Source organism: Neopsephotus bourkii, unplaced genomic scaffold (genome assembly GCF_033783945.1).
Source record: "Neopsephotus bourkii isolate Nb327-2 ecotype Australia unplaced genomic scaffold, CSIRO-AGI_Nbou_v1 NB_107, whole genome shotgun sequence".
Taxonomy (NCBI): domain Eukaryota; kingdom Metazoa; phylum Chordata; class Aves; order Psittaciformes; family Psittacidae; genus Neopsephotus; species Neopsephotus bourkii.
In genome coordinates this window covers 13,376,722-13,582,225 of record NW_026900624.1, presented here as the reverse complement: position 1 = coordinate 13,582,225, position 205,504 = coordinate 13,376,722, and the positions used below count along the sequence as shown (strand labels likewise).

At 44.6% G+C, this 205,504-nt stretch overlaps 31 protein-coding genes and 2 pseudogenes across 36 annotated transcripts; 17 read left to right on the top strand and 16 right to left on the bottom strand.

Annotated features, from left to right (window-relative positions):
• Window positions 1-15,204: 15,204 nt before the first annotated feature.
• Window positions 15,205-21,006, top strand: HEBP1 (heme binding protein 1). Its single transcript, XM_061361709.1, has 4 exons — window positions 15,205-15,312; window positions 15,469-15,607; window positions 17,138-17,318; window positions 18,617-21,006. Exons 1-4 carry the CDS (start codon window positions 15,235-15,237, stop codon window positions 18,786-18,788), a joined length of 570 nt encoding a protein of 189 aa, XP_061217693.1. The 5' UTR covers window positions 15,205-15,234; the 3' UTR covers window positions 18,789-21,006.
• A 16,870-nt stretch (window positions 21,007-37,876) lies between these two features.
• LOC133216911 (retinoic acid-induced protein 3-like) lies at window positions 37,877-63,046 on the bottom strand. 2 transcript variants are annotated; one of them, XM_061362014.1, is made up of 6 exons: window positions 60,827-63,046; window positions 57,142-57,253; window positions 55,494-56,317; window positions 41,506-42,473; window positions 40,446-40,498; window positions 37,877-39,747 (listed from the first exon to the last, which is right to left on the bottom strand). In XM_061362014.1, the coding sequence occupies exons 4-6, from the start codon at window positions 42,425-42,427 to the stop codon at window positions 39,655-39,657; spliced, it is 1,068 nt and encodes a 355-aa protein (XP_061217998.1). In that variant the 5' UTR covers window positions 42,428-42,473; window positions 55,494-56,317; window positions 57,142-57,253; window positions 60,827-63,046; the 3' UTR covers window positions 37,877-39,654. The 2 variants fall into 2 exon arrangements, with proteins under 2 accessions (XP_061217998.1, XP_061218003.1); XM_061362019.1 differs by having other exon boundaries at window positions 55,494-57,253; window positions 60,827-61,540; window positions 62,228-63,046.
• An 830-nt stretch (window positions 63,047-63,876) lies between these two features.
• On the bottom strand, window positions 63,877-146,246 carry DDX47 (DEAD-box helicase 47). 4 transcript variants are annotated; one of them, XM_061361973.1, is made up of 13 exons: window positions 146,243-146,246; window positions 72,015-72,047; window positions 71,363-71,456; window positions 69,657-69,845; window positions 68,935-69,006; window positions 68,307-68,425; window positions 67,726-67,797; window positions 67,516-67,632; window positions 67,203-67,349; window positions 66,708-66,845; window positions 65,210-65,280; window positions 64,562-64,691; window positions 63,877-64,468 (listed from the first exon to the last, which is right to left on the bottom strand). In XM_061361973.1, the coding sequence occupies exons 3-13, from the start codon at window positions 71,406-71,408 to the stop codon at window positions 64,346-64,348; spliced, it is 1,224 nt and encodes a 407-aa protein (XP_061217957.1). In that variant the 5' UTR covers window positions 71,409-71,456; window positions 72,015-72,047; window positions 146,243-146,246; the 3' UTR covers window positions 63,877-64,345. The 4 variants fall into 4 exon arrangements, with proteins under 4 accessions (XP_061217957.1, XP_061217948.1, XP_061217967.1 ...); XM_061361964.1 differs by lacking the exon at window positions 146,243-146,246 and having other exon boundaries at window positions 72,015-72,092; XM_061361983.1 differs by lacking the exon at window positions 146,243-146,246 and having other exon boundaries at window positions 71,960-72,050.
• On the bottom strand, window positions 77,018-81,554 carry APOLD1 (apolipoprotein L domain containing 1). The gene is made up of 2 exons (XM_061361697.1): window positions 81,378-81,554; window positions 77,018-79,321 (listed from the first exon to the last, which is right to left on the bottom strand). Exon 2 carries the CDS (start codon window positions 79,314-79,316, stop codon window positions 78,528-78,530), a length of 789 nt encoding a protein of 262 aa, XP_061217681.1. The 5' UTR covers window positions 79,317-79,321; window positions 81,378-81,554; the 3' UTR covers window positions 77,018-78,527.
• LOC133213944 (histone H1.10-like) lies at window positions 95,926-97,736 on the top strand. Its single transcript, XM_061356551.1, is given in 3 exon segments — window positions 95,926-95,965; window positions 97,070-97,698; window positions 97,701-97,736. Coding segments are annotated over 3 exon segments (705 nt in total).
• On the bottom strand, window positions 98,229-98,718 carry LOC133217108 (histone H2A-IV). The gene has a single exon (XM_061362254.1). The coding sequence runs from the start codon at window positions 98,687-98,689 to the stop codon at window positions 98,300-98,302; it is 390 nt and encodes a 129-aa protein (XP_061218238.1). The 5' UTR covers window positions 98,690-98,718; the 3' UTR covers window positions 98,229-98,299.
• On the top strand, window positions 98,918-99,491 carry LOC133217157 (histone H2B 1/2/3/4/6). Its single transcript, XM_061362339.1, has one exon. The coding sequence runs from the start codon at window positions 99,029-99,031 to the stop codon at window positions 99,407-99,409; it is 381 nt and encodes a 126-aa protein (XP_061218323.1). The 5' UTR covers window positions 98,918-99,028; the 3' UTR covers window positions 99,410-99,491.
• Window positions 100,874-101,284, top strand: LOC133217078 (histone H3). The gene has a single exon (XM_061362222.1). It carries the CDS (start codon window positions 100,874-100,876, stop codon window positions 101,282-101,284), a length of 411 nt encoding a protein of 136 aa, XP_061218206.1.
• On the bottom strand, window positions 102,655-103,211 carry LOC133217162 (histone H2B 1/2/3/4/6). Its single transcript, XM_061362353.1, has one exon. It carries the CDS (start codon window positions 103,115-103,117, stop codon window positions 102,737-102,739), a length of 381 nt encoding a protein of 126 aa, XP_061218337.1. The 5' UTR covers window positions 103,118-103,211; the 3' UTR covers window positions 102,655-102,736.
• LOC133217089 (histone H2A-IV) lies at window positions 103,387-103,916 on the top strand. The gene has a single exon (XM_061362234.1). It carries the CDS (start codon window positions 103,456-103,458, stop codon window positions 103,843-103,845), a length of 390 nt encoding a protein of 129 aa, XP_061218218.1. The 5' UTR covers window positions 103,387-103,455; the 3' UTR covers window positions 103,846-103,916.
• LOC133216984 (histone H1.11L-like) lies at window positions 104,354-105,131 on the bottom strand. Its single transcript, XM_061362110.1, has one exon. It carries the CDS (start codon window positions 105,129-105,131, stop codon window positions 104,451-104,453), a length of 681 nt encoding a protein of 226 aa, XP_061218094.1. The 3' UTR covers window positions 104,354-104,450.
• LOC133217168 (histone H2B 5-like) lies at window positions 116,245-116,626 on the bottom strand (annotated as a pseudogene).
• On the top strand, window positions 116,953-117,429 carry LOC133217137 (histone H2A-like). The gene has a single exon (XM_061362301.1). It carries the CDS (start codon window positions 116,969-116,971, stop codon window positions 117,356-117,358), a length of 390 nt encoding a protein of 129 aa, XP_061218285.1. The 5' UTR covers window positions 116,953-116,968; the 3' UTR covers window positions 117,359-117,429.
• Window positions 121,316-121,912, bottom strand: LOC133213935 (histone H2B 1/2/3/4/6-like). Its single transcript, XM_061356540.1, has one exon. The coding sequence runs from the start codon at window positions 121,910-121,912 to the stop codon at window positions 121,394-121,396; it is 519 nt and encodes a 172-aa protein (XP_061212524.1). The 3' UTR covers window positions 121,316-121,393.
• On the top strand, window positions 122,122-122,367 carry LOC133213927 (histone H2A.J-like; the record flags this gene model as incomplete). The annotated part of the gene is made up of 1 exon (XM_061356527.1): window positions 122,122-122,367. A coding segment is annotated over one exon (246 nt), but the record flags the coding sequence as incomplete, so codon positions are not given.
• On the bottom strand, window positions 130,784-131,359 carry LOC133213916 (histone H2B 1/2/3/4/6-like). Its single transcript, XM_061356515.1, has one exon. It carries the CDS (start codon window positions 131,357-131,359, stop codon window positions 130,862-130,864), a length of 498 nt encoding a protein of 165 aa, XP_061212499.1. The 3' UTR covers window positions 130,784-130,861.
• Window positions 131,590-132,022, top strand: LOC133213907 (histone H2A-IV-like; annotated as a pseudogene).
• Window positions 132,118-133,839, bottom strand: LOC133216999 (histone H1.01). Its single transcript, XM_061362131.1, has one exon. It carries the CDS (start codon window positions 133,662-133,664, stop codon window positions 133,005-133,007), a length of 660 nt encoding a protein of 219 aa, XP_061218115.1. The 5' UTR covers window positions 133,665-133,839; the 3' UTR covers window positions 132,118-133,004.
• On the top strand, window positions 142,240-142,619 carry LOC133217179 (histone H4). Its single transcript, XM_061362407.1, has one exon. The coding sequence runs from the start codon at window positions 142,249-142,251 to the stop codon at window positions 142,558-142,560; it is 312 nt and encodes a 103-aa protein (XP_061218391.1). The 5' UTR covers window positions 142,240-142,248; the 3' UTR covers window positions 142,561-142,619.
• On the bottom strand, window positions 143,565-144,172 carry LOC133217126 (histone H2A type 2-C). The gene has a single exon (XM_061362274.1). It carries the CDS (start codon window positions 144,024-144,026, stop codon window positions 143,637-143,639), a length of 390 nt encoding a protein of 129 aa, XP_061218258.1. The 5' UTR covers window positions 144,027-144,172; the 3' UTR covers window positions 143,565-143,636.
• Window positions 144,914-145,339, top strand: LOC133217073 (histone H3). The gene has a single exon (XM_061362209.1). It carries the CDS (start codon window positions 144,923-144,925, stop codon window positions 145,331-145,333), a length of 411 nt encoding a protein of 136 aa, XP_061218193.1. The 5' UTR covers window positions 144,914-144,922; the 3' UTR covers window positions 145,334-145,339.
• Window positions 146,247-146,310: 64 nt separating the features above from the next.
• Window positions 146,311-146,826, top strand: LOC133217116 (histone H2A type 2-C). The gene has a single exon (XM_061362266.1). The coding sequence runs from the start codon at window positions 146,365-146,367 to the stop codon at window positions 146,752-146,754; it is 390 nt and encodes a 129-aa protein (XP_061218250.1). The 5' UTR covers window positions 146,311-146,364; the 3' UTR covers window positions 146,755-146,826.
• A 915-nt stretch (window positions 146,827-147,741) lies between these two features.
• LOC133217205 (histone H4) lies at window positions 147,742-148,148 on the bottom strand. The gene has a single exon (XM_061362457.1). The coding sequence runs from the start codon at window positions 148,140-148,142 to the stop codon at window positions 147,831-147,833; it is 312 nt and encodes a 103-aa protein (XP_061218441.1). The 5' UTR covers window positions 148,143-148,148; the 3' UTR covers window positions 147,742-147,830.
• A 6,690-nt stretch (window positions 148,149-154,838) lies between these two features.
• On the top strand, window positions 154,839-187,914 carry LOC133216953 (histone H1.11L-like). 2 transcript variants are annotated; one of them, XM_061362056.1, is made up of 2 exons: window positions 154,839-155,530; window positions 187,472-187,914. In XM_061362056.1, the coding sequence occupies exons 1-2, from the start codon at window positions 154,854-154,856 to the stop codon at window positions 187,713-187,715; spliced, it is 921 nt and encodes a 306-aa protein (XP_061218040.1). In that variant the 5' UTR covers window positions 154,839-154,853; the 3' UTR covers window positions 187,716-187,914. The 2 variants fall into 2 exon arrangements, with proteins under 2 accessions (XP_061218040.1, XP_061218045.1); XM_061362061.1 differs by lacking the exon at window positions 187,472-187,914 and having other exon boundaries at window positions 154,839-155,534.
• On the top strand, window positions 164,888-165,261 carry LOC133217206 (histone H4). Its single transcript, XM_061362473.1, has one exon. The coding sequence runs from the start codon at window positions 164,891-164,893 to the stop codon at window positions 165,200-165,202; it is 312 nt and encodes a 103-aa protein (XP_061218457.1). The 5' UTR covers window positions 164,888-164,890; the 3' UTR covers window positions 165,203-165,261.
• On the top strand, window positions 166,653-167,149 carry LOC133217063 (histone H3). Its single transcript, XM_061362196.1, has one exon. The coding sequence runs from the start codon at window positions 166,668-166,670 to the stop codon at window positions 167,076-167,078; it is 411 nt and encodes a 136-aa protein (XP_061218180.1). The 5' UTR covers window positions 166,653-166,667; the 3' UTR covers window positions 167,079-167,149.
• LOC133217046 (histone H3) lies at window positions 171,586-172,031 on the bottom strand. The gene has a single exon (XM_061362173.1). The coding sequence runs from the start codon at window positions 172,029-172,031 to the stop codon at window positions 171,621-171,623; it is 411 nt and encodes a 136-aa protein (XP_061218157.1). The 3' UTR covers window positions 171,586-171,620.
• On the bottom strand, window positions 173,617-173,947 carry LOC133217187 (histone H4). The gene has a single exon (XM_061362418.1). The coding sequence runs from the start codon at window positions 173,944-173,946 to the stop codon at window positions 173,635-173,637; it is 312 nt and encodes a 103-aa protein (XP_061218402.1). The 5' UTR covers window position 173,947; the 3' UTR covers window positions 173,617-173,634.
• On the top strand, window positions 186,781-187,698 carry LOC133216991 (histone H1.10). Its single transcript, XM_061362121.1, has one exon. The coding sequence runs from the start codon at window positions 186,804-186,806 to the stop codon at window positions 187,467-187,469; it is 666 nt and encodes a 221-aa protein (XP_061218105.1). The 5' UTR covers window positions 186,781-186,803; the 3' UTR covers window positions 187,470-187,698.
• A 799-nt stretch (window positions 187,915-188,713) lies between the features above and the next one.
• LOC133217166 (histone H2B 1/2/3/4/6-like) lies at window positions 188,714-189,159 on the bottom strand. The gene has a single exon (XM_061362369.1). It carries the CDS (start codon window positions 189,141-189,143, stop codon window positions 188,763-188,765), a length of 381 nt encoding a protein of 126 aa, XP_061218353.1. The 5' UTR covers window positions 189,144-189,159; the 3' UTR covers window positions 188,714-188,762.
• Window positions 189,160-189,475: 316 nt separating this feature from the next.
• On the top strand, window positions 189,476-189,972 carry LOC133217132 (histone H2A.J). Its single transcript, XM_061362287.1, has one exon. The coding sequence runs from the start codon at window positions 189,476-189,478 to the stop codon at window positions 189,863-189,865; it is 390 nt and encodes a 129-aa protein (XP_061218271.1). The 3' UTR covers window positions 189,866-189,972.
• A 5,583-nt stretch (window positions 189,973-195,555) lies between these two features.
• On the top strand, window positions 195,556-195,916 carry LOC133217169 (histone H4). The gene has a single exon (XM_061362399.1). The coding sequence runs from the start codon at window positions 195,565-195,567 to the stop codon at window positions 195,874-195,876; it is 312 nt and encodes a 103-aa protein (XP_061218383.1). The 5' UTR covers window positions 195,556-195,564; the 3' UTR covers window positions 195,877-195,916.
• Window positions 195,917-196,283: 367 nt separating this feature from the next.
• On the bottom strand, window positions 196,284-196,726 carry LOC133217151 (histone H2B 7). Its single transcript, XM_061362326.1, has one exon. It carries the CDS (start codon window positions 196,673-196,675, stop codon window positions 196,295-196,297), a length of 381 nt encoding a protein of 126 aa, XP_061218310.1. The 5' UTR covers window positions 196,676-196,726; the 3' UTR covers window positions 196,284-196,294.
• Between the last annotated feature and the right edge of the window lie 8,778 nt (window positions 196,727-205,504).

Here is a 205,504-nt window from a genome sequence, read left to right as displayed (position 1 = left end):
AATATATGCCCTCATTCTTGGGAAGTTTTTGGTTGGATTAAATCTAACTTGTTCACTTTGTTTTATTTTGCAATGGTTTTGGGGTTTGGTTTTGGTTGGTTTTTTTGTGTGTGTGGTTTGTTGGTTTTTTTTTTGTTGTTGTTGTTTTTTTCTGTGTGTGTGTGCTTTTTTTTTTCTTAATTACAGAAGACTGCCAGGACATTTTCCAAAGCTGTCCTCAGTCTTCACCACAGCCTTCCGAAGTAAATGAAGAAGTGAACTCTTCCTTTCTCATAACGGGGATGTTGAACAAGGAGGGTTTTGTGGCTTCACCAAAGCCACAAGGCTCCAGCTTCCTAATTCCCAGGCCCATACATGGGTCATCCAACACCATCACTTTCAAGTCATTGTTTGTGTGAGAGCTCTCAAGGCTGACTCCTTGAAGAAGAGAAAGGCGTATTGGCTAAATACATCAAAAGAATGTCCAACTGGCTAAAGAACATGCTGAGTTTCCTCAGCATCTGCTGCTGCTGTTTTCCCCTGGTTCAGGCACTGTTCCTGCAAATAACGTGCTTACCCTTTCCTATCAAGGCCTGTCCTGAACTCTATATAATTGCAATAAAAAGGGAGCAGAAAAGTGATACCCAGTGGTTTAGCTGGTGAACAGATATTTTTCTTGAGATAGGAATGGTAAACAGGGTCTGATCCAAAACCTTTTGTTACTAGAGGGCTTTTTTCCACTGATGTTGTCAGGCTTCAGCTCAAAACCTTTCTGAGCAAACAGCACCTGTGGGGACAGTCCCAGGTGGCAAACTTCTGGAGAAGGCATCAGTCATCATGTTTCTTTCCCTTCCAGGTCTTCCTGAGTGCAGAATCCATATGCCATTTCCCCTCCTCTGCTTTTTTGATTTAAGAGCAGTGACAGTGCTGTATCTGTGTAAATATTTACAGGAGAGATCCTGGATGCTTTTCAAGTCTTGGTTAACAATGCCTGTGATACACAGGAACAAGAGCTGTCCAGTGCCTCTTTCTAAGAAAATGCTTCTGGCACCAATTAGAGCTGGGAGCAAAGGTATGGCAGAAACCGCCAGAAGCAAGCACTGGAAAATCTGGTGTCCTTATTTGAGGTCTAACATCTGGCACACATACACTGCAAGAGCCCATACTTTACAACACTCATACGTTCGTGGTACAGCACAGCCTACTCTTAATTTCATGCATCCCCACAAAAATGGCTTGTTCCCCACGCCCTGAGATCTCTGTGAAGCTAATGGATAGCCAGAACAAGTGATCTGTGGTGAAACCTGGTGATTTTGAGGAACATGTGGCTAAGCAAAGTGTTCAGAGGGTGTCATGATTTGCAAAGCATGAGAATTGAAGTTTTCCTTCTTTACATTGTGAATGTAAGATAATTTGCATATAAATTGGACCTGCCAAGTATACCAATATCAATCAAAAAGCTGTGAAAATAAAACTGAAGTTGCAAATAAATCATTCATTTATGTGAATGTTGCTGTTCACGCTATTTATTTTTTTTCCAACGCAATTTGAAAAAGCCAGATGCTGAAAAAATGAGATACTTGGGGTTAAGCTTGGAAGTTTGAGAGCTTTGGGTTGGCAATGTGGTCTGTTAGAAAAATGTTACAAGCTAAAAAGCATGAAAATATGCAGCCACCAGCCCCTCATCAGCGATAAGCCTGTGCAAGCCCTTTCTGCTCACACTGATTCCTTCTGTCCTATGTAGGGTGAAGACCCTGTCTAAGGTAAATTTGCTGTGCCTGATTTCTGACCTGACCCTTTGAAATACTGGTGTGTTGGGGTTGCTTTATGAGTATGCAATATTCACCTGAGCTACCCAAGTTGTAATGATATCTTGGGTCTGACTAATAGGGCTAGTGCAGAAGACTTTGCAAAGTCTTCTTTGGTGGGACATGCCATAAGGAAACCTTTCCAGTGTCACCTCTTTCAGTAGCTTCTCTCTGTCACTCCAGGTTTACACAACTGACTGCAAGCAGCAATTCTCATGCAGGAGAACAGATTGAACACCCTGCAGTTGCTTACAACACAGAAACATAGCAGTAAAGAAAAGAGGGAGTTTCTTGTAAGTTGGTTATATTAAAGTTCCTGGTCTCTGCTTAGTGTGGTACAGCGATGGCACATGGGTGCTGGGTATCCCTGTCTGAATTCAGCATGGTGGTGATGGTGGGCTGGACAGTTCTTCTTTCATATCACTGGGAACGTGGATGGTAGCAGGCAGGGGACAGGGCAGGGAAGTGCCATAGCTCCCTCCTATCCTGCTTCCCCCACTAATCCATGAGGAGGCACAGGGAATGGGGAATTTCTATGACACATGCTCCTGCCTGCTGCGAACCGTGCTGAGGTAGCACGCTGCCAGCACACGACCAAGACATTCAGCACACACTGCGACCCTTCTCCAGCACATTTTGGATTTGGACCAGGGCTTTGGGAGTGTGTTGCCGTGCCTGTGTGGGTTTACCCATCATTTTGGTTCATCTGGTGTCGCTGTGTCATGCTGTGGAGGGGTTCTTGCTCCAAGTGTTCCTCCACCCTGCATCCTCATCCCACACTGTCAGCAGTTCATTTCCTTGTCTCAGGAAGTTGCAACTGCAGTGTAGCAGGACTGTGTGTTCCACATGCTGAATGGGGACCAGCTGGAGACAGATGATTGTTTGGATTACTTGCCTGTTGCCTGGACATTTTGTTTGCTTGTTTGAGCCCTGAAGAAATAGGTTACCAGTTCCTCCGGAGGCTGGTCTGTGTTAAGCCTCTGTATTGTGGGCTGCTTTTGAGAACTGGTGTTTTATAACTTTGCAAATGAGTATCCTGCTGTTTCAGTGGCAAGGCTCCATAAACACGGCAGTCTTCTCAGAAATTTTCCTGCCACAGGATCAGTGGGACTGGAAGAGAAGGAGAAGCCAAAACCACATGCTTCTGATGTCAGAGCAACAGATACCCCTGAGTGTGGTCCCAGCTTAGCCTCTCTCTTGAGTGGATTTAAGTGGCTGACTAAATAATAGTGCTGGCTGATGTTTATAGACTATGCTTAGTAGGATGCCACTCAACTTTCCTCCCTGATCCACTCCTCACCTGTGGTAAACCAACATCACTGTTGCAATCATAATACTGTATTTGTAACTGCTCTGTCAGTAAGAGTTGCACGATCCTCTGGCTCCTTACTTCTGTGTGTTTGTTTTTATTCTGGGTCGCTGGGCAGTCTTTTTTTTTTTTTTTTTTTTTTTTTGCTGCTGAATGCAGACATTTTGGCTGTGGAAAATATAGTTAAATCAGAATAGGCTACTCAGGAAACAGGGTGTTGTTGCCAGCTGATACTGGAGAAGTAATATCAGGAAGAATGCAGATTTGGCCAAGGCACTCACAAGCTTCAGGCTGTGGTGGCCGTACATCCTCTCAAGCCACAGCAAAATGTCAGTCTGACAAGAACATGGGACCAGAATGAGCGGTCCACCCCTTGCTTCACAAAAATCATCACTTTAACACCTTGCAGTTCTTTGGGTATTTCTTCATCGAGTACTGACCAGACCTGAGCTTGTTTGATTTGGCATGGACCTCGGGGAGGGGGGCAGGGAAAAAAAAGATAACAACACTGCAGCCGATTCATTCCTTCTTGTTTATTCCACCAGAAACAGATTTGGCAGAGTGCATCAAAAATGAACTAATCAGCAGGGAATTAATTGGCATGTTTGTGAAAAGACAGGAATAACGCTGTGAACAAATTCATGGCTGGATGGCCAGAGGGTTCAAGCAGCCAGAGAGGAGCGCTGCATAGTGGAAACTGTGATGAGTAAGAGAAGTCATACAGCTGTGCTGGAGAGCCAGCAGTTGAGAGCTGCCCAAAAGAACCAGGGGCAAATATATATGGGAACTGCTTTCAAGAGGGGCTCCATTGCCCAGGCTTTCCTTCCCATAAGGTTCCCATGTGTGGGGGGAGATGGCTAACTTGCAGGAGTGGGAGGGAAGGATAGGAGAGGTACAGCTGGAGGAGGCTCCACGGAAAGACTGTGGAAACACAGACAGCGGAGAAATGAAGAGGGACACGTCACTCATTGCAAGCTGAAGTGCAGAGGGGGTGGTGAGGAGAAGAGGAGCAGGGAGGCAGAGATTTCAAAGCCTCATCACAGAAGGACTGACCTCAAGAACACAGGTAACACTTGTATGCAATTCTCTTCTTTCCCAGGAATATTTTGTTTCTTCCTCTGGAGGAGACACATCCATGCACCTCAGAAAGAGCTTGTTGGGTTAAGGGACTCTAAAGACACCTATGGGAAGAGCCAGGAGAGCAGGGAACCTGTGCAGACTGCCTTGGACTTGGAAGTTGGAGGATTGCTACCTACATGTCCAAAGAACAGGGGTGTGCAGAGTGGAAGGAGGAGGGAGAAAGGAAGAGTGAGCAAATCCATAGAGACACCCAGACAAGGCAGACATGGAGAACACAAGGTCTGTGGGTGCCTATCCAGGAAGAGAGGGGAAACTTCTTAAGAGGGAGCACCAAGCTCTAAATGAGAGAGAAATGGAGATAAGACATATCCTGAAAAAGCAGGTACACCTGGAGAATAGTCAAAAGGTGTATATTACCTCCTCCAAACCAACAAGACTTCACTAATGTTATGATTTGCAGTAGATGTGGTTTTTTTGCACCTGGATTGCTTAATTTTGTTTTCTTCTTTAGCATCAATATGCCTGCCTGCTGGCAACAGCATCACCCTAGCTGTCCATCACTGGGGCTGTCAATCAGATCCTTTTGTTTAGAAGGATGCTCAGGCTATTTGAGGAATTCAGATGCTCTTTGCTTTCAAATAACATCCAGGTAGAAAACAAGCAGTGTAACTCTTAATTCTATGCAAAAGCACTATTACATTAACTCAAATACATTCAGAAATCGAAAAGGTCAAGACACTCCTACACAACCCAAAGCCAGGTGTGGCACATACCAACGTATTACATTATATCCACATACATATCAACAAAAATAATATATTACAATGGATATTCTAGCTGTACCACTGTAGCTGGGTTAATATTGTGGGATCTAACTTTTTTAATTGCTTGTGGCATTTTTGTTGATCTTTCCACCATTACATAATACTACAAACATATGCTAATTTTTATATTACCCTGATATTTTTTTTCCTGCTTGGAGAGCTAACAAATGCCATCCGCTTTGCAACTAGAGCTTGCAAATTCTTTGATTCTTCTGGACTCTCAGTCCTGGCAGCTTTCTCCTCTAATATCTCAGAGTCTTTACAGGATCCCAGACTGGAAGCTCTGGCAGAACTGGCATTAACTGAGAAATTGTGTGCAGCTACTCTATGTTTTCTTAATGTGTTGTTTTCTATATAACACTTAACACTTCTTTGATTTTATACAAAACCCAGAACATTTTAGTTGGGTGTAAGTCATATAACCTTAAAATACTTGTAAAATATTGCATAGGGAAATAAAAATAGAGAAATTCCAACAGTCTGAAAAAATACCTTTATTATCTATTAAGATCCTTTACAAAATAGAGAATCTTAAACTTAACTTGATGTTTAAATATCTATTGGAGTGAGAGCTACATTTTATGTATTTATGATTTACCTGAGATCAAACTCCCTGATTCATTTAAGAGTGTATTTTATTTATCTGCAAATAACCCAAACCCCAGTATCACTCTTCAGCTTTAGTTTGAAAGTAGCTCAAGAGGAACTTGGGAAAATTATGAGAGAGGAACAGGTCTCAAATGAAAACCACAAAGCTAATTCACTTGCAGCCCAATACTGCAGCAAAAATATCCTTCATTGTAGGTATGGCTACAGTGACTGCTAACTCTAATCAACAAATCCTCCTCTTAAAGCAAGCATGGGCTTGAGCTAACACGCAGGGATACTCATATATGGCAGCTGGGGAGTGTATGTGTTTACAGCAGCCAGAAGTGCAGGGGAAGGTTTCAAGCCCTCTTGATATACAAGGGGCAGGCAAGCTCTGAATTGTAATGCAACAACTCCTCTGTCTGCAGTAGGAAGAGTGTGTTCTCCTCAGGCTTTAGGGGAGAGAGGGCTCTCTGAAATGAAGTTATGTTTGGCACCAGGAGAGGATAATTTAGGCAATTCCCCCATATTCTAGCAGGCAGTACAACCCAGGAGCAGTAGCAAACTTCAGCCGTCACACTTGACCTCAAAGTGTCAAAGGCTGGGGCAGGTACCAGTGAAATGTCAGTGCTCTGTTGTCATTCCCCACTGCATGTAAGGAGCGATGAGCACTGGAAATGGATTATACTGGAGCAGCAAAAACCAGAAAGGATGAATTGGAGAGGTACAGAGATAGACATTCAAATCCTGGCAGTGCTCCTTTGCTTTGGGGCAGAGAATCAGGTTTGGACTGCACAACTGCAGACCCTGGCAGGGCTGTGCTTGGGCTGTGGAGTTAGCACAGCTCTTTTGCCATGTGAGAATGAGGAATTGAGAGTTTAAAAGAAGAATGATTATTGTGTAATAATGAGATGAATATGTCTATCTTCATTGCTTGCAGATGAAGGGACTGTGCGGTGCATCACTGAGCCTACCCTGCTCCAAGGGCAGAATATGACGTAACTTTCCTTCAGAGAGTATGCCATATTATTGCAATAAATAGTAACAATAGCTAAGCTACTATGCTGTTACTGTTATTCTCTGGATTTAGGAAACAGCTTCTATCCAAAGATGTGAGAGAGTTCTCCCTGCTTGTCAATCCATGTTCTACCCTGACAGTATTTTCCAGTGAAACACTGCAATGGATCCAACGATGTATTTGCAACAGGTTTGGGAACTGGTTCCTATTACAGATGGCCCTGCAGACTTTTTCTGCAAGAAAACCTTATTAGTGAATAGTCACTTGCCTTCTACAATTCCACCTAAGAGAGGGAAGATTGCTCAATTTCTATGTCTGAAATACGGGAATCTATTTCAAAAATGATTATAACCTGATGTTTACTATGATAATAAATTACAGCAGGCCTTCAGGAATGCAGAGAGCAAAACTACAAAAAACTGGTCTGTGAAGAGCATGTAGGTCTTGTGATTCATTTGGACACCTGATGTTTTAAAAAGTCTGAGGTCAAGTAGGGTGAGTTTTCAGTATCGGATATAGGTGGAATTTATCACCACCCTTCTTTTAACAAACACAGAAAGATCAAAGTATCCCAGCCCTGGGAATTGAAACAGGTGGGAGGTGGAAAGGGTGTAGGAACGGACAATCTCTTCAGGAAGTTTTAAAATGAGCTGGGAAGCCACACTGGCTCCTTGATGTTGGCAGCTTTTTCAAATCATTTGCAATTAGAGACGTTGGTGCCTGGTAAGTCCTTTCCCATTAGGGAGGATTAAAAAAGGCATGCGCACTGCATAGCTACCAAAAGAAGGAATTAAAAAAAAAAAAAAAAAAAAAGGTCTAAAGGCTGGAGTATTTATCTGGAAAAGCAGAGAGGCAGAGGAAGTGTGGAGTCAATGCAAATAGTTTCAAGAAGGTACATGAAGACCTTTTCATGATGTCCTTTGGTGATATCATCAAACCTTAGAGATCTTTGTTTTGGCAGTTCTTATCTGGGGGAAGAAGAGGTTTATATATGTGTGAGATAGGAAGAGGGCAATTTATTTTTTTTATATTAAATGAATACTGCGATTAGGAAAAGAATACTGAGCACAAAATACATCCTGACAGGTGGAAAGTAATATTTTTAAAGTAGCGTGACATTTTCCATCAGTATGGCTATATTCATACTGCTATTTTAAATAGATGGAAAAATAAATGCAGTTGGAATTAAAATACACTAGTGATTGAATGTACGAAATGCACAAAGTAAAAGGATTTATTTATGTACTGCTTTATCTGCTACAGCTAGGTTTTGAGCTGGCTGAATTCTTCCCAAATGGTTAAGAGATGAGGGTTATATGACATTCAAAAAGCAATTTAATATCCTCATATTTTGCAGTGAGGTCTTAGACTTTTGATGCATGAACCTGAACGAAGAAATAATTTGGCTTTCCTGAATGCGCCTACTTCTCACATGAGCCGCTCCATCACTGTGACTACAGATGACTGAAATTGCCACTAAACTCCATGAACCTGGCAATGCATTTTTTTCTGTTTGCTGTTTGCAGTATGTTCATAATTGGTATTTCCAGCTAGTTTCTACCAGAACAGCTGTTAATGTCATTAAAAAGAAAACAACCCCAAACCCCAAAATACCAGATTCAACACCGAGGGACTACTTAATTAAGGCAGAATAACAAATTAGCATGAGTAGGCTGTGGAGAGACTGATCTATCCTCTTACATTTAGAGAGAGTACTTTTCCAGGAGGGTCTATAGGTTAGGGTTGACTCCATTGGCTTGGAAATGGTGGCAAACTTGAAAGAAGGCAAGGAACTTTGGCAAATACTCGTGAGGTTACGTACCTGTCTCACCTGATCTGCAGGTTTGCTCAGGATGAACTGACCCCCTAACACCAGCACTAGGTGTATGACAGGTGGGGTTACCTTGGAGGCTCCATCACTGGGCAGCATCTCAGTTATTGACACTGGTTAATGGGTCGGATCAAAAGAACATTTTTTTTTATTCCGGCATCTATTAAATTCTTGATAAATGGTTTCACTGGTTTGCATCTTGCTTGCCCTAATTGCAAAATGGGGATGCAGGTGTACCTCATAGCACATCTATACCTCACTGATAGAACATATATAGCTATAAGATGCTATCCCAACATGCTACATATGAAGCTAAGCCTCTTTCCTAGCTGCTGCCAGTTAATGAAGCATCTCTGTACCACTCAATGGCTTGAAAAAAAATAAAGTAAGGAGGTTTGCAGTAGTGAAAAAGAAAAGGCCCTCTGCTTCTGTAAAAGCTAGGCTGAGCATCTTGAATAAAATCTTAAGAGAAATACATTATCAGAGAGAAATCTGGTACTGGGGTTACAGATGAGAGGAGGAGAAAGAGAGGAAAGAGAGAAACAAAGCAGTTAGCAAGGGTTGTTTTTTTTTGTCTCCACAGAGCAGCTGGAAGTCAAAATCCTATGAATAGCCATGATGGTGACTCTTGCTCTTTTCCTCTTCTTCATCCTCTTGCCCTTCAGTAAATCCCAGGGGGACCTTCTGGACCAGCATCAGAAATGGGACTATAGAGAAGGCGGTAAGAGGTGGTGGTGGGAGCTGTTCAGTAATTCAGAGCTAAAGATTTGCCTATTTTGTTCTTTGGAGTGAGATACACAGCGCTCATTCATGTGGGCTGTTTTCTGATTCCTGGGTAGGTGCTGAGATTTCTGGAGAGAAAATGGGTTTAGAAATAAACAGCTGGGGTATTCAGTGACAGCAGAAAATGCAGGCACCTGGAGGCAGAGAATCATCCTGTGAGGGCGAGTTATCTGCTTTTTAATTTAGATCCTCTGTATGTTTAATGTTTGGCATTTCATTGCAACTCAGTTTGAGTGATGGGAAGTAGAATTGAATTCAGACCACTGGCTCATGTTTTCTTGTTTGGTCACATTTATTTTCCTCTCCTCCTGCTAACCCAGCTGACAAGGTCAACATAGAAGGCATCAGCAGCATTACTCAAACCCTCGAGAAATGGGGAAACGGCATCTTCTGGCAAATGAAGCACACCTTGCTGAACAACCCAAATGATTTACTGCCTGAATTCTCAAGGTAAATCCCCTCATCTGGAGGTGGGTTCTGTCATCTCTTGGGCGTCTTTCCTTGAGCAGAGTTCATCTTCTTTAAGATGAGCTTTCAGATTGCTTAGTTGGGAAGAGATGAATCCCAGTCTTGGTACCTGTTTTGCTGGCAGCTCTAATTACTCTAGTAAATAGAGTAATAGTCTGTTGACTATTGTGAAACATTCACAGTTGCCATGACTGTGTTATAAGACTTATTATTTTATTATTCTTATATTATTATATATTAATATATATTATATATATTATAGAATATATATTATATATTCTTATATTATTATTCTTTTTGTTATATTATTCACAGTTGCCATGACTGTATTATAAGAGTTATTCTAAAAAAAAGCCCTGCAGCCTGTCCTTGGCACCTCACTCCTGTGGCAACAGGCTGGAAAAATGAATTGTGCTACAAATCTACACATGGACTTGGCCACAGGGCAGATATGGCCTGTGATGTTTTTCATTGTAGTCTCTAACACCCATATCTAAGAAAGCCATTCACTAGTCCACATCATCATATTTTCCCTTTTGCACTGCAGGAAACATTAACAACTGGGCACACTCACAAAATTTACTTCAGTCTCCTATTTCAGAAACAGTTGGAAATGCAATGAAAGAGAGAGGAGAAGGGAATACTGGGAATTACTAGAAACCTAATAATTTAAATCAGAACTCTTTGTAGAGCAAGTGGTCCTCTTCCATAAATCATCTTTCTCTTTAGGAAAAACAAAAAAATAAAGTCTGCCCACAATTGCTACTCACTGAACCAGTTGAAGAGGAAAGTCTAGAAGGATAAAATCCCACTAGTCAGAAGATCACACAATATTTGTACGAATTAAAGTCTTGGGAGGATATGGCTGACAGATTATGTGTTGGCCTTTGCCATCAAGTGGATTTCTCCTTGGCTGCATGGTGGCTGTTATTAGCACAGAATTCATCACAACTTTCACACTGCGAGTGCTGAAATTCATTGGTGCATACGATTATCAGGGCCACTATTAAGACATGAGTTTGGAGAGCTCTAACTTTAGTCTAGGGAGATGTAATGAGACAATTCAGCCAGATTTCCTGCATAGGGCTTTGAATTGAGAGTTTGCTGGCGAAAGCACAGGCTGTTCCATTAGAAATGTTGAGGACTGACAGCAATCCATGGAAATCACTGGTTTAGCCTCCATGTCTGCTCCTGGTTAACAGCAAGGCTAATTTGATACTAATATCAGGTGAGATTAGAATGAGGATCAGAGTTTTGTAACACCAAAGGAAGACTGAGAGAAAGCCCTCCAAAGGAAGAGACAAGGTTACCCCTAAGAACCCTGGTGCATCAGGACAGCTCACACCTGATGTAAAACCTGGTTCTCTCCCTCCCTCAGCTCAGGCAAAGGCACAGCCTGGAGTGACCCTAGGGCCATGCAACCACAGCCGCACCATGACATGCAGCAACTTGCCCTTCACTGGGAAGTCCTCACAGGTGATCCTGCACGTTGCTGCTCTCTTCTTCTCTACTCCTGCTGGTTCCAGCTAAGCAGATTATCTGCTTATTATTGGGTGGTTTTTACCTCCCCCCACCTTTAAGCAGGAGTGCTGTGAAGTGCTTCTGGGAGCTCAGAAACCAGCTGAACCAGCTCTGCTTTGGTGGTGATGTAAAGACCACAATGCCCTCAGTAGTCCTGAAGTTCATGGTTTCCTGATTTCAGACAGGCACATCTTGGATGAATTCTCAGTGCCCAAGGGGATGTCCCCTTGGATTCCAAAGTGAAGATGCCTTGGAAGTATCTTTTAATGGTTGCTTGAAACTCTTTCATCATGGAGGGCCCTTACCTACCAAGAAACACAAGGGCATAGAACTTTATTTTGCATGCTCAGGAACACTCCCCACAATATTCTTCTGTATTACTCTTTTTGTAGTCTTCGCCCTGTCTCTGCGGCTGTGGACAATCTTGTGAAGGAAGTTCAGTCAATGAGGAAAAGGTTAGAGGAACTGAATGAACGCCTCAATGTCATCAGCAAAACTGTCCTTCCTATTCGACTAAATGCTCTGCAAAGCCAGAGGCGTGGAAATACTCAGCTGCGCAGACTCCCAATGCATAGGAGAAGGTTGTACGCTCGCAGAAGACCTCAGAGGAGTTAATTCTCTACCAGAAAAAAAGTGAAACCTTTATTTTCTTACATCTGCTTAAGCCTTTCTCAGTGGGATGCTGCTAGAGAGAATAAAGGACATACAAGCCAGCTTTACTAAGGAGACCAGAACTGCGTTTTGTTGCTGCCTTTCAAACCTAAGTCAGTGAGTGAAATCTGACCCTGTTCTTCAATGATGGCTGTTTTGTGTCCCAAGCAAACTGAATTGACAAACTCAGTCTACTTGAGCGTGAATACCCTAAGGCTATACAGTCATTCTTTCTGCTCACCAGAGAAAGCTCTTTGTATAAAGATCAGGTGAATTTTCTCCCTCTGCCCTATTTTTACAGCACTCCATCTGAAACAGCTAGGGAATTTGATCTCCAAAACTGATGAATGCCTGATGAATGCAGAAAGATTAGTTATTGACACTTCAGCTGGGAAGGGAGGAGGAGAGGAGCCTATGTTCTAAAATACAGCCGCAACCTTTTCTCCATCAATGCAAAGAATGCTCTGTTCACATGTTCAGAGGGTGGGTGGGGTTGGATTACCTTGATCTATGCACCATGTTTCAAGACTGAAGATGTCTCAGACTCTAGGGACCAAATCTGAACATCCACCTTCTGCAAAGAGATTTATTTTTTTTTTTAGCAACCTGGAACTGGGTACTCGGAACCTTGCTATTCAGCAGATACGTTCAGAATTTCCAGCACTCTGAAAGACATCAGAATACCCAGATTATTTTTGCCTGTGGGTTCCTGACAATAAAACTGGTGATAAAAACAGTGCAGAAATCGAATTATGCACTAAACAGAGGATAGAGTGGGTTTGCCCATCAGGTCTCTAAAGTTAAATCCAATACAGAGATTCCTATCTAGTGTTGCAGCCAATTGCATACCTGAAATCTGTTGAAACATATGGATAGAGAGGAAAATAAACTAATTTTTTAAAGGTCTGGATGAAGCAATTTTTGAGAACAGAAATAAAGAATGATTATGTGTAAATAGTGTGGGGGAGGCTGGCATGATAGTTGTTTTGCAAACACTCTCCAGTCTTAAATAGTGAGGCTGCAGACATTTAGGGATTTCCAAAGCCTGAGTTTCTGGAAAGAAGTCCAGTGACACTAACAACAACCTCCACAGGGAAAGGAGAAAAACTAGTTTCACACAAAAGCTTTCAGATTTAACCAGAAGTAATACAATCAGCATTTTGGCTGAAACCTGGGAGTCAAGTGAGGGAGATATAAAGAGCATGTGAGAAAATCTGATAAATTTTTCCCAGAGTAAATTCGCTGAGTTCAAGTTTTCATAAAATAACAAAACTCAAGCTTGGGAGGACTCTCCTTGGCTTTTGCTTGGGAATCTAAAACACTGCTCACCTACACAAGGGAAAATTCACGCCTGTGAAAAGGCTGATAAAAAGATACAGTTGTGTCTTTGGTGAGGTTGTAATTATAAATTCTCAGGAAATGTAGAGTATTTTTATCCCAGAATATAATTAACTACATTACAGGAATAACAGGAGAGAGAGGCCCCTTTCTCCTTGTTATTCTGCATTCGGAGCTACTACGCTGTGCTGTAGCATCAGCTGCATGCTTGCACAGATTGCTGGTCTCTTCAGGGGTTGCTTTACATACTTGGGGATGTAGAGTCTGCTGGTCACTTTGGACCATCTGGAGGAAGAATACACCATAAATGTCGGCTTTCATGCTCATATGTTAGACATGACCATTTTATCAGGAAACCAGCAGTTGTATTAAATCAATTGAGGACTACTTGAAAGAGAAAGACGAGATTTCCCTCAGTCACAGATGGATGGAAGTGGGAGGACAGATCAGATCACTGCATGCTCATATTTCTAAATGTCCACCACCAGCTTCTGCCACAGATAGAGAACTGGGCAAGCTGAGCTTCCAGTCCTACCCAGTCCATGTATTCCTACACTGATATGTACAAGTTGGTGTTTTTGGCAACACTCCTCAGCAAAATGGAGAAACTTACTATTTGTTTTAAAAGGAAACAAATAAGCTGCAGCATGCAATGTATGTTAAAATTTTGCAATTTCTTGCATGATGGTGAATAAACCAAATAATAAATAGTTAATAAATTACTAGATCTTTGGCCTTGTCACCACTGATAGTAGCCCATCATTCACTCTGCGAAAGTCCATGCAAGGCTCCAGCCCTGCTCCCCTACCTCAACATGGCCTGTTTGATCAGATGAGCATGGGCAGTTGCTTTAATTTCCTTGCTTTTGCATGACTCTTTCTCTACAATAAAATGCTTTAATGTCACATTCCTTTTATAATTTTTTTTTCTGCTCTTTAAGAGTACAGGAAAGTAGTGCATCATCCTGCTTTTTTGACACTCACTTTCTGTTTGCGGAGGCAGGAGCCCAGCTGAGAAAGCACCTGTATACCTCTGCCACATCTGCCACCTCTCCCCACATCTGCGGAGGCAGGTCCATGACAGTGGTTCAGCACTGGAACAGGTTGCCCAAGGAAGCTGTGGCTGCTCCATCCCCGGCAGTGTTCAAGGCCAGGCTGGACAGGGCTTGGAGCAATCTGGTCTAGTGGAAGGTGCCCCTGCCCGTGGATGAGCTTTAAGGTCCTTTCCAACCCAAACTATTCTGTGATTCTATGATTCTATGACCCATGGCTGCCTAAGGGATTGATATACTGCCTTCACTACTCTCGTCTTAAATGATCCTGGGCAAGGCATTTTCTCTAGCTAGAACTTGTCCTTTGACATGGCTTATACAACTAAAACTTGCTTGTGATCATTAAGGATCTAAGTCCTCCATGCACATAAATATTGCCAGCTTTATAAGCCATCTAAGCCCCCTGTTGTGTTCCTTTCCATATATTTCTGGGAAGGCACCCAGCTAGGGTTATCAACCGAGCTGACCGGCTGGACTGTGAACACATGCAGAGGTCAGCAAGAGGGAGAGCAAGTATCAACAGAGGCTTCCAAAATCTACCCCTTACTAAGGCTTTCAACACCCACAGACACGCAGAACACTGCCTTAAATTCACCATCTTGAAAGGCAACGACTGTGATCCCCTCAGTTCCGTTTATTAAACAAACGTGATGATGTTGCAGTTTCAGGAGAGCTGTGCCCTTCCACGAGACACGACACAGGTCTGTCTGTACTTCTGCCCCCTTGTGCTTTATTTCCTCCAGACCTCCTCTCTCTCCAGGTGAATACCGCCTGCTCCCGCACGTTATTACTCTTCACATATCTCTCCGTCCCCCATTACTTTACCCCCGGGGACGCGACCCGTCCTCCGAGTCTCCCCGCCGCCGCGACGCAGGTGTCGGGCTCCCCCTGGGGGCAGTGCGCCGCGCTGCAGGCAGCGGGGAGTGCCCTAGGTCCCTCCCACCTCACCCGGAGCGAGCCGAGCAAGCCCGACTCGAGCGGCACCATGCTGGGCATGATCAAGAACTCCCTGCTGAGCACGGTGGAGAGATGGCCCTACGAAGTGCTGAGGAAGGGGGAGAAGGTAGGTGGCAGGGCGGCGGCCGGAGTCTGCTCCCGCGGGATGTTTCTCCACCAGCCGGACCGGATAAGACGCTGCGACGGGGAGTGGGAATCCTCCCGGCACCACTTTCCTTCCAGCCTGTACTGGCAGCTTCTCCATCTCTGACTCTGTCCTCAGGAGCAGCTCAGCTACGAGGAGAGGGCGTGCGAGGGCGGGCAGTTTGCGGTGGTGGAGGTGGTGGGGAAGCCGTTCGATGAAGCCTCAAAGGAAGGAGTGCTCAAGCTCCTCAAGTACGTCGGAGGAACCAATGACAAGGGTGAGAGCTGCTCGCCACCCAGGGCCCTGGCCGATATTTGTAGTTGACCGCCAGTCGCAGAGGTTTGGTGAAAGCCGGATGGATGGGGGCATCACAGGCCTGCCTGGCTTATGGCTCCCAGTCTGTGACAGGGATGGCCCCTTGCTGAGAGAAACAAACTTGCCACAGGTTAAAGCGTGCCTAGCCAACTCATGCAATGATTCCACTCTTAACCATCTCTGTTTCAGGGTAAAATCTCAAAAATAAGTTGTTTAAGCAGGAATAAGCTACCTTGCAGCTGGGATACTGTGAGAACAGGCACACAGTGTTTACCTGTCACAGCTCCCTGGGTGAGCAGTAGTAGATGAAATCCAAAGTATCTGGGGCACTTCAATTCTATGACATACCCTTGTAGGCAGTGAAAGAACTTTATGACCTTGATAATTTTATCATATACTCTGGCTATTTTTATTCATGAAAGGGTAATGAACAATCGGCTTGCTTTTTAACAGTACTTCATAGGGTTTTATGATGGTGCTTCCAGGTGATCGCGTATAATTCTCAATTTACTAAAGTACATGCATCAGTAACCATCTGTAGCAGGAGGAGAAGACCACAGAGTAGTTCTGAAGCATATACATTTGCTTGCACACCTTTCTTGGGCATCTGGTAGAGGGACTTGTATAGTCTGTATGGCAGTAGGAGCTGGATGCTTCTGTAAATGCCATTTCCCTCTGCGTGTTTTGTAAAGGTGGAGATCATTGTTGCTGTAGTAGAAGGGATGCCTTCTATAACATGTGCTTGCAGAGACAGGTATGGTATCAAACTGAAATAAATGAGAAAGATGGCTTGATCTCAATTTCTGTAACTGCCTGATCCTGAGGTTTGGGGATTCCTTACTGCTAAAAGAAGAGGGAAGAAAAATGTTCTTCAGTGCCATGTGGTGGGCCTCAGCAGTAATGAGCAGAAAAGCAGCATGCTGTTCCTGGAAGAGTGGATAGCATGGACAATTCTGCTGAAAGCCGTAACAGCTCTGTGTTGTGGGCACTGGAACTTGTAGGATGTCTGGAAGCATTTAGAAGGGTTTAGGAGAAAGCTCGTATTACACAGTATTGGCTATGGGCTCCCCTGTACATGCAGATGATAGCTATTTAAATACCGATGTAGATTTGCATGTATCACTGACCTACCTGGAACTAGAGACCCTGTTGTGTTAGAAGTGATTTGTCAGAAGAACAGTGTGTCTCAGTGGCATGAGCTATACGTCTGAGAGCCACAAAACCAGGACCATTAATAAAAGCCTTCCAGAGGTCACCTGGAACTCTTATCTCCCAGGATCTTTGTGTAGTCAGTGGAGAAAGAAGTTTGTCCCAAGCAGAAGCCTAATGTGCCTGTTCTGCACGCCCCACAGGACTCCACTCTTGATTGACTACATCAGGAGTTCAGTGGGAGGAGTTTTCCTAAACTAAAATTAGCTTTTGTGAATCACCTGCTAATTCTGTGAGTTCCTGAGAACCTAGACTTCTTCAGTAATGTCTGTGTCTCTTTCAGGGATTGGAATGGGCATGACTGCTCCTGTCTCCATCACTGCTTTTCCTGATGAAGATGGCTCCTTACAGCAGAAAGTGAAGGTCTCTCTGCGGATCCCAAGCCAGTTTCAAGCCAACCCACCTTGTCCTAGCGATGAAAGCATTAAAATTGAAGAGAGACAGGGGATGACCATTTATTCCATGTAAGGAGTGCATCTTGGGATTTCCAGTCCCAAGTACTGAGGTCTCTGGCTTGCTCTGAAGAGCAGTGTTGGTTTTACCAGGTGACTTACTGTACAAGGGGTGCATGTGGTAGAAAGAGGTGGAGGTGTCTTTCTAGACTGAAGACAGGTGTTTTATTTCTTTTCATTGGTCATGTTGCTCTGATTTGCAATACGTGGGTTTTTTTTTTTTTCATGGGGAAAACAAGTGTGGAGGTTAGCTATGAAAGGCTTTTTGTTTTATCTGGGGAGATGAAGAGCAGGGGAGGGTGAATATGAAAGTACTGAGTTATTTCTAATCTCTGAAAACTATTGTTTCCCCCACTTTCTGGGATCCAGATGTTTCTTAGTCACCAAGAATGTCCTTTGGTGTGATTCGCATCAAACTAAGGGTGTCAGCTGAAGCCTCATTTAGATGGACTGATTCCAGAGTCCATCATGGAAACAAGCAGCCATTGCATTGCTTCAAATCACATTTGAATGTCTTCTTCAGCTGTTGACTGACAACCTGCACTCAAACTAGCATCACTATAGCAATAAGCTCATCAACTTGTATTGAACTCCTTGGATGTTCCCCTGCCTCCTGGCTTGAACAGTTTTGGCTGAGTCTCAACTGTCTGATTCCTTCCTTGCCTGTGACGGTGTGGGCCACTTCTGCAAGAACAGGGTGTTTTGTCTCAAACCTTCTCTCTGAGGCAGGGCAGTGAGGTGCAGACTGATGTGGAAACAGTTCCTGTTGGTGGGAGGTCAACATAAATGAGATCAATTCCAGCCCACCCCTTCTAAATAACATTGTAGCCTGTAATTTCTAACATATGTCTTCCTACCTCCTACTTTTCCTTGGACTAGTTAGAGTTTGTCTTCCTTTCGTGATCTGCCTTCCAGCAGACGTTTTTCATACCACAGTGAACACAGTTGTTGACAACACTGGCGCATTGACTGTGGGTTGAGCAGACTTGGAGATAACCTTGTGTTCTAGGAAGCTGTTCCTCTGATATGGCGTTGGTTCAAACGGCAGGGCCATTCTGCTGACTGATACACGTGGGTGTGTTTGGAGTCTGCCAGTGGGTGACTGCACTCTGGCTGTGTAACCCTTGAGACATGGTCTATTACAGAGTGTGCTGGCTCACAAAGAAAAGCACCTGTGTGAGTGCATGTCAGCAGGACCTGGACCAAAAAGTGTGGCTAAATATATTGTGGCTATGTACTGTTCTCTCTCTTTTCCTTTCTGTTCTTTGCCAAGACTGCTCATCACCTCTCTGTGTTTGGTTTCTTTGCAGACAATTTGGTGGCTATGCCAAGGAGATGGATTATGTGAACTATGCTGCCAAACTGAAGTCTGCTCTGGGGAGTGAAGCTGCATACCACAAGGATTTCTACTTCTGCAATGGCTATGACCCCCCTATGAAGCCTTATGGGCGACGCAATGAGGTCTGGTTTGTGAAAGAGTGAGCATCTGGCTCCCCATGGTGCTGGCTTACACCCCTAATCTCCCATACCATGTTCCTGTCCTCTTCAAAATAAACTACTAATTTGGCAGAGGCAGGGAACCATCATTCCTTTCCTCCACACCTATGCCTTAGTCTTTCATGGACAAACCATTTTAGAACATTGCAGATCCCCAGATGGTCCTGCTCCTTTGTTCCAGATCAGATCCTCACCGACACAGACTCTCATGATCTCTCTGCGGCTTGCTTTTCTGTACCTCGTGCTTCCAGAATTTAATGCTGAGACAGACAGAAGTATTTAATTAGCAAGACTGGTACCTCACATGAGTTGTGTCCAGGTGCTATGAGTCTCACCTGAGGCAGGCAGGAGAACATGACAAAAGTGCACACAGGGACTTTTTTATCTTGTTGAACTCGCTGCAGCTGTAAAATGCTGCTTTTCCCTGTGCCATTCCAAAAGCAGTCTAAAGGGACACGGGCATTGCTACCAACACAGCACAGTGAAAATAAGCAGCCTTTATATTGACTCATAGCATTCAGGAGAGCAACGCTTCTGTCATCTGACTAAGAAATGTCATTTAGTGGAAGATCCAGGTTTCTATTTGCAGCTATCCTTCTGCATAAGGTGAGACATTTTGAGGTGAGTTATGTCCTTGTATCAGATAGCAGCTGGACAATGTGACACGGAGACCCCAAGACCATTTCCTCACCTTCCTGTTACTTGTGTGTAACATTTCTTTAAAACTAGCCTGTACAAGGGCCAAAACTGAAATGTGTGTGTTAATCTAACTGAATTAGAAAAACACAGGCTGTGAAAAAAGCAGGTGCCTATTACTTGTGATTCGAGGGCGCATTTGAAGAATGGTGAGCATCTAGTGGAACCACTGTGACGTGCACATCTTTAAAAAATCTCTTATTAAATAGTGTTAGTTTCTGAAGGGCTGCTCAGAGCAACTGTCTTCTATAGAGGAGGAGGAAAACCTGTCCTTTAAAACAAGGATTTACATTAATCAATGAGTAACCTTTTGGAAACTTCAAATACAGTAGTAAGGGTGAGCCTTGTTTTAGGAAGATGGCAGTGTTTAACTGTTAGGCATCAAACCACTGTTTTAGCTGTTGGCTCTACCAGGGAGGAAGCAGAATGCCCACAGTGGAAACATGCTCACACACCATGCTGCTGCGAGTGCCTGTGTAATTCGTTACCTCCATTAGAAGAGATGTGCTCCTCTGGTGCTTAAGTGCCCCAAAGTTCAGCCCCAAAGCGATTTCCCCCTGGAAAGATATTTGCCAGATGGCATGCCAGGTTCTGGCTGGTCGAGCTGTTTGACACGCCTGCTTTCTGAGAACAAATCCCAGCAGTAAAAGGAGAAAACCTGAAGTTCTCATGTACTTTCCTTTTATCTGTTGCTGAGCCAGGGCTCTGCTGTGGACCTCACAAGAGAGTTTCAGTCACCTGTGTGCAAGAGCAGCTAATCAGGATGAGTAAAAAGAGCGATATTATTTAATTAAAACAAAAATAACCCCAAGCCAAATCAAACAACAGCAACAAAAGACCCACACACACAAAGAAGCCATTGGAAAACCTACTGACTGTGGTTAGCAGTGCAGGCGAGGAGGAATCAAAAGGGAAATCAAGGCAGATGAAGAGTTAATCTTTTGAAGGAGCTTTTTAAGGAGCCCTTCTAAGCCCATCCCTGAATCCAAAAGGACCTACTGATGTCCCAGTTTATTTGTATCTGTGTGGTGTGAGCAATGGAGGGACACAGTGCTGCCCAGTTTATGCCTTTCCAGGTTCATTCTGTGTGTAGACTGTGGATACAGTCCTTTCTGGCTACTGGTGGTGAAAGTTCTACAGTGATCAAAATCCTAGAATCTCTCAAAATTTCTCCTATGACATCTCAAATGTTAGGAGGACCAACAACAAACCTGGTATGACCAGCGCTGCACATCTCAGCAGCATGGGGTTTTTTTGTTTCATAACATGCATACACTCTGACCTTACAATGAGACTAATCACATCTGTAGGCTCTCCAGTACAGCCCTGCTGCTGGCTGTTTGTGTGCAGTGGGCAGAGTAGAGTTTCATAATCAGTGTTAACTGATACCAAAAACTTACGCAAACCGAATTGCCTTTTCTGTACACATCTGCATGCACAACGATGCCTGTGTTCTGTCTGCATTTTCCAGAGCTTTTAAATAAATAAGAAAATAATAAGATTGTGATTTACAGTTTCTGTGCTAATCATTGACTTTGTGACAACTCAGTGGGAGTTGTTGATTTGAAAATCCTTTAGGTTGGCAGTTTATCTTTTTGTTTGGGGTACTAATCATGTTGCAGCATCTATAAATAGTCATGATGCTTTTTCCAATAAATTGCTATTTTAGGTGTCATGGTGTGGCCCTGCATTATATGACTGTGTGAGATGGGAGTTACTGAAATAATCTCCTTCTTCATTGGTTCCAGCCACTGAGAGACTTTGACTGATGTTGTGTTAATGTAGAAACATGGGGGCCTGCTTACCTGAGGAAAACTGTGTGTTCACTTGTGTGTTCCTGTGGCTGGGGTTCACAGACTGTTTTCAGGCAAATACTGATGACTGATTTTCAACATGACCTACTATCTATAAATGTTAGACGTATTGTCACATTGAGGTCCCTCCAGCTCAGTGCCCTGCTGCCAGTGATGGCCAGTAGTGGCCACCTGAGACAGATTACAGAATCAGTACAACTGTGGGCTGAGACCACCTCTAAGTATTTCCCTGCCTGTAGTGCAATGTGCCTCAGGGATTTTTGTTATTGTGCTTTGTGGACCCAGATAGACTTTATCGCATGCATTTGTCCAGTTTCATTTTGGACTTAAAGTAAACTTACTATCTGTGGCATCCTTTCATTCTGTAGCAAGGAGTTCCATGCATAGGGAAGGGTAGAAATGCTCTCTGGCTGAGGTTTTCCAGCAGGTTGTCTCTCTGCTTCATAGGCAGCTGGGTCAGCCAGCTTTTTGATCCAGCTTTTCGATCCACCTCCCTCACTGCAGGTGCGTGTTTGTTTGGACAGCCAGACTCCTTGTTGACAAAAGAGGGTTTCCAGCAACCTCTTTGTGCTGGGGCCAGGAGTCAGAGGTACACACTGGATTTTGCCCTGAAGCCAGCATGGTCACAGCCGTTCTGTTACATGCAATTGGCATGTTTTAATATTTTTTAATGTTTTATTGTTTTAATATCCTAAACTGATATTAAAACCAACACCACGTCTTTCTCTGCACCCTCCAGTTTGTTATCTGATAATAGTGCAACTGATCACCTAGAGACCTCCTTGCTTCTCTTCTGTGCCTGTGCAGTGCTATTTTATGTCTTGAGCAAATGCTGAAATGGATCCATTTTGGTGCTTTTCTGATGTTAGCAGGGCATCATGACATTAACTGTTGTGTGTGGATTTAAGAAGACAGTGCAGGGGAAACTGAAAGGCAGAGTTTTATTCTTGCTTAGGCACCTTGGTGCTGTCAGCAGCTGGGTTATGGGGATGTGATGGATTGTGTAGCAAAAGCTGCACCACTGCTCATGGCCCCTCTCCCATGGCCGCGCTCAGCAGTGAAGTGGAGCATCTCCATGGCTGCCTGCTGGGCTGGATGGTCTCAGCAGGATAATGGCCTTGGAATTATCTCTGCCTTCCAGAGACAGGAGTTGCCTTGCTGCTATTTAGCTTTTGGGCAGGTCTTTCCCAGTGCTATGCAAACCAGCATGTCAGAGGTGTGATGGCCACGGGAAGGGACACATTTAAACAGAGCCAAATTCAAAAGCATAATCTTGATGGAAATTATACACATGCCATGCCGACTTAGCTCTGCTGAATATAACACCTTCCTAGGCTACTCCATTGGTTAGTAACATCATCTGTGAGAGGTTTCCTGCTGGCCTCAGGGGTAGCAAACCACATATACTTATATATATTTAAGTGTGTATGTGTATAAATATGTATACATGTCTATGTATGTGTATATATGTAGTGTATATGTAGGTGCCTTGAAATCCTCTTCTTTGCTCTATTGGTTGGCTTCTACTGTCACTGAATAACTTGCTAATGCAAACACAGCCACAGGGCAGACGTTTGCAAATTGAGGTTTTAAAGTCTGCTGGAATGAGAGCTCTGTTAGCTTTGGAAAGAAATACTTTCTTTTGTAGACACATGCCTAAATATATCTTACACTGCATTAAGAAGATGACAGGCTTTATGAAAGAGCTAATTGGTTAAGCTGTTCATATAAATCTGGCCAGATTTAAAACACTCCATTCACTTTGAGGGGATAGGTGATTTATGGTGAAAAGGGAAGTAACATCATTATTTCCCTATTTTCATCAATCACCATGGCTAAGGGAGCATGAGCATCTATTGTGCTTGTGGTAGCAAATATTCAGCTTTGCAAGGCTTCCCAAAAGCAATGCGACAGAGGAAGAAGATGGTGGCTCCTAGCTCACATCGTCCCTCCTGCTGTAATTACAATAATACCTCTTTCACAATAGCACTCTGAGCAGCAGCTCTCTTCTGTGACAGCATTTCAGCCACACTGAGCTAAAAAAGAAATATATCTCTTTTAATGGGACCATAAGTAGCTTTGGATGTATAACGTTTCTATAAAACTGCTTGGCAACATGATTTATTGGAGCAGGATCAGTGGTAAAAGTGACTTCTCTGACAGTAATGGATGAAACACTTCCAGTGTAGCTACTCTGTCTCTGCTTGGTGCCTGTGCCGACAGCAGGCTGGTTTTGTCAGCTCATTCATAATCTCTGCTTTGCTCTCAGCAGAATCCGTTGCACAAGACACGTTTCAGCCATGGAGGAAGCTTTTATTCCCCTAGTCCTCTGTGGGAGCTGCTGCAGAAGATAGGTCAGTGCAACGGCTGCTTGATTCCTAAGATGCTGTCTAATTCCACATCCAGACGCTATGCCTAGGTGAGAGCTGGGGGCATGCTGCTCCCCTACCTCTAGCTGCTGCCCATCCCCCATTTTCCAGGAGGAGAAGCCTGGGTGAATGGGGTGGAAGGAGCTGATATGTTCTTAGACTGAGAGTGAGAACTCGCCGAGCAGCATCCCAAGGTCCTGGGGCAGCCTCAGAAGTATCTTCTGTGCAGTCCCGGTGGGAAACTGGCTTGAGGAGCATGAACTTCAGGTGCAGATTTTTCAAATGTAAAAGTGGAAGTGAAAAGATCTCAAAGACCACATCCTTAAAGATACCACTGGGATATAGGTGTTTTGGTGTCTTTGAGGATATGGGTTCTCATGTGTACAGATCCACTCACTGCCATATACCAAACATAGGATCAAGCCAGTGCTTCCTGTTTTGCATCCCCTATAGCCTGGCCTATAGTTTGGACTTAAAAGTGCCATGGTCCTGTTTCACCTCTGGGAGGCCATGAAATGATGCAGCTGGACATTGTAAACTGTGAGCCTCTTTCTACTCCCACTTGCTGTGTGGGACCAAGAAGCAGCAAAGAAGCTCTGGAGCTATGAGGCCATCAAGAGGCGGCTGATGTGGAAAAGTGGTTCCTCAGCCATGCACTGCAGCACCCTGACCTGCACCCTGACATGGGTGACACTGTGACGTTGGGTGTGCAGCGTCACATTGACCTGACACTGGGACTTCTTGTGATGGGACAGCAGAGCCCATGCCTGTGATCCATGGGCAGCTTCACCACCCACAGTGCCTATGCCTGACCTTGGAAGCTAGGTGGGTTTGGGTCTAAGTGAGGTGTGTGTTAGGAAAGTGTCTTCTTCCACACATACTTTGGTTATCCCAAGAGAAAACAGAGAAGCATTGCCATGGCAACTGTTCTCCCTTTAGTATTTTTCCAGAGTTTTCCCGTCTCATGCGATCTTTTTTATATCCCTATTGTTTATTTTAAGGTCATTTCTAATAGGAGTCCAAAGAAGCAATTGAAGCATCTTCTACCATTAGACAGTAAGTTCAGTCACCTTCCCACATGACTGATGAAGTACAAGATCAACAGTATTGAATGTTGCTTTGAGTAAGAGAGGAGAGGATCTGAAATTTGAAATGCATTGTACTCAGACAAATGAAACAAATGAAACCTTTTACCCAAAGCAAAGCATTGAAATGAAAGGTAGTGTACTGCGTGACAGTTTTGGGCACACTTTTTCCTGCTGGCAGATCTTTCTAGCTGTTTAATCACTGATTGCAGAGATTCTCAATCCTCTTTATGACTCAGCTTTGCAAGGGAACATCTTTCCAAATCAACATGTGCTGGCTCGTTGAAATCTCTTTCATGAGCTGTAGTTTTATTTAGCCACGGTACTTTGAAGAGGATAGTTACTGCAATGATGTTTATTTGGGGTAATGTAAAATCATGCCTCTCATTCTCCAATGCTTTGCTTCCACCTTGTGCTGGTTTTGGCTAGGGCAGAGTTAATTTTCTTCACAGTATCTAGTATGGGTCTACGTTTTGGATTTGTGCTGGAAATATTGTTGATAACACTACTGTGTTACTGCTGAGCAGTGCTCAGAGAGTCAAGGCCTTTTCTGCATCTCATGCCACCCCACAAGCGAGCAGGCTGGGGGTGCACAAGGAGCTGGGGGGGATACACAGCCAGGACAGCTGACCCCAACTGACCAAGGGATATCCCATACCATATGGTGTCATGCTCAGCATCTAAAGCTGGGAAAGAAGAAGGAAGGGGTGAATGTCTGGAGTGATTGTGTTTGTCTTCCCAGGTAACTGTTACACATGATGGAGCCCTGCTGTCCTGGAGATGGCTGAGCACCTGCCAGTGATGGAAAGTGGTGAATGAATTCCTTGTTTTGCTTTGCCTGTGTGTGTGGCTTTTACTTTACCTATTAAACTGTCATTATCTCAACCCACAAGGTGTCTCACTTTTGCTTTTCTCATTCTCTCCCCCATCACACTGGGGCTGGAGGCACTGAGCAAGCAGCTGTGTGGTGCTTTGTTGCCAGCTGGGGTTAAACCATGACACACCTGCACAGTGATACCCATGCATGGGAAACCCAGTCTGGAGGAGAGGAAAAATCCTGTGGAGTTGTAGGAGGAAGGAGGTTGAAGCCCTGGTGCTGTTTCAGAGGAAGGTGGTGTGACGGTTGGGCAGTGCGGCATGGTGTCTTTGGTGCCCCATAACTCACTAGCCCTTTGCCTTGGCAGGTGTTAGAAGATGAGACTGCTAAACCCCTTCCAGTAGGGCTTATGCTGTAATCAGTGCAACACAGTTAAACATAGAAGAGGAACCAGAGATGTCTATCAGCTTCTCCAGTTCTGCCTTGAGCCAAATGGTGTTTTCCCCCTACAGCAGGGGCCAGGGAACAAAGATCTCCTGGAAATCTCCAGCATGACTCTCCTTCCGCTGTGTTGTCATCTGCTTTGCACAAGACTTTGGTATATGACTTCGTGGAGAGCAGTGCTTTTCCTCTAAGGACATCCTCAGCGCTGCTGACAATGAGGGCTGAAATCCTGAGCCACAGGAGCAGCTGAGACTGCTCTGAGCACCTTTCCCTGCCCCAGGGGGTGAAAAACAGAAATGCCGATTCTGTCAGATATTGAGGCTTGGGAACCTGCCCTAAAACTCCCTCCAGTTGGGAACCTGCCGATGGAAGCAGTGATGTAGGTTTTGGAGTGCTTGCTTGAGCTGAATGGGTCTGGAACAAACACAGCTGGAAAACACGGGTACAGCTTCACACACACAGGATGGCCAAAGGTGTTTTTGTTGCTCTGACTGTATGTTGACCCCTGTGTACCTTCATGCCTTACCTCTCCCATCTCCCTGGGTGTGGTGGTAGGGCCCTGTTCCACACTTGGCTCCTCAGATGCATGCTTCAGGCATTGTTTGCATCAGCTTTTTAATGGTTGCACAGGAAATATCTCTGGATCCCAGAATGAAGTCCACATCTTGAATCAGGAGAGTTGTTTGACTGAAGACAGCTCTCCACGGAGCTGTTTCTTAACAGGCAGCAGGAGTTCATTTATTTTACATTTCTATGGTACTATTTCTGAACAAGAGAGAAAAACTAAGGTTGTTTTTTTTCTGTAGCATACGATTTAGTTTTTGGCTTTAAAAAATTAAATGTTTATCTTGAATGGAAGCCCAGAATGCACAGAATGTAGCAAAAAAAATCATAGATATGCACAGGGATTTTTGTTTCATCTTTCAAGCTTCTCCTGCTCCTGATGCTAAGACAGTAGCATTTGAAAGCATTTGAGAAGGCTCTGGATATTTTCCCTTTCCTTGGAAAGAAAGATGTGAAAATAACAATACTGAAGAAACACGGGAGGCAGCTGCTTCCAGATAACTCTACTGAGATAAACAAGATGCAACCAGACACATCAGAGACATGAGGAAACTGTCCAGCCAGAGAGTTTCCTGGTGACATTAGCTCCCTGTCCTGGGAGACACAGCGAGGGGATGAATGGGAGCTCCCCAGACGGTCCTGATGTGAATAGAAACATAATTGTTTTCCAAAACACTTGATCCCATAATCTATGAATCCATTTATCATAAATAGCCATTCAACAGCCCACTGTTATGACAAACTCTTTTGGAATGAATCCAGCTCCAGAATGATGATAAGCTAAAAATGGTGTCTATTCCCATGGCTATAGACAAGAGAGCTGCTACTCAGCAACAAATGTACCACGAAGTGCCATAAAAATAACCCTTTTGGAATTATTCAGTGTTTGGGACTTGTCATTTCACAGGGGTAAAAATGGATCTGTTTTAGCACAAAATATGCATAATATGTATTCACAGCTTTATAAATAGCATTTATAAAATTATGTGTATAATTTTATCTTAAATTGATGCTGAGCAAACAGACAAAACAATCAACAAGAACTTAGCACATAAGTTTTGTTCTGAGGAGAAATCTTGATTGCTGATAACACATTAGATAACTCTAAGACTTTTGCCTTAGAAATGCAGATGTCAAAAGAGCCATTCCTGCCCACTTTTCCCCTTCCCTTTCTTTCTTTAAGACAGCTTTAGGGAAAAAAAGTTGAAATGACTGCTATTATGGGAAATGTAATGCCTGTAAACAAAAGAAGCAGCCAAGGCAAAAGTTGACACCTCACACAAATTAATTTCACAGCTTTAGGTATTCTGTAGGAGAGAGGTTTCCAAATGGAGGGCTTTATATCACTTGGGGTCTCTGCTTTTGCAAGTGGAGTCACAAATGTGATGGAAATTCAGTTGCTGAAATGGTGCTTTGAGCCAGAACTGGGGTTAGTAGCAGGGACATAACTTGAATTGGCTCTTAAAGGAGCATTTGGGAACCGTGATCTCCGGCCTCCTCTTGTTATTCTGCTTCCTTTCATCTCACTTGCCCTTGCAGCACTGATGCAGGGACAAAGCATTTGTACTTCTGTGAGGGAGCAGATACAAATACAAAGGTTTTTCTGCTGCCCTGCCCCAGGCTTTCCTGTTTACCTCTTTCCATGTGGAGCCTGGCTGCAGGCTGAAGATCCTTCTAAATGTGCTCAGTCACGTCACACAGTGTCCAAAGCCCTAGGGAAGGGTAGGAGCTAGGGGTAGGGAACCTGGTCTAGTGGAAGGTGTCCCTGCCTGTGGCAGGGGGTTGGAACTGAATGAGCTTTGAGGTCCCTTCCAATCCAAACCAGTCTGTGGTTCTATGATTCTATGATAATGCAATAGAACTCAATGTGAGGCCTTTTAGGAGAGGACAATAATTTTGTTTGAGAACAGAACTGGTTTCATTCACTCACACTCACATGTTTGTACTCATAAGCAGCTGGATGCCAGTATCCAAGTGGTAGTTTACTCCGTGTCGGATTGCCACAGCCATCACTGACAGTCCCAGTTGGGAAATACTCTTCAGAGGAGTGACCTGCAGCCCCTCAGGAAGTGCAGAATGGAAAAGTGGGTGAGTATGCTGGTGGATGCCAGCACCACACAACATCATGGCTCAGAGCTGTGTTTGTGTTTGTGGAGTCTCAAGATAGTAATTCCTGAGCAGACATGGTTGTGCTGACCTGACCAGAGGCGATATGGCAGCTTAAATGCAGGATTTAGTGACTGAGAGAGAAGAATAAAATAGGCTTTCTAGAATGGTGCAACAGCACAAGACAACTTCACTGAAATTCTGAGATGATTCAAATTGTAATGCTTTTCCTTAGAAATCAGCACTAAAGAAAATCCTTTTCATGAACTATAACATTTTTCTTTGAGAAGTCTTAGAATGGTACATTAAAAAAATCATATTTCACAAAAGCCTATAAATATTTTCTACAGAAAAGTACATCCCTCTTACCGTTTTACTGAAATTATCAAACTATTCCTATTCCAATAGCACTAGGGTTCACATTTCTACTTCTTGAGGGGTCAGGGAGGTCTTGGTCAGAGAAATCAAGGGATAGAAAAAACTGTCAGAAATGTGCTTTGATGTTTTCCCACCTCTTGCTTAAGTGAGAAATATTGCCTGTTAATGTGATGAAAAAGAGTGAGGCTAGCAGGAGATTTATGCCCTCCTGGAGATATCATGTGCTAGCTCTTCTCCAAGTTCTCTCATGCTATTTCCATGGCAACTCCATATAATGATAACTCCCACTGATTTTTTTCTTTTATCTGTTATTTTGGACCCAGACAGTGATGAAGCTGACGCATACATTTCTTTCACACCATTTGATGCCCATCGACAACTAAAGTAAATAATGTCCTCATTCTTCAGACCTTCAGGAAGTGCAGCTAGTTCACAGAGCTTTCAGGAATTCACCTGCAGAGCTGGATGGAGCTGAGACAGGAAAATCAGTGCTACAGATTCTCAGAGGAAGCTGCAAAAGATAAATGCTCAGTGTTGGCACAAGGTGACAGGATTAGATTCCATTCCTGCTTTTCTCTTTGCTTTGGCTGGGGTACCCTCTGGAGGCTAAGTAGAAGGCCACAGTGTAATGGGAGGATGGATGGTTTGGGTGTAGGGATGTGCATCTCCACTGTCCTACCTACAGAGACAGGAGGTCATTCTGCCTGACTGGGAGATCCTCCCTTCCCCACTGCTGTCTGCTTGTGATTGCAGTTCTGGTCCAGCTCACAAGACAAGGATCACAAACTTCTCTCTGCAGCCAGAGAAATCCTTGACAAAATGCCACTAACCCATGACTTCCTCTCTCTTACGAAATCTCGGCAGCAAGCTTCTGTGGGCTGTTTTTACCTAGCAGAAGTGGCAGGGATGCCCCTTGTTCTGGGAAACCTGTGCTGGCTTCATCTAGCTAACAGGACAAGGACAGAGCAAATTGTCAGGACCAGGGTGGAGAGTTCACAGAAAGCCTGCAGTCCAGCTGCCAGTGTGGGCTGCACACATCTTCTGCCCTTGGGCTTCAATTCAGTCAGTGCCGGAAAAGACGGGACAGTCTGCATGTGAAGGCCTATTCCAAGCATCCCCTTAACTTGTTTTGGCTTTCCTCATTTCTTCCTACAGAGATTTCCATTTAAGCAAGGGATCAATGCCAGCTGAAAGGGCATCCTCCTTTAGGAAGGAACTTTAAACTCCACTGACTTACACTTGATAGTAGTGGACCTTCTGAGTAAGGCTGCTGCTCAGAAGAGCTGTCCTACTCTGTTTAGTCCTCTCTGTCCTGTAAACCAGCTGTTGGTGAGAGGCTTAGGCTATTTTAACTGGTAGGGAGGCTAATTATGCAGGAAATTGTTCAGTTCTCTGGATGCAGAGGGATTTGCAAGGATGGGAGTGTGTCAAGGATCAATGCTCCTCTGCTCTGAGAGTTGTCACAGCAAGTGACAATGGCTGAAGTCACCTGGGATTTGTGTTGCCCACTACCTTGGAGGAGTGAGCCAAGAGGGGAGAGACAACCCCTCTGCCCAGCTCCCCACCAATCTGCCTGGCCCCTCTTCCTTCCACCCTTGCAAAGAGATCAGATCAGTTTCAGGTCTGAGATCTTGTGCTGCTCATCTTCACCTTGTCAACATCCAATGACAAGTGCTGAAGCTAAGGAGAATGGAAAAGGAGCCAGAAATGGTACTGTGATTAGCCCTTTCTGCCAGGTTAGACAATATACTTGCCAGCTGGGACTCATGTCCATCACTGCCAGGTAATGATGCGCCTGGGTGTGAAGGTGAGCAATCACCTAGGCATGGTGGGAATATGTTCTCAACCTTGTACCCTGAATGTAGGGAATAGGATAATCTCATGAAAAATCTCCTGTAGGCCTCCTGGCAATTCAATAGACACCTCAAAATCAAACCAGAGAATCACTAAATACCTGATCTGAGGCTACCAATATAAATTCAGGTCCAGCATCTTGTCCACATGAACCATGATGATCCCATCAATCATAAACTGGGATTGAGGGAGTGGGGTGAAACACAACAGGAAATCTCTGCTAAGAGGGAAGACATAAAGGCACATTTCTAAATGCCTTGTATAAAATGATTCCAAAGTTTATGTTCTTTTATTTCTTAGGATGTTGCTAAGACACAGACACATAAAAATGATTCTTTCCAGCTGTAGACATCCAGATGCCTCTAAAATGAGAACTAAAGCCAAAGAAACTTTTACATTGATTTTACCAGCAAAAATTTAACATTTTTGTCCCAGATTCTCACTTCAAATGTATCAGCATGCTCCTATTAATTTCAATGTGAGCACTGTATGCACAGTTGGAGGCAGAGCATACCCCAAAAGCTGATTACATTTGAAGAGTGCGCTGTGAAAGAGAAATCAGGCGAGACAGTATCAAGGGGTTCATCTCTTTGGAATCTTGTAAAGGAGAATACAGCTTCTTTCAGTGTTTCCTCATTCATTCAATATAGACAAAGTTGATTCCACTTTTAGAGATTACCACCAGACAAGAAAGACAAATAGTATTAGAAAAAAAATAATTAAAAAAGGTGCATAATGAAACCTGAATAGACAGGGCCTTTCCCTCCTTCCACCCCACTTGTCTCCAGGATTTGGAAAGAATCACTCATAGCTAGATGCCTTGGTAAATCGGGCTCCAGGACTCCTCCCATGAGATGGAAATTGTAATAGCCACTAAGACATGAAGTACTGATTGGGATGAACTCACTCAAAAACTTTGGCTAAGTTAAAAATGATTCATCTTCATTCATTCCGGACAACTTGTCAGAAATGGCACTGTGTCTCCACAGGTGGATGCAAATCTTGTAGTGCCCTTGCCTGGTTACTGAAGATCCTGATGTCACAGTAGAACAGAGGAGATTCCAGATTTTGGGTCCTCAAGTGGGACAGGTTTTAGTTCCTCTTTCAGAGAACTCACTAAAGCACAGTGAGAGGCAGATACAGTCTCCTCCTAGGGCAGGAACAAGGCAGGCAGGAGGGTGGCACTCCACACAGCTGTAGAGGCAGCTCCCAGGTGATTTAAAGCAGCATTATAACTGCTTCACAGTCTTTCTAGCAGCCTATGCTGTGGAGAACTGAGCTTACCTTGGTTCATCAGATTCCCGTCTCACAACCCAATAGCTTGCCACACTGCCAGAAACCCACACATAGGTCTGTCATGCTGGAAAAGCCTTATGCTTTCGATTTGTCCATAGATCACCCAGTAGAGCTTGGTAGATAAACCCATACGTTTTCTACCCTTTCTCCTCCCAATCACACAAATCCTTGCATCAGTGAACTTGTGAGCTGACTTGCACTTGCGTTTAATCCTGGCACTGCCGAGGTCTCATCTCACAGAAATCATTTGCCTTTTAAAACCCAGTAGTCTAGATGTACTAAGGGGAACCACAATATATAGTCATGATGATAGTGTTGAGTAAGAAGGAAAACGGACACAGACAAATCATATTCTCTTCCTGCAGCTCCTTGCAATGTTAGCTACCTGCTGCTTGTCTGTGTAATGAAACTGCCCTGCCCACATCACAGCCGGACATCACCAGCTCTGCCACTGGGGATCTCCTGTCCCGCTGACTGCAACAGTCCCACTCACGCAGGCCCAGGAGCTTGGGAGGCTGGGCAGGATGGGGAGTGGATCTGGTGAGCCATAATCTGCCTGCAGTGCCAGGCTGCCAGAACCATGCCAGCTTGCCCATTTGCTGCCCTATCCCAGTGACTGTCCATCTTCTTTAGAATTGTGAAGCACCAGCAGCCTGTGGCCCAGGCTCTGAGGTCTGACTGACCCTCCTTGCCCATACACAGAGCTGGGCAGGAGGCTCTCCAGGCAGCCGTTTCTCTCCAGCTGAAGTGCAGCCAGTCAGGAAGACATTGGTTGAAATCAAACCAAACTGTGACTAAAATAAATCGAGTTCAGAGACAACCTCTTTGTATTGCTGTAGAAAAAAAGCTGAACTTCACAGTGGAAGAGCTTCCTTTATAGGCTGGAAAGCTTTGGGCTGTTTTTTGGGGTTTTGCTGGGTTTTTTCTTTTTGTGTTTTTTTTTTTTTAATTATTATTATTTTTACTTGAACATTCTGAGTCAAATAATTTCATGGGAGCAAAACTGCAAATTTTGCCGAAGTTCAACAAAAAGCCATGAAATAACTTCTTTTAAATGGTTTTAATATCAAAGCCTTAATGAGATGCTGGGTTTTCTGTTTTGCTTTTAATTATTATTACAACAAGGAGTCCCAGGGGCCGGGATGGGGGAGACCCCCCTGAACTTGCTGCGGGAGCAGCTCCCTCCAAATCTTCCTTTCGTCGGGCCCTGAGGCGCGGCGCTGGGCTCTGCGGAGCAAGGGCGCCACTTGGTGCCCACTGTTGGAACTGCAGGAGGAGCCTCCCGGAGGGTTTCAACCCTGAGGTGCCGGCTTTTTTCCCTCTCTGCATTGCCTCCGCTTCCCTGAAGGAACCACAAACCTAAATCCAGCCTCCTCCCTGGTTGTGATGGGGTTGCTTTCACTCCGTCCAGAATTAGCCCAGTGGGATGTAGCCCACTGCTCTGGAGACCATGGGTACCAGGTGGATGCTGAAAGCATCCAAGGCCCTGGGTGCCTCATTGCTCCCTTGGTACCAGTCTCATGTGCCTGAGGATCATGGTCAGCTTCTTCCAAGAAAATAGGCAGTGGGAGAGGATGGCTGGACATTGCTAAAACCAGAGTGCCTGCAGGAACAGTCTCTACTTAGGTTATGGAGTGGCTCTGGGATGACTAAGAGACACTGAGCAACACCAAGACGCCTAATTTCTGAGATTCAAACACGTGTTTCTTCAGTCTGGTAAAACCAGTGAAGAGCTGATTTGCAGGAAAATGTGCTTTCTCACACCACTTAACAAAGAGCAGCACCAAAGTCAAGGATGGTGCTGCTCATTGTCGGTACCTACAAAAAGGAGCCTACCCAGGTCCCACACTCACATTGACTATAGATCTCACCCAAAATTTTCAGCACTTCTTCACACTCCTGCTCCAGCAGTTGAGCCTCACTTCTGACCAGTTTTAGACATGCTGGAGACACAGCACTCCGTTTCACCTCTCGACTAATTCATTAGAGAACAAGATACCCATTTTGCAAGGCACAGCCTTTCTGCTCAAATGCACCTGTTGCTGGTTGGATGGGAGAATCACCTAAGCCAGGCAGAGCCCTGGCTGACTGCAGAAAGAGATCCCGATGAGATCAGCCTGGCCAGCTGGGAGGGGAGCTCCTGCTCCACGCCTGGCACTTCAGAAAGTCTTTTGCAGAAAGTGACACTCTTATTTAGCACAGTGTTTTACTCATCACCATAGCAAAGGCCAAGCAAATACCAGTCTCCCTAGAAACTGTGGGTGTCAGGGCACGTTGACTTGAGAGGAAGGAGGGGATCCCACATGGGACAGGCCTGGGTGCAGAATGGTGTGTGTTGCAGGCAAGGAGAGGGGACAGAACAAGTGCCAGGCACACAGGGACCATGGTGGTTGGAGTGGAACAGGGACCCCCCAGGAGAGACTCCCACAGCCATTGTCTGGTATTACTCGGTGCAACAGCAAAGACTACCTTGGGACAGAGGCTTCCAAGTCACTGTGGTTGGGTGGCTTAGTAAGGGCACAGACTCACTGAGTGCAGCTGCTCACCAGCAGCTCAACAGCTGCAGCCTGGCTGAGATGATGCAGAGCAGCTGGTACCCAAGGGCTGGACTTGCCACTGCTGAGGCACACCTCATTTTGCATACAGAGTTCCCCAAAAAGCAGGCAAATGCCAGCAGGGGCCTTTGAACTTCCTCTCCAGGGCTCCTGCATGTTGTCAGCTTTCAGATCTTGTCTTTAAGACACTGCAAAGCCTGTAGTGTCTTTAAGACACTACAAATACTCCTCCCTGTGGAGTATGTGTGTTGAGGAGAACAGTGTAAGCTAAGCAGCCCACCTGGCCAGGTGGATATATGTGTGTGGGGGGATGATGCTCTGATGCTGTCACTTGCTCCTCTGGGTATTAATCACCTCTAAGTGCTGCTCACAGGCTGTAGTGCAGCTACTTGAGGTGGCTGAAGGATACTTTGCTCCCTCACCTGTACCAGGGCTATGAAAATGGGGGGCATTTCTCCTCCTCAGGTACCTCTATTTCTGGTCCAGTGTGATGAGATACACTGAAACCTACAATGCAGGTTTTTGTGGGAGGTGGCTCCTGTCACTTGGACTGGATACACCATCTGTACCTTTCCCATAGAACCATGAACGCTTGGGCAAACAGTTGCCATGTCTGAAATTTAGCCTTGTGATTCTGTTCCCTGGGGAGGAGATCCAATTAAAGTGATGCCCTGGTGACAGGAGCCTGCAGAGAGAGGGTGCACAAGGCTGTGCAGCCTCCCCAAAAGTCCCAGTTACTCAGCAAAGCCTGAGTTACCACTTGACACTGCTCTTTGTTGGATATTGGAATAGAGAGGGGACAGATACAGCAAAGGGGACACTGAGGGAGAGATACAGGGGTGTCTGCCAGTGATCCATCACTCACATGGAGCAGTCCAGACGGAATACGGCTCTTCCAGCACCTGCTTCAGAAAAGGCTGGGGGGTGCAAACAATGCCCCATGCTTACAAGGGACTTACAAAGTGTCATGGGTTCTGATCCCATGCAGCTGCCTCCTGCCACCCCAGGACACCAGTGCTTGCTTTTTTGGTTCATGATCAGCCTGCAAGGACCATGACCAAAAGGCATGGGAACTGGGCATGCTCCCCAACACTTCTGCTTCCAGAGCCTGAGGGAGGACACAACCCAGCAGCAGCCCCACCAGCTGACAGTGTGCTCCCCGCTGCTGACAGCTAGTTCCTGGCATCTGCTGCCCCAGCTGAAGGAGGGGGACTCATTTACCACCCCAGTGCCACACACAGCAAGGGCTACATGGCTCGTGGGGAGGGGGGTGAATCCCTCCCAGAGAAGCACCTTGTTTAGGGAGAGTAGTATCAGCACCAGCTGCCAGAAAGAGCTTTTTTGGCAAATGAGGGAGCATCTGAGAGATGAAGCCAGCAAAGTCCTTCCCTGGACCAGGATGTGGTACCACTGTGCCTAAAGGGTTTGCTGCATTCTTTGTGCCCACCCCTGGCCAGGCAAGTGAAGCCCCTGAAGCCCTGGCAAGCCCATGGGATGGTGACCCTGAAAGCCCTAGGTCCGAGTGGTGCCTCTTCTCTTCTTTGCCCTTTTCCCATGACATCCATGACCTGAAGTTCAGCTGTGTTTATCCCACCTCCTGATAATCCTGGCTGCTTTCATAACCCAGGTGTGCTCTGTGCCAACCCTTTTCCAGTGTGTACGTTTCTGGTGCTCTGGTCTCCTCAAACAGGGAGAGGAGGAACTAGAAACCAGAGGGCCCTGAAGGCAGTGGACTTACAGCCCCAACACCAAGGGAGCCCTTTGCAGGAGAGAGAGTAGGGACAGGCCCTTACTGGATTTTAATAAAAAACAATGTAAGGATGAGGCAGTCTTCCTGCCTCCTCCACTCACTTGCTCTTTTTGGGTCCAGCCTCTCTGGCCCCACCAGTTTAGGGTTTACCTGCGACATGTGTTTGTGTGGCTGAGTGGCTGAGTGGCTGATTCAGTTTAAACTCAATCTTAAGAAAAGATGAAACTCCTGCTTTCTCAAAAGACTCTCTTGAGGTGTGAGAAACCTGCAGAGCAGCATCACCCCTTTTCTGCCAGCACCAGCTTCCACAGAAAGTTTAAATCAGTGCTCACCCAAAGCTGCCTTGATATTGAACAAGTGCAAAATAACTCCGGGCAGATTGTTATCTGTATCATTACAGAGGTTTAAAAAAAATACTCTAAAAAGCACTGTAAATCTGTGGAAGGAGATTTTTGCTCTCTGCTGAACAGCCTGCACAGTAACAACCAAGTAATCAAGAAAATTGCCACGCCCTGGATTGATGGGAGTGCATATGGTGTCCCTCATCCCCCCTACTTTTGCTGCCTCTAGGGCCAAAAGGGTGCATTTGAGAGGCACTTTCTTGCCTGTGGCCATCAGTGAAGGAGTTGACCACTGTCTGGGATGTGGAAAACGCACACAGTAAAAGCATGCTATGCTCTCACTTCTCCTGTGCTCCCTTTGTTCCACTGGACTCCACAAAATAAGGGAAGCTGGCTCTGTTCTAACACATTTTCAGCTCCTCCTGGGACATACTCTAGCTACATTTAAGCCATCAGTGGCACGACATCAGCTTGGAAGACTAACTTCTTGAAAGTCTAGTATGGGCTGAAGCGCATCCTTCCTGCCTTCAGTTTGCAAGCCAACAACTTGCACATGGCTTCAGGTAACACTTTGCCAATCTGTTTCCCAATGTTACATTAGTATCCTTGAGTTTTCTCTCCCATCCTCTGGGTTATATGTGAGGGACTCTGTAGGTGTGGAGGGGAAAGAAGGAGGAGAGGGTAAGCATCATTTCCACCTCAAATTTACTAGATAAAGGCAAGATGTCCTGTGATGTGTTTCAAACCAATGCCTAGGAGGGCTCTTTACATTGCCAAGAGCTTCTTAAGACCCAAATGTCTCTACATTGCCCTTCACTGCTGGTAGGCAGAGTGGGTAGGGCCCAGCCTGGCCTATTCTAGGCAGCACTGAGACCGAGAAGGGGGGTTTGCTTGCCAGGAGCATATGGATATGTGGTAGCACATCATACCATGCAAAAATTCATGGGAGAGGAAGCCTCTAAAATGGAAGATTACAGCCTCATACCATCAGGAATTAAAAAAAAAAAAATTATTACTATTAACATCTTCATACTCATGATTATTTTGCTTTGATATTGTTTCTACTTTCAAATTAAAATATTACATGTCTTCAGAACATTGGAAAGACAGATTTTTGCCAGCTGAATTAAATACCTACAAGCTCCTCGCCTGTTCTTGATTATGCAAGAACCCAGAACGATACAAGTAAATAAATACTGGAATGTAGATGCAGCAGACACAGATACAGGATGAAAAGGTCCTATCTCTCCTCCTGCATTTGCTGCTTGGCCTCATATTTCTTAAACACTTAAAACATCGAATCAGCTTGCTTCATTCAAGAAAAGTAGCACAGAGAAGCTATAACCGTCTTCTGCACCCTCAAGCAGCTGATCTCTTACCCAGAGCAACACAACTTTGAAGAAGCCAGCATCTCTGCCATTCTCCCCTGAGCTACAGTCTCCCAGGTGACCCACTCCAACCCATGGAGAGCTGTTGCTGCCACTCCACCAGCCATTAGAGGAATCAACTACATCCCTGAGAGGAGCACCAGTCTCTCGTAGTCAGGCTCCCTGGCTTTTTATTAATTAAATATTCCATGTACAAAGTACTAAATAAATATACAGCTGTGTCAGACACCTGTGTATCATACACACCCACTTGGACAGCTCTATGCATTGCTTTATGAAATATCATGGAAAGCTATTTACCAAATGCAAAGCAGGCTACAGAATGATTCAACTCTGCAGACTTGTTGCTCATCACCAGGGTGCAGTCCACACAGCACGTACAGACACACAGACACACACACACACACACGTTCACTCACTCCTGGAACAGGGGCATCCACCTTCCTTAAGCTGGCTGCTTGGGAAATGTTTGTGTTAATGCCACAGACACGCTCCGGAGCAAGCAGAGCTCCAAGGTGCATGTGATTAAATGCCACCAGGGCATTGGAAGCAGCTGCACAGAACAGGTTTTGTTTGCAGGGATCCACAGTCAGGGGTTGTAGGGGTGGGGAAGGAGGATTTGCAGGTTGGAACAGGCACCTTGGGGTGCTTGGTCAGGAGCCTGAGCTAGGAGGGTGGCTGATGCTACAGTGAAAATCAGAAAACATATCAAAGTAAATAGGGGTAGATGTTTTCATGTCTTTAGATTTTCTCTCCCCTCTTCACTCCAGGTGGTCCCCAGGTGATGAGGAAGGGGCTGAAAGTGAATATGAAGAATTAAAAAAGAATACTCTTCCCAGCCCCCCGTCTCTTCCCTGCTGTCTGGAGGAAGGCCAGGAAAGGATGGGAGTAAGCACAAAAGAAATGGTGTATTGATAAGGGTGTTCTTGGTAGTACTGGAGATGTGTTCATGCAGGAGTGGGGCTGATGCTTCTGTTCCTTCCTCTTCTTCCGTCACACACAGGGCGCAGGCATACCCACAAGCTATCAAAGCAAGTCCTGGCTGGGGCAGAGATGGTCACAAATGCAGCTGATCAGCTTCCTGCTGCTCTAGCCCTACAGCATTCCTGCTAAAAATAGTCCAGGATAGGCTCTTCCTAGCACATTCCTCTGTCAGAAGAAATGAGCTCCATACCACAGAGAAAAAGAGTGAGCAGGACCAGGATGTGTCTGAAAACTGTGTGTGAGGAATGAGAGGGGCTTACAAGGTGTGTGGGGAAAAGAGGACCCCTCTTCTCTTTTGCCAGTGTGTGTTGACTCTTGTCTCTTTTGCAGGATGACTCACTTGTCACCATGTGGCCCATTCCCCACAGCTCTGCTGATGGGCACTTAGCCTTTTGCTCACTGTGGAACTGTTACATGGGGCCTTTCCCACCGGTGTAGTCATGGTATGGGCTTGTCTGGGCCTTGGCCCGAGGAATGGAGAAATCATTTTGGGGATCAATGGTCTGAAAAGGAAACACAAAAGTCTTTACTTTTCAAAATCAGAGAGAATTAATAGAATAAAGCTTATAAAAAATTGGGAAAAACAAACAAACAAACCAAAAAGAAATAGGTGAGAGACAAACAGAGCTGAAGGCTTCCTGAGCATGTGATAACTGGGGCTGAGAATCATGGCAGAACAAATCTGTAATGGCGACATGTCACCAGAGGACACGTGGGGACATGATGTGAACTATGCTGTGGTCTTATGGAGGACTGTTGAATGGACATGGTGACACACAGGCTGCCTACTCTTGATCTGCACTGCAACTTCCAGTGATTGTTGGTGGGCATTCAGGACATTCAGGGCATGGGTTGCAGAAAGGAATGTGACCTAATGAGGAAAGGTCACAGTCTACTGCAGGAACAGTACTCAAAGAAAGGACTTCTTACGTGATGTCAAATCCAGAATTACTGAAAACAACAACCTCAGACTTTGCCTCAGGCCCCTCTTGTCTTCCCATGTCCCTGTACATATCAGAGCTCCCTCCCCCCAGCCACAGATACCTCCATGAACACGTTACGGTATTGCCTGGCTAAATGTAAAGCTCCTGTCTGCCTCCATAAAGCCTGCTCTAGGTCCATCTGTCTTCACCCCTTCTTCCTGAGGATGTAAACAGTAGCCTACATGTTGTGAAAAAGCTAAAGTGGTGTGTGAACTTACCTTCATCTGAAACTGAGAAGAGTATGGGGAGTAGCTGTTGTCTCCTGTGTTTCCTGAATCACGAGACAAAAGTAGGCAAAAGTTAGTGAGTTAATGTTATATGGTAGCCTGAAAATACCCTGTGAGGGAGACTCACAGGGCCTGTGGCTATGTTAGCAGCTGGTTGAGACTAATCAAACTATGCAGTATGCAGGCAGGAATGGGTTAAAATCCACAGGTGGGTGACTTATTAAATATTTCCTTATGAAAGCAGGAATGAATGGTATTGTAAATAACAGGACATAGGTGGCCTTGGAGTTTAGACACCTCCTGTTGCCTCACAATTGCTGTCATCATCACCAGTCAAATCCCTCCCATGTGCATGTGCAAGACCCCCTCTGTGGTATTCTCTGGGAGAGCACAGCCTTTTTCAGCTGTTCTTTTACAAACCTGGAGGTTTGACTCCAGGGATAAATGTGATCTCAATAGCAGATCCACAGGGAGTGTAGTCACATCTCCTACACATAGTTATTGGAAGCCTCAATTGATAAAACATGTTGCTTTGTCCAAGTAGGCATGAGAAATGCCTACAGAGAAATTTCTGGTTTTCATACAGAAAAGTAAGACCTTCTTGCCTCCTTTTTATATGAAGGGTTCATTTCTAAGTGGATAATGGGAACCATACCAGAATTGGGAATAAATAATCTCCAAGGAATAACCTGGAGAGGTCTGAAGAGCTGGAGCATTGCTAAGAGACAAACAAAACCTCAATTTTTACACAAACTTTCCAGACATAATAGTCATAAGGACTTATGTCTCAGCCCTGATACGCAGTAAGTCTCCTAGTCAGTCACTCCTACATATCTTTGGCTTTTGTATTGGTCTTTACTCTTTTCCCTCTTGTCTGCAGATTAATTTTCACTTGCATTTCTGAAGTTTCACCAGTCAGAAACTTTTTCCTACCTCTAAATAATCCATCATCTTCAAAACCTTTCTTGTAGCCCTCCTACACCTTTCAGCTCATTAGTGGTGCATGTGCGCTTAGGACTGGGGAACAGTGGAGGCATTCACTTCACCATACCTTGCACAAGTTCATCTTGGGTGTAGGCACGGTTGTCCACTCCAGTTGTCTGCTTTATGAACTTGGGTTGGCAGAAGTCATTTTCTGGAGGGTAGTCCTCTAGCTTCAGAGGGGCAGTGAGGAAACAAATTTCAGGCACGATATACATTATCAGGAAGACCCATCCATTGGACACCAGAGCAATGGCCACAACAGGATCATCCCAGTTTTTTTTGTTTAAGGCTGTGTTGCCTTTTGTGAGCATAGTGATCCACACTACCCAAATGGCAATGGAGAACAGGACAGTGACAAAGATGTGTGCCCCATGCCTCTTCCAGCTTTTGTATGACCCACAGAATGTGAACATGGAAACCAAGAAGATCAGAGCCATCAAGAAGAGCACGTAGATCAAAAGCATGACAAAGTCTTTGTTAGTCTTCTCCGCAGACATAGTCAAAAAATCCTCTCTCTGGTTTACTAGCATGGTGACTAAATACTCAATATTGATCACAATTTGTACCAGGGCAAAGGAAACAATGAGGAGCAGCAACACCAGCCAGGAGAATGGCTTTCTTCCTCTCACTAGCTTGTTGAGATTGCACGCATGGGCGAGGAGGCATGAGAAGCAAAGAGCAAAGATTACTCCAAATAGGAAAAAGCGAGTAGGGCGAGTCCTTTCATTGAGTTTAATGATGAAGGCAAAAGTGAGACCAAAAACGCCGAGTGTGCCTAAGAGAAAGAAGAAATAGACAGAGAGCATGTGCCGCTTGCTGTTGTCTTGGACTTTGCAGATGAGAAAGAAGAGTGAGCAGATGAGGAAAATGGTGACGAGGATGCCAGCCGCAGCCAGTGACTCCAGGACAATCCCCCAGGCCTCCTCCATGTCACAAAGCAGGTAATAGCTTTCATTGATGCTGCCACAACCTCGGGGAGGTGACGTCATCCTCTCGCCTCCTTGGACAAACTCCTCACAAAACGTTTCCCCAAAGCTGTAGAAGCAGAAAAGACACAGGCTGTGATATCCTAGAATCCTAGAACAGGTTGGGTGGGAAGGGACCTTAAAGATCACCTAGTTTCAACCCCACTGCAGGGACGCCTTCTACTAGACTAGGTTGCTCAAAGCTCCAGCCAACCTGGCCTTGAACACTGCCAGGGATGGGGCATCCACAGCCTGGGTGCTGCCAGCAGTGGGGAAGGAGAGGCAGGGCAGACTCCCATCCCCACCCCACTATTAAGGACACCACAGTGCTAAGGACATGGGGCTGTGGGAGCAAAGCCATCCCTTTGTTTGGCATCAGCTCTCTATCAAGGTCAAGACAAGCCCCTTAGCAGGTAGCGATTCACTTTGCTTGTCCTCTGCACCATGCCTGGGAGCGCGGGGAGCAGGGAGAAGATGAGCTTTCACAGGTTTTGGTGCCACACAGCACAAAGCCTGAACTGCCCTGTCACTTTTGTGATACAAGGGCAGCTGTTAGTCATAATACAGTTTACACTCTTTTGGTAAGTTCAGACAACATATGCACCTTGTGCCAGTGACGTTCACAGATGAGCAATGCAGAACAGGAAACTCATTACTCTGTTTCTTTTCACTCTTTTGCTTTCCCTGCTTATCTCTGGTTTATGGGTATTAATGAAGGGGAACCTTAACTGCCTTTTACCCTGCAGATAGCTAACCTAGGTTCCTCCAGCATAGCTCTTCTCACTCCAAATTAAATAGGAAATATATGCCACCAACCATGATCCCCTAAACTCATATTCCTCCTAGCAAAGTAGTAAGAACCATCCCAAAGACCTCAGTCCCCTCCACAGCTTTACGCTGGCTGGAAACCTGACATGTCAGAGGTAACACATGAGAAGTAACCATCGTATTACTTCTTGAGGGGTCCATAAACCGAGGATGGACAAGGTCTTGAATGCGCCCAGCACATTCCTGCTGTCTCGTCATGACTAGCTCAGTGCTTCCTGCGTAAGCCTGGCTTAAGTCTGTCTTGCAGGAGATAAGAGTGCTGTTTAGATGAGCTCTGCCCATTGCCGAGGGGAATAAAGTTTGTTATTTCCTTGGGAGCCTGAAGCATGTGAAGAAAACACTGCACAAGGACGTTAGGCACTTTCTAGGCACCAAATTGCTCAGTTAAGATCAGGTATCTAAAATCTATCAAAACTGAAGTTTAGATACAATATTGCCATAAAACTTGGAGGAATATGGCTGTAATGATGACCCACACTGGAAAACCAAGGGCTTTCTTTTCTGATATATATAAAGAAAAAATAAACCTTGCAAAATTTATTCTTCAGTGCTTGCCATGCTGTTTGCCTGGATTTTTTCCCCTACAGAACAATGTACTGCAGTTATGAGGATGATTCTAAAACCCTTCCAAAAGATTTTAGGGAGTATAGGTTGAATCTTCAATAAATGGCAGTTGATCTAATCAGGGAATGAATGAAGGGGAAAAATATCACTTTTTCACTCTCAGCTCCACATATGCCTCAATGTGACCTGCTTATAAATGCTGGAATGTTTTCCCAGCTTTTAACCTTGCTGTGTAAAAGGAGATGCACAGCTCCTCAAATAGCTGGCTACAATAAAATGCAAAGTATTTAAATATGTGGGATCTCTGGACTCGTGTGGAGAAAACAGAATTAATGAATAACACATGCAGGTGTTTTCAAAAATCATTGCTCACAAAATTTGGGGTATAGCTGAAAGATATCTGGATATTTGTGAGTAATCAGTAATGAACCATTCTGAAATCCAGATAGGAAATGCTACAATTTTATCCACAGACATTTACTGTTGATCAGATTAGCTTTGTCTGTTCACAGCTCCATAGACTGGTGCCCACTGTTGGGGCAGGTGGAGAGTCCAGAGAGCCAGGGTGAGACCCTAGGGTAGCACAGAGCACACCCATAGCCCTGGGTCCTGACTGGTGCTTACTGCAAGTGGTACTTGCCACAGCCAACTGCCACAGCCCTTGGAACAATTAGGATGGAAAGGACCTCACTGCCTTGGAGAGCTGGGCCACTTGTGCTTATTTCTGCTCCCTTTTCTTTTTTTTTCCAGTGTAGATGTTCTATGCGGCATGAAGAGTCTCTGCCCGGTCTTCTAGGTGAGTGTTGCCCCCCAGAAGCTGAGTCTTCTCATCCAGCACCTACAGAAGTGTCTGCGATTCCCAAGAGGCTCTGTAGTCAGTGCAAGGGAGCCTCTGCTGTTGTTACTTCACAGTTCACCCAAAATCACAGCTCTTGCTTTAGGGCTGAGTTCTCCTCCCTCCAGCCCGAGCCTACTCTCTCATTGATACTTGTGTATCAAATGCACCCATACAGTCACAAATTTCAAACCGTTTCCCAGGAAAGTCTGCCATAACTCCCCCACCTCCAGAAGGCTTTCTCTGTTGGCTGTGGCATGCCATGCCCCTGCCCTCCCACCCCCTGCATGCCCTCCCTCCCCAGCCACAGGAGGCAGCTCTGCCCTGGATCCTGTATAGGACATTACCTGAGTCCTGCTGGAGAAGGCAGCAGGGAGGCTCTGGCTAGAAGAGCTTGAGTTCCCTCCAAACCAGTAACACGGTCACCTTCTCTTTTTCAATCCTGGCCGAGAAGCAGCCCTGTGCTCGCCCTCCTTGGGAGCTTTAACAGCTGGAGGCTGGGGAGGTGTGGCTGAGCACGCCTGTTCCAGTTCCACCGCCTCTCCTCTCCAGCAGCAAGGGCTATGAAAATACGGTCCCAGCGCCAGGAAATGAAGTCAGGCCTCCTGACGTCAGTGGGGCACTCACCCCTGCATTGGGGTGGAGATGTTGCCGCTGCCTGGCCCAGCCCTGCGACAGGACCGAATGCTGCTCAGCCAAGCACCTGATAAGGTGCTCCCCTGCCCAACTCCAGGCACCCATGGGTGGGGACTGTAGCTATGAATAGCAGTGTGTCCCCTCCCTGCTCCAAGCCTTTTGTCTCTTTACATGCATTCTTGCCTGATAACTGCTTGCAAGGTGGAAGATGAGATTGTAGGATGCAAATGGACCCACAGCACCTAGAATCAGAGCGGCTTCAAGCCCGGCTTCAGAGACAGTTTACTCAGGGTTCTTGCTGGGCGCTACATTTTGGCACAGGGATTCATGTGCTCCAGTCATCCCTTCCACCTCTGCCAGTGGGAGCCATGTGCACCTTTCCTGAAAAGGGCAGTTTGCCTTTGCTGGCACAGTTTTGTCTGCTCACAAGCACTGAGTCACTTTGTCCAAACTGCTGGCCTCAAATGTTAATGAACGAAGGTGATGACACATTCCCCCTTACCCTACATTGTGCCTCTGGCATGACACACCCATAGGCACAATCCCATCCACAGGCTTGAGTATCTCCAGCATGTTCATGACTCCATCTGTTATTTTAAATATTACTCACTGGGAGTATTTTATTATCCTGCTTAAGGAATTGACATCAGGGTCTGTCCACACCAAGCACTCGGTCACTACGGACAGCCACTGAACCTAGAAATCCCTCCCACTCCTGGAGGTTGTGCTCCTTCCCCAAACCAGGGGAGTTTTGCCCGTGTTTTTTTGCCCATGGTTGTCACACCACGTTAATTTTATTTATTTGTTCATTTGTTTTAGGGCCCCTGGTTTATTTCTGAGTTCTGCTCCCTTTTGAACGCCACATGTGGAGGTCGCAACAAAACCCATACAAGACAGCTTTCTCTTGCACACCCCATAAAAGTACATGAGTGCCTGCAGGGATGAGAGCTTACTGAGTGAAAGGCAACACTCAGTGCTGTCACTGCCGGGTGGGCCGTGCTGAGCCCTGGAACAGTTCCTCCTGTCCTTGCTGCTTTCATTTCAGTGTAAAATCCTGAGGCTTCTTAGGAAAAGACGTCAGGTTTCTTTACATGAAATTAATCTTAACTTTAAAGTAGGTCTCCCAGGCTTAGTGAGCCAGCCAAGAAGGAGGCAGTTGTTAAAAATGAGAGGAGGAAAGGAAAGTGAAGAGTTTAGCACCAGCTCAGTGGAACCCAACCTGTCTAGGAAAACATCCCAAGAGGCTTTCAAAGGTCACTAGTCACTGCCCGGCCTATTTGCATCTTGTCAGAGCACATTATGGCCTGCCAACTACTTCCCTACATTTACATAGACACACAAAACCCCATGGAAGGCAGTGTGTAAAATTAAATGGGGGGGGGTACGGGGACGGACAACATGGGACAGAGGATGAACAAGATATAAGAAAAGTAACACTGGCATTTTCCAGAGTACCTGAGAAATCCTTGAGAGTCAGTCATCAAACACACCCTGTACCTTAAAAGGGTTAATAAATGGGGATACGTTTAAAAAACCCCAAACAAACAATAAACCATCCCAAGTGACTCAGGAAGCCAAGTGCTGCTGACTCATGGTAGGTAGCCTGAGAGATGGTGCCCATGGCCCTCATGCTATGCCAAGGAGTGAGAGGAATCACTGGTCTACGTGGACAAGTACAAACAGCACAACAGGTGAGATCATTACCACCTCAATTTAAGGATGGGATGCAACTTGCAGATAGGGGCACCTAAATTTAGATGTCTGATGGTTATTACCTAAATGTAAGGTGAGTGTCTCAGCTCACAGACAGCCAAAAGTTCAGAAGGGCTGGCCCGGCAAATGTGCCAGGTGCCTACTGCTGTGTGCATTGAAATACTCCCAGGCGTGGTTACCTGGATTACCTGGGGCCTCACCTTAATTGCTTAATATGCACACATCAGCATATAAGTGTCATTTGAGATGCCACAGGGCATCCTGCTCAGCTTCCAGGGACCACTCCAAGAGCACATGGGTCGCCTGTACCAGATCTGGCAGTCCTGTGCAGATGGTTTTTATACCTTTAGGCATCTCAAATCACATTTGTAAGAGCAATTTGTGTACTGAATCTCCACTGTTTATTTAGAACTGAGATACCCAGTTTATATGTAGGTACCTAGATGCAGACATCCGTGATCTGGACTTTATTCTGGTGCACCAGCATAGACAAATAGTTTGTTGAAGGTACTGTAGCTTAGTCACCTGTAACTCAGTTACCTGTAACTCAGTCACCAGCACAGGGATGGCACATAGGATACAAGAGTTGTGGGAAACTACCCTTCTGGAGCACCAGCTCACTCTGAATAACACAGGGGATCTCAAATAGTAGGAGGGTGGTGGGGGCAATTAAATTGTCTCTTAGGTGTCTACAGAGCAGACTTCATCTCAGGCAGTCATCCAGATTCCCATGATAGTTGGTGTAAAGACACACTTCCAAGGGAGTTTCAGTTGAACAACAAACCACATCACACCTGAGAAGTATCTGTTTCTCTCCAACAGAGGTGGGGGGAGACAAGATAATGATTTCAGATACAGATATTTACATTTGTCAGCTGGATGGCATAGCAAGACTCCGAAATAATTTCAGCACAATCCAGTAGCAAAATGATGGCAAGCTCCTTTAGGTGGGAAACTGTTGGTAGCAAAATAGCTTGCTTTGTCCATACTGCAGCCCTGGACAAGGAAGCTGGCTGCTGGTGAATAGGAAGAACTAATGGCTACACCTGACATGGAGAGGCAAGGATGGCAGCAGGGACTGACACCTCCTCTTCCAGTCCTTGGCAGCAGGATAAGACAGAGAAGGAGGGCCAGGCTCTCCCTCTGTGTCAGCTCCGCTTCTTACTTCTTCTCACTGCTGGTATTGCCTGGCCCTGCTCCCTCGTGGGGTGTCAATGCCCACGGTGCCGTGGGCCAGCCCTGCTTGGGGCTGAGGTGCCAGCAAAGGGCAGAGTGCGGCAGCCCCTCTCAGGTCAGCCAGGTCCTGGGGAGAGAGCACATCTGGGAGGTTCAGGGACCTAGTCAGTGTCTTTTATTAAGCCGAGTAACAAAGCAAGTAGGTGGCTGGGGAGAGATGGTGCTTGGTGCTCTGGAATGTGTCTAAATAATGTGTTTATTTTTGGTCACTGTTATTGGCTGTGTTGTGAATATGCTTGTGCCATTCCTCCTGCTTAGCTACCTGTGCAGTACATTGGGAACATAAAAATAGCCATGCTTTCTTAAAAAAAATTCCCTTCTGCCAGCGCTTATCATAGTCATACTGAGCTAACATTACAGCAGCCTCCACCCTGTCCTGCCCCATACATCTCCTCCTTTAAAACAGTGCAGGTATAAACATTATGACACCCTTGGAACAGACTGGTACAGAGGTGATGGGTCTTAGGCCCAGGAAGCCAGGTTGGAGCACCCCTGCCTTAGATAAGGAGCTGAGACAAATTCAGGGGATGTCAATATTGCAAAGGGACACGTGGCAGCTCCACATAACACTGGGCTTTCTCCTGAGGATCCTGTCCCTGAATTCACTCTGCTCTGGCTCTGAAAGAGTAATCCAAGGATTACCAAAAATTCGTGTCTGAGAGTTGAATCCTTTTCCTTTGGAAATAAAAAGCGTGGCACCAAAACATGTTACCTAAAAGTACTGCAACAGAAACTCATACTGGTGTCCTTCAGAGCTGTTACATGTCTCTGCAGCCCTCGGCTACATGCTGTGCTCCCTGCTATTTTCAGTCTCAGGAACAAAATAAACATTTCTAGTATGTAGCAGTGATACGCTTTGCTTTGAGTGCTGATCACTGCCTCTTCTCAAAGAAGTTTTCTTCTTTAAATGAGTGGGTTTTGGCCAGATCCTTTCTATTCCTGGACCCTAAATGGCCAAAACCCATGGTAGTGGATGTTCTTTTCCTGTGACGGGGGGGAGGGGGGGAGGGGGGCAGAGATTTGTGCAAGGAAATAGCAAGGAGATTTCCTGTAATATTGAAATTGGTGCTACTGAGTTTATCTTACAAACAGGCACTTTCACATCTCTAAATTATCTGCCAGAGAATCCCCAGTTGGTGAGAAGACCCTGCTCCATGAAATGCAATGGAACCAGACTGCCTGATCCTCCACCAGGATGATAATGCTCTTTGGTGCTGCAAACAGGATCACTTCTGTATGCAAACCCAGGTACAGCCAGCCTAGTACTTGGAAACCCAAGGGTAGGGGGTGACTCCTGGAGCACCTGCTGAAACAGTCTGAGTTCATGCCTTATACTCTTCCTATCCCTCTGGGGCAGATGTCACACTGTCTTCCGTACTCCACAAGTGTGGAAGCCAGAGCAAGAATGAGCAGAAATAAGTGGAGAGTAGCTCCAAGCACCTGTGGCTGTGATTACTCTGGCTAGGAAGAGCCTTTTCATACAACAAAACTGTTGTATCTCGAAGGCTGTGAGCAAGTTAAAAAAGAAATAATTATACTTGTCACCTCCTTTAGGACTTTCATCAGTATGCTAATGAATATTTCACTCACAACAACTGGTGTAGTATCCTGGAGGTACCCATAGCAGCTAAGAAGGCTCCAGCCCTCCTTTATGGCGTTAAACTTACCTGCTTTTGTGCTGATGTCTTCCCAAATTGGCAAGTTGTACTGATATGAATGAGTGGGTATTGTGTGTGGACAAGATATTTGGGGAAAAGTGTGTAACTCTCAGGAAACAAGGGCTGTGAAAATATACCAATGGGAGGAATGCTGCCTGATACCCCCAGAAAGGAAGACATGCCAAAGGAGATCCAGGAAAACCTGCTTTCTCTCTCCCAAAAAAGGCTAATCCCAAGGCTAGGGAAATGGTTTAGAAGAAAGAGGATGCCTGGCTGCATCTTGAGCTGGTGAAGCCTGACAGAGACTCAGCACAACACTCCAGGGTCACCCTTTACTTTCCTTGTGTGCCAATCCTCATTTTGGTACCCTTGCCTGGCTCCTAATGCTGCTCCCTTTGGTATTCCTTGCCTGCTGTGTCTGGAGTACTTTTCCCTTTGCTACTCCACACTGCAGGGTTGAGATGACTGCCTGAGATACTCACTGAGAGAAGCTTAGGCCTTCTCTCACACTCGTGGCTGTTGTCAATAGATGTTCTCAGACAGCCACCCTTACCTGGAGTCTGAGGATAACTTCTCCTGCCAACATTGCCTTGGATAAGAGACTTTGCAGAGGACTGCTTCCACACAAGAATCGTTCCTGGGAATCAGGTTGCACACAAAAACTCCCTGCTCAGTGATAGGGAAAATTGTGCTTTACTGCTCCTGGATCAAACACCACCACAGCAACACAAAGCAAACCTGAGCTTCCAGCATAAATCGATCCTCCCTTTCATACCTTAACAGGAAAAAAAAAAAAGCATTCATAGATTTTGTTTTATTTGTTATCAACAAGCTTCCTACTGGTACAGATCTGTGTCCCCACACAGCCAGCATAGGAGCTGGCAAAAACTCAATATTGTCCACCCTGGTTAAATTATAAAAAATGCAATTGTATTAACATGTTTAATCTTAATCAAACACATCCTATTGAGCAATATGGCCATGCACAAATGTGCTATTCACTCAAGAACCATGGTCTGGAATCAGCAGCAGTTTTGGTTGGTGCTTATTATCCAACCAAGACTAATCATTAATCAATGCTGTGATTTTTCTTGAAGGAAATGGGTGTCAGGGGAGAAAAATATAAGGAATAACTGTAAGGTAAGGTCAGGTAATTGAATTCACAGGCTATTGCTCCTAAATATTTTCTTCCTGTTTAAAGCACGTTCCCAGGGCAGACAGTTCTTGGTCTCTGGATGCTACAAATCCAACTCCTCTTGGAGCTGGAGAACTGCTGAGGAACCACATAGGTCCCTGGGAATCCCAGTCAGGCTTCAGGTAAACATAACCAAGGAATACAATAACACACAAGGCTTTAGTACTAGCCTTGACAGGAATACCTTACTGCAGCCCTAAGAGAAGTTTCTCTTCTGTACAGTTACATCTTCTGGGCTGTCAAGTACTTGGTGGCAAAGGTCACCAAAAATGGAAATGGGGGCTTCTAGCAGTGGTCTGCTTCACAGACATAGCAATTTCCCTGCAGCCATGGCATGTCACAGTGTATGGGGCCCTGTGATTTGAAGAAAAATGGTCTGTGTTCCTCTGGGCTTAAGGTGGAAACTGCTGTTAAGAACCATACCAGTGCTGACCTGGCAGAAACATCAGTGAGTAATAGTTGCCAGATTATACATATAAACAGTTCATAAAGCCAACACCTCGGTTCTCCTTCCTAGTTCACCCTAGATAAAGCTTGTTGCTTGACCGTGATTATATATGACCATAAAAATGCCTTTCAGGGCAGTTTGAGCACTCATAGATTCATAGAATAGTATGGGTTAGAAGAGACCTTTAAAGGTCATCTAGTCCAATCCCCTTGTAATGAGCAGGGACATCTTCAACTAGATCAGGTTGCTCAGAAGCATATCCAGCCTGGCCTTGTATGTCTCCAGGGATGGGGCATCCATCACCTCTCTGGGCAACCTGTGCCCAGAGATTTTGCGAACGTTTTACCACCCTCACTGGAAATAATTTTTTCCTCACATTCAGCCTGAATTTCCCTTCTTTTAGTTTAAAACCATTACCCCTTGTTCTATTACAACAGGCACTACTAAAAACTCTCTCCCCATCTTTCTTATAGGCCCCTTATAAGAACTGAAAGGCCACAAATAAGGTCTCCCTCAGGCCTTCTCCAGGTTGAACAGCCCCAATTCTCTCAGCCTTTCCTCATAGCAGAGGTGTTCCAGCCCCCTGATAATTTTTGCAGTCCTTCTCTGGACCCTTTCCAACAGGTCGATTTCTTTCCTGTACTGAGGGTGGGATCTCAACCTGGAAACCCCACCTGGAGTAACCATGAATGGAGCCCTGGGTCAGCCCATGCTCCATTCCTTCCTCAGAGCAGTTTGCACGTTTTCATGCGTTCAGCATGCACAGAACACCTTTTCACTGAAATTTTGAAGACTCCCCTCCTTTTGGAAACCCAGAAACCAGGGGAATTGCTCTGCTGACAGCAGCAGCCTGGAAGCACTTGGTTTCTGACACAGGAAGATGGCATACCCTGGGAGCCTGAAGGCCCGGCACTCCTCAGGCATGCACAGACAGCAGGGGGTTCCAGCCTTGCAAAAGGAGTGCAGGTGGCAGCCTAGGACCCTCATGCTGGCTAAAGGTTATGGAACTGGCTGGTAACCAGAGCTTGGTAACCTTCATTTAAAAAGCCAGCACATTGCTGGACACCTTCCTTGCACTTGGCACAAGACAATGCATGCAGGCCCCCTTCCACTGTTTCTTCCATCATTAAGGTTGTACATTATGGTGAGTAGGTTCTTGTAATTTCGAGGACAACACAGGCACATCAGTATCCCCAGATACTGCCTCACTAGAGGTCCAAGACTGCAGTTCAGCTCTCCACTCCTCACACCAAAATCATTTCTTGAATTATTCACCTAATGCAGTATTTGCCATGAGTGTTTAGTTGTTGCATCAACATGGAGGTCTTCTGAGTTTCCTCCTATCCTACCTGCTAATTACGATCTCTCCAACTTCCTAGTATTGCTGATGTTGTGAAGCTCCCCAAGGAGCAATGTTCATTCTGTGCATGCCTGCTGCATCTGGTAGCTCAGCAGCATAAAAATCTATGACAATGATACACATTCAAGTGGCTGTACTTTGGTAAAATGAGGGGGAAGCAGTGCTCTAGTCTGTCTGGTTAACTAAGGCAGAAACTTAAAGGGGTGTGTTTAGGAGGGTTGATAGCATTCCTGTTCCAGCTGCTTGCTTTTGTGAAATGATGGCTCCCTTTGCAGTCCCTACGTAATCTTGGTGGGCACATAACCAGAGACAGACAGACATGCATACCTGTGCGCAAGCACGTACGCACCCGGCCCAGCCGCACCCAGCCCCACACTGCCTGCCATGCTTCTGCCTCTGTTGTTTTAGTGTCTATTAGAGCTCAGTGAAAGGCAAGAGTTGGAGCTTGCAAGGGTGCTGTTGGAAGTGGCAGCCAGGTAGGATGAGAAAGAGGGGGCATTCACAAGCTCAGAGCACCACTGGAAACTGTTTTCTATAGAAAAGTCATTGCAGGATGCTTAGCCCATGCTGCACTGCAATAGGACCCCTGTGTTTGCTTTGCAAAGCCAGGTCTGAAAGATCTGCACTCTTTAAATGCTGTCTCGCTCAGTGGCTGCACCATGTTAAAATGGAGCACTTGAGGCCACAGACTGGAATCCTAGCCAGAGAGATTAAGTACTTGAGAACTGAAGCTGAGCCTCTAACGTAATCCATTTCACTATTCTCTTTTAATTCACTCACAATAAAGAGTGGAAATCTCAAAGGAAGAGTTGACTGGAAAATGCAGTCTGTGCATAAAATTCCTACTTTTACTGTTTTAAGTCTTCTGACTTAAAATATAGCTCTCCAAATATGCAGCCTTAAGCACACGGTTGCACATATACAGATGAGCTTGCATGCGCGCGCGCGCACACACACATACACTCTACCTCGCTCCTTTAGCCAAAACCCTATCAATCTGTTAAGAGGTCAAACATATTTTGACTGATGATTCAGACCAGCTGAATCTTGAATCTTGGTTTGCTGCTGGGATAGTTTCTGTGTCTCACCTCATGGTTGCATTTAACTTCTCTCCTGATTTCAGATAAACTTGTGCGGACATCTGCCACCTTACTAGATGGTCATGAAAGAGATCATAAACTTGCCACACTTGCACAGATCTAAAAGGCAGCAATGCTGGGTTAGAAAAGAGCATTACACTGTTGAGTATGAAGAAGCTGCCATAGTCCCGGAACTTCTGGCCTAGATGCTGTGCCCAGGCAAGATCTGAACTAGCCAGAAAATACAGCTGATTGCTATGTCTCTGGCTTTGATTATTTTTCTTCCAATATTCTTGCAACCCAGGAACTTCCCTAAGCTAGAGGAAAGAATGTCAGTGTGCTGCCATTATTAGTAGCCAAATGGCAAGGACTTGGCTGGAAGGGAGAAAGTTTACAAAGCTTCTGGCTTGCAGTATGGAGAGAAAGAGAGCATGTGCTTCAATTTGGACCAGGAAGCTCAACCCAAGAAACCCCCTTCTGGCCCTGCTGTGCTCCTTTCCTCTCACATAGCTGGCCACTGGATGGGAAAGATGAGCAAACTTTCCCATGGGAGTCCCCGTGCTTCCTGCTGCTCTCCAGGTTCAGCAACCCTGACTGTTTTGCTTAGTAAACAAAAGTGACACCCCTTTGTGAGAGCCATACACAAGGGAAGGGTTTAGTGAGGGCTTAGTTGCCAGCTAACCTCTTCAGAAATGCAAACACAGCTTCAGCTAATGGTATGAGCAATCCACGAAAGTGTCAAGAGATTAGGGATAGCTTTTGGCATATGCATGATATGGCAAAGGGAAGCTTCTGCCCCTGGGAAACAGGTTCTTCTCTTCCTTGGCTGTTGTATTGCCCAATAATCCCTTTCTTGTTCACTATTAACAAATTCCCATAACAGACATGCATTTGCAGTAACAAAATACTAAGTGGCACATGAGCAGCTCTCCTGAAAAGGCTGTAAAGTGATTTTTCCAGAAATCACTGGCTGCATACAGGACTTCACCCCAGGGTAAAACCTAGCAGAAGCTGTTGGGCACCAGACACTGCTGCTACATTTCAGCTAGTGTGCTATATTCCATCTCTGGGACCTGCAGGGATGTTTATTTAATCACACAGAAAATTCACTGCCTTTGTGCTTATATTTTAAAAGGCAAAAGGAAGTGCTCAAGGCCAGGTTGGGCAGGGCTTTGAGCAACCTGGTCTAGTGGAAGGTGTCCCTGCCCATGGCAGGGGATTGGAACTGGATGATCTTTAAGGTCCCTTCCAACCCAAACCACCTTGGCACCCTACACATCCTGTCCTGGGTGGGATGATCTAAAATATGTTCTTAAAAATACCCCGAGCCCTATGCTGTACATGAATGAAGGGATCCCGTGTATGTTATGAATTTGAACAATGTTACTGCTGACTGCAAGGGCTTTATCAGGCTACAACACCATGATGTATACAGGGGTGAAATTACCATGAGGTCTTATATTACACTGAACTCATACAGCAAATCTGAAGCTGAGTTGAACAGGAACAAACGGAACTAAACCAACTTCAGTTCTTACCTGACAACCCAAATAAGAACTAAGTCCAGTCTTTAATGATCCACATGTCTGATCAGCAGCATGGTTTTACTAGTGATAAAGGCAAAGGAAAGTGGCAATCCACGTGCATGATTCTGTCAAACAAAACACATTCTGGATGTATTGCATGACAGTCTGGTTTCTTTAGCAAACACAGCATCTGTCACAGTCCCCTGTTCCAATTAAAAGACATATCTGTGTTTACATAACAGCTGATAATCCCCTATCTCCGGAGTGGTTAACCTAGATGTCCAACATGGTTAAAAACCTCTGTTGACTAACTGAAATCTGGATTTCCTAACTGCTCATTTATCATCATCAAGCAGAAAAATGACACAGTTGAGGCTGTTACTAGTTAGAATGTATCCTAACCTTCTGGGACAACACAAAATTTGGATAGGTTTGCTCTACCTCTAAACCATCCTTCTCTTTACTCACTGAAATCGTTTAAGACTACTACAATTAGCGAGTTGAAAGAAGTTGCTGAATATAAGTTAACAGTATTTTTCTAACAAGCAGTTAAGCAACATCATTAAGCAACAAGAGGCTTGCCCAGAGAGCCCAGCAGGATCTCCATTGCTTTCTATCATTTACCTCATTGCTATCTTCTACAGCATCTGTGAACACAGATCCCTGTCAGTCCCTGAATGGCTGAGGTGTGCAATGGAAGCACCTCCACCTGCACAGGGACTGTAGTAGCTTCTTCCAGCAAGAGACTTCAAAGCACAGACGTGTCTCCTAGAACACCACCAGGATGAGGACAGCCACACAGGAACTGCTGAGGCAGCTCCCATCTCCCCTGAACCCTGCAAAACACAAGGAAAGCAGAACTGGAAGCAAATGGCTTGGGCAGGCAGCAGCCCATAGGATGGGAGAAGAGCCTGAAGGACCATATTGCAGTGCAGCATGAACAGCAAAGAAAGAAGCAGCCGTAGGGCAGTTTAGGGACCTGGTAGCAGGCTGTCTGGTGGGGCAAGGCTGGGGAGAAAGGAGCAGGGCAGAGTGCAGAAGGTGCTTAGAAAGCAGGATGCATGAATGAGACCTTGGTGAAGGCTGGAATTCAGACATGTAGAAATGACTAAAAGTGGGGGAAAAAGATGGGAGGTCCCTCCAAAAAGCACCAAATAATAGAATATTAACAATGCAACACATTCTATTGCATACTGAGCACAAGGAAATCACCCTCACGCAGTTTATCGAACTTGGCAGGCCCGAGCTACTTGCAGGAGCAAAGTGCAGGTTGCTAGTTACTGTGTGAAGGGAGGCCTTGGCTGATGCTTTCAAAGGCATAAGTCAGTCCATGAGGAAAGGCCTGAAGGCAGGGAGTGGGGCTCCAACCAGCAACCTGTGGGTGGAGGGGCTCCCCTACCCCAGGCCATGTAGGGAGATTCCTTCTCCCTCAACCATAGGACGGGTAGCTTCCCAGCTGTATGCCTCTGTGGGTTCTACCACCCCAAGAACTCCATCACTGAATGCTTCCAAAGGTTAGGGGAATCTCTTGGCCAGCTTTATCTGATCAAATGATGGGAGTGGACTGGATAACGATGCAATCCCACAGATAGTGAAGGGGAGCAGGAAGATGTAAACGGCCTGTCTGAGCAGTGAGATTCTGCTGAGCGAGTAGGCGAACCTGTTCTGGTGTATCAGTACAGCCGTTTATGTCAGGTAGTCCTGGCTTCTGCTGTGTGGGTCAACCTGTTGCTCACTTCAGTCACAGAAAATCCCTCCAGTTGAAGCAGCACCTGGGACAGTGCATAAGCTCAAACCTCTTTCCTTCTATCCAGGATTCGTTTTAAGGCTCAGCATAGCTCCTGGTACAGAGTTAGCCTGCTTTAGCAAAGCAGACAGGAATATACATATTTGTCCTGCCCCTACAAAGGCCAAGAAGAAAAGTGTCCACATCACTGAAGCCATTTCAAATTAAGGTCACCCAGCTATCGCTGGCTTCAGCTCTCTACTTGTCAAAGGTCTTTCCCACCAAGAGAGATAACAGCTCCATGCAATACACCATCCAACTATAAAGAGGGACTTCCCCCCCCCATCAGTCCTTCTCTTTGTAACTGTATATTCACATGTCAATAACTACTGCACAGTCCTTTTGACAGACTTCAGCATATTTTGGGGTATTAAACCATGAGTTCCTTGAGGCAGAAAAGCATCTACCCCTGTACCTTTCCTGTGCTACCCACGTAAATTGGTAATACATGGTCCTGTATATCTGAGGTGATCAGAGAAGCAAAGGATTAGCATGGCTAACAAAGCTGAACACTTCTACCAGAAGGCTGACATGGACTAAGTAGAAGAGGCTAAGGAATACGGTAAAGGAGGACAGCACTCAAAAGTTTTTATCCATGTGTGCTTAGCACAGGACAAGCAAACACTGCCACTTGAGGGGCTCTGCCTTCCTTTCCAGGGAAGGACAGAGCAGTTAGCTTCCCAAAGGGCTTTCTATGTGGTTGGTTTTCTTTTTTTTCTTTTTCTTCTATTTAATTTTGTTTTAAAGGCTTTTTTGCTGTATAAGATAGAAAGACACTTACCAAAGATTTCATTGATACTATGCCTTCCAGCAAGCTGCCCTTCCATTGCACAACAGGTTTATCAACCACAGAAGTCTACCAGGGCCCTCCACTAGCCATGTCTTTTTGTACATCTGCTGCTTCTACTGAATTTGAGAGCCACAGCTGTCTGCTATGGGATTTTCAAAGGAACACTGTTCACAAACAGTCCATGAAAATATAAGACAAAGGTGACTAGTGACAGCAATTCCAGGAATTCCACTTCCATCAGCTTAACAAAACCTTGACAGAAAGGGAGATTCCTCACTAATCACAAAGAGCCCTTCATCTCCCAAACCAGGTGGCAGCATCTGACCTGGGAAAGCAGCACTGGCATTTTCAAAGAGGGGACATAGTATGGCATTCAGAGGATGGATCTGCAAAAGAGAATCTTCTAACTACACAGAGGCAGTATAGTTGGAGTAAAGAAGATGTATCCCAGTCAGTGGGAGCCTTGGAAGAAAAAAGGATCACAAAACACTAGCATGCTTTGCAAGGAAGGGTTCTTAACAAACTCAGATGAGATGAGCAAGCCTGGCTGCAGCCAGCCAGCTGAACATAGGCAGAAGAGAAGCTACCTCTAAATTTGGGAACAGACTAGCAAATTTATTTCTGACATTTGTTCCATAGATCTTTGATAACCATTCCTCACTCTGCTATCCATTTTAGAGAACATAGCCAATACTTCGTTTGCATTTTTATCTAAACTGCTCTTGAAAATCATAAAGATGATTCCAAGATTTCTAGTTAACAATAAAACAATTCTCACCAATTGGCTGGAAAGAGCCTAAACTAAGATACACTCAAGTCATGTATGTGTATCTAATGGAAAATAGTAAATAACTCTACAGAACTCCAAGAGTCATCTCAAGACCTGCAACTGTAAGGAATGGAAAGCAGGTTCTGTCAAAGGAAGCTGTTAGACTGTCTGCTTCATACTGTTGATAGTGTTTGGAGAAGACCAATCTTCAGCAACCAAACAGAGCCTCTGGCATGCACCAAGAGTAAAGATATAACACACCTGTAAGCGTGCACATGAGCAGCAGTAATAGGAAATCACTCACTAGTGGCAAATTTCTCATTCTGAAAACAGATTGAGGGAGAAAAAGTATAACTTCTCTGCTTATGATACATCAAGCACAGAAGCTGGCGAGGACAGATCAGGCTGGGTATGTTCTGTTATAAATTCCCTTCAAGTGAGCTATATAATAAAGACAGTAGAAGATGAAGTATACCCAATTACGTGCTTGACTGGGGTACCTTAATTTCCATTGCTTTAAATAAAATTCAAAGAGCCTCCACACATTCCCTCCCAGGCTTGCTCCACAGATCTTGTGCCCTAGTATGTGGCTGCTACAGGAAAGTAGGTACTTTTGTGACTCCAACTCTCATTATGCAAAAGACTTATTTTTCCACCTCACAGCAAAGGAATTTCATGGTTTAGCCTTGCTCACGGAATGGAGCAGATGGGCAACAAAAACCACACAAAGGAATTACTTTCTCCTGGAAAGTCAGCATAACAAAAGCAATTCAACCTTATCATGCAACCCTCCCTCCACCTCACACAGGTGATTTGCAGAGCAAGTTTTGCTATTTGCCTTTCTGTACAGAGAGACATGTTTATGGGTGAAAATCTTGAGAAGATTAAAGGGGACTTAAATCTGTCCAAATGGGAGACATGCCAGAAAAACTGCCTTCCTCGACAATATGAAATGGGGAGAAGAAATGGAAAGAAATGGTAGTCTCTGAGAGGCCTGTCAACAGGGCTCCTTTTCTGCCTTTGCTAGGATTTGAATGGAAGACATTTACACCTTTTTTGCACAGAAAGCCCACATTGCATTCCCCTTTTCCCAGTAGCCTTTAGTAAGCACCAAGCCCAAGGCAATGCAGAAGCTTCTGACAGAGTCCTGTCCCTAGAATTTATCTTCGGGGTAGGCAACAGAGCAACATGCACATCTCTGCAACGATGAGGAACCTCCAGCAAGAGAAGGCAAAGATAAAAATAGTCCTCTCCCCTTTGGGCACAAAAAATACCCCTTGTTAATCTCTAGTAAACAGCTTCAGGCTTCTAGTCCCCCGACAAAGCACTCAACAAGCTCCAAGGTCATCCACCCCCCCACCCCACCCTCATTCCCCGGGACCTACAGTATCAACAGTGGAAGACTGCACAGTGCTACTGTCTCTTACTGCACAACTAGGCATAACCTTGACACAGTGTAACACACATCCTACCATAAAACACAACATATACTTAATTATCATGTTTAGGAAGGCATATACCTGTGTCCCCTGGGACTTTGGAAGCAGAGAGAAAGTGGTACTGTCTTCATAATAAGTTTCTGTATTTAAAGGGTCCTCAGGAAAAGGTACAGTAGTTGGCTGTATTCATCCCTGAGCCAGAGAAAAAGTGACCATTCCCACTTCTTAGGTGCCAGAGGAACAAAACATCCTTAGCTCTCCCTTTCAAATGTTCAGAAGTGCCTTTCATAGTGTGACAAGGAGAAAAAGCTGTGCCTTTTAAATTTTTTTTCCTTTTCTTTTTTTAATCTCAGGAGTTAACCCCAAACTTGGGGTTCTGTCAGAAACTCACCCTCCCGATTCTCTGTGTTTACACAGTCATAGCTTTTCCCTCCTGAAAGTCTCCTGATAAGTGCATACAGAACAGTAAGAATTCAGAATGACAACATGGACAACCTCTAGTACAGAAGTTGGATTTTTACAGTATTTGTTCTGCAACATTTACAAGAACCAATTACTCACTTGAATGTTTACAGATGCTTTTCACATGCCACTGCGGGCAAACCACAACTTCACATTTATACAATGTCAGAATGCTTGGTACGTGTCTGCGTCTTTCACAGGTCATGCAATTCATTCTATTCCTTCTTAAGTGCTTCCAAAGGCTTTTAGGTATTTTGGGTATTTTCCTTCTTCAGCATTTGGCTAAACTGGGAACATTTATTAGTTTCAGTCCTGCTTTGTAAACTAAGAACCTGAAGATTCCCAAATCACTTCTTACTCAGAGTTCCCTCCTAAACTGAGACTGTTCTCATCACAAATTAACGGTGTTGCTAAAGTCATCACACTTAGTTTTCCCTCTTGGTCATCTCCACTTTTGGAGGGCTGCCAGGTCCTTGAACAGGCTGTGTTCCTCATGGTTATTTTAAGGAGACTTCAGCTCAGGCTGTCACCAAAGTAAAAAGCCTTGAATTTCCCACCTTGGTTCCCAGCTGTGCTTTCCTACCAGTGTCTTTCTTTGCAGTCCCTAGGCAGAAGGTACATGGCACTGGGGAACTGAGACAGGCAAATCCATTTCAGACAGGCCAATTCAGTGCAGCTTCTGCTCTGGCCCACTGTGTGGCTGCAGGGATCACTACCTTTTGCAGCTATTGTTGCTTATCTTAAAGTCAGTTATCCACACCGATATCAATCTTTAATTTTACTCCTCCCTTCCAAAGGAGTGTCCTGCTCCTGCTAGTTGTAGAACACTTAAATGAAAGACACTAAATCCCCATTCTTTACTATTTGAGGTAGTTACCTAAGTAGTACTAAAAACCATAAAACTCTATTTAATACACGTATTGCAAGTATAAAACAATCACCTTCTCATTATGGACCTGGGAGATGCAGAATTGTTTCAAACTGCAAACACCCCTATTGAACATCTGAGAACACACCTTTCATCTAAACTTCACTTCAGTTTCAGCCACAAAAAACCCCCAACAGGTTGCATTAGTCCAATCCTACCCTACATCACACTAAGGTTAATCCTCCACTTCAGCTCTGTGCTGTGTGAAGACTCAGAGCTGTGCAGAGGTGTGCTTCAGAACTGCCCCTCAGGAGTCCTCCTGACTGAACAAACAGACATCCATTGTACAAAAGTATGCAGCCACGCACATACCAGTGCCAGTATTTTCTGAACTGTCTTTTATTCAGAGAGAGACAGGTCTCACTCCATTCCTTTCCCCTCATGTTTCATTACAGATTTGGCTGTAGCCTGGCTGCAAACTCTGTTTTGACCCAATACATCTTTAGACACTCCCTATTCCACTTCAGTTATACAAACACTCTCTAACCTAGCACTCATGGCGTAGTCACAGTAAGAAACTATTTCCTGCCACTCCAACCGGTTGAGATATTTTTAGTTGAAACTGAATGCACATACCTGTGGCAGGTGAGGCTCCAGCAAGACTGTGGGTGTGGTGAAACCTCAGCTTTTCTAGTGCCAAGTATTTCTACAGCTTGCCATTCCAAACCAAGGGATGTGGCCAGCTATCCAGGAGTCACTCCTCTCAAGGAGGCTCTAGACCTTTTCGCAAGGTGCAGCTCCACTTCTCTGCTGTTCTTGCAACTGCAGAGGAGAGTTAAAGAATCTCTGATGCCCATCCAGGACATTTGCCCTCTGCTGTTACACCCTCCCACACAGGAAAGAATACAGAGATGATAAAGACCCCACCAATCTATTGCATAGCTGGGAATAAGACCAAGAAGATTTCCAGAGACCTAGGAGCCGCATGCATTTTGTCTTCATTTGCTGATAGCAGGACCAACCTTGTCCTGATTGTGAAGGGTAATGAAGGACAGAAGACCAGTCAGGAGTGTTCCCTTGCTCCACAGGGAATGAGCATTTGCATATCGACCCATGTGCTTACTCATTCTATTCATCTGGTGCATTCTAGGGCAGTTTCCTTTCACCTGTGGTGATCCTTACTGAAGAGCCCTGTAGAATTAACATATTCTCATTACTTGGCTTCCACCCCTAAAACTCTGCACTAGGACCCACTGAAAATGCACACTCTCCTCCTGCCTTATAAGAATGTTTTTAACAGTCAACATACCCAGGATCTGCACCCTTACTTACCTGCCACTGATCTCAGACTACTTTAGAGCTATCAAACTTGTGGGTTTCTGAGTAAATTGCTACCAAAAAAACCCAACAAAGTAAAACCACTCACTCTTCTCACACCAGATAGTTTCTCATGAAGAGCTGTTTCAAATTAAAAAACAAACAAACAAACAACCCCCAAAAAACCCAGGTTCTCCTTAGTTTTGACCAGTGTTTTTTTGTAGTTTTGCAAAACGTGCTGCTCTAAACAAAAGTATAACAGCATTCTGACTAGAACACATGTATATTAGATTTATGTTGAAGCTATGAAATAACTTGTGCTCATCTTGACTACTGGAGTAGTTTCTGCTTTCCATTTGTGTCTAAACCAGAAACTTTTCAACACTGTTCTTCAGAGAGCAGAAAATCTAGTTTATGAGTGGTTCTAACAGACATTCAATTTTTATGTTGAGTGATCATGAAGGAGTTCCTCACCCTTCTCTGCCCACCAGCAGAAATATCCAGTGTGAAAACTCTTATTGCTAATGGAAACTAGCAGTAACCTTAAGATTTGATATGAATATCAGGTAAATTTATCCCATTCTTGCACGAATCTAATTATATGGCACTCGATTCTGCTTAAGACAGCGTTTTATTTCGTAACACAGCTCTTGAGTTGCTTTTCCACGTTAATAGCACCCCCTTGTGTTGGTTTATAAGTACTACACGAACCAGCCACAAGGAAAACCCAAGCCCTTGATTTTGCCAATCATTACAGGTTCTGCATCCAATTCCAAGCAGTGAATAGCCTAATCCTCCTGAAACAGGCTCTCACTGTGCTGGGCCACTGTTCAGCTGACACACTGAAGGTATTGATGTCACATTTGAATCACTAAGATTGCCCCAAGAAGAAAACTCTTGGCAAGACCTGATATTCAAAGTGATCAGAACCAGGTCAGTGATAAGACAAGGAAATCCAGGTAGCTTTAAAATTCAGTAAAATATATTTGGGAGTTCTACAAGTCACATGTCCTCTCAGTAAGGCAAAATCACCAGCTGTTTTGTGGAAACTCAGCTGCTTCGTTTAACTTCTCCATCTCCTGAGCCCAGATACACTCAATGAGTTTGGATAGGAAGACAGGCTGCAGCAGTGGAAAAGCTGCACTCACACTGCACCTTTTTGTGGACAAGCAGGGCCAGACTACAGCTGGTCCTACTTTTGGGTTCAGAAGCAATTGTCTGGTTTTTCTGAAAGGAAGACTGGTTCCATGGTACCATGATGGGCCAAGCTCAGTCTGTAACTACTGAAGCAGAAGAGAAGTTGTTTTCCAGGTGGACTGCCTTGTTTTATTAGTTCTGAAAGCAGATATCCTGGAGAGGGCTTGGAAGACTGCTTTTGCCAAGCTCACGCAGCCATAAAGAGAAAAATACAAGAAGGCTGTTCAAATACTGAATTAGAACGCTTTCCTTTTCTTCTTTTTCCCACCTGCCACCTTACTCCTGACACCAATAGCTTCTTCTGTGTCATCATCATTATCATTCCGAGATCGCTTCTTCTCTCCCTGCTCCCGCAGCTCCTGCAATGTAATCAAGAGATTGACCAAGAGTTCTGGCACCTGAAGAAAATCAGGCTACAACAGTAAGTAAAGGGACAAAGAGCCAGCACCCACCATTCGAGCAATTCTCTGAGCCTCAGCCACACGCTCTGTCAGCATCATAACTTCTTCTTCTTGCATAGGGAATGCTGGCAGCTTCTTGCCAATCAGGTGTTCAATGCGCTGAAACAGCTCTACATCATACCTCAGACAAGACACGAACTTGAATCAGCGCTCCCAAGAGACTTCAGCTGTCACCATCCACAGACACCAGTCCTTATGAACAGGAATTGTTCTCTTGTGCTTATGGTCTCATAAGCAAGTCTTAACTGCATCTGAATGATGCTATAGCTCAGGATGGCTTCACAGATTTATTCAGCTCATCTCTGCTCAGAAGTATTTGACAAATACTTTCTTTAGACAAACACTTCCCCATTTATCAAAAAACCTCCACTTAAGCTGCATTATACAGTACATAAATGTATAATATACAATAAAATTATAAACAGTTGGCTCTGCTCATCACATACCTGCTTCTAAAACTTAACCAGACTTTTCTCCCTCCCTACCCTGGGCTTTGAATTCTCACCTCTTTAGGTAAATAAATGCAACTGGTGCCTCAGAATGAAAGGCAGCATTTTCTCCTCACCCAGGATAAGGTCAGATGTTTTCTGCTCTTAAACACAGCTAAGAAGAATAAGTCTGCCATATTTTAACACTTACTGTGTAACAAAGGTGATAGATTTGCCTGATCTCCCAGCTCGAGCTGTTCTCCCAACACGATGAATGTAATCCTGAAAACAATTTTCCTGATCAGCAACAAGATACATGCAAATAACACAGAACAGAAGTTATAGGAAATTACCCCATGTAATTCTTAGGAAAGAACAGGAAAATAGTGAGAAAATACAGTTTGGATTAAATACTCAGGACCATGAGCAGCACTGGTATATTAGAACATACTAGCTTGTAAAGGCCTATAAGTGGTTTTAACATTTGAATTCTCTTTCTAAAGAGAACAACCACTTTCAATCATTCAAGGATGCAGAACAAAAGCTGTGATACATATGACTTTGCTAATGAACTATCACTTCCTTGGAAAGCTAACATTTCCAGTGCGCCAATGCCTGCATTTTCACTTTTGGGATCTAGTGCTCTACATAGTCTGTCTTCCAGACAAACTCTCTGGCAAGTTGATTTAAATTTGGCAAGCACAGAGGAAGGGATAACGAACAAGAGTAATTTGGAAGCATCCAATTCATTATGCATCTTCTGTGTATATGTTTCTAGGCTGTTTTCCAGGTTACATACTGCTTTATGGAAATTAAAATATTCCCTTCTCCACGCAGGATCTGTGGAGAAAGGAAGCATCACAAGAAAGGGTGAGCTCTGCAAAATGGTTAGAGACAAGATGGGGTGGGGAACACAAAAACTGTAACAAGCAGTTGAAACTGTAAAAATTTTTACAGTTGCAACATTTTTTACAGTTACAACTGTAAACCCCCCACCATTATTTTAACTTTTATCCTTTTACAATGTCAAAAGCAGCATCTTCAAAAGTACTCCCATACTTTCTCCTGTTCACAATGTGTTGTATCTTTGATCCTTATAAGGAACAATAGCAATTCCTGAACTGCATGTTAATAGGTATGCTTTTATAGGAAACCAGGCCCCAGGAAACAAAGTCACACCCTTAAGATAACACCGTATTTTCCATAGAGAGTTAATAACTCACTTTTTTCCCAGTTTGCTGTACTTTTGTGATCTGAAGGTGAAACATATTAAAGACATTTTTCTTGATCACATCCTCACTGAACATAATAGGAGAATTTTTGCCTTTTTGTTTTTTTAAACATGGTTTAAAAAATGGAAAGCCAGACCTGGATCACAGGAAGGGAGGTGACTACCTGAAACTAGTAGTATGTTAAAACTGTTTTCAAAGTCTAGAAGTCCTTTAATGTAATACAACGAAGCACATACTCCGAGCAGAAATACAAAGACATAGAACATCCCTCACTCCCCCTCTTCTAGAAGCAGTTGTATAATCCAGATGAGGCCACCCAACCAAAGTGAGATGCCAACTCAATTGCAGGGGTTGAACTCCACCTTTTAATCTACAGAACTGTGAACTTCCAGTCAGCAGAACAGAGAAAAGGTATCTTTGCTCCTTTATCTAGCTTCAAGTTGCCTCCTGGTGACCAGAAGCTCTCAGCTGGCTTACCTTAGAGTGCGTGGGAATATCAAAGTTTATCACCACATCTACATGTGGGATGTCCAGACCCCTGCTTGCAACATCAGTAGCCAGTAGAATAGAACGTGCCTTTGCCTTGAATTTGTTTAGAGAGCCCAAGCGTTTATTCTGGAAAAGATGAGGACAAAAAGGGAATGAGAGAATAATGCTCATTCTGGTTAATATGCTCTTGTTGAAACACTGGTACAGAACAGCTGAAGGAAACCACCAAAAAAAAACCCCCCACCCAAAACCACAACAAACAAACAAACAAAACAACCCCCACCCACACTCACTTCTCTGATTTCTTTTTGAACTATTACAGAACCAGTGGCAGCATTCACATTAGTTACACTTTTAAGGATCAGTCCAGTCCACTAGGTGTGAAATACCCCTTCTGCAATGTAGTTGTGCTGCAGTTTGGTGCAGCCCATTTCCCAAGTAACAGGTCTCCTGTTTACTCCATTCTGTGGCATATGTCCATACCTGACTCATCTGCCCATGGAGAGGAATGGCAGTGAACCCCAGGTTGCGGAGCAGTAGAGCAGTCCTCTGAGTATTGTTACATGTACTACAGAATATCATGAAAGAGTTTCCAGCTAGTTCATTCAAGATATAAACCAGGTAGCTGTCCTGTGAAGAAACACAGAGAAGAATGTTATGGGGTGCGGTGGGGGAAGAAAGGAAGAAAAGAGAGAACTACAGATGCCACATTAAACAATAAGCATAAGCCAGAGAGGATCAGAAAAGATACTGGACAGATGTGGGAACAGCAAGACAAGGCCAGAAGTGGCGCTACCTTGAATTTGGAAGGGATGAAAATGTAGTACTGCTGTAGTTTTTCAACCGTCTGGTATTTGGAAGAAACAGCACATTTAACAGGATTCTTCAGAGCAGCACGCTGGAGTTTTTGAACCTGGGAAGATCAATGAGAGATCTTGTCAGAAACCGGTATCATATGCTCTAGTCATATAGCCTGATGGAAGGAGAATTAAAACTCTGCTCTCACCTTCTTTGTCATAGTAGCAGAAAACAGTAGTGTCTTCCTATCCCGAGGAATCACTTTTAATATCTTATCCACCTGTAAAAATAGAAAGGAAATAGAAACACTGAATAAAACAGCAATCAAGACATAGCCTTCTCAAATATAATGATCATCCAAATGAAGAGTAATGCCTGCATGCAACTCAGACTCACAGCAGGAACAAATTTCCCGTCTGCTAAAGAAAAGGTGTAGACTGATTGCTTGTTGACAGTGTGAACTCCAGAAGTCCATTATCAGTGGAAATCTCATGCAATACTCCTGCAGGAACGTGCAGGTGGCATGTTCAACAGTAATTGCACCCATGTCAGCTGTTCCAGAAAAAACAGCAGATTTCAGAAACAAAATGCCTCCTATTGTTTTGCCAGTACTCTGCAGAACTCTGCTAAGTTCTCCTCTCACCTCAGACTTCTGTGCAAATATTAGTTCCTAGCTACAATTTGCTACTAATTTCTACTGAACAGCTCAGTGTTTACTATGTGGCTGTCTGAAGTGATTTCAAAGGGACTCATCTAGTGTTCCAAGCTCCTCTTTTAGCACATACCCACCTCTGTCTCAAAATCCATATTAAGGATCCGGTCAGCCTCATCCATCACTAGGAACTTCAGAGCTCGTAAGTTGAAGCCCTTTGTGTTCTCCAGATGATCAACCAGACGGCCAGGGGTTGCTATCAACAGAATAATGAGAGCAAGTTTAGATGAAGAGATCCAAAGAGTCATTATTGACAAATGGATTCTTTGCCCAAGAGAAGTAAACGCAGACTGCTTTGTGGGAAGGACTCCTTCACAGGAAATCTTCAGAATGTTTTGAAGACTAATGAAGTCAGACCCTCTGAAGTATGCCCTCCTTCCCTCTCTCCCCCTCAAGAAAATGCAAACCAGAAGAGACTGTAGACAAGCTATACTGAGAAGGATGAGACCAGCATTTTGAATACTTCAGGAGAATGAAGAAACAAGCCAAAGGCAGTTTAGCAGGAATGCTTTGGAATGAACTTCTAGTAGCATGGCTACTGATGTATACTTTGGAAACATGAACAAGGAATACCCAGAGCACAGGACAAAACCACATGAAGGATACACTCTCACTTCTTCAATGAAGAAAACCTTTGGTACTCTTTATTTGGACAACTACAGTTTGATAATATTCACACTTAGTAGCCCCAGCACATAAACTTACCAATTATAACATGAGGTTTCTTGGCTAAAGCCAGAGATTGAGACATGGTGTCAATTCCACCCACAATAACCGCTGCAGGATGAACAGAATACAGTGAAACATTCAGTGTAGCACCTGGCACCAGTTTCCTCTTCCTCCCTGCCACCCACAATAACTCTGTACAAATGAAAGGCCACTTATCTTTATGAGAACTCACTTTATTTTATTACACCTGACCTTCCCAGGCCTCCAAAGTCCTTACTGGCCTCAAGTATTTTAATTTCGCAGTTGAAGAGCTATAGACAGAATCTTTATCTTGCATCTTTACTCAACTGCAAAACCGGAGGAATTCTAAATATACCCACAAAGCTTTTATGTTTGTTTAGCATATGTAAGCCACCAATACACACAGTCTAAAAGAAATATTAAACTACATCACGTATAGAGCAGAGTTCTATGCAATTTCACTGGACACAGACTTACTATTGAGAAGATTCTCTTCTACTTCCACCTTTAACTGCTTGGGCATAACATTCAAAAGAGCTGCAGACTACTCCATGAGGAAAGACCATGCAGTCTTTCTTTCCCAAAGCTAATATCAGGTATCTGTCTTCCAGCATCCCAAACTTTTCAACCTTTTGTTCAACCCTCCAAACAAATCCTTTCTACTTTTTCCATTGAAATCTAGAGCTGACAAACTTCAGTCTTCAGGAAAACTGCTCCAATATCACAATGCTACTTACCACTGTGGACACCAATGGACGATCCAAGAGCTTCGAACTGCTCAGAGATTTGGAAAGCCAACTCCCTTGTGGGCGTAAGGACAAGAGCAAATAATCGCTGAGGTGTTTCCAGCAGTGCTTGAAGGATTGGCAAAGCAAAGGCTCCTGTTTTTCCAGAGCCAGTTTCTGCCAGTCCAATGACATCTCTGCCTACAAGGATCAGCAAGGAGGATAAAAGCTGTTACAAATCTAGACCAGAGAAAGTAGCCTTTAAAGCATGAGAATTCACTAAGGATGGAGTGAAGAGTGTGTAAAAGACACATAAAGGGTAAAGAAGAGCAAAGGGCCAAACCAAAGTATTCCAGAATATCTCTGCAGCATTTTTAGGGTGACTTCATTTGTATGACAATTGCAGTCCTGATTCTTTCTATTCTCTAGTTAAAATGCTGCAAATATAGAGGTTTTCATACAAAATTTAGGTTTAAAACACCCTTTAATTTATTATTTCTCAAATCTCCCTGTCAGTTTACAGCCTATTGCTTCTATCTTGCTAAGTATTCTATACCAACTGTTGGCCATTTACAGGCTTACAAGGAAACAGACTTCAGTGTCTGAGTCTTGGGTTATACCAACTACAAGAAAAAAGCACTACCAAACTCATATTTCACAAACCATAATAAATTCTGTCCCACTGCTTCATAGTCTGCAGTAGGAAGGATTACAGCAGCAAGTCCTTTGCCCCAAAACAGTGCAGACAAAGGCACTGAATTCATCAGCAGAATCCATTCTAACCTCCTACAGCTGAGAAGAACATGCTGCCAATAGGCCTTGAACTGGAAACAATCTCTCAGGAACACAATCTCACCTTTGTTTTTTCAAAAGAATCTTACACATGGTGGAAGAGTCTGACAACAGTTAACTACTAGGACAGAGTTGACATTGAAAGGTTTATTCCCACTCTGTCGTTACACTGTTCTGTTCCTGCTTCACAGTGTTTTATTTTTGCTTTAACCAAATAAACAAAAAAAACCAAAACAAAACAAAACCCCAAAAAACATGAAAACTAACAAGACAAACAAAAAAAACCCCACAAAGCAAACAAACAAAAACAACACACAAAACCAAATATTCTAGAAGCAGAAATGTTTGCCAAATTCAGTATTTTCCTGTAATTCCAGGATGGCTACAGAAAGTCACTACGGTTTTGTTATTACTTACTCCAGAAATGTAATTTCAAAGCACTGACTGCTCAGAGCAAAGCATATTATATAAGCTATGTAATCAGTCAAGGCACCTTTAATTTTACACACACTGCTGTTCTCTACCAGAAGAGGCACAGTCCTAAATCTATCAGAAGTTTCCTCTATGTCCTAAAATTTTGGAAAGAAGATGGTCAGTGGAGATCAGCAGCTCAAATGATTGACAATAATTCTATTTAACATGAAGTATCAGAGCTGTACAACAGCAGTGAACACTCAAGAACCCATGTCTGCACCTATTTGAAAGTTTCCAGTTGCAGCCAGTGTTACAGGAGAAACTGCTATTCCAAACTGCATCTGGAAGGACACAAGAATGAATATAAGCACTACTTTCAAGCCAGAGATCTTGAGTGAAGAAGAAGTGAGAACACTCTCATTCCTGCCAATTACTTCTCACTCAGCAAAATTCATTCACATATTGCTCCTGAGGCATTCCCAGATTTGGGATCAGAGAAGCATACTACTCACCTTGAAGTGCCACTGGAATAGCCTCAATTTGGATCTTTGTTGGCATCTTCCATCCTAACTGGTCACAAGCTTCACATAGGACATCTGTAACCCCCTGAACATTATTGAAAAGAGAAAAGGCAAGAAGACATCACCAAAGAGACTTAAATTAAACCACACAGTTAAGTTAAATACATGCTACAACAGAACCAAGCTTGTCTATAGCAGGGACAAACCCCACGAGGCCCTCAATGCAAACGACGTGAAAGGGCAGGCTGCTCACAACGATCCCCCCATTGATTCAAAACTGAGGTGGCTGCAAGCAGTAAGAAACTTGCCAGTTTTGCTTAGTTTACAACAGGAACTTTCTACACACGCCCCTGCTGTCTCTCCTCCCCTCCCCCCCAATCCCACGAGCATGGAAAAAGGAAAATGCCCGGGCAAGTTACCACAACTGAAAGAAACCCAGGCAACCAGCTGAGGAACACAGACCTGGCCAGCCACGCCAAACTCCCGGAAGCAGACCCTGACCTCCCCAAACCTCCCCATGGGGAGCCGCACCGCCACGCCAGCGGAACAACGCAGCCACAGCGCCGCACGTGTCTGCTCCCTGCGCACCGGCACCTCCGCCGGGCGTGGCGCCGCCTGCAGCCCGGATCCGTGCCGGCCTCACCAGGTCCTTGAAGCTCCGCGGCTCTTCCACTGCTGCCTCCGACTCCACCACCGCTCCTTCACCGTCCCCTGCTGCCATTTTGGGCCGCGGCCCACTAAAGTAGCGCAAAACACTCTGGGAATTACCCTCCCCTCTGGGGTGTTATGGGATTTGTAGTTCCGGGGAAAGAGCCAATCGGCGCGGGCGGGGCGGGGCAAAGAGGAGAGGAGTAAGGCTCGCCTCGGCAGTCGCTGCGTGTTGAGGTGGATGCTTTCGTTGCTGCCGTTGGGGGGGAGCGGGGGAGCGGGGGAGCGGGGGAGCGGGGGAGCGGGGGAGCGGGGGACCGAGGGACCGAGGGACCGAGGGACCGAGGGACCGAGGGACCGAGGGACCGAGGGACCGCGGGACCGCGGGACCGCGGGAGCGAGGGAGCGAGGGAGCGAGGGAGCGCGGGAGCGCGGGAGCGCCTGCAGGATGGGAAGGGCCGCACCGTGACATCAAAGCGCTACTACGGTGGTAGTGTCTGTGTGAGATACAGGTGGCCTCATTTCCTTAAGGTCAGAAGGTGTTTTCTGCATATCGAGTTTTTCAGAGTGCAGCTCTCTGAGAAGTGGTACCAGCGCTGTCATTTTCTCCTTTCCTGATGTGAAGGAGTCAGCATGGGCCTGGTTTGCTGTGTCTGTGGGAACATCCCATGTCTTCACAAGATTGTTAAGCAGCATACTTGAGGAGGCCTTTCTTCTAAAAGTGTCCAAGGCTCGTTTTCTTTAAACTTAATTAGGTTCACACTTCTGCAATGGGGGTTGTGTGACGAGTGCTATGCTCTGCTAAGTTGGAAACTGGGGAGGGACTTTTCCCTGAACTTCAGGGAAGAGGGAGATATGGAATTATAGCCACCTGTACTGGGATTCAAGCACGCTGAATTGGCTGTCTGAAATCTGCCTGCTTGGCATTAACTGCAAATGGGTGAGCCTTTGGCCTGCAGCTCAGCATTAGCATTGCTTAGACAGAGTGTGTGTGATGAGTGTTCTGTAGTCATAAATCCTACAATTGTGAAAATACAAACCCAAATGAGCTTGCCAGGTACAAAAATACAATATATAAACCTACATATATAATAGACATAAAGAGTAAATAAACTTCAGAAGTGCTGGTATGAAATATTTTGAAGTACTAGTGAAGAAAAAGAAAAGGAATTGTCATTGCTCTGCCTTGTTTACCTGCTTATAGTAATAGCCAATGTGCAACTTTGCCAGAAATTCATAAAATAAACCAAACTATGCATGAAATGACACTCCCCCTTCATTGCTGCTGTCGTAATTCAGAGATCCTGCAAGTGCCTAATAAAATATTCAAAATGGTGATGGATTTAGTGTCCTCTGGTATGCATGGTAAGTGCAACTTACCATGTCATGATGCTGGTTCCTGAGCTCATTGGTTTCCATCTCGTCTGAGTGTGGCCTTTTTGATCTGTAGTCCCAGTGCTGGTAGCAGCAGGGCAACCTTGCAGGTAGGTAAGCCTCCTTTGGTTTAGGGAAAAGGATGCTAACACACCCAAGAGCTCAGGCTTCAAAAGGACAGGAGAGCCAGCTGCAAAATGAAGCTTGTGACTGCATTTCTGAACAGGTCTCCCTCTCTCCTGCTGGTTGTGGAGCCCAGCCGTGTGTGCTCTCAGTGGAAATGCTGACATACCTGAGCATCTGTCACTGGATTTCAGGCGTGCCATTTCCTTTGCTCTCAGAACAATGAGGAAAGTGAGGGGAAGTCTGAACAAATGCTCTGCGCGACAGGGAAAGGAGAGGAAGCCTGAAACAATTCACTGGGCAGCAGTGGAAATGAAACTGCTGCATCCCACTGTGCTCAGGAGAAATTATTTTAAAATAATAAATAAAAAAGAAAGAAACACCCAGTGCAGATGACCATATGTTTCAAAACATTACAGCCGTCTTGAGTTATGAGCTTGCTATATATCACAGTATCACAGTATGTTAGAGATTGGAAGGGACCTCAAAAGATCATCTAGTCCAATCCCCCTGCCGGAGCAGGAACACCTAGATAAGGTTACACAGGAACGTGTCCAGGCGGGTTTTGAATGTCTCCAGAGAAGGAGACTCCACAACCTCCCTGGGCAGCCTGTTCCAGTGTTCTGTCACCCTCACTGAGAAGAAGTTTCTTCTCAAGTTTAAGTGGAACCTCTTGTGTTCCAGTTTGTACCCATTGCCCCTTGTCCTATCATTGTTTGCCACTGAGAAGAGCCTGGCTCCATCCTCGTGACACTCCCCTTTTATATATTTATATACACTAATAAGGTCACCCCTCAATCTCCTCTCCTCCAAACTATAGAGACCCAGCTCCCTCAGTCTTTCCTCATAAGGGAGATGCTCCACTCCCTTAATCATCTTAGTTGCCCTGCGCTGGACTCTCTCCAGCAGGTCCCTGTCCTTCTTAAACTGAGGGGCCCAGAACTGGACACAATACTCCAGATGAGGTCTCACCAGGGCAGAGTAGAGGGGAAGGAGAACCTCTCTCGACCTACTAACCACCCCCCTTCTAATACACCCAGGATGCCATTGGCCTTCTTGGCCACAAGGGCACAGTGTCGGCTCATGGTCACCCTGTCGTCCAGTAGGACCCCCAGGTCCCTCTCCCCTACACTGCTCTCTAACAGGTCGTTCCCCAACCTATACTGGAACCTGGGGTTGTTCCTGCTAATGGTTAAGCCCGGCCAGCACTGAGACATGAACCCTTGTAAGGGTCACTGGGACGTCTCAGGAAGTGGAGTCAGGGATGTGACGGGAAGTCACTGCTTGTGATCCTTTGTTGAACTCATTGCCCATATAAATGAGCCATATAAATGGTAGGTGCTGTTTTGGTGGGGAGCAGGATGCAACATTCTATTCTGGTGAAGTTCCAGTTTGAGTAATTCCCTTTTGTCAGTAGATGCATTTGAATAAAAGTTCCCTTCTGTTCTAAACTGCTTGGCTTTTGACCAAATGTGTTCCCAGCCCTACTGCATATTATAAGCTCAGTTTTCCCTTGGGAGCATCCACATCAGGTGAATTTTTGTGCAGGTATAATGCAAACTATTTCATAAGGGATGCATAATAAGACAAGATGGACAGTGTGTACAGTAGGTCACAGTAAACAGTAAATGGTGCTGTCTACCCACTGGGATGCTCAGAGGGAGGTTATTGGTGTATCCTGACTCTTTGTACTTGAGTTTGTAGGCACCTTTTATTGGGCTTTCAAAACATACTATATGACTTTGTGTTAAATTCATGTTTGCACTTCTGCTTGACCATTGAATCAGGCTTCATAACTGCTAGCCTCGCCGAAACATAAATCACACATGTACCCTTCTCTCACTGCTGCCTAGGTACCAAAGGAATTGTTCCACTAGCACACTTATTACTCTAAAGGGTAAATGACATAACTACTAGCAAAAAAGCTGCCTATCAAAGACACTTCTCCCAGATGTTGCTTGTGACCCCTCAAAATGGTAGATTTCTGGCAGCACAGCTCCCAGGGCTAACTCACCAGATCTAGTGCTGGCTGCATGGGAGGAGGCAGGATGGCATACCTGGAGCTGGGTGAGAAGGATCCAAACACCTCCTGCTCTGCCTGCTAGCTGCTAGATCAACTGTAGCTGGGGTGTGAGGGCACAGACACAGATTCACAGGACTGCCTGACTTAGAAGGCGTCCAAGAGCACTGTATGGGTTTTGATGCAAAGTCACACATCTCCCCTGCCCTGTGTAGATCTTCCAGCCTGGGGATCCTACTCTCTGCTTGAGCCTCCCTTTGCATTCCTAGCAAACAAATCCAGAGGGGAGTGGCTGAGACCTGGCCAGGGGAGTGTTACACCTTAAGCTCAATTACACTCACACAACAGCACTGCACAACAACCCAAATCCAGAATCTGAGTGAAGGGTTAGCCTAGGGAAAAACAGAAGCAGGATTTTTTTTTTTTGCTTCTGTGTGGATGAGACTGAAAGCAAAGTACCTGATTTGTCCCAGGCTGCTGAAACAGTGGTTGTGATTGCAGTGCAGGACTGTGTTGAGCATGACAAACCAGCCATAATGAAGCTTAAAGCCTATCAAATTCAAATCCTTCTGCCAGCCAGATTTTTCTTTTCAGAGATGTTGCTGTTCTGTGTCATTCCCTGTGTGTGGATGTGTGGGCAAAGATGCATTTCCAGAAAACTGGGGAGGAGGTAGGAAAAGAATATATTGCATAATTTTCTCTGTGATGATGAAACCATCCATCTCATAAGCATTGTAAAGCTGTTGTACTTTGTACATTGTAAAGTCAACTGATCTGGTGGAGTTAGGTGGTGATATGCTGGAGCACTAAGAAAAATGTAACATCATGTCTGCTTTTGCATAGGGTGCAGTTCACACTTATGTACTCACATGTATGCACCACGGTGTTTGCATGTCAGACACCAACATCCACAGTGTACATGGATTAATTTGCACACCAAGATATACACTCACACAGACAAAATCATTTACACTCATATACCAATGCCAGCTGTGTGGCCTGGAGCTGGAGACCTCACTTTTCATTCTTGCTTTCTGAACACGTCCAGCTGCTCATACCGACTCCTGTCTCCAGTGCTGGAACATGAAACTGAGCAGGGTGAGCCAGAGGGCAGGAATGTGGTCATGTGCAGGTGGGCAGAGAGACACTGATGCAAAAGTGCTTCATATTAATTTAATCAAACCAACAGTGTAGTTGTTCATTTTTGGCAGATACGGGCATTACAAGCATCTGAGTCACACTCTGAGGAGCCAGGGCTTTTGTTCTTCTTACGTGAAAAAACAAATGTTGATGTCACAAAAGGAAGAGGCAAAAAGGACAAGGATTCAAGCTCTGCGAGATGGATTGTTGCCCTTCTCCAGAGTTTGCTCAGTGTTACAGAATTACAGAGTGAGTTTTTCTAATCGTTTTGATACGTGCATCTACAGGGAAGTTTCATTTACCCACTGAGGCTACCTGTGGAGGTGAAATTATCCCGTGGAATTATCCCTGCATTAACTCCTCTAGTTTTCTCAAGCTAGTTTCTGGGGTCTCTTCCTTGTACCTCTTCCAGGTACAGATGTGATCCCCATCATCACACTACTTGAGCACTTTTCAGTATTTGTCTCAGAAACATCCTTGTGAGGTAGGGAAGTACTACTATCACAATTTTTAGACAGAGAACTGAGGAGCTGAAGGGGTCAAAAATCATGAAGGACATATTTAACAGAACAGTCACTTGAAGGAGAGACCCAGCCCTTCCTCCTGCTTCATAAGTGTTCTGCCGCTGAATCATCCTATTCCTCTGCACCCCTCAAGTGTTAGTATCAATATATATTTTGCTAACATGAAGCCCTCCCTGGGACAAGGGAAGTGTTTCCCTGCTACAAGTATATGTAGCTCTCCATGAGTGCTGCCTCCTCCCTCAGACAAACCACTGTGGGTTTCACAGGCTGCTTGACTGCACAGAGAGGGGCACCTCCACCTCTCAGATGTGTTTTCATCACAGCTGTGCTCCATCTCAGACCAGTAGCACCAACCTGCATTTCCCTCCCTGCTGCAAAAGATATAACTGCTTTCTTCCACCAGTGCCCTGAGGCAGGCTCTGGTCCCAGGATCACTGACCTGTCCTTCTTCTGTTTTGACTTATAAGATCTGTCATCACTGTTTGACCGTGTTTCACCTATTTTATAGTTACCAGCATTCCAGCCATGCTTTTCTATAGGAACTTGCCTTCCCTCACAGCCAAAGAACAGGTAACTTGCTCTCACATGCCACAAACTTACTTTGCCTCTAACAACAGCGGCTTTCCTTTGGAGCAGAGGCTTCCTTTATAAAAGAAAAAAAAAATACATCTTAGATACAATATCAGAACCTTGAAATAATCCTATGTAAATAAATAGAACACCAACATCACAGTTCTCAGCCTGCAGAGGTTTCTTCAAAATGGGTAACAATTTCTGGCCCTGCTATTTCACCTGGTGGTGATGAGCTATCCATACAGTCTGTCATATCTGGAGATGCTTCCTTGAACAGCGTTTCCAAATGTACCTTGGTAACTGGACAATACTCTATGAGGAATTGGCAGCTGCTGGCTTTTTGAGGGTACCCCAACCCTTTTACCGTTCATAGAATCATAAGTTATTTACAAACCAGGTTCAATCAGCACCACGACTGCAGGGATTTCATCAGCCTCCTGACATGCTACTTTTTGCTGCCTTGGGGAAGCAAAGCTGGGAAGATGGCTGAGGAAACATGGGTCTGAGGAATGGCCATCTATCGCTGCCTTCAAGCTCTGGGATCTGCTGCTGTGTACACAACAGTCCGTCATAACCTCCAACCTGAATCAGGTGGCTGCTGTCAGCTGGTGGTGCGTGTGTGGAAGCTTTAGCTTCCTATCAGGAAGGAGTTTGTGTTCAGATATAGATAAGGCACATGAGAGATGTGTGCACCTGTGCAGATTAACACCACCAATATTACAATAGCAACAGGTAGCAGTGCTAATGGTGACAGTTAATAATTGTCTCCAAGCCTGGTTTTAATTATATGGCAAACACTGTTTAAGCTGGATGATCTTGGGATCTCAGCAGACTTTTTTGCATCCAAGTTGGGTCTCCTTATGCATGGGGAAAGCTCTGTCCTGGATTCAAGAAGTTCACAGACTTCATCCATCGCTCTGGTGCAGGTCTCGAGGTTGGCAGCTAGCTTCTGGATTTTGGCCTTAAGCACCGCCTGGCTCACTTTCGTGACCTCCTTAGTGTACTCTGGCACGAGGAAGCTGTGGGAGCCACAGAAGACCATGAAGCAGACGGAGTTGTACAGTGAGATGGAGGCTCTCTTCTCTGACTGGCGCAGTGTGGGGTCCCCCGGGCCCTGCCCTCGGCGGAGGAACTCCAGGCAGCCAAGGATTTCCCTCATCTGTTTCCGACAAGTCATAGCGATTTCCTGCACCTTCCTCACCTCCCGGGAATTGCAAAGCACTAAGGAGAGATCGGAGGTGATGCTGACAGCCCCCCCAGCTGTGGCCAGACCCAGACCCACAGCCGATGCCAGGAGAGAGGCTCCCAGTGTTGCTGGGCTGAGGGACAGCCCCACGATGGCTGTGACAGCTCCTGCAGCGGTCAGGGTGCTCCCACTGACATTGGCAATCAGGGACCTTCTGCGGAGCTTGCTGAGTTTACGAGCCGCCTTGTGAAGGTGAGCAATTTGGCCACGCAGCCTCCGTCTCTGATCCAGCAGTGTGATGTGGAAGTCATGCGTGGGGTCTAGTGTTTGAGGGAAGGCAGCACGGTTTCTCTCCATGGCGCCTGTCCAGAAAAAAAAAATAGGCTGGACTGAGGTTGAGACATGCTCAGTGTGGACCAGCATTTCAGGGATGGCATTCAGCCAGTTTTAACTTTTCTTCAACCAGCTACATGAAAGGTTTGCTGTCTACACACACGTACGCACCCACATACACGTGCACATACACACATGTTCATTTAATTACCATATTCCACTGTTTTTTGTGTTCCCTGAGAAGACTAAAGTGTCTTAAAGGCTTGGGTCAGGGATGATGTTGTTATTACCTCTGTGAAGACACTTCCAACCCTGGGGACATAAATTCCTTTGAGATTAAGTGAGTCAGTGCCCAGAATAGTAATGCTTCCAGAACTAATGTGTTGTTCCCATGATAGTATTCACAGGATCTACAGTGTTCAAGAGCATCTTTCACAAGAAAGGCCAGGTTCTGAGGAGGTGAAAGCCACCCATCCCAGGTTGCTATTTAGGGGTCATTTCCCATTAAAGGAGGATAGAGGGAAGCTGCCAAGGGGAGTCAAGGTCTGGCTTTTCCATCTGGGAGGTGAGAAGCTCATGTCTCACATGGGTATTGCGAACAACCTTCCTTTCTTTTTAAGCCTAAGCAACTCTAGGTCTTGCAGCATTTTTTTTCGTATTGTAACTTGGTATCAGGGTCTGGAAAAAAATGGGAACTGTTGTTCTGTGGTGCTTAGTACAACCAGTGGTGGTGGATCCCTATTGACAGTGACAGGGAGACTAATGGACCTTGTTTAAAAGATTCATGAAGGTCACATCAGAAAAGTGAGCCCACTTTCCATAATCACTCCCTTGGGAATGGGGGAAAGGGGAAATACAGGGGCCTGCAAATAGAAATGACTTGAAAAATATTGCAACCTTCCCTGGCAAGATAGCAGGAGTGTCTTCCCTTTTAGAGGATGAATCTTCATGGTTTCAGTATTAGGCAATCTCTGCTCTTTGTCACAAGGGTAGAAAAAAATGTTCCAATAAGCATTTGCAGGTTGCAAATGTGCTTTGCATAGGAAGCTAGCATCCCTAACCGTACTTGTATATAGGGCAACTGGGGCAAGGGAGGCAACAGGAGTGTAGCGTCACCAGTTGTCTGGTGGGAGCAGAGCTTTTGCGCTTCACAGCATTACACTGCACAAGGTAGTGCTGCCTCTGCACCAGCAAGGTCTAGCTAAGAAGTTGTTTGCAGTTTGTAATGCCTTCATAGCTAAAAGACGTCTCTGTAGCTCTGTCCCAGAGCCAACTAAGCAAAACTATTCAGTGCTGCAGTCACTTTTTCACTTCTAAATCTTCTGTGCTATGTGAACCGGAGGTGCCTGGCCCCTCAGAAGTGCATACTATATAATTAACATCCTGGGGGCTTCATTCTGCTGAATCCCTGTTTCAGAAGGAGAAAAACTCCTAAAGTCTTTCCATCCTGAAGTGTGTAAGTAATTCTCACTGCAGTTTTTTTTCCCTTTTACTTGGATGATGTCCTAATCCATTTCACACAGAATCCTTTAGGACCTCCCCCTATGTCCTTCAGAACAATGACCACAGGCTCTCTTGGTATCATTGGATCATTTTAGCCACTTGGTACATTGTGCTTTTCTTAGCTTGAGGCAGTGTCCTCTTATTTTTTACACTATAATCAGAGATGAAGCTAAAAGAACAAAGATTAACACTTAAGTTAAATAGATATAAAAATGAAAATGAAAAATGAGCATATTATCAATAACTTAAAACCAGATCAACATGATGATCATTAAATATATTGATTCCTGTGGCCTCTTAACAATTTGTTCTTTATATTTTCTTGCTGAGAACAGTCTCAGGTAATAACAGCAGAAATCACTGGAGTTAATTGGAGAGTTATTCAATATATAAGATAAACCACACAGTGATGCATGTATTTTGAATACACTGATTATATACCAGCATAAAGGAAAAGAAAGCCAAATCCTGCTCCTGGAGAAAAATCTCCCCAACAGAAAAGGTATTAATTAGTCCAAAACCTGAAAACGGTTTTCTAATACAGTGCTTAGAGTCTCCAAAAAAATACTGGTTCAAACTTACCTTTAGGTTCCAGCTGACCTCCCCAAAGACAAATTTTGATCTGTTTCTGGAGGAGACCAATTTATAGCTCCTGTGGACCAATTGCAGCGATGGGAATGCTTTGCCTCATACTGGGAGTTTGCCATTTCCTGCTCTCCCTTGTGCAGAAGGATGTGACACACTGGAAAATGACCTGTGGGACAGCGAGCACACACCACGTTCAGGAAACGTTCCCTGCGAATGAACATTGTGTGTTCGCTTTTCCTGAAGTATAGAGGGAAAAAAAATGTCAAAAATCTCAGCCTATTCCTGGTGCTGAGCTAGTGCAGTCATTCCCCCTGGGGAACAGTTGCCTTTCCTTTCCCTGAAATAGCAACTGACTTTCCTCAGTGCTGGAGCTGCTAATTGCATGATGACTGAAGTCCCCCCCACTCCCCCGCCACACGTCTAGACCCAGTGGACCATCAGCCAGCCAGCTTATTTCATTCAAGGCCAGTGTACTTTCAAAATCCCAGCTCTCTGGGACAATCGTGTGTGTGACTGGCTGCAGTAGAGCACTGCTGTGTGAAAGCTGGAGCTGTTCTCCAATCCATAAAAGGGAAGTAGCTCCACAGCATGACAATTGCTCTGAATTCCTATCCCTTCTCCTGAGTAGTTAAAACCATGCAGTATCCTGAAAAAGGAGGGATTTCCCTATGGGTTTGCTCTGTTTCTTAACCACAGACACCATAATGGTTGAGAAAAAAAGACATTTGGAAAAAAACATAGGTTGTTTTCCTGAGGTGCCTGCCCAGCAAAGATCACAATGAAAAGGTCATTGGGATCCCCTCTTTTGCTGCCTTCTTTTGCCTAGAAGTTGTGCCCACATACAGATGCGGCCAGAAGGAGGAAGTGATGAAGGTGCTAGGGAGGAACAGCCTAAGTGACATTCCTGGCACTGCCTTTCACACTGAGACAGGACCAGCTTTAATCAAAGACAGGTTCTTTGGATGAGTTCAGGAAAAAATGAATTTTTTTGGTGGCACTAAATGGTACAGTCCAATTTAGGCTAAAGTGGCATGTGTCCTTATTGACACAGGGCCTGTGGCGTCAGGGACATCTGTTTTCAGCAGTTGTGTTGAATATGTGGCATCTACTTTCTTGCTTAGTGGGCTTTTACTCTTCAGGGCTGTTTGGTGACATGGAATCTCTGATTGTGCCCCTTGTGTCCCCCTGGCCTAGCTAAAGCTACCTGGCTATCACTGAGTGGTAAGGCTTCACTGTTGAATGTGTGTGATATGTAGCCACGCAATTGCTGGGGCTGACCTTAGGAAAGCTCAAAGATCAAGAGGCAGCAGTCAGGGAGAGAAGGCTGCGATTATTCATTTGAATGGGAGTTTGCTTTTAGATCATCTTAAAATGACTGTGGAACATTATGTGATGTGTTCTGTCAGGGTGGACCTCCATGAGCTGGGACATGAATGAATATATAAATAATGTTGAAGAGCTACTTCAACCTGTCACAGACTTGAAAAAAAAAAAAAGCAAACCTTGTTTTGAAGATGCTTAAATAAGCTGTCTGGTCTGTCACACTTTGTACACATTGCATGTTAACAGGAAGATGAGTTTTGACACTGAAGGAAACTGTGTTTTAGCCCTTCCCTTTGTTTTAGCAAACATGCTTGAATTGGAGCCCGTGTGCCTTGGCAGAGGTTTACAGTTGGTAGACACAAGAGTTCTTTTGCACGTTCCCAAATATAATAGGCTTCTTCCTTATGCAATTGCATCTGCATTAGGACTTGTGCCAGCCGAGATGTCCTTGTTAGGACAATAAGTTTTGGTAGAAATGGAAAAAAAATGAAGAAGAAAAAGAAAACCAAACAAAAAACAGGTCTAGAATGAGCCTGAGAAGATGACAGTTTTTATTGCTCTTCTTCCTTTCCCAATGCTCTTCTTTCAACACACTCAGCTGCAAAATGTTATCAGAAACCCCTGTGATGCTCAGTGTGTGGGTGAGGACATGATTTGAGTGCAGAAGAGAAAATCTGCTTTTTTATTCTCTCACAGAGTTTCTTTCACACTGAAAGACCTGCACTTCACATAAGACTAGATGCTGGTCTCAGCCTAGGATGGTTTCTCATGGGAATTATCCCTGGGCTTCTTCACCATCTAAAGAGAATGCTTCTCCATAATCCACCCCAATAATGGGGTGCAGACCCAGAAGGTAAGGACTCTCCCTAAGGAGCTACAGATGTCAACTTGACTTTAAAAATGAAATGTGATTAGAATAAGAAACAATATTTCCTAGCGAGTTTCCTTACAGCAGTGTGGTATTATTTGTTTTGTCCCTACTAACACTCTCACAAACACCTCTTTGGTGAGAATGCTGGTCTTCTCTCCCAGCAATAATTACAGAGACCGTCTCCAGCAAAAGTGAACAAGTAGGAACGCGAGCAGGATGGGAGAGGAGCTTATTTTCTGAGTGCCTACCAAGGACTGAAAGGTTTTCAGTGCCATCAGTGCACCCCCCCCAGATGTGAGCACATCTGCCAAGTCACCAAGCAAGACCCAGGAGCCTGCTTGGAGTGAGTCTTGGCTACTGGGGATATCAAGGCCTGTGGGGTAGGTCTGACCTTCACTGGGTAATCCTGCAACTTAGTGGAGGCCTCACAATCCTGCCTGATGTAGGTTTTCACCCAGCCCCTCTGCTGCTGCAGCCTCTTAATTCTTGGCCTGTCCAGCACTTGTGCTTGGGGGTGTAAGGGGCACAGCAGGTGTTTCACAACTACCTTGACCAAAAGTAGTCTCTCTGCTCCACCCTTTCCCATCTAGCCACACCCTCTTGAGATGGGCAGAGGCCAAACTCATGCAAAATCTGCCCTGGAGGCATTTTATGGAAGCAGATGACCAGCCAGAGGAAGGAAGGATGTTTTATTGCCTCAGCTCTCTTCCTTCCAGTGAATTTTAGCAGAAAGGTCTGGTCTTTCTGCTGTTGTTCTCTCCAGCAGAAAGGATATACAGCAGAAATTTTTATTGTGAAGCTGTTTGGAGCTAGTGCAATGTAACATTTGAATCTAAGTGTGTAAAATTTGGAGCTGGGTGTCAAAGATACACTTTGACCAAAGAAATAAGTACATTTGAGTAAATTTCCATTCAAATATCATCTTTTTAATGGAATTCCCATCACTCTTGGTACTTTCAACCTTAACTGCTGGATTCCGGGGTCACTTGAATCAATGACAAGTTTTAACTCTTCACAGCCAGATATTCATTCAGATTCAGTGAGAACTTTAGTGGGCCAAAACTTAAACAAATAAAGCAAGTTAGATCAAAAGGAGCTGCATTGGCTTTTAGTAAATTTACCAGTAGATCCAAACTAAAGTTTTGAAAGCATTTTAGAATGAGATAGGACTCAGGTCAGTGGTGTGTGTGTGATTTTAGCTAGGTTTGGAGAAAGCTACAAAGAGTAGGGCAAGGTGTAAGAAACTGGACAGCCTGTGGAATAGAAGCACCTCTTGTTAGTTCCAATTTGGTAGGATATAAGCCAAGTACATTGACTGTGCCTGTTCCTGCTTCGTAAGCAAGCGTTCATATAACAAAACTACCATCCTAAATTGCCTTGTCAAAACTGTCAAAGGCTGTATTCAATAAGGAACTCTTTCTGACACACAAAATCCCAGCTCCCCACATAGCCTTGCCTATGGAACAGGTGACATGACTGAGTGTGGCCATATCCAGGTTCTGATGATACCAGTGCTGCTGGAGGATTTTTGTCTGTTCAGTATCTCAGCAATGCCAGCAGTGCTGCAACAAGCAAGTCTGCTCCCTATACCCTCAAGCACTGTAGAGAACAGAGAATCATTGCCCTATTTCCAGAACTGCAAAGAAACCTAGTAGTTTGGTGAAAAGTAGAAATTAGATAGCCTGGTTTCTTGTGGCTTTTTTTCCTGTATCCTTGCAGTATTCTCTCAAAGAAAACGAGAGTCTGGATTCTTCTCACCTACAAAACTACTTATTTTCATGAAACTAGCAAGAAGTCAGTGTCTTTGAAACCTAGACTGCTTTATCAAATTCTGGCTGAGGTTGTCTGGGAAGCTAAAAATGCTACTGGTTGAAAAACCTGCCAACAGTCCTGCTCCCGTAACCCTCATTTCTATAGGGAGCTAGTCTAGAACAGTCCCTGTGTCTTGCAACCAAAACACAAGGCACAGATGTCCATGGTTTCTTATTGCCCTTTGCCAGTGCGAGTCTTGCAGTGTTTAGCCAACCTTTACTTTTATATACTGCTCTAGGGCCTGCCAGGATAATGTCCATGCCATCCAGTGTAGGAGGAGGAGCTGCTGGTGCAGGAGCTTTTGAAGGCCTTTCTGTTCTGCACACCAGTGAGTCTGGGCAGTGCCCCCAGAACTGCAGTCTGAATGGGAAGGAAAAGCAGCTTAGGTGGGAAGCATGGCACTAATAATATGTCTTTACCAAAAAACCCACCCAACTGACAGGCTGGAAATACTCAGGTGTAAATCCCCAAAGCTAGTCTTGGAAACCTTGCAATAACAGATTACTGGATAGATGTAACATTCATTAGCTAGGAAATTAGAATATCTGGGTTTCTATCAGGCAGCACAGGACTGAGCTTTTACCTGGCCCCCCTGTTTGTCCCCTGCCAGGGGGACAGGTTGATTTCTGGGTTAATGATCTCTAAGAGAGACACTCTCGACACCTCTTGCTCCTCAATTTTTGTTTTCAATTGCTCTGATATGGCTGCTGGTGAGGTAAAAAGTCTTGGCTTTGAGGGTACCTAGAAAAACTGTAAACTCGGAGGCTTGATAACACCAAGCAACAATTCACTAATCAGTCACACTGGAGAGAAGAGCTAGGACAATGTACTTTTGTCAGGAAAATGGGATTTAGTATCATCCTGTATTTACATAATGAAGAGTTCCTGATTCCATCTCTGTACTTGTCACTGGCCAAGGCCAGAAAACTGTGGTGACTGGGCTCACCTCACATACCTGTGAGCTTCCTTACCAGCTACCAGAGCAGTGGCTGGGTCATGTGATTTCAAATATGCTAAAAAAGCATCACGTTGAACCAAGAATTTAAAAGAATAAAACAAGAAATAACTCGTATGATGATATGAGGTCTCAGGACATTGATATTGTCTGACATAAATTTTGTAAAGAAAACTTAACCTTTTTTTACTATTTTTATGAACTCTAGTATTTATTTTTATATATTAAAGAAAAAGAGTATGGTTTTAGAATTTGTGATTTTATTTAATCTTAATTCTTCTTTTGCCTCTTCAGATTGACCAACTGTTCTATTGAACATCATTTGCAGCTAGCCAAGAGAGATATTTAGTATTCATAACTATACACAGACATTTAATTAAAAATTAACTTAGATAAGAGAACTTGTAATCAAGTTTAGGTATTGGAGATATTTGGTTAGATTGAGTCTTTATTACAGGTCTTCATGTTGATTCCATGCCAGTTTTACCAATGATGCTGACTTTGTGTTGGGAATATTCAGCTCAAACCCCTCATACTTCATAAAGGGGGATTTGACTTGTCCTGAGATAATCACAGTCATGTGTCACTGTTGCATTTCTTCATCATCAAAGAAGAGAGTTTATCCTCAGTCCTTATATAAACTGGTACTGCATTTGAAGATGAACCAAAAGTTGAGAGGTTTGTACTGTGATTGAAGACCACATCCTGGACTCCTCTAAATTTTTCATGTGCTCTCTCAGTTTTTTAAAACACTTGCAAGACCTATTTCTTGAGGGTTTTGGTTTGTTTGGGGTTTTGAATTATTATTCATTTCATATTGTTAAGCTTTTACTAGCAGGTTTAAGGTTCAGCAGAAAATACACCCTGTAAGAAATGCACTGTGATAAAAACAAAATGATGAAACTAATTACATTTGAGTAACCCTTCTATCTGGCATGTTTCATGTAGAAACATGTCAGACACACGAATGGCTGAAGAAGTCCAGGAAAAGTTAAAAACTGTTGCTTTGAACTTCAGACAAGGATGCATCTCACCTCATTTCAACTCTCTTCTGAAGAGTTCACATGCAGCCAGTTTCTCCACTTTCTGAAGTTCCCTCTGGAGCCGGAGAAGAAACAGCCATCCCGAAAGGCTGGTTCAGTTCATCCCTGTCAGGCACCTGCTCTGTAATGTGTGACTTACTATAGATAGCAATCCTTTATTTTCTTCCTGCCACATTCAATGTCACCCAGGGTTGTTAGATTTATGCTCCAATTCCGAATTTCCTGTCTCATCAAGAACTGCTCTGGGCCAGAGATGGTCCCTGTAATCCAGCACTTGGTGTCCTGCAGTACTAGCAAGAGATGCTATTGCGGAAGAGTGCAGGTCGCAATGGTACATCCCTGCTTGCCCTCTGCAAAAACAGGCCCCTGTTGCCCATGGATTTATCTGATACCTTTTGATCCTGCTGATGCCAGCTGTTTCCATTGCCTCCTGGAACAGTAAAGTCCAGAATTTTCCAGTTACTCATGGTATAAAAAAGTATATTCTTTTGTCTGTTTTCAGCCACTTCTTTCACAGACTGACCCATGTGCTACCCCTGTCAGATCAGGAAAAGAGAAGCCAATAGGTTTGGTGATCTTGCACTGTTCAGTACCTGACATGTGGTCCCCCCTCATGCTTGTGACAAGTTGTCAGTCACATTTCAGGGTTAGCAGAGGACATGTACAGAAGAACACAGAGTTTTGTAGAGCTGTGCTTCGGAAGGCAAAGAGGGCACGTGATGAATAATATCACTGCATCACAGTCCTAATGGTTTCTCATAGGTCCAGGCAGACTAAGATTCAGTTTTAAATAGCTGAATCTGAGCTGAAAAAACCCAAACCCAACAACAAAACCAACCAACCAACCAACCCAACTCCTTCCCTCCAAAAAAACCAGCCCAACCCACAAATTAACCCACCCCAAACAACCCAACCACAAATGAAACAATTCAGATCATCATTATTTTTGTCAAGCCAGGACTTTATTTTCGATTCAGGTCTTCCATCCTCAAAATATGATAGCTGCAAGGTGATTCCTCTTGGTAACCCACCAAAGCTAGGAAAAATAATCAGAAACATTCCGTGCTATTCCCAGTGTGCTTAGAGAGAGGGAGAAAGGGAAAAATAAAGCACAGATAGATCTTTTTTGTACTTTTTTTAAGCATTTACATGAAGGCATAACCTGGTGTGAGGACCTCAGAAATTACTTATTACCCAGACCTGATTGGAAAGAATATCTGTCAGTAATACAAACCTTTTTGAAGGGAAATCTATTAAGAGGAGGTGGTAATCTCGAGAAGGAGCTGAGCGCGTCTTTCAAGTACAGTACCAAACCTGTTGGGAGATCTGGCAAGAGCAAGTCACCACTCCTGTGAGGACTGAGAGCTTGTGCTTCCAGAAGAAGGGAAGTTGGCCAGCTCAGAGCCAGGACGTGAGCTTGGCATTTCTCCCATGCTCTTAGTTCAGCTGTGTGCTGTGCCTGAGTGCTCTGCTGCCTGGTGTCCCTGAAGCAATTTCACAAGACTATAGGGATGGTCAGCAGATGCTTTTGGCCCAGCTGGATTCATCCCACTTCCTGAACCCTCGTGAACAAATGATCAGGACATGGGAGGGAGGAAAGGAAACCTGGGAGAGAATGTGTTTCCCTGCATCTGCAGATACGCCCTGCATAACTAGCAGAAGCCATAAGGGTAGGGCATGACTGAGTGACCCTTTGGTTTGCAAAATGCTATCTAAAATGCTATCTAAAAATGACGTCACTCTGGGAGGTACAAAGGCTTGGAGGGATAGCGAACCTCACTGGTAGTGTCTGAAAGATCAGGTAGTGCCTCTTTATTACCACTCCAAAATCAAACAAAGTAAACAAACAAAAATAACAATAATAAAAAAGGATATTTCTTTAGTTATTCTTTGATTTTTTTCTAACCTCCTCCAGACACAAACAGTAAAGAGAAACCTGGCTTTTGAGATAAGGTGAGCTTGGCCTAGGACGAGGGTTATAGAGAATAGTAAAGCTGTTTGTATCTCCTCAGGTTGGATGGAGCCAAGATAAACCCTGTTGTCACTGAGGACAGCCCACAACAGGTTCTACTTTACAGTTTGCTTCTCACTGGCAGAAGATGCTCTTCTGATGGCAGCTGGAAATTGATGGGATGAGGAGATTCTCCTCTGAAATACTCCCCAAAGCCCCCTGTTTTCAAGAAAGGTTCTGTTGAAAAAAACCCCAAACCAACATCCTAAAACCAGCATTTCCTTTGAGCTCCTTGACATTTGGAGCTTTGGGGAAAGGGAAACCCTAAACTCCACCAGGGCAGAATTAGATAACCAAGGACCACTCTTATGACTCAGGCTCACATCAACATCACTGTCCACACAAGTACTGTGTAGAAGAGATGCTTGTGTGGAAGGTAGTTTCCTCTTTATTTCCTCACAGGCTACACATGGCTACATGTTTAATTTAGTTTCTAAGATAGCTTTTCACAGATTATTTTGTAGCCCATCACCTCACCATATGAATTCTCCCGTTCACTTTCCCCATCCCATTCCTGATTAGAGGACACATTCATGTTTCTTGGTAGGACTGCTCCAGAGAAAAACAACCCTGAAGTAGGATGCCAGACTGAAGACCATTTCTATGTGCATAAAGGGTCATGGTGCATTGTGCATACAAGCTCCATACTATATAACAGAACCCTCTTCTACAATGCATGGTCCTTATAGTATCCCAAACAGGGCCCTTTTAGCACCCATCCCACCCCCACTTTGTGCATACAAACTAGATACAGCATCCAGTTTTCCAGCCTAACTCCCTGTTTTGAGACACAGGTGGGATAGAACTGGGGTTGGAGGAGTTTCCCAGTACTCTGGGGAAGGACGTGAAGATGACAGACTTCACAGTGTACATGAGTGGCTTCTAGGACAAGCCAGAGGACTGTATTGTCATGGTCTACTTCAATACCTGTGGCAAAGAAAGGACGGAGAAAAGCTTTGGTTGCAATTGCAAGCTCCAGGGGAAGAAGATGAAACCAGAGTGTTTACATTCTCCTGCTGCTGAAGAGTTCCCAGTATGCTGCTTAGGACCAGGGAGGGACACAGATGGTAGATTCATAACCTGACTGAGAATCAGGTTTCAGCAGAAGCTGGAAACACTTCTGTACTACAGAGCATTTGCACAGAAGGGATGGACTTCATCTGAATCATAAGAGAAATGTGCTTCAGGCTACGAACACGCAGACAGTTGTAAGTGAGCTTTTCAAGTGAGGTGTGGGGGAAAGCCAACCAGTAGTGACATTTTCCAGGACAGTGTTATCAAGGACAAGACATTGGCATTGAAAGAGAAGGTCAAGGAACCAAATCAGTGCTGTGATTAAAGCCTGGTGAACAAAACAGAACACTGGCCCATTTTGCTGGTACACTTTGGCACTTTGGAAACCTTGAGCTTGCTAAAAATAAGTGCAAAGAAACAGCTGGGAGGATTAGCCCTTGCTTAAACACAGCAAAGTCAGGGAGCTGGATTGGGTTTCAGAAAGCTAATATGTTGCTCTATTTTGTGCCTTTTTAGAGAGGTGTCTGAACATGAGCGTCCTTCATTCAGCTTTAGTACGGGTCAAGTATTGTACCTGAAACACTAAGGGCAGGACTTTCCATGGTGGGTTGTCACAAAGGATCCTGGCAGAAAGCAGTCTCTTTCCCCAAAATCTCTTCCTCATAAGTCTTTTCCTCCTTAGCTTAGTAGACTGTAAGTAGGCACTGGTGATCAGGCTGCCTACTTCTCACAACCTTTGATATTTCAGGAAGCATACAGTGACTGACTCATTTCCTGATGTATACTAAAAAATCACACCAGTTTGGATACAGGACATCTGATTACCAATATGAAGCTACAGAAAATCCACACCTTCTTGCTTTTCTGCAGCAATCTCAACAAACTTGGGAGGTGCTGATGTGGAGGCAGACAAGAGGTGGAATCTGGTGGTTTGCTCACTGCCTCCTCTGCAGAACCAAATGGTGAATGTAGGTGGCCTCAGTTTCAGATCAGTGTTTGCTCCCTGGGGCTACCCTATGACCTAGCACAGCTTTTGCAATACTAATCTGGCCATGACTTTAAAATCCCTTGTTCTGGGCTCTTTAAGACGGGAGGATGAGGCTTTCCCATTTTTAAGTGTATTTCATACTTCTGATTCTAGAGAACTTGATGTGAGGAATATTAATTCAGCTTTCAAGACCACAACATCCTTGTATCTATATTTCTTGGAAAAGGCATCATTAGGTCAACAGAAATTTTTCCCTCAAAAGGCCTATGGGATGAAATTTAGGGTTTTTTTCTGAATATGGAAGGGATGGGATAGCTGTAACACATGCCAGCAATAAGGAAAGAGATTGCTTCATGCAGGTAAGTTTTAAAAACCTCTTAGAAGCTGTTCATCAGCTCAAAACTGCCAGAGGAGTTTAATGAAAAAGGAACAAGAGATATGTATTAAGGGTCCCCAAAAGAAGCACTTTACATAACACACCCTACATATGTTTACAAAGGAGGTGAGAAAGCAACCCATCAGAAGAATTACTCTTCCTCCAGGTCTTCTCTGAAGATGTCTGCTTGCCCAGCTCCATGCAGCTCCCCTGTTTTTACAGGTCACTGCTGCCAGCAGCTATTTTTGCACTTACCTCAGGGCAGCCCTCAGCTGCTGGACATCTGTGCCAAACTGCTCCTTTCCTTTGCACACTCTGCAACCCAGCGTCCTCCAGGAAAAGTGCAGGGGATGTCATCTTTCAGACCCTGCCCTCCTGCAACACACGGAGAAGGACCCATCTGTTCTCCCTCAAGGATGTTTGTCCCCCGATGCTGAGCCACTGTGAGGTCACTGATGGTGGAAGAAGGGAAGTGAGAAGAATCAATTTTGTAAAGTAAAGGAGGAGCAAAGCTACTAATGCAGGATCTTTCCATGGAAGCTGCAGAGCTGACTAAATCTAGTGAGTCCTCTTCTGCAAGCAGGTCTTTTCCCAGACCACAGGTCACAGCACTCAGGAGGTTAACTACATCCAAAAGGCAGCTCATATGTGTCTAGATTAATCACAGCACAGCTAATATGCTTAGCTGCTGATAGCAAGTAAAGGCAATTATCCTCTCCTTGCCCAGGGTGGACACCGATGGGGAGCAGGTGAACCTCAAGGGATGTACGCCACCAGAACTTTGAGACCAGCTTCTTTAGAGGAAACAAAACTGGCTGAGGCACCAACTGTGATGCGAGTATCATGGTTCAGAGTGTGAAGGGAAAAGATGGGAATTCCCACGAGTACTTAGTAGAGAGAAATATACATGGTCACCCGGATCAAAACCGTGGGTCAGCATTTTCTCCAGATACCAGCTAAAAGGTAGAACAAAGGGCTTTTTCTTCTGCCCCCTTTGAGGCTTTGTGACTGTGCTGGAGCAGGTGGAAATGCTGTTATTTAAACGGACAGTCTTGCAACTGAAGCTGACTGCTGCTAGTCCAAAATCTCTTTAGATGTTTCCCTGTGAGGTTCAATTAAGTGAAGGTAGAAGGGTGGTTCAGATCCAACTGACCACTGTGGGTCCTATTCCAAGCCAAGCCATTCCCACATTTTGATACGTTTGATGACAAAAGAGTTGGAAATCACAAAACTGAGGTGCAGGAACTGTTGTTCTCAGCTGTCTCGAACCTAAAGCTGGTGGCTACATCAAATATCAATGATTATTTGTAGAAGTGGCAGTAGAGTTTTTTAATAAGTGAAATGCACAGGTCTGTAATCAAACATTTGCATGTAACTTGGCCAAAGTCACTCTTTATTGTCTAGATCTAGACAGATGCTGAAGCAGGAGCTTTGAGAGCATACTATAATCCCTGTCACACCAAGGAGGGGTCATGTCAGGGCAGAACCTTCTCAGCATCTCCTGGGTCTGTCCTTTCCTAATATGTCCTGGTCACTCCTCCCACCCTACCCAGGTCCCAGGATCCCATTTCAGCCCCCATGGGGTTTTTAGTCCCTACCAGCAACAGGGCTGGTCTCCAGTTGCCCACAGCCCTGCCCCTCTGCACTAGGAAGGTGCCTTATGTCCAGGGCTGTGTCTGACCCCAAAGGCCCTCCCCAGGCCTGATCCTGTCCTCGTCTGCAGGCTGATAATCTGGTCTGGCCTGTGTGTGTACACGAGTGAGCTGAGGTTTGTGACAAATTAAAAATTTAAATGAGGAGAAAAATTCATTGCATTTTGAACAGGTTTTATGTTTTGTGGTTTGGTTTTGTTCCCCCCGCCCCCATGAAATTAGATGCATCATCTCTGAACTGGTTTTCTGCTGACAGGAAATGGTGAAAGTTAACATGTATAGCTAGGCCTCAGACGGAGGGTGGAAACCCAAACCAGCCAAAACCTGGAGGATCTAAGTAACTATATCTTTAAGAAATGTGAATAAGCAACTCTCAGTTCTCCCACTTCCAAAATGGGGATGGGCTTTGCGTATTTGAGAAAGGCATGACAATATGACATGAATAAATGCAGTGCAGTTAGATACTCATGTGGAAAAGTCCTAAGCAAGGGGAGGAAATGGAGCAAACAGTTCAGGAAGAATTATCCTCAGTATGTTTAGAAAAGCTGAATACTGAACCCCTGTAAGGTGCTCTTCCTGGGACTTGTAATGTCATCTACAGTGGCCTCTATACTTTGTCACCTAGTACCAGGTTAAGTACCGCAAAAGGGCATGCAATAAATTGAAAATTACCCTGATCTTGCAAAAATTGCTTTTTGTCTTGCACGTATTAAGTTTGGTTTAAATTACTATATATTTTTCAAGTTAGTAGGCACATGTTACTGGTTATAATAATCTATACTTTTCATGCTGGTTGGAAGTGCTCTAAAGAGGCTTTTGATCTAGCCCTGCAGCCTGAGCTAGCTCATATTGGTAACACTGGCAAAAAATGTTCTTTACTACTCTACCAGATATTTCTGTCCATACTGACAGAGCATGTAGAGATGAACAACACGGAACACTACTGAGGTCCTGTTGTTCTTGATGGTCACCTCTTCTAAGGTGAGGCAGCAAAGCTTGCTCTAATTTTGATGGCAAATGTATGAGGGAGGGAGAATCTCTCCCAGCAAGTGTCCTCCCTGTCCACTACTTTTCTGTGTTTGCATTGCAGGGAAATGTGGACTACTTCCATGTATCCTAAGTGAGCTTGATCATAACTAGAGCAAGGACCTCTGGTACATAACTTCAGGCTTTTTGTGCTGCTAATCACACAAGAACTAGCAGTATTTGGGGGAGGAGGGTGAACCATGGTCCTTGTGTATTTGCTACTGAATGAGGTAGCACTGTATTCAGCTTTCCTTGTGTTCATTGATTTTTCTCTGGTATTCTGCATCCTCCCCCTAACATACATGGCGTGATTGTTTATGAGATGGTAATGAGAGTATGTTGTCTTCTTAACAACAAAGGAAGGGAATAATGAAGTGAACATGGAAGTGGAAAATCATTAAGTAGAACTTAAAATAATTACAAAACCCATCTTTGAATTGCAAAATGGCCATTTAACATTTGATGGAGATTGGTAGCCTCAAAAGTGGACTAAGACAAGGACTACTACAATGTGCCGCAGTGTTGCTCTAGCACATACTGAGAGGCTTTTTCGCTCGAGACTGTGTTATAGTTGTCACTGCTATACAGGGTTTAATCATAGATCTTATTCCATCTGACTATGTGTGTGTGTAAGGGAAACAGTCTTGAGAATATCCAGTTACAAATTGGAGGAAAATGTGCTATTGCACTGAATGATTACTCTTGCAAAATAAGAGGTGCAGAGACTGGGGGAAATTGTTTTACTGTGAGTTAGAAAGGCTTCAGTATTGGCATTAGTAATATGGAAAAGAGTTGGCGAGTATAAAAAGATTCAGTTTACAGACAGGGCCACAAGTTTAGTTTTTGAAGGACATCAGAGCTTTTACCTGATCTGGATGAGACAGAGCAGACATACAGTCATTCATGTAATTTGAGGAAATTTTAGGAGACAGTAATTTCAATACTCAGTTCTTTATGCCCCCTATTACTACTTGAAGTAAATGTGTTACAGTCGAGTCCTCTTGCCTTTCTAAAATTTTCAGTTAGCACTGCTCTATAAGCCATCCTGCTTCCAGTGAAGCTTTAAAAGCCCAGATCCAAATCTGCTGAATTTGATAGCTTATTTGTCCTCACTGTCTCAAGAATAACTCCTCAGCTAGGAGACTTAGCAAGAGAGAAATCGCAAGTGAGAGAAAAATATGTTTATTTTTCTGAAGTCCTTTTACCATAAATATGCAAGAAAGCATCAAACTGCCCATATGAAGTTTTAAAGAGTGGGACTTTGTGAATTAATTGAAGATGAAGGGTCACTCAAAATCTTCAAGAGGGTCATTTGCTTCCCTGTAGTGCAATGAGAGAGAGGAATGAGATGATATTTTCCAGTCACAGATCTTTCCCTTCATTTAAATAGCAAAGCTGATCATCTGGTCAACATTATACGTAAACTCTGCCAGCGCAGTTTGTAGATATCAAGTAAAAATGCAGTAGCAATATGATGGTGCTAAACTGGCTTATGGCCATTAAACTTCAAGGTAAATGAATTAGGAACTCCTGCCAGAGACAAAAAAATATATACAGAGTTTTAGCTGACAAGGAGGTGTGAACGCTGATATAGCCACCACATTGCAGATAAACAGCTTTGCATCACTTCGTGCTGCAGCGAAAGATTTCATGTAGAGAGACTGCTGTTGACCTGTAACCTGGCAAAAGAGCAGTGAGCAAAAATTGTGATTTTTCTTCCTGGCTTGGCATCAAAATAGAAAAATGGTACTTTCACATCTCTTGAAGACTCAATCTCTGCCAGTTTTTTCTTCATCTTACTGAATCATACTGACAGATTTTACACAAATAGCACTATGTGCCTTATTTAGAGTGTGATCTGTTTCTGGATGTTAGAGACTTACATGAAGGTCAGTGATTCGGCACAAACCTTTCATCTTTATTCTTCATGTCCCGATTTATCCCATTAGCATCAAAGAGCCTTTTGCTGTGTGAAGGACAGCAAAGTGTTGTAGAGAAAGTAGCCCATTCTGAGGTAAATAAAGTATGTGCTGTTATTTCACCCATAGCCTCTGGAAACTTCAGGTTTGAAGTACCGGGGGAGGAGTAGCCAGAGGTATTAACTACGGTGAGAGAAGCGGAGGCACGGCTCGAGGCAGTTTGTGCTACCTCACTCTCTTTGAAAGCATTTTATTTTAAAGAATGGAATTCTAACTGCTCGCTTTCTTCTCTGACTCAGAAAAGACCCTCTAAAGATTAAGAGTGAGTGTTCTGCCTCACGTTAACTTTAAAGGGTTTTTTTTAACTTAGAAAGAAAAACAGAACTTTCCCTCTCTGGATGTCATTTCGGTTCCAGGACCCGGGATTTACCGCCTCCTCTCTACCCAAACTCAATTCTTTTCGCGACTAAACACTGACAGTCGAAAACAGACTCGTCAACTGCTCCCGCGTGCGCAAAGGAGGCAAGTTCATGGCAGATAAAGTAGATTAAAAACATTTTATCTTGCTCAAAGAAACATAACCCGGATCGCGGAGCGCAGGGAGGCGGCGGGGCGCCCAAGAGGCAACAATCAGTACGCCCCGCACTGCTATAAATAGGGAGGCCGCCGGTAGCGCCGCCGCTGATCTTTTTGTAGTTGTAACGTTGGAGGTTGTGCCTGTTGCCGTTATTGCTGCTGCCCCGGTCCCCGCCACCAAAGCTGCGGCCAAGAAACCGAAGAAGGCGGCGGGCGGCTCTAGAGCCCGGAAGGTCGCTGGTCCCAGCGTCATTGAGCTGATCACCAAGGCTGTGTCCGCCTCCAAGGAACGCAAGGGACTCTCTCTCGCCGCGCTCAAGAAGGCGCTGGTTGCTGGTGGCTACGATGTGGAGAAGAACAACAGCCGCATCAAGCTGGGGCTGAAGAGCCTTGTGAACAAAAGTAAATTGGTGCAAACCAAAGGCATTGGTGCGTCTGGTTCTTTCCGTCTTACTAAGAAGCCGGGAGAAGTGAAAGAAAAAGCTCCGAAAAAGTGGGCAGCTGTGGCCAAGCTGAAGAGGCCAGCAGCCAAGAAACCTGTCACCACCGCTAAGAAACCCAAGAAAGTGGTGACAACGAAAAAAAGCCCCAAGAAAATGAGGAAGCCGGCGGCTGCTGCGGTCAAGAAGGCGGCCAAGAGCTCCAAAAAGGTGACTAAGGTTGCCGAGCCCAAGAAGGCGGCGGCGGCATCTAAGAATCCAGACAAGGTGAAAAGGGTGAAGGCCAAAGCAGCCAAGCCCAAGGCGACTAAGCAGCCACAGCGAAAAGGGCGGCGCTCAAGAAGTAAGCCCCTGTGGAAAAAGTCTTGCCCCCCCACCCACTTAAACCCAACGGCTCTTTTAAGAGCCACCCAACCTTTCTCAAAAAGGGCTGAAATGCGGTAGCTTTTTCCCGTGTTGGAGGAGGGTTATAGAAGAGGGCAGTGTTGGTGTTTCCAGAAGTGAAAGAAGCAGAAACCTGGTAACGGGTCTCTTTTAAAAGTTCCTTCCGTTTATCTGGGAAGGGAATATGCGCGCTGGTGGCTTCGAAAAGCCCACACGGCGTGGGGATTGGCTGAAACGGGAGCTGACTGGCATCCCGGAGCCCCACCCCAGCTTCCGATCTAGAATTGCGGTAGGGAGGTGGGGTAGACCTAGTGCCTGCAAAGCGCTAGTGTCTCGAAGGGTTCGTCCCCGCCACGGAAGCGACTGCTTCACTGTCAGCTTCAGACAAGGCTTTGGAAAAGGTGGTAGCTAGCTTAGTTTTATTTAAAGAAATTCACGCCCTTTTCCTGAGAAAGTTGGTGGCTCTTAAAAGAGCCTTTGGGTTTCTCTGGGGAAAAAAACACTCCCGGGTGTTACTCTTGGGTAATCACTTGGCTTTAGCCTTGTGGCTGTCGGTCTTCTTGGGCAGCAGCACAGCCTGGATATTGGGCAGCACACCACCCTGCGCGATCGTCACCTTGCCCAGCAGTTTGTTGAGCTCCTCGTCGTTGCGGATGGCGAGCTGCAAGTGCCGGGGGATGATGCGAGTCTTCTTGTTGTCGCGGGCCGCGTTGCCCGCCAGCTCCAGGATCTCAGCAGTCAGGTACTCCAGCACGGCTGCCAGGTACACCGGGGCGCCGGCGCCCACCCGCTCCGCATAGTTGCCCTTGCGCAGCAGGCGATGGACGCGGCCCACGGGGAACTGCAGCCCAGCCCGCGAAGAGCGCGACTTGGCTTTAGCACGCGCCTTCCCGCCCTGCTTCCCGCGCCCTGACATCTTCACAACACGCCAGAACCAAAAACAAAAACCTGTTTCAGAAATGAAACCAGCGCCGCACCGCGCCCTTATATCCCTTCTCGGCGAGAGGAGACAATTTCCATAGGCTGAGAGGGTAACACTGCAAAAACAGCCAATGGAAACGCGGATCGAACTCTAACCAATAGCCATGAAGTACTAAGAGCTAGGCTTGCAAATACCTGCTCTCAGCCAATAGAAACGAAGCCTTGAGGAAACCCTAATTTGCATACGGTCCCTATAAAGGGCGGGCGCTCATGCTTGCTTTGTGTGCTCGCTTTTGCGTGCTGTTGGAGAGCTGAGGTCGAATCTTGGGGAAAAATGCCTGAGCCGGCGAAATCAGCCCCCGCGCCCAAGAAAGGCTCTAAGAAGGCCGTGACTAAGACTCAGAAGAAAGGCGATAAGAAGCGCAAGAAGAGCCGTAAGGAGAGTTATTCTATCTACGTGTACAAGGTGCTGAAGCAAGTGCACCCCGACACGGGCATCTCCTCCAAGGCTATGGGCATCATGAACTCCTTTGTCAACGACATTTTCGAGCGCATTGCTGGTGAGGCCTCGCGCTTGGCGCACTACAACAAGCGCTCCACCATCACTTCTCGGGAGATCCAGACGGCCGTGCGCCTCTTGCTGCCGGGTGAGCTGGCCAAGCATGCAGTCTCCGAGGGTACTAAGGCCGTTACCAAGTACACCAGTTCCAAGTAGAGCGCTTCAGTCCGCTTATTTTAACCCAAAGGCTCTTTTAAGAGCCACCTACGTTCTCAGTAAAGGAGCTGACTTGATTTTGTGCTGGCCCAGGCTGCTTGCTGGTAGGAGACGAATAATGGTGTGAAAACAACGTGGCTGGAGGGAACTGGGGTATACTTAATCCGTGTTGTGTTCTATGCCTGCCTCAGTGAAAAAACTTAGCTCCCTAAAGGCACACCCTGGAACCCTCTTACACTTTTGCATGTAACTTGGGGGTTACAGGCTAAGGGGAGGATATGGTAAGAATTTTTAAAAGCCTGAAATAAAGGTGTTCTGCTCTTTCCCCGTGAGATATTGTATCGGGAAGCTTATGAGTCGGGGGCTTCCAAGGCACAAATTGCTCAGGATGAACGTGTATTTTTTTTTTTTTTATAGCATAAAGCTCCAATCCAGACCCCTGTGTGGTCTCGTGGGTGACAAGAGGGAGCAGACCAAGGTGTTTTCACGGCGTTCTCGACCCGTGCAGTCCCACCTGCGATCCCGAGCACGGTTTCCCTGCTTCCCTCTGCGCTCTGCCCAAGGCTCTGGTCGACGTCTTCCTCCACTGCCTCGTTGTTCTCCGCCCCGTATATCACGCCGCCGAGCAGCCCGAGGGAGCAGGGGGCTGGCGGCGGTACCCAGAGCGGCTCAGCTACCGGGCTCGCGCCGACCTGAGTGAGAACTGCACGCATCTCCCCAGCAGGCGCTCGCCGCCCGACCCTGAGCACCTGCAGGAGGACGTGGATTGGTCGCGATAGCGCTCGCTTTTCGGCGTCCCTGTTCGCTTCACTAAGGAGCGCTCCTCCGACCGGAGCCGGGATTTACAATGGGTCGCGGCAGCAGCCGGAGAGCGTTCGTTCGCCTTGAGCGCATACCGCGGCCCTGTACCGAACGCTGTTACCGGGAGGGAAGAAAAAGAGCTGACGCGAAGAAGAAAGACGCTGTCTTGTGATAGAGCCTCTGTCAGCAGTGCTCGTGCCGGAAAGCGGGGAGGACGGGCGGTGGGGGGAATGGCATTCGGAAGAAGCCGAGTCCAAGGCCTGGACGGCAGGACCCTCCTATACCGGTCGCTTACAGAGGTCCCTGTCGCCCCACCGCCTCTCGGACCGCAGCTCGTGCGGGCGGTGAACAGGGAGGCAGCCGGCGCTAAGGCGCTCTGGAAGGCCGGAAATGAGCAAGCCCCCGAGCCGTGGGGGGAGGGGTATCGGCGAGCCGGAGCGATGGCTCTGGAAGGGGAGGGGGGGGGGCTGGGAGAGTGAAGAGGAGGGGTTTTACCGCCATGGCGGAGAGAGCTTTTCGAGCGGTCAAGGCGTCCAATAGCAGCCTGCCTCGCGCCAGACGGCCAATCGGCAGAGAGAGTCAGCTATAAATGCTGGCGCAGGGGAAGCCCTGGCACTATTCATTGTTTCGTGAAGAGAGGCGTTTTGTGTTGCTTGCAGACCGATGGCACGTACGAAGCAGACTGCGCGTAAGTCGACTGGTGGCAAAGCGCCCCGCAAGCAGCTGGCTACTAAGGCGGCCCGTAAGAGCGCGCCGGCCACGGGTGGCGTGAAGAAGCCGCACCGGTACCGTCCCGGCACGGTGGCCCTGCGTGAAATCCGGCGGTACCAGAAGTCGACAGAGCTGCTGATCCGCAAGCTGCCCTTCCAGCGCTTAGTGCGTGAGATCGCACAGGACTTCAAGACCGATCTCCGTTTCCAGAGCTCGGCCGTGATGGCGCTGCAGGAGGCTAGCGAGGCCTATCTGGTGGGGCTTTTCGAGGACACAAACCTGTGCGCTATTCACGCCAAGCGCGTCACCATCATGCCCAAAGACATCCAGCTGGCGCGACGTATCCGTGGTGAGCGTGCATGAATCACCTGCCAAAGTCTTTCCGGTCTCTAGCAGAAACACGGAGGCAGCCAAACAGACCCAAAGGCTCTTTTAAGAGCCACTACATGCACGATTAAAAGAGCTGGTTTCATAAGTTTTATTTTTACAGATGTACGATACTAGCAACAATCATGTCAACTCCAGGTCGCTCCGCCGTGGCGGTAAAACCCCTCCCCTTCCAAAGCCATCGCTCCGGCTCGCCGATCCCCCTCCCCCCACGGCTCGGGGGCTTGCTCATTTCCGGCCTTCCAGAGCGCCTTAGCGCCGGCTGCCTCCCTGTTCACCGCCCGCACGAGCTGCGGTCCGAGAGGCGGTGGGGCGACAGGGACCTCTGTAAGCGACCGGTATAGGAGGGTCCTGCCGTCCAGGCCTTGGACTCGGCTTCTTCCGAATGCCATTCCCCCCACCGCCCGTCCTCCCCGCTTTCCGGCACGAGCACTGCTGACAGAGGCTCTATCACAAGACAGCGTCTTTCTTCTTCGCGTCAGCTCTCTGTTTCTTCCCTCCCGGTAACAGCGTTCGGTACAGGGCCGCGGTATGCGCTCAAGGCGAACGCTCCCCGGCTGCTGCCGCGACCCATTGTAAATCCCGGCTCCGGTCGGAGGAGCGCTCCTTAGTGAAGCGAACAGGGACGCCGAAAAGCGAGCGCTATCGCGACCAATCCACGTCCTCCTGCAGGTGCTCAGGGTCGGGCGGCGAGCGCCTGCTGGGGAGATGCGTGCAGTTCTCACTCAGGTCGGAGCGAGCCCGGTAGCTGAGCCGCTCTGGGTACCGCCGCCAGCCCCCTGCTCCCTCGGGCTGCTCGGCGGCGTGATATACGGGGCGGAGAACAACGAGGCAGTGGAGGAAGACGTCGACCAGAGCCTTGGGCAGAGCGCAGAGGGAAGCACGGAAACCGGGAAACCGTGCTCGGGATCGCAGGTGGGACTGCACGGGTCGAGAACGCCGTGAAAACACCTTGGTCTGCTTCCTCTTGTCACCCACGAGACCACACAGGGGTCTGGATTGGAGCTTTATGCTATAAAAAAAAAAAAATACACGTTCATCCTGAGCAATTTGTGCCTTGGAAGCCCCCGACTCATAAGCTTCCCGATACAATATCTCACGGGGAAAGAGCAGAACACCTTTATTTCAGGCTTTTAAAAATTCTTACCATATCCTCCCCTTAGCCTGTAACCCCCAAGTTACATGCAAAAGTGTAAGAGGGTTCCAGGGTGTGCCTTTAGGGAGCTAAGTTTTTTCACTGAGGCAGGCATAGAACACAACACGGATTAAGTATACCCCAGTTCCCTCCAGCCACGTTGTTTTCACACCATTATTCGTCTCCTACCAGCAAGCAGCCTGGGCCAGCACAAAATCAAGTCAGCTCCTTTACTGAGAACGTAGGTGGCTCTTAAAAGAGCCTTTGGGTTAAAATAAGCGGACTGAAGCGCTCTACTTGGAACTGGTGTACTTGGTAACGGCCTTAGTACCCTCGGAGACTGCATGCTTGGCCAGCTCACCCGGCAGCAAGAGGCGCACGGCCGTCTGGATCTCCCGAGAAGTGATGGTGGAGCGCTTGTTGTAGTGCGCCAAGCGCGAGGCCTCACCAGCAATGCGCTCGAAAATGTCGTTGACAAAGGAGTTCATGATGCCCATAGCCTTGGAGGAGATGCCCGTGTCGGGGTGCACTTGCTTCAGCACCTTGTACACGTAGATAGAATAACTCTCCTTACGGCTCTTCTTACGCTTCTTATCGCCTTTCTTCTGAGTCTTAGTCACGGCCTTCTTAGAGCCTTTCTTGGGCGCGGGGGCTGATTTCGCCGGCTCAGGCATTTTTCCCAAGACTCGACCTCAGCTCTCCAACAGCACGCAAAAGCGAGCATACAAAGCAAGCATGAGCGCCCGCCCTTTATAGGGACCGTATGCAAATTAGGGTTTCCTCAAGGCTTCGTTTCTATTGGCTGAGAGCAGGTATTTGCAAGCCTAGCTCTTAGTACTTCATGGCTATTGGTTAGAGTTCGATCCGCGTTTCCATTGGCTGTTTTTGCAGTGTTACCTTCTCAGCCTATGGAAATTGTCTCCTCTCGCCGAGAAGGGATATAAGGGCGCGGTGCGGCGCTGGTTTCATTTCTGAAACAGGTTTTTGTTTTTGGTTCTGGCGTGTTGTGAAGATGTCAGGGCGCGGGAAGCAGGGCGGGAAGGCGCGTGCTAAAGCCAAGTCGCGCTCTTCGCGGGCTGGGCTGCAGTTCCCCGTGGGCCGCGTCCATCGCCTGCTGCGCAAGGGCAACTATGCGGAGCGGGTGGGCGCCGGCGCCCCGGTGTACCTGGCAGCCGTGCTGGAGTACCTGACTGCTGAGATCCTGGAGCTGGCGGGCAACGCGGCCCGCGACAACAAGAAGACTCGCATCATCCCCCGGCACTTGCAGCTCGCCATCCGCAACGACGAGGAGCTCAACAAACTGCTGGGCAAGGTGACGATCGCGCAGGGTGGTGTGCTGCCCAATATCCAGGCTGTGCTGCTGCCCAAGAAGACCGACAGCCACAAGGCTAAAGCCAAGTGATTACCCAAGAGTAACACCCGGGAGTGTTTTTTTCCCCAGAGAAACCCAAAGGCTCTTTTAAGAGCCACCCACTGTATCACGAAAGGGCTAAATTGCTAACGCTTTGCTCAGTTTTAGAAATTAGGTAAGAATATTTTTTTTCTTTTATTTCGGTCGTGCAGTCGATGGAAGCGTGTAAATTAAACTTTTCCCGGCCCCGTTTTGCATTATTGCAGAGATGGACATTCCAGTAGAAACGAACTCCCCACCCTTCCCCTCACGCTGCCACACACATGGAGTCACCAAAGAAAGCGTTAAACTGGGTGAAGATGCCCTTCAAAAACAAAGTAATAAATTTCTACCCTTAGAGGAAACTATGTCCCTTGTAATGCACTGAAGTAATGATTAGAGCAGCACCAAACGCTGTCGCTGGAAGTTCCTGTCACAGCACGTTTGATGACGTTTGATGCCCTGGGTGTGACTTTAAAGCTATGAAAGCGTTCTATTATTCACGAAACATTAGAAAAGAAACATTCCTTGCCTTTTCAGCCCTTTTTGAGAGAAGGTGGGTGGCTCTTAAAAGAGCCGTTGGGTTTTAAGTGGGGGCCAGTATCTTCCACGGGGACTTACTTCTTCTTAGGCGCCGCCCTCTTTGCCTTGGCTGCTTTAGGCTTAGTCGCCTTGGTCTTAGCTGCTTTGGTCTTCACTGTTTTCGCCTTGGCTGGACTCTTAGCTGCTGCCACCGCCTTCTTGGGCTTGGCAACCTTAGTCGCCTTTTTGGGACTCTTGGCCACCTTCTTGGCCGAAGCGGCCGCCGGCTTCCTCATTTTCTTGGGGCTCTTCTTCGCCGTCACTGCTTTCTTGGGCTTCTTAGCGGCACTAGCAGGTTTCTTGGCTGCCGGCTTCTTGGGTTTAGCCACAGCCGCTCGCTTCTTCGGAGCTTTTTCTTTCACCTCTCCCGGTTTCTTACTAAGCCGAAAAGAGCCGGACGCACCAGTACCCTTAGTCTGCACCAAGGTACCTTTGTTGACAAGGCTCTTCAGCCCCAGCTTGATGCGACTGTTATTCTTCTCCACATCGTAGCCGCCGGCAGCCAATGCCTTTTTAAGCGCGGCGAGTGAAAGCCCCTTGCGTTCCTTGGAGGCGGACACAGCCTTGGTGATCAGCTCGGTGACGCTAGGGCCTGCAGGCTTCCGAGCTTTGGAGCCGCCGACCGCCTTCTTCACCTTTTTGGCAGCCCCTTTGGCAGCAGCTGCAGGGGCTGCGGGTGCTGCTTCCGCAGCGGGGGCTGGAGCCGTCTCCGACATAGTAATACTCCCTAACCGATACCACCAGCACTGTAAGGCCAGCGGCAGCTCCCCTATTTATAGCAACGCGGCGAGCCCTGATTGGTGCGTTGCCGCCAGAGGCCGGTCCCTCCGCCCTGCGCTCTGCTTCTCGGTTTGTGTTTCTTCCTCCTCAAAAAAGTGTATTTTTTGTAAAAAAAACGTGATTGCGGCGCTCCGTTTCTTAGCATTCGTGCTGCAGAGAGAAGGTGTTTTTGTCTCCCGGCGTTTCTGTTAGCTGGGAGTTCAAATGAGTTTCAGGGAAGCCAATAATCTCCGAGTTTTGCGATTGCACGCAAAGCCGGACAGTGAGATTTTGATTTTCACTTCCAAATTAAAACTCTGATTGTGACTGCACTGTCACAGTGGCAGCGGATTCATGTTCCAGAGAGGGTTTTTCATCAAAGTAGTGCAAAATGGAGGTAATTGAGAGACATTTGCTTATCGTAAACTAGCTTTGAAAACAAGCAAGTAACACAAAGTAGCCCCTCAGTGGTGTTTCTGGGTTAGGAGTTATTTCCCGTAAGACGGCTTCATCTCTGAAAAATAATGAAACCTTTGGACATGGTGTCCTATTTAGCTCTAATCGGAGCTAATAAGAAGTAAAAGAAAGTTCTCCCCAGAAACTTTAATGTGAAAAACTGTTCTCTTAAATCAGTCGGTACCTCCAACATCTCATAGGAACATATAAAAAGTGTTTCACTGTTTCCATCAGTCTTCTGTGTCCTTGTATAAATATTTTGATGCAGCAATTTCCCATTTTTTAATCCAAACGGCTTCTTTTGATTAAAGGCAGTATGTAAACACATTAAACTATGTTGTTATTTTAAGGTAGAGTTTAGTTTTGTGCTTACTTTTACACTATACTGCAGACATGTTGTCAGAATCTGCTGTTGTGGATAAAAAAACAATTATGGTGTGCATGTTTTCTTTCTGAAAAACAGAGGTAAAGCTCAAGTCATTTATTTAATAATAAAATAATGTAAATCAACAATTATGTCCTCAGAACTGCCAAGAAAAAAAAAAGGCATGTTTTTTTTCCAACCCATGAGTTTTATAATGTAAGACAAACTGAATACAAATAAAATGAGGTTTTTTTTTCCTTGAGATGAGTTGGAAAGTGGAGTGTCATGTTCAGACATATGTAGTACAATGTGGGAGAGTTTTAAGACCCTGTCAGTTTTAAGACCCAGTGGTGCTGGTTTACCATGACTAGGGTGTACCTGAAGTGTGACAAACTGCTGAGAGATGCTATAGCACTTCATAGGGGCTTTTGTCTAGAGAAGACAAGCAGCAGAATAACATTATATGCTAGAGTACGAAACAAAAAAATCATGTGAATTTGGAGCTGTCTATACTGATGCTATATTTCACGGTGGTTTCACCAGCTGACCCCACTGTGAATTGTGGATTCTGAACCACATTGTCACAAAAGTGAATCTATTGGGAAGGACACATACTATTCAGAAGAAATTCCTGAGGGTTAGTTCTGTAGCATACACATTTCCTTCACATTTTGTATCATACTTTGTCCTATTCACTTGTATCATACTCAGTCCACCGGTAGCTTTACCTCTAAAGATTTTGATCCTTTGAAAATGAATTTCCTGGGTTTAGGTTAGGCTTCTATCCTTCCTCTAAACACCTGATATAGCAGCTCCCTCCTGGAGCAGTCTACGTGCTTTCCTAAAAGCTCATTTGTTGGTTCTACAACTTTCTGATGGCATATCTGTACTTCTTCATTTTTTGTTTTTCAATTATAGACTGTTTGTTTTAGGCTCAGCAAAGGAAGAAATGCAAAGAGATCTTGCAGATGTTATCAGGTGGGGGAGACGAAGGAGGAAATAATTTTGTAAGTGCCCTTTAATTTTTTAATGCCTTTAAATTAATGAGCAACCTTATTTAAAAAAAATCATTGCTTATTTCAAATTTTATCTTAAAGAAAAAAGATCTTGAACTTTTATTTTGATATGAAGTAAAAGACAGAATGACTTCTGTCTCCTATTTTCCCCTGAAAAATAGAACAGTCAAACAAACAGAACATCCGTTAAAATACAAAGGGTAGAAGGTACCACTCACAGTGGACTGAGATATCAGGATGTGACAGAAATTTTTCAGAATGTCAGTCAATACAAGGACTCATTTTTCTCCTACTTTGATAATTGGGCAAACACTTTCATGAAGGTCCCTCTTTTGAGCCTATGTGACTTGGTGCTCTAAGAATCATAGAATGGTTTGGGCTGGAAGAGACCTTCAAAGATTATCTAGACTAACCCCCTTCTCATAAACACGGACATTTTTCACTTAGACCAGGTTGCTCAAAGCCCCATCCAAGGTGGCCTTGAAAACTTCCACTGTTGTTGTCAACAACTTCTCTGGGCAACCCATTCCAGTGTGTCCCACTACTTTTGTAACGAAAAATTTCTTCCTAAGAACCAATCTAAATCTACCCTCTTTTGATTTAAAACATTGTTCCTTATCCTGTCAGTACAGGTCCTGTTGTAAAGTCTTTTCTTTCTTATGGACACCCTTCATATATAGAAACACCGCAGTAAGGTCTCATTGCACCCTTTTCTTCTCCAGGCTGAAAACTCCCAATATTCTCATCTTTTCTTCATGGGAGAGGTGTTACAGCCCTGTCATTATTTTTCTGGCCCTCCTCTGGACCTGCTCCAATAGGTTCATATCCCCTTTCTTGTACCAGGAACCCCAGAGCTCGATGCCCTACTGCAGGTGGGGTCTCATGAGAGCAGAGTAGAAGAGAGTCACCTCCCTTGACCTGCTGGCTATGCTTCTTGTGATGCAGCCCAAGACAGGATTTGCTTTTTTTGGGCTGTGAGCACACATTGGCTTATGTCCAATTTTTCATCCACCAGTATCCTCAAATCTTTCTCTGAAGAGCTGCTCTCAACCAGTTCATCTTCCATTATCTCTTGATATTGGGGATGGCACTGACCAAGGTGCAGGACTTTACATTTGGCCTTGTTGAACTTTATGAGGTTCATTTGGGCACAATCCTCAAGCTTGTCAAGGTCCCTCTGGCTGCTATCCTTTTCCTCTTGTCAGATCAGATGTACCACTCAGCTTGGTGTCATCCATAGACTTACTGAGAATACACTCAATCCCATTATCTATGTCACTGATGAAGGTATTAAATAGTATTGGTCCCGGCACAGACCCATGAGGGACACCACTCATTATCCATTTCCCTTTGGACATTGAGCAATTGTCTATAACTCTTTGGATGTAACTGTCCTGCTAGTTCCTTATCCAACAGTCCAACCGTCAAATGCATACCTCTCATTTCTCACCTCCCTGCCTTCCGTATGTTTTGGCATAGCTTCCAAGAGAATCATACAAAGCACTGAGGTGAGACTGACTGGTCAGTAGCTCCCAATGCCCTCCTTTTTACCTTTTTTTTTTTTTATATTATAAAGCAGTAGCATGCAATTTTTAAAAATTGGTGTCATATTCCCTTTTGTCCAGTCACTAGAGATTTCACCTGGCTACCGTGACTTCAAATATTATGGGGAGTGGCTTTGCAACTATGTCTGGAAATTCCCTCAAGACCCTGGGATGAACCTCATCACACCCCATGGACTGGTGTATGTTCAGGTTCCTCAGATGGTCTTGAACTTGACCTTTCCTATGATAGGAGGAATTTTGCTCTCTCAGTCCCTGCCTTGAGTTTTAGGGGCTTGAGAGCTGTGGGAAAAAAGAGATTACCAGTGAAAATTGAGGCAGAAAAAATGTTGAGAACCGCAGCTTTCCCCGTGTCAGTTGTCACTAGATCTCCAGTCTTATTTATCAGGGTGGTACATTTTCTTTAGTCTCCCTTTTCTGATCAACAAACCTGCAGAAGCCCTTCTTACTGTTCTTCACATCCCTTGCCAAATTCAGCACCAGGTGTGCCTTAGCTTTCTCCATACACATGGACAGAATCCCTATATTCTTCCCATGATGCATGTCCTTGCTTCCACTCCCTGTCCATTTCCTTCTTGCACTTCACCCTTATTGGTCTCCTGAATTCCCAGCCTGCTTTTTTATATGTGGGAATCAAGAGCACTTATTCACTAAGAAAAATATATTAAATAGCTGCCAGCTCTGTTCAGATTCTTTATCCTGGAGGGTCGTTTCCCAGGGGTTCCCATCTCCTAGTTCCTTAAACAACTCAAAGTTTGCTCTACTAAAATTCAGGGTCTTGACTTTCCAATTTGCCTGGCCCATATTCCTCAGGTTAATGATGGTCCTGGGCCTGGGCTGCAGGTCAGGCTGACACTAATCTTGAACTCTCCAATTAGTTCATTTCTGTTGGTGAGCAACAGGCCCAGTAGTGCTTTCCCTCTGGCTGGACTGTCTTTCACCTGGACTAAAAAATTATCCTCAGCGTTCTCTAGGACTCTCCTGGGTGGTGTACAGCTCACTGTGCTGCTTTTCCAGCAGATATCAGGTTGATTGAAATCCTTCAGCAGGAACAAAGCCTCTGAGCATGGTGCTTTCTGTAGCTGAGGTAAGAAAGATTCATCAATATCCTCTCCTTGATTGGGCGACCTGTAGTACATACCAACCATGAGATTTCCTCTAATTTTGAGAGCTTATAGCTCTCAACTCTTCATCATTGTTTTTCAAAGACAACTGTGCACAAACAGTCAATTTCTTTTTTATGTAGAGGACATCCTCCCTCTTCCCCCTCCTTCCATGCTTGTTCCTTCTGAACAGTTTATAGCTATCAATTGCAGAACTCCAGCCTGTCATTCATCCCAACAAGTAAACTATGACTGTGCTGGACTTCTACTGTTTACTCAAGAGGATATGTAGAGGCATCCATCTCACAAATGTAGCTGAAGAGGCAGAACTGCAGCACATGTATGGATATTTCAAACAAGGTGATCAAGATCATGCAGTAAGCCTATAGCTGTAAGTCCCATTAACATGTTTTTTACCTTAGGCAGCCTAAGGTTGTGCAGCATCAATATTTTCTAAAGCAAGTAGCCCCTGTGCTGCTGAGCATTCATAATTTATATTGGCAATCTGGTGAAATTCATTCTGACTTATGGGTGCTCCAGGTACCTAAGAAACATACATGAAGTCATAGAGTCACTCAAAGCAATTAAAATCTGCCCTTGATGTAATTGCAGACTTTGGGTCATCTGGGACAGACATTGGAAAGTGAGGGAGCAGCTGTGTGGGACTTAGTTGCCAGCTGGGTTTAAACCATGTTCCTTTTTCACAGAATGAGATCAACAAAAGGAGTTTATGTACCTATGACACCCCTAATTTTTAATTATTCCTGCTCTTAAGCTGGCTCAAGAGTACCCCAGCTGCCCTACCTGTCAGTAGGACTACTGCAGAGAAAAGTGTGAGGCCACCAGCAGCATATACTTCCCTGCAGGGTACTGTCAACTATCACTTGGACATACAAACATTCGAGGCAGGTGGCCAATGCCCCACAGCTTTGATTCACAACTTCCTTGGGATGTCTTTCTCTCCTCAAGATGTCATGCATTTGCATCACTGTCACCTCTGCCACTAGCTCTCACCTTTGTCCATCTCTTTATTATTGCCTGACTGCACACAGACAACTGAAGCAAGGTAGTGAGGATGGTAACTATAATCTCTTCAGTTGGATGAAGAAATAATCTGTCTTCTCTGGTGCTTAATAATACCCACCACAAATTTCTTCTGTCTCTGTAGGCCAACCACAGCGATGTTCAGCACATTCTTTGGCTGAGTTGCTACAGCTCAAAATCGTGATTCAATGCCGCAAATCAAGAATCAGGACATTTGATGAGGCAGGGAAGAGGTGGACGCTACATATTCAGTAATGACAGGCATCGCTTCCATGCTGCAAGAAAGAAATGGAAGAGTGGGGATGGGAGAGTGCTGCTATGTAGCAACTTCCTGGGGGTAAGTGGAATAACAAACAGGAGGCACTTTCAGATGGGTGAGGTAAGAAGGCAAAAGGACAGGAGAAGGAAAGAGGAAGGAAGGACAGAACAGATCAAAGGCCGCTCTTATCAACACCTATGATACTTTGCAGCCAGTATTCATGGAAGTAGATACTATATCCAGCTGTGTCACTCTAAGTCAGCAATAGGTCATTTTTGTGGAAATCATGGGGAGCCTGCCCTGATATTAGTCCACCATCAGGTACATGAGGTGGTGGCATGTTAAGGTAGAAAAAGTGGTCTGTGAAGTCTGATGTCTCATGAACTGCTTGGAAGTGGGTGAGTTTTTACGTCAATCCTCTTACCTGTGCTACACTAGATGGGGACAGATGTGTGTTTGTAAAGGGAGAGATTCTATATTAAGTCTAATTTATCTCCAGGAAATACATTCCTAGGTGGACAAACAAGTTCAACAAAGTTTGTGGGGGAGCAGCAGGAGGGGGCTGCCTTGCAAGGGCAGGTGAACTGGAAGGCAAGAGGGACAGCTGGGCAGGCAGGACCATGCTGCCATCAACAGGGACACAGCCCCACAGCCCCCACACATGATGAGTGGGGCAGGGATGTAGCAGTGACTGGGCCACCTCTTCCCTGCCTCGTCAAATGTCCTGATTCCTGATTCATGGCATTGAATCACGATTCTGAGCTGTAGCAACTGACAGCCACAGCCCTGGATCATTGGGCAAGTCCACAGGGATGAGGCCGGGATGAGGTCATGCGCAGGTATGGCATGTAAAGTAAAACCTGAGCCTAAATTCAACCCGGTTAAAACCAGTGGGTGGAAGGCAAGATCTTGAGAAATTCTCAAGCTACCCACCTTCAAGTCTGGCAAATGAAAAGGGAGAAAATATGCCCTAGCAACAAGAAGCATGTTGTCCTTATGGAGATGGAGTTTGGATACAGAAACACAAGCAGACTGCAATAAAATCTGCCTGTACACAGTTCATGTGATGAATAAAGCGGTTTTGCTCTATGTTGCAGGCCCAGGGTTGGATTTTCTGTTGCATAGAACTGGCAACCAGAACTTCCCTTCCAAATGTCAGTGTGCATTCAGGGAATCAGTTCTTCCGTAAGAACTGAAATCACAACAAAAGTTACGAGAGGGTTAGGCTGGCTGCATATCTCTGTGGGCTGTTCCTGTGGGAAAGATGGGGCTTTGCAAGGGCAAAAGTGTGCTAAAATCCCTCTTTTCACACTTACAAATCCCTTTATTTGTTTTAGATACTTTCCCATTTCCTTTGTCAGGGGGTTGGTACATCCCCCCCCCCTACCCTCACCCCTCCCCCGCAGCAATGAGTTCAGGTTACCCGTTTTCAGCTACATACATACAATTTAGTTCCCATCTAGAAAGACATCAAACTAACCTTTGTGGCTTGTATGTTTTTATTTCCTTACACTTACGACTGCCAAGGAAAGTTGATAAGCAACTTCCCAAGGAAAATTCACTGACAGTACCTGAGATTTTTTTTTTATTTTTATTTTTTTCTCCACATCTTCTAATGCTGATCCCAGCTGTTTCTGATCATCTCTTTCCATGGCACTTATCTTTCTCTCCCAGACAATATGCAATACACACCGGTGTCTGTTAGGAAAAAGACACTGGCAGGCAATAAATGACAGAGAGTTGCCACATGTCTGAAAAAAAATCCAATGAGAAGAGGGTTTTAATTTAGATCCTCTTCAACTCAATAAAAAGAAAATCCTGAAATAATACAGCTTTCTAAGAGCATAGGCAGTATGTAAGTGCTGTGTTGTTTGGAAAAATATTTGTTTATATTAGTGATGGTTGCCATAGGATTGAGGAGAGAAGGCACTGCATCCCGCCACTGAGAAAAGGAACTTGTATCCCCACCTCATACCAAGATATTCTCACCTTTGTTGTTAACTATTCCACTCTGAAGGGACCATATGAAGCTGTTCTTGGACAGATAAGAATAACACAGAAAATCAGTTTGTACTAACTAATGGGTAACTAAGAGAAGAGTGGTGTATTGGATTTGTGTGGCAAGGTTTTGGTAGCAGGGGGCTGTGGGGGTGGCTTCTATTAGAAGAGCAGCAGCAGATGAGAATACACAGAGCCAGTGTCAGCCAGCTCCAAGGTGAACGCACTGCTGGCCATGCCCAACTGCAAGTCTGCCAACAACGGTGATAGCACCTCTGGGATAAAGTATTTAAGAAGGGGAAAAAGTTACTGGGCAGAAGCAATTTCATCAGGAGAGGAGTGGGAGTATGTGAGAGAAACAGCTCTGTAGACACCAAGGAGGAGAGGGAGGAGGTGCCCAAGGCACCAGAGCAAAGATTCCCCTGTAGACCATGGTGCAAACCATGGAGAGACAGGCTGTCCCAATGTGCCACTGAAATCCAGTAATATAAACTCTCCAACCAGAATGACAGGTTAGAAAACTGATGTGACTTTATTGAGGTATTGGGTGCATATGGGAATCACTCCACCTATCATGTACACCAAGAAGAGACAGTTTACAGCTTACGTACATTTATTATATATATATATTCATCATAATTTGTGAAGTTCCCACCCAGTTCTCATTGCATATAGTAATTTGGGTAGATAAAGCCAGGCACTGTGAATTTAAAGAATGGTCTTTGCTGGTCATGGTGGTCACTTGGGGAGAAATATCTCATTTTACCCTTTTATGGACATCTGTTATTTAAGGACATGGGAGTGCTTGTTTAGTCTCGCCAATTAACTACATGTTCTTGTTTGGGCAAATTTGTGACCTAAGTGGTTCATCTAGCAGTTTTCTCTTGCAGCCATTTACTTACTTCTCTTTCTCCTTATCGAAAAGAGGAAGGCCCACATCTGCTTGAAGGAAGACATCTGGTTCTTCTGTTGCATGCCTTCCTTATCTTGAGAATCCTTTCAGCCTTGACTGTCTCTCTATCCACAATGCAATACTTGTTCAATCTGGTATCATGTGCAGCCCATGGAGGTCCATAGTGGAACAGATCTCACCTGCAGCTTGTGGAGGACCCCACACCAGAGGAGGGGGATGTCCAAAGGAGACTGTGGCCCCGTGGGAAGCCCACACTGGAGGATGCTCCTGGCAGTGCCTGTGGCTCTGTGGAAAGAGGAACCCACACCGCAACAGGTTTGCTGGCAGGACTTGTGACCCTGTGGGGGATCCACGCTGGAGTAGCTTGTTCCTGAGGACTGGAACACCTCATGAAGAACTGAAGCCAGAAGGACTGACTTTGGAATAATTCATGAAGAACAGTTTCCCATGGGAGGAAGCCCATGCTGGAGCAGGGGAAGAGTGTGAGGAGTCCTCCCCCTGAGAAGAATTCCCATTCCCCCGTGCTTTTGAAGGTGAGGAGGTAGGGAAGTCAGGAGTGAAGTTAAGCCCAGGAAGAAGGGAGGGGTGTTCTTAAGATTTGGTTTTATTTCTCATTATCCTACTCTGATTTGTTTAGTAATTAATGTCCCCAAGCAAAGTCTGTTTTGCACTTGACAGTAACTCGTGAGTAATCTCTTCCTGTCCTTATCTCAACCCAGGAGCCTTTTGTGGTATTTTCTCTCTCCCATCCAGCTGAGCAGGGGCATGACAAAGTGGCTTTGGTGGGTACCTGCCATCCAGCCAGGGTCAAACTTCCACAGGTGGCTTCCCTGCCAAATCTGTGTGCATGAGTACGAAGGAAAGGACGGTGTGTGTGCGCCTCCCAGATAATCTCCCCCTTGTGTAGCCTGTGGGGAGAGATTGATCCGCTTAAAGGCACAGTGCCGGGCGGCCTAAGCAGGCTCTCCAGTGCCACACGGAGCGAAGGTGCTCTCAGGTCTCCGGGCAATCCGTTGGCTGCGGGCTCTGCCGGAGCCTCCCATCCTGCCCCGGCCGGAGCTTCCTTCACTGCCATACGTGTGCACAAGGCTCAGGACTGCAGCTGCAGCAATATAAATCCTGGAGCTCAAGGAAATCGTGGAGGGAGGCCGGGGATCCAGCGCTGCAGTAAGCAGGCTGCCGGTCTGTGCCCAGAGCCCGACCACCCAAGACTCCTAACTCTTACCACCCCAACACAAACGTTGCTCTGCACTTCCCCGAAACGAACCACACAGAGCTCAACGACCCCCACACAGCCCCGCCCTTCCTGCCTCAGACTCGCCTTCTACTGAATCCCATCCCCCTCACCTCCCCTTTTCCCCCTGTCCGCCGTCTCTCCGCATGGCGACTGCCGGGAAAGACTCCTTCACACAACAAAGTTTTTCTTCCCTGCTCCAGTTCTCTGCTTCTTCCCTCTCGGTAACCGTACAGGTGGCAGTCGTCGTTTGCAGCAACAAGAACGTCCCCCGGCTGCTCCGCCGCCCTGTGGTACGGGTCGGCTACCGTCAGAGGAGCATGTATTGGAGAAGTGACGACAGGCGCCGAGCCGCGAGCGCCACCGCGACCAATCCTCGTCCTCCGGCAGCTCTCAGGGCCGGGCCGGGCGCGCCTGCTGCGGAACTCCGTGAAGTTCTCACTCAGGTCTAACCCAGCCCGGCAGTTGCGAGGCTCTGGGTCTTGGCGGTCTCTCTCTGCCCTGCTAGGTGATTTACTAGGCCCGGGAAACCGGGGCAATGGAGGAAGAGCCCAAGCAGAGATCAGTACAGCAGGCAGGGCTGCGCGGATCTAGGAAGAGAACGCCTTGAAAGCCCCTCGGTTTGGTTTCTTCTGTCCCCCACGAGAACGCTACCCGAAAACTAGTCCAGCGTGAAGCTTTTTGCTGAAAAAAGAAAAAATCGTAAGGTCACCCTGAGACGTATTGTGCTTTCTATGTTCCCAGCTCACAGATTTCCTGTTAAGAGTGTTTCACGGGGGAAGAACAAACACCGGCTGCATGCTTATATAGGACATTAATGGGAACATCTCCACAGATCACTACTTAAATCGCTTCCCCCACCCCAAAGGGAAGAGGGTTCTAAGGCTGTTTCGGGAATCGTGAAATATCTGCTCCTGTAGCAAATACAGAATGCATCGTTTTACTGGAATTGGTTACTTATATCCAGGTTTACAGAAATAGACAGTATTTTTATGTTACTGTTATTTCCTTCCTGGAAAACCCGCAGAATGCAGTAAGTCAAAGAAACAGCTCTTTTATTGAAAAAGTGAATGGCTCTTAGAAGAGCCTTGGGGTTGTCTAGTCTCTCCAGAGAACAGACACTATTTGAAGCTAGTGTACTTAGTAACAGCCTTGGTACCCTCAGAGACTGCGTGTTTGGCCAGCTCACCCTGCAGCAGGAGCCGCACGGCTGTCTGGATCTCCCGAGAAGTGATGGTGGAGCGCTTGTTGTAGTGCGCCAAGCGCGAGGCCTCACCAGCAATGCGCTCGAAAATGTCGTTGACAAAGGAGTTCATGATGCCTATAGCCTTAAGAGGAGATGCCCGTGTCTGGGTGCACCTGCTTCAGCACCTTGTACACATAGATGGAATAACTCTCCTTGCGACTTTTGCGACCTTTCTTGTCGACCTTCTTCTGGGTCTTGGTCACCGCCTTTTTAGAACCATTCTTGGGCGCAGGAGCAGACTTAGCCAGCTCAGGCATTCTTAGAAAACAAACACGTCCGCAAGACCACACTACAAACAAAACACGTGAAAATAAAGCGCCAATTGCTGCTGCCCCTTTTATACAGGTGCCGGCACAGCAGCGGCTCAATATCGCCATTGGCTGGAAATGCCTATTCAGATCGTCACAGAGACCTTAAATCTCCTATTGGACACTTGTCGATCCTCGTTGCCATTGGCTGTAAAGAAATATGTACTCCTTCACAGCCTATCAGAGAAGGCGCTGCGGCTCCCACAGAGCCATATATAAACGAGCGGGCGGAGACGACTAGGATTGTTTTGTTGGAGGTGTTGATAGTGGTTTTATTGAACTGCTCTCCAAATGACTGGGCGCGGGAAACAGGGCGGGAAGGCGCGTGCTAAGGCCAAGTCGCGCTCGTCGCGAGCTGGACTGCAGTTCCCCGTTGGTCGCGTCCATCGCCTGCTGCGCAAGGGCAACTATGCGGAGCGGGTGGGCGCCGGCGCCCCGGTGTACCTGGCAGCCGTGCTGGAGTATCTGGCGGCCGAGATCCTGGAGCTGGCGGGCAACGCGGCCCGCGACAACAAGAAGACTCGCATCATCCCGCGGCACTTGCAGCTCGCCATCCGCAACGACGAGGAGCTCAACAAACTGCTGGGCAAGGTGACGATTGCACAGGGTGGTGTGTTGCCCAATATCCAGGCTGTGCTGCTGCCCAAGAAGACCGACACCCACAAAGCCAAAACTAAATGAGCCTAATTAAGAAACAAAATGGACAAAAAGGCTCTTTTTAGAGCCACCCACAATGGTCATGAAAGGTTGAATCACTGCAGTTTCCTTTGTTTCTGATAAATGTAATTACAGGCATGTAAGCTGTTTTTTCTTCAGGCCTTATCTATGCAGTTTTATCTGATTTTCTGTGGTAGAGAGTTAGTTTTACTAATATTAATACTTACTTGTAAATTTGCTGCCTGTTTGGGGGGGATTACATTTTTTTTTCTGTTTTGGGAAGTCTTCATTTTAATATCAGTAGTACGGTTACATTTGTGTATGGGAGTGAAGTAAACATTGCTCCTTCTGAGGAGTAAGTGAGCTCTAGCTTTTTTTCATATGTTCTATGTAGTATTTAATAGTGAACAATATAAAACAAATGCTTTGTATCAACCTACTTTGTTTTCCTGTCTTGTTGCAGACTGTCAAACAGTAGTTGATTACTATTCAACTCAGGGCAACTTGTGATTTTCAAACTCTGGTGGTGCAAAGCACAGGCAAACCCCCAAATCCTGAGGAAGCTGGTTGTTCCTCACTGGCCCAGAACCAATTATTTAACAAAAAGATACATGTTCCCTGCCTTAGTTTACTTGTTATTTTCCGTTTTGCATTGTGTATTAATGTTACTAGGTAAAAGATTTGGTACTGGTTTTCTCTAGCAGTTAATTGTAGCGTACCGGTGAAGGATTTCACGCAGGGCAGGGTTACCAATGTTTTTATCAAGCTGCTTAATGTGACATGCTACCATGGTGATGGCTGCTGTATTTTACTGCGAAGTGGACTACTGCTTTTAATTAAGAAATTAAGGGCTTGCACTTGGGGATTGAGTGCTGGGTGGCACAGGTATAGTTGGGGGGTGTGATGTGCAGTAGGGGTCTCACTTGGGGCATCCACCTTGAGCTGCTCTGCATGTTGGATAAATGAACAACTTATTTACGCTGTGGACTGGGGACTCACGTTCTTCAAGGAGGAACCTGGGGATAAGCCCTGTTGAGGTGGCATCTGCATAATTCCTACCATGGTCTGGGTGGCTGCAACATAATTCCTACTACACTGGGATGATGTATTTGAAAACTGTGCCATCTTACTGTTGCTGGTGATGTTATTTGGGCAGAGTGAATTTCAAAATACAAGGAACACTGCTTTGAACTGAGTAGGGAAGAATACTAAAGAATATGAATGATTGAAGAATATGCAGTTATAAAATTTTATATTCACAATAGTTTATTCATTCCTTTTTAAAACATCCTCCTGTATAATTAAATTGTTTTTTGTTACTCTTGCTGAGACTAAATTCTACTACTTTTGCCTCTGATGAAAAGAAAAAGTACACCAAATTTTCCACAGTAGTTGATTCTTTTTTTAATTTTTTTAGTTTTTACATTTGAGATAGACATTTGGTCTCAGCATGAACAGAAAAATAACAAATGTGTTAGAATAAGATCTGATGATGTGTGTGCACAGGTTGAAATCCTATGCCTACATTACAGACCCCTAGTATTTTCTTATCATTCATACTGACATTGAAAGAAGTAAAATTTCCTTTTCTGTGAAGAGTTTCATAAACATGGAAATAATCTCACATACCAAAACAGACCTTTTTTTTTAGAAAATAAGGATACTTGGAATTTACTGTGTGTCATGGCTTAAGCACAGCCAGTAACTTGGAACCACACAGAGGCACAGCTGCTCGTTCACTCTCCTCCCTCCTTCCTCCCCTGCTTTCGTTGGTTTGGGGGGAATCAAAAGAATGTAAACTCATGGCTTGAGATAAGAGCAGTCCGATGACTGAACTATAACACAAAACTATTACTACTACCACCAACAGTAATGATATGGGAAATCACAAAGGGAGAGAATATAAAAGTAAAAAGGGAAGGGGAAAAAAAAAACCAACAAACCCACAAGAGATGCTCACCATCTGCTGACCGATACCCAGCCCAATCTGAGCAGCAATCTGGGCCTTCCAGGTAATTCCACCATGTTTATATACTGGGCATGATGTGGTATGGAATACCCCTTTGGCTAGTGTGGGTCAGGTGTCCTGTCTCTACTTCTTGTGCCCCTCTTCACTGGCAGAGCATGGCACTCTAAAAGCACTTGATCAGAGTAAGCATTACTTAGCAACAACTAAAACATCAGTGTGTTATCAGTATTGTTCTCAGACTAAAGCTGAAAACAGCACTGCACCAGCTACAAAGGAGAAGAAAAATAATAGCTACAGTTGAACTCAGGACACTGTGAAAGCTGTTTTGAGAGCAATGAACTGTGCACCACAGAGCGTACAAAACCAGGAAAGGCAAAAGGAATGCAGACTGATTCCTGAACTGGGAGGCCAAAAGGCACCACTGAGATCTTCCTTTTATTCAGCTAACAGTAATGCCCTCTGATAGTTGTAGTTAAAACTACAGCATTTTTTTTTTTATACATGTATTTTATTTTTTAGGACAACATAACTGAATTTGTCTTTTACGTGACTACAGAGAATAAAAGCCACTCACAAATTATTCTCGTGATCATTACCCATACCAGAAGATGAGCACTTTTGGTATATATTTTCAAGAATTCCTTTCTAGTGACCCATGCTTTCCCTTAAATAAAAAAAAAAAAAAAAAAAATCTACAGACTGGAATATTCCACGGTTCATTCATATCTGTAGGTACTGGACATATACACAGAGGCTTGGAACGTACAAGCTTCAATTCTGAGTTTGCATTAAGACACTTGGAGAACAGATCTCTCAACTCCGTTTGAAGCTGCTGAAGAACAGGATGTGGAGGATACTTCTTCTCAGTGGACATGAAAATCTATTCTGAGAGGTCCCCATCAGCCTTCAAACTGAAATTAACTTTGATAAATTGGTGACAGATTTAAGAGAAGAGATCTGGTGTTTGCTTGTGTACCTGTACTAAGAAACAACATGTAGTCAGTACTAGAGAGACCTACTTTTGTGATTCTGTGATCCCTTTATGAACACAGAATATGCTTGAATTTCAGGATTCTTTGATCCAGTTTGAGGGAAGGTGATAATGGCTTTAATTTCCATCTAAAGCAATATCTAATGCTGCTGTAGATGCAAATTTTCAGGGAGTCAGAGAGTGATTCAGAAAGCCTTCAGTCTGAGCCTGAAAGACTTTAAGGCTGATTAGTACCTTTATGATAAAATCCAATAGCTTACAAATTTCTCACCCACGCTGGTTAGTTTCTTAGTCTTTAACAGCTTTAATGCTATGAATGACCTCTGATCTAGGAGGGGGTCAGAGATGAAATGTTGTCTTCATTTTTTTTCCCCACAGGGAGAAGCTATGCAAAAAAATTTGTGGGTTTTTTTTTTTTTGGGTTTTTTTTTTTTTTTTAATCACATGCACAGTAGAATTATTAAGAAAATTGATGGAGTAACTTTTAGAAAGGACTTCTGTGCAGTATCGATCACTGTGCTCCTGGTAACAACTTATTAAGATGAATTGCACTTTTTACTACATAAATTATTTTACAGTAGAGTACACTGGGGACACATCTCATTTTGATACAAAAAATAATAATAATAAAAAAAGACCGAGCACCATCAAGTGGCAAATGTTATTATAGCAGCTAAAAAGCTGCACATGCATAAATTCCCATTATTAATAATTTTACTTCCTGACTTTTAACATTCAATTCACAATGCACACAGCATGAACAGGCTTAAAACAGCAATGTATTGCACAAGAAATACAACACTCTAAACAGTGATCTGTAATAACTTCATAAATCAATTATTGCCTGGAAGTACAATTTAAACAAAAAACGTAAAATCTTTAGTTATAGCAAGTAATTTGATGCCCAGATAAAGTATGTTCCCCAACACAGAAAACTGGGAGAATGTTTTGTCACAATCCGAAGCAGCACTTGAAAACTTACTTCAAGCTAAAGTTCCATTAAAAACTACTAAAGGCTAACTTGACTGGACAGCCCTTTTATTGAAAATGTGGGTGCCTCTTAAAAGAGCCTATGGATTAAAAATGCCAGTGAGATGTTTTACTTGGAGCTGGTGTACTTGGTGACAGCCTTGGTGCCCTCAGAAACTGCATGCTTCGCCAGCTCACCCGGCAACAGGAGCCGTACAGCCGTCTGGATCTCCCGAGAAGTGATGGTGGAGCGCCTGTTGTAGTGTGCCAGGCGCGAGGCCTCGCCAGCAATGCGTTCGAAGATATCGTTGGCGAAGGAATTCATGATGCCCATGGCCTTGGAGGAGATGCCCGTGTCGGGGTGCACCTGCTTCAGCACCTTGTACACGTAAATGGAGTAGCTCTCTTTGCGGCTCTTCTTGCGCTTTCTGTTGCCCTTCTTCTGGGTCTTAGTCACCGCTTTCTTGGAGCCCTTTTTGGGCGCAGGCGCGGACTTTGCTGGCTCAGGCATTCCAACAAGCACTCGTGTCAGAGCTACCCAGTGCAAGAACTGAAAGAGCCGGGAAAGCAGCGCAGTGTACTGATCCGGGGGCCACATCCTTATAGCACGCTCTTGCAACTGAAGCAGCCTTCCCGTTGCCTCTATCATTGGTGAACAGCGTAACAAAACGTCATAACGCGCCTGTGCCCGACTGCTATTGGTTAGAATTCGATTCAGCTCCTGATTGGCTGCGCAGAGAAGACTTACTTCTCAGCCTATCACTGAAGGGGCGGGGCGGGAGGATGAGACTATAGCTGAGGAGCGCCGTCACTTTTCATTGTTGCGGTGCTGGGCGCTCTTAGCGCTGGCAGGCTTAGAGAGTGGAAGTGTCCGGGCGCGGGAAGCAGGGCGGGGCGGTGCGTGCCAAGGCCAAGGCCAAGTCGCGCTCGTCGCGAGCTGGACTGCAGTTCCCCGTGGGCCGCGTCCATCGCCTGCTGCGCAAAGGCAACTATGCGGAGGGGGTGGGCGCCGGCGCCCGGGTGTACCTGGCAGCCGTGCTGGAGTATCTGGCGGCCGAGATCCTGGAGCTGGCGGGCAACGCGGCCCGCGACAACAAGAATTGAATCACTGCAGTTTTCTTTGTTTCTGATAAATGTAATTACAGGCATGTAAGCTGTTTTTTTCTTCAGGCCTTATCTATGCAGTTTTATCTGATTTTCTGTGGTAGAGAGTTAGTTTGATTAATATTAATTCTTACTTGTAAATTTGCTCCCTGTTGGGAGGGGATTACATTTTTTTTACTGTTTTGGGAAATCTTCATTTTAATATCAGTAGTACGGTTACATTTGTGTATGGGAGTGAAGTAAACATTGCTCCTTCTGAGGAGTAAGTGAGCTCTAGCTTTTTTTCATATGTTCTATGTAATATTTAATAGTGAACAATATAAAACAAATGCTTTGTATCAACCTACTTTGTTTTCCTGTCTCGTTGCAGACTGTCAAACAGTAGTTGATTACTATTCAACTCAGGGCAACTTGTGATTTTCAAACTCTGGTGGTGCAAAGCACAGGCAAACCCCCAAACCCTGAGGAAGCTGGTTGTTCCTCACTGGCCCAGAACCAATTCTTTAACAAAAAGATCCATGTTCCCTGCCTTAGTTTACTTGTTATTTTCCGTTTTGCATTGTGTATTAATGTTACTAGGTAAGAGATTTGGTACTGGTTTTCTCTAGCAGTTAATTGTAGCGTACCGGTGAAGGATTTCACGCAGGGCAGGGTTACCAATGTTTTTATCAAGCTGCTTAATGTGACATGCTACCATGGTGATGGCTGCTGTATTTTACTGCGAAGTGGACTATTGCTTTTAATTTTCTTCCGTTTCTGGTACTAGTGCCTGAATTCAGTATCTTCTATATGAGGGCTGGGGTGTTTCAAGTTCCCTTCTCGTTTTAGAAGGTATATGGCTCTTTAAAGAGCTGCTGCTGTTCCTGCATTGTTGCCTCGAAGTTGTTTCTGTGCTGTGGGGCTGCCTTACTTGTTTCCATTGGGCTTTTATGTCGGTGGTTTTTTTTCTTTTTTTCTTTTTTTTTTTTTTTTGGTGTGTGTTTGTCTTTTTTGCCCTTTGTTTTTTTTTATTTATTCTTTTTTTTTTATTAGTATTTTTCTTCTGGTTTTAGTGGAGTTCTCGTCTGCTTTTTGGCCTTAAAATCTTATGCAGGCTGCTGGCTGCGGTAGCTGCTGGCTTCTTGACTTTCCTGGGGCTATTTTCTGCACTTCATAGGGGTGGATATGGCCTTAATGATGAGCTCTGTGTGACCAGAGCAACAGGAGTGGTTTCCAACGTGCCCACAGATTTCCCCATCTCTGTCCTTTAGAATAAGGAAGAGCGATGTGGGCTAACATATATGCGCACTTGGTATTCATTGAGTTCAGCTTCTCTAAAACTGAGTCAGTAATAAGCTCACCCATTTTTTCTCCCCTCTATTTGGTATACCTAACAAAACTGTTCTCTGCGTACCAGAATCACTGGGGATTGTAGCAAAAACCGTGAAGTCCCTGGCTACGTGTGTCACCTCAAAGCTGTCTGAAAGAATTTAAATTCTAGTTTTCAGACTGTAGGAACTTCCAAGCAGACAGTATTTCAGATTGCTTTCTCTTGCAAATGAATGCTCTGGTATCAGCAGCACAAACACACTAATGCCAGATTTAGAGTATTCATTATTATTTTTGTAGTTATTACTTTTATATCCTTATTATAGAGTGCATTTAAGCACTATATATTCCATCTAATTTCTCTATCTGGGATCTGGCTATGTGAGGTCTAAACTGAAGGGCCACAAGACCAAGTAATTGCTGCACAGGTAGACGCTTTTATGAAGATAATACTTAAAGGTGCTTTACTAAAATTTAGGGTAAGCGGGTAGATAGTTTTGAAAATATGTGTGCATATACAGTGTGAGAGTGTGAAGATCTGCAGCCTCCTGCAAGCTCCACAGATGGATTCGTGGTTACTTTTTTAACATTACCTAGTTTTTACTACAGCAGAATGGGAGAGGAAAGTGGAAATGCCTGCCATCAAGAGACAGAGAAATCTACTTCTTCCAGCCCATGAATGGGACCACTTAACGACTCTGAGGAGCCGGCGCTTCGAGTGCCCCAGCAAAAGATAGCTGGTACCCGTCCCCCACACCTACCTCAACCCCAGAAGGTCAGGCTCCCCATTCTTCTTCCCCAGTCGCCCTTGGGGAAAGCGGGGCGTGCTCTGTTTTGTCTGGATTGAACAGTTGTCTACACTTTGAAATGAATTATGTAGGAATTTTCTTTCTTCGCTGTGCGTTTTATTCCTGGAGTGAGGGAAGCAGAAAAAAGAATCAAAACACTAGAAGGGTTTTTAATATCTTTTAAGCAGCATGGGATTTACTGTGCGATTTAAACCCAAGAGTTTAATTTGGGTATGCTAACAGAAGGAGACCTCAGGCTCCTCGCTGAGTCAATGCAGTGGGTGGTGGATGATGGAGCGGACAGTCTCCCCTAGGAAGCCTCGTTTCTTCAGATGACGAAACCCTCTGGGTTTATAGGTAGGTCCGTGGCAAGCTGAGACTTTTCTGAGCCCCGTGTTGGTGCTAGAGATGGGGATTGAAGGAGTGATCTGCCTCAAAAGGCCACTCTGCTCTGCGGCATCTTCCGACCCTCGTTCGCTGCCATAGACTCCTGGGAACCACAGGGAGAGGCAAAGAAAAGGGTCGGATGTCTCCGAGAAGGGCAGAGTATTTTTCAGGACTTCAAAATCCTTTACACTTTTCCATTGTTTGAGGTGGTTTTAACTCTTTCATTGTCAAGAAATAAACCTGTAGGATAAGTGGAGCCCATATTATTCAGTTCAGAGAAATGCTGTAATTCCGTCCCAGGCCTTTCGAACCTTCCCCATGTCCCTTTTATGTCATTTTATACCCTATGCTATTTCCTGCTGAGAAATACATTCTCTCATGCAAATGTTATCAGATGGGAAATGCTGTAAAAGAAAAAAAAAAGTAAACTACTTATCTGCCTTCATGGTGTTGTGTAAAGTGCTAATCGCTCTGATCAACTGTATCAGCATTTCAGAAGCGCTTATTGTTGGATTTTTGTCCAGTCGATAAATGCACAATTAGAAGCTGCTATTGTAAGCCTGAAGTACAACACATACACATCTCAGGGGAGGGGTTGCATGACATTTAAGTATCTGTCAAGGCTAAAACTCCAGGAGCTAAATATGCCTCACACCCCTGTAACCATTTCACTTCTTCAAAGAGAGCTGTACTAGCAATTTCTAAAGGCAGAGTTTAAAAGCCCCTGTATGTAGGGAGCAGAACCGATTCATATAAATTGTTTGGGTTTCCTGAGCCAGCTGAGCTGAGCCCAGGCACCCAGGGCTGCCTGCAGTGTTGTCGGTCCAGTCTTGCTGGTGCTTGGAGCACAGGAGGAGATAGCTGTTATAAAAGCCATATTTCAATGTGCAGAAACATTGAGGCTTTGTGATTCCTATGGTAATACTTTTCCTCTTTCCTGAGCGAGATGATTAAAAATGCTAACCTTGCTGGGCCCCGAGCGTACGAGGCAAAATACCCCCAAACCTACCATGTGGAGTGTTCAGACTGTTTTACTTTTCAGTTGCTGCTACTTGCTAGAAAAGGAAAAGAATGCATATAAGTGACATAAGAAGTTTCACCATAGCTTCGGTGCTGCACAAAGGTAGCGTAAAATTCTCCACTCTGATGTTCAAATTTCAGCAGTAACTCTCCAAGTGTGCCCCCTTCTTTTTCTTTTCTTTTTTTTTCTTTTTTTTTTAATTCTTTCTTCCATTTTCTTACCTCCTTTTCAAGCACAAAATCTACATGCTATGCAAGTAGGACTAAAGTATAAAAAATATTGTGGATTTTATTGGTGATTAAAATTCCATGGTGTTCTGATACTCCTTTCACACACAAAATGCTTATTTTCTAGTTTAAAAATACGAGTATGTCTAGACTTCTGTGTTAAAAATTAATTGAGGACCTTTGTCCCTAATATGTAGTACCACTTTTTTTACAAGGAATAATTTTGGAACAACCTCTCTATCTGGACAGGCTATTAAATAATTCTTTGCAGTCACCAAAGAAACCCAAACCAAACCCTAAAAAAAAAATCTTCCACCTACATAGGCCTCTGATTCTGTGATCCCAGTCCGAGGAAGGAGCCAAACCTGCTCGTTGTAGTGTTTCTTCCTTGTAGGTGTGTGAGCTGGGAAGCTAGAAAGGTTGTTCCCAGCTGCATTCCCCTTCACTTCCGACTCTTCTCTCCAGTGAGGTATGTGTCACATCTTGACCTGAACTGTGCTCCGATGCAGCACAATCCTCCAGGCCCATTTTCATTCCTGGCCCAAAGCATTATATCCAGGTGTGTATAGGACTGAATCTTTTTCCCTTGCTGCAGCTAATACTGTCTCCCTCAATCCTGATTATTTTTTAAATATATTCTTTTATACTAAAACTGAAAAAGAAAGTCTCTGGGAAACCAACATTGCAATAATTTATAATCTCTGCATATTAGGAAAAAACAATTTCATAAATAGGTGGGAAGATATTGATTTTATCAATAAAAATAAAAAAAAAAAAAGGCAGGAAGGAGTATAAAATTGCTAAATCCAGTCTGTGATTTGTTCAGGTTGTGGATAAGATATAGCATCTACTTCATGTTTCTGATTTTCTGCTCAGTCAGTTATTTGTTCGCCCAGCTGATGTATTTCACTTTTGCAGAAACAAACTCACACTTTTAATGATTAAAATGATGAATGAGAAATACAACTTTTTCTGTAGGGTGTGCTGATCTAGAAGAAACAGAAATCTGCAAGAATGCTACTAACATCATAATTCTGTTACAAAAAAGACAAGGGAACTTTTGTAGCTGTTTGGATCGTTTCTCAGGATTCTTTATGGCTAATTATTTGATACAGGACAAAACTAAAGTAACTCTGATAATCTGATATACCAGAAAAGTTGCTAATATTAAACCGAGTATTTTGACAAATATACTTTGACAAAAATAAATGTACCCTGTATTTCAGTCGCTGTGAATGAAGAGGTATTTTGAAGATAGATATGGAGGGCAGGTAAAGACACAACACAAAGAGCCTGTTCATAGATTATGTATTTTAGCATTTTCCAGTGCTGAGAACTATTAGGATTAATAGCCTTAATTAACACTAGTAGATAAAATAATTGAAGCCTTAGGTCACTGAGAGTAAACTTTTTGGTAAAACGAATGCTGCTAAGACAGAATTAGATGAATCTGTCAGATATGAGTGAAATAAAGAAGATAAGGACCAAGGAAACAAATCCAAGAGAATGAGATAACTTCAGAACAGCCCAGCAATCAAGGAAGCCAATAAGAAATCAAGAGACCACTAACCAGAATTAAGGGCTTGCACTTGGGGATTGAGTGCTGGGTGGCACAGGTATAATTGGGGGGTGTGATGTGCAGTAGAGGTCTCACTTGGGGCATCCACCTTGAGCTGCTCTGCATGTTGGATAAATAAACAACTTATTTACGCTGTGGACTGGGGACTCACGTTCTTCAAGGAGGAACCTGGGGATAAGCCCTGTTGAGGGGGCATCTGCATAATTCCTACCATGGTCTGGGTGGCTGCAACATAATTCCTACTACACTGGGATGATGTATTTGAAAACTGTGCCATCTTACTGTTGCTGGTGATGTTATTTGGGCAGAGTGAATTTCAAAATACAAGGAACACTGCTTTGAACTGAGTAGGGAAGAATACTAAAGAATATGAATGAGTGAAGAATATGCAGTTATATAATTTTATATTCACAATATTTTATTCATTCATTTTGAACACATCCTCCTGTATAATTAAATTGTTTTTTGTTACTCTTGCTGAGACTAAATTCTACTACTTTTGCCTCTGATGAAAAGAAAAAGTACACCAAATTTTCCACAGTAGTTGATTCTTTTTTTTATTTTTTTAGTTTTTACATTTGAGATAGTTTGGTCTCAGCATGGACAGAAAAATAACAAATGTGTTAGAATAAGATCTGATGATGTGTGTGCACAGGTTGAAATCCTATGCCTACATTACAGACCCCTAATATTTTCTTATCATTCATACTGACATTGAAAGAAGTAAAATTGCCTTTTCTGTGAAGAGTTTCATAAACATGGAAATAATCTCACATACCAAAACAGACCTTTTTTTTTTAGAAAATAAGGATACTTGGAATTTACTGTGTGTCATGGCTTAAGCACAGCCAGTAACTCGGAACCACACAGAGGCACAGCTGCTAGTTCACTCTCCTCCCTCCTTCCTCCCCTGCTTTCGTTGGTTTGGGGGGAATCAAAAGAATGTAAACTCATGGCTTGAGATAAGAGCAGTCCGATGACTGAACTATAACACAAAACTATTACTACTACCACCAACAGTAATGATATGGGAAATCACAAAGGGAGAGAATATAAAAGTAAAAAGGGAAGGGGAAAAAAAAAAAACAACAAACCCACAAGAGATGCTCACCATCTGCTGACCGATACCCAGCCCAATCTGAGCAGCAATCTGGGCCTTCCAGGTAATTCCACCAAGTTTATATACCGGGCATGATGTGGTATGGAATACCCCTTTGGCTAGTGTGGGTCAGGTGTCCTGTCTCTACTTCTTGTGCCCCTCTTCACTGGCAGAGCATGGCACTCTAAAAGTACTTGATCAGAGTAAGCATTACTTAGCAACAACTAAAACATCAGTGTGTTATCAGTATTGTTCTCAGACTAAAGCTGAAAACAGCACTGCACCAGCTACAAAGGGGACGAAAAATAATAGCTACAGTTGAACTCAGGACATTGTGAAAGCTGTTTTGAGAGCAATGAACTGTGCACCACAGAGCGTACAAAACCAGGAAAGGCAAAAGGAATGCAGACTGATTCCTGAACTGGGAGGCCAAAAGGCACCACTGAGATCTTCCTTTTATTCAGGTAACAGTAATGCCCTCTGATAGTTGTAGTTAAAACTACAGCATTTTTTTTTTTATACATGTATTTTATTTTTTAGGACAACATAACTGAATTTGTCTTTTACGTGTCTACAGAGAATAAAAGCCACTCACAAATTATTCTCGTGATCATTACCCATATCAGAAGATGAGCACTTTTGGTATATATTTTCAAGAATTCCTTTCTAGTGACCCATGCTTTCCCTTAAAGAAAAAAAAATAAAAATCTAGAGACTGGAATATTCCACGGTTCATTCATCTCTGTAGGTATTGGACATATATACAGAGGCTTGGATCGTACAAGCTTCAATTCTGAGTTTGCATTAAGACACTTGGAGAACAGATCTCTCAGCTCCGTTTGAAGCTGCTGAAGAACAGGATGTGGAGGATACTTCTTCTCAGTGGACATGAAAATCTATTCTGAGAGGTCCCCATCAGCCTTCAAACTGAAATTAACTTTGATAAATTGGTGACAGATTTAAGAGAAGAGATCTGGTGTTTGCTTGTGTACCTGTACTAAGAAACAACATGTAGTCAGTACTAGAGAGACCTACTTTTGTGATTCTGTGATCCCTTTATGAACACAGAATATGCTTGAATTTCAGGATTCTTTGATCCAGTTTGAGGGAAGGTGATAATGGCTTTAATTTCCATCTAAAGCAATATCTAATGCTGCTGTAGATGCAAATTTTCAGGGAGTCAGAGAGTGATTCAGAAAGCCTTCAGTCTGAGCCTGAAAGACTTTAAGGCTGATTAGTACCTTTATGATAAAATCCAATAGCTTACAAATTTAGCCCACGCTGGTTAGTTTCTTAGTCTTTAACAGCTTTAATGCTATGAATGACCTCTAAATATAGGAGGGGTCAGAGATGAAATGTTGTCTTCATTTTTTTTTTTTCCCCAACAGGGAGAAGCTATGCAAAAAAAATTATTTTTTTTTTTTTTAAATCACATGCACAGTAGAATTATTAAGAAAATTGATGGAGTAACTTTTAGAAAGGACTTCTGTGCAGTATTGATCACTGTGCTCCTGGTAACAACTTATTAAGATGAATTGCACTTTTTACTACATAAATTATTTTACAGTAGAGTACACTGGGGACACATCTCATTTTGATACAAAAAATAATAATAATAAAAAAAGACCGAGCACCATCAAGTGGCAAATGTTATTATAGCAGCTAAAAAGCTGCACATGCATAAATTCCCATTATTAATAATTTTACTTCCTGACTTTTAACATTCAATTCACAATGCACACAGCATGAACAGGCTTAAAACAGCAGTGTATTGCACAAGAAATACAACACTCTAAACAGTGAACTGTAATAACTTCATAAATCAATTATTGCCTGGAAGTACAATTTAAACAAAAAACGTAAAATCTTTAGTTATAGCAAGTAATTTGATGCCCAGATAAAGTATGTTCCCCAACACAGAATGGGAGAATGTTTTGTCACAATCCGAAGCAGCACTTGAAAACTTACTTCAAGCTAAAGTTCCATTAAAAACTACTAAAGGCTAACTTGACTGGACAGCCCTTTTATTGAAAATGTGGGTGGCTCTCAAAAGAGCCTTTGGATTTAAAATGCCAGTGAGATGTTTTACTTGGAGCTGGTGTACTTGGTGACAGCCTTGGTGCCCTCAGAAACTGCATGCTTCGCCAGCTCACCCGGCAACAGGAGCCGTACAGCCGTCTGGATCTCCCGAGAAGTGATGGTGGAGCGCTTGTTGTAGTGCGCCAGGCGCGAGGCCTCGCCAGCAATGCGTTCGAATATATCGTTGACGAAGGAATTCATGATGCCCATGGCCTTGGAGGAGATGCCCGTGTCGGGGTGCACCTGCTTCAGCACCTTGTACACGTAGATAGAATAACTCTCTTTACGGCTCTTCTTGCGCTTTTTGTCGCCCTTCTTCTGGGTCTTAGTCACCGCCTTCTTGGAGCCCTTTTTGGGCGCAGGCGCGGACTTTGCTGGCTCAGGCATTCCAGCAAGCACTAGTGTCAGAGCTACCCAGCGCAGGAACTGAAAGAGCCGGGAAAGCAGCGCAGTGTACTGATCCGGGGGCCACATCTTTATAGCACGCTCTTGCAAATGAAGCATCCTTCCCGTTGCCTCTATCATTGGTGAACAGCATAACAAAACGTCATAACGCGCCTGTGCCCGACTGCTATTGGTTAGAATTCGATTCAGCTCCTGATTGGCTGCGCAGAGAAGACTTACTTCTCAGCCTATCACTGAAGGGGCGGGGCGGGGAGACGAGACTATAGCTGAGGAGCGCCGTCACTTTTCATTGTTGCGGTGCTGGGCGCTCTTAGCGCTGGCAGGCTTAGAGAGTGGAAGTGTCCGGGCGCGGGAAGCAGGGCGGGGGGGTGCGTGCCAAGGCCAAGTCGCGCTCGTCGCGAGCTGGACTGCAGTTCCCCGTGGGCCGCGTCCATCGCCTGCTGCGCAAAGGCAACTATGCGGAGGGGGTGGGCGCCGGCGCCCCGGTGTAGCTGGCAGCCGTGCTGGAGTATCTGGCGGCCGAGATCCTGGAGCTGGCGGGCAACGCGGCCCGCGGCAACAAGACGACTCGCATCATCCCGCGGCACTTGCAGCTCGCCATCCGCAATGACGAGGAGCTCAACAAGCTGCTGGGCAAAGTGACGATTGCACAGGGTGGTGTGTTGCCCAATATCCAGGCTGTGCTGCTGCCGAAGAAGACCGACAGCCACAAAGCCAAAGCAAAGTAAACATAAGGCTTTCCCTTGTGCTGCACGTTTCCAGTCAAAAGCTCTTTTCACAGCCACCCACAAAATCATGAAAGTGCTCACTTAGCCATAGTATAATTACCCCACCTTACATGAACTACTCAACCCGTGTTTTGTCTTACATTCTCTATGTTTATTGACAGTGTTTTTGGCTTGGTGGTAAAAGCAACGATTTCCACGTTTTCATTAACACAAAGTGCCAAAACTTCCTCCCAAAGCAAGTTCTTTCTGGTGTGGGGTATCTCGTGTGGTTCTTACGCCAGAGAGCATAGGAAGATCATTTTGGCCAGAGCTCCCGTCCCTTCTCCCCTCTTCCGCGTTTTTCTTCTCCGAGAGGGGCTGGAACAGCACGAGAGGGACGAGGCATAATCTTCGGGAAGGGAGGGGGAAAGGGCGGAGGAAGGGGCAGTGGGCAGGGCGCCCCGCTGGCCAATCCTTGGTCTGGGCGGGCTTTTTCAATACTTTAAGCCCTTTCTCAAGGGGGAACAAAAGGAAATGGAGCGCTCAGGGCTATTTTCGGGTCTCCGAATTAAAAACTCTCCCCTCCTCCACCAAACAGGCAAAATCATTTAAGAGAAATAATACAATAGATTAGACATGGCTCAGTAGTAGCTTGCCTGCCATTACTATCGCTTTTGTTACAAAATATAACCTTAAAAAAAACCCCACCCAACAAATCCCATACATCAGATTTTTATCAAATAATTATAAAATATTGCTTCCTTGTAGTCAAACCAATTACTCGAGAAAAACAGATTTAAAACTACACTTCCCTAAAGCACCGCGTCATACCGTATTCGTTACCATTTCTTTCGGCAAACGTAACGGGGGTGGGAGAAGTAAGACAAAATTGACCTCTGAGGACTTACAAATTACTGGATCCTTGCTTCAAGTTACCCTCGGCCTCGGTGCCCCAGCTCCTTTAGAGAAAGCGTGGGTGGCTCTTAAAAGAGCCGTTGGATTACAAAATATGTAGAGCAGGACTCTTCTGGTATGATTTACTTTTTCTTGGGCGCTGTCTTCTTCGCCTTGGCCGCTTTTGGCTTGGCTGCCTTGGGCTTAGCTGCTTTGGGCTTCACCGATTTAGCCTTGGCGGGGCTCTTCGCTGCCTTCTTAGGGCGACCTGCCTTGGCTGCTTTCTTGGGGCTCTTGGCAGCCTTCTTGGCCGCAGCGGCCGCCGGCTTCTTAGCTTTCTTAGGGCTCTTCTTCACCGCCGCAGCTTTTTTAGGCTTCTTAGCGGCGCTTGCAGGCTTCTTGGCCGCTGGTTTTCTGGGTTTGGCTGCGGTCGCTCGCTTCCTGGGGGCCTTTTCTTTCACCTCTCCCGGCTTCTTGTTAAGACGAAAAGAGCCGGAGGCACCGGTGCCCTTGGTCTGCACCAGGGTACCTTTGTTGACGAGGCTCTTCAGCCCCAGCTTAATGCGACTGTTGTTCTTCTCTACATCGTAGCCGCCGGCAGCCAGCGCCTTCTTGAGCGCGGCGAGAGAGAGCCCCTTGCGTTCCTTGGAGGCGGACACGGCCTTGGTGATCAGTTCGGTGACGCTAGGACCAGCAGGCTTCCGGGCTTTGGAACCGCCCGCCGCTTTCTTCGGCTTCTTGGCGGAGGCCTTGGCACCGGGAGCCGGCGCGTCGGGGGCGGCGGCAGGAACGGTCTCGGACATCGCAGCGGCGGCAGCAGCGTCCTCTGCGGAGCAGGCAACGCAATTGGGCTGGCGAGGGTCAGCTGCTCGTATTTTTAGCGAGGAGCCGCTCGGTGATTGGTGCGTTGCAGAGCCCGCCTCTCTGTACGGCCGGGGAGCCCTTCGGTGTGCTCGATTTGTGTTTCTTTGGACTCACAAAAGTGTATTTTCCTCGGAATTTCTGCCACCAAATCGCCCCGTTTCCCTGGTGAGGTAGGAGAAGACAAGGTACTTGCGTTCGGGAGAGTTTCCAGCCGGAAACATGCAGGCTGAGGTAAAGGAGAGGCAATAAATCCCGTGTGCTGCTGCTGGAGAGACCTCTAAAGAGAGAAACTTTTGTTTTTCCTTGCAAATTAAAAATTTTCTTTTGACATAAATGTTACAGCAACTGCACAGTCTGATTCTTTAGAGGGTTTTCTTGGGGCCAAAGCTGAAATATGCCGGTTTAAAGCTAATTTGACAGTTTAAAGTGATTTTGAAGAGGAGGAAGTAACACAAACTCTTCTTTCAGCTTTGAATATGGATTAAGAACCGGTTCCTTTGACCATGTGTTTTACCTCCTAAAACGCTAAAGTCTACTGAAATAGTGCCTTCTAGTATCTCCTATTGCTTTTTTTATAGATTCATAAGCAATTTGTTAATATCTGGAGATTTATGAACATAGTGTTGTTTTATTATCGCTTCCTGGAATTTCAGTATAAGGGAGGCAGACTTACCCTCTTACTCTGCGTTGGGTGTTTTTTCTTTTGTTTGTTTTCAATATGAATTTCTGTACCAATTCTCAACTAGATGAAATTATTTGCTTTTCATGTTCCATTTCAGTTTCAAGTAAACAGTTATTTGATATCTGATGTTGCAAAACTGAAGCTTTGTAAAAGAAAACAACATCCCAAACTTCTGGTGATATTTACTGAAATTATATTTGTCTCTCTCGCAACTTAAGATGTTCAAGGACTAGCATAGCAGTTTAGTAGTTATGTTTTTCCTGTCTAGAGAGTGTTATCATGTTATGTATTTAATAGCAAGTTTAGTAGAATTTAAAATCATATCATCTGGAATTTTTTCTTTTCTAATGCATCTCTTAGAATTTGTCTACACAAAGGTTTATCTAAAGCCAATTCTGAATCCTCTTCCTACTCTAAGTAAAACTCATCTAATTCTTCCGTATGCATTTTATAGCAATCACTGAAATGAGAAAATGCTTTCAGGACAAAAACTAAAGCACTTTGTGATAACCTTTTGACAAGGGGAGTGGTAGGGCCATAGGTTGTTCCTAAAGAACCAGGAAGAATTCAGTCAGTATCGCTATCTGGTGGAAGGTGATTTAATATGCTTAACAGAGAAGAGCTCTTGAACAATATTTCATTAACCTGTGCCCGGCTATAAGCAAGTGTGGTATCCATTGCTTTTTCCAGTTATTTGAGAATCACAAAGACTACACTTCAGCCCTAGTGTCTGATTTCCTTTGATATTACCAGCTATAACATATAATATGAACTTAAACCATATTAGTAACTAAAACAAACTAGTACTAACTAGATTTAAGTACTAACTAGTACTTAAATCATATTAGTAACTAAAATTTCAGATTGTATGAATAAGAAGTTTTGAGCAAATGTAATCCTATTTCCACCTCATTGTTTTATTTACATGTGTATATAACATGAAAAAAATAGTTTGCTATAAAATTAGGTTTCAGTAAGTATGAAACTGGATAAATGCAATGAAGGGAAAAATTTCAACCAGCACCCTAGATGAAAAAAAATCGTTTAAAAAAAAAAAAAAAGTTGCAGGAAAAGTGCACCTGGGTGTTATAATGCTTCAATAGGAAGACAGATGGGAGAAGGGTAATCTTACTACTTTAAAGATCTTGCTTGTAACAGTTACACAACATAAGATAGGGATACAGGAATGAAATGAAGTTGAAGGGGATGGGGGTATTGAAGATATATCTTTACAGATTAGTAAAACTGAAGTAAAATAAATATATATCTTTTAAGTCTATGTCCTAGGTGTGTTTATAAATCAGTGAATGAGATTTTCTATTGACTTGACTACACAGTGAAATAAAGTAGCAATGCTGGGAGGAGATGACATTTAACAGATACCTAAGGCACTTCATAGCAGAGAGGCAGAGGAAAAAAGCTTAGACCTTGAAGTAATATGTCAGCAAAATAAAAACTCATATTGCCTATTCTTGTTATTTTGAACTTGTACATATTTACTTCAGTAACCTTCACTGTAGGAGCTTTAAATACTCCTGCCCCCAGTTGTGGCTTCACAGATTGTTTATTCACATTTATTGGTTGGATTGGCTGAAACTGGGATGGCTAAAATGCTCGCCATCCCAGTTGTATGCCTGGCTTTTCTCCCAGCACTTGATATCGTCTCCCAGTTCCCAACAGGGACAGCTAATAATATGTATAGCATCTTCTGATCTCCAACGGTTACAGTCTACTATCTTAAAAAAGTATAAAATGAAGTAACTAGAGAAATTTCCTGACACAGAGAGAAGCTCTGATCTTTCTTTTTTTCTAGTGGCTTTTCAGGAAAGATATGAAATAACTTTAGCCATGTAGAATTGCTGCTTAGAACATGTCTCCTTTTGTACATGAAAGAAATACATGCAGGAAAAACATTTTGGAAAGTTGAGGTGCATTTGGTGATTTAAAAAAGAGTTTGCTCCACAGTCAGGGCAGATTAGTTTAGAAGGCATGGGCAGATATACTCAGGCAAAGTAAAAAATGGAGTGTCAAAAGCCGGAATAGCAGTTTCACCTACAGATGAGCAAATGAGAAAAGGAGATAATCCTGTTTAGGTATAGGATGTTGTAGAAAGACTTTGTGAAGAAGGCGCCATGTAGATGCTGACGTGCAGTTTGGCTTTCCTAATGAGAATGGAGGGAGGTAGACTTCATCATTCATTAAAAGAGGAGAGGAGTGACATCAGGATCTCCGGAGCTACTTTTTTGAAAGAGCATCACTGTAATGTCTACTACATCTCAATTACTTCAATTCTTTCTACCTTGTGGGCACCCCAGCAGGCCACACTACATCAGAAACCTGCAAAGATTGCAATCTGAAGACTGCAAGTCACTTCCCTTCAGATACCCAGGTCTCTCCAACTTTTATATTTTAAGACTTCTTGGCATAAACAAGAAGACACAGGAACCACAGCCAAGGGCTGGCACTACACCTGAGAGCTATCGAACATTCCCATCTCCAGTTTAGGACCTGCTAGTACTCGTTCCTAAGAAAATGAACTCTGGGTTATATTTAGATATGTTTGCAGTAATGAGAGGTAGCGCAGTAGTTGTTCTTCTCAAGCAATTTTGTTAGGCGGCATTAGCATGAGAGCTAGCCACACCATGTGGCTAATGGGCTGCTTTACCTCCTGAAGGTGAGAGCCATGGTCAGTCAGACAGCTGGAGGAAGTACAGCTCTGCACCACAGTCACTCTCTTTCCTTCAAGTGACAATTTCCAGAGAGATTTAGGTGAGGAACTTTATATTATGTACTACACTCCTTGCAGACATGTTCCACAGGAAAGAAGTGTAAATACTCCCTGCAACCATGATTACACTCCTATTACAGTGTTACACCCATGCCTTACTTGCCTTCAGTGACTTCATCCTTCATCTGAGTTACAAATGTAATAACTTGTATGATCAAACCAGCCAGCACAGCTTAACAACTTTCAACCCTTAGCTAAGGAATTTTAAAGTGGTACATACCAAACTACAAACTTGCTGCAGCTCAGCAAACAAGCCTCTGCGTACGTAATACTATTGTTGCTGCTGTTGCTGTTGTTAAGGCTCCTAAGCTTACTGAGGCCACACAAGGCCTTTTAAATCCAGTGTATGGCTGAGCATCTGGAGTGGGCAGCACAAATAGGGTAGGGCAGCGGATGACTGTCCCTGTAGACTCAGCTTCCTGGAATGTTGCACTCTCCTCCCTGTACTCTTGTTTAAGGGTTGGGACATCTGTTGTGGCCTCCCTTCATCCTTGCCATGGCATGTCATTTGGATATTGAAAATCTATAGTCCAGAACCTGCACCTGTCCATAGTTAGGAGGTACTGGGAAGGATGCTTTTCCTCGGAAAGCAGAAAAAAAAAAACACAGGAAAAATGCAAGGAAACCCTTCCCAGAATGGCTGATGTGGAAAAAATATGTACTTTGTTGTCTAATATACAGTAGTTTACCAGGTTAACACATCTTTGTTTTTCTCACACACACGCAAATAAAAGGTCCTCACTGTCAGTCAAGTATCAAGGAACAAATTATTCATGCCTTAAAGTACTGTGGTTTTCTAAAACTAATCTAGGACACTTGGTAAACTCTCTTCTGAACCACCCTGGCATGCTTTGAACATTGTCATCAACCAGCGATTGAGGACAAACTGTCCATGGAAGGCAAGCAACATTAACAGAAGCTCCATTAGCCATGGCTTCCCAAAGAAAGAAACTGTTTCCTCCTGAATTGCCAGTGTCTCTCTTTCACCTGCATTTAGTAGTGAATTCCACCAAGAAGAGGTGCCATCACACTGTCCTTTCAGAGCATCCTCTGTCAGCACAGAAGCCTGGCTCCTCAGACCTGTGAGCAACTCATGCAGAGTGATGCTGAGCAGCTCACTCTTCCTCCCCACAGCACCCAGCACTTCTGTGTTTTCTGCCCTGCACTCTTTCTGATTGGTGTGGCAGTGCTCCCTGTGACTGCCAGTAAAAGCGCGGAAGCAACATGGCCTATCTGTAAGTCCCCTCCCGCTCCAGCCAGAACTACTTTTGGTATTTATGGAGGGATGCACAGCTGGTCTCCAGTCCACCATCTCCATGGCTGGTGACACCCAGCTGCTGATGTGACAGACTTCCAGGTACATTTGGGTTGGCATGCAACCCTTTCTTTTTGACAGACAGTGATAGTGGCACCCAGACAGAGTAGCCTGGACTTCTGTCATCGCTGAAAGCCAGAGCACTGTGTTACACACCGGGTTAAGATGCTCTCATTAAGTGATGCTGCCTTGCTGGTTTTGCTGAGAGGTGTGGGGCTGAAGCAGCTACTGGCTCCAGATAAAGCTGTTTGTGCCATCTTTTTAAAGCAGGAGTATCACAAGGTAATACTTGTGTTCCAGCGATATAGGCTGGCTGTCTTCCCACAGAAGGGATCAAAAAGGTTTTGGAAAGTTGTTTGGTGTGTAAGAGTGCTATGCCATATCTTATGTTTTTTACAGCACATGGTCTGTGGCTGGCAGTCCATGAAATGGTGCCAGAGCGCTGCTGTCCTTTGTTAGGATATCATCCAGATTGCTAGGGGCACTGGAAGGGCCAGCTGGTGCCCAGACATGCCCACAATATACAAATGAGGCCAGACACTTGGCACTCCTGCTGTCAGACAGTTAGGAAGTCAGAAATCTGGCTTTACAGGCTCATGGGAGTACGTGTGCACAGTGTGGGCACATTCAAGAAGGATATATTTTACCTAGTTTGCCTTCAACTTGCCATGTATAATCTGGTCCCAGAAAGAAGGCTTGCCTTCCATAAGTGTATTAATTCTAAATCTTGGTCTTCCTGACACTTTTTTTTTGTTTGTTTTGGACACTGAAAATGCACTTGAGTTGATGCATGCATGAAATAAGTAGAATAACAAGTATATCTTTGTGTGCTATTTGAGGTTAGTAGTTTATAACATCTAACATTTAATTGTGTGGTTAACAAGACTAGCATACAAGGCCAGCAACTAGCATACAAGGCCAGCAGTGAGCAGTTAGCAGCAAGGATCAGCCTGTGTCCAGAGGTATAGATATAGAGGTAGAAAGTAAAGAGAAACCAGCTGTGGGTTAAGGTTTATTCAAACTGCAATAGGAGACACCTATAAGAAAGGAAACTTAAAAGCCCAAATTACCCAAAGCTGTTGAGAAAAGGGCCTTCTAATCAATAAAGTAAATATTTGAGCATTTATGATAGTAACTGCCCAGATCTAATGCATGATCATTTACACAAACATGTTCCTGGAGTGGTGGTGGGAAGCAAATAAAGAAAAAAGCAATCAAAACCTTAGTATATGCAAAGGTGTAATCGGTGCTTGGTTTACTAATTCTTTAGAAGAAAACAAGCCTTTTGATGCTAGAGTATATGGGAAGGCTTGTATGGGTGACTCTTGTCACCAGTCACTAGATGGGGGCAGGAATTTTTCTTTCCATTTGACACAAATGAAAAGGTTCTTACACTTGAAAACTGGTTATAGGTTTGTTTTTTTTTTTTTTTTCTGTTGTGGTGGTTTTTGTTTGTTTAGGGTTTTTTTGTTTGTTTAGTTTTGTTTTTTTCAATTTTTCAGGATGTGCTTATTCTCCTAACATGGTGAATGGTCTTAGCTCTGTGGTTCTTGGAGTTTTGTGGGACTTTTTTGGTAACCTTCTTCTCTGTAAGGTAGAAGGGTCACTTCATCATGGTCCCTTCAATGTTGAAGGAGACACAAGATGTACTGGGCTAGTACTGGGGGGATGCAAGCTTTAAGTCTGGAAGAGGACAAAGTAAGAATACAAAGTGTAGAAGAAGAACTTGTTTCTGCAGCTCAGAGTATCAGCACGGCTCCAGAGTGGGGGTAAATGAATGAGCGAAAGGAATGGAACAGTCTTGAAATTGTGCTGCGTTTTGAATTGCATTCTGGAAAGAGACTTACGATCATAACACTGGAAGAACTGAATAGTTCACAGGAAACTCCCACCTGAGCCCATATCCCATCTGTGACAGAGGCCAGTAAAAAAAGAAAGAATGTAAGAGCAATAAGTGATATCAAAATGATCCTTTAGGTCCTAGTGATTTGTAGGCCAAGGACTCACCAAGTCAGAGGGGATGTCTTTGAATTAAGGAGCTTTAAGTATTTATTAATTGGGTTTTTTTTGACATAATGCATCTAATTTTTCATGCTTTAGGGTGTGGCTTTAGCACAACAAATTATAAAAGGTTGAGGAATAGGTACAACGGGAATGGTAGATGGACAAACGGCTGACGGACAGGTATACTACACGGAGTGTATGCCTTTCAGAGAAGAATGACACTTATATACAGTTAATTTCCTCTGTGTGTGTATGTAGAAAATGGTGCTGGAAAACATGCTTTCTATGGTGTAGATGAAGTAGGACAAAGTGGAAGCCAGCAAAGAGAGTGAACTTTCCCGCAGCTGAAGAGAGGTGAAGAAATGATAGCAGGGAATGACAAGTCATGTGAGAAAAAAAAAAAAACAAAAAGAAATCAGGTATCTTTAGGGCCAGGCAGGGGCATTTCTGTATAAAAAAAATCTGAGCTGAATAATGCTGGAGAAGAATGACCTCACCATTATATTTTTAGATCACATCACTCACACAGACCTTCCCTCCTGGAGTCACCGTAACGGAGGCAGAAGCAAATGCCAATGTCAGAGAGACAAAGGATTGTCAAAGTTCACAACAATCTCCCCGAGTCCTTCGTCTTGAAGGGCTCTCCTCTGTATCTGTGCGGATAATGGCATACTCAGCCATGATGAGGACAGGCAAATGTTCTATATTTGAATTATGCTAATCTCATAGCCACAGTAGGACCTGAGCTATGAAAGGGTAGACTGCAAGAATAGCCAGCAGATGAGCCATTTTGGGAGTCATAACGTCACACCAAAATAACAAAGAGAAATGTTGTCACTGGCAAAGGAAAAAACGTATTACATGAATGAAAAAGTATCTATCCACTAAGAATCACATCAGGCCTTTGAAAACATGAACGTAGCTGACATAGGCATTTTTGCTGTGCATTTGACATACATGACAAATTTAGACCCAGTTAGTAGGACTGATCTAAATAGAAATATGCTGCTTTCTAAAATGTGACCAGGATGTCTGGGACTTACTATGAAGCAACTCCACAGGCTTTTCTCCACAGGGAGAAAATAGAGTGCTTTTTCAACTTCTATAATGAAAAGGACGTTTGTGGACTTATTACTCTGAGTCAGGCATAGCCAGCTTTACCCTATTTCTGGTCTGAAGTAAAGACATAGACACGTTTTTCCTTATGCTTCAGTGCATGTAACATACAACCATAAGGCCACGGGGGTGACCTGTCAGTTCTTAAATTTAGCAGCCGGTTCTCAATATTACCATCGAGTCCTTCTGCTGTGACCTTAGAACTGATGAGAGATGGTCAACATGACCTTCGGAACGGTCCGCGGAGGAATCAAGGCAGTCCGGTACAAGATCACTGACGCTGTCGGCCCCTCAGAGAGGGAAGGTCTGTGCGCTCTCGCCCCGCCTTTGGGGGGAAGATGCCGGGAAACGGCGCTTCAGGGCCTCCGGGCTGAGGGATGGCGAGCGGGGCGGAGGCAGAGGCGGGGACCGGCGCGGCAAAGAAGGCCGGCGCCCGGGGGAGGGGCCCGAGAGCGGCGAAGGGCGAAAGCCCCGCCCCTCGGCGCGCACGCAGGGGGGGCAGGCGCTGCCCCCGTCAGCCGTGCCCGCCCCTGTTTCCAATCAGGTCGGATCCCAGCGTATAAAGAGCGCGGCGCGCCCAACTGCATTGTTTAACTTCGTTGCGGGCAAAGCAGCAGGATGTCGGGTAGAGGCAAAGGCGGGAAGGGGCTCGGCAAAGGTGGCGCTAAGCGCCACCGCAAAGTGCTGCGCGACAACATCCAGGGCATCACTAAGCCGGCTATCCGCCGCCTGGCTCGGCGTGGCGGCGTGAAGCGCATCTCGGGGCTCATTTACGAAGAGACTCGCGGTGTGCTGAAGGTCTTTCTAGAGAACGTGATCCGGGACGCCGTTACCTACACGGAGCACGCCAAAAGAAAGACGGTGACAGCCATGGATGTGGTCTATGCTTTGAAGCGCCAGGGGCGCACCCTCTACGGCTTCGGCGGTTAAAACTTTCCACTCCCGTGTGTACATTTCGCGAACCCAAAGGCTCTTTTAAGAGCCACCCAGTTTGTCTTTTGAAAGGGCTGTGTCGCCGTATTCGGTTTTCGTTTGTATCCCTTTTGTTTTTTGGCAGAGCTGTAGCCGGTGTGGTTTAACTTAATCTCGAGTTCGTAGTGTTCTGCGGCAACGCCGCTCTCCGGTTGTTTTCTTTCGACTTCGTTTTCGCCGCTTTTGTAGGAGCGTGCTCGGGGTGCTCTGCCGTGCAAGGCAAGACGCGGTGCTGGTTTGTGGCTTCCCGAAGCGCTTTGCCGGTGCCAAGGCGTCCTGGAAGCTGCTGGGGGCTGGAGGGTAAAGCCGGCTGCCTTTCAGCAGCAGCTTCGCTTTGAGCAAAAGCAGGACGAGGCGATCGTCTCTCATTCTGATGAAATAAAAAGGGGGTGAAAGCCGTCTCTTAACCCGCTAAGGTTGTCAGTACTCGCCAGCGGCAGTCCCTTTGCTTCCTCCCGCCCGCTTGCTCCTGAATGGGGTAAGGGCAGTGACGGCGCCGAATTCGCTTCAGCCGGCGGTTGCGGAAGGGGGCTCCGCGCTCCGGTGCGGGGGAAGGCGTATGTGTGGGCAGTGGAGGTCTGCCGGTACCTGCAGCCGGGCCGCATCTCTGGCGGGGAGCAGGCTAAACACGCTCACTCTCATAAGCCGCACCGGCCACGGTTGGATTCGGGCAACTCCACGTTCAGTTGAACTCGCGTTCCGCGGGCGCTCGCCCCACCAGCACCATCGCGTGAGTGGAAGGGTAACACAGCGCTCACCCGCCAGACGTGGTGACGGGCGGGACACACAAAAGAAAATGCATTTCCTTCCCCAGCCGTGCCTCAGCCCTCGGGGATAACTGCGCCGGGCGCCTGCAGACGGGAGAGGGTGGTCTCCCCCGCTATCCCCCCGACCCTCCACCCAAAAACGTGGGGATTCCACTTCCTGCTGCCTACTTAACAGCATTTCAAGCTCTTTCGCAAGGCTGTGGGTGGCTCTGAAAAGAGCCTTTGGGGTTCGCTTCGGTGGGCAGGAAATTTATCTGCACACGACTTTTACTTGCTCTTGGCCTTATGGCTCTCAGTCTTCTTGGGCAGCAGCACGGCCTGGATATTGGGCAGCACGCCACCCTGCGCGATCGTCACCTTGCCCAGCAGCTTGTTGAGCTCCTCGTCGTTGCGGATGGCGAGCTGCAAGTGCCGCGGGATGATGCGAGTCTTCTTGTTGTCGCGGGCCGCGTTGCCCGCCAGCTCCAGGATCTCGGCCGTCAGGTACTCCAGCACGGCTGCCAGGTACACCGGGGCGCCGGCGCCCACCCGCTCCGCGTAGTTGCCCTTGCGCAACAAGCGGTGGACGCGGCCAACGGGGAACTGCAAGCCTGCCCGCGACGAGCGCGACTTAGCCTTGGCACGCGCCTTCCCGCCCTGCTTTCCGCGTCCGGACATCTTCGCTTCTGGGTCTGTCGGTCGATACCAAACACCCACTACCAACGCAGAATTAAGACAGGTAAAGCGTCTGCGCCCTGACGCCAGCCCTTATATCGCTTCCCTTTGCGCGGCCGGAGGTTCCCGATAGGCCGATCCGCCTCCTCGCACAATACGCACCCAATAGCGCAGCGAATCTCATACCGACCAATCGCGAGGGGCACAGGCGCTCCCGAGGCGCCCAAGAATGAGGCGGGAGGGGCGGGCTTCCGCAGGCGGCTCCGCCCGGGCGCAACGGTCGCTCCCGCCGCCTCAGCTTGGACCCGGGGCGGACTGCGCACCCCGTATTTCCTGCGGTTCTTTACCCCTTTGTTTAAGTGCTTTGAATCGGGACGGCAAAGTGTGGGTTGGAGGGGGCAGAGGAGGAGGAAGAGGCAATGTGGCTGTGTCGGTGAGCGGGAGTGAAGTGGGTTGGCAAAGTGCTTCCTTTCCAACCCCCTCTCTCCCCCCCCCCGGTTCATGCTGGGCTTTTTCCCAGGGGTATAGTTGTGCTCCTTACCAACACTGCTTCAGCCCGGGAATTTTCCGATTTACAAAAAAATATGCACGATTTCTTGCGCCCCCTGCAAAAGACCCACAGCTCATTCCTTTCTAGCCGTCCCTGACCTTCCTCTACTGTCACTGAGCGAAAAAATTTAATAATTAGGGTCCAGTATGAATAATTCTCATCGCAGAAATGGTGCCTGGGCTGGGCGGTAACTGCCTGGAGGCGGGAATTTTAAAACTTCAATCCTCCAATAAAAGGCTGCCCTTCCCCGTCCGCCAATCACAGAGGGCATCAGTGCTATATATATCTCGCCCGAAGAAATCGTTTCGGTGATTCTGCTGTTCATTGGACTAGTTGTTTGCTGGCAGCTATGGCGCGTACGAAGCAAACTGCTCGTAAATCGACAGGCGGAAAGGCTCCCCGCAAGCAGCTGGCTACCAAGGCGGCCCGCAAGAGCGCGCCGGCCACAGGCGGTGTGAAGAAGCCGCACCGGTACCGTCCCGGCACGGTGGCGCTGCGCGAGATCCGGCGCTACCAGAAGTCGACGGAGCTGCTGATCCGCAAGCTGCCCTTCCAGCGCCTGGTGCGTGAGATCGCGCAGGACTTCAAGACCGACCTGCGTTTCCAGAGCTCGGCCGTGATGGCGCTGCAGGAGGCGAGCGAGGCCTACCTGGTGGGGCTGTTCGAGGACACCAACCTGTGCGCCATCCACGCCAAGCGCGTCACCATCATGCCCAAGGACATCCAGCTGGCGCGACGTATCCGTGGCGAGCGCGCCTAGACGTTTTCACAATTTTGCTTTCTATTTGAGAAAATATTTAACACAAAGGCTCTTTTAAGAGCCACTCCATAACCAGTGGGAGAGCTGTTAACACTTAGTTTTTGTATTGGAGCATGTTAACAAAATATTAATAAAATAATATTAACATCGAAATCTAGAAGAGGCTGCTAAACTTGTATGTAATGTGCATTTGAATTTAGAAACCGCGTTCGCGTAATTGTCCACTGTTAAGAGATTATTTTGGTAAAGAAACGAAAGGTGATTGGCTGCCCTGCTTTTCTTAACACACGAAACGTGCAGTTCTTTTACGTGCGAAAGTCGGTGTTAGACCACTATATAAATCAGGCTGTAGCTGACCTTTTATTACCACGCAGTAATAACAGAGTCTGTGTTCAGGCTGTGTCTCCTCTTGAGCATTTGCAGGGGGCGCAAGAAATCGTGCATATTTTTTTGTAAATCGGAAAATTCCCGGGCTGAAGCAGTGTTGGTAAGGAGCACAACCATACCCCTGGTAAAAAGCCCAGCATGAACCGGGGGGGGGGGGGGGGAGAGAGGGGGTTGGAAGGGAAGCATTTTGCCAACCCTCTTCACTCCCGCTCACCGACACAGCCACATTGCCTCTTCCTCCTCCTCTGCCCCCTCCAACCCACACTTTGCCGTCCCGATTCAAAGCATTTAAACGAAGGAGTAGAGAACCGCAGGAAATACGGGGTGCGCAGTCCCCCCCGGGTCCAAGCTGAGGCGGCGGGAGCGACCGTTGCGCCCGGGCGGAGCCGCCTGCGGAAGCCCGCCCCTCCCGCCTCATTCTTGGGCGCCTCGGGAGCGCCTGTGCCCCTCGCGATTGGTCGGTATGAGATTCGCTGCGCTATTGGGTGCGTATTGTGCGAGGAGGCGGATCGGCCTATCGGGAACCTCCGGCCGCGCAAAGGGAAGCGATATAAGGGCTGGCGTCAGGGCGCAGACGCTTTACCTGTCTTAATTCTGCGTTGGTAGTGGGTGTTTGGTATCGACCGACAGACCCAGAAGCGAAGATGTCCGGACGCGGAAAGCAGGGCGGGAAGGCGCGTGCCAAGGCTAAGTCGCGCTCGTCGCGGGCAGGCTTGCAGTTCCCCGTTGGCCGCGTCCACCGCTTGTTGCGCAAGGGCAACTACGCGGAGCGGGTGGGCGCCGGCGCCCCGGTGTACCTGGCAGCCGTGCTGGAGTACCTGACGGCCGAGATCCTGGAGCTGGCGGGCAACGCGGCCCGCGACAACAAGAAGACTCGCATCATCCCGCGGCACTTGCAGCTCGCCATCCGCAACGACGAGGAGCTCAACAAGCTGCTGGGCAAGGTGACGATCGCGCAGGGTGGCGTGCTGCCCAATATCCAGGCCGTGCTGCTGCCCAAGAAGACTGAGAGCCATAAGGCCAAGAGCAAGTAAAAGTCGTGTGCAGATAAATTTCCTGCCCACCGAAGCGAACCCCAAAGGCTCTTTTCAGAGCCACCCACAGCCTTGCGAAAGAGCTTGAAATGCTGTTAAGTAGGCAGCAGGAAGTGGAATCCCCACGTTTTTGGGTGGAGGGTCGGGGGGATAGCGGGGGAGACCACCCTCTCCCGTCTGCAGGCGCCCGGCGCAGTTATCCCCGAGGGCTGAGGCACGGCTGGGGAAGGAAATGCATTTTCTTTTGTGTGTCCCGCCCGTCACCACGTCTGGCGGGTGAGCGCTGTGTTACCCTTCCACTCACGCGATGGTGCTGGTGGGGCGAGCGCCCGCGGAACGCGAGTTCAACTGAACGTGGAGTTGCCCGAATCCAACCGTGGCCCGTGCGGCTTATTAGAGTGAGCGTGTTTAGCCTGCTCCCCGCCAGAGATGTGGCCCGGCTGCAGGTACCGGCAGACCTCCACTGCCCACACATACGCCTTCCCCCGCACCGGAGCGCGGAGCCCCCTTCCGCAACCGCCGGCTGAAGCGAATTCGGCGCCGTCACTGCCCTTACCCCATTCAGGAGCAAGCGGGCGGGAGGAAGCAAAGGGGCTGCAGCTGGCGAGTACTGACAACCTTAGCGGGTTAAGAGACGGCTTTCACCCCCTTTTTATTTCATCAGAATGAGAGACGATCGCCTCGTCCTGCTTTTGCTCAAAGCGAAGCTGCTGCTGAAAGGCAGCCGGCTTTACCCTCCAGGCCCCAGCAGCTTCCAGGACGCCCTGGCACCGGCAAAGCGCTTCGGGAAGCCACAAACCAGCACCGCGTCTTGCCTTGCACGGCAGAGCACCTCGAGCACGCTCCTACAAAAGCGGCGGAAACGAAGTCGAAAGAAAACAACCGGAGAGCGGCGTTGCCGCAGAACACTACGAACTCGAGATTAAGTTAAACCACACCGGCTACAGCTCTGCCAAAAAACAAAAGGGATACAAACGAAAACCGAATACGGCGACACAGCCCTTTCAAAAGACAAACTGGGTGGCTCTTAAAAGAGCCTTTGGGTTCGCGAAATGTACACACGGGAGTGGAAAGTTTTAACCGCCGAAGCCGTAGAGAGTGCGCCCCTGGCGCTTCAAAGCATAGACCACATCCATGGCTGTCACCGTCTTTCTTTTGGCGTGCTCCGTGTAGGTGACTGCGTCCCGGATCACGTTCTCTAGAAAGACCTTCAGCACACCGCGAGTCTCTTCGTAAATGAGCCCCGAGATGCGCTTCACGCCGCCACGCCGAGCCAGGCGGCGGATAGCCGGCTTAGTGATGCCCTGGATGTTGTCGCGCAACACTTTGCGGTGGCGCTTAGCGCCACCTTTGCCGAGCCCCTTCCCGCCTTTGCCTCTACCCGACATCCTGCTGCTTTGCCCGCAACGAGGTTAAACAATGCAGTTGGGCGCGCCGCGCTCTTTATACGCTGGGATCCGACCTGATTGGAAACAGGGGCGGGCACGGCTGACGGGGGCAGCGCCTGCCCCCCCCTGCGTGCGCGCCGAGGGGCGGGGCTTTCGCCCTTCGCCGCTCTCGGGCACCTCCCCCGGGCGCCGGCCTTCTTTGCCGCGCCGGTCCCCGCCTCTGCCTCCGCCCCGCTCGCCATCCCTCAGCCCGGAGGCCCTGAAGCGCCGTTTCCCGGCATCTTCCCCCCAAAGGCGGGGCGAGAGCGCACAGACCTTCCCTCTCTGAGGGGCCGACAGCGTCGTGATCTTGTACCGGACTGCCTTGATTCCTCCGCGGACCGTTCCGAAGGTCATGTTGACCATCTCTCATCAGTTCTAAGGTCACAGCAGAAGGACTCGATGGTAATATTGAGAACCGGCTGCTAAATTTAAGAACTGACAGGTCACCCCCCTGGCCTTATGGTTGTATGTTACATGCACTGAAGCATAAGGAAAAACGTGTCTATGTCTTTACTTCAGACCAGAAATAGGGTAAAGCTGGCTATGCCTGACTCAGAGTAATAAGTCCACAAACGTCCTTTTCATTATAGAAGTTGAAAAAGCACTCTATTTTCTCCCTGTGGAGAAAAGCCTGTGGAGTTGCTTCATAGTAAGTCCCAGACATCCTGGTCACATTTTAGAAAGCAGCATATTTCTATTTAGATCAGTCCTACTAACTGGGTCTAAATTTGTCATGTATGTCAAATGCACAGCAAAAATGCCTATGTCAGCTACGTTCATGTTTTCAAAGGCCTGATGTGATTCTTAGTGGATAGATACTTTTTCATTCATGTAATACGTTTTTTCCTTTGCCAGTGACAACATTTCTCTTTGTTATTTTGGTGTGACTTTATGACTCCCAAAATGGCTCATCTGCTGGCTATTCTTGCAGTCTACCCTTTCATAGCTCAGGTCCTACTGTGGCTATGAGATTAGCATAATTCAAATATAGAACATTTGCCTGTCCTCATCATGGCTGAGTATGCCATTATCCGCACAGATACAGAGGAGAGCCCTTCAAGACGAAGGACTCGGGGAGATTGTTGTGAACTTTGACAATCCTTTGTCTCTCTGACATTGGCATTTGCTTCTGCCTCCGTTACGGTGACTCCAGGAGGGAAGGTCTGTGTGAGTGATGTGATCTAAAAATATAATGGTGAGGTCATTCTTCTCCAGCATTATTCAGCTCAGATTTTTTTTATACAGAAATGCCCCTGCCTGGCCCTAAAGATACCTGATTTCTTTTTGTTTTTTTTTTTTTCTCACATGACTTGTCATTCCCTGCTATCATTTCTTCACCTCTCTTCAGCTGCGGGAAAGTTCACTCTCTTTGCTGGCTTCCACTTTGTCCTACTTCATCTACACCATAGAAAGCATGTTTTCCAGCACCATTTTCTACATACACACACAGAGGAAATTAACTGTATATAAGTGTCATTCTTCTCTGAAAGGCATACACTCCGTGTAGTATACATGTCCGTCAGCCGTTTGTCCATCTACCATTCCCGTTGTACCTATTCCTCAACCTTTTATAATTTGTTGTGCTAAAGCCACACCCTAAAGCATGAAAAATTAGATGCATTATGTCCAAAAAACCAATTAATAAATACTTAAAGCTCCTTAATTCAAAGACATCCCCTCTGACTTGGTGAGTCCTTGGCCTACAAATCACTAGGACCTAAAGGATCATTTTGATATCACTTATTGCTCTTACATTCTTTCTTTTTTTACTGGCCTCTGTGACAGATGGGATATGGGCTCAGGTGAGAGTTTCCTGTGAATTATTCAGTTCTTCCAGTGTTAGGATCGTAAGTCTCTTTCCAGGATGCAATTCAAAACGCAGCACAATCTCTGTCCTTTGATCTCATCCCTAAATGCTTTTATATACATGGAGTCTTAGAACCATGTATTTGGTGGTTGTCTGAATCACGTTTTCACTTAGTTAGGAGTCCTCTTTATTATCTTCCCCATTCTCTCTACTTCAGTACATGACGAATTCACCTGATAATCTCCTTGTATGTTCAAAATTTAATTGTTCACAAAATAACAAAGTGGCCGAATTTAGGCTGGTAGAGCAAGCATCTCCTTGAATTTTGGGTGTTCACTCAAGAATTTCTAGTTACAAAGCATTGATGCAAGCTTTCCTGACAACCTGTTTCCTTTCACTGTCAGTATGCAGCCATTAGGCTTTACTTAATTTTTTCTGGTGTTATGTAAACACTTAGTTAAAAGGTTAATCACTGTGTTATTGAAGTAATTGAGGAGCCTCAAGAATTAAAGTACATACGTAATTTTATTTTATCAGAAAAGACAACACGCATTTTGTGTTACTATAATAGAAATTAAAAAAAAAATAAAAGCCTTGCTATGCTGTTACAAATTTTATATTTTCAAAGTTAAAAATACAGCACTGATTTAGCAGGCTTTGAAGCAGTCAGAGAGAAATTCCTTTAGGTGTACAAATACCTAGACATTGCTCTAAAGTACTCCTTAGTGCCTGGGCTGTTACACAGTAATATAAATTACGCCAACTGGAACCAGTGGAGTTAGAGAACTCTGTGTCGTTTGCTACATGGAGGAAACTAACAAACAAATATATATTCAAGTGCATTCAGAGTTTCACAAAAATCTTCAACTTCTCTCACTAGTACATCAAAACTTTATCTCTTTGTGCCATACGTAGAGTTTCCAAACGGCAATAACTGCCAGTTGGGCAAGAAGGTTTCCATTCACCAAGTAACCTTGCACTTTGAAATGAAATTCTAATCAGATTTTTAGAGAAAAACTGTAGATCAGCTCATTCTTTAATTACATTTAGGAATGTATGACCTGGGAAATGTTTGGTTTTTTTTTTTCCTTGCCAACGCTTTTTATTTCATCTATACTGTTGTGTGAGTGTAAATTCTTCCTTTTTATGATTCTCATCCTTGCACCAGTGAGGCAGCTCTAGAAGCACCCCTTAGGTCCAATGCTGTCTTGGAAACTGCTATTACTCTACATAGCAGAAAATGAAAAATCGAAAATTTCAGTCCATTGGAGCTTCTGCATGCTGAGAAGTCAGGTTTCTATTCTCTCACGAGTGCTAATGGACAAAACCTGAAAGATAAAGAAGTAGTTTTCATTTGTATTTAAGTAGTGTTTTTGTCATTTAAAAAGAATTGTTCCAGCTCCTAACAATGAGACACATTCTGCTGCATGGAAAAAAAAAAAAAATAATAAAATTAAGATGCCTTTCAAACATGGACTAGACTCTTCTGAACGTTTTGTAGTGCATATCTCACCATGACCTATGGCCTATGCCCATATATTTTTCAGAAGAATAAAATCAGATTACCCTACAACCAGGCTAAGAGCCTTACCATTATGGAAGCCAGAATTCAGTGAAGAAATTGGCTGCTGGTCATTTGTGCATGGTGCTAATGAAAATACTGCATCAACATTTATTATAGGACATTTCCTAGTAATTCAGGAAAATAAATGTCAGTAGGTGCAGAGGAAAACAGTGAGAGTCTATGACTCTTAAGCAGGATGCAGGGAGTCAAGATTTACTGAACTTTAAGACACCTCTTCTGAGAATCAGCTTTGAAAGAGGCTACTAAAACAAATGGAACAATCACTTGGTACTACTTTCCTCGTTCTTCCTTGGAATAGGAGTAAGGGTAGATGTCCAGTTTCAGTAAATGGTCTGCACAAAGTTGAAGTGATCCAAAGCAGGTTTGGGGTTCCAATGCAGAACCTGAACCCCTCACATTCTCCTGTCAATGGTTCTTTCCATGGTGGCTTGATTTTTGTTGGTTGGTTTGTTGTTGGGTTTTTTTGTTTGGTTTTCCTTCTTTGTTTAGTTTTGGTTTGGGTTTTTGGTGGGGTTTATTTTCCCTAGTAACCTCTTATGGAATTTCTGGGTAGAATCTGTCCATAGGCGTGTGGTAGTTCATCAAAGTGTGCATTTTCTGGAAGAAAAGTAACAACATTTTAGTAAAATACTTCAATAGTTTTATTGACACTTGCTGATTCTAAAAGTGAAGGAAAATTGGAGGGAGCAGCAATACCCAAATAGAACTTCTGCCCAAATAAATAATGGATTATCAATCTTGGGGAAGCCTTTCTGCTGTACCTACAGAACTTCACCAAGTCAAGCACATGCTCTCTGTTTTGGATTATATTGTACAGTGACTGAAAAAAAAAAATGTTTTAGTCTGCAGTGGCTGAGAAATTAAAAACCATGAACTGAATTACCATCAAAATACATGGATAGTTCTAGGATATTATTCTTGAGCATCCAAAAGCAAAGTTGAAACTGAGTAAAAGAGCCAGAGGGAGGCAAATGAACTGCAAGTTGCTTCCTCACATATGTCTGCCATTCCTGACTTCTATTTTATGAAGATCTTTGATTTGACCTACACTGCAGATAAGCTTATAAAGTTTGTTTTGTTGTTTTGTTTTTGTTTGGTTTTTTTTTCTCATGAGAACCCATAGCCTTATGCTACCAGTCTGTCTTATTTTGCTCACAAGTGTCTTGCATAGTAGACATAGATAATCTTCAATATACAGAAATATATGTTACATGTAGCAATGATTGTCTTGAGAGAATAAAATCTCTAAACACTTTACAGTATCCAAGTAAGCCAAGAAACAATTGTGGCAATAAAAGCAGAAAATATTCTGTTTCTATTTGCAGGAATCTCAGAGTCCATTTCTGCTAAAATAAAATAAAATTAAATGAAATAAAATAATAAAGAAATACAAAGATTACTAGGACTCTTTTCAAGACTGGTAAGTATGACAATATTCCTTATTGCGTGAGTCCAGAGAAATGACAGAAACCTGACACTAAATGTGAATAGCTTGAAACAAACCACTTATTTATAGCTATGAGTATATGAGAGAGTTGCAAAATGTTAGCTCCACTGCTGCTGGGAGGACTTGAAATTTCAGTTCTTTCTTACCATGAGGGTTCATTACTAGGAACTTAGGAAAAATATTTTCATTAGAATATCAGCAGTTCTGATACAGTGTCAGGTCATGCCTATTAAGACCTTAATCGTCCCCATTACAAGAAATAAGCATCAGATAAAATGAGCATTAGAGTTAGTTAATTTATTAGTTAGTTAACCTTCAGTTTACAGGCTGAAATGCATTCGCTGGGAGAACTCACTAAGCTGTTTTTTTTTTTTCCCACATTTTACCTCCAAGCAGAGAAGAAAAGGAAGTGGGGGAAAAAAAAAGTATGCAAGCCACATGGAGATTCAAATCAGCCTATTTGCATATTTTCACAGTCTTAGATAGCAGGAATTCCATGCTATGCCATAAATTGTCATTTCATTCACACATCATTTTCTTTTATTCCTGAATAGATCTGCTCACCTGTTTTTAGGACCTGATCATAGCCTGGCATGTAGACTACGAAACACAACTTTATTTCAGGCAGAATCTGAATAGTTTCATATTAAAAAGCAATAAATATGTCATTGAAAGTGAAGTAAGAAAGTGGGAATTTATCCATTGCTGGTAATATGGAGCCGCCAATGACCTGAAGAAAGAACCCTCTTGAAACAGTGCAAATTTGTATTTTACTTCGGAAAGGAGTAAAGTGGTGAATCTCCAGATGTTGTTATCAAAATAATATCCTTCCAGCATCGACATTCATTCATTAGAACAGAGATCAGTTTTGCATAGTGAAGTGTCCTGATTACAGATCGTACTCAAAGGATCGAATTGTCAGCACTAACTCCGTGGCCTGTTTAAATATCAGATTCTATTTCCCAATCAATTTTAAGAAATCACAATGCAATGAGAAGTGCTTTTTATACACTTCAAGATTAAACCCAAATATATACTGATTGCAGCTATCATGACTTCTAATTTAACAAACGAAAGAGACTTTGTTAAGGTTAGATGGAAAGAGTGATGCTAGAACATCAGCCTTCAGAGGGGCACGTTGGGTTTCGTGCCACTGAAATACAGAAGCAGAGGTAAAGTAACATCGGCTTCAGACACTCTGCTGAAGCACAAACACTTCCCTAAAAGGCATTAACCAAGGCACCGTGGTTACTGAAGGGGCTTTGAGCGGGGTGATGGGATTCGGAGGGATGTGACTCGGCAGAGGGAAGCAGTTCTGCATTCATGTCCGGAACCACGGGGTGAAACTGTGTTACTTCCTCGGCTTTAATATCAATTTACCGTGAGACCAACCCTTCAAACCATTCTGGTATTCGCCCTTATCTGGAGAAGACCTTCTAAAGCACAAGATTTCACTTCTGCTGTGCCAATTAATCCTATGGTATAATTTTAATTTAAAAGATAATCCGAAAGTTTCTACCTCCTGGGGTCTCAACGGCTACACGCCTCGGAGTTTCAGGGCTCTTTTTTCCCACATTTCTGCTCCTTCCAAAGGGAAACTGTATTAGATCGTAGGACAGACTCTCCCCTTCCCGTCCAGAAAGAAATGGGGTGCATCGGCACTAAATTTCGTGAGGAAAAAGCCCTTTTTTGACAGGGAAGAAACACAACTGGCGCGGCGGCGGGCGGCAAGGCGGTCCAGACCCCACCAATCAGCGCGCGGGAATCGCTATAAAAAGGGGTGGCGAGGCTGGCATCGCTATTGTTCGCGCTGAGTTTGGTGGAGTGGTGATGTCTGAAGTCGCCCCTGTTGCCGGGCCCGATGTGGCCCCCGCTGTCGCTCCAGCCCCGGCTAAGGCTACGGCTGCCAAGAAGCCGAAGAAAGCGGCGGGCAGCTCCAAAGCCCGGAAGCCCGCGGGCCCTAGCGTCACCGAGCTGATTACCAAGGCGGTGTCCGCCTCCAAGGAACGCAAGGGGCTCTCCCTCGCCGCGCTTAAGAAGGCGCTAGCCGCCGGTGGCTACGATGTGGAGAAGAGTAACAGCCGCATCAAGCTGGGGCTCAAGAGCCTCGTCAACAAAGGTACCCTGGTGCAGACCAAGGGCACCGGTGCCTCCGGCTCTTTCCGCCTTAGCAGAAAGCCGGGAGAGGTGAAAGAAAAAGCCCCCAGGAAGCGAGCGACCGCAGCCAAACCCAGAAAGTCAGCGGCTAAGAAGCCTGCCAGCGCTGCCAAGAAGCCCAAGAAAGCAGTGACAGCGAAGAAGAGCCCCAAAAAAGTGAAGAAACCGGCCGCTGCCGCAGTCAAGAAGACAGCCAAGAGCCCGAAAAAGGTGACTAAGGCTGCCAAGCCCAAGAAGGCGGCGGCAGCAGCGAAGAGTCCAGCCAAGGCGAAGACGGTGAAGTCCAAAGCTAAGCCCAAGGCAGCCAAGCCAAAAGCGGCTAAGGCGAAGAGGGCGGCGCCCAAGAAGAAGTAAACTGTCCTGAAAAAAATCCCATCTGCTTTGCAGATAAACCCAACGGCTCTTTTAAGAGCCACCCAAGCTTTCTTAAAAAGGGCTGAAATACTTTTTTTTTTCTTATGTCACTTGTTACTAATTCCCGTTTTTTCGGCACCGCTTTTTTGTTGGTCTGAAAACGGCACGAACTTCTACAGATGCTGGCGGAGCCTCTCGCGGTACAGCCCGTTTCAAGCCACAACCCCCCTTCCCCCCTCCCCACCCGCCTGCCCCGCAGCTCTGCCGGTTTCGAAAAGCCCGCAATGCTCAGGGATTGGGCGCGATATTTAGCGTTTTCTGCTGCGCTGCAGTTCTCGGGTTAAACAGAAGCCACAGTGTTTTTTGTTGTTGTTGGCTCTTCACTGGGCGGAAGAGGCTTATGAACTTCCTGGGTACATGCTCGCCCGCAGCCCTCCCTCCTCCCTCCGCTTTTTACCATGGGCGGAAGCCCTCAGCCCAGTTCTGTGCTGTGCAATCTCGTCCTATCGCTAGAAATCGAATGATGATCTGAGGCCGAGAGTCACGGCTGTTTGTAGCCGCCTTCTTAGAAGTCCCTGGTGCTGTCCGCGGGTCTTCGACTCCGGTGCTGAGCACCTTGCGCCTCGGAGCTGCCGGGTTCACTCTAGCCGGACCTCGTCGGAGGGAGCGCTGGGCGTGATAGGAACCCGCAAGTAGTCTGAGCTTGCTGTACCTCTCTCCCAAGCCTGCAGCTACTTCATTTTCCCAATGAACTCTCCTTCCGTGGCTTTGAGAAGCAGACGGGGAGAAATGTGGGGGGAGAAGCTATTTCCTTGCTTTAATCATTTTGCTGGTACTGCTACTTCCCCAGCAAGCAGAAGAACCGGGCATTTAATGGAATTACCCTCTCAAATTTCAATAAAGTTGGTTGTTACAAAGTCCCTAGCCGTTAACCTCGTATATCTGAAGGGATTATCTGGAAACAGGGTCCCTGCAACTTGGAGGAGAAATGGCAGGATTGGATTACACTGTTATGCTTACTTTCACAGACTGTCCGTGCCCTAAACCCCTGAATTAAAAGGGAAATACAAAGCAGAGCCTCTATTTTCAAATACTGCTCCTGAAACGCTGTTTCTACTCTTCCTCTGCATTGCATATTAGGGTGAATCTGACTTAAATCTTTTTTTGGGTTCATAACCTCTTCCTCTATGTAAGATACAGACCAGCATACACATCCCACTGGGTTGGTGTTTTTTTTTTTAATTATCACACCATATCCCTTCACCCTGAAGCCCTTATTTTTGAGCTCACATACCCATGCCTTGCTTGTTATGGAAATGTGCCTACCAGATTCACATAGTTACCACAAGCAGAGGGTGCTGGGGGTCACAACCACTAATTCTTACCCAACTAAGTGCACTGACCTGAGCAGAGCGGGTCAACTATGATTTTCCAGCCCACTAGAACTAGTAGGATATCGGGATATATTAGCTATTTAACTTAAATAAGTAAGTTCTAAATAGTTAAGAGTCAGAATTGGCTGTCATGAACTGTCCAGCCCATACTTAGGGACACTACAGGAATTAGCAAAGGCAATGACCTTGGACAGCAGCTCTAAGACAGTGCATGGTTGCAATTCCAGCAATAGACAAAAGTGAATGGCCAAATTAAATGGACCCCAAAACAGTGTATGAAAAAGACTATACAGCAGAAGAAAAGTGGAAGAAATGTGAAGCAAACCAAGATGATGATGGAGTATGGACAATTGGAGTGAAACCAATACTACGAAAGAGATATATAATTACTGTGGCTTGATGGTTCCATGAAATGATGCATGGGGGAGGAGAGGCAATAGTTAATCAAGTACAGAAAGTATGGGAAGCATCAGAAAATTATGCTGCTGCAAAAATATCACCAGTGACTGCCTGACTTGTCAAAAGTTTTTGAGTACCAGGCCAAACTTAGTTAGGGAGGCAACCATGTGCTGACTCTTCTCTTCAGCAACTGCAAGTAGACTGCACAGACATGCCCTCTGCTAAGGGATACAATCATATGCTTGTAATAGTAGATCAACTGTCAGGCTGGGTGGAAGCCTTCCCAACAAAAAAATCTGACATAGGAGGAATAGTAAAAATGTGATTGAAAGAAAATATACCTAGATATAGGGTTCCAAAATCAGTTCAGATGGATATAGGTGCTCATTTTACAGCAAATACAATCAATCAACTATACATATTACTAGGAATAGAAAGTAAGTTACATACACCATATCATCCATGGTCTTCAGAACAAGTGGAAAGAGTGAACAGTAAAAGAAAAGATAGCAAAAGTATGTTCACACACTAAGTTAAAATGCCCACAGTTACTAAATTTATTTCTACAGGATGTTCAAAATACTCCATGACAACCTGTAGGATCAAGAACAGCAGAGCTTCTCTTTGGGAGGCATCTTGCTAGATCAGTGTAAGACCAGCCTTTGGGTGGAGATGAATGGTTGCCCCAAGACATTTTATATATGCAAAAAAGTGTTTCAAGATAAAAAGAAATAAACCAAATGGTGCCAGCCTATACTACCTGAAATATAAGTGCATGATATACAGCCAGGAGACAAAGTCATAATTAAAGTGTTTTTCTGAAAATCAAAATTGGAACCCAAATGGGAGGTGCCATATACTGTCTTGCTGTGTTCCTATTTTGCTATTCAAGGATTAGGAAAAGAAAATTGGGTACAACTGATTTCACATCAAAAAAGTTGTGGATAGCCAAACCAGCTGCTCAATAACAGATTCCTGAAAAACAACAAAGAATGAAGGGGGATATTTCACTTCTCCTGAAGCTGTCTACTCTAGCAAACAGTACATCACAGCTAAGTATAAAATTAAAAAGAATGGGTGTCAAGTCCAGCCATTTTGTGCTTGCTACCAATAGTTACCCATGTATGTACTAAGAATGATCTCACAATTTGAAAGATTTCAAAGTTTGTTCAGCATATTAGCAGGAATACTTAATAAAAGCAAAGGGAGGATTGTTGAGAGATACTAGTTATTTAGCTTAAATAAGTAAATTTTAATATTTTGAGACACTTAGATTTACAATATTGTATGGTTCATTTTGCTGTTTGATTAGCTTTAGTTGCTTAGCATCAGCAGCTTAATTTGCTGAAGCCTTACGCTGTAAGCTGTGGACTTTCACCTCAATATGCTTTTTGCTGGAATAAAGTTAGTTTTCTCAGTAATTTTCCTAGAGGCTAGTACAGGGCTGTGTTTTCTCTTTAGTCTGAGAAGAATGTTTTTAACATAGTGATGTTTTAGTTGTTGCCAAGTAATGTTTATCTTAGGTCTGGGACTTTTTTAGTGTCCCATGCACTGCCAACAGGCTAGGGTGCAAGAAGCACAAACCAGAAGATAAGGAAACTATTACTGTCAGCAGAAGCTGCGACTCATAAAAATAAGGACAGTTAAGGGCCTGCCCCTGTGGAGGCAGAGAATGAATCCAATAAGGTGTTAGAAGACCCCAGACAAAAAAAATCATCATTGGGCTAAAAAAGCATGAGGAGTGTGTGCATAAATCATAATTACCAAAGGACTTTTCAGTTCAGGGTCCCTCTACAGAGGCACCAAGCTCAAGCTGTTTCTTTTGCTGTACCACATAATTCTTCAATTATTTTCTCCTGGAATCAGATGACTGAGACTGCTGTGGGAGACCTGGGGCTCAGCATGAAGGAGGAGGAAACACACCCTAGAGCAAGCATGTGTGAGCAACGAGTCAAAAGGGGCACCCCTCTTCTTACTGGAGTCAACCATTGCAAAGGGGCTCCAGTCCCAGGAGTCTTAGGTAGTATGTGTGCAATCCCTTAAACGGTGTGTGAATGCTCAAGCAGCAGCTTCTCCACTAACATACATGTACTTTTTGGATGGGTATGGTCAAAGAGCTTGTATGCTGCTGTAGGAAACATGATATTCAACTAAATTTACTTATTTACAGCTGAACCCCAAAAGGCAAACCCAGTTACAGTATCATAGAAAGAACTGTATCATACACATCCCTGCTTATAGAATGGACCTCAGAACGGTAAATCACCCTCACAAAATTATATATGACTTTTTACTGATAAACACCTTTCTATTACAGGGTAACAAAATTTTTCAGCGGCATTAGTCACATGTTAAATTACCACAAAACCAAGTAATTTCTGCACATGTATTTCTTTATCAGTTTGTTCTGTGTCATGGGCTCTATTACTCCTGTGGGGTTTTTTGTGTATCTCTATGTCTTTTTACTGTAGTTGTTGCCATGTGAGATTAAGAGTTTATTCTGCATGGCCTCAATGTGACTTCAAAAAAAAAAAAAAAAAAGTCTCTCTTAAAGTCTCACTTCTTAAAAACATCAAAGCTATATTTCAAGTGAAACTATTCTATTACTGCTATAAAAAAGCTTCTGCATTTGTTACAGAAAATCAGAAGCTAGTCTGTGATAAAAGGCAGAACGATGCTAGTTGAAGTGAAGAGATGTTTAAAATAGGGATATGCAGTTGTTGCACATCCTCAGCAGCAGTGAGCACTCTAAGCTGAATAAAGCAGAGAAAAAGTCCTTCCTAGTATCCTGGGGTGAATAAATGGAGAGATGTAAATACGTAGATTTCAAGACTAAATTCACAGGATCTCAAAAGGAAGGAGCTGAGCAGGGAGACAGCTATAGACAGGAAGGTGGGGACAACCTTCAAGTCAAATATGAATATCAAGTCAACTATGAGTATGAAGTCAACTATATCAAATATGAATATTATGACTACTAGACCTATTTTCTGCTGCTTCCATGGCAGTACAGACAGATTTGGTCCAGCCTGAGTTCAGGTACAGAATCACTTTTCACCTAGAAACCTTTGACTTAGCAAGGTTTTCCTGCCACAGATGTCTTTTTTACTACCTAGAAAATGTAAAAAAATTGTAGGAGGATTATTGTTCTTATCAGACAATGAAACAATGAAAATAAACAAAGAATAGGTAGGGACCTGATTAAAAAAAAAAAAAAAAGTTTCTGTTGTTCTTTCTTTTTATTAGCACCAGTGTGTGCTAGTAAACCAAGGGTGTATGTACTGGGTCTGCACAGTGCATAGTTATGATCAGTTGCATGTAACTGCCCTAGTAAAAATGCACATTACGATTGCCACTGCAGTGCTTAGCCACTTCTTCCCGGCCTCTCTGTTTCGTGTGCTGTAGGTTTGCTGTCCTCATAACAGAACTTTGTGCCCATTCCCTGGTTAACTGTGTTTGGCCACTTGGTTCTTAACTCTTTAAATACATATATTTTTTTCTTCTGTCAGAGAGAACACTTTGCTATAAATAGCATTTCCCTCATATCAGGACCAGATCTGGTGAGTATGTGCACTCTTCAGGAAGCAGGTGACTTCTTTCATTAAACCAGGGTATATTTCTGACATATTTTCTCTTCTCCAGTGCCAAAGAAAAGCTGACAAAGTATTCCATATGACAACTATCCCCAAAATCCTAGCTACCTGTGTAGGAAACGCATGTCACAAGTGCAGTAAAGATTTGGTTTTTTTTTTTTCCTCAGAAAAGGAAGATTAAAGACAATGTGTGTCTCTCTCCACAGATAAATATGACAGGAGAGCTAGTGAGAACTGATGTGGAAAAGGCTGAGGTACTTAACTTATGGGATTGTTTAGTTGGTTTTTTTTTTCATTTTTCCTCAGTTTTCATTGGTAATCACCATTCCCACATCTGTCAAGTCTCTGAACCTCAAGGCAGGGGTCATGGATACAAAGTTGCTTCCATTGTAAAATATCAGATTTGAGACCGTTTGAAGAATATGAACATGAACACAATTCTATAGGGCCTAATAAGATGAATACCAGGGTCCTGAGGGAATTGGCAGATGCAGTTCCTAAGCCATTCTTCATCATATTTGAAAGTCATTGCAGTCAGGTGAAGTTCACATAAACTGGGTAAATGGAAGTATCACAGACATTTTTATAAGGATAGTAAAGAGGACCCTGTGACCTGCAGACCAGTCTCACCTGAGGGCCTGGTAAGATCATTGAACAGATACTCCCAGAAGCTAGGTCAAAACATACAGAAGACAGGGTGGTCATTAGAGACAGCAAACATGGCTTCACTATGAGGTATCATAGAGCTATGTTCTTACCTCCAAACTGAAGAAGTATGGATTTGATGGATAAATTGTTAAATGGGTGAGGAATTGGCTGAATAGCTGTACCCAAAAAGTTACAACCAACAGCTCAGTGTCCAAACAAAAACCAGTAATGAGTGAAGGAAACCAGTAACGAGTCATGTCCCTCAGGGGTCCATACTGGGACAGATACTATATCAGTGCCATAGGTAGTGGGGCTTGAGTACATGTTCAGCAACTCTGTGTATGACACCAAGCTGAGTAGTGCAGTTGATTCGCTAGAGGGAGGAATGTTGACAGCCTTAAGGAGTGGCCCCTTATGAACTCCATGAAGGGCCAGCAAGTCAACGGAAGTTGGAACTCTTCTTCACTCTAATGAGACCCCACACTGAGTACTGCATCAAGCTCTGGAGTCCCCAGTACAAGACATGGAGCAGGTCCAGAGGAGGGACAGAAAAATGTTCAGAGGGCTCAAGCACCTCTCCTATGAAGACAGGTTGAGAGAGTTGGGATTTTTCAGCTTGGAGAAGCAAAGGCTATAGAGACACTTTATTGTGGCCTTTCAGTATATGAAGGGAACCTGTAAGAAAGATGGAGAAAGGCTTCAAAAGGATCTGTACTGACAGGACAAAGGACAATAGTTTTAAACTGGAAGAGGGTAGATTTGGATTGAACACACTGAAGAAATTTTTGATGATGAGTGTGGTGGGACACACTGGAACAGGCTGCCCAGGGAAGCTGTGGATGCCTTGTCCATGGAAATGTTCAAAATTTGGTTGGATGAGGCTTTCACTTGATCTAGTGAAAGATGTCCCTACTCACAGTTAGTCTACATGATCTTTGAACATCCCTGTCAGTGCAAACAATCTATGAAACTCAGCAACTTTCCAGACATTGAGTTTCCATATCAAGTCACAGTTTAATGATCTAGTAGACAAGATGATATTTGGTGTATAATTTAGAATCAGCTAGGAGGGAAGAAGACAGGGAAATAGGCTCCAACCTTGCTTCACTTTATTAGATGAATTTCTGTCGGGAGTAGAAAAACAGTGTTATGAACAAGTATTTATCTTCTTAGTTTAAAAAAAAAAAGCCTTTCCAAATGGATTCTGACATAAAGATGCATGGAGACAGGCAGCGAGAGACAGAGGGAACTATATGTAGCCACTGATTCCTCGGCAGAAGCAGCTCAGTATGGAGCAGGGTTATAGTATAAAGCTGCAACTGTTTTTTATTCCATGGAAAAAAAATAAATAAAATTAAAAGCAGAAACAAAACCTCAGCATTCCAGAGCTACACAACTTATCAAGGACTGGATGGGGAGGTGATTTAGTGAAGCTCAGGATTGTCCGTTAACCTTATAGCAGGGATCTGCAAATCATAATAAATTCCAGTGGGGCCTGTAATATGGTCAAATTACCAAGGATTGATCAGACTGAAGAACTGGATTTTCTCGGCAGGGTGGGATCATCCCGTTCTGCAGCAGGTAGTGCTAAACTACCCTGTTAGCAACATCCTGGTGAGGATACAGATACTTTACTCTTGAAATCTCCTGTAAATAACAGAGGACCTGACTACAGAGTGCACAGCTTCTCACAGAAGCCTGGTCTTCCACAGCAGTACAGTTATGGTCCCTGAACTTCCCCCCCCGGAAGGAGCAAAGTGGCCTTAGGAAAGGGAACACCATGAGCTTAGCCTTCGCATCCCCACTGTACTCCAGAATTCTCGCCATAGCCCAATCTAGGATACAGTCAGTTTCCATGTGGAACAGGACATTTATGCTGGTTTGGGCCTTTAGGACGTTTCCTTCAGAATCTAAGTGCTTGTTTTGCCCCACTGGATTTCCATTGGGCCTATGCTGAAAAGACTGTGCATGAGCAACATTCTAGACTACATTATCATTATTTTCTCTTGCCAATAAAGGGCCACTGGAACAATGATATCTCTGCTATTGCATTGCAGAGATGCAATATGCATCTGTGACCTATGACAAGGTATTGATTGATTGTTGATTAATCTTATGTTGTAACTTTATGGAAGGACACATAACATAAAGCAGCTCAGCTTCAAAGGGACAAAAAAAAAAAAAAAAAAATAAAAAGCCACCAACGACATCCATGAGGGGGCAGCAAAAGTACTGGAAACTTTTCAACCCTGACCATTTCAGGTCGAAAGCCACCTATAGAATGAGTTTTTATTAAGTACTGTTTCTTGTTTTCAACAGTATTACCTCAAAAGACTTTTATCCCCCAAGAAGCAAGCCAGAGTCTAATACCTTTCCACCGAATGACAAAACCGCCTTTCTTTTTACATATTTAATTTTTTAGTGACTAAAAAATCTACTCTGGGCTCACTACCACAAGAATGGAAAGTGCAGTAAAATTATTACTCCAAAAGAACCAGTTTACCTTAAAAAGAATTAAAGTAGAGCACGTAACGGTTAAGTAGTGTACCTTAACACCTAAACTCTCCTTGAGAAAAAAATCAGAAAGGGAGGGAAATTGAAAGTGAGAACAAGATTTAGAAAAGATAGAATTTTGCAGAAAGACAACTGGAAAGACTTTGCTGCAAGATGCTTCATTAAAAATAATAATAAAAAAATTAAAGTTCTAAACTCACAAGCAAGAAATGATGCAACCAGGTGAAACTACAATACATAACACATACCCATATTAAAAAAACAACCAAAACCAAACCAAATCCAACCCAAATCAACAACAAAAATATCTCAAAAACAAAACAAAAAAAACCCCAACAAACATCACAGTGAAAAAATCAAAGGGTAATTTACTGAAGTGATTCAATAACTGGGTCACCTTTTTTTACTTCTAAATGATTATGATCACCAACAGTTTACAAAAAAAATAAAAAACAACAAACAAAAACACAGGAAAAAAAAACCACCCTGTCCACACCAAAAACAAACGCTCATGTAAACTATTAGACACAGACCCAACGTCTTTGCTTTCTCTTTATCTAAAAAACAAACGGGCGTACCGAAGAAAGAGCAGAAACACAGAAGTACTTCTACCGTAAAACAGAGAGAGGCTCACCGGAAGCCCGCCTTTTCTGCCAGTTGGGTGTGCGATGGGGAGAGTGGGAAAATCTGGGGAGCCCCAGGCTCCGCCCCTCCTCACCGCAGTTTTCAACCAGGTCGGATCTCAGCATAGAAGACAGGCAGTTCTGCCAGCTGCCGCTTACTTTTGAGATTAAGGTCTGTTGTAGTAATGTCTGGCAGAGGCAAAGGCGGGAAGGGTCTCGGCAAGGGTGGCGCTAAGCGCCACCGCAAAGTGCTGCGCGACAACATCCAGGGCATCACTAAGCCGGCTATCCGGCGCCTGGCTCGGCGTGGCGGCGTGAAGCGCATCTCGGGGCTCATTTATGAGGAGACCCGCGGCGTGCTGAAAGTCTTTTTGGAGAACGTGATCCGGGACGCAGTCACCTACACGGAGCACGCCAAGAGGAAGACGGTGACTGCAATGGACGTGGTCTATGCTTTGAAGCGCCAGGGGCGCACCCTCTATGGCTTTGGTGGCTAAAGTCTTCCATTTCCAGGACATTTTACTAACCGAACTCAAAGGCTCTTTTAAGAGCCCCCATGTTTTCGGAAAAGGGCTGTGATACTTTTCCCTGAAGAGATAATAAGCATTTGGTATGTTCGGTGTAGCTTCTGAAATGGGCTACTTAAGGGCTTCATGGTTGGCTAAGTGTCATCTAATTTTGCTCTTACTGGCAAAGTTGTCTTGGCTGTGTGAACTTTATTCGCTTTACTGTTACATTCCATTACAGATATTATACCCCTAGAACAATCACTTTAAGTGACTTTTGTAATCAAAACTCAAATGTGCTGGAATATTGCTCAGTGTCTTGTACTTTCAAATGTTCATTTAACTGAGAGTAGATAATCACTGCAAGGAAAAACAATTTATCACCTGGGGAATAAAGATGAAAGTTGCTCCAAGATGAACCTTTACTTTCTGATGATTCAAATAAATGATGTTTTATTATAACCTGTCTTTAGTTTCTTATTACTTATTTCTTTAAAGGTATTTCAGGAGTAAACCAACAACTTTCAAAATTCTTTGGGGGTTGGGGGTGAACCTTGCACAAAAAAATATGTCCTTGACAATGCATTTCAATAAAATAAGTAAAAAGTTCCATGCAGCAGCTTTTATGATTCTCATGACACAAAAAAATGCTCTCATCCAGGGTGTTACTAAAGTATTAGTGTTCTATTTCCTTCATCGCTGGTGGAAAAATAAGCAAAAGCCGAAAAAAGCCAGATTTTATGTTCATATATAAATGCTGCTATCATTGACCAAATGTTTGTCATCTACAAAAAATGATGATCAATAAATATTCACGGTCACCTCCAGTTTTCTTGCAGCATTAAAGTGTAGAGGCAAATCAAATAACACACTAAGTCCGTATTCCCTTGTAAAGGCCTCAATTTCCCAAATAAGTTTTCCAAGTGTTGTCAAAAACCACAATTTTACCTAAGATATCTCTGACGAATTTCCTAGAGAAAATAAGCCAACAAAAAAGTAGCTTAAAAGTTGCATCTCGATTGTTACAGGCAATTACACACTTGCTAGAGCCCTACGTTAAAAAAAAAAAAAAAAAAAAAGTACTATAATGGGCAACTCCTGAATTTGAGCGTCCATATGGCTTTTAACCTACCCGGGACCTGGCGAAAAGAGAAAGCCCGAAAAGCAGAAGGGATGAGACCTCTGTGCCTGCAGTACCTGCCCCCAGAGGCTTTGGACTCGCAACGAGAGAGTCCGAGCTCTGAGCGGAGTCGCCGTGAGGGTAAAAATGAATGGCTGCGCAGGTAGCACCGAACTAACTCAGCTTCCTTGGGCCCAAGGTAGGATTACAAAGTAGCCAATGAAATCGAGCTTTCAGGCGTCCAATCAAAGACGGGATAGTCGTATAAATATCGGCACCGGGAGCTTGCTTTATTCACTTTGCTTGTTCTAGCGCAGCGGGTGTAGTTTGGGGACTATGGCTCGTACAAAGCAGACGGCGCGCAAATCGACAGGCGGGAAGGCGCCCCGCAAGCAGCTGGCCACCAAGGCGGCCCGCAAGAGCGCGCCGGCTACGGGCGGTGTGAAGAAGCCGCACCGGTACCGTCCCGGCACGGTGGCGCTGCGCGAAATCCGGCGCTACCAGAAGTCGACGGAGCTGCTGATCCGCAAGCTGCCCTTCCAGCGCCTGGTGCGTGAGATCGCGCAGGACTTCAAGACCGACCTGCGTTTCCAGAGCTCGGCCGTGATGGCGCTGCAGGAGGCGAGCGAGGCCTACCTGGTGGGGCTGTTCGAGGACACCAACCTGTGCGCTATCCACGCCAAGCGCGTCACCATTATGCCCAAGGACATCCAGCTGGCGCGACGCATCCGCGGCGAGCGCGCCTGAGGTTTTTACCACAGATTCTCTTGTGATCGTGACGCTTTCTCACACCCTAAAGGCTCTTTTAAGAGCCACCACATTGCACAGAAGAGCTGTAACATGGTCTTAAGTTCTTGAACGCAGTTCTTTTGTGATAGTGAATGTTGGGGGCAAGGGGTTCATTGGGTTCTGTATGTGGGTTTTTTTGTGCGGTGGGGCTTTTTAGTCTATTCAGTTTTTATTCCCCTACTTCTAGTAAGCTTATTACTGTAGACACTTAAAGCTTTGCCATCAGAAAATGCAGTTCCAGTTAAAATGTATTAGTACACCTTCCTAAGCAGTTGCCTTAAACTGATTGATTCTTTTGAGCAAGTGCTATGTGCTGTTTTAGTGAAAGGCTTGCAATACCTCTATGTATATGCAGGTTATGTAACTGCACAAATTAGAAAAACTGATTAACAACCCCCCTCCAAAACCCAACCAGAATACAGCAGACAGCTTGCAGTGATTTTCCCCTGCTTCTCCTCAGACCTGATGCTTCCTGTAAAATAATTTCATTTGCAATAGTTTTTATGGAGCTGTGCAGTCTTTTAACCTGTAAACATTGTGGAAGGTATAACCTTCATCGATATTGGAAGATAGGCTTCAAGCTTCAGATAGTTTATTTTATTAAAGGAAATTTGATATAAATATGCTCTCTAGGGTGCCTTTACTCTGATTTACTCTTAAAATGGTAGCACTGCTAGCTAAATACCCAAGTGCCCTACCTAAGTATCACATCAAGAAAACAAAAGTTCTAAGATGAGAAGACTGGTACAATGGGTTAAAATGAAAATTTCAAGAAATTGGACTAACTGTCATTTGTGTTCTTAATTTTCTTTGGTGACTTCGAGGAAAGGCTGTAGCAGGGTTCAGAAAGAGCTTGGAAAAAGCAGAGAGAGCCTGGTGGATGTTACTCTGGATGTTCTTCTGAAGTCCCCTCCCCTCTTTCACAAATGTAGGGAGAGTACTGGTACATGGGAAAGCTTTGTGGATGTACTCTGGCTTCAAAACAGGTAGGAGAAAAGGAAGGGGCTGTCAGGCCCTGGCAGCTTTGTAACTGATGAAAGGCCTGTAGAAAACATGCTGATTTGGTTTTGAGAATTAAGAACAAGCATTTTGTATTTTATAATAGAAAAAAGGTGGAGCCATTAGAGGAAAACACATGGAATCAGAAGGTCAAAACTTACTTGATTCAACGAAGGCTTGTCATTAAGAAATAACAGTTGGCCTTTAGTTTACTTCAGTTTCTTGGCTGATTGTATCAAGTCTTGCAGACTGACTGCTTTAATATTCCAAATAACCCACCTTCTCTATTTATTCACAGATAAAGCATTTGGATTCCTATTTTTTCCTTCTTTGTTTTCACAACACCTTCTCCACTGTCCTTGATAACAGACTCTGGCCTATCCAATATACTTCTGTAGATGTAAACCCTCCAGATCAGTCTGAAAAGAAAATTCATGTATTTGAGCATCAGGGGAAGTCTGCAGGAAGTTTCATAGGGTGTTTCAGAAAAACATACACGGAGTAAATCAAGGTAGGTTCAAGAAATAATCATAGCATAAAGATGTAGGTATAAATGCATATACTCATGGATTACATATATTTCCCCCTCTATTCCTGTGAGACCAAATTTGGAGTACTGCATTCAGCTCTGGGGCCTCCAGAACTATGAAGACAGGCTGAGAGAGCTGGCATTGTTAAGGCTGGAGAAAAGAAAGCTCTAGGGAGACCTTAGAGCAGCTTCTACTATGTAAAGGGGCCAACAAGAAAGCTGGGGAGGGACTTCTTACAAGGACATGTAGTCACAAAACAAGGAGCAATATCTTCAAATTGAAAGAGAGGCGATTTTAGCTTAGATATTAGGAAAAAAAATATGTTCACTGTGAGGGTGGTGAGACACTGGCACAGGTTGCCCAGAAAAGCTGTGGCTGCCCCATTCCTGGCAGCATTGAAGGCCTGGTTGGACAGGACTTGGAGGAACCTGGTCCAGTGGAAGGTGTCCCTGCCTATGGCAGGGGGTGGGAACTGGAAGAGCTTTAAGGTCTCTTCCAACCCAAACTGTTCTAGGATTCTATAATATATAGGCATGTATTCTATATGTTCTAAAAGAACATATACATAATTTTTCTTCACTTGCAAATTCAAGTTCTTCTCGGTATCTGTTCACCTTTTTTTCTATTGCAGTCTTATCTGCTCAGCATGACCCGGATTTCTCTGCATGGCTGTATTTTTTGTGGTGCCAACAATGTGATAAGATAAATAACATGAAAAAAAACTAGTTCAACCAGATGATTGTTGTAGCTCTCAACTAAAATTCTCTATTCATCTCTTTGTGCATCACCACTTGCAGAGTAAGGAGTACCAATCTTATAAAGTTGAAAGCAGAATTGCCCCTGACAAAATATCACAGACTGTGTCTATAGGTCTGATTTGAAAGGAATTATATTATGATTTAAAAATTAACTGTTTTTCTCTAACATTTCAGTAGCCTTCACCCTGGTTCTAATTGTTGTGATGCACTGGCAGTGTATTAGTAACTGAAATTAAGTTTCTTTCTAGGCATCACCTTGAGTTTAGCAAAGGCAAAGGGCTAAAATTTCAGACTTGTTACAATTGTAATTTAAGTAAGAGGGAGTTCACAGAGCTCCCACGCAGAACAAAGAAAGAACATACAGGAGCAGACAAATATTTTCTTATAATGCTTAGAGGCTGTGTAAGGAGCCCTCACTGATACCAGACTCCAAAATCTGCTCTCAAAAGCGAATGAGAATATGATTCAATATAAATGATGAGTAGGTAATAACTTGTCTTTTTTTTCCCAGGTCTTTTATCAGTGCTGCCTAGTAAAATAGCTAAGGACTGGGGTAGGATCTCAGTGTTAACAAGGTAGTAAAAAAAAAAAAAAAAAAAAGAAGACAAAATTTCCTTTTTTTTAATTATTTTCTGGTTAACATTAAGTATGTTCTTGGACAACTAAAACAGTAAAAATCAAGGTTTGAGATTATGCTTTTCTCATCTGACTTTTAACAGACACGGAAGTTGTGTGGCCTGTTGGAAGGTTTTCTTCAGTCCCCTGGCTGTAAGTGAAAAGCCTCTTCTCACACCATGCTGCCTTTTAAGAGAATAAGAAATCTTGATCACGCTGTAGCATAAAGCTTCAATTTAAAAAGCCAGATTTTCTTTCTGTATCATTTACCTTTCTTTCATTCTATTTCGTTTCAAACTCAGAAAAGTTTTTAATTTATGTGCAAATAAACTGATGTAAAATCTTGTAAGAAACCCTGACCCAACCGTAACAATAAACATTCTATTTCAAAGACACAAAATTAAAAATACCAGCTCCTCTGTTCACTGGAGACTGCACAGCTGTTCCACTCCTTACTTGGTAACACAGGTGGGAAGAAGCTGGTAAGGTGTTTCCCAAAATAATGGGAGAAAGTAGAGGTACTTTCCATAATGAATCTGAGGCCCAAGTTTTTCCTATTTTATGGCTCAGGTTCTTGTTAGACTGGTCACTCCTACGTATGCAGTAGTAACAATCTGAGCAAAAGTAGGTCCTTATAAGGGATAATGTAAGCTACCTATATATAACCTGAAAGCATCCTAGAAATCTGACTGCAGAAATCATAGTATGGTTTTGGTTTCCACTAAAAGAAAATATAGGAGTTTAGAGCAGCTTAGGTAGGAAAGGTCCTTACAGATCATCCAGTTCCAAGCCCCTGCCATGTGCAGGGACACCTTCCACTAGACAATTTGAAACGAAGAACTCTGCATGTTTTCTGCCTGCATGAAATCTAGAGACTACTACCTGAGGAAGTTTAATGACAAATATGTATATGTTATTGGAAAAAACAACTTTCCACTCCAAGACTTTTATAAGTCTCTTGCAAAAAATACCTTCCTCCCAAGCACCACCATTACACCTCTTCTTCCAGGAAATACATAACCTTATTTTTCCTCAGCCATGTCCCTTATTTTCACCTTCCTCAGAGCTATTGAGTCCATAGTCAGGGACATAAACACCCCAAACAGAAACCACATGTTCTCTGCTCATCAACCTTAAGCTAACATAAGCCTCATCCTGCCCACTCCAACTTCAGTATCTCCATACCTACTGGTGTTCATAAAGTGCCTGTCACTCCCCTTCACTTTTTGCAAAACACCCCAGGACATTGCAATCTTGTGGGCTTTGCAAAAGATGATTGTATAAACACAAACGTTAAAGCAATAAATAAAGGAGAGGGAGAAGAAAAAAACCCAAACATACACACAAGAATACCCAACAAAACAAAATCCCCCCCCAAATAACCCCAACCAAACCAACCGAAAAAAAAACAATACCCCACAATACCCCCCCCCCACTCAGAAAAAGACATAGAATATTACAGACTAGGAAAACGTTGCTTACTGCAAAACTTTTTCTAAAAACAGTGCAACAGCTCCTTTCAGGGTGCATGGAGTGGCTCTTAAAAGAGCCTTTGGGTCAGTATCAGCTGTAAGCCAGGAGGAGCTGCAGTAGAAACCTCAGGCGCGCTCGCCGCGGATGCGTCGCGCCAGCTGGATGTCCTTGGGCATAATGGTGACACGCTTGGCGTGGATGGCGCACAGGTTGGTGTCCTCGAAGAGCCCCACCAGGTAGGCCTCGCTCGCCTCCTGCAGCGCCATCACGGCCGAGCTCTGGAAACGCAGGTCGGTCTTGAAGTCCTGCGCGATCTCACGCACCAGGCGCTGGAAGGGCAGCTTGCGGATCAGCAGCTCCGTCGACTTCTGGTAGCGCCGGATCTCGCGCAGCGCCACCGTGCCGGGACGGTACCGGTGCGGCTTCTTCACACCGCCAGTGGCCGGCGCGCTCTTGCGGGCCGCTTTGGTGGCCAGCTGCTTGCGGGGCGCCTTCCCGCCTGTCGATTTGCGCGCTGTCTGCTTCGTACGCGCCATCGCACTAAGAAACCAAAAGCCTGCTCGCGCACCACCACCTCCAAATGAAGGCGCAAGACTGCCGGGGCGCTATTTATAGAATGCCCCCCTCGCTGATTGGCCAGTCGGATTGGAAATGCACCGCTACTATTGGATCTTTTAAAATTCGAAAAGCCCGCCTGGAAAGCGCGCCTATTCTGCAACAGTTCACCGGCTCTCGCCCCCCCCCCCGCCTTTGACTTCCCTCGTGTGTTTCTTATAGTATTTTTTTCAATACTTATCTCACAAATTAAAACGTTTAGAGAAAATCCATCCAAACGTAAATGCTTAATCTCAAATTACGCTACCTTGAGCGAACAGAAGATTAATCTTAATTTTCTCGTAAACGCCCCAGGACTTGAGCTTTAAAAAATAGTTGTTGTACAGTCTCTCCTCAGTAGGGATCTTGATAACCATATTTTTTCACTTTTTGATGCTTCAAAAACACCCTTTCTTTCCAGGGTATGTATGTATGTATGGAGGCTGGTTTGTGGTTTCATTCTTTAGGGTTTCCCCCCTCACCCACCTTTTTTTTTTTTTTTCCTTTTTTAAACTATTGTCATTTTAGTTTACACATAGTAAAAAGTACTACTTTAGCTCATATGGTAAATACTCTTGGACTGAGAGAAACTGAACATGAAATGCACTAGTACAAGGAATAGTGCATTCCACAACTTCTGAAATTTTTCAGCACATGAAGCATTTTCTGGCTGTTGCTCACTGGAATGTATAGCTTCCAATCCATGAGCTTTCTGGTTTCCCTGCTGCATATTCCTGCTGGTTTTTCCTACCTAGAAGCATTATTCTTGAGGCCCAAGCAGAGACAGGCTTCTGGATCTAGGAAGGCTGGTGGTGACGTGGGGCTTGGGTAACAGCCCAGAGTTGCATGGAGCAGCTCCAACTTGAAACACACCAGTCATAGGAAGAATATAGTCACAGAATCATCAAATGCTTTGGAGGGACCTGAAAGATCATAGAGTTCCAATCCCTCTGCCACTGGCAGGGACACCTTCCACAATAACAGACACAGCCCCCCCCCCGAAAAAAAAAAGACTGATTTTATTATTTAAAATTTTATTAGGACAGGGCTCAGGGGGGCAAAGCAGATGTGGCACCTCCGATCCGGCATCCGTACCTTTCTATGTGCCAAACACCATTACAGTTATTAGCAGTTTAAATACAAGTAACTACCGCTGCTGCCGTTTACTTAGGAAACAAAAAGACCACCACACAGGAACGCGAGATGCCCGCAGGGCAATGCAGACCTGTCCCTGAACTGGGCCAGCTCAACAGCTCGAAACGTGACCGCAATTTTAGATTGTTTTGCTGTTTTTACAGAAAAACTACTTCCTTTTCCAAATAAGCTGCTACTACTAAAATCAATACATCGGGTATTTGCTAAAATTGTTTACACTCATCAGAGCTGCCTGCACAACAACTAGTGAAAAATATTTAATAGAAAGCGTAAGAACACTGTCTTTCAGTTCACCAGATTTGAAGCAACACAGCTCTTTTGGAGTTTAAGTGGGCGGCTCTTAAAAGAGCCTTTGAGTTCGGTTCGAAAGTGTCCTGGAAGTGGAAAACTTCAGCCGCCAAAGCCATAGAGGGTGCGACCCTGGCGTTTCAAAGCATAGACCACGTCCATCGCAGTCACCGTCTTCCTCTTGGCGTGCTCCGTGTAGGTGACTGCGTCCCGGATCACGTTCTCCAAAAAGACTTTCAGCACGCCGCGGGTCTCCTCGTAAATAAGCCCCGAGATGCGCTTCACGCCGCCACGCCGAGCCAGGCGCCGGATAGCCGGCTTAGTGATGCCCTGGATGTTGTCGCGCAGCACTTTGCGGTGGCGCTTAGCACCACCTTTGCCGAGCCCCTTTCCGCCTTTACCTCTCCCAGACATGACGACCGCCGGAACCAATAACCAAATACTCTACCTCCCCGGCGCCGCTCTCTTATACACTGAGATCCGACCTGGTTGAGGACTGTAGAGTGCAGGGGCGTGGCTCCCGTCTTTTTTTTGTTCTATGTCACAACTCGTGATTGGAGTATCGAATGCTCTTGTTATTACGCTACCTCCCCCCCGTCTGAAAAATCCCAACGACGTGCACGTTCATAACTATTAGAAAGCTTTTCCCCCCTTCTTCGATTTGTATAAACCAATTTCTCTACATATATGTGTGTCTTGTTTTCTTGTATTGACTGAGGGTTTTTTGAATTACTACAGTTTCTGGTTATTTTCACGCTGTTGTTCATTAACCTTTTTTTCTGTATTTGTATTCCAAGTTCTATAAAATTTTCTTCCGAAGCTTTAACGTTTTGATATCTCCTACTGGATTTAGGAAATATTCCACAGTATCTGTGCTCTCAGCTTTTCTAATATATTTAGTTTGTATCTTGCTTTCTACTTCTCATTTCTTAAATGAGAAGTTTGATACTCTTTCCCAACATTTACACAAGCACTTTTGAGTCTCTAAGCACATATTAACCAGAAGATGGAACAGAATTTTTTTTTATATCATTACCTTTATATTATGTTGTAACTTCTACTAATTTTGCTCATTTTGGAGTTAACTGCTGTAGGGATTTTTGTTTGTTTGATTTTACAAAATTTCTTTTATCATCACTACAGATTTAAATTACTGTTACCTTAACCAGAAAGAAAATCAGCTTTCTTTTGTACTGCAGATCAAGCTTTTTGATTTTTATCTGCTTTTTTTGGGGGGTCTAAATCTATACTGGAAACATTAGATTCTGAATTAGTATTTAAGAAAGTAAGGAGCAATCTTTGTAAAAGGTCATCACAAATGTCACAGAATAAGAACATGCTGAGCTGGAATAGCTACTAGACTAATATATAAAGAATAGTTTCATTTTATAGGCATGTGTGGGAGGAATTCTAAGTGTAATAACAGGAAAGGATTATACAGGTATATTGCTAACAAAAGATAGACTAGGGATAATGTGGGCCCTCTCCAGAAGGAAATAGGAGATCCCTGGATTTGGAGAAGGCTGAGGTTCCTCTCCTTGGTCTTCACTAGCAAGTTCTTTTACCATGCCACTCAAGTCTTGGATGGTAGATGCAGGGACTGTGAGAATTAAGACCTTAGGCCCACTGTAGGGCAGATTCAGGTTCAAGATCATCTCAAGAACCTGAATGTGCATGAGACCACGGGACCCAGTGAAATCCATCCACGGGTCCTGAAGGAGCTGACAAATGAAGTTCCTAAGCCACTGTCCCTCATATTTGAAAAATCATGGCATTCAGGTGAAGTTCCCAATGGCTGGAAAAAGGGAAATATAACCCTCATCATTCAAAGGGGGAAAATGGAAGACCCATGGAACTACAGACCAGTAGGTCTCACATCTGTGCCTGGCAAAATCTTGGAGCAGATTCTCCTGGAAGGCATGCTAAGGCACATGGAAATCAAGAAGGTGCTTGGTGACAGCCAGCATGGCTTAACTAGGGGCAAATCCTGCTTAATCAATTTGGTGGCCTTCTATGATGGGACTGCAGAACTGATGGATAGGGGCAGAGCAGTTGATGTTGTCTACCTGGACTCGTGAAAAGGGTTCAACATTGTCCCACATGACATCCTTGTCTCTAAACTGGAGAGACACCAATTTGACAGATGGATCACTCGGTGGATAAAGAATTGGCTGGATGTCTGCATGCAAAGAGTTGTGGCCAACAGCTCAGTGTCCAATTGGAGACAGATAATGAATGGTGTCCCTCAGTGGTCACTTGTTGGGACTGATGCTGTTTAACATCTTTGTCAGTGACATGGACAGTGGGGTTGAGTGCACCCTCAGCAAGTTTGCCGATGACACCAGGCTGTGTGGTTTGGTGGATACACTGGAGGGAACAGATGCCACCCAGATGGACCTTGACGCACTTGGGAGGTGGCCAATGTGAGCCTCATGAAGTTCAACAATGTGCAAAGGCTGAGCACGAACAGTCCTGACTGTGCAAGGTCCTACACTTGGGTCAGGGCAATGCCAAGCAAACCCACAGGCTGATGGGAGAAGGACTTGGGAGTGTTGGTTAATGAGAAACTGAACATGAGCTAGCTTCAGCGTATGCTCGCAGCCCAGAAACCACCCATGTGCTGGGCTACATCAAAGGGAGTGTGACCAGCATGTTGGAGGAGGTGATCATGCCCCTCTACTCTGCTCTTGTGAGACCCCACTTGAAGTACTGTCTGCAGTCCTTGTGTCGTCAGCATAAGAAAGACATGGAACTGTTGGAGCAAGTCCAGAAGAGGCCACAGGGATGACCAGGAGCTCGACCTCCGCCTGTATGAAGACAGGCTGAGAAAGTTTGGGCTGATCAACCTGGAGAAGAAAAGCTGAGTGGGGACCTCACAGCATCCTTCCAAGATCTGAAGGGGTCCTACAAGGATGTTGGAACTCTTCATCAGGGGCTGTAGCAATAAGGCAAGGGGTGACGGGTACAAACTTAAACAGGCGAAATTCAGGTTAAAATAAGGAAGAAGTTCTTTACTATAAGGGTGGTGAGGCACAGGCACAGGCTGCCCAATGAAGTTGTGACTGCTCCATCACTGGCAGTATTCAAGGCCAGGTTGAACAGAGTCTTTGGTGACATGATCTAGTGTGAGACATCCCTGCCCATGGCAGGGGAGTTGTAACTAGGTGACGTTAAGGTCCTTTCCAACCCTAACTTAACAGTTCTATGATTCTAGGATTCTGTGATAATTTCATTTTCTTCTTTTCTTTTTTTGGTATGAAAAGAAAACACACTTACTACATACTCTTTTAAACTGCCATATTAGAATATGTAATTTGTAATTTATCTTTCTTGTGCTACCAAACTGGGAAGAAGTAGCTTCCTTAGTCATTTAATAGTGATGGAATTGCACTACATCAAAAAACCAAAGCAGTGTTTTGCTTTCTATGGTCCTATTAAAAGCTTAAAAGAGGAATTCATTGTTCTGACATCTCAAATACTGTTTCTAACAATGGCCATAGATGTTTTCATAGTCAGTATCAAAACTGCAGCTGGTGCTTCGTTCCATATTCAAAACGTTCTGTCACTTTGAAAGGCAGAATGGAATTGCAATCTGTCCTTTGTGAATGAGGCAGGTTGCAGAGAGCCCTGCTTTGCACTGCCACCATGCTCCTGTGATCTACCACCCTGAAAACAATGGATCTCATCTGGACTATCTGGGGCAACGAAACAAATTGCTCCCTTGTACTGAAAACCTGTGCACTTTTGACAGATCAGCACATCAATATAGTGGAGGCCAGCTCAGAGGAGAAGGCAAAAAGACAATGAGTTTGAGGAATAACGTACTGTAAAGAAAGCTTCATTTATCTCAACACCAGGAAGACTGGAGGATTACCATGTTTTTAGATAAGACACTGCACCAATGAATCATCAGGTTCCCTCAGACAGCTAGTAATGTTTTTCCTGAGCAAGTCAGACCTCCATAAGGATGGGAAAAGCCTGGGGGCAGTGTCTGTGTGAGTCAGCCCAACATAAAGTGTACAAACTGGACAAGAAATAAAATAAAGCTTGAAAAAAGCAATGGTCTTGAGGTGGTAACCAATATATCCCTTCCCAGCAACTGGGGAGGCCCAGCATTGAAACAATGAGCATATAGAGATCAGTAATAAGAATCATGTATACGCTGTGATTCATCTGTATATTGCAAATGCTCTATTATGCTTATGATGTGATTTCAGCACATTGCTGAATCACTCCACTAAATCAAAATCCCATGTCATGCTCAATAAGGAAATCTGTTATTAAACATTAAACTCCTCATGCATAATATATAAAAGAATCTGGTTGGAGAGTATTCAGTGGGGATGTGGTCGACTGGGACCTGTCTTTACACATGGGTAAGACTGCACACTGCACAAGATTTAAATTCTTTGCAACACTTGAAGCTTTTAAATCTACCCCAGTGGTTCTTGTTTTCTGTATCCCCATGCTTATATACCCCACCTTCAGTCCAGCATGTAAACCACACTATGAAGCTGTGCTTACTGAAATCAAGCAGCCCGCATAATTTTGCCAAGAAATTTTTGAAGCACAGAAAGCTTTTATCTTGAGACTGAGGCCCAAGTCAATATTTGCATGTGTGGATTTGCCATTTGGAAGACATCTCCTGGCAGCAGCATAGTTGAAGTGGTTTATGCTGCTTAAGTGAAACTAGTAAACAGTGTCACCTAATGTTTAAATGTTACAGCCATCATGATAGCCCTAATGATAGGTACTTTAGTAACTGACTCATCTCTCCCCTCCCCTCTCCTGGCCAGTTGAGACAGTCAGAGGCTGAGACACCCATTCTCACTTCTTTATTTAAAGGCTTCTCTCAATCAAAGATGCAAAAGATTGGGCTGCAACCCTGGTTTGGATTGTTTTCAACTTCTTGCTGCCAAGTTCATAAACTACACAGGGACTGATAAACTAAGACAAGACCTCTGTCGTAGTCCAGCAGCCGGGACCGACCCTTGAGGATGCAGTTTGCATGCACAGAGAGTGGTTTCTCACAGACCTTTCAGAAGTCATCTTGCTTCCTTGCACCATGCCAGCTGTGGGGAAGTGCAAGTGCCTGTTGTCTGAGTCACTGCCATGTTACTCTGTAAACCAGCAGGAGCTGAATGCCATCTCCTCATGGAAAACAACATCACAGGATTAGTCTCAAACAGCGGATTGCAGGAAGGGACACTGCAGACGCACTTCCGAAGGAATGTTGTACTTGGCAGGCACTGACACCAAGCACTCGCATGGCCCTGCCACCAGTTATACCTACTCTTCACAGGGCCAGACGTTTCAGGGTTCCTTTCAAATCAATACTGCTTGTGATAGAATTGCAGAAATACATTTGCTGAGGTGTTTCCCTCACACAACAATGTGCCAGCTGTCAGGACTGTTTATGCCCAGCCTAGCGTGACTCTGGAGTAGTGAGAGTGATGTGCCTCATTCTGCCTTGGAAAGAGAAGGCTTGATGGGCCTCACCCACACCACACCACACCACCCACAAGCTGAAGTCTTGTAGGCTCACTGAATAGCTGGTATAGCTGAATAGGTTTATGAAGAAAGGCTGGAGGAACTCCTAGAGTAAGTTTGGAGTGTTGGGGAGATACATGTGTAATATGCCCAGTTACTCATGTGAAGCTGGTTTAGGACATGGGAGAGAACGGATGGGGCCAATAATCTGCAGCTGGGGGGAAGGGATGCCCTTCTGCCCATGTTGTTTTCCTTCCAGGGCTCTGGACTAATCTAAAGAAGACACAAAAGGACCTCGCCAACAAGTGTTTCCCAGAATCTGGGTAGCCTGTGGAGCTTAGAGCTTTGTAGCACACCATGAAAGTCTACTCCTGCATTCAGGTAAGGGACAGCAAAAAGCAAACCAGCTACTCACCAACCACAGCTGACACTTGACTGCTCATTATTCTGCTTTTTAAACTGGTACATAAAGCAGCACAGATCACCTGAAACATTGACTATTGATTCAGATAGAAAGAGGTATCATGAAAACATCGTGAGTGCAATGTTCCTTGTAGAGCTGAGACTGATCAGATCCTCTCTTTGCCTGAGATCATGCAGAGCTACACTGGGCAGGAAGTTTTGCTGTTGAGCTCTGCCAGCTTTTATAAAGTTCTAAGTACTTAACAGCATCTGAAGTACTGACCTGTCCAGTCTCTCTGAAGCACAGTTTTCCAAGTAATTAATCTACTGTGGGTATCCCTGTAAGAATGTATTGAATTTTGCCTTGGGTTGTGTTTCTGGAGGAAGCCAAGTCTGGAAAATGATGATGTGCATTGTGCTTCCAGACACTACTGCTGTGCTTTGTCTTTGTTACAGTAATACTTGGTTGGAAAACCAAATACTTTGGTTGGAAACCCCAACTGCTTACAGGGTTTTATTTATACTTACTGTTTATTTAAGTCTCTTTAACTGAATGCCGTACTTTTGACTCTGTCTACCCTTCCTAAAATTTACAAAAAGTAGGGTACTCTCTTAGCATTCATGTCATTCCAGAAAACATCAAGTACTATCAAGCATTCATCCCTGGGCAATTCTTCATTGACTGCCCACAGCCACTAAGTTGTTAACTACCCCCCTTTGACACTATGCTACAATTTTCAGACATTTAACAGCCTGTTGATCCTGCCTGTACCTCCTCAGGTCCCAGATGAGAATTCCATGAGAGATAGTTTCAAAAGTATTCCTAAATTGCATTCAACACTCCTCCCTTGTCCACACTTACACTCTCTTATCTATAGTTCTGTGATAATTACCAGTACCTAAACATGCCAATGTTTTTTTGTTGCACTCCACCCATCAGCAAAAGTCAACTATATCCATTTTATATCTGGTAGTTACTCAGTCTCACGGATTTTTGGAGACCCTGCGATCTTCCCAACTAACCTTTTCTATTCCATATTAGAAATTATTTCCTTACTGCTAGTCTGCTGAAGCAAAGAACATTAGTTCCTGTATTTCCTACAATGTACGCCATGGAAAGATGACTTCCTTCCTTCCTTTTCATGTTTTAAGTGTTTGTGAAAAAACTCGAGGTTATAAGTCTGTGAGTCAGGGAATTCTGACAATATGTGTCTTTCCATTAGGGAAGAGTTCCTAGGTCTCTCTGATAAATAATATTGCTCTCTTCTGTATATTCTGTTAACATTCATTTCTCATTACCTGAAGTTCTGTACTAAAAATTGGGTCTAATACTCCAAGGGAGACCATACCATTCCTGTCTACAGAGAAAGACCTTCATTTGTCTTGTAGATGTTGTCACTGTCTCCTTTTCCTAACACCCAGTAACATACTGATGATTTAATGTCAATTTACAACTGTAATCTGAAGATCCAGATCTACTCAGATGCTCATCAGCTGGTGCTGTCTAATATTCGTAAAACTGATATATTTCTTCCCAGGTGAAGTCTCTTACATATTTTTGAAGACAGTTTCTCCAATTTATCAGGCATTTTTCAATACATAAACTGTTCTCCATCATTCTAGAATTCATTTGCTTGTCAATACCTGTACCATTTCTATACATGCCCTGTAGGCTGTAAATCGCATCATAAATGTGCCTAGGACTGATCCTGTAGAACTCCGTCTGAGACAATATCTTAATTTTACAGTTCACAATCATAAACTTTTAAATATAATTTTCTACCCTTTGTGTGTGTGGGGAGTGCTAGACCAAGTTTCCCTGATTATTAGTTTCACTTCTAACATTTTTCTAAAAGTAAATAAAACAGAACAGACAGAAAACCTGCACTCTATCAGCCAGCTCAAGGGAAACATTACATTCTCTACTGAGACTCTTTCTGAAGTTAATTTTGGAGCAAGCCACTTAAACATGGTTTTGATTTCTTCCCTTGCATCCTACAAACCAATGTCTGCTTTGAGTGCTATAGATTCTTGAGTTTATTCACACCTTCCTTGAGTTTGGCAGAGCTGGTAATTAGTAGGAGTCCTCATCAATGCAGTATTCCTTCCCCAGGGTGGAAGGAATGACCTGGCCAATACATAAATCTGTAACCCAGAATGACTTACTTGCTTAGTTTTTGCTCATGTTCTTCAGGTACCTTAACAAAGAGACTATGGGCTGGGTGAATAGCTGGGTCTGCAGGTAAGCTTTCAGCATCCTGTTTCCCTTCACTCAGCATGAAGGGCTACAACAACCTTTGATAGCTTAGGAAATGACATCTAATAACATGACTCACAAAAAAGAACTGCCATTTGACTGTGTTGTCCACCTTGAAGAATAGACAATACATAACATCAGTACAGACACCAAATTTGGTTTATTTCCAGACACCAAGTAGGGTGACACCAAGTAGGGTTACCTTTGCAGCCTTTTACATGTAGGTACCTATATTTCTTTGTCTTTCTTCATTTACTGGCTTCCTCTTTAACAGAAAACAACACAAAGTTGAGTACTCCACATAACAAAGTAGAAAAAATCCTGCTCAACTGAGATTCGTATGTGTAGTAATACTACTACTAATAATGATAATTATCAGTCTTAGGGATGGGTGGACAGAAATAAAAATTATTTATAAGAGGATCTTTGATGCAAAGGCTTTTATAAGCTGGAAGGAAGATTTTGATGCTTTAGGCTGTCCTTTTCTGGACAGACAAGGAGATTTTGAGGCTGATTCATTAAAATGCACAGCCCTTCTTTTTTGCTGGTTAGCAAGCATTTAGCAGTTACAGCAGGCAGGAATGTCACCTCTTCTCACCTTTTGATCACCCCAGAATGTAGGGGTGTTTTTTTAAAGTGGAAGTTTTGCTGAGACTCCAACTAGCCTTGAGTCCTACAGCCATGGACAACATGTTCACTGAGCCAAATCAGGGGAGTTCAAATTGGTCATGACAAGCCTTGAAACTAAGGACTGTGTGAGAGGTAACAATGTTTTTTTAAGATAACTTTGTTTAACCACCAAAATTTAAAAAGCGATGCTAGGGCGATTCAGAGCCAATCTACACATAGGTTTCATAAACTAAACTGGAGAAGTATTATTTGCAAAATAGTACTGAGAGATACAAGCACTGGTGAGACCCATCTGGAGTCAAGTTATGGCCTCCCTAGTGCAACAGTGATATGGATATAGCTAGAGTGAGAAGAGTGAAGGGCCACAAAGTTGTTTATGAGACTGGAGCATCTCTCATATGAGTTGATGCTGAAAGAGCTGAGGCTGTTCAGCCAGAAGAAGAGAAGGCTTCGAGGAGTCTTTTCCATGTGTTCAAATACCTGAATAAAGCAGACAGAACCAGAGTCTTTCCAGTATCACCCCATGACAGAAGTCAATGGGCACAAATTGAAACACAGGAAATTCTGGTTAAACATTTATTTATTTTTTCCCCAGCAGGCTTCCGGGAGAAGTTGCAGTCTCTCCCTGCTCTAGTTGAACCTTCTTCCAGTGTGGGGGTAGGACCTATTGCATTAGGTGTTAGATTAGAAGGCAAGACACTTCTTTTTAGGAGATGCGATTTCCCTAACACTTAAATATCTGTCAGTATATTTTTGGTCGCTTAGGTGAAGTATGTATCTTAAAAGGATACAGGTTTCTTTACGACTGACAGCCTTTTGACATCTTAACTCTTCCATACTATATAAACCTTGCAATTGCTGAATCAGTATTGTCAAATTAATTGTATCATGACAGCAACTTGACTGTCTCCTTATGGTGTTTTTTATTATTAATATTGAGAATGATTAACTGAATGTCTGCAAAATCATTCTTTGTCAAGAAGATAGCATGCTTCAATTAAAACTTCATCATTTCTCTGGGTCTTCACCATGTTAGTAATAGTTAATGTAATTAAATGAGTGTAGGCCTTCAGCTAAACTTGGCTAATCAGCTTACCTAGATTGTTCTCTTTCTGCAGCCTGAATGTCTAATTTGCCTCTATTTGTCTAACAGCTAACCTGTTTCCCCTCCACATGGAGCTTCTGTCTTGATAAGAAAAAAAAAAATTAAAAAAATCAAATGTTTTCTATGCTATACAGTTTTAGGAATGACTTCCTAAGTTATATGTGAACTATTTTTGTTTTGAAGATCCTTGCACTGGAAAATAGAGTGGCATTTTGTAGGGTCGTCTGTAATCTGCACTAGCACCTGTACTGCTAGGCAAGGAAGGATGCCAGGGCATGTTATGTGATGATGAATGGACATGAGATTCTGTTTTGGGGAGGTAAGAGTTTGCCTTCTAAGGAGGGATCAGAAATTGGTTTGAGGTCCTGAGTAGGAGGTGAACGGAGCCTGCATTTGGACAGCGCACTTGAAAAGTAAAAACCCTAAAAGGAGAAGTTCCAATCTTTGCAGTTTGATTGAAATTTAGTATAAAAGAAGTCACATTTAAATATTTGTCTCTTCACCTGGGAAGTGCCAACAATTGTTATTACCAGCTCATGCTCAAAACTTGTTTTTCAAGTCATGCTGCTAGGCACAAAGAAAAATTCTCCAAATTTCTCCAACATGTTGAAAAAACATTCCATATTCTCCTACCAATTTTCTAAGTTATGTAGTGGAGGCTTGTTTTTCTCTTATCTGTTAAACGCCCAGGGCAATATCAATGCTATTTGTAAGGTAGATAGTAATTGATCTCTCTAAAAACTGAGAACTGTTATTTTGGTCCAATGTAGCATTTAGCAGCTATTTCCAGCAATGCAAAAGTGCGAATTGTTCAAAGCTTCTGACAAGTTTATTTTATCCAGTTAACTAGAAAATTTCATTACTGGGAGCAGGGCAGGGAAATAAACCTAGAAATGACTCTCCTTTTCACACTAGACTCATACCACTAAAGAAAGGGTTGGTATGAGCAAGAAAATTTTCACTGCTCAGAAGTAGGCCAGGTATAATGGTCTGTGCTGAAAAGAGCCAGCGTGATAGTTGAGGAACAGATACAATAAAGGGTGTAGATGGAACATAGTGTAGATGGAACATAGTTCTGGATGCCAGCTGCCAGATCTTCCAGTGTCTCAAACAACTAGGGAAGAGCAAAGAACTTCAGAAGTGTAGCTCAAAACAGAGCAGGGAACTATTTAAATGACATGCAGTTTTACATGGGTGCATCGAGAACTAAAAATGGGAGAAGTCCTAAATTCTGCTGCTTGAAATCCCCAGATAATGACCTTTTTCATCAGACCCACACAGATGACAAGCTTTCCTTCATCTGTGTTTTGTATCACTTACATTCAAATTCTGCTTTATGGCAGAATTCAAATAACCTGGAAAATGAGCATAATGCCTTCATCTTGCCAGTGATCAACTGCAATTTTGCCTCTCAGAAACATATTTCTGCTGATCATTTGATTTACCAGCCTGAGCTTAAAATTCTATGGCTATTGTGGATTTGGTTTAGTTGTTTATGTAGGAACAGCATCATGTTCTCAAGAAGTGAGACAGATTTCATAGCCCACTTCAGTACACTCTTCAGTCCCTACTGTGGGGTACTAGAGAACATAATTTTTCCTTTTCTTTGTTTTTTTCCATCTACTCCTTCTCTGCTTCAAAGTATTTATTAGCTGGCTTGCATGCAGATGCAACAAAATAAAAATAAATCTAGGAGAGAATATGAAACAGTGGTAGCTCATTGTTTTAACTTTTGTTGTTCTAATATATCATATTTTTATTTGCCATTTTAAACTATTACATTCCAACTAAAATTCCTTACTATTACGTATAACTTAAGTGTGTTTTCAACATTTAATATATGGAGGGGAAAAAAAAAGAAACAAAAAGCCAGGGCCTTCTTCGAGATACTATTTGTCTTCCAGAATCTCCAATTTATCCATGCTAGAAGAGACACTCCTCTGCTGAAATAGCCCACTAATATTTTTCATAACAAATTTTTATAAAGTACAATAGAGCAAAATATTAGGTTTGGGCTTAATTTGTTCAACAAAGGAAATAAAAAATCTGGCTTCTTTTTCATTAAAAGCCAATCGAGGCTATTGTCTTCTGATTAGGTAAAAAAATTGTTGAAGTCCTTAAAAAAATAAGTAATCTCTCTTACCACTTTCTGAGTCTTAAAAATTAAGTGGGATCGTAATAATTAAAGCTGATTCTTATTTATGAGGATTGTCTGAAAAATGTTTCAATATTCTGAAGATTTGCATGAAAACCTAAATTGCTGAGTGTTTTTCTTTTCCTTTAAAGAAGAGAATGGCAGGTTTTATAAAATCTCTTGGGGGAAAAAAAAAAAAAGAAAAAATTCTTATCAAATATTTATAGGTAATATTGAGGTTTAAGCTTTCTGCTCACATAGGCCAGATTTCCACATTATTCCATTTATTTGGGGTGAACAGTGGCTTCAGCTGTCTCCATTAATGTTTAAGTAGTTTAAGATCATATTAGTGTATATATAGCTGTTTGCTATTTTTCCCCTGCCAGTCTGCTTCTGGCTTCTGTAAATCTTAAAGAATAATAGTATAGAGTGATGTAAGCAAGAAAGCATTAAACTAGCAGTTTAACCGGAATTTATATTCATTAACTAAGCATGGGTATCTTACTTTTACAAATAGAGACAATTAGTGAAAATACCAAAATCTTGCTATTCACTTACAGAACACCAGAAAAAATGGAAGAGCCCTTGCAAGCTCCAGACACTTTTCAACAGTACATATATTCCTCTGAAGGTATCTTACTTTCCCAAAAGAGGAAATTCTGTAGAAATACGGTATCCTTAATAGTTAAAGATATGGTTAAGGGAGCCGAATCTTTATCCATATTCAACGCTCAGCCATGAAATTGTGTTACTTCCTTCTCTTTGAAATCAATTTACGGCAAAAATATTGAAGCTGCCCCCTCGGTTTCTGTCCTGATCTGGAGAAAACCCCCTAAAGAATAAGTCTGCAATACGGGGGAGACTTTTTGTCTACGGGGTTTATTATAATTTAGAAGGAAAACCAAAAGTTTGCCGTTCCCGGGGTCTCTCTGGCTTCACAACGCGGGGTTAAACACATCTTTTCTCTCTCATCTGGGGTCCCAAGAGCAAGAAATTTCCCCGAATGGAAGTCCACCCTCTTCTTTTCACCGCCCGAAGAAATTGGGGTGATTTCGTAGCACGCAGTTTACAAAAAATATGAATTTATAACTCCAAAGAAACACAGACTCGGCGGACTAAAAGCTCTTCCTGGCTAACAGTTAGGCGGGCTCTGCAAAGCACCAATCACAGATCACCGCTTCGCTATAAATTCAGGCATCGGGGTTACTGTAGCCCAATTACTTTCTTTTGATTAGGAAGAAGTCTCTGCAGCGATGTCGGAGACTGCTCCAGCCGCCGCTCCCGCTGTCGCTGCCCCAGCCGCTAAAGCGGCCGCCAAGAAGCCAAAGAAAGCGGCGGGCGGCTCCAAAGCCCGGAAGCCAACGGGCCCTAGCGTCACCGAGCTGATCACCAAGGCTGTGTCCGCCTCCAAGGAACGCAAGGGGCTCTCCCTCGCCGCGCTCAAGAAGGCGCTGGCCGCCGGCGGCTACGATGTGGAGAAGAACAACAGCCGCATCAAGTTGGGGCTCAAGAGCCTCGTCGGCAGAGGCACCCTGGTACAGACCAAGGGCACCGGTGCCTCCGGCTCTTTCCGCCTTAGCAGGAAGCCAGGAGAGGTGAAAGAAAAAGCCCCCAAAAAGAGGACGGCCGCAGCCAAGCCCAAGAAACCAGCTGCCAAGAAGCCTGCCGGCGCTGCCAAGAAGCCCAAGAAGGCTGCGGCAGTGAAGAAGAGCCCCAAGAAAGTGAAGAAGCCGGCCGCTACCGCGGCCAAGAAAGCAGCCAAAAGCCCCAAAAAGGCGACCAAGGCTGCCAAGCCCAAGAAGGCGGTGACAGCAGCGAAGAGTCCAGCCAAGGCGAAAGCGGTGAAGCCCAAAGCAGCTAAACCCAAGGCAGCCAAGGCGAAAGCAGCCAAGGCAAGGAAGGCGGCACCCAAGAAGTGAAGTGTGTTGGAAGTGGAAATACTGAAACCCAACGGCTCTTTTAAGAGCCACCCACTATTATCCCCAAGAGGGCTGATGCACTTCTTTATCGAGGTCCGTGCCTTCAGCAGAGGTAACCACACGCCACTATCCGTGTGGGACGTTCGTCTGTGGATTGGATGGGACGCTAAACTTCCGGCCGTGGTTACGCTAAGACTTGAAAAAATAAAATTTGTATTTCCTGCGATAACGTTTTCTAAAGGCTGACTTTTTTGAGCAGCGCAAGAGGGTTAAAGGGACTGCTTAGGGCGGGCGTCGCTCCGGGGCGTGGAGTTTTGTTTCGGCGATTTTAATCTGCGCTATTAGTAACAGCCTGGGCGGGACGGCCACACCTCTTAGCGGTCGTACCTGGGAACTGTCAGCGCAGCTCCTCCGCTTCCTTGGCAATGACCTATCCGCTCGGCAGCGTTGTGAATTTCTGCGTGACTTCTCCGACCTGCTTTTCGAGATGTAGACTGCCGGGGGGGGGGGGGGGCGCGGAGTGCGAATGGATCTATCAGCGGTCCTCTTCTGCACCCTACTGGCCTAGTGGTGGTGTAGTCGGAGCGGCAGGAGCTCTTTCTGGCTGCCATACTCAGCTGCTGCGGGCAGGGCGCTTTGCCGGCGGTGCTCCTGCAGTATCGTGGCTCCGCCTATGTCCGGTTCTGATTGGCTGATGGGAGAATCCGCTTTCGCTTATTGGGCAATTAGGTAATTCCGAAAAGCCCGCGCTAGCTTTGCTCTTGGCGTTATGAGCAAGTTTTCCAAGCGCACCTACCCCGTCTGAGAGGTATCCTCTCCTAGTCTTGTCTTTGTCTTCCAATCTACAGGGATGATTTCTGCCTTGTCCTGGACTATCGGTCTAGTGACAACTGCAAAAATGGCGCATTAATTTTTTTTATTTTTAGGGTGCCCGTATGTTAACATACCATCTGCAAGCTATGTGAAAGTCTTTTCCATTTATGGTGGAATGTAGAATGCATCACATCCTAAATCATTACTATACTGATTCATAACACCGCTTACATTTACTGGAAAACTTGAAAGTTAGCATTTATGTAGTAATCAATAATTTAACTTTATCCAAGGTTTTAAAACAATAATTGCAAGCTGTTATGACTGATTAAACAGACATTTCAACTTGAGTTTAACATTTTACAACCACGTTTTTATACCCAGGAAGCCTGAGACACTAACTGTGCTGAAGCTCTTTTTAGGAGTATGTAGGTGGCTCTTAAAAGAGCCTTTGGATTAAAAATGTTGGTCTGAGGCACTCTACTTGGAGCTAGTGTACTTGGTGACAGCCTTGGTGCCCTCGGAGACCGCATGCTTGGCTAGCTCACCCGGCAGCAGAAGCCGCACAGCCGTCTGGATCTCCCGAGAAGTGATAGTAGAACGCTTGTTGTAATGCGCTAAGCGAGAGGCTTCACCAGCAATGCGCTCAAAGATGTCGTTAACGAAGGAATTCATGATACCCATGGCCTTGGACGAGATGCCCGTGTCGGGATGCACCTGCTTCAGTACCTTGTACACGTAGATAGAATAACTCTCCTTGCGGCTCTTCTTTCGTTTCTTGTCACCTTTCTTTTGTGTTTTAGTCACCGCCTTCTTAGAACCTTTCTTGGGAGCAGGAGCTGACTTAACCGGCTCCGGCATTTTACCAGCACTATTACACCTAGTTAGAACCAGATGAAAACTATAAAATGGCCGCAGAGCCCTGTAATTATAGGGCCGTTATGCAAACACACGACCTCCAATTCGTTTAATTCGATTGGGTCTTCTCGAAAGGGGCGTATCCTTGTTGCTGATTGGTCAAAATATGATCCCTCTTCTCATTGGTTGTCTGAGCTATGTATGTTTCCAGCCAATCACCAAGCGCCAATTCCTCAATGGGAAGGAATAAAAAGGGAAGACCGGATAGTATTGGGCTAGGCTTGGTCGTTTGTTTATAGAGGGAGTTGTACGTAAGCTGTATAAGTGGTCGAAGGATGTCTGGTCGTGGGAAACAAGGGGGCAAAGTTAGAGCTAAGGCTAAATCGCGGTCCTCACGGGCTGGCTTGCAATTCCCCGTGGGTCGCGTCCACCGCCTGCTGCGCAAGGGCAATTATGCGGAGCGGGTCGGCGCTGGAGCACCTGTCTACATGGCGGCCGTATTGGAGTACTTGACGGCTGAGATCTTAGAGTTGGCGGGCAACGCCGCCCGCGACAACAAGAAAACGCGCATCATCCCGCGACACCTGCAGCTCGCTATCCGCAACGACGAGGAGCTCAATAAGCTGCTGGGCAAGGTGACGATAGCGCAGGGTGGTGTGTTGCCCAATATCCAGGCTGTACTGCTGCCCAAGAAGACTGAGAGTCATAAGGCTAAAAGCAAATAAATTCAAAAACTGAAGCTCCTCGGACTTCTTTAAATTTATCAATCCCAAAGGCTCTTTTCAGAGCCACCCACACGGTCAGAAAAGAGTTGCATTGCTTGCTTTATGAAAGACATTTGATGCTGTTTCCTTATGCAGAGTTTGTTAAGTAACACCATGTGCTGCGGCAAAGCCTTTAAACTTCGTTCTCTTGGGAGGGTGGTATATTTGCGTTCCAGCTCTTGATCCTTTTTAAAGAAAGAACAGTAATCAGACTTACTGAGGTTTTTTTTTTGGGGGGGGGGAGGTTGGGGTTTTTTTTTTGGTAGTAATTCGTTCTTAATGTTCAATGTGCTCAATTGTCATGATTTTATGGGCTACTTGTGTAAAACAGGACTAGGGTTGCTCAAAAGCTGTGGGGGGAGTATAGAAAGCTATGTAGTGTGAAAATACTGCTCCGAACTCACATAACTAGGAAAAATGAAGAAAGGCTTTCTTTGTTGGCTGTTCTTTTAAAGTGTAAAGCTTCCCTATGACTTGACTTAGGAATAAAATGAAAAATGCTTTAAGGGAAATAGCTCATTTTGATCTAGAACCTCAATTAGATGGACCTGCACTGTAAAGCAATAATGTTGCATCTGTCTATTCAGAGGAAACTTAATGCAATGCTGGTATATATCCTTTTTTAAGTAGAATTTTCAAATATGCTACTCTTTAATTGTATTGCTGTGCATAACTGTTTGTTGTATCAATTAATAGTAGGCAAAAGTATTTGAATTCATCTTTAGTGTTGGCTCATATATCACCCAAGAGCACAGTGTTAAAGCTCTTTAAATGCACTGCTCTAAATGATGAGAGACTTGTCTAGTTGATTCCTCTTACTAAGGTGTTCCCAGAAACTGCACCTGATGGTCCACAGCGCACTGCATTGAGGCCAGAACTCCCACCTGTGCAGCGCTTCTGCCCTCCTTATCCCCTGGGGTAATAGAGGAAAGAAAATGCCACGTACACAGCAAGATACCTATGCCTCTCCTCCCCACCCCTGAGCTGTAACAGGGAGGTTTTTTAAGTAGAACTGTATCATGATCAGAGCAGGACATCATGGATAATTTGTGGAGAGAAGCATAGAGGAGAGCTGTCTGGAGCATCCCACTATCCTGGTATGGTGATGGTATCTTGCCTAAGGATTTGTTTCTGAGTAGGTATCCTTAGAGCCATAATGTTTTCATTATGTTGTTGATCCCCATTAGCTGCAGCTACTTGTCACTCCTCTTCTTGAACAATTGCAATTGTATTAAGACAGTTTTAACATGCACAAGTCTTCTTAATGTCTTTTCCAGAACTGATTATATCACATGTGTTTCAGGTCATAGAATGGTTCATGTCAGAAGGGACCTTAAAGCTCATTCAGTTCCATCCCCCTGTTGCCATCAGGGACAGCTTCCACTAGACCAGGTTGCTCCAAGCCCTGTCCAGCCTGGCCTTGAACACTGCAATGGATGGGGCAGTCACAGCTTCTCTGGGCAATCTGTGCTAGTGCCTCACAACACTCATAAGTAAAATTTTTTTTCCTAATACCTAATTTAAATCTCTCCTCCTTTGGTTTAAAGCAATTCTCCCTTGTCCTGTCACTGCAGGCCTTGGTAAAAAGTCTCTCTCTGTTATCTCATATTGAAAGGCTGACATAAGGTTTCCCTAGAGCCTGCTTTTGCCCAGGGTGAACAACTGTAACTCTCTCAGTCTTTCTTCACAGGAGAGCTGTTCCAGCCCTCTAATAATTTCTGGGGCTCTCCTCTGGACCTCCTCTAACAGGGCCATGTGTTCCTTGTGCTAGGAGCCCAGAGCTGGATGCATTCCTCCAGGTGAGATGTCATGGGAGAAGAGTAGAAGGTGAGAAGATTCTCCCTTGACCTACTGTCCAGGGTACTTTTTATGCAGACCAAGATAAAATGGGCTTTCTGGGCCACAAGTGTGTATCTCTACATCAAAGCACTAGAATCCCAGAGAAAGACTGTGGGGTTATCTGTATCTAGGAATGCGATTTCTCTGTGAAAGATGTCAACGCGGGAGTCACAGACAATGCAGGAACGATCAATGTGATCAGCGAATGCCAATTTATTACAAAGCTTTAACTCCTTATATACCATTTCTTACAGGCACTTACAGTGATTTGGCATATTATGATCAGATACATGTCTTGAAGACCCTTAGGGACTAACACATAACTGGTTAAGCACAGGTGTGAGAACTTGACCTGGAAAGCTTGCCAGCAGTCCACAGTTCTCATTAACTCAGTGAATTACAGATGCTTCTTATCTTGCTTGCTTAAGCTTCCTTGGGCCTCTCACAGCCTTGCTGTATCTTTCAGGATTATTCAGAGTTTATGTACCAATTATCCATTCTCCCGTGAGAACACTGTCTCCACAGTGAAAGAAAACTCCTCTACATGGAAATCAGAATTGGTACCACAGGAGAGGGCATTACCCTTCTCTGAGTGTGGAAGTAAGTCCAGAACTTCTCCAAATTCTTCTTGTCATCTGACCACAAAGATGTCATTTCATTCAGAATATTATTCCAAACATCTCTCATTTTACTATTTTCCCTGCTCACCTCAGTAACTGGAGTTTCACCTTCTCTGATATTTAAGTCCACTTCTTAGCATTCTTTTTCTTCTTAACTAGTTGTGGTTTCACCAGTTGTGAACCGTGTGCTGCCATCTCAGTGGTGAAACCTCAAAGGGAAATGTTCTATAAGTCAGATGGATTACATGATAGCAGTGCTGGCAAACCTACTTGTGTTAGAGACTTGCAGTTTTCAACAAATCCTACTAGATGGAGAAATGTAGCAAAGCAAGTTTAAATAAACAAGCTTCATCTCATTTGCATATATAACAAACAGTAATAAAGAGGAAATCCATACCATAAGATGCCTTAGCTATATCACTGGGTTCCAATACACCTCCACATTCTGACACACTTGTGATAAGAAAAAAATTCTAACCATGCACCTTCAAATATTTTGGATCACAGTTACATTTAGGGATCTTAGAAGCTTAAAATGGTTTGGGTTGGAAGGGACCTTAAACATCATCTAGTAACTCAATAATGTCAGTCAAGGCATCAAAAGTCTTCTTAATACATAGTTAAAAAGACAAAAGGCTTTTCTATCACTTTTCAACTTCACTTTGTTTTCAATGTTTTGGATAATGTACTCTATTAAAAAGAACTTGCAAGACTCTAGCTTGCATATTATTATTATTATGTAACTGGTACAGATATGGATTTAATTGCCATGTAAGCCCCCATGAAAATTAAAAGCAACTTTGCAGTTGTACATAATACACTGATGTGATGGTTTATTTACTAATTATGTACTTTCTTGTGCAGTCATGGCTAGATATTGCCTTACTGCAACAATCAAGTGCAATCTCATCATTATAGTTTAATGAGAAACTAGGGCAATTGTTCTAATTAAAGTTTATTTTAAAAGCTACAGTATTGCAAAGGTTTCTTTTCTCATTTAACTCAGTACTATGTGTCCAAACTCATGGGGAAACTGCAGTACTTATAGTCTGGGGATTGGATGCCTAACTTTGATTCAAGTAATAATTATTGTCTCCAATGAACAGTAAAAGCAAATTCATTAGGGGTTATACTCAACAGCAAAATTTTCTTTCTGCTTTAACTGTTTTTGTCTAAGAAAACCCCCTGGTCCACGAGAGAACTGACTGTATTACTAACAGAAACACATAGGAAACAGGTCTGTGGCCACATGTAGCAACTACAGGCAAGGCAGCCTTCTAGAAATCATGATATTAAATTATATCAAATGTCCCACACACTCTGGGGAAAGGGGGTTGCAGCTAATAAGTCTGTCAGCTCCTGCTTATGGTATCTGCATCACCCATTTCTGCCAGGAGATTTTGGAAGATAAATGTTCAAGTCTTCCGGTGGTTTTACTGCTGGAGGGAAAAGTTATACTAGGACACTCAACCTGCATTTAGGAAGAGATATGAAGAAATTATTATTTTAAAACACTCAAAGATTTTGTGTAATACCTTCAGGCTTTCTTTAGTATTCAGAAGGTGAATTGTGCCTCAGGAAACACATCTTGACACAGCTCTTCAGGTATAAAGAACAAAGCAAACTTTGTGGAGCCAAATGTTAATGTTAAACACCAGCCTGGCAGGTCCACTAGTGATAAGTCTTTTAGTTATTTATAGAGAGTTTTAATTCATTCAGCACAGTCAAAAAGCATAGTCTAAATCCAAGCTAGATTTGCCTGCTCATATTTTGTATGTTTGATTGGCAGGTCTTTATTTAAAATAATGGTTTGAATGAAAATGGGATTCACAATGATAGTTATAATTACCATAAACACCTGTACTTTTTTTGGACACATGTAACAATATATGAATATCTCAATCACATTTTCCCCTGAAGCTAGGGAATATAATCTGTCAACAAATATTCTGAAAATGTTGCTTAAGTTCTGTAAATTATATGCAGCAATGAAACTATATAAAAAACTATAAAAATTTAAAATTCTATCCATAACCTTTAAAAGGCAGGCATGTTTGAAGTGCTCAAAATATTAATAATCTAAGAAATGGCAAGTATATAGCCATATAATTTCTATTCTGTACAAATAAAAATCGTAACAGTTTTATTTTAAAAACGTAGTCTCGAAACTCAATATTTATTCACTTTCCAAATATAGTCCAAACTACTGTAAGCAGCACATATGCAAGGTTCGTTAGAAAACGTGTGAAATACACAGAAAAAAAAAATCTGTATTCCTCTTTGGAATAACACACATTTAGTTATTGATCATTTATCAGACGTCATGGAGACGTCTAGTTGGTAGCGTCGGTAATGTATTTTTTCTCTTGCTGGATCCATCTGCGCCCTCGCCACCACTTCTCTATCTCGACCCCGGCAGCTGTTGGGCAGGAGCCTCTCTGCCAGTACTGCCCGTTGACCCACTCGGGGTTGAAGTTGTCTGAAAGGGGAACGGCTCATGGTTCCTCCTCCGCTCCCGAGTAGCAGCTCAAGTTGCCTTCACAGGAACCCCACCAGAGCCCCTCACCGATTATTCCTCCCCCCCTCCCCCGGCCCAAGTCCTCACTCCCTGCTCCCCCTCGCACAGACCTGCAGGTCGTTCCGTGCGAACGTGAAAGCGCTGAACGCTCGGAGCCCAGCCCGCTGGGCTGCACGGAAGAGGGGGAAGCTGCTGAGAGAGAAGCGACGGGTAGACAAAGAAAACACGAAGACTCAATGCCCCCAACGAACAAAGAAAGCGGGACACAAAACTAGTCCATCCGCGGGATCCCCACAGGCGGAAACGGCCATCAGCTCTGCCAGGAGGGGCGGTAGCTCCAAGCGAGGACGCGGATTGGTAAGATTTTGTCGCAGACAGCGGAAAGGGTCTGAATGGAGAAGGGGCGCCGTAGTCCGAAACTCTCGGGCGCCCTACTGGAAGACGTCCTGAGCTGCAAGGGGGCCGCTTGGCGGTGGAGGGCGGGAAATGGGGGCGGAGGCAACAAATAAAGAACCGCCTCCGCAACTCCGCGTCCCACAGCCTTCCCCTCCCACATACTTCCCCGTCGTCTCGTCTTCCCCCCCCCCCCGCCTAAAGCCTACAGTCCTCAACCAGGTCGGATCCTCCGCAATATACCGCTGCTCCGGCGGCTTGCTATAGTTCAGTGAGTGGAGTTCGTAGATATGTCTGGCAGAGGCAAAGGCGGGAAGGGGCTCGGCAAGGGTGGCGCTAAGCGGCACCGCAAAGTGCTGCGTGACAATATTCAGGGCATCACTAAGCCGGCTATCCGCCGCCTGGCTCGGCGTGGCGGCGTGAAGCGTATCTCGGGGCTCATTTACGAGGAGACGCGCGGTGTGCTGAAGGTTTTCCTGGAGAACGTGATCCGCGACGCCGTCACCTACACGGAGCACGCCAAGAGGAAGACTGTGACCGCGATGGATGTGGTCTATGCTCTCAAGCGCCAGGGACGCACCCTCTACGGCTTCGGCGGTTAAGTTCCGGTTGCAAACCATACACAGTCAAAACAAGGCTCTTTTAAGAGCCACCCACAAATTCCACAATGGAGAGCTGGTCATTGCTGAACTTTAAAGTTTTTGGAACACTCACAATGCTTAAACATTCTTGTAGTGTACAATTGCAAAATTTTAGAATAGGTGTTGAAAGCTTTTTAGTAACATTTTCAGAATTCAGAAGCTGCTACAAGTATCTTTCTAAAATAACAACACTGAGTGGTACAAAATACTTTGATACTAGTTATTTCTACAAGCTATGCAAAATTAAAGTTAATGCATCTATCAACATAAGCGCTGTGCTTCATGATTTAATTAATTAGTATTAAAATCTTATAGGCAATTCCAGCTCCTTTTGAAAAAGAGTGGGGGCTCTTAAAAGAGCCTTTGGATTAAAACTGTTTTACTTGGAGCTGGTATACTTGGTGACAGCCTTAGTGCCCTCGGAGACTGCGTGCTTGGCCAGCTCACCAGGCAGCAGGAGCCGCACGGCCGTCTGGATCTCCCGAGAGGTGATGGTGGAGCGCTTGTTGTAGTGCGCTAAGCGCGAGGCTTCGCCGGCGATGCGCTCAAAGATGTCGTTGACGAAGGAGTTCATGATGCTCATGGCCTTGGACGAGATGCCCGTGTCGGGGTGCACCTGCTTCAGAACCTTGTACACGTAGATAGAGTAGCTTTCCTTCCTTGCTCTCTTTCGCTTCTTTTCACCCTTCTTCTGCGTCTTGGTGACAGCTTTCTTGGAGCCCTTTTTTGGAACAGGAGCTGATTTTGCTGGTTCAGGCATCCTTCAAAGTTTCTTTCTAAGATCTTCACTGTACCTCAACAACGTAGGAAATGGCGCCTACCCCCGTATTTATAAGGGCGTTATGCAAATTAGAGGATTGTAACAGTTCCATTCCTATTGGAGTAAAATATGCCAACGCAATTACAGACATTTCCGTCCTGTAACCCTTGGGCGCTACATTTGCACAACCTTTGTGCTTGGCAGCTACTATGATTGCGGTAAAACCTACACTATCAAAAAAAAAAAAAACAAAACAAAAAAAAAAACCCAACCAACCTTCCCCGCCCCCCCCCCCAAAAAAAAGGAAAAAAATTCTGCACTAAATTCACTTTTTAAAACTCATATTCATACATAGGTACTTTGTACTGTTCCGGTGTTCCTAGGACTTTTAGCATGGTATATTTTCCATCCCCTTTAAAAATCTGAAATTGCATAACTCAAAAAATGGTTAACTGTAAGTGTGCAATTATGCATTTAAACGACACAAATATGTCTAAAACTTTACACCTTAAACATTGAAGTTAAGTAATAACTAGCTCTCATTGTGAAATTTGTGGGTGGCTCTTAAAAGAGCCTTGTTTTGACTGTGTATGGTTTGCAACCGGAACTTAACCGCCGAAGCCGTAGAGGGTGCGTCCCTGGCGCTTGAGAGCATAGACCACATCCATCGCAGTCACCGTCTTCCTCTTGGCGTGCTCCGTGTAGGTGACTGCGTCCCGGATCACGTTCTCCAGGAAAACCTTCAGCACACCGCGCGTCTCCTCGTAAATGAGCCCCGAGATGCGCTTCACGCCGCCACGCCGAGCCAGGCGGCGGATAGCCGGCTTAGTGATGCCCTGAATATTGTCACGCAGCACTTTGCGGTGCCGCTTAGCACCACCCTTGCCGAGCCCCTTCCCGCCTTTGCCTCTGCCAGACATATCGACGAACTCCACTCCCACTCACTGAACTATAGCAGGCCGCCGGAGCAGCGGTATATTGCGGAGGATCCGACCTGGTTGAGGACTGTAGGCTTTAGGCGGGCGGGGGGGGGGGGGGACGGGGCGGAGACGAGACGACGGGGAAGTATGTGGGAGGGGAAGGCTGTGGGACGCGGGAGTTGCGGAGGCGGTTCTTTATCTGGTGCCTCCGCCCCCAAGCGGCCCCCTTGCAGCTCAGGACCGGCTTCCCGTGGGACGCTGACTGAGCCGCTTTCGTCGGCACCGGCGCTGTGGCGCGTCTTGTGGCTCTGCCTGTCTCGACCAATACCGGACTCCAGCCCCGTGCTGCCACTCGGCTCCTGCCCGAATTCAGTCTGCTAAAACCTTTCGCTTGTCTCCCGTCGCATCCTTGCCCTCCCTGTCCCGCGCAAGTGCCTGTTAAGTGGCAGGTGGGAGGTCTCCATCAGCGGCAGGAGCGGCAGCCCCGGCCCCTTGTCGACTCTTCCCCACTCTGCGGCAAAATCTTACCAATCCGCGTCCTCTCTCAGCGCTACCGCCCCGCCCACGCTTTGGGCTCTTCATGTGCTGCTTTGTAATTTTTTTGTTGTCAGTGTTTGCCTGCACAGAGACCCTCCGCCGGGTATCTTTACATAATCTCTGCCAACCTTGTCCCCTTCGATATACAGCTGCTTTCTGTTCATAAATCCCTCTACATGTTGCTCAAGAGGAGGGAAAGCAAACTCTTCAGCCTTGTGATAAGGAGAAGGGTCTATTTCCATTTCCTTCCTCACCAGACAACCTGGTTCAAAACTCTTCAGTGTTCTATTATGAAATTGGGTAAATCTATACCCAATATATATAGGGTCTACCTTACAATTGAGGTAACCACTTACTTTGCAATTTTAACTATAACATTTAGGGAAGTATCATAGTCCACTTGACAACATCCCCCGTCCCTCCCCCCTATAATAAGGCGGTCTTTGCTTCTCTGCTTAGTCACCTCATAAACACCCCCTAGTCAGCTTTTGGCTGGATTCCTACATTTAAACTCATCTACAGCCAAGCGAAGGATCTGTTGGTATATGTGTGTCAGCTTCCAGCCAGATAAGTCTCTTATTTTTACAAAACAAATGCAATTAACAACTCCAAATTATAAATCAGAATGTTAAGTAAAGGCATTCATAGGATTCATGGGTAAATGAAACAGTTATGGAAAGATACATCAAGAAGCAGAATGGCCACAAAGCCATCCATTTCGCAGCAGCACACAATTGATGAAGCCCCATGGAAAGTTCTCAGGGAGGTTCTAGCGGCGCTGATTTATATTCCTAGGGGACATGGGTGGGAGTGCCTGTGCTGCACTTTTCGTTAAATTATTGATAAATAGTATCTCTTAAATGTTACTTCTAACATGTAAAAAAAAATAATAAAAAAATAAAAATCAAACCAGCCTCCCCAACACTGTTGATGATACAAAGTATCATTATATGGAAGTGTTCTTAAAATACAATGTATACACCATTTCAAAATACACTGTAATTTGATTTTAAGGCCATTCATTTCTATGTGTTAAGCTCCGAGTTTACAAGTGCATTACAACACTGTCATACTTGCTAAAATCCATCGGGCCATACAAAGTATTTGTTAAAAATTGCCCTCTAGAGCAATTTATTATTTCTCCATGGCCTCACAGGTTGAAGCTCTTACAGGTTTGTATACTGCACGGCTTTACTGGTCCCTTCTGATGGAATACTTGAGATAACATACAAAAGCATAGGTGCAGAGAGAAGGGAAATGCTCATAATTATCTCAAACATTTATGATATAGAGTAAACATGCAAGGAAATGTCAGAAGATCTTCAGAAATGTATAGTGATAAGTCAGGATAAAGGGTAAAGAGAGCAGCAAAAGGGACACTCAGATTTGAGCAGCTTTTCAAGTATCTTAAATAAATTTAATCTCCACATGTGGATCAGAACAGGTGGCACAGCACTACTTAGAACACCCTTTGCTGATGTATAAAGGTGGGGTAATTGTGCCCAGCACATTTTCTTCCCAGTCTTATGCTAGGAAATTGGCACAGTGCTTGGGCGTAAAAGCCTGCAGGACAGAGAATCAGTTCTTAAAATGAAGCCAAACTACCACTGCCTGGAAACTGCATAAGAATTAGCTTTTTCTCTGGGGTTAACTACTCATAGAATAGTTTGGGTTAGAAGGGACCTTCAAAGATCACCTAGACCAACCCCACTGAAATGAACAGAGAGACCCTCAACTAGACCAGATGGCTCAGAACCACATCCCACCTGGCCTTGAATGTCTCGTGGGATGGTACATCCACCAATTCTGGGCTATCTGTGACAGTATTTGACCATCCTCATTGTAAAAATATTTATTCCTCACTTCCATTCTGAATCTTCCCTCTTTCAGTTTAAAACCATTACCCCCTATCCTATTGCAACAGGCCCTGCTATGAAGTCTGTCACCGTATTTCTTATAGGCCCATTTTAAGTACTGAACTATCAACTGATGTTAAGGGGGGGAGGAAGGGGGGAGAAAGGAGGAGAATCCCCAATAGCTAATATATGTTGCATCAAAGCTTAATGCAAGAACTCAAAAAAGAGGGGAAAGTGTTTTTATTTCAAAGCAAAAGTGATTTCACTCCCACATCCTAACGTACACACTCAAAAGACTAAGTCTGCAAGTGGGCAGGACAGTGTCTTTTGCAGAGACAGACAGGATAAGGCATATTTGCTACAAGTCCTCCAGATGGTCTCCAGGGAGGGAAAAGTGATGGCTACCATATGCTCATCTTTGAATGATATTCTGTATCATTCAGAACCTAGCAGCAATTCTATTATTCTGTCTCTCCAACTTCTAACACTTTTGTGACCATTAGAATTTACTCACTAACTGTTGTCTCCATATCCAAATTCCTTATTGGTCCAGGGCTGATTGTTATCTTCCTCTGTCTCCTCTCAGTTACTTTAATTGATGTTGTCCCTTGCTTTATGCATTGCTTCACTTTCACAGACCGGATGTCCCAGACAAGCTGCAGGAAGATTTGGGTTCTGATATCTAGGTACAATCCTCATGCTCCATACTTAAAATTATTCTTCTGTTCTTCTTTCTGGTGCATGTGTATACTACCCATTTCCAGGGTTCTGGGAATAGCTGTTCCTTCACATGTTTTTACACACTCATTCTCCTCCTCCATCTCACTATTTCAGTTACTAATGCTGTATGAGTACTCACTGGAGTTGTAAAGACCACCACTCATTTCTAAGATAATTTAAGGCTTCAGATACAGTATAGTGAAGCTCACCAAACGTCAGGGGGATGTCTTTTGTAACACTGCTGCACTGCACTCTGTACTGTCACCTAGGACATTAGGACACTCTTACAGGGGGATGTAAGTTTTCAGGCTGCAACCTGTGCTGCTGGACTTTGCCACAGTGCTGTCCTATAAGCAGTAATTATTCCTGGATAAAGAAGATTAGAGAGTCTGGAAATATCTCCACTCTTGGAATTTCACATTAAGAACTTTTTGTGCTGGTAAGCAGTACCTGCTCTTGTTCTTTGTGGTCTAAAATATGTTATTTTCCTGACTTTTAAAAAGGTGTGGAAATGAAATGTGGACCCAATTTTAGAAATAAGACAATGCATCTTTTACAATATAGAAACAGTATAACAACACAATTTTCTAACTAGGTTTGTCTCTCAAAGCCAAGTATCAAACTGATCTTACAGTTTTCATTGAGACAAAGAATTTAAACACTACATCCCAAATGCTGCTGAATCTTGTGAACCTTGACCAAAGAATATAAGGAATCTTGTATAAGATAAATCGCTGTGAACTTTGTACAATGCCAATTGTAAGCAGAGCAGGATGTTTAGGTTGAAAGTATCTGAAACTAACAGATGCTCAGGATGAGCTTTAGCTAAGCTGACTGATAAGTAAAAGAATGGAAAGGAATCATTTACCTATATCAGCAGTGTTGCCAAATCCTAAAAACTGGCATAAACATTTATCTACTGCGCATGCTTTAAAGACTGCTGGAACAAGAACTGAAGAAGCAGACAAGTGATGAAGTCACTTGGAAAAAGTAAAAAGATCACCAAAGACCACCAGAGCGACTGTAAAGCTTGAAAGTGGACAATAGATGGCAGCAAAGACAGTGAAATAACAGTCTAAGACTAAGCGTGCTTATGTTAATGACTTCCAAAAATTGTAATACATGTGCATTAACCTTGTAAACTTAAGCGATGTAAGCGCAACCAGTCACTGGGAGCCCTTATGGAAGAGAATCCCCAGTGCGGCCCCAGCACTGAAATAAAGAATGCCCGATTAACAGTAGCTAATAATTGCTGTTGAGTGTATTTCTTTGTTTCAGCTAGATCAGTATCTCCTGCAAAAAGTAAAGAAATGCTGCTGGACTTTTCTCATACCAGAGGAACCTCCATTTCTATTCTCACTTTGAGTTAGGAAACTTCACAGTAAGCCATCTCTGTGTATTTTGGATTTAAAAAAAGAAATATATTACATGAAAACAGGACATCCATCTATGCAAATACAGCTATATCTCTAAATCACAGTGTATTTGGGTTTTGTTTTGGTAAATACCTCCCAAGGTCTATTCTGTATCAGACTTAACTGATAAACAGTTTCTCTGAATTTTATAGAAAGTGCAAAATGTCTTTCAATTCCTTAAGTAGTTTCTTTGTTCACAAAATTCCAACTTAATTAAATACTCCTGATACCTGTTCTTAGTTGCACCTTATGAAATTATTTCCCTCCCACATGCCCTTTAGGATTATTTTTTTGTTGTTGTTGTTCTTTCTTAGTTAAGAGGTTCAATATCATATGCAAACTGATATGATTTACCACTTGTGTAAGGAGGGAAGAGTGAGGCCCACTGCATAAGTTAGTTTCCCACTGTTCCTCATATCAATAGTACAGCTATCTGCAGCTGTTACAGACTTCAAAATTCAGCTTTAACATTTTAATTATTAGCCTGGTCCAGTAGTACAAACTATGATAGATTATTAGTGTTTTCTCATAATGTATTGCACCCCAAAGCCACTTCAGATTCAGGCATTGTGATTTAGGGCTCATACAAGCTCACCCTTTCTGCAAAAACCTTACACATCTGTTTCTTTCTCAGCTGCTGGTGTGTTAGCCCCCCCCCCTTTTTTTTTTTAATTCAAGCATGCAGCTCTCCAAATGAGCCCCAGTAATACCATATTTATTAAAACAGCCCAACATTTTCAAGAGACTAGAGAAAAACTGACGGAAATTAAGGAAAATAAAGCTTGTTTCCTTATCTCACCCCTCAAAAAAACATTTATTTCCTGAACCTGAAAAAACAAGAGCATCATTTTTCCTAAACTGCTGTTGAAATTTAAGTATCTTGACTGTTGGCGTATAACTAACATCAACCTTATAAAATATTAAATATTTTACTTAAATTGTTAACAATTTTATAAAAGACACATGATAAAAGAAGGTTGAGATAAATAACTAGATTCCACAGAAAGCAACAGTCTGCTTTCACTAAGACTCATTTCTGCAGTCACTTTGGAAATCACTTACTAAAAAAAACCCAACAAAACAAACAAAACCAAAAAGCAAACAACCAAAACCAAACAACCCCAAAAGCTGTTTTTGAAAAACACAAACCCTATATCAATGAACAAATTAGGGCCATGGGGAATGAATTGCAGACACTATCTTAATTTTCAGAGTATTATTCCCAATACATCCCCCCTTCCTTTTACTCTTCAGAGAAGTAGCAGAAAATGGCTGAAAGTGACATAAACAAGGGAAAGGAAATGGTGCGTGGAAGCACTTCATTGGTCAGATTTTGCTGCAGAGTCCAAGTACTTCACACAGAGAAAGAATGATTCCCTAAGCTGGGGTGTATCAGCAGTTAACAGAAAACTAAGGTTTCTGCAGCGTGAGGCTTTCCAAGGGAAATATTTCCTCTAAGCAATTTTCTGTAGGCCCTTGTTGCTGAGTTAGAGTGAAGGCTGTGCTCTACTCAATCCACCCGCTTCTTAAAGGCACAGCTATTCTTTTGTTAAGTGAAAAGCCAGACACTTCAGTGGAACAGTTAGACTTTCCCAAATCACACATAAAGGACTAGCAGAAAGAAATAAATGAGAAAATGCGACAGAAAGTCAAAGATTGTTTTAGAACTCCATATTTTTCAGACACTAACTACAGAGTAACCAAGGAGGAAAATAGAGGTTGTGCAGCTCAACTTACAATCGGGGAAAAATCATGTTTTCCAGGTAGGTTCAATAAAAAAGTTATAAAAAAAAAGTTATAAATATGACATACGAAAGAGTCTCTATTTAAGAATTCTAGACTCTATGACAAGTTTTTAGTCACCAATACTTTTTGGAAAACACTTCCTTTGTGCTCAGTTCAGCAAATATTTTCAGGTCCCTAAACACAGATGGGAGACAATTTATGTAAACAGGTATCCCTAATAATTCACATAGGACACCAAGAAATATCAGGGATATCATGAGTGTGTTCCGGAGAAGACACCAGCATAAAAGAACCCTGACGGTACGGTCAGAAGTTATACTCACCACCAACCCTACCCCTAGCTCTCTCTAGAAATAGAGGGGTTATCACAGGAATAAAATAGAAGTGCTTGGAAAGGGATGAAGGTGCCTGTGGCGGGGTGGGGGTCTTTCATCAGGAAATATCAGACCACGAGTGATAAAGCACTGAGAGAACTACCGGCCAAGGCAGTGTCTTTCGTGGAAAGGCGGGAAAAGGCGGCTTCTACCACAAACCTTCCCTCCTTCCCCACCCCACACCCCTCTCCAAAACAAACCAACCAACCAAACAAACAAACAAAAAAGGTTTGTTAAAGAAAACTAAGAAAACTGTGCTTGTCAGGACAATGAACCGTAATACTGCTACCATAAGAACATCAAGGAAAAGACATTGACAATAGACATAGTCTGAACACATTTTCCTAATCTAAATGCAGAATGACTCTATTAAGTCATCTTTATTAATTCAAATTTCGTATAAATGGTTTTAGCACACACCACCAGATAAATACAATCCGTTTAGAGCTAAGTATCTTGTTCATTCAGAAAAAGAAAGCCCAAGATAATAGCTGACTTTGTAACAGCTAAACAGGAGTTTTTCGCCCTAAATTGGTGTGTCTTGCCAAGATCACCTCAGAATTAATTACCTACAGCAAACTCGTTTGGATAACATCAGAACCCTTTAAAAACCATTGAAATTGCGACTCCCACACTTTGTTCGGTACTTACTTGACAGATTGCAGGCTCTTTATCACTATAAAGCTACCGCGAAAAGCACAGGGAAAAGCATCTCTTCACACACAGAACTAAGAGGTTACAGCTCTCTTTAGTGGCCATATGGTGGCTCTTAAAAGAGCCTTTGGGGTTTTGATAGGCAGATGAATTTGCTAGTCTTACGCGCGCTCGCCGCGAATGCGTCGCGCCAGCTGGATGTCCTTGGGCATGATGGTGACGCGCTTGGCGTGGATGGCGCACAGGTTGGTGTCCTCGAACAGCCCCACCAGGTAGGCCTCGCTCGCCTCCTGCAGCGCCATCACGGCCGAGCTCTGGAAACGCAGGTCGGTCTTGAAGTCCTGCGCGATCTCACGCACCAGGCGCTGGAAGGGCAGCTTGCGGATCAGCAGCTCCGTCGACTTCTGGTAGCGCCGGATCTCGCGCAGCGCCACCGTGCCGGGACGGTACCGGTGCGGCTTCTTCACACCGCCCGTGGCCGGCGCGCTCTTGCGGGCCGCTTTGGTGGCCAGCTGCTTGCGGGGCGCCTTCCCGCCTGTCGATTTACGCGCCGTCTGCTTAGTACGAGCCATCACTACAGAAAGTTAATCAGCGACACTAAGCTATG

Excerpts from the sequence above, each read along its gene's own strand:
- HEBP1 (XM_061361709.1), top strand. The coding sequence starts at position 15,235 with ATGCTGGGCATGATCAAGAACTCCCTGCTGAGCACGGTGGAGAGATGG. Across the intron at positions 15,313-15,468 it reads TGCTGAGGAAGGGGGAGAAG|GAGCAGCTCAGCTACGAGGA; the intron begins GTAGGTGGCAGG and ends CTCTGTCCTCAG. Across the intron at positions 17,319-18,616 it reads GGGATGACCATTTATTCCAT|ACAATTTGGTGGCTATGCCA; the intron begins GTAAGGAGTGCA and ends GTTTCTTTGCAG.
- LOC133216911 (XM_061362014.1), bottom strand. The coding sequence starts at position 42,427 with ATGACGTCACCTCCCCGAGGTTGTGGCAGCATCAATGAAAGCTATTAC. Across the intron at positions 40,499-41,505 it reads CCAAGATGAACTTGTGCAAG|GAAACACAGGAGACAACAGC; the intron begins GTATGGTGAAGT and ends CTCGTGATTCAG. Across the intron at positions 39,748-40,445 it reads CTTCTCAGTTTCAGATGAAG|ACCATTGATCCCCAAAATGA; the intron begins GTAAGTTCACAC and ends TTTCCTTTTCAG.
- DDX47 (XM_061361964.1), bottom strand. The coding sequence starts at position 72,092 with ATGGCAGCAGGGGACGGTGAAGGAGCGGTGGTGGAGTCGGAGGCAGCA. Across the intron at positions 69,007-69,656 it reads GTCCATTGGTGTCCACAGTG|CGGTTATTGTGGGTGGAATT; the intron begins GTAAGTAGCATT and ends TTCATCCTGCAG. Across the intron at positions 64,469-64,561 it reads CTCAGAGAATTGCTCGAATG|GAGCTGCGGGAGCAGGGAGA; the intron begins GTGGGTGCTGGC and ends ATTACATTGCAG.
- APOLD1 (XM_061361697.1), bottom strand. The coding sequence starts at position 79,316 with ATGGAGAGAAACCGTGCTGCCTTCCCTCAAACACTAGACCCCACGCAT.
- LOC133217108 (XM_061362254.1), bottom strand. The coding sequence starts at position 98,689 with ATGTCAGGGCGCGGGAAGCAGGGCGGGAAGGCGCGTGCTAAAGCCAAG.
- LOC133217157 (XM_061362339.1), top strand. The coding sequence starts at position 99,029 with ATGCCTGAGCCGGCGAAATCAGCCCCCGCGCCCAAGAAAGGCTCTAAG.
- LOC133217078 (XM_061362222.1), top strand. The coding sequence starts at position 100,874 with ATGGCACGTACGAAGCAGACTGCGCGTAAGTCGACTGGTGGCAAAGCG.
- LOC133217162 (XM_061362353.1), bottom strand. The coding sequence starts at position 103,117 with ATGCCTGAGCCGGCGAAATCAGCCCCCGCGCCCAAGAAAGGCTCTAAG.
- LOC133217089 (XM_061362234.1), top strand. The coding sequence starts at position 103,456 with ATGTCAGGGCGCGGGAAGCAGGGCGGGAAGGCGCGTGCTAAAGCCAAG.
- LOC133216984 (XM_061362110.1), bottom strand. The coding sequence starts at position 105,131 with ATGTCGGAGACGGCTCCAGCCCCCGCTGCGGAAGCAGCACCCGCAGCC.
- LOC133217137 (XM_061362301.1), top strand. The coding sequence starts at position 116,969 with ATGACTGGGCGCGGGAAACAGGGCGGGAAGGCGCGTGCTAAGGCCAAG.
- LOC133213935 (XM_061356540.1), bottom strand. The coding sequence starts at position 121,912 with ATGATAGAGGCAACGGGAAGGCTGCTTCAGTTGCAAGAGCGTGCTATA.
- LOC133213916 (XM_061356515.1), bottom strand. The coding sequence starts at position 131,359 with ATGCTTCATTTGCAAGAGCGTGCTATAAAGATGTGGCCCCCGGATCAG.
- LOC133216999 (XM_061362131.1), bottom strand. The coding sequence starts at position 133,664 with ATGTCCGAGACCGTTCCTGCCGCCGCCCCCGACGCGCCGGCTCCCGGT.
- LOC133217179 (XM_061362407.1), top strand. The coding sequence starts at position 142,249 with ATGTCGGGTAGAGGCAAAGGCGGGAAGGGGCTCGGCAAAGGTGGCGCT.
- LOC133217126 (XM_061362274.1), bottom strand. The coding sequence starts at position 144,026 with ATGTCCGGACGCGGAAAGCAGGGCGGGAAGGCGCGTGCCAAGGCTAAG.
- LOC133217073 (XM_061362209.1), top strand. The coding sequence starts at position 144,923 with ATGGCGCGTACGAAGCAAACTGCTCGTAAATCGACAGGCGGAAAGGCT.
- LOC133217116 (XM_061362266.1), top strand. The coding sequence starts at position 146,365 with ATGTCCGGACGCGGAAAGCAGGGCGGGAAGGCGCGTGCCAAGGCTAAG.
- LOC133217205 (XM_061362457.1), bottom strand. The coding sequence starts at position 148,142 with ATGTCGGGTAGAGGCAAAGGCGGGAAGGGGCTCGGCAAAGGTGGCGCT.
- LOC133216953 (XM_061362056.1), top strand. The coding sequence starts at position 154,854 with ATGTCTGAAGTCGCCCCTGTTGCCGGGCCCGATGTGGCCCCCGCTGTC. Across the intron at positions 155,531-187,471 it reads AGGGCGGCGCCCAAGAAGAA|TGTGTTGGAAGTGGAAATAC; the intron begins GTAAACTGTCCT and ends CAAGAAGTGAAG.
- LOC133217206 (XM_061362473.1), top strand. The coding sequence starts at position 164,891 with ATGTCTGGCAGAGGCAAAGGCGGGAAGGGTCTCGGCAAGGGTGGCGCT.
- LOC133217063 (XM_061362196.1), top strand. The coding sequence starts at position 166,668 with ATGGCTCGTACAAAGCAGACGGCGCGCAAATCGACAGGCGGGAAGGCG.
- LOC133217046 (XM_061362173.1), bottom strand. The coding sequence starts at position 172,031 with ATGGCGCGTACGAAGCAGACAGCGCGCAAATCGACAGGCGGGAAGGCG.
- LOC133217187 (XM_061362418.1), bottom strand. The coding sequence starts at position 173,946 with ATGTCTGGGAGAGGTAAAGGCGGAAAGGGGCTCGGCAAAGGTGGTGCT.
- LOC133216991 (XM_061362121.1), top strand. The coding sequence starts at position 186,804 with ATGTCGGAGACTGCTCCAGCCGCCGCTCCCGCTGTCGCTGCCCCAGCC.
- LOC133217166 (XM_061362369.1), bottom strand. The coding sequence starts at position 189,143 with ATGCCGGAGCCGGTTAAGTCAGCTCCTGCTCCCAAGAAAGGTTCTAAG.
- LOC133217132 (XM_061362287.1), top strand. The coding sequence starts at position 189,476 with ATGTCTGGTCGTGGGAAACAAGGGGGCAAAGTTAGAGCTAAGGCTAAA.
- LOC133217169 (XM_061362399.1), top strand. The coding sequence starts at position 195,565 with ATGTCTGGCAGAGGCAAAGGCGGGAAGGGGCTCGGCAAGGGTGGCGCT.
- LOC133217151 (XM_061362326.1), bottom strand. The coding sequence starts at position 196,675 with ATGCCTGAACCAGCAAAATCAGCTCCTGTTCCAAAAAAGGGCTCCAAG.